Here is a 250492-nt window from a genome sequence, read left to right on the forward strand (position 1 = left end):
GAATTTACTGATATTAAAAGTCAACAGCACAGGCTAGAATGAATTAACCGGGTCAATTTTTACATTTTATACCTATTCGGTTGGTAACCCGAAAATGCATTTAGATACAGCTGACAACAAATGTTCATTTATGCTGATATATCAGTAGAATGAAAATATTCGGTAGTTCGGACTCGTCAAAACAGGCCAGAATTACCGAACGAAATTAAGTGTGTAGATTTATGAAACCAAAAGCATGCAAGTATATTGAAAGACATTATCTAAGCAACGCACTATTGGTTCAGAGCTCTGTGAAGATTCATCCGGCTTTACCTGAACTTTGCCGGTAAAAGTAGCATCACAAACACGTGGTTCGAAGCAAGAATACTGTGAGTGGTGGTTTATTTTTCTCTCCTTCTCTCGCGAGTGCCCAATGAAAGTTCCACCGCAAAGAGAATGAACCAGATGAAGAAAAGTGCACGAAGTGCCGAAAGCCGAAGAAATGGAATCGCGTGCCGGGTTGGTGTCTCACGGACGAGCGAATAGGTTCCTCTGCTTCGCCTTGCTTGGATGGTTCCTGCTGAACCGACCGAAGGCGTTGATGTGGTCTTGCCTTCACTCTGTGCCATCACGCTAAGAAGATGCTTGCATTTGCCGTTTGACCAGCGGCCTTGACGGACTTTTCTTCGTCCTTCTCCCGATAAGTTTTCGACTGTTCAATCGAAGAGCTTTTTTTCCTTCGAAAAGATGTTGTGTCGAAACTTGTTCTACTACCAGCATTGAAGTCTTTTCTTTGAGTGATGTCATTTTCCTCTATAGGAATCGTGAAAATTGATCCATTGATTTTTAAATGTGCGGTAATGCTGGTGAACTGGATGGTGCAAAGTTTCCAGACCCTTCAGTGTGAACAGGTGAAACCCACTATATTTTGGATGACTTGTTTGTTTAAGTAGACAGCAGTTCAAAAACGGCTATTGATCCGTATTTGTTTCAAATCAAACTGTTTTCGCACGTGCGAAACAGAAATTCGCGAATGAAAGCGACAAGAGAGCAGCCAAAAGAAAGTGAAAAGAAATGCATAAGTAAAATATAGAACAAGTCGTGTGAAAAACTGTCTCGCCGCCCAAAGGGTGGGAGTCGCCTACCGTACCTTCATTTCTTGCCGGTTTTCATCGTGACTGACGGCTTGAGTCACATTCATTGCGTGAGTTTGTCAATATCTTTTGTTCCGAGTGCGCCCCCGGGCGTTGTGATTCCATTTTCTCATTCGCGCAAAGTGAAACCATCAGCAGAAGCGAAAAGAAAGCAACTAAGGTGTGATTAGGTTAATAAAAGAAGTACGTTAAAATAAATGTAGCTGCCGTGGAAGGAATAATGAACTAGTGGCATTAGACACAGTGGAGAAGAAGAGGAAAAGTGTTTGATACACATTTATTTTCATTAGCTGTAAACAATCGGATGCGAAGTTGGTGTTGCTGTTTCTGTGTGTTTGTTTGTACTCATCAAATATATCGTTTTGGTTTGTAGGACCGCAAGCCAAATGCAATTATCGCCAATGACTACCCGTGAACCGACCGTTTCAATTCCACTGGAAATATTCAAGGAAAACTAATAAATTGTAGATGTTCAGTATGTTTAACTGCGATTTCAACGGTTTTTCGATGGGGGTGAACTGTCTGTATCCGTTCAAGCTGCGGTCTGTATTAAATCAAGTGTGATCAGATCTAATTGGTCGAAACAGAAGTAAGAGTAAGCTTAAACAATGATGCAAAAAAGCAGAAGTTAAGTGAACGATGTATGGTCAGACTGGCGGATCGGACTTGCTCAAGTGTTAAATTGTTTTCCTGGAGAAGTCGGTATTGCTGAGGTGAGTTTGCAAGAAACACTTTAGTGAAAATGCTTAAGCTGTTTGATGATGACCATGAGATTTGTTTTCTTGGCTATTATAAGAAGTCGCTTTTCTTTTGTGATTTCACAATTTTTCATTTAAATGGAAAAACCTATTATTTTGTATATTCAAAGCAGTTGAGCGCCCAGTGAAGCTTAACTTGATATCATCTGACTTTCGAGTAAACGTAAATTTTTTTCATAAGTGGAAACGAAACTCTACGGAAAAAAAATCATGGAACATTTTACAGTCTTCCACAATAATCCTTATTTTTGATATAATGTTATTCCTATCGTTAAACAATTAACGAAATTTCCAGTTGTGCTCAGATAGCAGAAATATGCACGATCATCTTCATTTTTAAAGCATGAATTTACTGTTGTTGAATTTAAATTCAAATTTGAATTTGACAGTGAATTTAGAATTAATTAAAAATTCATTTTTAAACTAAGAAATTCAAACGCCTTATCTGTGTCAGTTTGGAGAAAACCGAATTATAATATTCTGCAATATGTATTTAAGAATTGAATTTGAATTTCTTTTTATATGCATGTAATATATTAATAATAACGCTAACCAGTTTCGGAAAAGTGATTTAAACCGGTGACAATTGGTGGATAATACTGTTAAGTTTGATTTAACAAAAAGGCTTCCAGATGTTATTTAAAATTGAAGAAACTGTAGCAAATTTAGAGATTTATTCAACTCATTTCACGCCATATCTTAGACTGCGTCTCAAAAGCCATTTGGCATACTTTGTATCTTCAAGATTAATTAAGAATGTCTTTGGAAATGGACTAATCTAATTTAAAGGGTTTCAATTGAAATAGATATCTAAAATTAATAATGTAGGTTTTGCTATGATTTTGTTATATTGGACAAGAATTTCAATTAAAACATTGAAAAAATGAAGTATAAAGTAGATTTATGGAAAAATAATTTTGATTTGGACTAAATTTTGTTCCAAAATTTGTATTCCGTTGAGCTGAAAACCCTTTGTTTTTGAAAAGACACTAATCAAATTGATGTCAAATGTTGATTTTTATGACATGGGTTTAAATAAAAGTATCGCACAAGAATAAAAGATGCGGATTTTTAATTTTATGTTTTCAAATAACTTCACACTAACCTATTTTAAAAACATTCAACTTTTATCTTAAGTTTAAAATATTTCTAGAATGCCCAACTGATTTCTTACATCACAATTTTTGTGTTACAAGGATTTGATGGAAGTGTATGTAAAGTATGCATTCCCCCTTCACGTTTTTGATTGGAATCGATCTGTCTATTCTTGAAAAATCAAAGGTTTTTCGTACTGAATTTCATCATCCAAATTGGAAAGAGTCGATCACAATTTTACTAACTTTTCTTACATTAATTTCTTGGATTGCTCTGAAGCATGCTCTTAGTGTAATGTGTTATGTGGATCAGGGTCATTTCGCCGAAAGCCATTTCGCCGAAAGTCTTTTCGCCGAAAGGGTTATTTCGCCGACTGACATTTCGCCGAATGGGTCACTTCGCCGAATGCCATTTCGCCGAATGCCATTTCACCGCAAGCCATTTCGCCGAAAGGGTCATTTCGCCGAATCCTGAAATCGTCTTGAAATCGTAATTAGAATTGATTTAAATCAAAGACAAATGAAAGATGATAGCGTTAACGCCCGTGTTATAAACTTACCATTGTACTTCTTGAATAATGATTGATTCAGAAAGTAGTTCCTAAGAAAACTTGTTGACTATTAGCTAGTAAGCATCAAAGCAATTGCATAGGTGTATCTGTCAGGCAAATGTAGGTGGTATTTTCCGTTTATTAAGTGAAAATTAAAAAATACTAATGCGGCTACCACATCGTTTAGTTAATGTGCTGTCCGACCTCGCTACCGCTCGTTCGGACCTAACTAAAGCAAAGAAACCTAGCTTTGAGTAGACCGGGCAAACGAGGCGGTTACAGGTTTGTATGCAAGAGGCCGCCGCTTCCAATGGCGGGTCGGCGGCCGACTCAGCTGGCGTCGGCTCAGCGGCTTTGTGCCGCCAAGCCATCTTGGCTTCGGCTATGTGGCTGCGCCACATCAGTTATACAGGAGACATAACATGCAGGAGATATGACCCTTACGTCAACATTACCCTTTCGACCAAATGACCCTTTCGGCGAAATGACCCTTCCGGCGAAACGACTGTACGGCGTACAATGTAGGGATAATGGCACAGGAACAAATCTCTTCAGTGGGCAATCTAATTCCGCTATGGCTAACACCAACACACCAGAGAATTAAAATTGTCCGTACAGTTCGAACCGGTGTCCACAACAGATTACCTTGGGTAGGGTCTGATTGAGGGTCGGATCGATAGACAAATTTTTGTGGTTCTCTCGGCGGTGCTCCAGAACGGATGGACGAAGTTCGATAGCGACTTGGAACGCTGAAACGAACTATACTCGATGGCGACAGGCTCAACAGCAGCAGCAGTCGGAATCCTCACTCAAGCAAGTTTAGCACTCTAAGACTAAAAAAATTACCTTCAAATCTGTGTTTTTGATTTTCAAACAGCTTAATATTTAAGAATCAATTCAGTAATAGTATCATTCGCTGAATGATCGGTAGAGTTGTTCTGAATATCGATATGTCATAGATCTACTGATTTGTTCATCACACAATACTGACGTTCGGTGAAATTCACAATCATCGAATATATCATGGTTTCAATCTGTAAAGTATAACTATTTCTTCGGTAAATTTAACTAGATACCCGAGAAATGGAGTGAACTTTTTTTTCTTAAAATAATGGCATATTTTTTTCAATTTATTTACGGGTGCTAAATCATGACTTTTACTTGCTATTCACTAATAATTTGTACAAAAACAATGATCGTTTGCCTTTCTGTTGTTTGTCAACATTCCAATGCTCTAAGAGACATGGTTAATTGAATACAGTAATCAGTCAGTTTTCTCCATGAATGTCGATTTTTTCACTTTTTCACTTCCAAAAATGGTTCTTTTCGAAATATATAATTTTCTACGTGATAGTGAAATAGTGATGGTTACTGAAAATCTTCATCAATATCAATTGATTTACTGAAAATTGCTAACACTTTTATTTAGTTCGCTCTTGTTGCATTTTAAAGTTTCCAGATCATTTCAGTAAATGTTATCTAACATTTACAAAGTATTTACCGGTATTCAGTAGATCTTCGAAAGATGACTGTAAATTGGATAAATTTTACGTATCACTCCACATATTGTACCTGAAAAAATAATTACAGAACACCAAAATAGAAATTTTACGTGTAGAAGATACTTTCCAATTGAACGGAAATAAGGAGATAAACCAAATGTGGTATGTTTTTGAGCCTTAATATGGAAGGATTCTTTTTGTCAGTGGGATCGAAGCAAGGATCATCAAATTGTTCTGTTCACTGATGAAGTCTGTTGAATGAAGCAGAAGGTTAAGTTATGCTCTGGAGTGTAGTACTCTGACTTTGATTTTGGGTCACTTTGGTGAAAATATCGAACGTTATTTCGAAGAATGAGACGTTATACTATCTTATATTTTGCTGACGTATCGCATACAGCACAAGTATTACTGAATTAGGAATAATTCTTGCACCAATGTGCTACACTTTTCGTAGAATGTCTTAAAAGGGTCCACATACAGTCTGTTCCATTAGAAAGCAAGTGTGAGTATTTAAAAGGATTCGAAAGCATTTTATCAATTTTTCTTTACAGAGTACTACATTGAAAAAGCTTCGGTGAAATCATTTAGTGAATAGTATAGTTACTACCACTATCGAGAATGATATGGCATTTCCGAAGTGTTGTTGAAAAAGTCGCCAACTCCTCCGATTTTTCAACATAGCTGCTTCAAGTAGAGAACCGATATTCCTGCAAGTTTGTGTTTTTTCGCCCACCACACTCCTTCACACCAAAAAGCTTCAGTTTGGAGCCCCCTGGTAGTGGATGCAACTAGTCTCAGCGGAAAACAAGAAACAAATATACACTGTCAATAATAATACTAGAAATACAAATTTAATTTTGATACAAAATCCGCTGAGATTCTATTTATTCAAGCTTTGATGTGCAATTTATTATTAACATAGTGGAGTCCCAGTGGAAAAGATTTCCTTTTAAAAATGATGTTTTATGATGGCTAAGACATTTTTGATAGGGTTTGTGTTGGGAAATCGAGAGGAAACGATTTCCACCTTCCAGACACGATGAATGAAGGATCCAATTTCTGTAAATAGATTCAAGCATTTTTAAGCCATAGGTTGACCGAAAGTAATGTTTCCTAATCAAACACGCTTCAATCAAACCCATGCACAAAAAGTTATTTCATCCGATGAGACCGTTTTCAACCTATCGCGTTTATTAGTCGTAAACGAGAGTCGAATTGTCCCTAAACAATTTTACGTTCAGGGAATATGATAATTTGCATGAGCGCACAAAGAGCCAGAACTTTGCGTACGTAGAAATGGTCTCGATAAATAACTGCTCTTTTAAAACTTTCGAACTACACGGAGGTAAATAAGCAACTGTGTCATAGTCGACAGATAGTACGATCCCAAACTAAACTTAAGACGTAGGTCATAGTATAGTATGATATCAGAACCATAATTCATGCATTTATGGGTTAAAAACAAGTCATGCGCTTGTCACAGATTCATTGTCATTAGAAACACCAAACAAGGTGCGGAATAGTTTCGCATCGGAAACAGTCTCTTGTCCGGCTTTTACAAGCTTATATTCTTGTACCTAATGAAATTCGAAGTTATGAGATCGGATAGTAAACCTTTACCCGGTTTATACATCAACGCACTATGCTATAAAAAAAAACAATTTTGGCACGTGTTGATACTAAAAAAGTCTGTTATTTTCCTGATAATTACACTTCGTGAGTACAATTTTCATTTGTGGGTTCGTCGCTGTGCGCACAACGAAATCTATTGTTTAGTTAGCTTCCTAAATTGATAGCGTAGCAAGCATTGTTGGTATGAGAAGTATAAGTTGTCAAGAAAAGAATAATTTTTAAATTAAATTTTAGCACCATTTTTTCCGGTAAATCTTTTCATTCTTCTCACCTTGTACGAAATTAATTCATAAGCTCAGTATCTATCCATTTGTTAAATTTATTATGAAGTACTCAATTGCATTGCTATGCTTCAGTCTGACCACAACAAATCATGTTCAGTTTGCCGACCGTTGAGGATCGAATTCCCTATCACATTTCACAGACAGTTTCACTTGTAAGCGAGTGTGTAAAATCGGAATGCTCACACCTTTTGTGAATTTATCGGTTTTTTGTTCGAGTCATTCAGCCATCAACTCACCACCGGTAAAAGTGATATGTGCTTGCAATGTAAATATGAAGATGTATGCGAAAAAAAATTTGCCTTCAATTATCAGATGTTTAGACTGTCCATATAGTGAACGGCAAATAGTACCTGCCTGCGTTGAAATCTCACGTTCGAAAACTTCGGATGATCGCACCCATCTAGTCGACCAACGAATACATCAAACACTTGGCAGGGTAGGCAAATTTTTCGTTTGAATTGTGTAACATTTAGAGCGAAGAAAATTACTTCATTATATTTTAATAATTATTAGCTTATCGTAGTAAATTGTGCGTCTATCTCGGACTATATGAGAAGCACGTTTTGTGGTGCTATGAGCGTATTTGCTCAACCGTGCTACCTGTTGAATATGTACTTTCGGAGTGCTCTCATCGAGGGAAGAGAAAGAGGAATCAATTCGTTCAGCACCGGTCGCCTTTAGGAAATACCGAACTGTGCGGAAAATCTACTGCTCAACGATTAATAACACAAACTTTACTTTTCAATTTCACATCGAATTCAAATCGAAAAAAAAGAATTCTTTCCGGTATCGGCCGATAGACTGCTGTAATGATGTCGGATCTTCCCATGCTCCCATCAGACTGAAACTGATTAATCGCTCAGTTAACGGTTCCGAAAGAATCTATCCGGGCATATCTCGAAAACCTCCAGCACAAACTGCGGGTGGGTGACGCTAAAATCTACTCCCCTCTGACCAGTCCACAGGGGTCTAAACGTTTGTCACACATACCTTTACTTCCTCTGCTGCATAGCTCGATACTCTATCCATCCTTGTTTTTGACTGCGATTGGTCATTTGGAGTTTTTAGCAAATCATTGGATCTATAATGACACGGCAATACAACCGATTATATCAGAAAAATGTGTACGAAATTCCAAGCTAAGCAGCTAACTCAATTCACTAACGATTGTGAATCGACGATATGCGTTTTTCCAGTGCTAATTAATTTATTTTACTTCAATTAGCAGCAAATAGAGTCATTTGAAGAAGACCCACTGCCAACCAACTAGCATTGGCTTCTTCAGCAGAAGAGTTGGTCGCACTTAATAGCCTCTCGTCGTGCGTGTATCGAATCCGATTAGAGTGAAACCGGATTTCTATGGGTTAACCCTTCACAGATTTCAACATCCAGACAGAAACGGTGAAGCTACTGCATAGGGTTTATGAATCAGTGCAACACCGTACTCTAATTGCAAATCCACGTCCGTTTAATGTTTATGTTTCTGAAGTAAGAAAAAAGTGACACATAAGAAATACGTTTAATTATACACATTAAAACGTTTCATAATCAAGTCATCACATCATAAACTGAGCAATGCATGACTACCGGCAAACAAAATTAAATTGCTTCATTAGGAAGAATGGGGTTTGAAGTTGCGTTTTAAAATCTTGTCCCACTGCAATTAGACCGAAGAAAAGTCAATTGCGTTCTACAGGTAACAAATGTATCACTTATTTTGGTGCACAACTGGTTGCAATTAACACTAGCGTAATCGTAAAATAGTTTTAGTAATTTTGAAAAACTTAAAGCTGCTTTGCAATTTACTTAAAATCATCGTTCCAATTAGAGATGCGGCTATTTTTCAATTAAAATTTGTTCAGTTTTTGAAATTTTTGAACATTTTTTCGGTGTATTTAATTTTTAGCTGCTCATTTGATTTCCGAAACAATTTTCTGTACCACTTCTTATTTTCGAATTACAACGATTTCAAGAAAAACAGCCTATATCAGCAAAAGCATAAGTTATTTGATTTTCATGGCTAAATATCACGTGAAAGATCAATATGAGAAAATTTATATTATTTTATTTGCAGAATCATATCATAATTTATTTTTTAATCAAAACCATGATCTTGATGTTTTTATATTGTGTTAACAGTATAATTTTTATATGTGTATGTATTTATGTGCCACTTTTTGAAGATTTGAGCTTGAGCTTGAGCGACCACCCCTGGTTGCTACTCCGTTACTAATCGGGATTAGTTGAAATTGTACAGGGAGAATTTGCAATGCTACCGCGTAAAGCCCTATTTTTTATAAATGAAATTACGCGATACAAAATAAACGAGTGAATAGAATTAAGACAAAATAGTTGATTCATTGCATTGACATATTCTAAAGAGTTGTTATAAAATCATTTTAAATCACCAAATAATGGTCAACAGATTTCACACGCGTCTTGATTCTTTATTATTTTAATTATTTATTTAAATTAATAATTGGTTATATTGGTTGATCTGGGCAGCCGGCTACCGAGAAAAATAATAATTTATTGTTTGAAATATTAATATCAAGTATTTTTTTACAATGTATTCAATATACCGATATATGTTATCTCTGTTATTAACTTTGTAATATCAACGGATTTGTTCAATAGTTGATTTCTATCATTCAATTTATAATCCTGAAAAACAATCAATAACATGAAAGAAGAAAATATTCCAAATAAAACTTTTTTCCGAAGCTAGAAGGAAATTGATAGGTTGAATGAAGAGATAATTTAGTAAAATAGAGTCTGATCTGATAACTGAAAGGAAAAAGAAACTCCTGCAATTGTCGCCTTTTACGACATGGAAGCAGGAACCCAGTGAATCTATTCTTGGTTCATTTTTTCCGCCGGATTCCACACGGCATCTAGGCTGGTACCGTGCCACTTTTTGAAGATTCGAGATTGATTAACCGATTTTAACAAGCCTAGCCTAGTCGTTTGCAAACTGTATGTGTGAAGTGTATCGAAAATAAGCTATACACATACATTTGTGTTGTACGCATGTATTTGTGATGGTTTTTATTGCTCAGATCACAGCATGCTGTGCGTTTGGCTGTCACCTTTGTTTGTTTACTTATTTGTGCGGTTGAAATTCTGCGTTTTCAAAATGTCGCGTATTGAGAAGGCAGTGAAAATTAAGGTTTCGGACACATGGCGCAGTGAGAAGGGTATTATTAGGCGAAAATTGGCGAAGCGGTTTGGAATTCATCATGTCAGTGTTAAAACCATCATTAATAAGTTTGGGGAACACTATTCTTTGGATGAGCTACCAGGAAGAGGCAGAAAATCCGGTTCTTCCAACCCGAAACTGAATCAGAAAGTGGTATCTCTAATCATGAAGAACAAATTAATGTTAATACGTTATTTGGCCAAAAAAAAGCAGGAGCGAGCGTCGGAATGATCCAGCGTGTCAAGAGGCGAGATCACCTGAAGACCTACAAGAAGCAGAAAATCTCGAAAAAAAAAGTGTAGAACAGAAGAAGCAAACAGTAACAAGGGCCCGGGAATTGTATTCGCGTCTTTTGCAGTGTCCGGATGCATGCGTTTTGATGAACGATGAGACTTATGTAAAGGAGGACTCAAAAACCCTTCTAGGTCCACAATACTTTACTGTCGTCGTTGGGGAGGATGTGAGCGATGCGGACAGGTCGATTCAAGTGAAGAAATTTGGTCGAAAGGTACTGGTATGGCAAGCAACATGTTCCTGTGGTTTGAAGTCAACCATTTTTACACTACCGGAGCTATAAATGCAAAAATCTATCCATCTGAGTGTCTTCAGAAGAGATTGCTGCCTTTACATAAGAAGCATAGCACACCTCCACTGTTTTGGCCGGATTTAGTGTCGGCTCACTATGCCAAAACCACTCTCAATTGGCTTGCGGAAAAGGGTATAAATTTCATTGAGAAAAATATCAATCCACCAAATTGTCCTCAGCTTTGACCCATCGAACATTACTGAGCAATCGTGAAGACGGTCTTGAAGAAGACCGGTACGACAGCTGGGAACATGCAGGAGTTCAAAAAAATTTGGGCTCAAGCGTCCAAAAAATGCGATGCAACACTTGTCCGGAACTTGATGAAGAGCGTTCGATCAAAAGCTCGAAAATTCGTGAAGGAATAACATAAATTTCATCCGGTTTTTTATATGCTCAAGTTTAACCTCGTACAATAAAGGATTAATTTTTAGTTTGAATAGAATGTCGTTTTTTATCATAATTTGGAAGAAAAATTAGTGGATAGCTTATTTTCGATACACTCATTACTATGGGGTTGTGAATCAAGTTCGAAAATCAAGTGGCTATCACTTCCTGTTCCAGAGATATACTGGTATGAGTGACATAACCGACAAAACGCATTTATTTAGCTTGGTAACTTTCTACTCATTTCTGGAATTGCTCTAACGGGACCAACCTTTTCAACTTCTATTCAATAGCAATAATAATGAGACACAAAGTGGTTGAAATTTCAAAGATGGCTGGACCGATTTCGATCAAGCGCAACGTCTTGGTATTACATTCCTTTTGTAAAATATAACAATACTTCTTCAACGAGCGATAAAGCTGATTCTTAGCGTACCGAACCACTGCATGGCTTGTGCTTAGATCCTACTGACACTGAAGTTGCTGCCAGAGTGAGCGCGGAACGCGGACCGAGTCAGTGCGATGTACTTTTAACGCATCGTATTAAATCTGACAGGTCTGCTTTGATGAAATGTAATTTCGCACGCGCGTCTTGACGCTTCGCGTAACGCTTGCTCTGTGTTGAGAATCCTGCCAGATCGGAATTCTAACATGCGACAACTGGTTTGTCAGACCAGTACCCTATGCATTGAATCACCAACCCGATCAAACTGATCATGAATGGAAGTTCTCCCCGTTAGAGAGCCATTTAATCAATCTTGGTATGTTCTTTAAATTGTGATGATAAAATTTTCAATATCTGTCACAGTCGATCCTTCAAACAAATAAGCGTAGATGGTGCTACGAATTATACAAGCTATATATTGTATGGATTTGTTCATTATTAACGGTGATATTTTCGTTCCTTCAACTTTTCTCAATATCCCAATATAAAGATCAAAATTAAATATACGAAAGATGCAGCAAAATAGAATTGTAATTTCGCGGAACTCGTTCGATTTTAGCTGTTGAAATTATTTGATTTTAGTAACATGAAATTGATTAAAACATTTCATTAAAAACTCCATGTTCGCTTTCATTTTACTGCCTAGTGTAATAGAAAACTTTTTCATATTATTTGACTAACTGAAACAAGTGTCATTTCAAGAATATGGTGTAGAAATTAAATTGCTGTGTATGTGCACTGAAAAGCGTCGCGTTTTACATAAATTTAAAATTCAAGACATGTGAAAATGAATCAGACCATCAACTTCACAGCTAACTTTGTTGAAATTGACATCGAAACGGGAAAAAGTTTTTTTTTTACATGTTAATAGAAATAATATTCTGTCAAGTTACAGCATGCTCAAGTAAAGTTACAGCATCCTCAAGTCAAGTTACAGCATGCTTGAATTTACGTCTAGTGTAAGTTTCAGTTTTTATAAAACTCTACCTCGCTGGTCACAGTTGATTCCAGTAACTTTGATTACTGAAATTGTTTGATTACTATTGAGTACTGGAGACACCTTTTTACCCAGTGTCCCATTAAATTCCCCAAATGAAGTATGTATGATGTGTTTGTTAGATTGCAGATAAAAAAAAGTTGGGAATCTTTTGCTTCCAAGGTTTGGGCACAAAATAGTTTGAATATAATGCATTTCTTGAGGGAACGAAAACTCGAAAGCATACTCACGTGCTTGGGTCGAACACAAACTTCTTCAAAAATTATTTCTCTTGACACATTTAAACATCATTCGGAAGAAAATTCGTAATCATTTCACATTGTGAACTAATGAAACCTCCGAAAAGGAAGCTCATCGTTCTAGGGCAAAGGTCAACTGAGCATCACACTCAACAAGCATTTATTTACGTTATTCTACTTTCCTTTCATGAGTGAGATACCCGAAAATCCACCGACATGGAGAACAATCCTGTCTAGATCATGTCAACACCACACACTACATCAGTACCCGCTTCGACAGCATGATTATTGATTACAATCTCGTCCGCTCAACCGACAATCGCCAAACAAACGGGATAGCCTTGAATCGCTTACTTTGCGTACATTTTCTCACCTGTCTTCCCAATCGACCGTTCACGATCTTTCTCTTCTCTTCTTCGCTATTAAACTGCCAGGCACACAAACGCTTCACGAAGGCATAACCAGAGAGCAGTTTTATATACCTACATACTTTTATTTGAGTTCTTTCAATGGCTACTCGAAAAAGCTCCAATGACCTAGCAGAATGAATCTGAATGTAGTTTGGCTCAGTACAAAAAGCCGCGACGAACGCTACTGACTGACTGCCATGTTGCAGGACTTCGTCGGCACAAAACTGATAAAATACACGCTATCCCGACACACGAACGGAGGTGGGATAGCAAAAAATAAAGCTTTCGAATGGAAGAAAAAAACGTCTCTGTAATTATGGCAATCGAAGTATTTAAAACGGGTGGAGTTTCTTAGCCTACTGCAATTATCGGAAGGCATATATAAATTATCTAATTCCACACAGGTAAAGCAATGAGTATGGCAGACCAGATGTGTGCCAACAGACTAGATTGAAAATAGACAAGTGATTTTCAGAGATGTAGCAAGCAGAAAGGCCTTCTCGTTCCATCGTGAGACAGATGAGTCTGACCGTTCTAATTATTGACCATTGCTCCTAGGTACTGAGTAGGATCTATTGCTGGGTGAATATTGTAATTAAAATTGAATGGTGGGTACATTCCGGTGCAATTGGGACACACTATTTGCGATGCTGAAAGTTTGACATCTAAAAAAAAGGTTTACTTTTTACATTAGATAAGCACCGCTCTTTCTGACATATAATTTTATTTAGTTCCGCACCATCGTTCATGTGGTATTAGTTTTAAATGATTAGAATGAAACCAATTCATGAAAGCCATTCGGAACTTTTCGAATATATCTTGTCCTTAGTACAAGATTCGAATTCCAATCTGTTATAGAAATTTTCTCGGAAACCAGCACAGTAGGATGCAGTTATTTCTCTTCTGTCTGTCGTATGACAATTTTCCACCGCAATCTAAATTTCTCCTCGTCCCATCTCCAACTGAATTAATGTTTCTCTTTCAATCTGATATTCAATCGAAAGTGATCTTATTTTCCAGCTTCATTAACCATCAGCATTCATCTGTGAGAGGCTCATTAAGTAAGATATCTGCGATTGCTGGCCGACTGGTATTGCAAAATTTATGCAGTGCTTGAACCTCGCAGATTGTTGAGAAATTGAAACAATCGGTTCACATCGGTTTCGTATTTTTACCACGTCTATTGGTGATCATGATAAAAACTATGCACGGATCGAATTACACTTTCATTGCCAATCCTTATTAAGTACGAGGTGAGGTGCTCAAGGCTGATTTTTTGTGAACAACAAGGTCTGTGTGAAGCACGCTATTTCCTTACTATGATGCACTCAAAAATGATGTTTTTCAACGGCTTCATTGGGCACTACATAGTAACTACTTCCGTGGGAGTTCTGGTGTGCAATAAGTTAACTTGTGAAATTCTTCGATCGCTACGGTTCAGAAACAGTATTGCATTTCAGTGCGAGATTGAATAATCGTAAGGCTCAGAGATACGATATTTTTTGCCTTTCTCATATAGAAAGGCTATGCAATCGCTGTGAAAACCGACTTTACAACCGAGGGCCGGAGGGCCGTGTGTCAGATACCATTCGACTCAGTTCGTCGAGTGTGTGTGTGTGTGTGTGTGTGTGTGTATGTGACAAATAATGTCACTCAATTTTCTCAGAGATGGCCAAACCCATTTTCACAAACTTAGATTCAAATGAAAGGTCTTAAGGTCCTATACAAAGTTCCTGAGTTTAATTTGGATCCGACATCCGCATATGCACCTAAAAGAGGAAAAAAATAGTCACACACGATTCTCAGAGATGGCTGAGGTGCACATTTTTATATAACTTACTGCTAAATTCATCTAGTTGGTAAATCTTGTTAGTTAGTGAATTTATGAAACTACTTTGGTACTACTAGTCTTCGGTTTCTGCTTCCGAAAAGACCGAGAATAGTGAAGAAAATCTCCAAAAACGGAATTTACTGCTATTTCTCAGCAACGGTTAAGCCGATTTTCACGAATCATGATAAAAATTCCCCATTTTTAGTGATGGTATACAATTTTTAACCCACTTTACCCTATATTTCCGGATCCGGAAGTCGGATCCGCATGAAATTCAGAAATTACGTATGGAATCACAGGACCTTCCATTTGAACCTAAATTTATGAAAATCGGTCGCGCCATCTATGAGAAAAGTTAGAAGACATATTTTCATTTTTTTTGCACATTTTACCCCATAACTTCCGAACCGGAAGTCAGATCCAAATAATATTCAGGAATTTTTTATGGGACCTCAACACCTTTCATTTGAATCTAAAATGGTGAAAATCGGTTCAGACATCTCTGAGAAAAGTTAGTGCACTTATTTTCACAATTTTTTGCACATTTTACTCCATAATTCCGGAACCGGAAGTCGGATCCAAATAATATTCAGGAATTTTGTATGGGATCATATATATACAGACATTTTGCGAATGGTATGACGCTCGGCCCTCCGGTTCTCGGTTCAAAAGTCGGTTTTCACAGTGGTTGCATAACCTTTCTATATGAGAAAGGCAAAAAGGGTAAAATTCTTCTAGATTTGGCTTAAAACTGATTCAATTTGTAGGCTACATTAGTTACTTACTAAACGAACCGACTTCGACCATACTGGTACCAAGTTTCCGGTTCCAGAAGTACCGGAAAAAGTGATCAAAAGTCTCAAACGAGACGCACTCAATTTTCTCAGAGATGATTTGATCGAAACAGGCTCAACAGGTTTACAAATTGAAAAGGTAATGTAAGTTTATACCCAAAGAAAGTTTCCTATTTTATTCAAGATTGAAAAAAAACTTCTCAGAATCTTCTAGTGATGTTTTTGAAAATATAAGTAATATGAGGAAGGCATCATTACACCACTAGGTGAATTAAAAAAGGTTTGGTTCCCTAGATATTGAAATAGTGGAAAATGTATTAAAATGAATTTAACGAATTTAATAACTAGACTAGTTTGTTCCTTTACTCATATTCGACATTATGCTAGTCAAAAAGTCACTTGTTCATTGTAATAGTGAGGATTATTATAATACTCACAATATATATGGAAACGTCTTGCAACTTGGGAACTGAAATTGATTCGAAACTGACAATCTAAATTAATTTTAATGTTATTTTGCATTACAAAGAATTTTTCCAGAATTCCGCACGTCTATGAGCAGTCATTGGTCCGGAAACAGACTAGAACAGAAATGACCAAAACATAAACATTCCAAAATTGGAAGGATTTCTTATACACTGGAACCTCAATTTACGCGCAGAGCCCTGGGTGCGTAAATTAAATAAAACATCGCGTTATTTTAAAAACTTTCGCGCAAAAAATTATTTTTCAAATTTCATTTAGTTTTAGAGTAAATAACATGAACAATCATGCTACATCCGATGCTTTAGAGCCTGAGGACCTTCTTAGTATGTTCTGAGGTTATGGAAATGCCTAAAAGTTGTTCCAAGATACAAAAACTACTTCAAATGTTGTTCTTAGGGACTACACTGTGTCACAGCAAGAACTACAACGGCTAATACATTTTTTATTTGTAGTTCATACTTTTAGAGCTATACATTGCTTACTTGTCTATTTATAGCTGTTACAGGTAGGTTCCCAGTCGTCCAAGAACTTCAGTGAAAGCAGGTCTTAAGATCTATACGAGCATTCTGCATATATAAATATTATTACACTGGTAGATCTTAAGAACTGAACTCCAGGTAGTTTTTGGATGGCCTAGAGAAATCACAATTGTCCTATTGATTGCATGTGGAATCTCGAATATAGACCGAGAACGATAAGATCGTTAATACACTTTGGTACACTGGTAGATCTTAAGGCCTGAACTTCAGGTAGTTTTTGGATGGATCATCGGTTACGTTGTTAGACCTTAAGGCCTTTTCCGAGGAGGTTTTGGATGTGCAAGTTCTTCTACAGATCTTATCACAGTATGACAATTTTCTGTGAATAGTACTACGAGTACATACCGCACTCAATAGTCATGTTAAACTGTTTATATACAATATTTGCTTTCCTGATAATTTTTGGATGTCCACGATCTAATTTAGATTCTTTGAAACTAAACAGTTCATTAATGTACATTTCACAATATTCAATTTCCTGAAGCATGTTAAATTGTTTTGTAAATGTATTAAAATTTCCATCATTATGCAAAAACCTTTTTTTACGCGATCATCGTGTAAATTAAATAAATTTAAAATAAAACGCGAACAAAATTATTTCAAATAAAACGCGTAAAAAAAGTCGCGTAAATAAAATTCACGTAAATTAAGTTCGCGTAAATTGAGGTTTTAATGTACTATGCTTCTTTCTCTAATCTATCTTAGTACAGATGAAGTACAATTACACTGAAACCTCAATTTACCTGGTGAGTCGAGCGTGCTTGAATGAAATTCTGCGTAATTTAAAATATTTCGTAATTTAAATTCCATCTGTCAAGAACTTTATGATATGTCTGCCCATCATCTCCTATATTTCATGACCTTTAGAGATTTTTAATCATCAGCAAGAATATCAATAGAGTGCATTCTAAAATAGTGGTACATGATGTTTCGATCATGAATTGTCAAATACTTCAGGATGTCCGAAAGCATCCCTAATATGCCTATTGATGGTAGGTTACGATAGCGGATAGATGTTTTGGCCTATACTTCAAGTACAGGCCAAAACATCTATTAACATGTCATTTGGATGATTTAAAACATTTTTAATAAACCTATTAATCGAATGCTGTATCACGAGCATGGACCGAATTCCAAGTAGTTTTAGGATGAACTAGCACACCTTCTTAGCTCATAACAAATATCCCATTAATTGAATGTGATACCGCGAGCTTGAACCGTAAATAAGACATTCGCTAATAAGTAAGTGCGATAGTAAGTCTTATGGCCTATATTGTAAAGAGTTTTTGTGTGTTTGTGAACCTCCATAGATCTTATTATAATATTTCAAATGTTCTCTATTTAGTACCACGAGTACATACTACTATTGACATTAGAAATAATCATGTTGGTTATTGGTTAGTATAAACGAGAATTTGATTTGAAATCATTGTCAATGCAACATTTATTTGAGAAGCCTGAGTTTCTTTGCATGCAATCAATGTAGTAAATATTTAGTACAATATAAAAAATATGGAGCAATTTTCAAATATATTACATACTTAATATGTGGATAAGAGTACATTTTTACAAGTACAACATTTTTTTTCTATGCAGAAGACCGAATTTTGCTTCTATTACTCCTTGTAATACTAGTAAAATATTTTGTTTTGCTTTCCCTTATACTGGTCGTAAACCTATTGAAAAAAAATAACGAAACAGTGAACATAAAAATACTCTGTTATTGGACCTGAAATGTAAGAGAATGGCATTCAATACTACTAACTAACTTCGTATTCACTGTGGGGTAAAAAGTAACCTACTGGGGAATAAAAAAAACAACCTTGCACTTATTCCTGCGATTTCCATCTTTTTGATTCCATCCGAAAAGTAATATGCCGAAAGATCGTTTAAGTACTCTTTCGCGACGTCGACTATTTCCACGAGCTAGCTGTAGTTTAACTCTATAATATTAATCCTATTTTTCTTCAGATTCCTTCGCCGCTTTGCTTATGAGATGCATGCATGCATTTAGGTAAAGTGAAACAAAACAAAAATATATAATCTCGCTCTGACGAATGAACTCAACTGTATTAACGGGAAAAAGTACTAAGTTACATTTGGATACCTTAGTTTCATAACAATATAATTTTTCGATGACCATACCTAACGATGTTTTCAAAATTATATACACTATAATATAACATGCAAAAATGATTGATTGAAAAGATAAACTGTTACCTTAGTTTCATAACAATATAATTTTTCGATGACCATACCTAACGATGTTTTCAAAATTATATACACTATAATATAACATGCAAAAATGATTGATTGAAAAGATAAACTGTTGCTTCTGCTGTAATGAAGTAATTATTCGTATACTGTTTGAATAAGACTGATATATTACCATCATATATCGCTTGGTAACTCTTCGCAATATTCCACAACGGACATGTTCCATGAGTATAACACGAATAAAGTCATTGAAGATAGGTTTTATTTTTCACTGGTTACTTCAGGCTACTGGTAAATATATTACAGCTATTAAAGTCACGATACGTCAAGAATGATCTCTTCGATGATTAGTAGTCTTCGCACATTCCTTAACAGAACCACTTATTCATAACACTCAGCAATATTATCTGGCACTATGATTCATATTTGTGAAGCTTCAGGTGTTCCTGAAAATGAGATTGATTCAGTTGTTTTCTTTATTACCATTACCATTCTGCACAAATATTTTCAAGAACTAAAATATTTGCTATTTCAGTCTCCAACTCGATCTTTATAGAATTTGAACATTATAAACTTTCGACGAGGCGTATTTTTGTATTTTAAAAAAGTCCGTATCCGTAAACTTGTACGCAATTAGTAATTTTTTTGAAATTTCTGTTATTTATTTTAAATTCCTGTTAATACACTGTAGCTCACTACTGGTATCTTATAATTTTTAAGTTTCGCTCCTGAGCTTCCAAAAAGTTTTTTTTTGAACACCAGTTTTGTCATTACTGCTATCGACATTCTAGATAAGTCATTTTTTGGTAACCAAAAACTCCTAAACATTCTAGATAAGGTTGAAACCAGGGCTTTGACCTTCAAACAGTTCGACAGAGGTTCGTGAATCAATCATTATTCAAGAAGTACAATGGTAGGTCAACAAAACGGGCGTAAATGCTATCATCTTTCGTTTGTCAATTTAAATCAATTCTAATTACGAATTCAAGACGTTTTCAGGATTCGGCGAAATGGCATTCGGCGAAGTGACCCATTCGGCGAAATGTCATTCGGCGAAATAACCCTTTCGGTGAAATGGCTTTCGACGAAACGGCTTTCGGCCAAATGGCTTTCGGCGAAACGGCTTTCGGCGAAATGGCTTTCGGCGGAATGATCCTGATCCGTAAAACATGTCAAAATATCGAAATGAAGAATCGAAGGAATCGTAATAAAACATTTCGATGTTTGAAATGATCGCTTTTTGCCTCATATAGAAAACATACTTGCCCTTTGGTCATTCTCATATATGAAAAACGACTTTTGAACTGAAGTCCGAGTGTCATTTATCATTTGACTCAGTTCGTCGAGATCGCAAAATGTCTACATGCTCCCATAAAACATTTACGTTTGTCATCCAGATCCGACTTAATAAAAATTCTATACTGTGCTGTTGAAATGAGCAGTTTTGATTAGTTGAATTCTCTAGAAACTTAGTTCAGCAATATCCGATCTGATTCAATTCTAGAAATACCGGAAATAATGGTCATAAATTCTAAAATGAAAGTTGCATCAGTTCCTCATAATCACGATTATGAGAGAGGTATCATTACACCACTAGGACCGATCTTTCTAGTACCGACTTTTGATCAGAACCCGTAAACTTCTAGTGTTATATACCACTATATCCTTCTTCATGAAGTCGGAAAATGTTTGTGTGTACACTTTTCAAAATTAAATGAAAATAAGCTACAAACAGACTATTCGAATGACGGAAGAAAGGCGGTAAGGCGGTTTTTTTTCAAGACAAGTTGATATTTTGTTGTTGAAGTGGCACTTTTTTTTCGATATTCTATAAGTAAAACTTTTCAAAGTTATACGTTGTAAGGTATAAAAATAAACTACAGTATATTTACTTCAATTTTAATCAAACAAATGATAAGATATTCAAAAAAAATTATGTGGGCACTTTATTCTGTGTGCCCTAGTCAGCAAATTATTTCCCGTAATTGTTTAATGTTTTGTTGATGATAAATCTTACTTTTGTCTTTCTCATTAATGACATTTCCAAGCACAGTTGCCAAATAATTAATTTTCACATAAAGGCTTTTGCAGCCGACATACGATCGTCCGCTTTCGCCCTACCAAAAGCAGCCAGTCTACCTCGCGTTATGTACACACATATTTGCCAAACTTCACGCCTCGAAGGGCATACGACTCCCTAGTGCACTCCTTTCTCCACTCAGTGCGGCTCGCTGAACTGGACACACACTTGTTTTCATAATTAATTTAAGCATGATTCATATTTATCATCGGAGTTGATTTTGTATTGCGGTTGAAATATTTTTTTCTACTGTTTTGCTCTTCTACTCCCTACACATTAGTAACGCTAACACTTTTATATCTCGACTCTGGAGTTATTTGCAGTATTCGCGTTCCGTTCCTGATGAGTTTCGGTATTTGGTGGTCGTCTGCACCAGGTCATGGAGGTTTCTGGAACGGTGTGGCTCTTGGGGGTTATATGCGATTTGATAATGCATTATACATGATCTCTTGAGTAGCATGGAACCGATCAGAGCGGAACAGAACATGGGAGAAGAATTGAATTGTAGGCTTATAATGAGAACTACCGCAGCTGACGGGTTGGTTGCTTCGTTGAGCAACGACGGTAAATCAGTTGTGTGGATTTTTGATGTGTTATGAATGGTGACGAAGATTGTGGGATGTGGAGTAGAGTTGTAGCTACGCGTAAACCACGATCAAATCGGACAAACCACAACAGGCAAGAGAACGCATTTTTCTTGTGGTCAGGGCGCAAAAGATTCGCCGCTACCGCGATGGTCAGCGAGGAACCTCAGGTTCCTACTGTTATAATTATATCTTTCCTGGTGGTTATTTTTTACGATCAGCCAAGTGAGAAATGAATTATAGCACGTGCGGCCGGAGATGGACGGATGGTTGCGCTGAGTGGCCAACGAATGGATGGACTTGCATGTAGTCCACGTCTCCAAGCTCGGGCATCCTGACTAAAACTGGTGGCGAAGGCGGATAGGGAAGCATTGCAAACAAAGGAATTAAATTAAACCCTTCAATCTATGGATGGAAAGAATCTATTTCCTATGAGATTGAGTAGCTTATGGTTAATAGCATGATTAAAATTACTCCGTTCATGCTTGTGTACATTATCTAACGTAGATTTATTCAAACAACCTGAGGGCTAATAATGTATCAGGAAATATTTAACTAAAACAATTACGCGTGGGTAGAGCTGTTGCAAATCAATGAGTCTAAACTGACGTTTCGCTAACAAATTTTCCCATATTCATCGTTCTCCATTTCAGTAATCAGGGTCAATGACCAACGATAATTCTCTTAGTTAATCAGCTATCGTCATTATCCGATAGTTAGTACATTCCAATCAACACAACAAAAAGATTGTCCGCTATTCATCGAACGTGAATGTACCGTTAGAACTTCACTAAACGAGTCCCACCAGTCGTCATTACTGAAAACGCAACAATCTATATCTACGCTATAGATCCCACAGTGATATACACTAACGTACATCATGCACTTCCGGTTTTTACAGTTAATAGTTTAATTCATTTTACCGCTCTTTGCCACCCCTCGATAGAACCAGCATCTATCTCACTGGGAGTAGTTCAATCAAACAACTCCATCTGCGGATGAGAATGGAACCGGTCATGCAGTGATGATGTCCCATCGTTGCTAACCTATTTCGGATCCAGTATTTTCCCGCACCCTGCTGATTTGATGCTTCGCGTATTTTCCTCGTGCCCCGTTATCCACGGTACTTCTAAGGTGCAGGAAAACCGACATGTTCATAATTAATCCATTGCCGTTGCGCGAACATGCCTAGAATTCTTAAAATTTTCTGTAGAATGTATGATCTACGATTATCCCCTGCGGTACCAGATCACTTCAGCACCCCAACTTGCCCAACGACCATAAATAAATTTCAAATGATTATAATTTTTCTAACCCAATAATAACAAAGTCCACTCGAGCGCTGGTTGACGTAATTCTGATGCCGTGCCGGTTGAAGACAATGATGATGATGGCCTTCGGGTCTGTGGATGAATCAAATAATTCGATAACACGCACCAACTTGGTAGCTCTATATTTATCATTTTTTTTTTATAAACGTGACGGGGGAGCATGATTTGGTCGACAGAACATAACGCGCAACTTAATCTGAGAGCGAAACGAATAAATCAAACGTAATAAATACTGTACAGGTAAAGAGCGAATCAGAGATGATCAGTTTATTTTATGTCAATCTTTATCTTGATAATGACTGTATAAAATATTGGAAACGTTATGTTTTCATAACAGGTTATTATTTCGGCTTTTCTCTTGTGTAATAAGACAGAATGCCTTATTATCACATAAATGGAGCTTCGCAGTTCACGCAAATTTACGTAAAAGAACATTCAATGTCGTGTCTTAAATTCCGTGACATGTAATTCATTGGAATAAAAAAAATTAATACTGATAGCGACTGCCGCGATTTGAACCGAGAATCATTGGATCACAAAGTATGTCTGTTAATCGACTAGACCACAGAAGCATACATCCGCTTAGCTGGTAAAAGGTGCATTTAAATGTACAGTAGCACTTGCTACCAACCTGCTTTATGAATTACATCGTATGAGAAATTAAGTCATCTACAGCATCAACAATCACTTTTTTTGTGTGCAGCTAGGTGAACATTTACAGATCTCACTGCAATTATCTTTATGTAGATTTAGTGTCACAGTCCGATCACGCGATTTCTATGTTCTGATATAACAGTGGTTGCAGTTGTTGATTGTAAACAAAAGGTTCAACACACCTTATTCATTATAGTTGCCTTCGAAAGTTAAAGTTCATCTTTCCACTAACTCACCAGTACCACATCGGAAGAACTGTTCATCTTTTGAAGCGATCCAATCGTGGAGCCGTTTTACCACAAATTCATAATTAGTGAAGTGCTGCACAGTTAGTGCGTGAGATATCGCTGAAAACAAACAATAGTAAGAAGGGACCAAATCTGGGGAATATGACGGGTTCCCAATTGAGGTCAAAAATGATGTTTGATGGTGATGGTGTTGCCGTGTTGCAAATTGACTTTGCGTTGTTGTGTGGACCTTTCTAGTCGTTTTCCAGCAATGCTTGATTCAATTTCGTCATTTGCTGTTGTGTATTTGCAATATCCTCTAGTTTGAGAAACTTGTAACACAAGAAACCATTTTGATAACACCAAATTCTCCGCATAATTTTCTTTCTGAAGCGATTCGAATTTTCAGTTGATGTAGATGGTTGATCAGAATCGACCCATGATTTTTTTCGCTTGGAATTTTAAAAATATATTTCTTATTTTCCGTCACGGTGTGTGAACGATCTAAAATGGTTTGGCGACTAACTTTCAACCTCTAGGCCATTTGTTTTCGGATTGATTATTGTCTTAATTCAAGTCTTAGGTGGGTTTACCTGTTCGTTATTTGTCTTCCACTCTGAAATTCCCACTTTTAAATGATTCAGACCATCGTTTGAAAGTCGCGACCGACAGCGCATTTTTTCAGTAAGCTTCAACAAGATTCCGATGATATTCAGCAGCATGTTTTCTCAAAACAATGTTTTGAAACAACACTTCCCGCAAATGCTCTTTGATTGAAAAGAATTTTGATATGTTCACTGCAATTGTTTTTTGAAAAGTGATTTCGAAGCAAAAAAAATGACGTAATACTTCTAACGCAGAACTAGTCCCTGAGACATTTTTTCTGTGACCCCTGTACACCTGATAGGATAAAAACGAAAGTTATTTTTTGTGCAACACACTTGGAAACATAACGTTGTTTCTCATTTTTTCAACTGAATTGAATGCATTTTACTGTTAGAAACTCCTCTACAGTCCGACATGCATCACAGAAATGGGTAGTTTGTTAGTAAATTTTCTATTAATTCTGGCATGCGTACATTACTCTGGGTAGCGGGTTGCCACAAATGCTTTGAGTTTATTTCGTGTGATATGTTGATATGTACTTCCTATCCTATCGGAATATGATGCACGAAACGATTACTTTCCGAAATTCGTGAGACTCGACTATCGACAGTGCTGCCACTTATAATATATTTACTGTTTCCGTTTTCAGATCCTCAATCTAATAATTACGCTCATGTTCATCGTAGTTGTCCTAGATGAAATAAAGTCCTAGGAATGTTATCAGACAAACATCTGCGCGAAAAAATGCAATTCTCAAATGGTCCATTGACTCCTCGCGCGCTCGTAATATTTTGTTTAAATCTAACAAATAAACAGTAGAAAAACTGACTGTTGATCAGTGTCGCTTTCACGTATTAGTGGGTCTAGGGGCAAAATTCATTTGTGTGCCCCTTACAAATTGGATGACCTTTTTTTCTGCTCGGTAGGTCCCGTGAAGTGCCCCCCAAATCGTGAGCTTATTAAAAACTTATGATGGTTGAATGACGGTGTTAAGAATATTTTGCCTAAATATTCGCCAATGGTTCCAAAAATCTAGAAATTTATACTTTATGTTTCGTCTTCGACTCGTCAGTACATAACAGTTTATTTTATTTATTTATTTAATCAACAGACAAATTTAAGTCCTAATGATTGTTTCTAAGTATATTTAAAAAATTTTCGCTTATTCGGCTGCGGGAAAAATGAAAATCGAATCCCGTCGAAACACCGTTGAAGGTTCGTTGCAATCCAATGACGGCACCGTTGATTCCGTAGTTAGTACGACGTAGAGGCAATCTGAGGAGGTTGTTGTTGCGGAGAGCTCTGGAACGAACGTTGAGGTTGATTTGACTAAGAAGTGCTGGGCAATCGATATTGTTCGTCAAGACATCGGCAATCAGCATTGCACGGAACAGGTCACGACGCACTTGCAAAGTATCGAGCCCGATAAGCATTCCACGGCTTTCGTAGCTCGGCAGCTGATGAGGGTTGGTCCACGGCAATTTGCGAAGAGCGAAACGAACGAAACGTCGTTGGAGTGACTCAATTCTGAGAACACCATTAACATAGTGAGGGTTCCATATCACCGAGCAGTATTCGAGTGTTGAGCGAACAAGTGAGCAGTAGAGCGACTTTAAACAGTATATATCTGTGAAGCGCTTAGCAATTCTCATAACAAATCCCAAACAACGAGAAGCCTTCGTAACTATGTAACCAATATGCTGCTTGTAATTCATTTGTTCGTCTAGATAAACTCCAAGATCCTTGACACAAGTAACTCTTTCAATCGCAGCATCATGGAGGCAATAATCAAACCGCAAAGGGTCTTTCTTACGAGTGAACGTGATAATGGAGCATTTGCTAATGTTTAAAGCCATTCGGTTGATCTCGCACCACCTTGAAAAAATGGTCAGTTGACGCTGAAGGTATGAAGCATCCTCTGCACTCTTGATTATTTGGTATAACTTTAAGTCATCAGCAAAAGATAGTCGTGGGCCTTCTAGTGAGTAATTTACATCGTTGAAATAAAGGAGGAAAATCAGTGGACCGAGATGGCTTCCTTGAGGTATTCCGGAAAAAGCAAAGAACTCCTGCGATAGGCTGTCATTGATTTTTGTTTATGTTGAACTGTTATGTAACCTAGCAGCTCAACATAAACCGCTAGGCAGACATAAAGTTTCTGCTACTTACAGAACACTTTTTTTTATTTGCACTGAAGTGCAACGTCTTTACTGTCGTGCCGAACGTGAACGAGTTTCGACTTAAACTGCTAAGAATTTTATGTTAAATTGCATTTTTAAATAGAAGCAAGATTTATATTGCATGGTATCCATCCCAAGTAGCAATCCGCAACTAGTTCTGATACGACAAAGTCCAAACTATGTTGCAACAAGAGCACGAATATGTTTTTTATGTTATACTGGTTAAAACATGGTGACAGCAATGTTTCATCATAACATAACTAGTTACGAAATAGTTATTTAGGTTTCCAATAATAACATCTTTGTGTCATATTGAATTAAATATAATTTACAAGCTATCGTTACTTAATCCAAACATATCTTTAATCACAACAATGCTTCTAGCTACTAGTTGAAAATAAGTTTATTTGACTTCAATAGTAGCAACCCGTAACTAGTTTTGATACCACTTAACCCAACTGTGTTGCAACAAGAGCACGAACATGTTTTTTATGTTATACTGGTTAAAACAAGGTGACAGCAGTGTTTCTTTATAACGTAAACATTGAACTAACTATCATTTGTAAGTTATCGTTACTTGATTCTAACATATCTTTAATCACAGCTATGCTTTTAGCTACTAGTTGAAAAAAGGTTCATTTTCCGTTGCGAAATCATTATAAATACGTAAGCGTATATGTAAATCGTTACTGTGAATTGATGTAGTAATAACTTAGATATTTTAAGATTATAACATATAATTTCTTCATTGATTCAGATAGTTATCGGTAGGTTTTCCCAACGTTATGATAACGAAAATGCAAACAAAACAACTTTTGTTGGCTCGAATATGGTGAACACAATATGGAGTCTCAAGAAGTGTATGAAACATAAATAAAACCAGGATAATACTTGTTTCAAAACTACTTTTTGCCGAAAATAGTGAAAGGCAGAATAGTCATTTTTGTTCTATGCACTGTCATAAACACGAAGAAAATAATATAGGGATTTAACATCGATTGTGATAATATTATAATTCTTATGATATATGATTTAAAAATGATGAGAAATCACTCTACTTGGAATAATTTTGAGCATTCTGAACATAGTGTTATTTTCCTGTTTTTTTGTTATATCTTTATAAACAGATTGATTGAAGGCGCATAAAAAACAGTTAAGTAAAATTTAATTCCGCTCGACAGTTTGAAAATCGTTGTGAAATTTGTACCTTGTATCAAGTTTGTGATTTAAAGTACTCTTCTGTTTTTTTTATTGATGATAGAAAAGTGTTCTGTATTCATTCAATGTTTATAATGTCGATGGGGACTAAGTTTCAACTAGTTTAATTGAAAACAAGTTATTTTCAAGTTATGAAAAAATAAGTTCTTTCAGTATGACATTACAACGTAACGACAACTTATTTTTAGCCGACCTAACAACTAGTAGAAACTGCGCTTTTTGAGTCATGCAAGTGGTTAGATATTAGTAACAATCACTCAAATATCTGGTTGCAAACTAGTCACAAACAAGCTAGCGTAACAAAAATTGTTACTTGGGATATTGAGAGAATGTTTTACAAGAAACATTAATCCGTATTTTCAGTTCGCTTTCGCGTCTCGTTCGATACAGGGTACATCTTACGGTCGGAACAACAGAATCAAATCACAACTTACTCTAATGCAACAAAGCTGTGATTAGGTGGACGGGTATAGCGTGATGGGTAAGTCGATGCCTTTCACGCAGCCCACCTGGGTTCGAACCCCGTACATAGGGTCAGAGAATTTTTCTGGCCCGAAAAGGTGTATGACCTATAAGTTAAAATCCCTATAATCGAAAGCCGTGATTCGTGTATATCTGGAGGGCCGGAGCTATTTTTCGAGGGCCGCGAATATACATTCGGTATTTGTAATGGCTGGCTAGCTAGTGGTTCTTTTCTCAGGGTCGGCTTACCACTGTTGCTCTAGAGGACTCACAACCGTTACTTACCCCGCAACTAATACGGCTCACAATTCAGAACGACACACAGAACAGACTTGAGGGCTCAATACTAAGAAAATGACAAGCAAATATCTTCATTTAACTAATTTATTAAGGGATTCATACATCTATTGGGAATTGGGCTCAACCAGACCTCACTGGGATCAAGCCACCTAAACGTCCGTTTCCGCAAACCGTACACGTGTGACACGACGATATCGGAACGGGGCTCGCCGGCTACCAGCACCACTCGCAATTGAATCGTTAACCGAAAGATGGACTCCTCACTGTCCTTGCCCAACGGTCGGAAATCGGCACACCGCCGATAGGTCGAATTATCACCTCCGTTGGAAGCAGGATGCTTAGCTTTTAGACAGGATCCTTCTCCGGTCGAAATACGGACACGGTTATCTGTCGACTTCACCTGCTGAACCGACAATACGATCGTCGTCCTCCTCTGCGTTGGTTTGCTGGATCTCCTCCGAACTTAACACCGCACGTGGGAAATAAATAAATTAAATTTCCACGTTTTACCTTTTTTTGGTACCGAACCGCGTCCGAACGCCTCAGCAGTTTACGGCCGACTCCCGGTTTTCAATTCTTCGATACTTTTTCTCTTAATCTAACCCTCTTTTTCCTGTCCCTCTCGCTCTATCGGATACAGTGGTGTCGCGACGAAGAAACGGTGAAATGCGCACCCACGTTCGTTGCTGGGATGTGAGGAGTGGGATTCTAGGTTATCTTTTCTAACGGGCCTATCCTAATTCTATAATAATCTATAATTGACAAACAACTAACTGACTAACAAAATTTTAATTCAATTCAAATTAATTTATGCAAAAAAAACAAGAAAATTTTGTGTATGGGCCTTCCGAAATTGTGACCGGTTTATCAACGGTAACATGTTATATGTTTGTGTCGTCACTTATCGGCATCTTGATCTTTATGAGACTTAATATTAGCTAGTAAGTTTGTAAGTAAGACACTCTGCCTCATACAGATTTTGTTTTGTTGATGTTAAAAATCACTTGTCATGAAGTTGAGAAGGCAGCTGAAAATTCCTTGTCAGATCATTAGTTTTTGAGCGAACGGCGAGAACGAATAGCTTAGAGGTACGAAATAACCGGTAACCTCCTCGCTGATCATCATCTCGCTGTGATCATCTATATCAGGGGTTCCCAAAGTGGTCGATATGGACCCCTTGGGGTCGATATCCTTTTTGCGGGGGTCGACGTAAACGAAAACTGACTATGGGGGTCGACGAGGTCTAGAAATCGACCCCTATTGTTTGATATAAGTTACGCTAAATATTTGAAATATTTACGCTAAAAAGGTTGTGTTTATTTGACCATCCGCAGAATTTGGTAGGTATTTTACATCAATATCAAAAAAGCATGACATTGAATTTTCAAAGGAATTTGTTGATGGGGGTCTACGGCCTAAGTTAATTTAAGTAAAGGGGTCCATGACCCAAAATAGTTTGGGAACCCCTGATCTATATGGTAACTGGCTCCTGTTATATTTGGGTGATAATTAGATCCGATGTTGTGATGTTGTTAATCAGATCCGATTAAGTGTTTAAGTGATTAACATTTTCGTTTTTTTTTTAATAACATGGACTTGCATTGGGCCGGGTCGTGTGTATGGTTTTGTGTGTACCTAACTTTCCCAGTTGACTATTCGAAAAACAAAATTAAACGCGTTTTACTGAAAACCAATTTTTCAAAGTCCGTGAACACGATCCTGCAAAATCTACTGAACCGATTCTTTTCAAACTTAGAACATACTTTTTTGGTTTTGATTTTTTCCATTTTCATATTATTTTAGTTTTTCACCACAAAATTGGCGGAAAATTTAGCGTAAGGTCGCGTTTTCTGCTTAAATATGTCTTGAGAACGACGGAGCAGGGAGAAATAACTCGTACTTTAAGTAAATTTAAAAGCATTTTTGATTTCAGATAATTCTACGCCGAGTTATCGTGCGCACCGCGCAACGTGCTTTATAATTTAAAAAAAAGTTTGAATAAATAAGCTTAAGCTGTTTCTCCGTAAAAAAAAAAACAAAAAAAGTGGTTTTTGATTCCAATTATCCCTTACTCTCCCCTTAATATTTCAACCTCTAGTTGTCATCAATCGAATTTGATAATAGCAGATTATTAAAAGATTATTACTTGTTTCTACTTTGGACAATATTTTACTTGTTTCTACTTTGGACAATATAATCGCATTTTAACCCGAAGCCCGGAGGTCCGAGTATCATCCTAGGAGCTAATTCAACTTGTCGAAAAGTATATGTTTCACAATTTTTTCAGTATAGATATATTTGTAAGATATATGTAATTTAAAGCTTGTTAAAAACGAAAGTAAATATAGTTGTTCCGAAATATTTTCATAACTTGCATTTGTTGTGCTACTTGGGATACACCACTCGACACAGTTCGTTGAGTTCGAAAAATGTAAAAATTTGACAAAAATACATATTTCCTCGGTGTAGACTGAACCGATTTTTCGAATTCCACTTTCAAATGAAAGGTAGTCTAGCCTCATAGAACACTAACGATTTTTTATCTGTCTTCCGGTTCCGGAAAATTTGAGTAACAGGAAGTTGAGCTAAAACTTTGCTTCGTTCATTCATTAACTTCTTTGCTCGGTGTTTAAACACATAACTTAAATTTCTTAGTGTAGAACTTAAACAACTATAATAGAATTATATATACATTATTTACAAAAAAAAATTATTTTAAAATTTACAAAAAACATCGACTATTTTAACATCCCTAGGATCATAGCGGCACATACGGCATCGATGAATGAGTCTAGAGTGCGATCATTGACACCTGTGTCTCTGGTAGCTTTACAACTAATTCGTCGAAAGATTACATCGCAGTTGCTCATGGGGTTGACTGGGTGTTATACCTTCTGTCAGAGTCAGCTAGCGTAGAGAAAACTGCTATGCCACGGTCCGATGGTCACCATTCCATTGTGATCTAAATGATAGCGGAGAGGAGAGACGATGGTTCAGACTGGACATTATGTCTATACTGCCAATACCCTACCGTTTGGTCAGACTGAATTAACGAGAACTACTATTAAGTGAGACACTTCTTGTTGAAAATGTGGTTTAGATACTCGCGATTGCTGTCAAGATTGTCAAAACTACTTTTAAAATATATTTTGTAAAATACCAAAAAATAATTGATAAATATAATGTATTAAAAATACTGAAATTTTATGGCATTATTTCAATGACCGTCATTTTGGGTGACATTTGAGATTTCATCACTTTCAGAACTGCAAGTCGGATCGAAAACAGAAATTGTATAAAACCATAAAATTATTCTTATGAGTCTAATCGTATGAAAAACGAATAAGCAATTCATGAGATGTTGAAGTGAGATTCACTTTAGCGTTTTAGGTCATTATTTACGGTACTTCAACCCAAAACGGCTCGTATGGCCATGAATTAACATGACGAATAAATTGGTATGGTTTTAAGCCCAACTTACACATATTATGCTGTAGTTCCGAACCCAAAAGTCAGTTCCAAATGAAATTCAGGAACCTTGTATGGGAGAACAGGACTTTTCACATGAAGTATCACATAAATAGTGTAAAATTTGCGTCTGCTTAGCGGTTCAAATTGAACTGCTAGACAGAGATGGCGATTTAATTTGAACTACTTTAAGCACTAATGAGTCGAAGGCGAAACACGAAGAAATCGAAACTAAATATATACTTATTGTACAAACCAAATAATCCCTAGATGTTAATATAAATCTAAGTTTCTAGAAATCGCCATCTCCGAGAAAATTAATCGAAATTATTTTTCAGACACACACACACATTTGCTAATCTCGACGAACTGAGTCGAATGGTATATGGGTGTAAAAGATTAAGTGCTTCTCGCAATTATTACTGTAAGCGGTTTCACTCAATATAAATATGAAATTATTTTGTATTCGAAAATACTGCCATCTTTCTGATACATATGTCATATTCAAACCATTATGTTGCCAAAAAAGAACCATGCTAAAATCGAAACGAAGCAAAGTGTCATGAAAAAGGATGCTGTACACAGTCTATTTAGTGCTTGAAAATCGTGTTTCACTTTGCTCCCAAGCAATAAAGTCCTACTGCTGGAATACGGTGAAATGTCGCTTACATAGAAACATTGATATTTTCGTGAAAAATGGACGGATTTCAACGATCTATGGCTAGTTGGATCACTATTACTGTGTGAAATCTAAGTTTCAGCACATTATAGTATACTAACTCTTAAATATATATATATATATATATATATATATATATATATATATATATATATATATATATATATATATATATATATATATATATATATATATATATATATATATATATATATATATATATATATATATATATATATATATATATATATATATATATATATATATATCTATATAAAAATGCAGAGATCATTATTTGTAATCGCATCACGTAAGAACAGATAGACGGATTTACATGATTCTTTTTTGTTTGATCAGTATTTACCCCCACCGGGTTCGTACATACAAAAATTGAAAAACTTGCCGGAAAAGTGGGAAAAATCCATAAAGTTGTTTTGTATGGACAATGGAATTTGCTGTTGGAAAAGTCGCCTATGCTTGCTAGATCATCGGAAGTAGTTTGCGCATAACGAGTTGCATCAGTGTTTGGCCGTTAAAAAAAGGAATACTAGATCGTTGAAAGAATCTTTTGGCACGTAACGAGTTGTGTGAAGTTTTCACATGCATACTTGATTCATGTGATTCGTCATTCCGAGCCACGTGCTTAACTGAGTATCAACATTATTGCTTGCCAAATGATTTAATGATGGAACGCATATAAGTGTTCTAGCTATATCGTAAACAGGATCAAAAGTTCTGATATTGTTTTCCAGAAGATGCATTGTGATTAATGTTGGCCATCGTAGGCGTGAGTTGAACAAATCAGAGATGTCTATCTCCTCTGTGTGACGAAGAGCAAGCAAAATTTCTCCCCTCGCACTGACAACTTCAACGAGAGCTCTTTTCTTTCACATTTATGCACCACTGTTGTGTAAGTGTGCACGCATCAAGAGTGCGTTTGTTTTTTTTTTTTTTTAAATAACTATTTATTGGAATATGAGTTAAAATTAAATTATTAGGATTTAAATTGGGTGTTCAGCCACAAGTGGTGACTTTTCAGCCCTGTTATATATATATATGATTTGGTTATTACCATGAAGACATCATTTGCTTCTGCAATTCTGAGATTTTTGTGTAGGGAAAATTCTAAACCTACTTGTATTGTGTAATGGGGAAAAGGAACTTATATACTAACTTACTAACTAATACAGAGAGCGAATCGATTCAATTGAAGATTGCATCGATTTTTGTCGGAATTTGCTTATAATATTATGTGACATTACATCTAATGGTTCTATATTTGTGAGTCTGTGTAACTCATTTGTACTAAACCAGGGAGGACGCTTCAGAATCATTTTCAGAATTTTATTCTGAATCCTTTGAAGCGTTTTCTTCCTGGTGGAACAACAGCTTGACCAAATTGGTACCGCATAAAGCATGGCTGGTCTGAAAATTTGTTTATAAATTAACAATTTGATTTTTAGACAGAGCTTAGAATTTCTGTTTATAAGAGGATATAAACATTTAATATATTTATTACACTTTGCCTGGATTCCTTCAATGTGATCCTTGAAAGTGAGTTTTTTGTCATACGTTAAACCTAAGTATTTAGCTTGATCAGACCATGTCAATTCTAAGCCATTCAATTTGAGAATGTGATTATTGTTTGGTTTAAGAAAAGAAGCTCTTGGCTTGTGAGGAAAGATAATTAATTGCGTTTTTGCTGCATTTGGTTTAATTTTCCATTTTGACAGATAATCACTGAAAATATTTAAACTTCTTTGTAGGCGACTGCAGATCACTCTTAGATTTCTACCTGTGGCTAACAGACTTGTGTCGTCACAGAATAGCGATTTCTGACAACCAACGGGTAGATTTGGAAGATCAGAAGTGAAAATATTATACAAGATTGGAGCTACACTCGAACCCTGCGGAACACCGGCTCGTACGGGTAGCAATTCAGATTTACAATTCTGATAGCTAACCTGAAGAGTACGATCAGTTAAATAATTTTGAATCATTTTGATCAAATAAATAGGAAACTGGAAATCAGACATTTTTGCTATTAAACCTTTGTGCCAAACACTGTCGAATGCTTTTTCTATGTCTAGAAGAGCAACTCCAGTGGATAACCCAGAAGATTTATTTGTTTTTATCATGTTCGTAACTCTTACAAGTTGATGAGTAGTTGAATGTTCATGACGAAATCCAAACTGCTCTGGTAAAAAAATTGAATTCTCATTTATATGAGTCATCATTCTCAACAAGATAATTTTTTCAAAAAGTTTACTGATAGAAGAAAGTAAGCTAATTGGTCGATAGCTTGATGTTTCTGCTGGGTTTTTATCAGGTTTTAGGATAGGAATTACTTTAGCGTTTTTCCATCTTTTTGGGAAGTAAGCTAATGAAAAACACTTGTTGAAAATTTTAACCAGGAGTCTCAAGGCAACATCGGGAAGATTTTTAATAAGAATATTAAAAATTCCATCATTACCAGGAGCCTTCATGTTTTTGAGTTTCCTAATAATTGATTTAATTTCATCAAAATTCGTCTCAATAATGTCATCGTCTCAATAATGACACTTGGGTTGAAATATGATCATACTTCAGTGAGACTTCATTTTCAATAGGACTCACAACGTTTAAATTAAAATTGTGGACACTCTCGAACTGCTGAGCTAGCTTTTGAGCTTTTTCACCATTTGTAAGAAGTATTTGATTTCCTTCCTTGAGAGCAGGAATTGGTTTCTGAGGTTTCTTAAGAACCTTAGAAAGTTTCCAGAAAGGTTTAGAATATGGTTTAATTTGTTCAACTTCTTTAGCGAAATTTTCATTTCGCAAAAGAGTAAATCTATGTTTAATTTCTTTTTGTAAATCCTTAACTATGTTTTTCATAGCAGGATCACGAGAACGTTGATATTGTCGTCGACGAACATTCTTCAACCGAATGAGCAGTTGAAGATTGTCATCGATGATAGGAGAATTTAATTTAGTTTGAGCTTTGGGAACTGAAAGATTTCTAGCTTCGATAATATAATGATTCAAATTATCAATTGCTGTGTCGATGTCCGCAGAATTTTCTAAAATAGTTTCATCATCCACATGATTTTCAATGTGAGATCTGTAATCCAACCAATTAGCTCTATGATAGTTGAAAATATAACTAATTGGATTAATTATGGCTTCGTTGGAAAGTCTGAATGTTACAGGAAGATGATCTGAGTCAAAGTCAGCATGAGTAATCGGTTCACTACAAATGTGACTTTGATCTGTTAGAACCAGATCAATTGTAGACGGGTTTTTCACGGAAGAGAAACAAGTAGGATTACTGGGATGAAGAACTGTGAAGTAACCAGCTGAGAGTTGATTATGAAGTATTTTACCATTACTGTTATTTTGCCTACAATTCCACTGGACATGCTTAGCATTTAAGTCCCCTATTACGAAAAATTTCGATCGATATCTTGTAAGTTTTTGCAAATCGCCTTTAAAGAAATTTAATTGTTCGCCGGTGCATTGGAATGGCAAATATGCTCCAGCGATGAAATAAATTCCATGAATGGTTTCAACTTCGATTCCCAAGCTTTCAATAACTTTAGTATTGAAAGAAGGTAAAATTCGATGTTTAATTTGCCGTTGGACAAAAATGGCAACTCCACCACCCATTCCAGTAAACCTGTCAAATCGATGAACCACATAATGTGGATTACTTTTCAATTTTACATTTGGTTTAAGAAAAGTTTCTGTCACAATGGCAATATGAATTTTGTGAACTTTGAGAAAATTATAAAATTCATCTTCACTCGATTTCAAAGATCGAGCATTCCAATTTAAAATATTCAAATAATTATTTAACATCACTGTTAAATTTTAAATTCATTATAATATTATTTGCAAATTTCCATCCGATTTGAAATGCTTCAAAAAGTGATGAAGTCGAATTCATTTGGATGATCATTTGAAAAAGTTGATCTTGTAGGTAGATCATTTTATTTTCAGTTATATTGCCTAAATCGACTTCATTTAAAGAAGCGAATGGTATTGAAGGAATATTTGTAGGTAGACTGCCATTAGAAGAAGATGATTTGGCCGGTCTACCTATTAATAAATTGTTTTCGTTAGAAGAAGAACTGCAAGGCGGTCCTGTGTTTTGATTATTTACATTAGAAGAAATAGGTGATAGATTTCTACCTAATATACCAGCATAACTGACATTAGAAGAAGATGATGACGAGGTCGATCTACCTGTCAATAAATTGTTTTCGTTAGAAGACGAATTGGCAGGCGTACCTGTTTTTTGTTTAGAAGAAATCAGTGCCTTAAAAGAATTAGGCGTGGCACCTGTAACGGTTTTCTGATTTTCAGGTATGTTCTGTAAATTTAAGGTCGTTGATATGACTTGTTGTCGAAGCGAACGAGCGTTTAAAATTTTTTCCCTGACAGGACATTTCAAAAAATTGGATTTATGATTTCCATTGCAATTTGAACATGAAAATTCATCAGGGGTTTCATTCATTGGACAAACGTCTTTCGAATGCGATTTACCACAATTCAAACACCGTATATCCATATGACAATTTTTGGTTCCATGACCGAAGCCTTGGCAACGACGACATTGCGTTAAGTTTGCAATACGATTATGCCGTTTATAATGTTCCCAATGAATTTTAATGTGGGAAATGAAACGTACTTCTTCTAAAATTTTCAAATTGTTTACATCACTTCGATTGAAGTGTATTAGGTAAAGTTCATGGGAAATTCCAGAGCGTGGTTTAGAAGTACCATTCGCTCTTTTTTTCATAAGTATTACTTGGGAAGGGGCAAAACCAAGCAGTTCTTTTAGTTCATTTTTAATTTCATCAATACTTTGATCATTTGATAATCCTTTCAAGACAGCCTTGAAGGGTCTGTCTGATTTTATATCATATGAATAAAATATATGAAGTTTCTCGGACAAATATCGAATAAGACGTTCGTAATCTTCCAATCCATCCACCAAGACTCGACATTCTCCTCTTCGTAAGTGCGTTTGTTTATTTCCTTTTACCTCTTCCACTGAATCGCAACAAAGTGCTAGAGCATTAGCTAATAAATTCTCTGAGGTGGATGCAGATACTTTCACAGAGGTGCACACGCCGGTGAGCACTCTGCTGTATGGTTTTCGTAGATGAAGCGTGGACACGCAAAATCAGCAAAATAAAACAATTTATCGTAAAATTTTCGGTTTTCCTTGCAAATTTTTTATAGCAAGGCCAGATCTACTCTCTATTAATTGAAGTTCACAGAAGTGTTCGCTCACAATCACGCGCCAGTGGTCACTTGGGTGTATTTAGACGAGAGCGCGTGTGAGCGATTCATGCGAAGAGAATGTGTTTCACTCGCGCCAGCTGCTTTAACCACAAGCACACACTCAAATGCTGTCTATTCGACACTGAGAAGAAGTGCGCTTTCCTCTTTGTGCGGTGCTTCGTTTTTTTCATCCTCGGTGTGGCAGAAATCTGACTCTAGCGTTTATCACTGTGGTGAAATGCCATCTCTGGAACAAATCACATTAAAGAACGATTTTTGTACGAATTAAAGATAGGATCCTGCTGTTTAAATAATGAGATCAAACAAAGTGGTTTGCCTTGCTTTCAGCATGCTGAAGTTCGTTCAATCGCATAAGGAAAATTCATGGTTGATTGAAAACCATTAGTTGTGAGATTTGATGCATTGACTCGAACGATAAGCTGAATACTGGTACAATCACTCCTCATGTTCACTCCACTATAACAGAAGAATTGTACATTATTTTCATACAAAACATTCTGATATAGATTCTCAGTACCAAACTCTATCATTCGTTAATCGTAGGTGGGGTACTAAACAAAATGATATGGTGTCGACTAATGCGACGACTATTCATACAACTATTAAAGAAATTGCAGTGTTCATGTAAAAGTTAATGGACACAATATTTAAATGAATGTTAACTTGAACTTTCGAATGTCCAAGAATTACTCATTTTATCTTTCGGTTTTTTACCAATATCAAACTAACTAGAGATTGAGAGAGGAGAAAGAATATGAAAAATGTAGAACCATAGTACTCAAGGAAGAGTAAGGATTTGAAGATAAAGTGCAAAAAAATTCGACGCAACAAGGTTCATTTAAGTAAGGTTTCTCGCATCTATACTTTTGCCTTTTACTAGAGGAGTCGAGCTTAGCGATGCGAATCATCCGAGTCTCTGATATGTCAGAACTTTACTAAATAATTACTGACTGACTAGAAGTCATAAATCAAAAGTTAAAAAAAATGTTTTATCGCTGAATTGTTAATCGAAAATTGTTCCTGTAATTGTAACGCTACGAACATTCTTCGAACACGAATAAATAATATCACCAGACTAGACCAGCTTTTGTAAATCTGCGGAATCGATTTAAAGCTGTCTTCTTAGTTATTTTTGCTTCACTTTTTATCCCATATGTTAGTTTGAGAGATATCTACAATCGATCTGGGAATAAAATTTCGAGAATATAACATTTGAGAAAATAGTCCAATTTTGACTTTTAACTATTAATCGATTAACCCAACTAGATTTTGTGCTACAAATTGATTAGAGATTTTATTTCTAATAATTATTCGATTAATTTTAATTAACGAGTAAAAAATCAACAATACTAGAGTTGTTCAAAACCTATTGATTATTGATAAAGTTTTGAAGGCTCACGTCGAATATGTAGTAGACATTTCGATTTTTTCCTGGCAAACCATTACCGGAATTCGAACAGCCGAGTGCTCGGCATACTTTAAAACTACCGAAATTTGATTGGAATCATTTTTATCCATCGATTCGAAGAGTTAAGACTATTTAATTATAATTGCATGCGAATGAAATTTTAATTAATAGTGAACAATTCTGGCAAACTAGCTTTCCCTAACAGAAACGATGATTTTGAAGCAGTATTAATATAAGCGAAGTTATTGCTAACGCTCTAGTCTCCAATAAGTCTCGTCAGATGAAAATTGCTACCAGGTAGCAAACGTTACAAAAAGCTATACAAAACGATAAGATACTCTGATTGAATGTTTGTTTCAACAAAATCGCGTACTTGTAAAATCATAGCGGGACCACGAGTCGTATACATTCGCAACCGAAACTTAACGCTATAAATGCAAACAAGATTTGAATTCAAATTTGGCGTAAAATGATTTAAGAGCTGAGGCCAGTAGGTTGCGTATAACCACGTGTCTCGCTCTGCGTATTACATTTCTCTCCATGCTCTCTCACATATGTACAAAATGATTCAAGATGGTACGGGTGACCAGAAAAGTTTCGATATTTTCGGTTACAAGTTTGAATAAAATGTGTCTGTATCCTATCAAACTACCGCTTGTTTGGCAGCCTTGCTGAGCCGATTTTATTTCTCTCTCATTTTTCGTAACGTTACCAAGAAAATGGAGCAGAAAAAATGGCGCGTGCATAGAAATCGACTTACCTTCACAAAAATAACATTCACTTCATTTTTATCGCGACAACACCTATGTTTTTATGCACTAATCGCATCTAAATTAAATTATCTAGACATTGTCATGATAGATTCTTGATGCATGCCTTTGAAGGCGAGATATTCAATGAACAAGTAATCTAAACTAATTTTTTAAGAGATTGTCAGTTGGGTTTTTTGATATTCGTCATCGTTTCTGAAAAAATCAGATTTGAAGCGTGAAAAAAACTCTAAAACATACTGGCCTCAGACCTTAAGGTGAAATGTAGCGGAATGCGAAAATCGCGTTTTTGATCAATTATTCAAAAACTAGACCGATTTTCGAAAAACCAAAAACACTTAAGTTTTTGAAATCAAATTTATCATAACTAAGTATTCCTAGAATTTTGAAATTTTGCTTTGCCGAGCCGTAATTGGTTTTTGAAATGTATAAACGGTTACTGTTCCGTTCCACGGGGATGATTTTAGAACTGAAAAGTAGTGTTTGTAGCAGAATTTCACTAAGAATCAGAAAATGCAACTCAAAATTAAAGAATATTAGCTAAAACAACCGAAATTTGAAAAAGTTTACATGAACTTTTCCGCATTTTTTTATTGCTTGCGCGCTGCTGTTTCATATTGAGGTGGTGTGAGAAATGCACGGTGGGCACGGTGGCATTATATCGTGAGCAAAAATTACATATCAAATAATGACGCAATTATGCAATATTGGGTTTTGTGTTGAAATAAAAACGAGTTGAATACAATAAAATGGGTATTGTAACAATCGTTTATTTTCTAAGTAACTGTCATTTATAATGCCAATAATGTCCAACTCTGTTGAGTTCAATGCATTGATGTTGCTGAAGCAATAATGCTTGGCTGTGTAATATCGTATAACAGGTATTATTTTAGATTGTACCGTATTGGGAGAATACTGAATCCACACCAGGAAAATGTCTGAGAGTGGAAGTCTTGGAATTACATTCCTTTTGAGAAATTTGTCCTTTCTGTGTTAACAGACTTCGCAGCCGACTCATAGCATAGCTTCGATTACATGGCTAGTGCTACGATCCGATTGACACAACAGAAATAATACTTTCTACTTATTCGAAGATGATAATGAAAGTCAATTAGAATGGAATATATTGGCATTGAATGTATTCGATAAGTAAATTGGACAACGCTCTATCGTGCGAGTCAAGTAAATACTTTTACGTAAATTCTATCTCATCGGCGGGAAAGCCTGGTGAACGACTGGCAAAGATATCGAAAATACTTGAATGTTATCTCGTCTTCAATCGTTCTTTTGAAGGAGAATCCATGCTTGCTACTAAACTCAGGCATATACATGATTAGCAAGTTGGTCAATACATATACATTTAGCCTCATGTTAGTCATTCATAATTACTCATGATTTATAGCTCTAGTGTAAGAGTAATCACTAACAATAACGATTGAATTAGCATATATTCAAAGTGTGAAGGATTCAAAAATCCATTACGTCTAGTCTTTTTTACAAGCCAATATAACGAGAGGTAAACCCACTGCGCTCAATCATTGAAAAAAGTTCTTGTTTCTATGTGTCCGTTTTTTTGGTATGCTTTGTGCGACGGTTCGTTCAACTGAAGCGAATATAATTTTGCGCGCATTTTATGACGCTACATTTCACCTTAAGGGCTGAGGACAGTACCGTGAAGTGGTAGGTTTTTTGCTATTTTCCCGTTTCAAATTAAATTTTCTTGGGAACGGTGCAGAATATAGAAAAACCCACCTGACAACGTCTTCGAAATTTAGTTGAGAATATTCTGTGAAATTTTTAGAATGATTCATTGAGTTTAGCGGTCGCGTTGTATTTTTTTCTGACTGAACTGCTGAAAATTGGAACGTTCGGAAATGCATACCTCTACTTGTTCATCGAATATCTCGGCTTTGAAGGCTTGTATCATAAATCTACCGTGACAAAGTCTAGATAATTTAGTTTAGATGCGATTAGTACATAAAAATATATATGTTATCGCTATAAAAATTAAGTCTTGTATTTTTCTGTGAAACGAAGTCAGTTTCAATGCATCCACCATTTTTTTTTTCGCTTTGGTTTCTGATAGCATTCTGAAAAAGGAGAGAGAAATAAAATTGACTCGACAAGGCTGCCAAACACACAGACATTCAATCTTTGTGGAAGTTGAATATTTTTTCATTGTTCATTAGAATTCATGTAATGTCCAACCCAAACGATAGATTAATGTGATAAAACTTCTCATCAAAATAATAAAATGTATGCTGGCAACCCGGTACAGTTTGCTCATATACGAGAGAGTACAAGAGAAATACGATGCGCAAAGAGAATTGAGCGAGCCACGTGGTCGATTTAAAACTCAACACGTGGCCCTGTGTCCTCAGACCCCAACATTCTGAACACTATAATTACATACACTTCGGCTACTGACATATTTTCGTCCTATACAAATCAAATTAAGGGAGGGGAGGGGATGAATGATGAAAAAAATCATCATTTTTGCAAATTTTTTTTACAGAATTATCATTTAACAAAATAAATTCGAATGTTTTGCATGATTAAATGCATCATTCGAACAACATTTTGTAAATTTTCCGTGGAAAAATATTAAGAAATAAGTCAATGAAAAGAAGTTTTTATAGAGTTTTTTGAATTTTTGGTGGTTGTTCTAAGTGAAAACTACGATTTTTCACGAAAAAATCTATCATTTTGTAACTATAAAACCTCTCCAAGTAACAAACAAAGGAAAGGAAAACGTTGAGGTCTGGTTTTTTATATTTAGAAAGTGTGTGCAAAATTTGAAGAAAATTGGTGCAGTAGTTTTTGAATGCCGGTGGATACGGACATGCTTTCGAGAAAAACGTGTTTAGAGTTTTTTGTCTATAAAATCAATGAAAACAATTTATTTTTCAATATTTTTTCTTTCATAATTTGTTATAATAAAACATTTCAAGAATGTTTTGTCAAGTTAGCTCTTACTTCTTCGCATTATGAGATAAGCAAAGATAAAGGCCCATAACTTGCTTAGTTTTGTTCCGATAGGCTTGACAATTTCACAGAATATTCTTGAAATGTTTTACTATAAGAAAATACAAAAACAAAATGAATGAATTTTCAAATGTTTAATCTCTACCCGCCCCTTAATGCAAACAGAGTCCAGGTTCTTGGATCGCTTGTTCGTTTTTTTTTTATTTTCCACACGAAAAATAAAAGTTCTTGTGGATCAGGATCGATAAAATGTAGCACTCGAGCAACTGCATATTAATAATTAAGCATTATGACGACTGACTGAATAAACAGTTTAGATAACATTGATCATTCAAAATTTCGTTTGCCTTGGACCACATCAATATCTTGAACAACTCCATGGGTATGATCCTTGGAGTTTTTTGTCTAGATTTTAATATTATATTCATAAAAAAAATTAAAATTCATTAAACAAGTTTTGAAATTTTGATTGTTCTTCAAACTTGAATGAAACATTCTAGAAAAAGGGTATCCACCAAATATATAAAAGGGGCTAGGAGTACAAAACCGGACGGTATTTGGTTCAGCGAGTTGGTTTGGAACTGTGATGAACGAGTATTTGTATGCCGAAAGGTGAGGAAAATAGCAATTCTAACATATCGTTGTATTACTTCTTTCCTAGCGGTCCATTTTGTGAGGTCTGATGGTATCGCGATTTGCATGGTTCATCTGAAGACGTTTAGTTCGCTCAAATTTGTCTACAGTATCGGTGCTAAACAATGTTGTGATTCAAATGCCATAACCAGTAAAACCAGAGTTGCCGGTCGTCGTTTGAGTGAGACATGATACACTAAACTACTGGCTGTCACGGCGGCAGCGGTTTCGTTTGAATTGAACCATAAATATAACATCTCTAGCCTTCGGGTGCACATAAAATTATCGGGGTAAGCAGCATCAGCTCTGTTATGCTAAATCCTGGTTCGAACTATCCTGTTTTGATTGCAGCATCTAGTATGTGGGCCGAATCGACACATAACTTCGCTTAAAACTAGCTCCTCCGTAGGGAATTCATTTTAAAATCAGATACAGTTGATTCTTAAAGACGTGTTGCGCAGCCTACTTATTCTAGTTGGCATAGGCCATTCAATCCTTGGCTTTGTCCAGTGAGGTGAGGCGGTATTCGACTCATACGAATCGTCTGAATTCATTGGTTGTGCCGATAATTTTATGTTATTATTTAATATTGTACAAATAATGTATGCGATGCATTGTTCCGATTGTTGATATTTTAAACTTCTTCTGAAAGAAACCGCTTTTAAGCGTAGGAGGGTGGTTAATGACCAGGCCATCGGCAAACTAAAACTTTTGCTTCCGCACTCAACCGACAATGCAAATTTCCCGTTGCTGTAACCGTAAGATCGAATGATACGATTGAAGTACTACAGAAATCATTAAGAATTAAGATTCGCAATCAAAGAATGGAATGCACCCAAACCTACGCCGGAAAGATGCTGAGGCAACAGGGAAATCGAATTGAAGTTTACTCCTACCTATCAATAATAATAATAATAATGTACATTTAGGTATCATTAAGCTGGTGTAGACAAAGCACGTGATGAGATTTCACTCCCAAGCTACTTTGCACGATATGCTTTTAGCTCTCGAAAGAAGTAAACCATTTTGCTTGAACAAATTCTGGTTACGCCAATACCTGCTAGTCGGTATACTCTTCACTGCCCCATTGATTTAGTTCGTCGACCTTGAGGTACCTGCCTGTGCACCAGCCGGGACCAGATCAGTAGCACTCTCGTCAGCCTCCCAGCATCAGATCGCGATTCATGCGAACACAGTAGCCGAAGATACCATTAAACGGTTTCCGTATTGTTCCGATATTTATCTGCTCGATGTTGGCTATCCACACGAAACACAGACAGAGGCTTGTGTATGTATCTGTACGCCATTGTTCATGTATGTGTGCCAAGATTGGAAAGTTCAATAAACGGAAAATCGATTGAAAAGTGGGTTTTATTTAAATCAATTTATTCGCTTCCGATCAAAATGTACATGGAAGCATGCCGTTTGCTGCCGTGCATTTTTTCACTCACTAAATAATTGAACAGACGCAGTTCAGATTTATGCGGATGTAAAAATGACTTACTTTGTAGTATCGACGAAAGGCTTGGTTTTAATTTATCTGGTACAAAGTATATAAAGGTTCTTTTGCATTAACGGAATTTTCTCACAGAATACCGTTTCATTGGAAAAACTTTAAACCATTCATGATACAGCCGACACACATTGTTACCAGCAAGGTCCGCTTTCATGATGCAGAAATTCACAACTGGAGAATTTATCAGTAAAGAGATTGTTGATGGAGGTTACGGATATTTCCGAAACAGGCAAAAGGCGCGTCCAAAATGACGGGTGCTTACCGCCCTTTTGAAGTGCTGTCGTAGTCCAATCATCAACTGCGTGCGCCCGTTGAAAGCATGTTTCGCCTTCTAATCCAATCTGGACAGCATCTAGCGATAATCTTTCGCACGATGACGGTTCGGTCGGTTTGACTCAGTTCGCACACATGCCCCTCCCTCCTGGTGGAACGATGGGACGCACCATAGAGTATATCTCGTTACAAGAACGTCAGGACACTCTTGCAATGCTTCGAACGGGGCCGATCCGTTGTGGAATGCGAATTGCTAAATCAGAGGAAAACGTGTAAATAGTTCTTCACGCGGACTCTCTCTAGACAGGTATCATCCTCTTAGATCCAACGTACTGGGTACTGGGAGATATGTGGCGTAGGTAGAATTTATAAATTTTCACTCCCGCCCGCCACGAGCAATGAATACGCGCAAGCAGCGATTAGAGCGATCAAGTTGCGACCGCATCGTAGTAGGCACTGCCGCCTTGAAGACGATGCGTTTCGGCATTCGTTCATTTTTATTGCCACACAACGACTGGCAAAGTCGAAAGGAACAAGCAGACCTGTACTTTTTTGCTCTGCCTACTTTTATACCGGCTAATGACCAAAGACAGCGGGACAGCTGGCAGTATATATCGAGGCGTCGGAACACGTTCCGTTATAATAAATTACATTACAGAACGATATCAGGTTGAATTTTATGTGGTAAAACACTTTAAGCGCGACCGGACTGTGCGCCGCTGGTTTGCCGTTTACAGATCGCATTTATTGGTTTATTAGGTTATTTATTTATTTACTGCTAAGTCACTTGATGAGTTGCAACTTTTTGCATGCTTAGCAAGATAGAACGAAAAAGTAATACAATGTCTAAAAACACCTTTCACACCAAACGATTCGACTTCTGTTTATTATTCTTCATATCCAGCTTAGAGAATTGAATGAAAAATTGCCATTATTTTGAAATCATATCTGTATCATTCAATTCAAGGTTCTTATTACTTGTACAAGGTACAATTCAAAAGTTCCAGGACTTTTTGAACAGCGCGGCGAACCTGATGTCGTCATCTGTCTGAAATTTGTCTGAAATTTGTTTTCATGACATTTGGACGTATAGAAGCTGAGATATCGCTCTAAATGTGACAGTTTCCCGTCAATCTACAACAGCGATGTCTTTAGTAACCCGTAAAATAAATCCTAAAATCTTTAAGGCTTTAGATAATAAATTCAACTTAGAATACGAGAGGACACCCAGGTCCTTCACAGACGATTTGATATATTACAGTCGGACTTGACAATATATTGTTCGCAACTAAAAGAGAAAACGAAACATTAAATAACTTGTAACATAATACTTATTTCATCTAATTGAGCTCAAAAACATATATTTGAGAAAAAAATAACATGTAACACCTATGAAAAATCACAGATTAATATAAATCATTGAGTTTTCGTAATGTCGTATTTCTATTAGGCTAAGCATACACACATAAATTTTATTGCTGAATCTTGTCAAAATCGCTAATTGACAGCCTTTCACACAGGAACGTGAAATAAATGTTTTGCCGAGTAAAAATAAATATAAATTCATGAATTTTGCTTTAAATAAACCTTAAAAATGTGTTATTTTCGATGCCCAAATATGTCCATTTCAGAGGACGTAATTTAATACTGATGATTTAAATGAAGGTCAAAGGATGCCATTGCGAATTTTCGTTTCAAATCGATTTAGAGGAACGCAAATTCCATCTATCCAGACCATTCCGGAAGGAATCATAAAAAATCGATATCAAACCAATCTGTCAATAACTTTGTGAAGGATTATAACGGTAAAACATTATCTATTTAGAATTTATTTATATACTTCACTTTAATGACACAGAACCCGTATTTGGTACATGGGGCTGGGGTCCACTAGGAGATTTATAGTACCTATTATCTTTCTCCGGACAGTACCAGCCTAGATGCCGTGTGGAATCCGGCGGAAAAAAATGAGCTAAGAATAGATCCACTGGGTTTCTGCTTCCATGTCGTAAAAGGCGACAATTGCAGGGGTTCCTTTTTCTCTTCAGTTATTAGATATTGCCAATGTTTCACTTCGGATTACTTTATTTTACTAAATTATCTCTTCATTCAACCTATCAATTTCCGTCTAGCTTCGGAGAAAAGTTTTATTTGGAATGTTTTCTTCTTCCATGTTTTTGATTTCAGGATTATGAATTGAATGATAAAAATCAACTATTGCGCAAATCCGTTGATATTACAAAGCTGATAACAGAGATAACATATATCGGTATATTGAATACATAGAAAAAAATACTTGATATTAATATTTCAAACAATAAATTAATATTTTTCTCGGTAGCCGGCTGCCCAGATCAACCAATATAACCAATTAATAATTTTAATAAATAATTGAAATAATAAGACGGAAATACTAAAGAATCAAGACTCGCGTGAAATCTGTTGACCTTTATTTGGTGATTTAAAATGATTTTATAACAACTGTTTAGAATATGTCAATGCAATGCATCAACTATTTTGTCTAAATCCTATTCACTCGTTTATTTTGTATCACGTAATTTCATTTATAAAAAATAGGGAAGTTTTTACTCTTTACGCGATAGTATTGCAAATTTTTCTTCAGTTTCCTCGAATAAGAGCTGTGAATCAAGACTTCCCGGGACTTCAGTGAGTTTAGTGGTGCATCCGAGCATCTTGAAACCGGAACATACTGAGTCGCGTGCAAATATTACCAATACTGAAAATTTTACCAACAAATATCCTTTATCCTATGACACTTGTGGAGTGCGCAGTAGTATATACGGCCTCTAATAACAACAAGTGTTGGACTAACATCCCTTCCCATTCCTTAGGCGATCTACGTTCGGGCCTGGCCGGCGCCAGTACTGATCAATGAATTCTGGGGTTACCAGAAGATGTACATTGAAGGATGATTTACCAGTCTCAGGTTGGATCATCTAGAAATTCCCTGTAACCTGTAACGGAGTAGCAACCAGGGGTGGTCGTACAAGCTCAAGCACAACCCGTATTTGGTACATGAATTTTTTCAAGTTTCTGGATACTCGACCTTGGGCCCTCGTTCTCTAGTTCCGCTGAATTCTCGCTGCACGCAAACTCTTCTAGATTGCACGTATCCAGTGAGTTTGTTTTGTAATCATTAAAATAAAATCATTCTCGAAATTCCTAACCTTGTAATTTCCTCGTAGTGGAAGGTCAAATGTTGTATTCGGTTCACTTCACCTAGACCACAACCCTTTTTAGAGTCTCCCTTGCTATAGTAGCCAATTTCAATTTTTCGATGGAATTATAGATAGTTACTCACGCATAATTTCCACGTTTTTATTTGTTACATTGCTTTTCCAGCCCAGAAAGCTAATTCACAAGTTAAAAATTAAGTGACTTGAAAGTAAAATTGCACTTTGTTATCTCAGTTCTTTCCACAATTACCCAAAATTCACTGATTCGGACCTGGAGATAATCATTAAGCTATTCATTATCATTATTCAGTTATCCGAACCATGGATAAGCAATGTAACTCCCAATAAGTCGTCTTTCAGTTCAGTTTGCGTGGCAGTCGTTCGCCTTCACCGATCCATTACTCGAGCGACAGCCAACGTGAACCCTGGCTCAGGCAACGACATTTACACAACACCTGTCGGTTTTCACTTTCTACCGAAGAAATAAAAATCAGCCGTAATCAAAGGCAGTTTAACTTTTGATTTTAATTTCCTCACCCGGAGCCCAGCGCAGCGGCGTTGATGTTTTTATTTTACCCATCAGATCCAGGTCACACGATTACCGCAAATTCATACATAATTAATTAAGTACACGCGTGGGAGCAGCAGAAGCGTTCGCGCCGCACACGTACGGGTAAAAGTGCACATCGTTCGTGATCATTCTTCAATACAAAAACAAAAACATGCACTCAGCATGCGGTTTGCTTGGCTTTTGGAGGGCCCCTCGATGAATGAACGAGAAAAGAGAAATGCTTATGAAGATGTGACTTATTAGAAAGGTGAGCTGAGTGATGAAGGTTTTCAGTTACGCGATTTGTTCGTCGTAATCAAACGATGTTCTGCGTGATGATGACATTAACTCATACCAACCTACGGCATGACCTTCACTTGGATTTGTCACGAGCTTTGACTTCATGTAGTAATTCATGATCACCTGGCTCTGCTTCACCTATTCCAATGTCTGCTCTCTGTAACTACTATTACCATTAGATGTTCATAAACGCCGCTGAGGAAAAGAAGCGCGCTAATCGAACAAATTTGGGTTTCATTCGGACCAAGTGGCAGGCGGACAATTCTCAATAGTTTCTTTCCGTTGAATATTGTGGTTTGCATTACAAGGACAGGTGAGTTGTATGGTAACCTAAGTAAAAAAGTCATCGTTCACAAGTGTCGCAGATGGTTAACCATGACTGCATTGCAATAACAGCAAAGTTAGAGCTTTTTCGTTACGCACTTCATTTCATTGAAAAATCAATCGTCTGCGACGGCAAGGTCAATTATTTTTAATGGTAAAACTATTAAACTTGTGCAAGCTTTTATTACTCATTTGTAGTAGATAATGCCATAATATTGAAAAGCAAAGTCTTGGCATTACATTCCTTTTGTGGAATTTGGCCTTTCTGTTTCAACAGACTTCGCAGCCGATTCTTAGTGTACAGAATCATTGCATGGCTAGTACTATGAATCCTACTGACACTAAGAATCCTTCCAGGTCGGGGTCGAACTATTGAATAGTCATAATATTGAAACAAATGTTAATTTGTTTGTTCCAAAGTAAGATCCAATCACAAATACAGATGGAAATATATTTTCTTAGCAATTTTCAAATATATCCGCCAAAATCATAATTTTTTCTTGGTTTCAGCACCATGGGTTTCCTCTGGGCTTTTCAAAACATCTTTTTACGCAAACGGTATTGTCGAATGTATCAATACATCTTGCATGTTAAGACAGCTTTTCGACGACAGCGTTGTGTCTATTATAGGGCCCAAGGCTATCGATCTGCAAGTATAATTGTACAAGATATTATGGACAATCAGTCCACATGGGTTTTTTCCAATAGGTATCGTGTTCTGTACGGAGAAACTGAGCTGGTTGTATTTTCAAGGAAGGAAGAATCTACAAAACTACAGCTTCAACTAAGAACTGAAACCATAGCTCAGGTTCTGGTTCGACTCCAAAGACACCTGAGGATGTCACATTAAATGGACCTGGAATTATCCTGGTGATCGAAAACTTGTCGCTTGTCGAGTTCTATTCTCAAACCCGTATTATATCCTTCTTTTTTGACTACTTAGGCTTAGAATATCAATCCTTCTCCGTACGTTCCCAGTTGTGTTAATGTTTTGTATACTTCTGTTTCCACTGTTTTTTGACATATCCATGGAAGAGACGATTCGAGGAGTCCGGGATCGCCTACCTTGAATAGTTTTTATCATAAATATAGAGTAGTTGGTTGTGAAAAGATGTATTACACTTATGGTTCTTATCTCACAGGTCAAAGGTTTCGGTATCTTTAATCAGAGCATTACCGCTTCATAGATACTCAGTGATCCGCTACATATTGTGTTTCGGAATAAGAATGAATATGTCCATTTGTGCCGTTCATAAAAAAATACGTGCCTGAACAGCACTGCCCATACTTGCATAACAGTCCCATATGGAAAGTCGAGAAAAAGACGATCAAAATTCCATATCCAAATGTTTTGATTTATTGTGCTACCTAATGCAAAATCATGGTTTTACTACATGAAATATCGGTAATACACCTTTGCTATTCCAATATTGCAACAAATGAAGTTATTAAAATTTACACTGAATGGGACCGACATGCGGGTACATTGCATATGGGTCTGACATGAGTTGATATTTTTTTCACATTTTACTGAACAAACCCTAAACTTTTATTGCAATTTCCAATAGTATATTGAGGATAGATTTCATTCCTCTAGCTCAACTCAAAATTGGCGAAATTCCGAGGCTGGTTGACCGAAGAGGCACGTTGATCGAGGGCCTTTTATGAACAGGCTATTATACGCAGTGGCGACATCTATAGTGATTTTAGAGGGGCACTAGGTCGCCCATGTACCGTCGTAATTCCAGGTGTTTTTTGTTGTCATTTGGACAAGGGCATTTTTAACCTTTTTTTGGTGCTGGTGAGTAAATTTCTGGTTTTGTAAACTAATATGTGTAACGCGAATATATTTACTTCATATTCCTAAAAATGTGATACCACTGAAAAGGGTGTTCCAAATTCTACAAAATGCTATTTCTAGTATAACCTTACTTTTTTTTGTAAATCGTGATTGTTCTCGAAAACATTAACATTGTAACAGGTTTGCCGAATTTTGTGCGGGGTTGGTTGGCTGAGTTGTATTTTTAGCGAAGAGCAATGTGCACTTTGATATTCGTGAAGTTTAACATTCTTGAACGAATTGATGTTTTGCTAATATTGATGATATAAAAAATATACATGAGAAATAAGTAATACAAATAAATTAAAAATTATCAATAAATAAAAATAATAGATTAGAATAATTAAGTGCTAGAAATCGTTGATAAAATTGATGATTCCAATATATTATGTATAAAATGCCATCAAGACTCTTAGTAATTAGAGTTCCTGATAGGATTTGTCACAGATTAACCCCAAGCACAACTCGTCCATTAGCATAGAAACTGCTTCAGATTTTGGCCTCTCTGCAGACGTCTGACCTCTCCCCAAGGCAAGTGTTCGAACTGATTCGAAAGAGCGTCAACGTCGTAAACGCCGATTGATCTAAATTTCTACCGATTTTTCAATAACAGTATTGGAGGAGGAGAAAAATTAAACCTAACGTAAGCGCGTACGTTAGCGGAGAAAAAGCAGCGAGAGCTGTAAAATATGCGCTAATGCTGCCGAAAGAAAATAAAAAATAGTTAAAATGACTGTTACGATTTTTTAATGATTTATTTTTATTAAGGACCTTTCAACTGGAGTCTTATGGGTCTACTACGAGTTTGGCAGTACTGATAACAGCCATACTTTTTCATTCCTAGTGCAAACTGATCAATTATTTGAGTGCATAAATCTGCATCTCCTTCTTCCGACTGGTTTTTGCCTTTCTCGTATAGAAAGGCTATGTAATTGCTGTGAAAACCGACTGAGTTCGTCGAGATCACAAAATTTCTGTGTGTGTATGTATTTATGTGACAAATAATGTCACTCAAACGAAACGAGATGGACATTTTTATAAAACTTACTGAAAATTCATCTAGTTGGCAGATTTTGTTAGTTAGTGAATATATAAAACTACTTTGGGACTACTAGTTCCCGGTTTCCACTTCCGAAAGCACCGATAATAGTAAAGAAAAGCTTCAAAAACGAAACTCACTTCGATTTCTCAGCAACGGTTAAATCGATTTTCACGAATCATGATTCAAATTAAAGCTCACATTGTCCTTAAATATACTGTGCAGTTTCATCCAGATCCGAAATTATTCCGGTTTCGAAATTATAGGGCGATGAGTGTCAAACATTCAAATTATCATTCGAAATGACTACGCAAAACTGGTACGCATCGGTACGTGAGGCTTCGCTCCCTCGCAGCGTGCTTTATTCAATTTTCGAGTTTCCGCATTTAAATCTATATTTTTCAGGTGAAAATAATGTAAATTTGTAAACTTTTTATTTAATTTGTACCTACTTGATAGTGTTATTACAAAATCATGATAACAATGCTTTTCTATAAAAGTACACTTTTTGCCTTCCTCATATAGAAAGTTAATGCAATCACTTGAAAATTGACTAGTGAAAATGGGCCCAGAGGGCTAAGTATTCTATATCATTCGACACAGTTCATTGAACTGAGCAATGTATGTTTCTGTGTGTATGTATGTGAGTATGTGTTAAATAATGTCACTCATATAATAAAAATTCTCTTAGTTCCTTAGGTTGCTATTGAATTTCAACATGTTTTCATATGGTAAAGTGTGTTTAAAATTGCACACAGTCATTTAGTCATCGATTTCCACAAACTAAGGCTCGAATGAAAATTCCTATAGTCACATAGGTTGCTGTTCAATTTTATCCAGGTCCGACATCCGGGTGTTTAATCATTTGGTGCGACGATGAAAATAAAGAAAAATTCTTATCAACTTTACATAACTGTTTAAAATGTTTATGTTAGTTCATACCTAAAGAAAGTTTCTTATTTTATTCAAGATTGAAAAAAATTTCTTGACAAAATTTTTTAGTGCTGTTTTTGAAAATATGAGTAATATGAGAAAATAATCATTATATGACTAGGTGGATTAAAAAATGTTTTTCCCTTTCTCATGTAGAAAGGTTATGCAACCTCTATGAAAACCGACTTTTGAACCGAGGCCCAGAGGGCCGAGTGTCATATACCATTCGACTCAGTTCGTTGAGTACGCAAAATGTCTGTGTGTGTATGTGTGTATGCATGTGTGTGTGTGTGTGCGTATGTATATACGTAAAGTTTTTTTGCACCAACTTTTCTCGGAGATGGCTGAACCAATTTTCACAAACTTAGATTCAAATAAAAGGTCTTGTTGTCCCATACAAAATTCCTGAATAGTATTTGGATCCTACTTTCGGTTCCGGAGTTATGGGGTAAAATGTGCAAAAAAATGAAAATATGTTTTCTAACTTTTCTCGTAGGTTCAAATGAAAGGTCCAGGGTTCCCATACGTGATTCCTGAATTTCATTCGGATTCGACTTTCGGATCCGGAAATATAAGGTAAAGTGCGTTAAAAATTTTATACAATCACTGAAAAGGGCGAAAACCGTAAAAAAAATCTAAATCGACCTCAAATCTTCTCCAATTGATGGTTTTTATCAGTAGGCGGTCAAGCAAACCAATTTCGGTTATACTTCTTTTATTTTGAAGAATGCCACAGTATTATATATGATAGTATGATTGATATGAGAAAGGCATCATTACACCACTAGGTCGATTAATACAGGTTTTTTTTTGTTGATTTCGGAGACACGTTGATTGCAGCGACGCCTTTAATGAAGCGCTCAATCATCGATAACAGATATACAAGCTCGAACAAACTTTTTCAAAAACCCGTGTAAATTTTAAATTTTCTATACGTTGGAAACAAAGAGCTCACTACTGTCACCTACTCGACTATTCGCGTCGATCTTCCAAAACGTTTCTCTTCGTTCCGGAACGATAACAAAGTTCTGCTGCCCATTATGGAAATATTATAATTATAACAGTTTGAACACTTCTCACACGATTTCCATTAGTGAGAAAGACAACTTTATTTCCTTGTCGTTTAAATCACGCGCGAATTCAATCGGAACAAAACAAAAATTAATTTGATTTTAACCAAAAGTTTTTGTAGCACCTAACATAGTTTCGTGATGTGAATGCGACACCTAAAATAGAGTATTCGAGGTGCTGCTCATTCAAAATTTTACACACAGTTCATATGCTAGCCTGTATATCTGTTTTTTTTTGTGATTCAACGTAATATGAACTTGAATACTCTGATGCTTCATACGATGCAAAACTGATTGAAGTAGCTAAAAGTATTTTCTCTTAACCGTGTCACCATGTTGATTGTTCATCTTTTTCCGACGTATCACTTTCCACTCGTTTGACATCCAACTTTCAAGTCAACCTACGATTGCGATCGATTTTGATAAAGAAAATAATGACGGAATAAAAACTTACAATGGTGTTTTCAACAACAACATGAACGAAACCGTAATCAGTGAATCTATCTCCCTCAAGAAAAATTTCAACGACGAAATCCAAACAAAAAGATACTTATTTTTTTACATACAATGTAATAGAAAAACCGAATCTGTTCAGCTACTAGGATTCGAACCATGACAAGTAAAAGAATTTGCAAAAAGAAGTTGAAGGAATAGTTTTCTGACATAGTCACTCAAGCTTTAATGTTATAAATCATCAATCATGAACATTAAGTATTATTCGATGATGAGAAAGTATGAAATGCTATTAAAATTTATATTAAGAAATATTGTTTGGTTTTTGTTTCAATAATTCACCAGTTCTTCCCTTTTATGTGAAGCCGAACAACCTTGAAACCCAACATACTGCCACTATTAACTCATCAATTCACCAAGTTTACCTTTTTGTTCATGATCTCACAAATCGCAGATAAGCATACCTATTCTACAATCTCCCAGATATCTGCACAAGAACGGGCAAGCAAAAAGTATTTCTTCTCTACACCTGCAGCACATTCCGTTGCGGAAAAAAAATCTCTGTTTCTTCTTTGCCGCGAAGGTAAATGATGGAATCCACACTCAATTGTACTCCTTGCCTGTGATTTTCTCGTGATCAAGGTCAGACCCACCAAGTAAAGTGATCTTTATTTAAATTTGCCCAGGCAGCTCATTATATCTTCACATATTATTTTCATTGGATTTGCCAACTATTATTTATATATTTCTGGAGCCCGGAACGGACGCACATAGCCAATATCGAATCGTTGAAATATCACCGCATTACGCAAACTAAATAATTGAAACAAAAAATTCTGCATGAAGTGACACCGGCGGCTTTCGCGTTCCTCTAATCGCATTAGTAATTATTATTACTAATTTTAACCATTTATTAGACCCGCAAATATGCAGCCAAACGAGCGCGAAAAACGTTACAAAACAGGTTCCGCATCGGCTTGCGGTCTCACCTTAGTTTCCGTAGGATGAAGATAGTGCAAAGCTTCTCGCTAAGCCTGATAAACCTGCTTCATCCTGTGTAGGTATGTATTATAAAGGATGGTATGGCTTGTATCGCGTTTACAGGGAAGAAAAACGGAACCCATGGTGCCTCAGTATCCCGTCGCCTAGGCGCATCTATTCCTAATCGACGACTAGTTTTCCAACTTTTCAACATGTTCCAGTTAATGGCGATAAATTCTTATTCTTGGTCGTAAAATAAATCAAACCGTTTAGCGATCGGTCGGCACAAGAGACCCACATACGATCCTGGTTAGCAATGAGTTGTGCGTCTGGTGATCGAAGCATGCGCGCGTTTGAACTTTTAGGCTTCACCGCCTGTTATCTTTCAGTGGCCTACTTCGACGTGTCATCGTCACATGTCATCGGTACAGCTAAAGCAATAGTTTCTCGCGAATATTCCTTTAGCAATTCTATTCGTTTCCAGGGGCTATGTTCTCATCGTGTTTGACCCAAACCCCTATTTAGAGGGTTCAATCTGAAAGAACACACGATGTTACATGCTTTTCACCTTCTTTGTGGAATAACTATTATAACTATATATTATTATTATTACTAATGTTAATGTCAAAAACGAACGATCTATCTTTTGTCATGTGGTCTGTTGGATTAGAAATCTTTGATTTCGAAAATAAAAAAGTTCTTTTCTAGTTCTGGCTTTTATGCATTCAACAATTTAACTAATAATTTTAATAAATACGCTGTCTATATGAAAATAAATAAGATTAGGGGGGGTCGGCAGCCTTCGGTCATTTTCCACTTGACAGTTTTTTATAACTGTAAATTTAAGGTATTTCAAAATTTCACATTCTGGCACTTTAGTATATCTGCTTTGTTGTGATTTTTTTGTAAACTTGAAAATTTGTTGACATTTGGCTCAATGCATCATCAACTGTCGTAATTAGATTTATGATTTTTTAAATTTATAAAACTTTGAATAATACTGTTCCTTGTAAAGTAGAAAATGATTAAGGTTGTACTTACTCTCAAACTCAAATTTTTACTTATTTTCGGTTTTTTAACGATATCAAACTAACTAGAGATTAAAAGAGGAGAAAGAATATGAAATCATAGAGCCATAGTACTTAAGGAAGAGCAAGGATGTGAAGAATAAAGTGCGGAAAAGTAAGACGTGACAAGGGTCATTTAAGTAAGCAGAAGGCTTCTCGTATCTAAACTTTTACCTTCTACCAGAGGAGTCGAACTTAGGCATCTTAGCGATACGAGTCATCCGAGTCTCTGATATGTCAGAAAGTAAAGGCAAAGGTCGTTTGCCATTTACTGTCCGAACCTACTAAAAGTAATATTGTAAACTACGATGTATAAATAAAAACAAAGCAAATAAAAACAATACAAAATTATTTGAATTATTATTATTATTATTATTAATATTATTATTATTCACTTAGCGTTTTTTTCTGATTTTCTTACGTTTTTTGTCTGAAACGGTGCATTTTAAGGTCACTACTTATTTTTATTAATTTTTTTAAGTAATCAATTATTTATGTTGAAATTTGGACAAAAATTACTTACTTTACTCATAATAAAAAAATATTCAATTAAATTTCTTCAACTCTTTTCGATCAAACACGAGTGGTTCGAGGCTGTTGACTCTGCGCTACCCTATATAAAAACATACCAAGGCTTATATAATCATTGCATTAACATCTCTCATACAATCAATTAGAAACGTGTCTCATTTGTTTCTTTGCAGCATTGATCAGCTTGACACGTACCTGCACCTGAATAGAAGGTAAAAGAATTAATATTTAATCACCTATAGACACGCCTATATACAGCCACAGAAACGATATGCTCGCGTGTGTGAAAATTGAGAAATTAATAAGACATAACCCACCAAGTGAAACCCGAAGGAGTTAGAAGAAATAATCAACGGCTTCATACAAATTGTAACGCATATAAATAAAATGGTATAAATTTGATCCTTCGGGTTCCTCTATAGAAGAGTAAAATAGGATCCAACTACACTGTGTGTAGTGTAGAATCGCAATGATATACCAAACAATAAATCAATTATGTCTTTCAGTTCTCTTGCAGCACCTTGTACTTGTAGATAAAACTAGTAAATTTCCTTCAGTCTTTTCAAGTAAGAACGGTGTATTTCATGATCAGATTGCAGTCGATAGATATAGCAAAGATGTTGACCGTTGAACTTGAACATGTAGTCGTCCGATCGGCGGAAAACACTTTCGCGAGCGTTTACGCACATGATTCAATATAACCTGAAATGCACTGCATTTGCGCAGTATCTTCATCTCAAGGGCTATGCCTAATAAATTATAGCAAAAGAATTAGACGCACAAGGAACTCATTCGTTTCATGACAAAAGGGTCAAATTGCAAACGACCGTCTTGTTTACTCAGGCCCGTGCGCAGGGGGGGGGGGGTTTGGGGGTTTTAACCCCCCCCATGAAGAATTTTTTTAAAATCAAGTTTCATAAACAATGGAGTACTTATTATATTAAAGTGCAAATAACTTGACAATTCATATTTTTTGTCAATTTTTTATCAATTTATAAACTGACATAATTTAACCCCCCCCCCCCACCCCTTTAATGATTTCTGCACACGAGCCTGTCAGAATTCGTTTTACATTGTCAATATAGTGGATGAGGCGCCTTTTCGCCTTTTGGACACCCCCCTCTCCCCTTGAAACCCCCCCCCCCATGGATGATTCCTGCGCACGGGCCTGTGTTTACTTTTTCTTTCGCGAATTATCAGATTGATTTCATATTAGATGCATACCTTTCAAGCCAAATCTACAAGTTTTCGATTAAAATTGAAAAATTTTAGACATTTCCTAGAATAAACACAAAAAACTGAATTCTCAGATCACCTAACCACACATAACTTGCATTGCATAAATGCATAATTTGTCAAATGACGGAAATTCCAATTGTAATGACTTAATTCAATTTTTGAGTTCTTGAAAAAGTGTTTCTTGAGTTTTTCGTGAATTATTGAAATTAAAGAAGCATCTATATACAAATATATACAGTACTGGGGGTTGGGATATTTAAAAAGTACAATTTAAACGATAAAGTTATGGTAGATTAATAAAATGGGAGATCTAACCCTAAAATATTTTACACGCTTATCAATTTTCTTTTGCATCTACATATTAATTTTTTTTATTCATCGATACTTTTAATAAGGCACACTGATCACCGAAACTCTGGGGGATTCATTATCCAGTGGGCAGTGGCTGATGGATGGATGTTAGATTGGCATTGTGGTCGCATTCTTTTGTTCCTGTGGGTCCACGGAAAACACGAAAAAGTTAAAATCATGTAAGTTTAAGGGTATTTCAGAAGTAAACCAAGTTTTGCACAATGGCTAGAAATTTGAAGAGATCTATTTTTGGGATGGTACTTGTACAATTCTAATCTGTGATCAGTGATTGAATTTGTGACCTCGGTGAAGAATTGAGTTTTCCGAGACCATGAACTTTTTGCTTCGGTAAGTACATAAGATTTCCGATATCGAAAATTTATTTTTGATGCCGAACGTCTTAGAAGTGCAATTTGAGATTTTGTCCCAGTCCCAGAAAGTCGATTTAAAAAAAAAGTTTCATGCAATTCTGAGACTTTTGACATAAATTTTTTTTTTCTGATTTCGGAAATTTCACATATCATCATATATTTTCATGAGACTGCTTTGAAGAAAGAGAAAGGCATTATCACACTATTAGGTGGATTAAGACCCATTTGATATAGGAAACCGTGTAAGACCAGCCGAGAGCAAGAGTTCATCATAATAGTTCTTAATTCGAGACTTGCTGTCGACAGCTGTCATACAACACTTAGATTGTTATTCCTTATTCTAGCAGCGGCTACCGGGACGGCCGCTGTATCAAAACCACGGTAGTGCGAAAAGCCTCCGATGAGGAAAAAGCAACAATTGCCTGTATGCTCTCTGTCCAACAGAACTTTTTAGTCCTAACGTACAATCACTACAGTTAATACAGCACTAGGCACTGTAAACTTCCACTAACTTAATTGAAGCTATAGAAAGCGGATTTGTTACTTCTTTGTATTTTGGACGAAAAAATGAAACGCGAAAATTGTTCGAATCTACTACTGGAGGTAGATAAAAAAAAAATCCAGCAAATTTTGGTAACCAGGACATGGAAGCAGGATAGATTCCTGCTTCCATGTCCTGGTTACCAAAATTTGCTGGAATTAATTTATTAATTCCATTAATTTTTAGCTATATTTTTTGCCGTCGGATGAATCACGGCCTCTAGACTGAACCTGTCCGGAGAAGGATAATTTGAACTATCAATTTCTTATTGGGGACTAGTCCTTTCTCTCTTAGAAATCTTTGGCGACTTCAGTGATTGATTTGCATTGTCTCCTCTTGATGTAAATTTATTATTCCTAAGAAAGTTCTGCAAAGCAAGAAAAAGCTGTTAATCACTTGGAGCCTTCTGACCAGGCTTATATAGAATCCTTCAGTCCTGGGATATACAGATTTTTTACAACTTCCTTAAGACATCATTTCTGTAAAAATTCAAATTGTTAAACAGGCAAATATTTTATATTGATGAACATAGAATGAGTATTTTCATCCACTTGGTTATACTTTGCTTTTTCATTGAATTTACTTGGCTCCAACTACAGTGATGTCCTCGTCGTAGTTTAATTCACGCGTAACGTGCGATAGATGTTTCAATATTCTGAGCACAGGTATTTTGCGGTTCGCATGCAGCATTTCTTTCCGCTCACCGAAGGCGCAGTTGCACACTCACTTTTCGCACTTTGAATCCAGGTTATATGTTGTAATAAATTATGTTGAGTTGAGTGCAAAAGAAAAAGCTCAAATTTAAGTTGACATTTGTGGGAGTTGAGTGTATGAAAACCGTCTTTTAAGTCAATATTTCCGATAAGAGTTTGTGTGCTCATTAACTTACAAGACCAGGTAACTAGAGGAATTGATTGACTATTTTTCAGAAATTTGCCCGTCTTTACATTTTCATCTATTAAAGCAAACTACTGAATAAGGGTATAGCGTCATGGGTCAGTCGAAGCATTTCATGGAAGTTTATCTGGATTCCATTCCCAGCTCCGCAGCCATCTCGGAGAATAGTGAGTGCATATTTTGTCACACCATACACATTTTGCGATCTTAACGAATTGATTCGAATAGTATGTGACATTCGGCCCTCCGGTCCTGGTCTAAAAGTCTATTTTCACGGTGATTGCATAGCCTTCATTTATAAGAAAAGGCAGTGCAAAATTCGACCTTCGATACGAGAACTAGAAGGTTTGCTTCAGGAGCAAATGCATCTTGATATCAAACGTGTGCATTTACTTCAATGCAACAAGGTAAATAATGTTGTTTACATTCAGTTTTTTAAGGAGCAGAAAGCAATTCAATTTGCTAAAGACAATAACGTTTTTTGTTGACTTCAGGCAGTGCAAAATTCGACCTTCGATACGAGAACTTGAAGGTTTGCTTAAGGAGCAAATGCATATTGACATTAAACGTGTACATTTACTTCAATGCAATAAGACGAATAATGTTGTTCACATCCAGTTTTGTAAAGAGTAGGATGCAATTCAATTCGCAAAAGACAACAACAATGTGCACTATGTGGAGCACGAGAACATTAAGTACAACATTCCTGTATATAAGGAGGATATTAGTGTTATAGGAGTGCGTGTGAATGATCTTCCCTCAAGCGTCACCGATCCTTATATTCGCAAAACTATGTCCCAATACGGAGAGATTTTTTCCATCGAAAAAGAAGTGTGGAAGAACTTTTTCCCGCTTGAAGAAGGCCATACCTTCTTATGTGATTTTCGGCCAGGATATAAAAGTTCCGTTCAAATCACTTGTTACCTATGACAATCAGATGGTTACATGTCAATATTGCCGAAATCCTGTTCACTATGGTAAGCCATGTGATAAATTGGAAAAGAAGACAACTACATCAAAAGACAACGATGCTTCTTTCACACTAACCTCAATCAACCCCAGTACATCTGTGCCAGCCACCAACAAAACATTCTCCTCAACGTATCCCATAAAGTACAAGGCTGCAGCTAACGTCGCACCCAACAGCTGGGAAAAAAGTAACGATGATTCCGCCAAAAACATTGACACCGTACCAATGGACGGGAGCGTGAATAGCGAACCACTGCTCCCCATTCATTCGCTTGATAGCAATGATAACGCCTCTACACCCAGGAAAAGATGACAACGAGATCCAGTAATAAAAATAAATAATTTTTATTTGATTAAGGGCCACATTAAGCCAAAGCGTAAATGATCCAAATTAAGAATACACTAAGGTCTCTTTTTACACGGGGGTTACGTACCGTGTTAAAAAAATCCGTGTAAAAGAAAACCGTGTTAATTGCGGAAACCGTGCAAAAAAAACCGCGTGACGTAATAATTCCAAAAACCGTAGATTTGATTATTTGTTTGTTTTGTTTTGGATAAAATGTAACTTTTGATAATTTGAAGGGGGAAAAAGCTTATTTTTAACTCCCAAATTTATACAAGGAGCACATAACTGTGAAAATGTAACTGTTGTTTCACAATAAAAACGGAAATCTAAAAAACAGTCAGAGATTACGAGAAGGGTCCAGTTATACTTCATAAAACACATTGAATGATAAATTAAAATTAGAACACTTATATAACGCGTTGTACGACAAGCAAATTAATCTAAATGGCTCATGCCTTCTGTATAATGCACTCAGTTTTAAAAAAAAACGACAATACTTTCAAATTAGAACGTTCGACTAAAGAAGTGCTAGTAATACACTAAAGAAGTGCTAGTAAACACTTTTACTACAAATCAAGCTTGAGAATCAGTTCTTTTCAATTCCGAAGGTGCGATGTGTAGTAAATACTAACGATCTTAACAGTCATTTTCAACTAAACTGAGTGGGAAGACATGGGTATTGGATGAAGATCTATGCACGCAGAGACAGAATTAAAGAGGAAGAATTCATAGAGATGAATATAAATCAAATTAGAAAAGGTATTACTATGTGTAACGCTCGTAAATCTTTTTTACGAAAAAAAAACAGTACATTTGGCGTAAAAATCAAGGAAATACAGTACATCGATTTTGAAAATACAATACATTTTACAGTACGCTTTTTCTAAAAATAGTGAATAAAAAACAAAAGCAAATAAAATTGATCAGCATCTTATGAGGAAAACAGATGGAAAAAATGACATGCGAATACAACTATGTAACGAAAACCGCGAAAAAAGCCACCGCAGAGATGGGACTCGAACCCGTAGCAAGCCAAATACGGGTAAATCGTTTTGCCTAATAAACTATCCTGCATGTGAGACACACGTACAAACAGCCTAACTGAACATAAGAACCGAGCATGTTCAGCTGTGCTCGGGCCCTACGGCGTTCATTTGTAGTCATTTCTCAATAACAATCCCTCCGCAAGGTATTTCAGCCCTCAACTAGTCCGTTTTTTGTATGTTTCACATGCAGCTTAATTGGCAAAACGATTTAGGAGGATAGGAACTATTTTCGGGTTCTAGTACCGTCTCTGCGGTAGCTTTTTCGCGGTTTTCATCACACAGTTGTATTCGCATATCATGTAAAACTTACTCAATACGGATCTACGTCCTAACAAGACTAAACAAATCGTTCAAAGCAAGTTCATAAACTCAATTATTTTTTATTTCCTTTTTAGGGCATTTTAAAATTCGTCAAAAATTGAAAAATGTGCGAAAGTAATATCATTTTTTGAGAAGCGGATGTTTTTGATAATGATTTTGATTTAGAGTATATTTTCTTTTTGGTTGAGACATTTTTTTTTAATCATCAAAGTTTCGCTTGATTGTTGTGACGCGCTCTGAACAAGCTCTCTCTCTCTCTCTCTCTCTCTCTCTCTCTTTTTATTAATGAAAAAATTTGTGTGTGTTGTTGTTGTGTTCTCATTCACATTTGCTACGTGTTGTTACTGTTCTTGTACTGCCACAAATCGAAATTCGATGCGTTGAAGATTTAAAGTTCTGTGTTAAATTTTAGTGTGAAAAATACAGTACAAATTAATATACAGTAGATTTGAGGGTAAAAAACAGTACACAGTATTTGAGTCGAAAATACAGTACAATACTGTAAAATACAATACGGATACGAGCGTTAACTATGTGTCATGCTGAAGCAACTCATTTCATCTGCGTAAGTCATAATACTACTAGAGTTATATCATTCAAATGGGTATGAAATACTGTACTGCTCGATATGATGAAGAGTTGAAGTAAATTTGACTAGTTCTACAACGCTCCGAAATTCTCGATGATATCAATAACGATGCTGACATCATACACCACAACTGAGCGGAAGAGACGTTGTCGTGTAATTTACGACAGGGGTTCAAGATCTGAAGACTGATTAATCATTTTATGGAACGACAATCAATACTCCCGTGAATTGTTGAATGAATGATTTTAGTTAACTTTCAAACTTTAAATTAACTTTCATAATCGTTTTCTTACAGACAAGCTGTTTCCTTTTTTATTTTTTTCTAAAAAAATACAAATGACAGTTCTTTTCAAACTCTCATCAGAAACCGTGTTAACTGCGAAAACCGTGTAAATAAAAACCGTGTTGATTCCGGAATCCGTGTAAAAAAGCCGTGTATAAAAAAACCGTTCGAAAAAAAACGTGTAAAAAGAGACCTTAGTGTACTATGAAAAAAAGGTAAAAACCCTCAAGGATTGGAGAAATTTTCGTTCACTCTTAGAATCGGAGATTATCCCACAAACCCGAGTACTCTAGGAAGCAACCCTAAATGCAGGCGATCGTTGTTGAATTAGGTGCTTTTCCGAATTTCTCAATGCTTGTTCAGAATTTTCATTACTCAGAAGATTATTTATTATTTTGAAATGCCTAATAAAATACTGTAATCGTAGAATGATTTCCACTTATTTGTAATGTACACTATTTTTTCCATAAAAAAATTTATATATTGAATTAAATTCTACATAGCATGACAAAGGAACTGGTTTAAAAAGAATAGTCGTTTGAGAGCTCGATTCTGATTCATGACATTGATTTCAACAACAATCCGAAAATGCCGAAAAACAGTTCTAAAAATACATAAATACAAAACTCATGTTCAACCTCTTACATTTGTATTATGTCAAATGGATTTCCAAGCACGCGCAATGTAAAATGAGCTGCCACACAAGATTTCGCGATAAATTTTGTTCAGCTTGCACGCACTTGGACATCTTTGAAGTGCTACGTAAATCTAACTCGGCAAACAAACTATGCCTGGATGTACGTATAACTGCGAAATAGCAGGGGATAAAACCGAATGATAGCCATTTTTCATTCCGAGATTTGATGTTTAAGCTGAAACAGGAAGAAGTTCTCGTTCCCCGTTGGGAGATTTGAGCCGGTTTGATCGTCGGATTGCGTGTACATGTGGTATAGACTGTGAGCATCGTCGATCCCACTGCAAATAGTATCAATGCTTGAGGGCCCAAGCGCAGAGTTGGAAAATCGATCTTAGCTATAGTTTTTGTGGGCAGAGAGTTTTCTGTTCCAACCCGTTCGCGGGGTGTCTTTTGTGGCACCTTGGGTGATCAAATACGGCAGAAAAACGGCGGCGACAGGCGTCCAAGCTTCGGTCAGTAACGTCTATATTTCTTCCACCGAATGTCAACTTACAAAAGCCCGGTGGGAGTTTGAATGAATAATTACTATTACGATGATTATTTTATTGATAGTGCGAGTGCAACCTATTGACGAAGTGACTGAATTCACAATAAGGAAATAAAAAAAGTCGGTCAGTAAAGTAGAAATAACTCTTAAATGAGTCTTTAAAATCTTTCCTCAATACATTGTAAAAGCAATTGATCTGCTTATTTTTCCAATAGTAAAACTATTAATAACGGTCGTTACTTTTTCACTGAATCACATTAGCACCGACGTCGTGATGATGGATATCGAGGAAGAGCAGCATTCACACGAGTTTTCTCCATAAACGTTGCGATCAGCTTTTCCTACTAGACACTTGGAGTCATTTCCTAATAAAATGCAATAATCGATTGCACGCATTATAAAAACATTGAACTTGTATCCAGTCTAAGCTCTGCAGCAGATGCTAACATAAGAGGAAAAAAGTGCGCTTGGATTGTTGCAGGTTCAGGTTCAAGTTAGAGACTGGTCATAACTAGATGCCCTGCACATCGAATGTGACATTATGCGTTTGTACGGGACACGCTGATGATGGTGGAGAACATGTTATCTATCTTTGAAATGAGGCATCATCAGGATTTGTTTTTTTTCTTCCTATATCGATACCGAGTGCAACAGCGGAACTTGTTTCGCAAATGCGAAAGACTGCAAACGGAGCTCGGTCACATCGTGCATCGACACTGCAGTAAATGGGGGGAAAAGTTGTGACTTGATTAGCAAAATTACTAACGAAGAGAAATATTGTAGAAAAACCAATTATAACTGCTATTTTATTAAACGCTTGAAAGCGACTGATTCGAAAACATATTACGCACAATTGCTTCCTCAAGAGAGTCTGCTTGATGTCCAAGAAAAACGAGTTCGTGGATTTAACAATCGAACCGGAATGGACTTCATTTGTTTGTCTTTCTTGGTTTGTTGCGAACGGTTTCAAACATTTAGATTAAAATAACTGTTGCATGTTTTATTGTTGCGTCGAGGAGTTGATTTTTGGCGTAATTTTCTGTAAGTAGTAAAATAAGAATAATCTGACGACATAAAAGCTACACGGTAAAAAATCTTTGGAAGATTTTTTTGTTGTTTATTTATTATACACAATGAATCGCTAAAAATGGTTATTTTGTTAATTTTATTGTATAGAAACCGGGAAAAGGTAGGGAAATTCCTGTTAGAACATCTGTAAATGTATGTTTGTAGGTAAGACAAGACAGCTTTGAATTGCATCAATTCAAAACGGCGGACTTAATAAAAATCTTCTGAGAGTGGTTTGAAAGAAGTCACCTTTCCGTTTTCACGACATCGTCCGAAGTGGACGTGATTGAAACCACGTTTTTGAGTGAATTGATGAACCAATCGACACGAACCTTTTTTAATTTAGTAAGATCTTCAACAGATGAATGCATGATTCTCTAAAATGTGCCACATAATATTTTCAACAAAATTTAAAAAAAAGTATTGATTGCTGTTGCTAGTTGGTTCGATGTTTATTGTGCTTTTGTAAGAGGAGTGCTGGGTTCACTAGTTACCGTTGCTGAAGGATTGTCCTTGCCTTAGGTTGAATGTCTTTTTCGCAGTTCCAGGATTTACCATAGTGAGCAGATTGTATTCAAAACTACCATGTGGTTAGTTGATTCTCGTAAGGAATCAGCGATTTGCAACGAGGCATCCCGCCTAGACCAAAACTCACGTATGATGGAATTGCTTCATGTAATTGCATACGTAACACTCGCACACCATTCCGGATATCGGGAAAATTTTTTGACACACTTTCCTTCCTATGGAAAGAACTTCTCCGTACTGCTACATATTTTTTCGAATGTCATGTTCCGCAGGGGAAGGTCATATACACGCACGTCTGTGCTACCGTTTACCACATACACAAGAATTTTGTAATGAGCATTATCATACTCAACACTGTGCACCTTGTTGTTAACCGAAGCGAATGCAAGAGCATCTCGATCTCGTCTGAATATGATAAACACTGATTTGCATGGTTTGTTTCTGGCTTTTTCTGTTGTCTCGACTCTAAGCGATTCTCGACTGTGTCGGATGACATGTGATCGTACTTTGTTAAGGTGTTGTATTCCCTTTGGATGAAAAGGACCTCGCCATAATATACCACGATTTTTCTAACATTCCCATCATTGAAACACGGGCAAAGGTCATGCATACGCCCATCTATTGCATTCGGTTACATTTCACCGGTTCAGTTGCAAGCCACCGTTTTTATATATTGGAGATGTACAACAGAGCAGGTTCAACGAGACCAGAAAAATTTTCCACGTTCCATATAAGTAAAAATTTAAGAGAAAATTGGAAGGGTGTCATTTTTTAAAGTTATTTCAATTAATTCAATTTTTATCGATCTGGCATCTAATGAATATTGATGTTTGAAGCATGACTAGTTTTTAATAAAAAAACAATTATAACTTTTCACTGGTGGCTCATAAGAAAAAGCTTGGTTAAGCAAAATTATGCGCAATAATTAGTTTAATAACTCTTCTAATGACAACTTTTCGGTGGAACGTTTCACAAAAAAGTTAGAACAAAAAAAGTGATTTTTCAGGAGCCACCCTACTTTTACTCGCGAAAATTGAAGTAACTCGATCAAATGAAGAGCTAGAGAGGTGCTTTGTTCAGCAAAGTTGCTCGCAATAAAATTTCCTACAACAAAGTCATTTTTTAGTTCAATTAAGAATGTTAGATTTCAGATTTCAATCTAAATAAGAACCACCCTAGTAACGTTTTTCATCAAATGGAGCGCCATTTGATTACAAACAAATTTGTGAAGACACCAACTACAAAAAACTAATATTTAATAGTGAAAATATTTTTGTCACGCTAATTTCCCGTTTCGGACCATAGTGCATGGGTTTGATATTTGTGATATTTGTTTTACCTCAGCGCTTTATCATACATTTCGATCATTTGGCATAGCATTGTTGTTGTTCATTTTATTTATTCTTTTTGTATTATTCAATTACTTTAAATAATAGTGCTTAATCATTGTATTATTTAAATCATTTGTTTTTCAGAGGTTAACCACCCATCACCGATCTTTTAACTGTGTCATCGAATCGAATTTTGCATTCGTCACATGAAACAAGTTTTGGAGAACTTGAATGAGAAAACCGGTTTAGTTTTCGATGCATTTATCAGAGTTCTCCAGAATCATTCATTCTAAACTTTTGCTGACCTTTGAACTACAACTTTTGGATAAACAATCTATTATCAACAGTGCAGCAACGGCCATTGCAACATTGTTGACGATCAGTCAAATGAACATGCTTTGTTCATAAAATCCAATTCATTTTGATTTTGTTAATCATACGGCTATATGGAGTCTGTAATAAAATTCTACTACGCTTCAACTCACGATATGTACGAAAATTTGGTAAAAACCTAATGGAAAACTTTTATATCGAGTGCGTATTTTGATATCAAACTGGTTGTCGTAATAAATCAAATGCTTGGCATCAAGATCGTAGAATATATTTGATATCTCATTATCTTTGCCTCTCGAAACTATTTATTTAAATATTTTATTTTGTTGAATCTCATTTCCGGCAGCACATATTTTTTAATTATGGAACCTAAATTTACGAATTTATCATAAATCACGTGCAAATTACACCATTTGAGTAAAATAATATTTTCTGCAAACTTCACAGCTGGTGCAGTGCTAAATTGAACAATAAATCGAGTGATTTGCGATAATTGAGTAATGATTATTCTCCGATAGCTTATTACTCGCTTTCGCTCTAATGGCAAGACTACCTAGGACCAACTGCCGGTTGTGAACAGTTACGTGCCGACGATGGTATCTCTCTTCATCGCCCTCATACATCCAGGTAGGGCACAAGGGAAAAATAGTCATCCACGTGAGGAACATACAACCGGGTTGATGCTTGATTGTTAGTATAAAATTATCCACTTTGGAAGTGCTGCAATAGCCTACTGTGCAAAAAGACGGCCAACTGTAGGCCTACGTCATACTGTTTTAGTAAGGTTGTTATGATATCGAATATAGCCCTTTTTCACATCAATTATGCCTGTCAAGTTCGCTCTAATGCATTGAAGTTACGGGTTACCATAACGAAAAACCAAGCAAGCTAGTATTTGTCGTGTAATGTAGAAAGGTAGCACTTTGACCATCTTAACCCTTTCTTACCACACCGAAGGATCTGCGAAACGATCAGCGCGCAATAAAAACAATTACCCATTTAGAATTCAATAGACATCAGAAAACAGTACCGATAAGCCGCTGAAATATCGCCCATACTGTACCGAGCTTGAGTAGCACCTGTGCAGTGATACCGGATATTTCGCGAGCCGTGCAAATGATCGTAAAAAAGTAGAAGCAGTTAATTTGTGCTCATAAAAACGTTAATAGTGACATACAATTTTATGCACTATGAGCCGTATTGTAATTTACATCCGGCTTGAAGTGGCAATCGAAAAAGTCGTTTGATCTAAGAATGTTTAGTACCCCCGTAATCGTGGAATTTACGGTTCATCATACCGTTCGAGCTGGAAAAAGTCCGATCGAGAACAAGACATCTGCCTAGTCACCCTGTCAGCAGCTACATATGGGAGATAATCCTCGCTTCGGGAAATGGTAAGGTTTTACCATATATTGTATGTACTTGTTTAATAAAGCGTTCAAGTAGCAGTGGCGCATTCAGGGAGAGCATACTTATGCGGGAGAAAGACAAACGAAGAGGAGGCACCATAAACAATTTTGTTTTACTTCTGTAGACGGGCGAAAACTTGCGCTCTTACTGTTTGGGTTGATTAATACATCAGGTCTAACAGGTGGCCGGACCATTTTTTGGCTCGTTTCGGTGCCGAGCAGATTTTTGGTTTGTGTATGGAAGTTTCAATAACTTCACTTGAAAGAAGAAACAAAAAACGCACCAAAACAACATGAACATTTTAATGGTTTTGCTTCGGGTGAAAAGAGTCCATAGCGGTACGTATGGCTCTCGAAAAATTCAATGCTCTTGTTAGTTCGGTATGTTCGTTGTGAAAATGGTGCTTTAAACTGTGTTATTGATACCTTTAAACTGTGGTCGTCTAAACCATGTGTCTTGCAAAATGATGTTTCCGAAGAAAGCATAACGAATAAATTCTTCATGTTTTCAAGTGGCACTGGCATAACTTTACTTAGGAGATTTTTTCGTTCAAAAGATTAAAAATTATCATTAACACTTATTTACATAACGAATTTGTTAAATTCGACCCCCAATATTACCCGAAATTGAGTAACTAGCTCAAGAGTTAAGTTAAGATTGAGTCCAAAAAACCACTAATAGATATGCTACCGAATTGCTCAACTTCATGAAACTATAATTGATTCAAAATTTAGTCTTCATCAGGTTTCTTCTAAGTAATGAGTGAATGCTACTTTGGTCAAATAAAAGTGAAGACCAAAGCCTTTATTTTCTTTAGGTTGGTGGTGTGTGCGGAAGTTTGTACGTTTGAATTAGTTTGTAGGTACGCAAGATAAACAACAAAATCTCTGGATCGGCTGGACTGATAAAACTAGTTTCAATATCTCAACAATTTCGGAACCGTATTTTTGAGATATTGAAACGTGGAAAATTGAAAAGTGCTTCGTTTTTTTCGAAGTTTTATACCACAATTTTCGGTACTTCCGTCAGCGGAAAGCAAGGATCGGTATGACCAATCAGGAATCAGAACAAATGGGATCAAATGGCACGTTCCCCTTGATATTTGGAGATTTGTGCCTTGCCATCAAGGATTGAAAGGAAATGGTAAGGGTTGGACTAGGAGGATGGGAAAGACACAAAAACACATAAAAGCAGAAGTAAATTCTGCATCCCTAAGGGATGCTTACAAAAGCGACACCATTCTGCACTCCCGGAAGAATGCAGAACGACTCGCAGTATATGTACGAGCAGAAGTAAATTCGGTACCCCCTAAAGGATGCCAAACATTCTGCTAAACCATATTTAAGGTGAATACAGAAAGGACTCATTCACTCCAGGAAGAACGATGAACCCCTCTGACTACAGCTCCTTACCACATTGGGTTAGAAACGAAAGAATATCCTTCAATTTTAGCTCCGCATACACAGACTCAACCATGTATGGAGAACCAAAAACCCGGATACGTAGCTGCGTCAATGCGGACAAGTAACATATCAGATGATATGAAGTACCGTAATCGCATTCACACAAATCACACGAATAATATTCAGCAAGTTGAATAGTAGCCATGTGATAATTGAGTTTGCAATGTCCAGTCAGAGCTCTGACCAGAATACTGCAATGATGCTTGGAGAAATGCAGTAGACACTTTGACATTTTCAGATTTAAATCTGGTAGAAATGCTTTTGTCTAAACGCAAGTTTGCAAGCTGTGCCAGTAGCTGGCATGTTTGGATGCAGACCAAGAACCAATCTTGTGCTTTATCCAACTAGTTGAGAGTGGTAAAGCTGGTTCAGGACCAACGAATTCATTCGTTGCACCAGCTCTAGCCAACTCATCAGCCCATTCATTTCCAGTAATACCAGAATGGCCGGGTACCCATAAGAAGTAAACAGCATTTGAAATGCTGAGGTCTTCAATTTGAGCTCGACATGCGATCACTAGATTCAACCGTGAGTCATTCGAACTGAGTGCTTTTAAGGCTGCCTGACTGTCGGAAAAAAAATAAATACGTTTACCACAGATCCTCTGCTGAAGTGCCGATTGTACTCCACACAGAATCGCGTAGATTTCTGCTTGGAACACAGTACAGTATCTACCAATTAAATGAGACTGCTCCAGGCTCATTTCACGACAGTAGACACCAGCACCAGCACGACCATTCAACAGAGAACCGTCAGTATAACAAACTATGTGTTCATCAAGTTGTCGTTCCAGACAACCAGACAACCATTCCTCACGAAGAGGATAGCTCACATTGAATGTTTTGAAAGGAAAACTGCATGTGGGAGTTAGGTCACTAGGAGCGAGTAAATACTCATCCCACGTAACCATTTAAGACCACAAGCGAGTGTGGTTAGTAGCATAATCTAATGGGTTACTGTTTCAAAGCCCTGTAACCTTAAGACGGTATGCACAAGATAATGCTTCTTGTTTTAGGAACACATGTAGTGGTTTAATGCACATTAGCGTCTCTAGAGCAGCAGTAGGAGTTGTTGGTCTAACAAAAGTTGTGTAGATCCAATGAATGTATCTGGGTTTGAGTCCCCATGATTTTCCAAAAGCTCGTCTGCATTGGCCGAAAGCCATGCAAACTCTTTTAATCCTGAAGTCAATGTGAGTAGACCAATTCAGTTTTGAATCAAGAATAACTCCGACGTATTTAACTTTAATCGACCACAGTGACAATCCAAGGTTATTAAGTTTCCTTAACAAACCATCAGCGACTAGGTTCCATAAAAGTGGGGATAGTACACCACCTTGAGGACACCCACAGACACTCAGCTTTCTAATATCTGCTTGCCGAAGTGATGAACAAAGAAGTCGATTACTAAGCATTGTGTGTGTCCAATTTGTAATAGTTGAAGGTATGTCAAGACCACGGGCTGCTTCCAGAATTGAATTGAAAGACACGTTATCAAAGGCACCTTCAATATCTAGGAAATCTCCCAAGCAGGATTGCTTTTGTGAGAAAGCTTTTTCAATGTTGTACACAACATCATGTAACAGGGTTGTAGTGGACTTTCCACGCTGGTAACCATGTTGCATTCCATGTAGCGGATGCACGCCCAAACTAACATTCCTGATATAGTGTTCGACTATGCGTTCCACTGTTTTAAGAAGAAATGAGCTAAGACTGATAGGTCTGAAACTCTTCGCTTCCTCATAAGAGTCGCGACCGCCTTTGGGAATAAATTTGACAATTATTTCCTGCCAGGCTCTTGGAATATATCCTGTCGCAAGACTAAAAGTAAGTATTTTCTTCAAAACATGTTTGAAATGTTCATACATTTTCTGCAGTAACACCGGAAAACTCCATCCTTTCCAGGAGACTTGTACGGAGCAAAACTCTCAACTGCCCATTTGACCGATTCAATCGTCACAACGCTTCGAGCAAGGGCCCAAGAATCGTAACTATCCGAAAAAGTCTCAGGAACAACTGTCGGTGATGGAACCATACATCCTGGAAAGTGAGTGTTAAAAAGATAGTGAAGTACATCACCTTCATCAGACAAGTGTTCACCATCTGAAGTTCTTAAGAAACTGACATTAAAGTCCCTAGACTTCGAAAGTAAATTATTTAATCTGCTAGCCTCGTTGAGACTAGAGATATTTGTGCAGAGGCTTTTCAACCACTTCGCTCAGACGATCGAAGAGCATTTTTGTAAGCCCTTCGAGTCGACACGAATGCCTCCGACCCATCTCTGCGTCGGTGGTTTCAAGCTCTTCTGCATAGTTTCCTTAGTCTAGCAAGTTCAGCATTCCACCAAGGAGTTCCTCTAGTAGCTCGCACAATCCGAAGTGGACAAGCCTCTTCATATGCTGCAACTATGAGTGAGTTTGTCTCGTCGACAACATTTTCCAAATCAATTGGGGTTTCAATTGTTGGTTGGTATTCGTAAAATCTAGTTTTTGAAGTCATCACTTGGCGAAATAGGTTATGCGGCAAATATGCCGAACAATAGACATATTTTCTGTCTATGTCATCAATAGTCATACCAACTGTGACAGCACAAATATCCCGAGTTGTGAGCTCCGATATGAGAGAAACATCGAGAGCACTATTTGCAAGTATGCATGCTCGAGGCATTGCACGTGGATTAATCATACCGTTCTTGTTGAAGGCAACAAAGACTGGGTTTAACAATTTTCCAACGTAGAAATTTCCCTTTTGGAAATATGGTTCTTGAACCAAAGCTATAGAAACTTTACCTTCTTGCAGAAGTCTGGATAGATTTATAGTTGCTGTACGTTTATGCTGGAGATTGATTTGTGCTACTCTAACCATTATTAATTAGAGTAATGAACACTCCATCTTCAGCACTTATCGTACAACAACTAGAAGAAACCAAATATATTGGCTTATAATCGCCTATAGCGAACCATGTAAGGATTTTTTTAATGTTTTAATCATTTAAATCCCACGAGTTGCGAAGAAAGAAGTCGTCCACTGTACCAGAGCTTCGCTTAACAGAATAAGGGAAAACCCCAAGATATTCCGTCATCGGCACGGAAATATACCTTTTTGTGGTTTTTTACAACATGTAACAGGAAACCAGTGGATCAATTCTTGGTAAAAAATAATTCCGCCGGATGCCACACGGCTTACCTGTTTGGTGGATTACCACTGATACAGGTGGACCGTAGCATTATTCTTAGCCAGTTGGGAAACCGCTACCGACACTACACGACTATCAGGGCTGCTCAGAGAGGGAAGTTGACATTGATGGTCAACTTCCATGGATGGCCGAGCAGCCAACAATTGTCGGTACTTCCGTCAGCGGAAAGCAAGGATCGGTATGACCAAGTCCGATTCGTTTGGCTATCGACTCGCAAGACTCATGCTACCCATAATCACATATCAGTCCCATATCGATGATCACCAACTTTTAGTTAGCTATCATTACAATATTTTCAGAAATTTCAGATTTTTTCATTAAAACGTACATGAAAATATCAATTCGTGTCTGTCCCATATGCATCCCATCCCGAGTACCCGTATATCGGCCGTATATGAGCCGAAGGCGAAACGTAAAAAAGTTAAAAATAGTAATGTGAACTTCATCACAAACCGGTACCTATGAGATACCAAAACCAATATGAATTGCATCGAGTTTGATTGCTGAGCAATTCTCGAAAAGGGTTACGAGTCGTCAGACTTCATGCACTCCGATTTGGATTCAACTTGGCACACGTCTTCAGTGTATCAAATCATTTGTTTTGCACGATTGGAGAAACCAATTCGACTCAAGAGTGACGCACTTTCTTCAAATACATAAAATTATTTGCACATCACGTCACGTTTAAGGTACCACATAATCAACAATAGTAGGCCACAATACTATGGTTTGTGGCTGCCGCTCTCTATCCTCGATCGCGTCCTGTACTTTTTTCAAATGGGTGGCCCTCTTCGGGCCAGGGAAACATTCGGACCCTATGTACGGGGTTGAGAATCGAGCTCAGGAGGATAGCATGAAAGACATCGATCCATCCATAACCCGTCACCCGAAAAAGATATTATTTTCTGAGTGTATTTTCTTACAGTGTTCATTTGATTCCCTACAACTTAAATAATTTTCGAGTTACAACCTTATAATGGAAAACGGTGCGATTCAACAAAATCTTAAGATTTTTATATTGCACGTCTAAATATCTCGACTACATCTAGGATAATTTATTTAAATAATTCTTGAAGAAGCATTTAACATTTCATGAGAATATAATTGATTTCTTACAACTTCTTCTATGACAGTTTCCTAGTTACAACGATTTGAAAAAAGTACATTCAAAATATTCATTCACCCTTTTTAAAAATTAGGGAAATTTTCCGTTATAAAGGCGCAAGAAAAATATGCTTAACACCGACTGCGTTGATGCATGTGTTGCCCAAATCTTGCAGTCAACTGATTTTTAACTAATGTGCATGTACTTTACTAGAGTAAATATACCTGGGTAAGATAAATGCGTCTAGCTTTAAGTAGATCCGGCAAACGAGGCGGTTCCAGGTTTGTAAATGTTCCTTCACTTATTTATAAATTTCGGTGAATCCATATTGGCTCGGCGGCCTAAAGCGTACAAATCTTTAACCTCCTCATTCGATTGGTCTGCCCGATGCATGTACCTTAGCAAGGTACATTTAACAGATCGGCTGAAAAGTTCGTATCGTTTCTTTGAGAGGGCGCCACTAGAATTAAATCCATACCATTTTCAGTTAGTACCAACCTTCAAAAGATACGTGTATAAATTTGACAGCTGTCTGATTATTAGTTTGTGAGATATTGCATTTTGAGTGAAGCTACTTTTGTTATTGTGAAAAAAATGGAAAAAAAGGAATTTCGTGTGTTGATGAAACACTACTTCTTGATGAAAAAAAGTGCCGCCGATACCAAAAAATGGCTTGATGAGTGTTATCCAGGCTCTGCACCGGGCGAAGCAACAATTCGTAAGTGGTTTGCAAAATTTCGTACTGGTCATATGAGCACCGAAGACGATGACCGCAGTGGACGTCCAAAAGAGGCTGTTATCGATGAAATCGTGAAAAAATCCACAAAATGATTTTCAATTACCGTAAAGTGAAGTTGATCGAGAAAGCTGACACCCTAAAGATAGCAAAGGAACGTGTTGGACAAATTATTCACGAATATTTGGATATGAGTAAGCTTTGTTCAAAATAGGTGCCGCGTGAGCTCACAATCGATCAAAAACAACAACGAATTGATGATTCTGAGCAGTGTTTGGAGCTGTTATATCGAAATAAAACCGATTTTTTTCGTCGATATATAACAATGGACGAAACATGGCTCCATCACTTCACTCCGGAGTCCAATCGACAGTCAGCTGAGTGGACTGCACGCGATGAACCGAACCCAAAGCGTGGAAAGACTCAACAATCGGCCGGTAAGGTTATGGCGTCTGTATTTTGGGATTCGCATGGTATAATTTTCATCGACTACCTTGAAAAGGGAAAAACCATCAACAGTGACTATTTCAAAAAAACGACCTCATTTGAACAAGAAAAAAGTTTTGTTTCATCAAGACAATGCACCGTGTCACAAGTCGATGAAAACCATGCTGAAATTGAACGAATTGGGCTTCGAATTGCTCCCTCTTCCACCGTATTCTCCAGATTTGGCCCCCAGTGACTTTTTCCTGTTCTCAGACCTCAAAAGAATGCTCGCTGGTAAAAAATTTAGAAGCAATGAAGAGGTAATCGCTGAAACTGAGGCCTATTTTGAGGCAAAGGGCAAATCGTACTACAAAAATGGTATCAAAAAGTTGGAAGATCGCTATAATCGCTGTATCGCCTCTGATGGCAATTATGTTGAATAATAAAAACGAATTTTGGCAAAAAAAATGTGTGTTTCTATTAAACGATACGAACTTTTCATCCGAACTGTTACATTAATTACGTACATTCACCCTAGCAAGGTAAAATTACATGAGTTAGAAACCAGCGGAAGCAAGATTCGAACCACACACGTGTCAAAGTCTGCTATTTTAGATTTTTTTTTTCCTGCGCCCGGATAACGGAAAAGTACCCAAATTAGTCTTGAATCGAATCGGTCTCTGTTATCCGTGCAAAATGAGTGTTTTACTATACTGAAAACATGTACAAAGTTTCAGTGAAAGTCGATCCGATCTAATCTTTTCAGCTGTTAATTGCTCAGCTACCGATGAAACTATGAAAACACTTGTGAAAATCAGGCCCATCTTTAAGAAATCAAGTGATATTGTTGCTCAAATGCACGCTCAGACATTGTAAATTTCTGAAGAATAAGACAAATGATAACTTTTTACTATTGGGAACAATTACTAAAATATTTTTCATAAAGTTATTTATAACCTTCACTAATTGTTTGACGAACCAGTTTCCTTTCGGATGCGTGATATGAGGATATCAAAGAATATGTTTATGCTACGTGAACTGTACAGATGTGTAAATGTGTAGTTTGTTATTCAAAACCTTCCTTGAAATGTCAAAAAAGTAAACTAAGAATTCAAAACAAACTGAACTAAGATTTTATTTCGACCGATTGAAAAATAATTTCAATATCTTATTATTTTCCGCTTTCTTCTAAATCCTTATTTTGTATGATCACCTCTCCACCTGGTGATATAACCTAGAATTGAATTTGATATACTGGCATTCCGCGATTGCAATCAAATTGTCACCGCCTTCGAGTTGAAAATCGCCCAGCACGTGTCTTCATCTAGTTCGCCGAAGGCAATCGTCGTATGTAGTTTAATCTCCATTCAATGCATGCACAAAACCAAAACTGATGTTTCCACTTCCTTCGTGTCTTTTCTATCCGTTGACAGCTTCCAGGTAAACGAGAGCATTCACCGTCTGTCTAGCCTATAAAGACAGCAATCGCGATAAGCGCCAATCACGCTGTGAACAGCGGATCTAAGTTCTGGCGTAATCTGCCTTCATTGCCATCTTTTCTGCAGGCCGAACCGATGACAATTAACAAGTTATTCCATTCTGTAACCTGTTTTCCATCATTGGACGTCGTCTTGGGTTTATCTTCAATTGCATACCAGTTCGCTATTTCCGGATATCTTGATTGTAATCAGCATTGAGCACACGACCAGTTTTTAACTTCAAACGATAAAATGGAAAAAGACTTCTAGTTCTTATTCTATCAGATTGCATGTTGATATGAATTGCCTCCCGACCGTTAGAGAAAATTTTTGATCATAAAATGAATGCAATAATGGTTCAAATAGAGCATTTAGGAAAACTAGGTTTGTTTTGAGATACGTAAATTGAATCCTATAAAACATTATTTTAACCATCAGTTTTTTGTGAGTCACCGAGGCAAAAATGGCCACACTGTTAATTCGAACACTAAATGTGGGCCTGTGCATTAGCTACAATTGGCTTATGTTTATTTGGAATGCCGTTCACTCATTAGAGCCGCAGTAGTCGGTGAATGCGAAAGTGTAGACCTGTTCGTCAAAAGTAAAGGTTTTGGTTGTAGAATATATTCCCAGCTAATTAAGATGCGCCGAATCAATTAGTACTAGTGGTTTTCATGATAAAATAATTTTTGCTTGTATTATGACTTCGCAAAATCGAAACGAAGCGGTTGGGCAAAGGTGGTATCTTTTTTTAGGGCAAGAATTACCACTAGACTCGTTCTGAGTCGTGGATTTATTATTTGTTTACAAAAATTGGCTAATTTTATGAGGCTCAACACTATTTTATAGTTAGTACCAACAAAATAGTCCAAAAATCCCTAAAATGTGTAGGTTTCTAAACGTTTCCAAAGTACAATTCTATTTTATTTTACAATTTTTTTCATCATCATTTTTCAAATTTAAAAAAAAATTAGATATCGATAAAACCAAGAAAATCCCTTTACACACAATATTTGGTCATATCTGATTGTTTTCTGAGTCAAAATATATCCCCTATTTTGAAATTTTCGATTTCGAAGTTGGTGCACTCCGAGCCAAATTGCGCCCGTATGAGTGGGGATGTGTACCTCTAAAATTGACATTTTTACATGAGAATTATGAAAGAACAATCCAATGACAAGAGGGTTTCTCTCCTTATTGAACCGAAAAGGAAGGCTCATATCTCAAGAGTGCAGTTTTTTTTTCTTTCGAGGAAAGCCTCCAGCTTCAGGAAACGAGATAAGGCATAAACAATAAAATTGTAACAACCCATAAATTATAGCTTCTCTGGGTTGTGCACGGTTTTGACAAGGAGAAGGAGGATGCCCTGGGCTGTGATTGGTAACTAGTCAGAATGAATGCTTCTTTGAGCGTGGTACTAATACCCCAAGGAATAGGTACTTTCCGCTTTAGATATGTGAAGAAAGGAATAATATTATCCCTATATGCAACGAAAAGACAATTTAATTTGCATAATATGTTAGATTGATCACTTGGGAGCGAGATCTTCTTTAGAAATTCGCAGGACAGTTTGCGACAGGAGATAATCTTAACCACAGATTTTTTTATCTTACGTTATAGTCACATAATGAACCTGTTATCCGGATTACTTTGACAGATTCTGATCTGTGGCTGCTACTCAATACTGGGGTTAGTGCATAACGGTGCATGAAATGCGGTCACTATTCTCTAGTCCATTTGTAAGCGTAAGGATGTACGATTAGACGTTAAATTATATTGAACCACAAATACAATGAATGATCAAAAACACACTAACCCACTGTATTGATTTCATTACATTATTGATATGCCTTTATCGCTGAATATTCATCATCAGCGTTTCAGCTTTTTCTTTGCAAAGCATACATTCAACATCAGACAACCTGCTCGATAATGATAACACAATCAGGTCTCGATGTCACTTGAATATCGGAACGTCTTGTTACGTGCTCAGCTCTCTGCTCCACTCTATTTTTTTCAAACGTCGGAAAGACATGCACCGAGTGCTGCAATAAGCGTGCTTCGAGTAGACTTACAGCTGGTTGAATTTATAATCTCGTTACCGCATGTGACAGCTGACAGTGTGGTTACATGTTAGTTTTTTTTCCATTGGGTGGATAGAAAATATCAGCAGCTTGTTATCTTGGTCAAGGTTACCAGAATAGTTGAGGATCTGAATTTCTGGCAAAATTTAAAATCGATTCAAAAACTTTTGATAGAAACAATTGTAATCAATGCTTGAAATACTACAAATTATCTATTCATTCTTAAATAATGGAACCCGGAAAAGGCTTCTTCTCTAACTTTCCGCAGTTTCACAGCAAGAACTACAGCAGCTTATGTATATATTTTGCTTACTGACCATAGTTTTGGAGTCTCATACTCCTAACTTGTCTATTATAGTTTGTTTCACGGATGATCTCCGTCGTTTGAGAACTTCAATAAACAGGTCTTAGGATCTACACGAGTAATCAGCAGCTCATATGTAACTTTTCATTGCTGCTCACAGTCGTAGAGCTACATACTGCTAAGTTTTCAATTTTGATCTGTTCTACAGGTGTTCTCTCACGTCTAAGAGCTTAATCGAAAACAGCTTTGAAGATCTACTGGAGCAATCTGCAACTTATATGAACTTTTTTATTGCTTTTTAGCGTCGTGGAGCTAAATACTCTGCATACATACAGACCTTTTGTAAAAAGTGCACAGTACTTTTGTCAAAAGCTACGCGTCATCGATTTGCTAGTCCATTAGTTAAATCAAGTCTGAGTGTGACACTTTTTGATGAAAACGTCTCTTATCAGGTCTTAGAAAGACAAAAATCGATGAAACTGCTCACAATGCTTTAAAAAAACACTTTCAAATCTTCTATCGATATTTTCTTAATACCACACTGTACGTACATAACTCATACCTGAATGGTAAATTATCAATTTATCATACTTCGTACACGAAGTTTCAATTAATTTCTCGTAGTTCATTCCCTGCACTAGCAAGTAATTCAATTGAACCTTTTTCGCACCACATCCAATAAATTTGTTAACTGGAGTCGATTGCATCTGTCAGATAACGGAATTAGTTTCTACACACTCACTCTCTCTCTCTCTGTCTCTGTATGTTTCATCCACACTGCGGTTAGTCTAAATTCCACCAATTTTTCAATACCTGTTCTGCTACCTATAAGCTACAATGAAGCGAAGGTACGGCAGCAAACATCGGACTCGTTTCCTAGGCCAATTAGGAACAATTATTATTGATCGTAAGGCATTTTTCTCGTAATTTTTATCATTCACCTTAAATCAATAGCCTTCACCGACTTTCGTGGAACTAAAAAGAAGAAGATAGTTGTACTGGGTAGTTGATAATGCATGTAGGGAAACTTGGTTAAAAATCTTCTTTATTTTTCTCCTACACCCGACAGATGAACCGGCGGTCTGTTATTCTCGGTGATGGGAAGGTTTTTTCTTACCATCCCCCTTGCGAGCGGCCAATCGTCTATGGGCAGTCACGTACGAAGGTGAAAAAAGTGCTCCCTTTATTGAATTTTATTGAAAGATTATAATGCAATCTCGATAAGTGTAAAACAGAAGTGAGGAAGCGGTTCGTGTATGTTGTAGAAGCTGACAGTGGCCAATAATTATTTTTTGCGTTCCTGAAACATGTATCCGACCCAGAGTCCTGCTATGTCCAGACCCCAATAACTTTGACCGTATGCAAGAGAATATCGGATTCGACCATCATCAGCGGCGGCAGTGCGTTTCTTTATCTAGTTTTTCTGATCTTAAACAATTACCTCAGTGTGATATCATCTTGCAAAATAGTGATCCAATTCGGGAACCATGCGGCGGAAAAGGTGTAGGCTAATCTAGTGGAAATCGAACCGTTTGGATAATAGGATTAGGCGAGAAGTAAGGATAGAGAGGGTATGATGCTTTTTATCCATTAGGGTTCGAACCCGTCTTTCTATAAAACCGTTTTGCTAGTAGTGCCGAAGAATGGCATTGATTGTGCGAGTGCAACTTGTGCGGATGCGATTCTCGTCTACGGTTGAAACAACCATCCAGCCAGATCAAGCTTCAACTGCCTGCACCGGTTTTAAAATTTACCGGTTTCGCATCTTGGCTAGCAGAAGGTACCGTCCATTTCTTTACCAGCGAAAAAAAAAGTCGCACAGCAGGTTGCGAACGTCGGAGTGCATTGATTCATTGTTCGAATGGATTTAACTAATGGTAATTTTTAGCCATCTTCAGTCTCTGAGAAGTTGTACTCACTAGAGCAGTCCTTTTTGGGAGGGAAACTATTGTATTTTGGAATGAATGGCAAATGGCACTAGTTGATTCGAAGTATTATTTTTGCAGTCCAACTAACAGTACCCATTTATTGTGTATTGTTTTGTCTGTGATGACTAATTCGAATCGAGTGTTGCTGTTTTTCAATATGTAAATCATTTATTTTTCAAAATAGACATACCGATAAATTACAAACTCCATTAATTTCTTATTTAACGAAACTAATATTTGAAGTCACATTGCAATTATTATTATATTTAATTGAAAATTTGAATCATTTGCCAAGTGAAATCTGAAATATATCCCAACATAAATAAATGCTTATTAAACAAAATGATGATTCACTAGTAATTTTTCTTAAACTTTGATGACTACCTACACGATAATAGAAATCTCATATCTCACATATTCTCATATATGAATGTGATGTATTCTACAAAATAATTTTCTGTAATTATTGAAAAACAAAAAAGATTATCCATAAACTAGTATAATCTACAGAGTTAGGCCATATCTGAGAAAACGATGTGAGTCCCATTACTTCCGAACCCGGAATCCGGAAACAGGTATAATCGAAGTCTGTTCGAGAAAAGAGACTGGGATCCATTTTTTAGTATATGACTACAATATTCGGTCGTGAATCGAAAACCGAAAACCAGGAAAGCCAAAACTAATTTGTTTGGCCCTCTAATGACAATGATTACCGTTTGGAATAGTTTTGAGGCGAGCTTAGCCATTATTTTACGTGTTTTACTTCGCCGCTTTTAGTGACGGTATACATATTTTAACAATCTACGCCCTTTAATTCCGTAACCGGAAGTCGGATCCAGATCAAATTCAAGAACTCAATATGGGACTATAAAATCTTTCATTTTAACCTGAGTTTGTGCCATCGCCATCGCTGAGAAAAGTGAGTGAGATCCATTTTAGAATATATACATAACCACTATTTCCGGTGCTTCCGGAATCGGAAAACTGGATCCAGAATAACCGAAATCGATTTGTTTAATTGTCTACTGATAATGGCTACAAATTGCAGTAGTTTTACATAGTTTTATTTCGCCGCTTTCAGTGACGATATCAAATTTTTAACACATTTTACCTTAATATTCCAAAACTGGAAGTCAGACCCTGATGAAATTTGGGAGTTTTGCTTGGGACTATGAGACCTTTAATTTAAACCTAAGATTGTTACAGTCGGCCATGCCATCTCTTCACTAATCACCCTGTAGTTCCGTAATCGGAGGTCGGATCCAAATAAAATTCAAGAACTTTGTATGGAGAAATTATACCTTTCATTAGAGTTTAAATTTGTGAGAATCGGTACAGCCGTCTCTGAGAAAAGTTAGTGCACTTATCACCCTGTAATTCCGGAACCATAAGTCGGATTCGAATCAAATTTAGAAACTTTGTATGGGGTTACAGGACCTTTCATTTGAATCTAAGTTCATGAAAATCGATTCATCTTCGAGAAAAGTGAGTATAAAAAAATGTTACACACACATACAGACATTTTGCATACTCGACGAATTGAGTCGAATATTAAAGACTGTACCAGAAAGTATGGACGCACTTTGATTTCGCTGTAAATAATTCACAAGTGTATATATTCAAATTTTATTCGACATACTGTAAATATTAGATTACAACAACAGAATATTATTCTCAACATTTGCTACTTAGCCATTGTAGACTAGCTGGCGCACCTTCTTGCGAACCTTCCTCATTAAATTTCGTTCAGACTTCTTGGCGACAAGTTTTGACACTTTTTTCCAATCTTTTTCGAACTGTTGAATGGTTTCGGCTGCCGAGACATGTTTTCTAAGATGTGCCTTCGTTAATGCCCAAAATTCCTCAGTTGGTCGAAGTTGTGGGTAATTTAGTGGATTCATGTCTTTTGGGACGAAAGTGACATATTTGGTAGTATACCATTCTACCGTTGATTTCGAGTAGTGGTAAGAAGCAAGATCTGGCCAGAATACAACAGGATCCTTGTGGCTTCGAATCATGGGTAGAAGTCGTTTTTGTAAACATTCCTTGATGTACATTTCGCTGTTCATTGAACCAGGTGATGAAGGGTTTCGAAATTTTACCGCAGCTACAAATTGCTTGCCAGACCATAGCTTTCTTACAAAACATTTCGATTTCAATCGATGTCTCGGACTGGTTTAACACTTGCCCTTCTCGCACCGTATAATATTGTGGTCCCAGTAAGGATTTGTAATCGAGTTTTACGTCACGAAACGAGTTTTACGACGACGAAACGTCCATGATTATGCAGTTCAAATTTCCAGCAAGAATCGTATTGTACAGCTTTCGAACCCTCGGCCTGATCGATGCTTCTTGTTTCGGACTACGTTTTGGTTGTTTCTGGTTCTTATAGGTTCGAAGATTCAAACGTTCTTTAGCACGAAGAACATTTGACTTCGAAGTGTCCACTTTTTTGGCCACATCCCGAACTGAAACCTCCTTCTTTTGCTCGAACGCATTCAGTATACGTTTATCCAACTGAGGGTTAGCAGGACCTTTTTTGGACCCGTTTTCGGTTTATCCTCAAAAGTGTTATCCTCACCGAACTTCCTGATTGCATTTTGCACGGCTTTTTCACTTACTCCTTCCATTTTTGCTATACTTCTCAGTGACAGTCCGCGTTCTGTGCACCATTTGTACACAATGTTTCGACGTTGTTCTGTTGAAAGTTCACGCATTTCGAAACAAACTAATGAACACGAATAAACAACTGCACAAGTGGTTAGAGAAGAGTGTAAACAACAGGACGCAGCCATAAAAATTGACAGATTCTGAACCATTGCGAAATGACAGCGGTTTTTGGTTGCGTCCATACTTTCTGGGACAGTCTTTATATGGCACTTGACCCTCCGGACCTCAGTTCAAAAGTCGGTTTTCACAGTGATTCTACATGAGAAAGGCAAAAATGACATTTCATAACTCATGGCTCAAACTATGCCCAATAATCGACTTAAGGGGTTATTAACCTCCCAGCTCGAGTAACGTAAACCCATATCATATATTGTTTTTTTTCGGAAAAATAGTATTGCCAAGCATGCAATTTTTTTTGCTAAATTCTTCATTTCCGAACTAACTATACCAATAAGAAACAACACCTTAAACTTTGAAAATCTGAGCAATTAAAATTGTCACGAATCGAAAACTAAATAAAGACATATCCTAAGAAATTTTTCTTCTATCCAAAAACGATACTAAAAATTAACAAAATCTTGCAGCAGAACACACTCAACCGTTACTGCTATACAAACTACAAAAATATGACATTGACAACATTCTTCTGAAATAGACCCAATCATATTTTAACAAAACAAAGAAAAGTTTACCTTAAGTAGTCCTAATTTGAACTGCTCTGCATTGGTGGATCGAAAAGTAAAGAATAGTGAAAACGATTATTTGCAAAAAAGGTCCTTTGGTCAACCCCCTGAACGTCCAGAATCTGAGGTCAGCCAGCAAAGCCTTTTTGTTTCCTTCAAGACGTCAAAACGACAATGCAATAAGTGTTTCGCTCAAAGCGTCAACTTTTCGTCTGCTGTTTAATCTGGAATGCTCTACACTGACGAGTCGCAAGCGAAACGTAAAGAAAAGTGAGTCCAAGTAGCTCGATTTCAAAACAAACTCTCCGAACAAAATAACATTAGACGTTCCCCAGGGCTTTCACCTAGGGTGTCTTATTTTCATTTTGCATGAAAATGAATTTTTTCCATACTCAAATATCTAAAAGAGAAAAAATGTAACTCAATAATGGTAGGAAAAATTATACCTATTCTATAGACATACATTCAGGAAATCAAGTTGTAGAAAAATGTTACGATTATGCGTTAAAGTACACTAGAAGCTCACATTTTTGAAACATTGTAATTCTATAATCCAAAACCTGTTTTAATCCACCTAGTGGTGTAATGATGCCTTTCTCATATTACTTATATATTCAAAAATATCACCAGAAGATTTTGTGAAGAATTTTTTTTCAATCTTGAATAAAATAAGAAACTTTCTTTGGGTATAAACTAACATAACCTTTTCAAATTCTATACAGTTATGTCAAGTTGATAAGAATTTTTTTTTATTTTGCATCGTCGCACTAAATGATTAAACACTATTTACCCTATGGTTGTGGAACCAACCGGAAATCGGACCCGGATGAAATTAAACAGCAACCTATGAGACTGTAGGAACTTTTATTTGAGTCTGTTTGTGGAAATCGATGAAAATAGATTGAGCCATCTCTGAGAAAATAGAGTCACATTATTTGTCACACACATTTACACACACACACACACACACACAGACACACACACACACACACACACACACACACACACACACACACACACACACACACACACACACACACACACACACACACACACACACACACACACACACACACACACACACACACACACACACACACACAACACACTCGGTTCAAAAGTCGGTTTTCACAGTGATTACATAAACTTTCTATATGAGAAAGGCAAAAAGGAAATTATATGCTGGGTTTTTTAAACATATCAGTTATAACTTTCACAATCACTATCAATACACAATGAAATTATTATTTAGTGCATATGTCAGCAGGTGATTTTATTATATCGGGTATCGGGAAACTTTGACCACCATACGATTCCTCTTCTCATGGTCAGATTAGGCTCAAATTTTACATTGGTTTTTTTTTTAATGTGATTAAACCTTCGAACACTACCGGTTTGTGAAATTCGATAGTCACTTTTTCCCATACAATCAAGCGGCCCAAGCACCTTTAGTTTTCCGGGCAGTTCAAATGATTAACTGAAGAACTGATCAGTTAATCGGATGAAACTGAGCTCAAGAGCTTCAGTAAAAAAACCGGACGTTTGTCCGGATGAACGCTTCAGTCACTTCAGTTTATGAGAAACTGTCCGGAAAACAGAGCGTGTATCGGCCGCTTAATATACAAGCAGCCATTTTCCGATCTCGTCAAGCTGAGTCAAATACTATATAACACTAGTGGCGGCTCCGGTTTGAGCCAGCATTTCTATATCCTCTCTATAGTGGATGAAAAAAAACATTTCGATTAAAAAATCGATTTCGATTAAAATTCTTTGCATTTAAGCTTTTGATATTTTCAGTATTTGTGTTCAGTGTGCAGAAACTTTATAAAATGTGCTGTTATTCGGAAGAATGTTTTATGGAAGAAGGTCTTTTAAATATTCACACATCCAATTCCGGTTTGAGCACTGTTCTGCAACTCCAAGAACACGTTGTAAAGTTATTGTCTTTAGCCTATCTACATGAATCGCAGTCATGCTATTTGTCAAAGTCATCGCAAACGAAACATGACAATGATTAGTGACAAACGCATTATCATCATCCTCTCGCTTGGTCATCTTAGCTTGCAGCTATTCAACTGTCAATCGTAAAACTGTCTAGATTCCAGTGCATCCATGGAATTTCATTGTGCTCCTCAGGGTATGCATGATTTATGTCACCAGCCTGAGCCTTGTTTACCGAGCTACTTCCCTCGTAGCCACGCGTCAAGTGGTAGACGAAAAACAAGTCCCACCGGAAATTGGCTCTACGCAGTTGAAATTAACACCGTGTGTAACCATGGTGATTAGGACAAGCGAAAACCACATACTATCTGCTAATGGCAAACAACTCATGCATGTATTAACAGAAAAGATTGGTTACATCTGCGGTTCGATCGATCAAGTAGCCTGTGAGTGTACATAAATGGTTAATCAACAGGGCGGCCATATTATACGGGATAGCTGCGAGGTGCGTAGCAATTTGTGATAATTAAAAGTTGACGTAACATCCCATTCGGGCTGCTTAATGTATCAACCGAGTACGGAGGTGCCCACGAGTGCCTTGGTTGTTTACTTTACTCTGTTAAAAGACTTGCTGATGCTGTGCTTGATAAATCAAGCTCTAGCGACCGACGGGATAGTGGGGGAATAATTTTCCTCGAATGTACAACGCATGTTTCGTCGTCAATCAGTTTGCACTGGAAACATTACATGTAAAATTAATTTATGAAGGAATCCGATCTTTTCCTCTTACGAACAAAATCGCTCGGTCCACTGACAGAGTAGCGGTTTGTTGGGGGTGGTTGGTAGCTTTCCGCGAAAGGCTCTTATCGGCTTCGTCTACGATCAGAAACTATGTGCTTATATGGAAGTAATCCAGTTTTATGCTCTTTGCAAAACCATGGAGTAGTACTGCGCGGATTCTGTGTTCTCTTTCATCTAGCAAGTTGTGTTTATAAATAGAACAGCAAATTTATGGAATTGACGAGTGTTTCGTGATTAAATTTTTAATATGAGTATAGCAAGTAGGATACGTTTACACAAGTTTAATAAACACATGAACAAAATTTGTTTTAATGAACTTGAATTTCAAAGACACAATTTAAGTGACACACGGAAGACGACTGAGATTTTTTAATCCATCTTTTATTTAGTCAGGTTCCTAACAAAATTTTACAAACCTATAATCAAGTGAAAAGGCATATGGTTCCACAGCCCGCCATTGAATTCAATTGACGTGTTTTTATAAGTAGCGACATCATTACCGCTTCTACGTTTTAATGGGCTCGGGACAAAATACTATTTGTATGCCCCTAACAAACTGAATGGCCTTTTTCTTGCTCAGTGGGCCTAAGACCGTGAGCCCGCGCCCAACTGTAAAAGCAATCCTGGACGATATACTAATCATCTTTTAGTTTGCAGATGTCGAGAGAATGTGTCCAAACAAACTAATGGTACTAAATATAGTATCCGACTGCATTCCTTTCAATCGAAAATATCGTGACGCATACCAAATCGTTCCTAAATTCTAATTGACTGGAGACGCATTACATAGACGATCGGTTGTTAGACGGTTCCATGCCAGCAAACTCTGTTAGCTTAGAATGCAATCAGTCCTAAGCTTAACAAAGTCATTGCACCGTATCACATTTTACAAAGGATGTCTAGAGTGTCTATAACCATTATAGGCACTCAAATGTCTTTTTCGCTCCAGGGTAGTTTCATCAAACACGCACTTTTCACAAAAATGAATTGGATATAAGAATCAAGTCCGAAACTGACTCGAAAATTCCATAACGTTGAAACTAGGTTCGAAACATTCTTCAAACAAATGGTTTGAAAGCAGTTAGGGTGGAAATTGGGTTAGGTTTGGCATCAAGTGAAAACGACATAAGGACGTCAAATGTTTGGGTGCGCAGCACTGCTATTTCCGTGTGCCCGAATTTGACATTTTTACAATCTACTTGTATAAACGGGTTTCGATGCGGACTCGACGTGACGCAATTCTTGCAGAAAAGTATTCCGCATATGATTTGTTCGTAAAACGTGAGAGTTGAATATCTTGGTAATATAATGTCTTTGATGTTAGGTTCTCATACCAGAAATTGATAACCAATTCGAATTGACTTGATCAGTTTAGGGCGAACTCATACATTCGCCCTAATCTGATCAATTTCGTTTAAACAGGATACTCATAGTTGTCGGGAATAATTATCAGTCGGCATCCTATGACTCGTAATTGTACTCTAACACAGCCAGAATTTTGAAAGAAGATAAGCTTCCAATTGAAATATATTGTTTTTGAAGAATTACAAATCACGTGGGCTATTGCTTTCCAAATCCGCACACCTAGTAGTTTGTGCGCATGATAAATTGTAATTTTCTTGATAGATTGTATCATAGAATAATTGGATTGCTTGCTCAAGTATTCAGCTTATTCACATTTTTGGATAGTATTCTATCAAGTATTATATTTTAGGGTAGTATTCTCACTTTTTTGTTTTGCAATGAAAAAAATGTAATCAAACTTTTCAAATTGGTTGATTGAGTGCATGAAAAGTCTAATGACAATACCATAAATCTCTTTGGTTCTATATATAATTCCATTTAATGTTTTTATTGCAGATATTTCCATCATATTATCACATTAGCATATCATTATGCTTATACTATAGGCAAATCGTTGTGTTGTCAAAAAAGTAATCGAATTCAAAAGTGATTCTCAAATGATCATACTACTGCGCAAAACTCAAACATTGTTGAATTTAAACCAAGCAGCAATACACCGTTTTTCTTAAATAAACATAATAGTAATTAAGAGCTTCAATCAGTTCTATTGCGCACACCATCGTAATGCATATTGGGATTTTCCACAATTTCAGATAATAAACGAATATGACAAATACGTGAGCTTATCAAAACTCTCACCCGCGTGAAATCATGTACCTACTCAAGTAACGTGTGAATAATTGAGCTCGTAGAAATACAGAACTGAACGCAGAATTTAAACGATTCATTTCATTCACACAATTCAGCAGATGAATGCTAAAATCTGTTAAATGAAACTTTATTCGTAAAAGCCGTTCAAGTTTTTTCGAATGCAAAAACCGGCTAAAAAAATTTAATATTTTTTTATTTAGATCTCTGATTAGGTGAATATCGTAAAAAGAAAAAAGAAACAAAATTAATATATTAACAGGATCCGGATTTTTCAATACAAAAATAGCAAAAATCTTTTTTGCAAGAACCGGACAAAAAAATTTTGAATGCATGAACTGATTAAAAACTTAGTCGGTTCATCCGGTTTTTGGATTCAAAGTTTTTTACCGACTGTCGGTGGGGAACATTTGTTTCGGAAGAACCGGTAAAGTTTTATTCGGTTTTTGCAGATACTTTCAAGCGTTTTTTGCATTGCAAAATCCATGTCCGGTTTTCGCACTCAAAGTGTTCATCGAGATTTTGCATACAAGATCTCTTAAAGGGGGTTTCTAAACTGAATTACTCCACTTTCATCATACATACAAGCACATAAGAATTCACGATGTTACAATTATTGTCCTAAATTCAAATGCTCAAAAGGATTAACAATGCACAAAAGGATTAACAGAAGTAATCGACCGTGCAAAGAAATAATCTGCACTGACAGACGTTCAATCGTATACAGACGGAATCATTCACGGAATCATTCGGCATATGACCCCCAGATTAAAACCGAAGCTAGATAAGGAAACATACAATCCAATACAAGACACAGGAATAAATACTTGACTAAGTAGTCAAGTACATTTTCTACAAAAAAAACCTATCGTTTTATGGTGGCTTTGGTTTAACATAACCAGTGTTCATGTGGGCAACATAGCCTAGTTAGTCTACTATGGAATGTATGCAATTCTAACGCACTCACGTTTAGCCATAAGCGCCCATAAAGGGATTGAGAATATTATAAATGAAATCCCTCAGTACTTGTACTGACGGTATGTTTAAAACAACATTCATATGATCACCAAATACAGGGTGATTTTTTAAGAGCTTGAGAACTTTTTTAAACAATAAAACGCATAAAATTTGCAAATCTCATCGGTTCTTTATTTTAAACGTTAGATTGGTACATGACATTTACTTTTTGAAGATAATTTCATTTAAATGTTGACCGCGGCTGCGTCTTAGGTGGTCCATTCGGAAAATCCGCTTTTTTATCGACAAATTTTGTTCAGCGATGAGGCTCATTTCTGGTTGAATGGCTACGTAAATAAGCAAAATTGCCGCATTTGGAGTGAAGAGCAACCAGAAGCCGTTCAAGAACTGCCCATGCATCCCGAAAAATGCACTGTTTGGTGTGGTTTGTACGCTGGTGGAATCATTGGACCGTATTTTTTCAAAGATGCTGTTGGACGCAACGTTACAGTGAATGGCGATCGCTATCGTTCGATGCTAACAAACTTTTTGTTGCCAAAAATGGAAGAACTGAACTTGGTTGACATGTGGTTTCAACAAGATGGCGCTACATGCCACACAGCTCGCGATTCTATGGCCATTTTGAGGGAAAACTTCGGAGAACAATTCATCTCAAGAAATGGACCGGTAAGTTGGCCACCAAGATCATGCGATTTGACGCCTTTAGACTATTTTTTGTGGGGCTACGTCAAGTCTAAAGTCTACAGAAATAAGCCAGTAACTATTCCAGCTTTGGAAGACAACATTTCCGAAGAAATTCGGGCTATTCCGGCCGAAATGCTCGAAAAAGTTGCCCAAAATTGGACTTTCCGAATGGATCACCTAAGACGCAGCCGCGGTCAACATTTAAATGAAATTATTTTCAAAAAGTAAATGTCATGTACCAATCTAACGTTTAAAATAAAGAACCGATGAGATTTTGCAAATTTTATGCGTTTTATTGTTTAAAAAAGTTCTCAAGCTCTTAAAAAATCACCCTATATATATAAAATGTATAATTAGAAGTATAACGAAGTACTATAAACTGCCATTTTCAGTTTTCAAGTCGTAAACCCGTATAGTAAACAAAGTCAAAAAACTTATAACTGCAAAAGTTGTTCCGCTTTCTTATCAGCATTGGTTATCGAATACACTGAATTGTGCGTACCATAAAAGTGGACCAGTTGTTTATAGCTCTTTGTGTGGTCTCCGATTTCAAGGGCAACTTTGTTAATTTGTTTGTTACCGCTCGACACATTTATTAGTTGCGATCAATAAAACCAACTATCAAAACATAACTGTAAATTTAAACTAGTGGGAAAAGTCGAGCAGACTAAATCAATTTATTTACTCATGTTGGAATATTCCCACTGCCTTTTTTACGATCGAAGTATCATAAAAATTCACTGCGGTTTATTCGCAGTTGCTTCCTAATATGTCATTGTTTATTTGTTTCGAAAGGATTCTTTCACCATGAATTTTACAGATGCTGCCAAATTAAGTGAGATAGTGGCGCTCAATTTAGGATGGATCTACAATAACTAACTTTGTTTTAATGCATATTCATAGTTCTTTTATTTATCCTTGTACCAATAAATTATCTGCAGTTGCTCTAAGCAGATCCTTCGAAGATCTCAAGTCGTAAATATACTTTTAAAGAGTAATGTTATGAGATGGTGCTAAATATCCGTAGGCCACAGTAAGTGCAAGAAAAAAAACTTCATCTCTTGGTTAGAAAACAGTTGAGCATCAATCATGAAAATGAAATTTTGGACTTATTATAAATCGATCAGCATCGATGAAAACTGGGCAAATTGATATCGTTGGTTGGTTGGTGTTGGCTGACCGAACGGTATCAGCTCGATATTTGATGAATGAGAAATTCGCTCATTTGCGTAGCTTTCGTTTCCATATGAACCGATTTATTGCTTTAAAAGCGACCGATTTTACCATTGAAGCTTTTTCGCTTGCGTTTGTACTCCTCGCTGCCTGAAAAACGTCAGGACTCAATTGTTGATTTCAAAGCCAGTAATTGTTTTATTTCTTCTTGTGTTCGTTTACATAAGATAAATTTCACGAGTATAGAATTTTTATTGTTACATAGTTTGGATACTTTTGAAAAACGTATACAGTATTCCAGAAGTACAATATGACAACATGACATGATTCTGTGAAAGTCTGATTTTATATAGCAAATATTGCTGCTTGAAACTACAAAACATGATCATACATTTTTCTCAATGAATTTGTTTTTTTTTTTAATGAATATTTTGATAAAAAATAACAAATGTTATTTTACTTGTGCGTTCCTGTTAATTTCTAGACAAATAATTTCACAGTAAATTAGAATTGATAAATTAGTTTCAAATGAGCTAACATTAGATAAAGTTAATAATTGTGAAAACTGTACTTTTTATTTAAAATAAATTAACTAAAATTCAGTTATTTCAATTAATACGTTTGCTTGTTGAAATCATACATTTCTGCTTATTTTGAAGAATAAATCGATTTTTCGAAGCTATTTTGAAAGGTAATTTTTGACACTACTTTTATTTCAATTTATATCTCTTTTCAAATTCTTAAATACCAAGTCTTTGATTGATATGTGAAACTTTTAAGACATTCATCGCGTTTATCGCGAGACGATCGAGTAATCTGCTTCAAATATTTTTTTGCAAAGAAAATTGGTTATGTAATGTTATGAAATTTTCAAAAATATTATTAATTATCATGCGCTGTTTAAAAACCACTGGGAAAAAATGCATACGTTTGTTTAAAAAGCGCTGGGAAATGTAAGAAGCAGATAAAATGTTACTTATAAATCGCATACGAACTTTATGCGCGGGAGAAAAAATTGCCCTGCTCCATAAGAAATAAAACTAACACGATTCATTTAAACAGTAAATTTAGTTGTATCATTACACAAATAAGAACATAAATAAAATGAGCCAAATTGTTTCTTGATATAAGGGTACAGCAAGATAGAATCAACATAAACATTGCCGATAACATCAACTCAACGTTGGTTGACATGTAATAAATAGTTAGTTTATTTCAACAATAAAATTCTTTCGTTTGGCTTAGAGATGGTCGGGTATCGGGTATTTTACCCGAAACCCGACCCGTACCCGTACCCGACGGGTTTTTGGTCGGGTACGGGTAAAAATTTTTATTTTCGATCGGGTACGGGTCGGGTACGGGTAAAAAAAATTTACTGCTTACTCGGGTACGGGTCGGGTCGGGTAAAAAAATTTACTACTCACTCGGGTACGGGTCGGGTACGGGTAAATTTTTTTTTCTGATCGATTACCCGAGCATTTGTACTTCACATAAATATGTTTACACGTTGACGAGAATTTTTTATTGCAAAACAGTTGTTCCGAAAAATAAACAATTTGATTCAAGGGGTTTTGACATTCGCGCCTAGAACCAGACCTGAAAACTGGCATCTTTTTCCAGAAAAAAACATTTCTTTTTTTCATTTAAAAAAAACGATCAATCATAGTTACGTGAAAAGTTATGTGAATATTTTCCACCCTACTTTTTTATAACATATTTAATAAGATACACTGCCTTAGCTCTAAGATGTTGCGGTCAGACCCTACTTTCCACGTAGGTTTTAATGGACTCCCATTTTTTTTTGTTTCAATTATAGAGGCTTTAACATTAATGTCATTCATCTCTTCGGGCCAGAAAAACTTTCTGACCCTATGTGCGGGGTTGGGAATCGAACCCAGGCGGGCTCCCATTTTAAAGCTGTTTAATGCACAATCCAGTAAAAATTATTTGATTAATATATAAAATGTAGTGTAGTACTCATATCACATTCAGATACCAGAAAACTGTTATTTTAAATATTGGTTGGAGATTTTCAAAATTTACATATAAATCATTAGGATTCTAACCATAAAAACATGAACATTTATTTCAGAAAATCTGCATAGAAGTTCTTCTTATTCTTCACTTCTGGGTGGTGTCACCTCACTTGAAATGACACCGATTGATGGCACAGCAAGTTGAGCTATATTGCCAGTTCGATGTCAACATTTCATAAGGGCACATAAACCAATGAGAGTTTCTCTTTGTTTACTTTCTCTTTTGTGAATATCTCCTTAATTTTCACGTGTACCTACAAAGTACCTACAAATGTTCAAACTACTAACACTTGAAGGACTCACAGTTCACCATTTTCAAAATTGAATTTTTCACACCGGGAATACACGTGAATTATTCGATGTTTGGTCAATTCACGTAAACGAACCGATGATACTCTATCAATTTTAGGGGATGTTCGAGATTTTTCAAGTGATTCTAATGTGAATTTTTATTTGTGTGTCAAGATAATGAGCACGCTTACTTGTGGTTCTAAAGAATTGGATCAAAAGTCGCACTGTTTCGTAAAAACCATACCTACCAAAAATTGAATAGAATGGGTATTACGACATTTTGTATAAATATGCTTCTCGAAAAATTTGAGTAGATATTACTCCCTTTTGTTGACATTTGTAAATGAGTATAAAGTACCAAAGACATTGGAAATCTATTCATGCTTCACAGTGTATTTATATCACAAACGAATTTCCAGACATGACAGTCACGATCTTTTTTTGGCGCACATCTACGGTCCTCCGTGAAACTGGCACCAATGGTGATAAATTGGTTGCACTGCTGAGTTCCCATCATCGCATTCATAATGCCAATGTCAAACCGTGAGAACCCTTTCGATACGTTAGCTCATTTGTATATATTGAGATTTCATGGCACACTTTGGTCGAAATGATAACAATGCAATTAATCTCGCGCTCCACCAAGCGGTGAGTGCGGTCATTTCAGAAGACCGGGAACGGACCAGATTTTTATTTAATACTAGCTGAATTACCCGGCGTTGCTCGGAAATGTTTCGTGAAGGGAAGACCGAAAAAACTTCTCGAAGTTGTCCTGCTTAGTGAAATACTCTTGTAGTGAAACATAACTTAGACGGAAACCCGATCGAACAATACTCCGTTCATGTTCAAATTGCGAATGATCAGTGCCCCATCTCAGATCTCTCAATAATCATAAATTTCATTTCTCGACAAACCTCATTTAGTTGCTAGAAATTTGTCAGTGAACGTACTACAGATCTCCTTCATGATTACCCTGAGTAGTGTAGTAAGTATCTATGCTTTTCAAAAAATATCGATTCCCACCTTTGGTACATGTGCCAAACTTGATGGCGATTCGTTTAGTTGTTTTGTAGTTATGCTGAGACTTGAATACACTCACGTTCATAAACAGACAAAGACTATTTTCCCTTAGTTCTTTGAATTCCCCGCAAAATGGAACCAGAACTTTTAAAATTATTTAAAGAAAAATACGACCTTGAAATTCTTGCCACTCTCTTGTTTTATAAAAAATGGGAGAATAAAATTTATTTTCAAAAACCCTCCTTCTAGTCTAAATGTCGATTCTCTAAGTTGCGCAAAAAGTATCTATGGTCTTCAAAAAGTATCGATTCTCGTCAAATTAAATAAATTTTTTCATGACCCCTGTTAAGGATAGTTGCTACGCTCTCCCCCTTAAAAATACCCTTACAACTATCTCTGAAGAGCAAAAAGCACCTATGCCAAGTGTGATAGCAATCCGTTAAGTAGTGTCGGAGCTATGCCGTTACATCCCCCTTTTTAAATGCACTTGCTACATCCACTCCCCATATCTATCATATCTAAGGTATTGAAAATGTTTGCATGATCTTCAAAAATTATCGATTCTTGTCAAATTTTTGAATTTTTTTTCATGCCTCCTCCTGTTAATGATAATTGCTACGCTTCCTCCCCTATAATAATACCTTTATGACTATTTCTGAAGAGCAAGAAATAACTGTACCAAATTTTATAGCAATTCGTGCAATAGTTCCGGAATTATGCCGTTACAAACATTACACTCCTTTTTTAGAGGCACTTACTACAGCCTCTCTCCACAGAATATCCTTATAATCTTATCTAAGTTGTGCAAAAGTGTCTTCAAAAAGTACCGATTTTTTCAAATTAGATAATATTTTAATGACCACCTTTGTTAAGGACACTTCCCACGCTCCCTTCCCCCATGGAAATATTTTTATGACCATCTCTGAAGAGCAAGAAGTACATGTACCAGGTTTGATAGCAATCCGTTAAATAGTTTTGAAGTTATGCCATTACAAACATTACACCCTTCTTTTAAAGGCACTTGCTGCATCCATCCCTTATTAAATTATATCTACGGTATTCAAAATGTTTCTAAGATCTTCAAAAAATATCGGTTTTCATCAAGTTACATGAATTTTTTCATGACCCCTCCTTTGTTATGACACTTGCTACGCTCCATCTCCCCATAAAAATACGCTTATGACCATCTCTGAAGAGCAAGAAGTACATGTGCCAAGTTTGATAGCAATCCGTTCAGTAATTCCAGAGTTATGTCATTACAAACATTACACCCCCCTTTTTAAAGGCACTTACTACATCCACCCCCCATATAATTATATCTAATACATGCAAAATGTTTCTATGGTCTTAAAAAAGTATCTATTCTCGTCAAATTAGTCAATTTTTTTCATGACCTCCCCCTGTTAAGAACACTTAATACGCTCCCTCCCCCATTAAAATATCCTTATGACCATCTCAGAAGAGCAAGAAGTATCTGTGCCACGTTTGGTGGCAATCCGTTCAGTAGTTTCGGAATTATGCCGTTTTAAACACTACACCCCCCTATTTAAAGACACTTGCTACATCCACCCCCCATATAGTCATATCTAAGGTATGCAAAATGTTTCTACGGTCTTCAAAACGTATCGACTCTTGTCAAGTTATATGAATTTTTTCATGACCCCCCCTTGGTAATGACACGTGCTACGCTCCCTCCCATATAAATATACTCCCTAAACCATCTCTGAAATACAAGAAGTACCTGTGCCAAGTTTGGTGGCAATCCGTTCAGTAGTTCCGAAGTTATCGCGTTACAAACATACAAACTTACATCCATTTTTATATATATAGATTTGTAAGCACATACATGTCTTTATTATTTGTCTTTGTTTATATGTTTAAATGTAAACAAGCATTTTAATGTATTTTACTGACAAACTAGAGCCTGATACGCTCTATCTAGCTCGCTATCTAAAACACTTTATTTTTTCCATCCTGAATTTTGGTAAACTTTTTACTACTCATTCGGGTCGGGTACGGGTACAGGTAATTTTTAATCGGGTACGGGTCGGGTACGGGTAAAATTTTTTATTTTTTATCGGGTACGGGTCGGGTACGGGTAATTTTTTTTTATTATTGATCGGGTACGGGTCGGGTACGGGTAATTTTTTAAATTTTTAATCGGGTACGGGTCGGGTACGGGTAATTTTTTTATCTGATCACTCGGGTACGGGTCGGGTTCGGGTATAAGAATTTCTATACCCGACCATCTCTAGTTTGGCTAGACCAAAATTTTGATTCAAATCAAACAGAAATCTTTGTTGATGTTGAAGGGAGAAATTTGTTCAAAACAATCATATTCTACTAGTAGTACGGTTGTTGTACCGTTTAAATCTACTATGTCACGTCATTACACTCTCGCAAAGTCACTATTTTTGCAAAAATTTCTCAAAAGTTATAATACATATACGTATTTCGGAATGTTATTTACACCCTTCCTCAATGTATCGGTTTTGTAAATAACATTCCGAAATACATATCTGTATTATAACGATTTAAACACTTTTGTGAAAATAGTGACTGTGAAAATAGTGATTTTGTGAGAGTAAAATGACGTGACATAGTAGAATTAAACGGTACAACAGTACTATTAGTGACAATGTTCTACTAACAGCTCCAACCAAAAATTAATAAATCATATAATGGCTTGAAATCAACATCAACATCAAGTTTTAAAAAATAACAAACTGTTTTGTTTTTTTAAACATGCTCCATTTTTTTGAGTGTAGTACATATTCAGACAGCGCACGACCAGTGTGTCATCTAAGATATTCTTACAATATCGAATATTAAATTTCAATCCCTTATCTTCAAATTTCAGCTAATTTAAAAATAATTGGTTTTCAGGGGGACATTTCCTGAAACGAGTGGCAAGTGACATACTCCGATTTGGGTGAAACTTGGCACACGCCTTAAGCAAAGTGAACCATTTGTTTCGCATGGTCGAAGAGACCAATTCGAATCAAAACAGGCTTTTTAGAAGGGCGGAGTAACTTTTTCATCGTTGTAACTCAAAACCATTACTGGTATCAATTAGGTACACTAAAAATATTTTACGCTGAAAAAAAGTTGAATATTTTATTAAGAACAGATTTTTTTTAATAAAAAACGCAGTGAATTAGTTATGAAAACCAATATTTGACATATAATTTGATTATTAACTCGAGTTCATCAGGCAAAAAGGTTACTTTAAACAAATTTTGTTTTTAAACTGTACAATCATATGCTGGTGATTAATATGGCAGTTTACCTTTTCAAATAAAAAGATTACACAATCACAGTGAAAACTGTCTTTGAATCCGAAAAACTTGGATTTAAATAAAAGGTCCAGTGATCGCATACAAAACTCCTGAATATTATTTGAATGCGGCTTCCGGGATTGTTGGGTAGTATGTGCAAAATATATGTTCCAACTGCTGATGGCTTAACCGATTTCCACAAATTTCAATTTAAATGAAAGGTTTCGAGACTTCACTGAAAATCGTGGGTAATTAGTGTATAAAATTTAATTTCATGTGTGTTTTTTTCATAAGCTACTATGTAAAAAGCAACAATTTCTTGAATTTTTTAGCAATATCTCTAATTTGTATATCTTATTAACAGATGACCGATTAATCTAACTTCAATTTTACCGGTTTTCATGTTCCAATTCCGAAAGTACTGTGAATAGTGGTCGAAAGCTTTAAAATGAAATTCACTTCAATTTCTCAAAGTTAGTCTGCATGATTTTTACAAACTTTGATTCAAATGAAAGGTTTCACAGTATTTTAAGCATGTTATGATTTTTATTCGGATTCGACTTCCAGTTTCGGTATTTTTAGACGATTAATGTTGAAAATTGCAAACCGTCATTCAAAGTGACGATGGAAAGAACGTAAAAACTTTGCAGAACTGTACTGAAAACTGTTTCAATTCTTAGATCTTGCTGATTGAAGAGCATTTATTCGGCTCAAGCTGTACCAGTCATTAGCCGAGCTTACAAAATTGCCATATTCTATCCGGCTTTTTGTTCTGGAATTATAGAGTATTTAAAATTTGAAACCCTTATTTAGAACGACGATGCAACACGGATAAAAATCTATTGCCGGTACTATGACTTTTTAATCATGAAATCATGAACCATGTCTTCTTATGAAATTTCATGAGCAAAATGATAGAAATCATGAAAATTTTCATGGAAGATGTATTTTTGTTCATGACATCAATCATTTTGCTCATGAAATCATGACTTATTATTCATGATAGACGTTATTCATGATTTCATGATTTTTAATCATGGTACCGGTAATGGATTTTTATCCGTGAATAAACGTAAAAAAACTTCTAAGTTGAACTCAAAACAAATTAAATTTATAATTCATGTTAGTTTCTGGCCATTAAATCTATTTTCGACTATATCTGCACCCAGATTCTGGTTCCGGAAGTACAGGAAATACTCTAAATGGAACTCACTTTTCTCAGAGATGGCTAAGCCGAATTTTTACAAGCTAAGATTCAAACAAAAGGTGTTATGGTTAACATAATTTACTACTTTGTCGTTTTTCTCTCATGCAGATTCAATTATTATTTTTCATACTTTAACTCTTATGTCCAATAAAATATTCACAGAAAATAATTATGAATTTTACAGATGACGTAATTCTACAAACGGTACAATTCATAACTACACTCTTAGAAAAAAATGGAATTTACGCTTGACGTGAATTCAAGTATGCCATAATTTCTTCGGTGATGACACAATATGACATCTACTTTACATGCTTTGTATTTTATGAGCATCTATCAAGATGTAACTTTTTCTTAGTGTGTACTTACCTTTTCAAATGCCGTAATATTTTACTAGTATAGAATTTTACAGGCTCCGAATGTAATTTACACACTGCTACCAAGGGCTGCTGTATGGATTTATATGTATCATTTATTCATCTAGCAAATATGGGCTTCTGCGTTTCTGTCGATTAACTGACGAGCTTTGTGTTCTATTTTTTCTCGGTTCAAATCGTGCAGTTGCAGTTGGTATTTTGTTTTTTATTTCATTCGATTTCAAGTCATGTAATTCTCAAATCACATAGTTTTACATGTTCTTGAATATATATTGGTGTGAAATATGGCGCTCCATTTATGTGCACCTTATAAGATGTAAAATCGCAAGATTTTTTCGAACAGTGTTGTTAAGTTCTACAATTGAGTTATCTGGTTTCAATAATAAAGTTTACTATTAGGTATTTAGGATATTTCTACCCGGGATTTGGCCTTTTTTAAAAATTAGTCTTTCGTAGAATTGGTCTTTCTATCCGTGATCAGTGATCAGTTGCCATACTGAAAACGTAGTTTCATCCAAAACGAAGAAAGTCAATCCTAATTTTGTCACCTTCACTGCTGTTTATTACTGAAATTGCTTCGAATTCATAACACACCCAAACCTCCATTTACTTATCTTATATATGTATACATGTATTAATATACGTACGCATGTGTGCAAATATTTGTATTTCTAAATACATATAAATATTGGTAAAGTAAAAGCGATCATTTATATGAATAAATAAATATAAAAAATGCAGACGGGTGCGTGTGTAAGCACACATACATACATATATAAGGTTAGTAAATGGAGACTTTGGTGTATCCAACCGACTAAAAATACGGATAGTTCAACTTCAACCACTAACGTTTATTATGTTTGAGTAACACATTCAAACTATTGCTAAATCGTTACGAGTGTAACTTTTACGTAAGCACTGACGATTGCACAGAAAAAATAATGAAATTTACACGACATGTAATTCAATGACACTTTGAAATAGACATCAATTGCATCAAGAATTTGATTGAAAACCGTCATCGATGCAAAAGTTAACTAGAATGCCTTGAATTTTTAAATAAATATAATTTACGCTTAGTTTTGCGTTTAAAGTACATTGAAAAGTAAAGATTTGAAGAGTAACCTTATATTCAATTTCCTGCTCCAAATATGTGCATAAAAAAAGATGTAAATATATTTATCTGTGTGGGTAAATTTGAGTAAATAGGGTAACGGCTCCATATTTCATCTGAGCTCCTATTTCCATCTCATCCCGTCACCTCATTACTTTGAACATGAATAATATTTTACAACCTACCTGAACCAAACTGTGAAATGTTTTAAAATGATAATAAAAGCTATTGTCACACTTTCCCATTGAAAGAAATGGTTTTAAATTCTTCGGTGATCGTTTTTGCCTTTCTCTATAGAAAGGTATTAGAATTGCTGGAAAAACCGACTTTCGAACGGAGCCTCGGAGACCCATAGTGTTATATACCATTCGACTCAGTTCGACGAGATAGGAAAATGAATGTGTGTGTGTGTGTGTGTGTGTGTGTGTGTGTGTGTGTGTGTGTGTGTGTGTGTGCACTTTTCGAAGATATTTGAACGCGCTCAATTTTCTCAGAGATGGCTGAACCGATTTTAACAAACTTTGGCTCGTTTGAAAGCTACTGTCGGGCCATTGATCAAATTCGAAGATCAAATGGCTGTGACTTTCGGTTCCGGAGATATGATTGTATAAGTGACGTAACCGACAAAAAGCGTTGTATTTGAACGCGCTCAATTTTCTCAGAAATGGCTGAACCGATTTTAACAAACTTGGGCTCGTTTGAAAGCGACTGTCGGACCATTGATCAAGTTCGAGGATCAAATGGCTGTGACTTTTGGTTCCGGAGATATAATTGTATAAGTGACGTAACCGACAAAAAGCGTTGTATTTGAACGCGCTCAATTTTCTCAGAGATGGCTGAACCGATTTTAACAAACTTTGGCTCGTTTGAAAGCTACTGTCGGGCCATTGATCAAATTCGAAGATCAAATGGCTGTGACTTTCGGTTCCGGAGATATGATTGTATAAGTGACGTAACCGACAAAAAGCGTTGTATTTGAACGCGCTCAATTTTCTCAGAAATGGCTGAACCGATTTTAACAAACTTGGGCTCGTTTGAAAGCGACTGTCGGACCATTGATCAAGTTCGAGGATCAAATGGCTGTGACTTTTGGTTCCGGAGATATAATTGTATAAGTGACGTAACCGACAAAAAGCGTTGTATTTGAACGCGCTCAATTTTCTCAGAGATGGCTGAACCGATTTTAACAAACTTGGGCTCGTTTGAAAGCTACTGTCGGGCCATTGATCAAGTTCGAAGATCAAATGGTTGTGACTTTTGGTTCCAGATATATGATGGTATAAGTGACGTAACCGACAAAACACATTGATTTTGATTTCTACCGCTCTTATATATATAAGGGTGCCAAAATTTTGGGATCACCTCTATTTTCGTTAAGCTCTAGTGCTCAAAAGTTTAAGCACCTCGAAAAAAGCCTTCATGCAAAATTTGAGCTAAATCGGACATGCGTAAGGGGTGCTGCCCGGTGGTAAAGGTTTGACAATTTTCGATCTTGAAAAAGCACCATAGGGGGGAGTACGTGAAATTACCAAAATCGAAAAATTTTTTTGATGCCAAAACTCTTAAAACTGCATGAAACATCGAAATTTAGTATCATCCCAAAAAAAATTTTTTTTTTAAGATCAGCTTTCTGGGACTTAGAAAAGTCACAAAAAGTCGACTTTTTCAAAAAAAATTTTTTCGAGATGACACTAAATCTCGACGTTTCATGCAATTCTAAGCCTTTTGGCATCAAAATTTTTTTTTCGAATTCGAAAATTTCATGTACTCCCCCCTATGGTGATTTTTCAAGATATATGAAAATTCCACTGAGTGGACTAAGAAGGCTTTTTGCCTTTCTCTATAGAAAGGTATTAGAATTGCTGGAAAAACCGACTTTCGAACGGAGCCTCGGAGACCCATAGTGTTATATACCATTCGACTCAGTTCGACGAGATCGGAAAATGTCTGTGTGTGTGTGTGTGTGTGTGTGTATGTGTGTGTGTGTGTATGTGTGTGTGTATGTGTGTGCACTTTTCGAAGATATTTGAACGCGCTCAATTTTCTCAGAGATGGCTCAACCGATTTTAACAAACTTGGGCTCGTTTGAAAGCTACTATCGGGGCATTGATCAAGTTCGAAGATAAAATGGCTGTGACTTTTGGTTCCGGAGATATGATTGTATAAGTGACGTAACCGACAAAAAGCGTTGTATTTGAACGCGCTCAATTTTCTCAGAGATGGCTGAACCGATTTGAACAAACTTGGACTCGTTTGAAAGCTACTGGCGGGCCATTGATCAAGTTCGAAGATCAAATGGCTGTGACTTTTGGTCCCGGAGATATGATTGTATAAGTGACGTAACCGACAAAAAGCGTTGTATTTGAACGCGCTCAATTTTCTCAGAGATGGCTGATCCGATTTTAACAAACTTGGGCTCGTTTGAAAGCTACTGTCGGGCCGTTGATCAAGTTCGAAGATCAAATGGTTGTGACTTTTGGTTCCAGATATATAATTGTATAAGTGACGTAACCGACAAAACACGTTGATTTTTACCGCTCTTATATATATATATATATATATATATGGGTGCCAAAATTTTGGGATCACCTCTATTTTCGTTAAGTTCTAGTGCTCAAAAGTTCAAGCACCTCGAAAAAAGCCTTCATGCAAAATTTGACCTAAATCGGACATGCTTAAGGGGTGCTGCCCGGTGGTAAAGGTTTGACAATTTTCGATCTTGAAAAAGCACCATAGGGGGGAGTACATGAAATTTCCAAAATCGAAAATTTTTTTTGATGCCAAAACTCTTAAAACTGCATGAAACATCGAAATTTAGTGTCATCTCAAAAAAATTTTTTTTTGAAAAAATCAACTTTCTGGGACTTAGAAAAATTTTCATATTTTTTCTAAGTCCCAAAAAGTCGACTTTTTCAAAAAAATTTTTTTTCGAGATGACACTAAATCTCGACGTTTCATGCAATTCTAAGCCTTTTGGCATCAAAAATTTTTTTTCGATTTCGAAAATTTCATGTACTCCCTCCTATGGTGATTTTTCAAGATATATGAAAATTCCACTAAGTGGACTAAGAAGGGTTTTTGCCTTTCTCTATAGAAAGGTATTAGAATTGCTGGAAAAACCGACTTTCGAACGGAGCCTCGGAGACCCATAGTGTTATATACCATTCGACTCAGTTCGACGAGATCGGAAAATGTCTGTGTGTGTGTGTGTGTGTGTATGTGTGTGTGTGTGTATGTGTGTGTGTATGTGTGTGCACTTTTCGAAGATATTTGAACGCGCTCAATTTTCTCAGAGATGGCTCAACCGATTTTAACAAACTTGGGCTCGTTTGAAAGCTACTATCGGGGCATTGATCAAGTTCGAAGATAAAATGGCTGTGACTTTTGGTTCCGGAGATATGATTGTATAAGTGACGTAACCGACAAAAAGCGTTGTATTTGAACGCGCTCAATTTTCTCAGAGATGGCTGAACCGATTTGAACAAACTTGGACTCGTTTGAAAGCTACTGGCGGGCCATTGATCAAGTTCGAAGATCAAATGGCTGTGACTTTTGGTCCCGGAGATATGATTGTATAAGTGACGTAACCGACAAAAAGCGTTGTATTTGAACGCGCTCAATTTTCTCAGAGATGGCTGATCCGATTTTAACAAACTTGGGCTCGTTTGAAAGCTACTGTCGGGCCGTTGATCAAGTTCGAAGATCAAATGGTTGTGACTTTTGGTTCCAGATATATAATTGTATAAGTGACGTAACCGACAAAACACGTTGATTTTTACCGCTCTTATATATATATATATATATATATATATATATATATATATATATATATATATATATATATATATATATGGGTGCCAAAATTTTGGGATCACCTCTATTTTCGTTAAGTTCTAGTGCTCAAAAGTTCAAGCACCTCGAAAAAAGCCTTCATGCAAAATTTGACCTAAATCGGACATGCTTAAGGGGTGCTGCCCGGTGGTAAAGGTTTGACAATTTTCGATCTTGAAAAAGCACCATAGGGGGGAGTACATGAAATTTCCAAAATCGAAAATTTTTTTTGATGCCAAAACTCTTAAAACTGCATGAAACATCGAAATTTAGTGTCATCTCAAAAAAATTTTTTTTTGAAAAAATCAACTTTCTGGGACTTAGAAAAATTTTCATATTTTTTCTAAGTCCCAAAGTCGATTTTTTCAAAAAATTTTTTTTTTCGAGATGACACTAAATCTCGACGTTTCATGCAATTCTAAGTCTTTTGGCATCAAAAATTTTTTTTCGATTTCGAAAATTTCATGTACTCCCCCCTATGGTGATTTTTCAAGATATATGAAAATTTCACTAAGTGGACTAAGAAGGCTTTTTGCCTTTCTCTATAGAAAGGTATTAGAATTGCTGGAAAAACCGACTTTCGAACGGAGCCTCGGAGACCCATAGTGTTATATACCATTCGACTCAGTTCGTCGAGATCGGAAAATGTCTGTGTGTGTGTGTGTGTGTGTGTGTGTGTGTGTGTATGTGTGTGTGTGTATGTGTGTGTGTGTGTATGTGTGTGCACTTTTCGAAGATATTTGAACGCGCTCAATTTTCTCAGAGATGGCTGAACCGATTTGAACAAACTTGGGCTCGTTTGAAAGCTACTGTCGGGCCATTGATCAAGTTCGAAGATCAAATGGCTGTGATTTTTGGTTCAGGAGATATGATTCTATAAGTGACGTAACCGACAAAAAGCGTTGTATTTGAACGCGCTCAATTTTCTCAGAGATGGCTGAACCGATTTGAACAAACTTGGGCTCGTTTGAAAGCTACTGTCGGGCCATTGATCAAGTTCAAAGATCAAATGGCTGAGACTTTTGGTTCCGGAGATATGATGGTATAAGTGACGTAACCGACAAAAATCGTGCTATTTGAACGCGCTCAATTTTCTCAGAGATGGCTGAACCGATTTTAACAAACTTGGGCTCGTTTGAAAGCTACTGTTGGGCTATTGATCAAGTTCGAAGATCAAATGGTTGTGAGTTTTGGTTCCGGAGATATGATCGTATAAGTGACGTAACCGACAAAAAGCGTTGTATTTGAACGCGCTCAATTTTATCAGAGATGGCTGATCCGATTTTAACAAACTTGGGCTCGTTTGAAAGCTACTGTCGGGCCGTTGATCAAGTTCGAAGATCAAATGGTTGTGACTTTTGGTTCCAGATATATGATGGTATAAGTGACGTAACCGACAAAACACGTTGATTTTTACCGCTCTTATATATATAAGGGTGCCAAAATTTTGGGATCAACTCTATTTTCGTAAAGTTCTAGTGCTCAAAAGTTTAAGCACCTCGAAAAAAGTCTTCATGCAAAATTTGACCTAAATCGGACATGCTTAAGGGGTGCTGCCCGGTGGTAAAGGTTTGGCAATTTTCGATCTTGAAAAAGCACCATAGGGGGGAGTACATGAAATTTCCAAAATCGAAAATTTTTTTTGATGCCAAAACTCTTAAAACTGCATAAAACATCGAAATTTAGTGTCATCTCGAAAAAAAATTTTTTTGAAAAAATCAACTTTCTGGGACTTAGAAAAATTTTCATATTTTTTCTAAGTCCCAAAAAGTCGATTTTTTCAAAAAAATTTTTTTTCGAGATGACACTAAATCTCGACGTTTCATGCAATTCTAAGCCTTTTGGCATCAAAAATTTTTTTTCGATTTCGAAAATTTCATGTACTCCCCCCTATGGTGATTTTTCAAGATATATGAAAATTTCACTAAGTGGACTAAGAAGGCTTTTTGCCTTTCTCTATAGAAAGGTATTAGAATTGCTGGAAAAACCGACTTTCGAACGGAGCCTCGGAGACCCATAGTGTTATATACCATTCGACTCAGTTCGACGAGATCGGAAAATGTCTGTGTGTGTGTGTGTGTGTGTGTGTGTATGTGTGTGTGTGTGTGTATGTGTGTGTGTATGTGTGTGCACTTTTCGAAGATATTTGAACGCGCTCAATTTTCTCAGAGATGGCTCAACCGATTTTAACAAACTTGGGCTCGTTTGAAAGCTACTATCGGGGCATTGATCAAGTTCGAAGATAAAATGGCTGTGACTTTTGGTTCCGGAGATATGATTGTATAAGTGACGTAACCGACAAAAAGCGTTGTATTTGAACGCGCTCAATTTTCTCAGAGATGGCTGAACCGATTTGAACAAACTTGGACTCGTTTGAAAGCTACTGGCGGGCCATTGATCAAGTTCGAAGATCAAATGGCTGTGACTTTTGGTCCCGGAGATATGATTGTATAAGTGACGTAACCGACAAAAAGCGTTGTATTTGAACGCGCTCAATTTTCTCAGAGATGGCTAATCCGATTTTAACAAACTTGGGCTCGTTTGAAAGCTACTGTCGGGCCGTTGATCAAGTTCGAAGATCAAATGGTTGTGACTTTTGGTTCCAGATATATAATTGTATAAGTGACGTAACCGACAAAACACGTTGATTTTTACCGCTCTTATATATATATATATATATGGGTGCCAAAATTTTGGGATCACCTCTATTTTCGTTAAGTTCTAGTGCTCAAAAGTTCAAGCACCTCGAAAAAAGCCTTCATGCAAAATTTGACCTAAATCGGACATGCTTAAGGGGTGCTGCCCGGTGGTAAAGGTTTGACAATTTTCGATCTTGAAAAAGCACCATAGGGGGGAGTACATGAAATTTCCAAAATCGAAAATTTTTTTTGATGCCAAAACTCTTAAAACTGCATGAAACATCGAAATTTAGTGTCATCTCAAAAAAATTTTTTTTTGAAAAAATCAACTTTCTGGGACTTAGAAAAATTTTCATATTTTTTCTAAGTCCCAAAGTCGATTTTTTCAAAAAATTTTTTTTTTCGAGATGACACTAAATCTCGACGTTTCATGCAATTCTAAGTCTTTTGGCATCAAAAATTTTTTTTCGATTTCGAAAATTTCATGTACTCCCCCCTATGGTGATTTTTCAAGATATATGAAAATTTCACTAAGTGGACTAAGAAGGCTTTTTGCCTTTCTCTATAGAAAGGTATTAGAATTGCTGGAAAAACCGACTTTCGAACGGAGCCTCGGAGACCCATAGTGTTATATACCATTCGACTCAGTTCGACGAGATCGGAAAATGTCTGTGTGTGTGTGTGTGTGTGTGTGTGTGTGTATGTGTGTGTGTGTATGTGTGTGTGTATGTGTGTGCACTTTTCGAAGATATTTGAACGCGCTCAATTTTCTCAGAGATGGCTCAACCGATTTTAACAAACTTGGGCTCGTTTGAAAGCTACTATCGGGGCATTGATCAAGTTCGAAGATAAAATGGCTGTGACTTTTGGTTCCGGAGATATGATTGTATAAGTGACGTAACCGACAAAAAGCGTTGTATTTGAACGCGCTCAATTTTCTCAGAGATGGCTGAACCGATTTGAACAAACTTGGACTCGTTTGAAAGCTACTGGCGGGCCATTGATCAAGTTCGAAGATCAAATGGCTGTGACTTTTGGTCCCGGAGATATGATTGTATAAGTGACGTAACCGACAAAAAGCGTTGTATTTGAACGCGCTCAATTTTCTCAGAGATGGCTGATCCGATTTTAACAAACTTGGGCTCGTTTGAAAGCTACTGTCGTGCCATTGATCAAGTTCGAAGATCAAATGGTTGTGACTTTTGGTTCCAGAAATATGATTGTATAAGTGACGTAACCGACAAAACACGTTGATTTTTACCGCTCTTGTATATATAAGGGTGCCAAAATTTTGGGATCAACTCTATTTTCGTAAAGTTCTAGTGCTCAAAAGTTTAAGCACCTCGAAAAAAGCCTTCATGCAAAATTTGACCTAAATCGGACATGCTTAAGGGGTGCTGCCCGGTGGTAAAGGTTTGACAATTATCGATCTTGAAAAAGCACCATAGGGGGGAGTACATGAAATTTCCAAAATCGAAAATTTTTTTTGATGCCAAAACTCTTAAAACTGCATAAAACATCGAAATTTAGTGTTATCCCGAAAAAATTTTTTTTTGAAAAAATCAACTTTCTGGGACTTAGAAAAATTTTCATATTTTTTCTAAGTCCCAAAAAGTCGACTTTTTCAAAAAAATTTTTTTTCGAGATGACACTAAATCTCGACGTTTCATGCAATTCTAAGCCTTTTGGCATCAAAAATTTTTTTTCGATTTCGAAAATTTCATGTACTCCCTCCTATGGTGATTTTTCAAGATATATGAAAATTCCACTAAGTGGACTAAGAAGGGTTTTGCCTTTCTCTATAGAAAGGTATTAGAATTGCTGGAAAAACCGACTTTCGAACGGAGCCTCGGAGACCCATAGTGTTATATACCATTCGACTCAGTTCGACGAGATCGGAAAATGTCTGTGTGTGTGTGTGTGTGTGTGTGTATGTGTGTGTGTGTGTGTATGTGTGTGTGTATGTGTGTGCACTTTTCGAAGATATTTGAACGCGCTCAATTTTCTCAGAGATGGCTCAACCGATTTTAACAAACTTGGGCTCGTTTGAAAGCTACTATCGGGGCATTGATCAAGTTCGAAGATAAAATGGCTGTGACTTTTGGTTCCGGAGATATGATTGTATAAGTGACGTAACCGACAAAAAGCGTTGTATTTGAACGCGCTCAATTTTCTCAGAGATGGCTGAACCGATTTGAACAAACTTGGACTCGTTTGAAAGCTACTGGCGGGCCATTGATCAAGTTCGAAGATCAAATGGCTGTGACTTTTGGTTCCGGAGATATGATTGTATAAGTGACGTAACCGACAAAAAGCGTTGTATTTGAACGCGCTCAATTTTCTCAGAGATGGCTGATCCGATTTTAACAAACTTGGACTCGTTTGAAAGCTACTGTCGGGCCGTTGATCAAGTTCGAAGATCAAATGGTTGTGACTTTTGGTTCCAGATATATGATGGTATAAGTGACGTAACCGACAAAACACGTTGATTTTTACCGCTCTTGTATATATAAGGGTGCCAAAATTTTGGGATCAACTCTATTTTCGTAAAGTTCTAGTGCTCAAAAGTTTAAGCACCTCGAAAAAAGCCTTCATGCAAAATTTGACCTAAATCGGACATGCTTAAGGGGTGCTGCCCGGTGGTAAAGGTTTGACAATTATCGATCTTGAAAAAGCACCATAGGGGGGAGTACATGAAATTTCCAAAATCGAAAATTTTTTTTGATGCCAAAACTCTTAAAACTGCATAAAACATCGAAATTTAGTGTCATCTCAAAAAAAAATTTTTTTGAAAAAATCAACTTTCTGGGACTTAGAAAAATTTTCATATTTTTTCTAAGTCCCAAAAAGTCGATTTTTTCAAAAAAAATTTTTTTCGAGATGACACTAAATCTCGACGTTTCATGCAATTCTAAGCCTTTTGGCATCAAAAATTTTTTTTCGATTTCGAAAATTTCATGTACTCCCCCCTATGGTGATTTTTAAAGATATATGAAAATTCCACTAAGTGGACTAAGAAGGGTTTTGCCTTTCTCTATAGAAAGGTATTAGAATTGCTGGAAAAACCGACTTTCGAACGGAGCCTCGGAGACCCATAGTGTTATATACCATTCGACTCAGTTCGTCGAGATCGGAAAATGTCTGTGTGTGTGTGTGTGTGTGTATGTGTGTGTGTGTGTGTATGTGTGTGTGTGTGTATGTGTGTGCACTTTTCGAAGATATTTGAACGCGCTCAATTTTCTCAGAGATGGCTGAACCGATTTGAACAAACTTGGGCTCGTTTGAAAGCTACTGTCGGGCCATTGATCAAGTTCGAAGATCAAATGGCTGTGATTTTTGGTTCAGGAGATATGATTCTATAAGTGACGTAACCGACAAAAAGCGTTGTATTTGAACGCGCTCAATTTTCTCAGAGATGGCTGAACCGATTTGAACAAACTTGGGCTCGTTTGAAAGCTACTGTCGGGCCATTGATCAAGTTCGAAGATCAAATGGCTGTGATTTTTGGTTCCGGAGATATGATTCTATAAGTGACGTAACCGACAAAAAGCGTTGTATTTGAACGCGCTCAATTTTCTCAGAGATGGCTGATCCGATTTCAACAAACTTGGGCTCGTTTGAAAGCTACTGTCGTGCCATTGATCAAGTTCGAAGATCAAATGGTTGTGACTTTTGGTTCCAGAAATATGATTGTATAAGTGACGTAACCGACAAAACACGTTGATTTTTACCGCTCTTGTATATATAAGGGTGCCAAAATTTTGGGATCAACTCTATTTTCGTAAAGTTCTAGTGCTCAAAAGTTTAAGCACCTCGAAAAAAGCCTTCATGCAAAATTTGACCTAAATCGGACATGCTTAAGGGGTGCTGCCCGGTGGTAAAGGTTTGACAATTATCGATCTTGAAAAAGCACCATAGGGGGGAGTACATGAAATTTCCAAAATAAAAAATTTTTTTTGATGCCAAAACTCTTAAAACTGCATAAAACATCGAAATTTAGTGTTATCCCGAAAAAATTTTTTTTTGAAAAAATCAACTTTCTGGGACTTAGAAAAATTTTCATATTTTTTCTAAGTCCCAAAAAGTCGACTTTTTCAAAAAAATTTTTTTTCGAGATGACACTAAATCTCGACGTTTCATGCAATTCTAAGCCTTTTGGCATCAAAAATTTTTTTTCGATTTCGAAAATTTCATGTACTCCCTCCTATGGTGATTTTTCAAGATATATGAAAATTCCACTAAGTGGACTAAGAAGGGTTTTTGCCTTTCTCTATAGAAAGGTATTAGAATTGCTGGAAAAACCGACTTTCGAACGGAGCCTCGGAGACCCATAGTGTTATATACCATTCGACTCAGTTCGTCGAGATCGGAAAATGTCTGTGTGTGTGTGTGTGTGTGTATGTGTGTGTGTGTGTATGTGTGTGTGTGTGTATGTGTGTGCACTTTTCGAAGATATTTGAACGCGCTCAATTTTCTCAGAGATGGCTGAACCGATTTGAACAAACTTGGGCTCGTTTGAAAGCTACTGTCGGGCCATTGATCAAGTTCGAAGATCAAATGGCTGTGATTTTTGGTTCAGGAGATATGATTCTATAAGTGACGTAACCGACAAAAAGCGTTGTATTTGAACGCGCTCAATTTTCTCAGAGATGGCTGAACCGATTTTAACAAACTTGGGCTCGTTTGAAAGCTACTGTCGGGCCATTGATCAAGTTCGAAGATCAAATGGCTGTGATTTTTGGTTCCGGAGATATGATTCTATAAGTGACGTAACCGACAAAAAGCGTTGTATTTGAACGCGCTCAATTTTCTCAGAGATGGCTGATCCGATTTCAACAAACTTGGGCTCGTTTGAAAGCTACTGTCGTGCCATTGATCAAGTTCGAAGATCAAATGGTTGTGACTTTTGGTTCCAGAAATATGATTGTATAAGTGACGTAACCGACAAAACACGTTGATTTTTACCGCTCTTGTATATATAAGGGTGCCAAAATTTTGGGATCAACTCTATTTTCGTAAAGTTCTAGTGCTCAAAAGTTTAAGCACCTCGAAAAAAGCCTTCATGCAAAATTTGACCTAAATCGGACATGCTTAAGGGGTGCTGCCCGGTGGTAAAGGTTTGACAATTATCGATCTTGAAAAAGCACCATAGGGGGGAGTACATGAAATTTCCAAAATCGAAAATTTTTTTTGATGCCAAAACTCTTAAAACTGCATAAAACATCGAAATTTAGTGTTATCCCGAAAAAATTTTTTTTTGAAAAAATCAACTTTCTGGGACTTAGAAAAATTTTCATATTTTTTCTAAGTCCCAAAAAGTCGACTTTTTCAAAAAAATTTTTTTTCGAGATGACACTAAATCTCGACGTTTCATGCAATTCTAAGCCTTTTGGCATCAAAAATTTTTTTTCGATTTCGAAAATTTCATGTACTCCCCCCTATGGTGATTTTTAAAGATATATGAAAATTCCACTAAGTGGACTAAGAAGGGTTTTTTAGATTAGTATCACTGTTCTCATACAAATAAGCAACGCAAATGTCAAGCACTAGTTTGAAAAAATGATGCTGACTGTGTGACATAAACACTGAAGCATGCTTTTGTGAACTACTCGAATCAATCTGAATCAATTGGCGTCTAAAATTATTTAATAAATGTATGAAACATATTTTCATGAGACTGTTATGAAAGAAGAGAAAGGCATTATCACACCACTAGGTGGATTAAGAAGAGGTTTTTTAGATTAGCATCACTGTTCTCATACAAATAAGCAACGCAAATGTCAAGCACTAGTTTGAAAAAATGATGCTGACTGTGTGACATAAACACTGAAGCATGCTTTTGTGAACTACTCGAATCAATCTGAATCAATTGGCGTCTAAAATTATTTAATAAATGTATGAAACATATTTTCATGAGACTGTTATGAAAGAAGAGAAAGGCATTATCACACCACTAGGTGGATTAAGAAGAGGTTTTTTAGATTAGCATCACTGTTCTCATACAAATAGGCAACGCAAATGTCAAGCACTAGTTTGGAAAAATGATGCTGACTGTGTGACATAAACACTGAAGCATGCTTTTGTGAACTACTCGAATCAATCTGAATCAATTGGTTTTAAAATTAGTATCCAAAATTATTCAATAAAAGTATGAAACATATTTTCATGAGACTGTTATAAAAGAAGAGAAAGGCATTATCACACCACTAGGTGGATTAAGAAGAGTTTTTTCATTTAAAATAAACTCACTTTTCAATTTAGGACACATTTTCGTCTCAAGATTTACAGTTCGTCATGTTTCTGATTATCTACTAATCGATTCGTCTCAAAACATGATCACTATTTCGCACAATTACACTACCATTGAATGCTGGATGACTTCATAATTAGAAATGCTCACTTACCACTTGTTTAGTTAACGATTAAATACTTCAAAAATTACCCGACAAGCAATAAAAGTCTACAAAAATATGAGATGAAAGTTTTTCACTTAGTTCCCTTGATTGCGCATTGTTTTCATCTCATTTGGTTTCGCGAAGATGCCAAGTTGTCTCATAATGTTACAAAAGAAAAATTGTTTTTCTTCTTCAAATTATCATCAAAAAGTATGTTTTTTGGTATCCGTTACATTAGTTTAATTATATTATTGATATTAATATTTCAATAAAACTGTTTCGGCTTCGAATATTACCAGAAAGAGCGTGTTAAATACTATTGAAAAAACCACTGTGGCAAATCTAGTAGCACTGGTTTCATTCCACTATACGTCAACATAACGCTGTGAAGTGTGTGTGTCTCATCGGCTGTGCACACAGATGCCAGATATTTTCATAGAAAATATGTATTACTTTGCATAGAAAGTCTATATCTGCTCTATTTGTCTTCACTAATAAAATGATGTTAATCATAATCCATTATCTGAATAAAAGATTTCCACTTTAACATGTGATTTGTCCGTTGATTAATAAACTTTTAAATAATCACTGCAATCAAATACTAATAGATACTCAGAGAGAAAAGTCTAATTTTTTACTTCTCACTTTTTATGAACCTGTACGAATCTGTATTAAATTTTTTAAATCTGTATAAAATCTGTACATTGATTTAAATCAGTATGCGAACGCAAAAATCTATACAATTTAGATAAATCTGCATAAATGGCATCTCTGGTTCTGCAGTTTGTTTTAAGAAGGTCTAATGCCTAAATAGTAACAATTCCGTTTTTGGTTTTATTAAAATTTCATCAAATTAGCTTTGCAATAAAATTTTAAATTTAAAGCGAAAGGTAACGGAAACGACCAAAAATTTTTTAAACGTTGAAATGATTTCAAACTGGTTTTAAAAATATCGTTTGTTGTCTCATAGTTGGCATTAGGCCGTTTTTAAGAAGAATTCTGACATTTTGAATCTAATGGTGTAATAGTGGCATATTTTATTTTGATTGCTGTCGTCATTACTAATTTATAGGATGAATAAAGGACCAACGAGAGAATGGATAAAAATCCATTGAGATGAGATTAGGAGCAGAGTAGTGAACACATAATAAGTGTTTTTAGCTGTTTCATGAATATTAGTTAAATTTTCAAGTAATGTGAATCAATTCTCAACGTGGAGCAAGGCGAATGAAGCAGTAATATGAAAAAGTTATGGTGATTTTATGGTGACGTTTTTACAAATGAGATGAAATAGGGAGCCCTTACCCTAAAAATTCTGTTCCAAACATTATAATACCCATCGTAAATTATAAAACATGTCCAGTTAGTTGAATCACTGATAAATGGGCCTTTAAAATATGAAGTCATTAGTCTACGAAAACCATGTTTAAAAATAAAATTAAGTTAGAAATATTGAGACATTACGTGTATCTTGAAATGAATCAATTTGCGCATCAACAAAAACATGTTTCTGTAGAACTCATAAAATTTAAACTGGAGCACATCACTCGTGGTTATGCCTCGAAGCCTATAATTTAACATGTATGTTGTGGTGGATCATTTAATAATTTAATAAGAAATTATCTTGTATTTTGAGAACCATTTATGTTGACAGTGAATCGTAAATATTGATTGCAACTCGGATAGTTAGTACGCTTTTCACACAGAGCAGACAAAATTGATATCACCGAAAATTGCTGTTCTTACGGGATATACAACGACATCCCATTGATGGAGCACCAGTTGTACGAGATCTGGTTTGACACCGCTAGGTGCCATTTATAGCCAATAAAAATGATGAAAACAAGTTCGTTCAGATAATGAGCTAATCAATTAATCATTTACTGTTTAGATGTTATCTCATTCATATTCACATTGAGGTTAACCTAGGAGCTAACCAACAATTTTCATTGATTGCTTACAGATATGCAAAATAGCAAAAATGTTTGCTTCTAATTCTAATGTTGAAATAATGGCAGTGTTTTACAATTGATTTACTGTTTTCATGAACATCTACAATGTTAGATATATCACCTGTCAGAGTTACTATCTGTACTGATTAAATGAAACAAGTTTGATTTTTAATGCTCATAACACTTCCCCTTAAACGTTTACAGCTGTGAGTATTACATTTTCGGCAAAATATTTACTGCTGGGATCTCGATATAAAGAGAAGAATGGAAGAAATTGCCTTAGGCTTATCGCGCCTCATAAAGCATCCAAATTGAATCATTACAGTCAACATCATTCGACCGAAGATGCACTTAAATAACAAGCATATAAATGGGCGAGCATTCGCACCATCCAGTGTAATTATCGGTGTTAACAATTTGAGAAGAAATGTTAACTTCTGTTCACACGCGCACATGTTAATGATTGACGGCTTTTGCATTCCGAACTCGCATCATTTTCGAAAACGATGGTTGTTGAATGATTTGTAGTAAGACTACGAGATCGGCGTTGATCTAACAAATTAAGTACTAATTCTGACGGCGCCAGAGTTGGCAACTTTGACCGGCGTGTGAATATCTTTGTACCTCAAGACAAAGCAGCACATGTATTGTTAATCTCAGCCACCGCTCTATCATTAATCAATTTCCTCGCAACGTCTTTATCCAAAACCTGTGAATAGCAAATTTTTTGTTCCAACAAATCTATTCTTGTTGGCGCTAATCAGCTAATGGGGATTCAGTTCAAACAATCTAAATCGTTATTTATGTATAATTTATGTTCATTTCTTCCATACACGTTAATTTTGTATGCATTTAACATGTGTTTCTTCTACCCGTTTTCTATTCAAAATTTCAGACAGCAGTCAGGGATTCGCCGACTGAAGTGAGATGTAGCCAAACTCGGCCAATACAATTCGATCTCACCAATCACCAAATGAGAGACGTAAAACGTGAACGCAAAAAACGGTCAAACCGATTCGTACAACGACCAGACCTTCCAAGCCATGCCTGCCGAGCCCGCAACGCCTCTGGATTACAACCACCAGCAAAACCAGCATCAGGTCCGCATTGATAAAAATTCTACCGGGTGGAACAAGCCAAATCACGCACTCGTATGAAGAGCGGCAAGAAAAATGCTGAAATCTTTGTCCATGCCGCGTCACTTCAAGAAAAACAATTATAATATATTAGAGTCACAATTAGTGCCTGATTCAGATCGAGGCCCACAAAAGCCTGAAGCAGCTCGCACCCAAAAATTATCATCGCCATGTTTTCGAACGAAGTTGTCGTGGTTTTCACCTCCGTTGACTCGATGGCTTCGACGGAGGCGGTATTCCTTGGCTTGGATGTACCTTACGACCAATGCAGTAATAGCCATCGGGATGATCGTCTGCGGCACTGGTGTGACCCTTTGCGATGGAGCAGCCGCTCCAACGCCAGTAGCTAAAGGAACCGTTTCAAGCTACGGAGCACGAACAGGACTCACGCGAATCGGCGTTGCCGATACGTCTCGAATTGTCAACCTAACGCGGCAACACAGCGGTGATCTGTTTTATACGTTTGGTGAGTTATCATGCAATTATAATTTTTCTCTTTCATTTTCGGGTTGTCACAAGGGAATCAGATATAGTTTTTGTGTCAAACTTTGATTCCGTTAAACGTATTCAACTGTAACCTGTATCTAGCGAGTGGAGTTCTTAATCGGAACTTCCCAAACTTTGATTAATGCGTTATATGCGAAGTAACTTTAGTAATTGTAGTAACAACACAACAATATGAAAACTTGTGTTATAAATATAAAAATATGAAAATTTCTTAGCTTAATTTTCATTCACTTTCTGTGACGCCCCTATTGTATTAACAATATTCTAGCTATCTATTCATAGTCAATCATAAAATGTTATTTACATGGCATTTTCAATCGACGATAAATTCAAATAACCAAATCAAATAAACATAACCTAACAAATTTAATTTATTTTAATAGAGGTGTGTGCGTTGGACACGTAAAATTGCGAGTGCAGAAAGGACCATTCATAAACCACGGGAAAGATAAATGATTGTACAGAATGTATAAAAAGACTATGCAATCACTGGGAAAACCGACTTACCAACCGACTCATATACTATTTGACTCATCTCGTCGAGATCACTAAATATCTTTGTCTTTATGTTTATACAAATGTCACTTGATTTTCTCAGAGATGGCTGATCCAATTTTCACAAACTCAGATTCAAATAAAAGGTCTTATGGTCTCAAATTGTTCTATTGAATTTTATATTTATCCGACTCTCGATTCTGCATGCAAAATAAAAAGATCTTGAAATTCTTCAAAAAGTAGATTCAGATCCGACTTCCGGCTCCAGTATTATAGTGCGATAAGTGAAAACTTTTCAATTCCATGAGTATTTTCTTACAAATGATGGCAAAATGCAAATTTTTATAAAACTTACTGATACATTCAGTTTTAGTTGGCATATCTTGTCAGTTGGTAGATATATAAACCTACTTTGAACTATTAGTTCTTCCGGCTTCCGATTCCGAAAGCACCGATAATAGCGAAGAAAAACTCCGAAAACAGAACTCACTTTGATTTCTCAGCAACGGTTAGACCAATTTTCACAAACCTTGATTCAAATTAACGCTCTCGTTATCGTAAAATATACCGAATTCGTGTTCCGAAATTATAGGGCGATGAGTGTGGCAAAACCGGTACGCATCGGTAGGTGCTGGTACGGAAGAAGAAAACACCACCACCTTTGCGAACGAAGCTCACAGTGTGCTTTGTTCAATTTCGTATACTGGAAGAATGCGAGAACGAAAATTTGCGTTTTCAACCGAATTCATCGGCACCAGGCACACATGAGCACGTATATCCAAACGTGTTGTAGAAACCAGAACGCTAAATGTATGTTACCGGTGTTTGGTTTGGTTGATCACGGTTCTTTGTCATCGATGCTGCGGTTGAATAAAATTATCACTTCACGGTAGTGTGGCAGAAAGAGTGAAAGAATTTCAAAACAAAACATAATTATTTAGCTCTTAGATCATGTTACTGTTTGGTTTGCTCTATCCATAGTTACTTTGACAAATTGCGTCAGTTTATACGGAAAACCATATTCATGCATAATCTGGCATAGTTGCTCTCGATCGATACGTTGTTTTCACGACACTTCTGGAGTACTTGTCCCATTTCGAATATGTGATCCGTTAAATCTCGCTAGGTGCGGCCCCAGGAATTCCTTAGCTATTGGTGATAGACGATGGCAAAGGATTTGAGTACCATGTAGGCGGCGTTCAGCAAAGTGAGTGCGCGGTAATTGCAATAGTCTGATATATATATATATATATATATATATATATATATATATATATATATATATATATATATATATATATATATATATATATATATATATATATATATATATATATATATATAACACGAATTTCGGAAAGTAAGTAGTTCCAGTAAATTTCATGTTTTGAAGTGCGTATCAAACAAAACACGATAAAATTTCAAAGCATTATCGGTAGCCGGCTACCGAGAGCTATAACTACATGACAATATTCTTAGAATATTTCCCCTTCCTGTGATGCATGTGATGCATGCAGAAGATTTCACAGTTTCTTGTACCAACATGTAGCGAACTTACAATCCTTCCCTTCGCAAAGATATCTGCATTCGGACGTGGCAAGCGTGAAACTACATGTTAACAGTTCGGCTGAAAAGTTCGTATCGTTTAATAGAAACACACATTTTTTTGCCAAAATTCGTTTTTATTATTCAACATAATTGCCATCAGAGGCGATACAGCGATTATAGCGATCTTCCAACTTTTCGATACCATTTTTGTAGAACGATTTGTCCTTTGCCTCAAAATAGGCCTCAGTTTCAGCGATTACCTCTTCATTGCTTCTAAATTTTTTACCAGCGAGCATTCTCTTCAGGTCTAAGAACAGGAAAAAGTCACTGGGGGGCAAATCTGGAGAATACGGTGGATGAGGGAGCAATTCGAAGCCCAATTCGTTCAATTTCAGCATGGTTTTCATTGTGACACGGTGCATTGTCTTGATGAAACGAAACTTTTTTATTCTTCAAATGAGGCCGTTTTTTTTAAATTTCGTCCTTCAAACGCTCTAATAACGCTATATAATAGTCACTGTTGATGGTTTTTCCCTTTTAAAGGTAGTCGATGAAAATTATACCATGTGAATCCCAAAATACAGACGCCATAACCTTACCGGCCGATTGTTGAGTCTTTCCACGCTTTGGGTTCGGTTCATCGCGTGCAGTCCACTCAGCTGACTGTCGATTGGACTCCGGAGTGAAGTGATGGAACCATGTTTCGTCCATTGTTATATATCGACGAAAAAATCGGTTTTATTTCGATATAACAGCTCCAAACACTGCTCAGAATCATCAATTCGTTGTTGTTTTTGATCGATTGTGAGCTCACGCGGCACCCATTTTGCACAAAGCTTTCTCATATCCAAATATTCGTGAATAATATGTCCAACACGTTCCTTTGATATCTTTAGGGTGTCAGCTATCTCGATCAACTTCACTTTACGGTCATTGAAAATCATTTTGTGTTTTTTTTTTCACGTTTTCATCGGTAACAGCCTCTTTTGGACGTCCACTGCGTTCATCGTCTTCGGTGCTCATATGACCAGTACGAAATTTTGCAAACCACTTACGAATTGTTGCTTCGCCCGGTGCAGAGTCTGGATAACACTCATCAAGCCATTTTTTGGTATCGGCGGCACTTTTTCCATCAAAAAGTAGTGTTTCATCAACACACGAAATTCCGTTTTTTCCATTTTTTTTTCACAATAACAAAAGTAGCTTCACTCAAAATGCAATATCTCACAAACTAATAATCAGACAGCTGTCAAATTTATACACGTATCTTTTGAAGGTTGGTACTAACTGAAAATGGTATGGATTTAATTCTAGTGGCGCCCTCTCATAGAAACGATACGGACTTTTCAGCCGATCTGTTATTCATGAGCTATTACTTCAGAAAAAAAAACAGTTTTAATCCACCTAGTGGTGTTATGATGCCTTTCTCGTATATAATATTGCGGTATTCTATTCAAAATGTATTTCTGCGATTTTTGAAAGAAAATAAGGGATTGTTTGTGCATCAACTAGTATATCATAAAGAATGAAACAGTTCTCTGATCGGTTAGGCCATCCATTAGAAAACGAAACGGTTCACTATTACATGTACTTCCAGCACAGGAACCCGAGAACGGGTATAATCGAAGTCGGTTCGCACGATCACCAATTACCATGGCATACAAACTCCACTAGTTTTTATTCTAAATGGCGATTTTAATTTTTGTTATGTCCGAAAATATGCAGTATTTTTGGTAGGACCATTAGACCTTCCATTTGACTCTAAGATTGGGAATAACGGTTATGAGTCCAGTTTAAAAAATGTTTAACGGTTCTTGTTTCGCCGGTTTAAGCGACGGTGTACAATATTGAACACACTTTACCTTATAACTCCGGAACCGGAAGTCGGATCCTGATGAAATACAGGAATTCCGTATGGGACCGATGATCTTTCATTTGAATCTAAATTTGTGGAAATCGGTCAAACCATCGCTGAGAAAAGTGATCGAACTTAAATTTTGCACATTTCTTATGGATCCCAAAAAAACACGAAAAGTTTGGTGAAGCTGAAATCAAAATTGTGTGCCATACTATACTTTGGTATTGTGATCATTCATCGCAAGCAATATTCACTGCTATAAACATTCGTCAGTGTACCTTTTAATCAGAATGCTTACCAATATAGCATTCATTGTAAATTGCGAAACTATGCCACTTCACTCGAATAATCGATTTTTTAAACATATTAACAGATAACAACGATTATGTTCATAGTTTTTTCACCGGCATATTTTGAACCAATGGAGCTAATAATATACTCCTTTAACATTTTTTACTCATTTGTCACTGAATATCTAAGACAAGACCTGACAACTGGCTTCTTATTCTTCCTTCCGAATCATCCTTCTCGTCATTTGCGCTCTGTGGAATAAATACCAACGTATCGGGTACAGTGTAGCCATATTTGCAGATTTTTTAATAACTTTAGGCCAAGAAAAAAATATTTATTAAATTTAAATTTTTAGACTCGGTTTTTGATTCGAAATAAACATGAAAAATGTTTTGGTGAATGCATTTTAGTATAATATATTAATGCTTAAAAACAATTAATTGAGCTTTATGACAAAACCCGAAGTATCTCATGTTGAACTAAAAATCGATTCCATTGCTGGCGTATTATTAAAGTCAAGTTTGGAGAGAAATGCTTAGTGCGACCACAGTGTGGCACACAACAGTTCATTCTTCTCGTAAAACTAAACACACTTTCAAGTTTACACTAATTTAACAAATCTTTTTTGCTTACACTTTAATTCACTAGAAAGAAAAACGGCTTGATGCTGATTTAATTACAAGGTGCTGCCACTATAAACATTTATTACAAATGAGATTGAAAAATAGTGAAACATCCTCTGAAAATTTTCATTTTCATTGGTGAGCTAAAATTATACCTTTTTATAAGTTTGTTTTCTGATTTTCTTTATACTTGGCATCATTGCTCGCGTACCCTGCAAAAGTTTTTTCTTTTCACAATGTGCGGGTAGCAACGGTAGCAACATCAAAATCAGCCAATCAGAAACTGGTCCATTTTGGAACAAAAGCAGCCCCCCCAGTTGCCAGGTCTTGTCTTAGCTGAATATGAACAATCGTGAACACCGGTAACACGAACTATACTTATTCTGTGTGGTAACGAATTACCAAAAGGTCATCGTTTAACCTGTTTAACCTGTTTTGATCCACCTAGTAGCATATTTTCTCTTTACTTTTATAAAGACACTACGTGCACTTTCATTGTAATTTATTGAAATATGGTTTTTTGGTCAAATGTTCCTTTAAAAATATTTATTATGCGTTAAAGGTCGACGTTTAGAAGCAATATCCCTTAATATTCAGGGCATTTATAAAATATTCATGTCTAAATTTTTACACTATACAATTGCATACAAATTGTTTACTCAAAACGACAACAAATATTTTTCGTCAGGTATCGACCTTCGAAACGTCGGCCTTTAATGCAAAACAGATATTTTGTAACACAACATTTCACCAAAAAGTAATTTAGTCTTAGTAGGTGTAGAAATTGATGCGAGTTTCATTCCTGATTTTCAACTGATTTCCGGTATAGGAAAAGCCAAGTAAATTTGAATGACTAATCAGGCCTATATGTTGGACAAGGTTGAACGATTTTTTACGTATTTTGCATCGTCGTTTCAAACAAAGGCTTGAAATTTTGTAAACCTTATAAATCCGGAACCGAAAGTAGGATTTTTTTTTCTAATTTAGAGCAAACTAAGGGAACCTTCGAAAACCTTCCATTTAATAATTCGTCAATCCGGTCTAATTACTCTTGAGAAATCGAAATGAGTTCCGTTTCGTTCAAGTTAATGATCACTGTTTCCGGTACTTCCAAAATCGGAAATTGGGGACCGGGGTTGCACATGTCAATCAGTTTTAAAATAAACTAGCGCGATTAATATATTGAAACAGTTTTTAGCACTTTTTCTCATAGTTTTTTACTTGTTGTATCGTCTTGTCCCTTCCTTATTGACAGTTTGATATTTTTAACACTTTTCACTCTATAATACCGGAACCGAGAATTGGATTCCGATGAAGTTAGAATTCTATTCATGAACTTCGTAAGCTGCTCAAACCAAATCAGTCCCTTTTATTCGAACTTTTGGTTAGTTGGGTAAGATTCACTCACTCTAAATAAAAAAAAACTATCAGTAAAAAGCGCAAATGGATTGCGTGATTGATGAGTGACAGCATATTGCTTATCAGGAAATTGGCATAATTGGTAGCATCTTAGCGGTCTTTCTTTCATCACCTAGACGCCGGACGAGTTCAGTAAAATCCACACACCAAGTAGCAAACTGAGGCTCTGTACAAAGTCAGCATACATCACAAGAACCATTACTGACCGGTACTGGAGAAGCGGGCATCGCAAAAATTTGCATTTAGAGCAGAGTTTATCGTTGCAATAAATCACTCCGGCTGTTGATCGTCAAACCTTGCGCGCTTGTTTAATGTTCATTTTTATTTAATTTTTGACAAGTCCAACCTACAACCGAGCCGAACCCACTCCGACGACAGGCCACGAATTTTCAGTAGCGAAACATCATCAGGGCCACCGAAGGAATGTAATTAGCATTAAATTTTACACCGAAATTTGTCAACCATGGCCGGAAGGCATCTCGTCGCGGTCTGGGTCGTATTTTGTTTCTAGTGATGGACATTCCAGCATGTCATCTTCAAGCGGTTGTCGAACTCCGCGCTTCTGTACGACTTCAGACTACATGATGTGTCTCAAAATTTCGTGATTGTTTCACGGTGATAACTGGGAAGGGTTTTACCGAGTACAGGCTGCCATAGCACAAACTTTGAAACTGAGGAACTCCAATCACGAGATGACAAATTAAGTGACATTATAATTTACTGACCGTTAATGATGATGAAAACGATAATCGATTATAAATAGTTACAGAGTTAATTATCAATGTTTTACAGTTTTCATATTCTGCTTCTATGTTGTTATGTACCAGTTTATTACATCTAGATAAGAAAAAAATCAACACCGAGGATCAGAATTATACGATTGAAAATTATCTGTTAGTCTAGTAGAATCCCATTCTCGTTAAAATTTTCAAATGTGTACTCCTATTACATTGTAGTAAGATTACCATCCACAGCTATAATCTATGTTTTCTTCCTCTTTCAGAAAATGAAAAATGTGATACAGATACGTGCGTCGGTTTGTCAAGTGGAACGGCAAGTCTTTCCTTAGGAACTGGAAATGATGGACAAAACAACATCAAAGAGATCGGTAAATTAACAGAACCTTTTCCTACTAATTTTCTTCACTATAGAGCTTTGCTTCATGCGACACAATCCATTCCCGATGTTCCTTTTACCGTACGCACACATAAACATTATCACACCCGGACAAGACATTAAGAGATTTTAATTACTGCTATTTGTTGCAGACATGGCATCCAACCTGGAAACTCAGTGCAAGTGCCAGTGTCTCTCGCATTTGACCACATACCGCGAAGATCTGGGCATCTGCGTCGACGATGTGAGAGGTAAGTGAACCGACTGCCACCATAAACTATCATGGAACGGTTGCCACTCGATTACGATCAATAAAATTTATCGGTAATCCACCCTAGAAGATGCTAAGATTATAGCTTTATTGACAGGTTTAGTTTAACACAATGTAGTTTCTATGTGAACAAAATTAAAATTGGAGTAGTAGAATGACTCAAGCCGATTATAAATTTATGACAAGCCTCAGAGCTATTGGAATTTAGATATGCCATGATACTGGAGCTGTATAACCAAAATATATTAAGAAGAGCAAGATCCACTCATTGTTGACATGGCATAGTAGATTTCGATTATACATACGTAAATTCATTCTTGAAGGCTATTTTCAAGACATTTGACTTGTAATTATAATAGCGCATGTTTTAGTCATGTAATGTGAACGTAGCATAACTTTGAAGCGTTTTGACTTTCGCCATAGAAAGGTATTTGCTGGAAAAACTAACTTTTGATCGGAGCCCCTGAGACCCCTAGTATTATATACCATTCGACTCAGCTCAACGAGATCGGAATATGTATGTGATTTTTCTTACCGCTCAATTTTCTAGGAGATGGCTGAACCGATTTCAGCAAACTTAGGCTCGTCTGAAGCTATTGTTAAGCCATTGATCGAGTTTAAAGATCAAAACTTCTGGTTTCGCAAATATAATGGTATAAGTGACGTAAACGACAAAATTTACTTTACTTTTACCACTGAATTTTCTCAAATATGACTGAACCGATTTCAATGAGCTTAGGCTCGTTTGAATACTACTATTGAGTCATTGATTAAGTGCACAGATTGAATAGTTATCACTTCTGGTTCCGTAGATATAATGGTATAAGTGACGTAACTGATAATAAGCAATTTTTTTCGTAACGCTAAAATTTTCTGAAGATGGCTAAACCGATTTCAACAAGCTGTGGCACGTTTTTGAGCAACGTCATAAATCAAGTTCAAAGTTCAAATGAAAGACACTTCTTGCTCTGGATATATTATGGTACAAGCCTATTGTTGTATCCGAAAAACACACTTTTATCTTATCCCTTACTTTTCTTGGAGATGGCAGCATCGATTTCAACAAGCTTAGGCTCATTGGAAAGCTTCTGTTGAATTATTGATCAAGATCGAAAAACAATTTGCGATGACTTCTGGCTCCGGAGACGCCTTGGTATGAGTGACGTATACGACAAATCACTCGTTTTTGCTCCGATGTTTGAATCGGCAAGTTTAGGCTCGTTTGGAAGCTACTATTCGTTCATTAAACAGGTTCCAAATTCAAATGGCTGTCACTTACGCTTCCGGTGTCATAATGATATAAAAACTCCTGAACTCGTGAACCGATTTTAATAATCGAGACTAGTACTGGATTGTGGATCAAGTTCGAAGATCAAATTGTTTACTTTCTGGTTCCGGAGATATAATTGTACAATTATTTCAGGAGGTGAACAATAATAAAGTTCAAATGTATTATTACTGATACAAGAATGTTACCGAATATGTGATGTGAATCACGCATTAATAAGACTGAGTCAACGACAAAAGAAAGGCATGATTACACCACTAGGTGGATTAGGAAAAGGTTTTTTTATTGTTTAAATTTTCATGTTTTCCAATTAATTTGGTTAATGACGTCATTCAACGGGAACGGGAAAAAAATAATAGATTTTATAGATTGAATCTAAATATTTAAGGCCATCATCCAAGTACCATGCGCGCGGGTGGTTTTAGGAACTTTTCGATGGAAATTTGACCTTTGACAAACTTTTATCTATCTGCAGGGCAAAAGTGGCTGAAAAATTCGGAGGATTTTCCGAGTGTTATCAAAAACAGCTCTGAAAAATGAATGTTTTTGTGATCTTTCACAATTATTTGGAAAAATAATGCTATGACATGATTATTTTTTCTCGAATGAACCTTTTTCTGGCTGCAATGATTACATTCAGACACATTTTTGGACAGGCTTTCCACGCTTGTCATGGAAAATCAACGAATTTCATATAACCGATTTCGTTGCATTTTGTCGATTTGGAAGTACTAAATGAAATTATTTCGCAACGACGCTAATTTAATTTATAAACGGAATAATGTTAGTTTTGTAAAGTTTTCTAAATTTTACACAGAATAAGAAATTTTTCAAATTTTCCATCGAAAATTTCCCAAAACCACCAGCGCTCATGGTACTTGGACGATGACCTAAGAACGATTCTCTTGTTCAAACAGGTGTCGTATTCAAGAAATGGAACGAAAACTCTTTTATGGCAGATAATCAAGCCTGAATGTCTCGAAGACCCTAATATTTATGTTTATTGTAGAACAAAGTTTCACACCTTGATTATCAAAAGTGCTACGTATCGGAAAAAAATCCCAACGATCGATTTTTAATCGGACTTTATTGAGAACTAATCGCAAATTCACTCAAACATTAGAAGTACGCATAATTTACCCAACCGTATCATTTCCAATAGATGCCTCAACAGGCTGCATGAAACTACATTTACTTTTGCAATCAACCATTGAATAGTTCTTGTCGATATTGAGTGGAACATTTTTCATACAACTCGCTTGAGCGTCAGTAGCTTAAATATGAAAACGATCATTAATCAGAAGTGGATCATCATCATCATCATCATCATCTCTGTTGAGGGAAATCAAGCACCGCCTACTACTGAGTTGAGGCAAATATACAGTTTAAATCAATGTATCTTTACATTCCTGCAATCACCTAGAGCAACAACAGGAGGTCGGCATCATAGTAATCGTCGATAATTACCTTTTTAATGTCCTTATGCATTGATCAAATTGTGGTATATTTATGATGATAAATAAAGAGTGAGAGCAGGCCTTTTGTTGAAAGTGTTGGTGAATAAGCATCAGAAATTTATGATGTCTTACAGATTTGTTTCGAAGTAGAAAAATAAAGCAAACTGAACAGTGAACAAACACTAGGGTTGAAATTTCGCTTTGATATAAAGACATAGAGTATATTGCAGTATAGAAAGCCTACGCAATCACTGAGGCCCAGAAAATTAAATGTGTGTGATAAAACTGCATGTTTGACTTTCTCGAAGATGGCTAAACCGATTCATACTAAGTCAGATTCAGACAAAACAATAAGACCACTCACTCTCTGACCGAAACGTTCAGTTTATTATCTTTGTAAATAACACGAAACATTACAATTCAACAACCAGTTCAAGCACGACTCCCTTTGATTTGCATGAAACTTTGCATGTGTGTTCGTTATAGCAAATGAAGTATTTTTCACTGGTCTAGACATTTTTTTCACTCATGACTAATTTATAAAACGTGCGTATGTGTTTTTAGCCATATTATTTTCTAACAATTAGAACTAGAAATCAATAGCATCTACAAAAAATATATCCAAGAAGAAGTTAATTGGTAAGTAATTGATTGAATTTTCTAAAAAAATATACATTGAAAAAAAAAATTCCGATTTGTCTAGAAATCGACAGTAAAATTTCATTTTCAAAATTCACCATACGATTTTTTAAATTCCATACTGCAGAAAACGTCAAGTTACAAGGAAAATTATGAATGTTTCAGAAAGTTGGAGAGATGATAAATAAAAAAGATTCACGAGAAAAAACTCTTTAACAATTTTCGAAAAACTATGTTTTCATAGGTATAAATGTATCTGAGCAGTGAAATATTATTCTCCAAGCTACGGTAAATGAAAAAGCTCATAAGAAGCTACTTCCTAAATGCAGTCATTTTTGAGAAATATGAGGAACTAAATTGAGGAAACTGATATTTAAGGAAAATACGTCCTTTTTTAAATTAGTCGGGGTTCTCCATCGCCAAACGTAATTTGAATTATTCTTTGGCATCAAGACGATGCGATCAGCTGTTTTAGAGATATTATGGTTTATTATAATCACAGGGTCAACAAGAGAGTAACCGCCATTTGAAAAAAAAACACCTACTTTTAGGTATAAAAGTTTACCTATGATATAGAAGGTTACCTACCTCTTCTAAGCGTCGTTAAGTAACAGATAGTATGATTTACACTTTGCTTTCAAGCAGTGCCCAATTACTGTGAATACTACAATGCATATTTGCGACTCATGTCGATCATAGTCATATCGACCTGTGTCTGTAGAAAGTACACAGCAACTAGCTTCCAGCGACAATGAGATGCCAGATTATACGACAGCTTCGCCAGCAATATTGGGAAATAATTTAGAAGAAGATTCGCTAGCTAGATCGAGATATTATTTAGAAGAAATACCATCAGCAGCTTCACTCGTCTCAGCATCCTCCAACACAGTGATCTAGCGGATGATTTGAGGAATCAAAATGTTGAGGTATTTAATAAAAGTATTTCTGGAATTAATGTTTCTCCTATAGCAGTTAAAAACCTCAGATCCGACAATTGTCGTCAAGAAAAGTATTCCAAAATCGTTGAAGGCATCATAAAACTACTATTCGACAATCCACCACAAAATGAATCTGAAGAATTTCGACGAAATCATTGATAATTTAAAGGCGAAATTTACTGAACCATATTGCTCAAGAAATGATAAAATACGGATACTCTCAATTTTACCCAACACCTGGGCTGTTCCAATGTAAAAGAATGGGTTAAAGAGTAAAAAGTATTGGCTGTTCCTAACAAAAAATGGATCTCTATAAAAAAGTGAAATACTCCAGTTCTTCAACGATGATGATATAAATAGAATTTGCCGGGACAACGAGATTACGTTTCTATCAGAACTAATAGTGGGCATTAACCAGTTCAGAAACGCCTTTTGCTTTGAAGTCTTAGAGAAACTTTTCAACGATACGAAGAGGTCAGTAAACACCAAATTTCATTCAGTACATTTGCGGCGGTAAGGCCAAACCATTGCAAACTTCTCAATACTTCAGGTTGTCATAATGCGTGTGTTTGTACAATTCATGAAAATGTTGACTTAATGCTTCACCGCCTCAAATAATATACCTTTCAAATTGATTGTAAAGCCCTTTTGGGAAAATCTCTGTGTAATTCACCGGTAAGAACAAAGGATTGTTATCTCCGTGAATGCAATAAATGTCCCACCTGTTCAATTCTTGAGGAAAGCTTGTTAGAGGAACTTGAACCGAAGATTGTAAATGAGATCTCTTTTGAACAATGGATAACTACTGATACACCCAAACCTCCGTTTACGTAAACTTTTTTTACGTTACCTCTTTTTACGTAACTCTTTTTACGACAAAAATCCCAAATAACGTAATCTTTTTTTACGTTGAAAATACTTCGTAAAAAGAGGTTTTCGCATACAATGAAAATCATTTCCGGCTCATTTATATTCCATGGAAATAAGTACAATATAGGTATTTTCGGAACGGGTTTGATGAGTAGATGTCGGAAAATGATGTTTAAGGTGGTTCTGAATTCCAAGATGGCGACTTCCGGTTTATTGATATTCCTTGAAAACCCTTACAATACGGGTATTTTTGGAACCCTTATAATATGGGTATTTTCGGAACGGTTTTGAAGAGTAGATGTTGGAAAATGATGTTTAAGGTGGTTCTGAATTCCAAGATGGCGACTTCCGGTTTATTGATATTTCTTTGAAAATCTTTACAATATGGGTATTTTCGGAACGGGTTTAATGAGAAGATGTCGGAAAACGATGTTTGAGGTGGTTCTGGATACCAAGATGGCGACTTCCGGTTTATTAATATTCCTTGAAAACCCTTACAATATGGGTATTTCCGGAACGGGATTGATGAGTAGATGTCGAAAAACGATGTTTGAGGTAGTTCTGGATACCAAGATGGCGACTTCCGGTTTATTGATATTCCTTGAAAACCCTTTCAATATGGGTATTTTCGGAACGGGATTGATGAGTAGATGTCGGAAAACGATGTTTGAGGTGGTTCTGGATACCAAGATGACGACTTCCGGTTTATTGATATTCCTTGAAAACCCTTACAATATAGGTATTTTTGGAACCTTTACAATATGGGTATTTTCGGAACGGGTTTGATGAGTAGATGTCGGAAAATGATGTTTAAGGTGGTTCTGAATTACAAGATGGCGACTTCCGGTTTATTGCTATTCCTTGAAAACTTTTACAATATAAGTATTTTCGATACGGGTTTGATTAGTAGATGTCGGAAAACGATGTTTGAGGTGGTTCTGGATACCAAGATGACGACTTCCGGTTTATTGATATTCCTTGAAAACCCTTACAATATGGGTATTTTCGGAACGGGTTTGATAAGTAGATGTCGGAAAACGATGTTTGAGGTGGTTCTGAATTCCAAGATGGCGACTTCCGGTTTATTGATATTCCTTGAAACCGCTTACAATATGGGTATTTTCGGAACTGGTTTAGTGCATATTGCGTAGAAATTAATGTTTGAATATTTGTGGATTGCTGATCGTATCCTATATTGTATGAATATTTTCGAAATAGGAAGAGTCGCTTAAAACAAACTATGTTGTGCCTCTAAAAATCACAAGATATACTGTGAGTTCAAGTGTTTCACTCTGTACTCCAGTACTTTCACACTTGATGAATAAAAAATTTATTGTAATCCGTCCAATGTTTTATGTAATGTAAAATTATATTGGCTATATTTTGCCAATATTATTTAATTTAATTCTCAATTTATTGAGTAACTAAGGTTTTCATTGTTTAAGTCATAATCCTCCATTGATACCTTCCACTATCTTTACATGTAACACATGGTGACTGGTAATAGTAAACCTTTTATATAGCCAAAATTTGTACAGGAAGGTAGGTCCGAAATTCATCCTCAATGAGTTTTTGTTAAAATCAATTTGATTATTGTGTTTACTCTCTAATACGGTCGTTGACGTTTCAAACATATACTGAACGCTTTTGGATGGAAAACTGTGGTTATTTAAAAATAGAACTAAAATGTCTTAGTTCATCATTCATCGAGCTAAGTTGAATGATATATAACGATAAGTGTCTCCGAGCCTTAGACAAATTTTTATTTTCATTCAAATCTATATTCTTTCTATAGAGAAATGCAAACATAATGAAATTTACACGACTCAACACTATTAAATCCGTAAAAATACCCATATTGTAAGGGTTTTCAAGGAATATCAATAAACCGGAAGTCGCAATCTTGGAATTCAGAACCACCTCAAATATCATTTTGCAACATCTACTCATCAAACCCGTTTCGAAAATACTCATATTGTAAGGGTTTTCAAGGAATATTAATAAACCGGAAGTCGTCATCTTGGAAATTGATGCTGCTTAGAACATCCTTTTCCTGTAAATACTCATAATTTTCGTTCCATAACTATCCAATATATTGTACATATCTAATAATACATATACATAAGGAAAACTGTTTTTACGTCGTAAATTCCAAATAACGTAAACTTTTTTTACGTCATAATTCGATTTACGTAGTCCCGATTATTACGTAAATGGAGGTTCGGGTGTATATGTAATCTTGAAATCTTAACAAAACCAGTTGCTGATTTTGTAGCATATTTAATAGAAAAACTAGAAAAACTTGCAACATATATAAAATTAACTTTAACAGAAGTAAGCTATCATATTATATATAAATCTGCAAGAAATAAAGCTTAGTGATTAGTTAAAGTTAAGATATTCGAAACATGCAAAATGTAATGAGTATTTAAAGTGCGGTTGGGAAATAATAAAGGTGGTTTGCAAAACGACAATTGTCTTATTATTCTTGGCAAATTACATCTTCAATGTTGTACTTTGCAACTTGAATACAGTCCGCCTTGGTGTTGCTTATGAAAAACCGCATCCAATTCATAAAAAATGTTTATTTTTATAAACCAAAGATTTTTCTTCGATTTTATTTTCAAAATAGCTCGAAAAGAGCTACTTAACATACATCGTCTTAATGTCAAAACATAATTTATTCAAAATTTCATGAGGATTACAAAAGTAATAATCGTGAAGATGGAGAACCTAGATTAATTTATAAAAGGACGTATTCTCATTAAATATCAATTTTCTCGATTTATCATATATCTCGAAAATGACTGCATTTAGGAAGTAACTTTCTATGAGCTTTCTCATTGATTGTAGCATGGAAAATAATATTCCATTGCTCAGATACATTTATTCCTATAGAAACAACGTTTTTCGAAAATTGCTTAAAAGTTTTTCTTCGAGAAACTTTATTATTTATCATCTCTCCAAGTTTCTAAAACATTCAAAATAAATTTAGTTTTCGATTTCACGAAAATTCGGAAGATTTGTTTTACAGTGTATAGTTCAATCAATTACCTACTTCTTCTTACTCTTAGACATATTTTTTGTAGAAGCTAGAGATCTCTAGTTATAATTGTTTGAAAATAATGTGGCTAAAAACACATACGCTATTTTCATAAATTATTATTTCACGCCCTATATATTATATTATTTTCAACCGTTGTGCGGTTGCATTCAGCTTAAATTTTTAAGAACCTTTTCCATCATTTACTACAATTCATCTAATTTTGGAAGACTATCTGATCATACGCACTTGAAAACCACACAGTAAGTGGGATCCATTTTGGTATAATATGACCATTATTTCCGGTGCTTCCGGAATTGTAAACTGGGAACCAAGATAGTCGAAATCTGGTTACCGATTATTGTAGTTCCTTAGAAAAAATTTTTGTGTTTTGTAAGGCCGCTTCAAGTGACGGTATAAAATTTTCAATTCACTGCGTCTAGAATTGATAACCATATAACAAAATTCCCCGCAAAACGATCCCGCGTAAATTATGTAAAAAGGCTTTCATTCGCTGGATTAGCTAGCACATCCTAAAAGTGTTTTTTTTATCTATGTTAAACTCAAAATTTAAGACTGGAGTTTTACAATGGTCTAACACTGAACCTAGCTCGGAAATAAGATTATTTGCAGCATTTATCTGTTTTTCAATTAAAGCACTGTTGATAAATCTCAGTACTAGTCTATTTCTTATGCATTTAAAACATTTCGTGAGGATATATGTAATTATAAAACAAATTACACTTTTAACTGACCTGCTAACCTACTAACCACATCATTAATCAAATAAACGACTAGCTTTTCAAACCAAATTGCAACAGTTCGATAAATACTACCTCTAAGGGTAAATCGGAAGAAACAGTTCCTAATTCAACACTGTTTCGCGCACATCATAGCGGTAGTGATGATAATGATAATTATGATGAAACATCCCATTGTGCAACGTACATCCAAGTTCCGTTAATCCACCACAAAACAGAAGCACCACGATCGCGAGGATTAAATTTTTTTCGACCCGAGCCACAAGCCTGGTGTAATAAAGTTAAGCTTGGTGAATCGTTAAATTTTGCAGCTGTTTCGTTGTTTTTTTTTACCAAACCAAGAAGCCTAACTACTGATGTGCAGAACTACGCGTGCGCTTGGTCGTAAATGTCTAAACTTATGACGTTTTGACTTCTAGCTTGATTCTAACCCCAACGAATAATTCAAGAAACATTTAATTATTCATTTGACTAGACCACGTGCTGAGCTATTGCAGATGCTAATAATGCTGTTGGCAACTTATTTATGAAAAGAGGTTCGCTGGATTGAAACAAGAAAACCAGGCACAAAACGTAAGCGCTGAAAAGAAAGACTATAGATTTGGCGGGTTTGAACTGATTTTGGCTCGAGTACTAACTTGCCTCGTAAACGATGAAGTAAAGTGGATAGAAGTTATCACCGACACGAGCAAGTTATCGTCAAATATCTTCAAAACTTACGAGTAAAACCCACAATCAGTTCTATAACCGCTTGAGATTACCATTACAGATTTTATAAGTGCAAACTTTGGTTAAAAACTGACAAATTACAAATCTGTCCTTCGGGTTATTCAATCTTCAGTTCGATTCCTTCTTCGTATTCATGGCAAAATTTCCTTTACTAAATCAACCCCAGCATAATCTGATTTGAGAAGGCTACTCAAGTGTGATGGGAAAAATTAACAACCATTTGACTTAATTCAATTATATACACCGGTCAAGCAGCTTTCAAAGTGGAAACACCAACCAAAGTCAATTTTATTAGGTTGTCTCGTTTCTTTTGCTTTTGTTGGTGATAATTTAGTATTGAATTCAAACCTAAGAAGTGTTATAGGTGTATCGGAGGTGATGGCTATACTGAATCATCCTCAAAAGATCTTTTTTAGTCGCACAATGCAATCACCTAATCAGATCGACCAATTATAACGCTCTATTGTTTTTGGAACAATTAAGCTTTGAAGGCACGCTTGTTATAGCAGTGAATTCATATTCCGGTGATCCTCCCGTTCCGTTCAGCAAAGCGTATTTTTATGTTTTCTTTTCACCACGGATTACTTAGAAAATAACTCGTTTCTGGACGCGTTCGATTGAAAATTGCAGCTGTCCTGTTAGTGTTGGCTTTGAGCATAAAAAGAAGCTTATGTCGATAAAAACAGCTTTTTATGCAAGTTTTAAGTGTCGCAAGTATCGGCATTTTCAAGAAAAGGTAGTCCCCGGCATTACAATAACAACACTTTCAAAAAGATCATTGTACCAAACAGACTGCATTCGTATTCAATTAAATGCATCTACGAACGTCGTTCCAATTTTTTAAATAACTTTATGTCATCTTTCAGAAGAAACACTGCACAAAAGACAGCTTACCTGTTCGGAAAACTGTACTATAAACTATAAAAACTAAATTTAATAATGCCTGCTCGAGTGAAGTAAAAATCGAAATAAGAACAAATCGAAATCTGATTATGATAGTAACATCAGATTGAAACACATTATTTTCTATATGGTTACTTCAATTCAACTGATAATATTTTTAAATGACGGTATAATGGTATAAAGAAACCAGATATGCAATAGTAGTGACACTGAATAATAACAACATTTGTAAATTGTAATAGCTTTGAGATTAGTTTTTGAAGATTTCGCACTTTTCGGAAGTCTTCATTTATGTAACGCTTTGAGAGTTTTAACACTCATAGCGCTATTACTTCGGAACTGAAATTCAGATGCGGCTAAAATGCAATAATAATTAATGAGATTATAGGATCTTCTATTAAAATCCAAGTTTGTGACACTCGGTTCCGAAATTGAAATGTTCAGTTCCAGAGATTTTTGACTACTATTCTCGGTACTTCCAGAAATCGGGAACCTGCATGGCCAAAGTCAATTTGTTTGTGCTTCAACTAACATGCTATTCAAATTAGAGCAATCTCTAATTATCTAAATCCGGATCCGGGAGACGATTCAGAAGCAGCAATTCATTGGTACGATCTTTCAATCGAATCTCATTTTGACAAAAACTAAGTTCAACTGGTTCTGAGAAAACTGAGTGATATTGAGAACACATATGAAATTTAGTTATTGCAGTTATTGAATAGCCTTTTTACATAAAGAAGGCAAAAATTGAAAAATCACTGTGGAAACTGATTTTAAAACCGTCGCTCAGAAGGTCGAGTGTCATGTACCATTTGATTCAGGTTGACGAACTGAGCGGAAGTCTGTGTGTGTATGTGACAAAAATATGCACTCACTTTTCTCCGAGACAGCTGATCCGTTTCAGATGAACTTAGACTCAAATGAAAGCCACTCTTGCTCCAAAAAACTTTTTGAATGTCATGAATCTTAGTCCGGTTCCGTAATTACAGGGTAGCGAGTGAAGAAAACTGCAAATACAATAGTTTGCGGTTATAATTAGAATAATTAGTTTGCGCTTAGATTATAGAAAAGTCTGTAAAGATGAATTAATGTCTCAAACAATAATCAATGAATTCTTCTATTTAAAAGATCTAGCTAGTTGACAACCATACAAGCTTTTATCGGATATACCGGTCCCCGGAGTCCGATTCCGGAAATAGTGATCAAAAACCTTCAAAACGGAACTCATTCACTTTTCTCCGAGATGGCTTAACCAATTTTCTTAAACTTAGATTCAAATTGAAGGTTTTTACAAAATTTCTGAATCCAGCCTGGATCTGACTCCCGGTTACGGAATTACAGGGTAATGAGTGTTTGAAATGTCAAGCCGTCGTATCGAGCGACAATGTAAACGAAAGAAAAATTCTTCTAAATTAGACTCAAAACTACTCTAATGGTGGTTATACGAACTGACTGAGGCTGGATCGGTGCTGGGAATCTGGTTCCGGAAGTACCGAATATTGAAATCAAAGTCTCCAAAATGAAACTTTGCTCCGAGATGGCTTAACCGTTTTTCTCAAATTAAAGGCCCAAAGAAAAGGTAATGAAAAACTACAGGGAAAAATGTGTTAAAAATTTCAAACCGTCATTTAGACCGATGCTGCAAAAAACTTTAAAAAAATCTTTTACTTTTGGCTCGAAACTATTTCGATTTTTAGGCTATACTTGGTTATGCCCGATCAAACTTCCATTCAATGAGTAGTTTTTTCGAGAATACCACAGTAATATTACTAAGAATACAAGTCACATGAGAAAGGCATCATCACACCAGTAGGTGGATTAAACAGTTTTTTGTTTAGATAATTTCTGATACGATTTTTGATACAATTTCATTCAGATTGATTCGGTTAGTTCACAAAAACATGATACAGCACTTACGTAACGTATTCAGCAACATTCCTTAAAACATATATATCAGCAATAATATATTTGAACTTCATCATTGGTCACTTTCTGAAAATATTGATTTCTTGGAATACAATAATAACCATTTGATTTTCAAAACCTAAGATTGATCCTAAGTCTTACAAGCCAGTTACCGTATGTTCGAGTTCCGACCTGGAAAGATTCTTAGTGTAAGTAGGATCGTAGCACCATCCTTGCAATGGTTCTGAACGCTATTCGAGAAAATTAAGCATAATCCATTATATGTATAACCGACCCGATAAGTGACAGCCATTTGATATTCGAAGAGGATCCACGACTCAATAGCATCTCCGTTTCGCCATCTCGGAGAAAAGTGAGCGATAAGAAATAATTGCGTTTTTTTGTATGTCACTAATACCATTATATCTCTAGAAAAATTGAGCATTAAAAAAACAATTGCATTTCTTCGATTACATCACTTATACCATTATATCTCCGGAACCAGAACTGATAGCCATTTAATTTTTAAACTTAATCAACGACCCAATAGTAGCTCTCAAACGAGCCTAGATTTGTTAAAATCAGTTAAGCTACACGAAATTGAGTGGTAAAAAAAATCTTTGATAGGTGCACACATATACATAGCACATACATTTTACGATCTCGTCGAGCTGAGTCGAATGGTATATAAAACTAGGGGTCTCCGGGGCTCCGATCAAAATCAAATTTTATTGCAATTCTATTACTTTTCTATGGAGAAAGGCAAAACCTTGCCAAAGACACCAGTTTCTTAAGCAATGCTGATTCTTAGTTATGGATGCTTAGAACTTCACGAGCGTCGCCTGGGAGATATTATGAGCAATATTTGTTCACTCGTCTAATAGGTTTTAGCCCTTTGAAACACTTTTCCAAAGAAACCAATTTACCATCATCATGATTTTACATGATTTTAGAAAGTTGATGAAAACGAAATAAGCCTTTCGGCGAAATGACCTTTTCGGCTTTCAGGGAAATTGCTTTCGGCGAAACGACCCGCTCCAGTTGTCAATAATGTATTTTTAAAGCAAATCTATAATTGATTATGCATTTCAATGCGATATTTGATAACGTATGCATGTGAAGCCACCATCAGATAAAATATTTGCCAACGAATGTAGGTACACCTACCGTAGCCCGGAATCATCCATCTAGTAACCTTCACATTACAGTTAAGAGGCGGGTAGAGTCTAACACTTTTGAAAAATAATCTATTATTTTCTTATACACAGAAAGAAAAGATGAAACTTACACGACATGTAAACTGTATATTTAGAAACCGCTTCGTTTTGTAATGTAAATTTCCGTTCAATTGCCTGCTCCAAATATGTGCATGAAAATAAATGTAAAATCACAAAATATTTTTATCTGTGTAGTAAAGCATTTGAAGAATTTTCTGTGAAATTTTCAAGCCTATTGGAATGAAACTCTGGATGTTATGAACCTTTATCTATGGCTATCTCATTCTACGAGCTCGGCGCACAGGCCCAAGATTTCTACTTCGATTGACTTCAAAACCTTACTAAACATTCTTGAAATGTTTCGTTATAATAAATTATAAAAGAAAAAATATGATTTTTTGAAAATGTTAAACCCTACGGGCTCCCTGGAGTAATTAATTGTTTCTATTTATTTTATAGACTATTCATTCAAACGCGTTTTCCTCGAAAGCAGGTTTTGAAAGTCCGTATCCATCGTCATTCAAAAACTACTGCACCATTTTTTTCAAATTTTGCACACACTTTCTACATATAAAAAACCAGACCCCATCGTTTTCCTTTTTGTTGTTTGTTAATTTGAGGAGGTTTAACAGCTACAAAATGGCGAATTCGTGAAAAATCGTAATTTTCACTTTGAACAACCACCAAAAATTAGAAAAATTAAAAAAAAATCAAACAGAAACGTTGGGGTCTAGAAAAACTTCTACTCTAACTATGCTGCGTTCATTTCTGATTAGTTTACGCTGAGATACAGTGGACACCGCAAATCATGATTTTTAAGAAGCGTCTTCAAAAATACCTCTTCAGCGACTTATTTCTCAATATTTTTCTACGAAAAAATTAGAAAATGTTGTTCGAATGATGCTTTTTATTGTGCAAAACATTTGAATTTATTTTGTTGAACGATAATGGATACAAATATATATGTACACAAATATTCACATGTTGTACATGTGTCGATTGGCAAAGAGACTTTTTCCTGTATATGTATAAACATAATTATGTATATACATATATAAGGTTCGAAAATGGAGGTGTATTGTTGTTACTGTAATAATGTATATAAAAAGGGTTGGGTGGACCCGTAGGCAAAAGCACTTACGCCTATACCCCGAGAATTCAAAAATCCCTTGCAACAATAATAGTCATGTTATTTTCCGTTCGAGTATAGAAGGAGTTTGTTCAAATGAATAATGTGTTTTCAGAGCAATATTTGTGTATGCATCTCAGTGATAAATGTTGTTAAGAAGGGTTTTCCGCGTGCATACTGATTTTGACAATCATCGCGCTAATTTCAAAACTTCATTCGAAATATAAATCGCACACTAAACATTAGAAGTAACTCCATTCTGTCACAAGAACAACAAACATTTTATTTCAGTTCAGATTAGTTGAAGTGATTGTATGTAGAGTGACGACATGTAATGTCTGTAACAATATAAAATATTGAATACAAAATGTTCACAGTTTCATGAGTTTTACACACTTAGAAACAGTTACCCAAAAAGGCGACGGGTATAGCGCAATGGGTTAGTCGATGCCTTTCATCAAAGACATCATATTAACAAGATATCCAGCTCTCACATTTCCCGAACAAATAATTGGCAACATCCTTTTTTGCGAGCATGTCGCCCTCAGGTGAGTCCGCATCGAATCTCATACATAGAAGTAGAGGAGAGAAATGTCAAATTCCTACGCGCCAAAATAGCAGGGCTGCGCACCCATACAATTGACATGACATGTTAAATGAGACGCCGTGCGATGGCGTTGCTGAACTGAAGATTGAGATCGCTCCAAGCTGACAGGGTCTGCTTTCATGCAGCCCACCTAGGATAGATCCCCAACCCCGCACATGGGGTCAGAAAGCTTTTAAACCTTTATAATTGAAAAAAAGTTTCTCAAAAATGATTAAGATCCCATATTTAGTAAAGTTAAACTACCCTGAAAAAAATAGCTCCTCAGTTACTTAAATTTCGTATTTCAATACTACAAAAATACTCGAATTGAGATAAGAAGTTACTCATAATCTTTGATGCTATCTAACCAACCAGAGAATTTCGAGAAATCATGCAAAAAATCTGTTTAATTTCGGAAAAAATGCACGGTTCCTTAAAATAACATGGATTTTTTAGAAAGTCTTTATTTTTCATTCTTATAGGAATTGATGTATATTTTTGCGCATCAAAAATTCGTGTAGAAAAAAATAAGTATAAAAACAGAATTGGGATTAATTAGATAATTAGAATAACCTGAAATACTGTTTTTTCCCAATCACTGCTCAATTTCAACAAGTTCTCAAAAACAGTTTTTTCTCTGCGTTTGCAAAACGATATGTAAAACATTACATCGTAATGAGCACTGGTTCAATTTGCAGTCTTGATCAGAATAAATCCTAGTCGACCAAAAAACACCAGGATCCGCAGACTAAGTTTTTGTACTTATTATCCTCGAATTTCTTGAGTAATTGAAAAGCCGGAATTAACTCCTGTTACGTTATTACGGAGCTCATTTATATTCGTCCGTTCTGAAATATGTCACCATTTGTGACAGAGTAATGTCTCCTAGTTGATACAAAGTTCTAGCTTATTTTACTCCTAAGTAACACAGTTGCTCAATCTAAAATAAAGCCTATTATTACGCTAAATTATATAAAAACTGAAGATGTTTGAATTCCAAAAGAAGGATAATTCATCTTGCGGTTATCATTAATCATTCCGACACTGGCATGGAATTAATCGTCCAGCCAACAAAATAAAAACATTTTGCTTCTGGACAGCTGCAGTTCTCACTAGCAATGAACACGCGACCTTTGGCAGCAGTAGTCTTACTAGGTCTCGAGCATAACTGTTTCCACATTTCATAGCAACGTCCGCTAGTGAAAAATTAAACAATGCACCGACAGCACCAGTTGCTTGTTACATGCAAAATATTCCATTCGAGGCTTGCCCAAAAGATTGATATTAATTCTGTTACTTGAATCTGAACATTTTTCGAGAAGAAATACAAATACAATTGCAATGTTATAAACAACCCGTCTGGGTGTATTCAAAGTGGTACTACTCAAGTACCACTTGCCAACTGACCCAACTAATAGAGTCGTTTTCCCATTACTGGTCAAAGATGTCAGATCTTTGAGATGCATATAGGAACTTTCCGTTCATCTGTAACAACATCGGGCTTTGCTTTCTGAGAAACCCTACAAGCCAAGACCAACAATATAAATCGACTGTGCGTCGAAGGCCGCTGTCGAGACGGAACCCACTTGGTTGTGGGCAACAATTTACGACTTCTTGACGATACGGGCACGCGGGAATGCCGGCCACCATAACATACCACCCGGATGACGGTTTTGCGTTACATGCTTACACACTTAATCCGGCAATGATAACCGATTAGACAGCATTGGAGAAGGCTCATTATTCATAACTCTATTTGAGGACGATGCCAAGTGCCCTCTCGATCAGGTTTCCTTTAATCCCCCGGGCCTAGCGTACCAGTCGCGGAGGAGACAGCCTACGGAGGTCAATTTAATTCTTGAACTGCGCCACTCAGGTTCAGTGGGAACTTCTCATGCGGTACGTTTGCTTACACATCGAGTGTAAATATATTATCTCAATTAATAAATTCTCTGACCGTATGACAAGTGGATATTTATCGAAGACCATTCATTTAGAGTTTATCCGTACTGGATGGTTTCTGTAGGTACGGACTGTTGCTTTTACGGTTTAACTTTGCCGCGTTGAGGTTAAGAGATGTATATTATCACTGAATAGTAAACAAAACGATAATGAATAAAAATTGGCATTTCTCTCAGAAGTTAACAATGCGTTTCTATGACTTCTGTATCATTTACGAGCAAGTACCCTTTTACAAGTATAAGGAAATTTTTGAAGTTGTGTACTTGATAAAACAAGCAATATTCGTTTGAATTATAATTCGTTATACAGTTTTCGCGCTCTTGTTTTGGCTTGAACTTGCTGTACCAGGGACTTTTTCGGCACCTTCTGTTTCTTGTACGTTTTCAGGGAGTTCCGAACTTTGATCCGTTGAATCATCCCGATGCTGGTGTTGAACTGCTTGGCCAAATCCCGCGTCGACGCCGATGGGTTTTTCCTGATGTACTCAACCACTTTTAAGTCCCGGCCGGGCTGGCTGGGACCCGTTTTCCTACCGGATCGGGCAAATCCTTCATGGAAAGGGTCTTACCGAACTTCTCGATAATATTTTTGACACTGGTGTGGTGCACTTTCACCCGTTTTGCAATTTCGTTGTACGTGGCACCACTTTCTGAGCACCAAGTGTGCAGAATTTTCTTTCGCGTTTCCGGATCAATTCGACTCATCATTGAAACGATAAACCGTACCGAAACCAATCGATTGGGCAGCTGTTATTGACATGTAAACAAACATGTCACCGCTAAACACGCTGCAAAAAATTAAGCCATTTCAGAGTAATAACTGTTTAAATGTTGCTAACTACTTATCAATACACTCCTTAAATGGTGCAGTAACGCTGTCTCTTATTTTCACAGTCATATTTCGATCTATCAGATATGATTTTTTGAGGAAGCAACCGCTGCACCCAAGCCTTTCGAGTTTGGCAACTGCAATCTGGTGATTAATTTTGTCAAAAGCAGCAGAGAGATCAGTGTAAATGGCATCGACTTTGAGTGCGCTCGCATAGATCGAATGATGTATGATGTGTACGGCACAAGATTTGTTTACATAGGTCGTTTAGACATGAAACCATATTGTGTATCCGATATATAGCTGGAGCAGTGATGAGTGATGAAGTACAGTGGTGCAGTAATTATTATTTCAAATAGTTTCGATACAGCACATAAGGCAGCAATTCCTCGATAGTTTGAAATAATAGTTTTGTCACCTTTCTTATATACAGGGAAAATGTAAGAGTTCTTCTACGTTTAATAGAGAGATTGAACATTATAGTCAATGGCATTAGGAGGCTTCTTGAGCATTTCTTCAGAACGAAAGACGGTATACCATCAGGGCCAGCGTTAGTAGATATCTTAAGTTTAAGACAAGCGTTTTCGACGATGATCATAGAGCGGCGAGGAACATTGTTGGCTGCTATGTGGATTTGTTGATTCGTCAAAGTTTCTTCGGATAAAACACTGCTCAAGTGTTTGGAAATTAAGTGACAAATATCGACGGGGGTTGACGCTTCATGTTTCTCAAATGACATGTGAGTAGGTAATTGGTGATAAGAAATATTGATTGAAGGTAGTCATAAATGAAACTATCACGTTTTATTTTCTTGAAGTAAGAGAGAGCAACATTTCCTTGAGGGATTTTATCACTTCTTCTTCTAACTACTCAGAACTTAGAAGCCATACTGAAAGAAACCATTCGAACTAGTACGTCGTGATCACAAAATGTCTGCGTGTATGTTCAAAAACAGGTTCTTGATGTTATTTAAAAGATATTTTTTTATTCAGGCCTATTTGCGTACAAGCTTTACGTGGCCGATTGAGCCGATTTTTTAAATAATTTTTTTTTTTTAGTTGGATCTCGTTGTCACCCTTTTTCTAGGGGGAGAGGAGCTTCCATTTCCCTCCTGCGAGGATTGAGGGGCACTTCGTTCGTGGTTCGTCTCGTCATCCATTGCCGCATCGGTGGTATTGTTGTTGATTTCGTTGCTAGTTGCTAGAGATGCGCTTTGTTGTACATTGTTTTTAGTTGCTGGTTGGTTGGGTGGTAAGTTGTTAACTGCAGCTGGTGTACTTTGTTCTATAGGGGATACGTTAGATGGTTTCGTTGAAGGGGATGCTTTACTGTTGTTGGTGACTGTCACAGGTGTAGTGGGGTTGCTTGGGGTTGGTGTGAAGGAAGCACCGTTGTCCTTTGGTATAGTTGTCTCCTTGTCCAGTTTATCACATGGCTTACCGTAGTGAACAGCTTTTTGGTAATAGTGACATGTGACCATCTGATTGTCATAGATAACAAGTGATTTGCACGGATTTCTTGTATCTTGACAGAAAATCACACAAGAAGGTATAGGCCTCTTCAAGTGTATGCGTAAAAAACGTACGCCATTTAGAATACCGGGGAAAAATTCTTCCACTTTTCTTTTTCGATAGAGAGAATCTCTCCGTATTGGGACATAGTTTTGCGAATATATGAATCGGTGACGCTTGAGGGAAGATCATGCACACGCACTTCTGTAGCACTATCTTCCATATATACTGGAATGTTGTACTTAATGTTCTCGTGCTCCACATAGTGCACATTGTTATCGTTCTTTGTAAATTGAATTGCATCCAACTCTTTATAAAACTGGATGTAAATGCACACGTTTAATGTCAAGATGCATTTGCTCCTTAAGCAAACCTTCAAGTTCTCGTATCGAAGGTCGAATTTTGCACTGCCTGAAGTCAACAACAATTCTATTCTTTCGTGTAGTTTTTGTTCGTTTGGTTCACTCATTTCTAAATCGTTCTATTGTTCACTACACAATACTGTACTTGGTTTCTTCTGTCCCGAACGTAAGCGGTTTTGTTTTATCGACTGACTTGGATAAGATGTGGAAGCGAACTGCGGTTCTTGATTTTGTTAGAATTGCTGAACCGATTAACACTAACTTAGATTTATATGATAGGTCCTATGGTCCCATAGAATGCTAATGAATTTTATCCGGATCCGTTTTCTGGTTCTGAAATTAAGGTTGCCCCGCACTAGATCACACAGATGCATGTTATGCTCAGCCATAGCCGAGGTAGAAAAAAGTTGGTACCAGAGAGCTCGGATCGGTCTGATCGGCCTAGTGCGGATAGACCTTTAGAGGGTGATTAGTGGTAAATTGTAAATATTTTTCTAAATTTGTCTCAAAATCTGTATCAATACTTATATCGGCCACCAATACCGGGAATAATGGCCGAAAACTGTAAAAAACGGCTGAATAGTTTTTCACAAACTCAAATGTAAAGCCTTATAGAAGGATTGGTTGGTATTTAATTTTATCCGGATGAAGTCGAATCACAGCAAATAACAGGGTGAAGTGCGTTCAAAATTACAAACCGGCATTTAGATCGTGAATTTTAAATTTGGTTCAAAACCGTTGCAACTCGTAGTTTATGCTAGTTTATTCCTAAATGGACTTATCTTTCAAGTGTCAAAGAAAAGTGCTCCAATGGCAATATATATGTTAATATAAGTGATACGAGTTAGGCATCTACAACACTAAGTTTATAAAAACAAGTTTTAAGATATGCGTAATGCGTAATGAATCGCTTTTCAATTATTGACAATAAATGTTGTTTCCTGTCATGCACTACTGTGAACGAATGCTAACAAGTAATGATCCGAAATATCTTCCCAGTACTAATTTCAACCTCTACAGTTTCTTTAGAAGGCTGACATGATGATTACTATTACCAACAGAAGTATGTTTGTACGTTCCAAGTTAAATTTTTAGGTTCCTTCCGGGATCGAAAACAGAATACGGGAAAAACTTAAATAAGTTTGTTTGGTTATCGACTATCAAAATCTGTAAATCGATTAATTTATGTTAAATTGACATTTTTCCACTATTCACGCTGTATCTCCTGAACCGGAAGTCGAACCTTATTCAAAAACAAAATTTTTGATGGAATCTTAAAATTTTTCATTTGAATATTAGATGGAGAAAAATCGGTTCAGCCATCTACAATAAAAATGAGTGTCATTATTTGAATTCCGTTACACATATCATCCTGTAGATCCGGAACAAGAAGTCGGATACAAATGAAATTCAGAAACCTTGTATGAGAGTTTCATATTCTTTGACTTTGTAGATGGGACTTTCATTTGAATGTAATTGATTAAGAGAATTGAGAAGTTTAATGCAGGTGACTCAAAACTCCTTTCACTGGGATTGAGAGGAAAAGTCACTTTCACAAAAAAGTCAATATCTTCGTTAAAAATAGACGGATTTCGCAAACTATGGCCTGCTTGAAAGGTATTACAACGAGGTATCTGAATTGTGGAATCTACTTTGTTTTTGAAATCGATTGAGACAGACATTGTGAAAGAACAGCAAATTTTAACATAAAACTTTTTATAACTAAAGATGTAAGCAACGAATCAAAGAACGAAAACAATACATTCAAACAACCATATACAAACTAGTAAAACACGTATATGTTTTACGAATCGTACTGAGACACCTGTAACATTGTGCTTTCTTTCTCAACTTGTGTACTAAGCCGTCGGTAACAACCGCAAACGGCACACAATAGATTCTGCTTTTCTAACGTCAACGAATTCCAATCATTTGAAACCATCATTTTGCTGAAGGCTACGTTTTGGCGATTAAGAGTTATTTGGCTTTTTCGATTTTTTGTAAGACAGTTATTGAAATGTTTATCAAAATGAGTTGAAAAAATAACACAAAATTTCCTTATTTTCTGACCTTTCAGAAACCACAAACCTTCAATTTCTATCGATATGGCATCTGCTGAATATTCGTTTTAGAAGGTTGACTGGTTTTTGATGAAAAAAACAATATTAACTTTTTAATAGTAGTTCATGTTAACAAACTTAGTTGAGTAAAATTGTGCGCAATAATTAGTCTGACAACTCTTTGCACTCGTAAAACTGCTCACGGAATAGATAGAGCACAAACGTGATTTTTAAGAGCCACCCTACTTTTACTTCGAAAAACTGATGTAACTCAATCTAATGAAGAGCTAGGAAAGTGGCTTCTTCAGCAAAGTTACTCAACAAAAAAATTCATGCATCTGTGCTGCGGTGCAATAATTTTCAAATCAATGAAGAAAGATTCTAATATTGCAATATATTTCAATCAAAACATGGGCTACTCTAATGACATTTTAAATCAAAAGATGTGTCAGTTGATTACGAACAACTTTTGTGAAGACACCAATCACCAAAAAATAATGTTTCATAGAGATAATTTTTTTGTCTCGCTAATTTTCCGTTTCAGACCACTGTTTAATGGTTTATCGTCTCGTTACTTTTCACACCTCTGTGCATCGATTATTCATCTCATACCATTCAGTTTGGTTCGATTCTATCGCTTATGCCATCTGTTTACCATTCGATACAAAGTGTGAGAAACGAAACGAGACAAGTGCAGCTTGTTTCACACTCGTAATTATTTCGGGTGGGATACCAAACAGAACAAACGAGTACAAATTGCCTCATCCAAGATCCCGATCTATATTAGTGTGAAAGGGTTTCAATTTTCAACTTGTCGGCGGTTCTTCATTATAGTAAGAGGTCTCGATAGCTTATTTCGGGTTTATGCAAATAGCCATCTCCGTTGTGTTTCTTGTTCATCGATTGAAGATTAGTGCTGATGTGTCGAGGTACGTTTAACCGATTTGTACCGCTATATACAAGGTTTCAACGTATCTTTTAGTAATGAATAAGAGAATACCGATTTTCCGATATGAAATCTGAGTAGCCCCAAGGTTGACCCGGGATAGGCCGATCCGACCGATCCGAGCTTTCCGAAACCGATTTTTTTTTCAACTACAGGTGTGCGCAGTGATATTTTAATTTAGTGAATCGGGGACGGGTATAGCGTGATGGGTAAGTCTTTCACGCAGCCAACCTGGGTTTGATTCCAACAGACGAACAGAAAGTTTTGTGACCCAAAAAAATCTAAATAATCTATCTATATCCTATCTAGTTCTGAGTAGTAGAGAGACTCCAAACTGCAAGTATAAATCCCAGGCAACGATAAGCCTTCGCGACAATGTACGAAATATGTCTGTAAGGGAAAGTATTATAAAGCGCCCCTACTGATCAAAACGCCACCCTTTCTTATTTTAAGTATTCGAAACTTTTCTAAACATAAGTTTTGTCACTAACACTATCTTTTCGTAGGATCTTTCTTCTATGCAAGTTTGGCAGTTGTCGTTTGCTGGAAAATATGAAAAAAACTAAAAATATCATTAGGCAGCTTTTTGATGTAATGTTTGGCTTCGATTAAACAAGCATTTTAACCGTATAAAACGTCTAATGGTCGTTTGTTACTTAGTAATTGACTTTAAGCAGTGTTAATGTCTCTATTTACAGTATAAAAATCCAAAGAAACAGAGCCATTTCTTTGATATACTAATTTTTTCATAACAGTCACTCTACGGACATTATGCCCCACCTTCGATTCAACAGTATTCTTCGTGTTAAAATATTGTTAAAACATATTGTATAACGATTATTAAAATAAAATGTAGCGTTGAGAGGAGGTTTCCAATTGTAATTAATTGATTATGCAATTGATTTCTGATGCAAAGAATATCTTCTTTACCTGTTTTTCTTCTATATCGACATTTCAAGGAGCATATTGCATCATTGTTGTGGGGCGTAATGTCTCTTGTAGTGGGGCATACCACTGATTTGTTGTGAGGCATATTATACGACTACTGGGGCATTATGTCTACGGCAAGCGAAAAAACTGATAATGTGGTCGTTTTGGAAAATGTGTTTGTAACAATCATTTCTCATCACTTCTACCGGAATCATTAACATTGAAAATTATGTTCCACAGGTGTATTGCAAAGAAATACCTCGAAGAAAAAATATCAGTACATTTAGGAATATCTCACGGGTTTTCTTAAGGGGGACTTATTATGACACTTTACCCTAAATGTACAAGGTGAGATGAAAAAACTGCAACCAACTTCAGACTGCTGTCATTTCTAAACCGCTCGTCCCACAGCTGTCAGATTTATTCTAGTGACAGCTCATTATATTATTTACAAGCGCACAAAAGCATTTTGGTGGGAATTTTTCAGAAAAAAAGTTATTTGTGATGGAATTCAAGTGTGATAGTGTGATTGCTTTGCATTTGGCTGGAAAACCACAAGTGGCTATCGTTAGAGCCCTCCAGCATTTAAAAGTGAATAAATCTTTTGTGTCTCGTACCATCGCTCGTTACCGTGATACTGGTAGCGTAGCCCGACGTCAAGGAAGTGGACGAAAAAAAACAGCAACATCGGCAGAAATGGTTCGAAAAGTGAAGAAGCGAATTGAACGAAATCCGCGTCGCAGTGGCCGAAAAATGGCTCGTGAGCTGAACATATCGCAATATGCCATTCGGCAAATATTGAAAAATGAGCTTGGACTAAAGCCATTGAAGTTCCAAAAAGTGCAAGATCTTACTGATGCGCAAAAAAAGTTAGACTCGAAAAAGCTAAAGAGTTGCTTCGCTTGGCCGAAAGTGGTGAACTGCCGAATTTGGTTTTCTCCGATGAGAAACCATTCGTTATCCAGCAGTTTGTAAACAAACAAAATGATCGTGTTTACTTGCCAGAGAGGTCAGCTGAAAATTTGCAGCTTCGGTTGGCCACCAGAACTCAAAAGCCGGCCATGGTGATGGTGTGGGCCGCCATAACAGCCGATGGTCGCTCGCCGCTCGTATTCATCGACCGTGGGGTCAAAATAAATGCGCAAATCTATCGCGAAAATATTTTGGAGGGAGTTCTGAAGCCCTGGGCACGCAAACATTTCGGCCGCAGACCTTGGACATTCCAACAGGACTCAGCACCATCGCACTCAGCACGCGCCACCCAAGAATGGTTAAGAAATGAGGTTCCTCGCTTCATTTCCACCGCACAATGGCCACCAAAATCTCCGGATGCCAATCCGTTGGACTATTGTGCCTGGGGTATTTTGGAAAGCAAGGTTGGCACTAAAAAATACCAAAGTGTCGATCATCTCAAGCAAGCGCTTCGCCGAGAATGGGACAAAATACCGCAGAGCCACTTTCGGGCAGCGTGTGATGGTTTCATTGGCCGTTTGAAGGCCATAGTTCGTGCCAAAGGTGGCCAATTCGAACAAATCTAAACCGATTCTCAAATTTGATGTTATTTCCGACATTTTTTGCTTTCATTCAATAAAATTTAAAAAAAAATGAAAAAATTATGGCGTTTTACTTTGTTGCAGTTTTTTCATCTCACCTTGTATAATGAAATCATTTTCACTGCGCATCTTCACTCACTCCTTTTCATTAAATATCAATAACGATGCGGCCATGACCAAAGGCTGCGCTACTGAGGTAAAGGAAGGAATGTTATTCCGATACTCTCTGTTTCTAGAGACCGCGGGTTCCACTGTAGTAGGAAGGAAAAAAGATCTGGATTGTTTTGATAAACAATTTGATCTCAATAAAAGCAAATTTTTACTCAGGATAAATATAATAAGGCATTGTAAATAAGCAGAATATTAAATATCTCCAAAGAACTATCTCACCAGTATTCTGTTTCTCCTATTCGAATTACTGTTAATGAAAGATGAAACACTACTACTGAAAAACAAATAAAATAAAATATACACTCGCGGTTGGGTTTTCCGCAGACCAATATTAGTTTTTCAGCTTGTAAATTTGACTTGTAAATTTCCAAGACCCGGACACATTACATAGAAATCTGATAACATCGACAATGATATGCAGATGGCGCTTCGATTGGTTTACATTGTTTAATTTTTGATGGCTGTTTTTGCGTGGAATGCACCATATGTAGATAAAGTCCGTTTGATTACCTTTGGGCATAGCATATGCTATAAGATGAATTTTGCGCCAACTTGAGCAAACGTTGGCAGCACCCTTTCAGATGTTAATTAAACTTACTGGACATTACCACAAAAAGCCATATTGAATACTTTTTTTCCCCTAATTTTATCTAGACTGCCTTTTAAAAAGGGCCAAATTTTATGTACATTTTCTTAATATAAAAAAAATCGAATAAGTATTTACAAAATTACAAATCGAGTCCTACACTGGAAAAAATCGATCTTGAAAATTTTACAATTGTTTACAATTTACATTCTTGTAACTTGATAATTTTTTGACTATAACCATTTGAAAAAAAAAACGTGTTTTCATCCACCTAGTGGTGTAAAGATACCTTTCTCACATATAATACTCTGGTATTCTATTCGAAATGTTTGTGGGATTGTTTGGGCAATAACTAGTATAATATTAAGAATAAGTGCTTTGCTCGCGTAGGTCATTCTTAAGAAAACGAAGTGGATTCACTATTATATGCACTTCCAACACCGGAACCCGAGAACCGGTATAATCGAAGTCGATTCGTACGGCCACCAACTAACATGACGTCCAAACTCTAATAGTTTTTGTTCTAGTTTTGAAGTTGTTATACGATTTTACCATTTAATTTAAAGTTTTTGTTAAATCAGAAAATATGTAGCAATTTTTGGTAGGATCATAAGACCTTTCATTTAACCCTAAGGTTGGGATTATCGGTTCTGCAATCTCTGAGATAAATGAGTAAGATCCATTTTTGAGCATATGTTATGTCTATTATCTCCCGTCGATTAATCGTTAATCGAAAACCGGAAGCCAGGATAGCCACAATTGGTTTGTTTATCTGCATACTGATAATAGCTACACAAGCTTTGAGTCCAGTTTAGACAATTTTTTACAGTTTTTGTTTCGCCGATTTAAGTGACGGTGCACAATATTTAACACACTTTACCCTATAACTCCGGAACCGGAAGCCGGGTCCGGATGAAATTCAGGAGACCTTTCATTTGAATTTAAATTTGTGGAAATCTGTCAAACCATCGTTGAGAAAAGTGAGTGAGATCCATTTTAGAATTGATTTGTTTAGTTGCCTACTGATAATGACTGTCGATTTGTGAAGTTTTGTAAAATTTTTGCGTTCTTTGTTTACCCGGTTTAAGTGATGGTGTACAATATTTAACACACTTTACCCAATAACTACGCAACCGGAAGTCGGATCCGGATGAAATTCAGGAATTCCGTATGGGACCACAAGACCTTTCATTTGAAGTTTATAAAAATCAGTTCAACCATCTCCGAGAAAACCTAGTGAGATTATTTGACACATACAAACACAGACATTGCTCAGCTCGATGAACTGAGTCGGATGGTATGTGGCACTTGGCCCTCCGGGCCAATTTTTACTAGTCGATTTTTCAAGCCATTGCATAACCTTTCTATATCAGAAATACTAAAATGGTTAAAATTTCCAAAGACAGTCTAGATAAACTTTGAAAAATTAGTCATAAGTGTGGAGAAATTTAATATATTATTAGCATTAGAACGTTATCTGTGGTAGTCTAAAAGTTCTGATTCTCACCGAATTCGATTAACAATAAAGGTAATGTGCAGTTTGGTGGCAATCTGTTAAGTTGTTGCGGAGGTATGCTGGAACATACTAACACACGGGACCATTAATGTATCCATAGATTTCATGTGCAATTTCAATATGTTCATTTAAAGCTGATTACGCCAAATTGGATTAGTGAAAGTAAAAACAAATTCTCATTTCACCCATCTAACTGGGGCACATGGTGTGCAATGATCTCCAACTGTTGACTACTGCAACGTCACATTTGGGTTTACTTTTCGACATAACAATGGTCAAATTGAACGAGAAACTCAGTAGTGAAAGCGCGAGAAACCGAAGCGATAGTTCCAATGTTAATAGCATCGGTATCGGTTATGTGGATGGTACCTGTGATGGCCAACGAAAAACGGTAACTCACTTGCTGTACATTTGGACTACTTTTTTGTTTTCTCTGTTCACACCGGATCTACGTAACGTACCGGCAGCATATGCCGAATTTCGGCTTACCTTGTCGGTACTCCTAACACACATTTTCGATAGAGAGGAGAGAAAAATAACACGTTCGTTCTGGAAAAACTATTCACTAGGTTTATGTGCCTCAAAGCATCGACATATTAATGCACCACATGGTCCTGCCCATCATTATACTAGGTGCTAGGTAGTGATAGCTGTTTGGTTCGGACAAAGCTATAAATGTTCCATTATTTTTCTTTCTTCTGTACTTTAAAGAAACAGCAAGCATAAGGTACTAGAAAAGCTAGCGGTATTTCAAAGCTGCATTCATTAAAGCGAAAGAAATCGTTTATTCCAGGCTAAGCTTAGTTTCAGCGCAGCTCAACTGTACAACATTTTTGGATTATTCTTTCGCTAAAGTAGCGAAAATTTCAACCACAAATCTCTCATCTCGTAATAATAAAGCGCAAGTGACGAACGAATGAAATCAGACGCCCTGCTTTCCATGTTGCCAGTACTGGTGTGACGTTACTTACGGTTACATTTCACCGGTTCAGCTGCGAGACGCCTTTTTATACATTAAAGATGTAAAACACAGCAGGTTCAACGAGGCCAGAACATTATGGGTCTCAATGCTGAGTACTGTGCTATTGAGCTTCGTTAGAGGTAACTGTGCGGAGATTGGTTTCGCTAAATTTCCCAATCAAATATACTGTTTGCCTAGTAGGCAGATTTAGACAAACGTCATGCTTGCTTTGTTTGCAAAGTTTTATTTTGTGTTCCAGTCTTCGGTCCGATTTGCTACGTTGTGTTTATTTACACTTGATCGTTTCATCTATTTTGGCTGTGCTACTTGGTTGAACTTGAGTTGATCGACTGCTACATTTGTTTCTGGTACTGCTAATAGGCTTCTGAAAAGAGGGAACAGTGTGTATGAACAAGTTTAGTGCTTGAACGGTACAACGGTTTGGGTTTTCAGCAAACTTTAGAATCAAAGTTATCAAAAAATCTTGTCGTTCAAAATCTCACATCGGATAAACGAGAACAAATACCAAGTAGTAGAAATGTGCTATTATTCTAATCATTGAAAAGGTAGCTAGGTATGATTAAAGTTATAACCGGAATTCTGTGATGTAAGGCTCGCCACACTTAATATCTTTAAGTAATAAATCAACAATATTTCGTGATTGTTGTGATGAAATGAAACAGTTGAGAAGTCGAAATTAGGGATTTTCACTCCAATTTAATGAAAAAAAACTGTTTTAATTCACCTTGTGGTGTAATGATGCCTTTCTCATTAACATTTTATTAGAAATCGATGTAAGTTCCAATGGAGTTTTTGACAATTTATTTCAAGAGACCGTCACAGTCGTAAAAAGTATTTGCGGCCATCAAATAGCCAGGCCTATAAGTTCAAATAGTTATACAATCTGCTTTGAAAATTCCGTACTTATCTGTGTTTTAAATTTTATGACGATTAGACATTTTGACTATCATATAATAAGTTTATAAAAAAAATTAATTCATTCAAATGTTAATTGTAAAGACAAATACTGTTTCAATTAAAGCTAGTTGATTCACATCTCAGACATTGTTTCGTTTGAGACAATTAAACAAAAATGAAAGCAAACGAAAACTTGTGCTTCTGTTATTAATGTGTAAGAAATTCAAGTTAAAACTGTAGTAATACTTTTCAAGCAGCATAATGAAACATGCTTTGTGATTGGCATTTCAATTTCTGTTATTATAATCAATTGTAATCACAGCCGATGAGTTCAGTTGTGTTTTGAAAACGTGTGAAGTTTTCATTCTCCCGCACAAGCTATACGTAATTGAACAAAGCACGTGTTCTTCGTTTACAAAGGCGGAGTGTTTTCTTCTTCCGTATCAGCACGTTCCGATACGTAACGGTTTTGCGTCGTCATTTTGTATGATGGTATGTAGTTTTGACACTCATCGTCCTATAATTTCGGAAGCGGAATTCGGATCTGGATGAAATAGCTCAGTATCTTTTAAGACAATAAAAGCTTTGATTTGAATCAAGATTTGTGAAAATCGGTCTAACCGTTGCTGAGAAGTCGAAGTGAGTTCCGTTTGGAGTTTTGGAGGTTTTCTTCACTATTATCAGTGCTTTCAGAACCGGAAACCAGGGACTAGTAGTCAACATCTGCCCACTACATGAGTTTACTAATCAGTTTATACAAATTCGCACCTCATATCGCCATCAATTGTGAAAAGAATCTCATTAGAATCTGAGTTTGTTAAAATCGGTACAGCCAAGAAAATTGAGTGACAATGTTTGTCACATACCCACAAACATACATCCACGCACGCAGTTCGGTTTCACATCTCATTCAAGTCAGTCGATAAACCAAAACCGCTTACGTTCGGGACAGAAGAAACCAAGTACAGTATTGTGCAGTGAACAATAGAACGATCTCGAAATGAGTGAACCAAACGAACAAAAGCTACCGCCGGTACGAAAGAATACAATTATTGTTGACTTCAGACAGTGCAAAATTCGACCTTCTATACGAGAACTTGAAGGTTTGCTTAAGGAGCAAATGCATCTTGGCATTAAACGTGTGCATTTACTTCAATGCAATAAGACCAATAATGTTGTTTATATCCAGTTCTATAAAAAGTTGGATGCAATTCAATTCGCTAAAGACAATAATAATGTGCACTATGTGGAGCACGAAAATATCAAGTACAACATTCCAGTATATATGGAAGATAGTACTATAGAAGTGCGTGTGCATGATCTTCCCTCAAGCTTCACCGATTCATATATTCGCAAAACTATGTCCCAATACGGAGAGATTTTCTCTATCAAAAAAGAAAAGTGGAAAAATTTTTTCCCCGGTATTCTAAATGGCGTACGTTTGTTACGCATGTGCTTGAGGAGACCATACCTTCTTATGTGACATTCGGTCAGGATACAAGAATACCGTGCAAATCACTTGTTACCTATGACAATCAGATGGCCACATGTCAATATTGCCAAAAAGCTGTTCACTACGGTAAGCCATGTGATAAACCGGACAAGGAGACAACTATACCAAAGGACAACGGTGCTTCCTTCACACCAACCCCAAGCAACCCCAGTACACCTGTGACAGTCACCAACAACAGTGAAGCATCCCCTTCAACGAAACCATCCAACGTAACCCCTATAGAACAAAGTACACCAACTGCAATTAACAGCTTACCATCTAACCAACCAGCAACTGCAAACAATGTACAATAAGGCGCATCTACTGCAACTAGCAACGAAATCAACAACAATACCTCGGCAATGGAAAATAGAAGCTCCTCTCCCCCTAGAAAAAGGGTGACAACGAGATCCAATGCAAAAAAATATCTAAAAACTCAGCTAAATCGGCCACGTAAAGCTTGTACGCAAATAGGCCTGAATAAAAAATATTTTAAATAAAAAAAAATACATACACGCACATACATTTTGTAATCTCAACGAACTGATTCAAATGGTACATGACACTCGGCCCCATGTCTTTCTATATGAGAAAGACAATAGTCGACTGTGTGATTTCGATTCTATTTAGATGCAACGGCAAACACTCTGTTCATCAAGGCAGCTATTCCATTCCAACATCTGAATCATCCATAGTCTCACTTCCACTTATAATTTGCAAATCGATCAACCGAAATTTGAGGCATCTTCATGGATTATAATCTTTTACGATGGAAACAACCCCGTTGTAACAGTACCACTGCAATTTCTCCCAACTTCAGTGACAGCTAGCAAAATCTAGCTAAAACATATTGAGAAGATTCATTAGCATAAGAAAATAATCGATCTTGTTGTTAGCATACCACCTCAGAACCGCCGTGGAGTAACGGCAGCTGGTGGCCAAATCTGTCCAAAAGATGAATTTACCAATCATTCATGCTGCACGCTTTTTCAGGAATTCTTTTTTTTTCGAATTCTTCGATGTAAACTTTGATGTCATCGTCGAGGATGTGACGAAAGGTTCCGTTTTCAGGCCTCAACAATAAATCGTATGTCACCGCCATAATTCACTTGTGACTCTTACTTTGTACGAAGAATATTCCGCATCGTTTGAAAATGTTCGTTGCACTTTCTGGTCACGTCTCAGATCGAAAAACCAGATTTTCGTAGGTCCTCTGATTCAATTTCCCATTCAGGCTTTCCTTGTAGGTTTTGAGCACTCATCAAGCTGTTGTTGTCGGCATCTTCCGCACTTTAGACAGTTGTGAACCGGGTCAGAGAATTTTAAATACACTTCAGAAATAGGACCCCAAGTCGAAATACTAGACCTATTTGAATGTTTTTTAATTTATTTCGCATTTCAAATGAGTCCCTTATTTACTTACAAACCAATTCGCATCTTCTCATTCTGCTACTAACAGAGAAGGCGATAGCACCCAGTCGCCGTTCTATTGAAAAAGGTTCCACGCTCTGGTCGTCCGAATGAATCTGTATAATATAGAAATATGAAGTTGCAACAGATTACTGACATATCAAAAGCAAGTGTGTTCACAATTTTAAATGAGCACCTGAAAATGAAAAAAAAATGTTGCAAAGTGAGTGTCACGTTTTCTCACAGCTGATCAAAAACAACAATTTTTACAATTCTGAATGCGTAGCAGCTGGTGGAAGTCAATCAAATTGACCATCGGCAAACATGGTTAGGGCTTATGTATTTTGGTTAGGGCTTAGGTTTTTGGAATGTGACGTCCAATATTTTCACTGAGCGCATTTTTAAAATACCTAATTATATTACTGCTTTGCCCTATTTCCTGAAAAAATCTCCACAATAAACGTTTACATTCTATAGGAAAACGTGTATTTGTTGATGTAAAAGCTTCTTCTTGTAAATTCGGAAATGAAGGTTTGAGGTTTTGGACTTTATTTTCTCAGCCCTGTATGCCACACTAAGGAAATATTATTCTTTACCTAAAACAATAATATATCTGTGTACCCCTAGGAGGAATAAAACAGATAATTTAAATGTTTCATCAATTCCAACCAAATACTTTTGTTAATTTATATAACTGATATTAATAAAATAATTCCGATGATTTTGTAGTTTTAGGGATATTTTTTAATCTAATGACAGCATGTAATAAATCGATTTTTCCCTCATATTTGTATGGTTTGTCATACATATTGAGAATGTATTGAGATAAATTAGATTTATTTTGAATTCGCGACATGTGAAATAGTGGGGTGGGGGGTCTTTGCTCCTGTGACAAAGGGGGGATGGTGAGTCAAAAATCGTCAAAAAAGCGTGACATCTTTCATGGACAGCCCCTTATTGGAAAAAGATCTCAGCGAATGAAGAAGTCATAACTGAAAATAAAGTGTATCTTTGATGTTAAGGAGAAATCGTGGTATAAATGAAGTATAGAAATGTTGGAGTGCCGTTGGAACAATTGTATTGCTCTTCAAAGAGAATACATGTATGTCACAGCTGAGATAAAATGTTGTAAATTAATCATATATAAACATATAAATGTTAAGATGGTTCGAAAAATCGATTTTTCCATCATTTTCAAAAATGAGTTTTTTTCAATTTATTGCCTTTGAACCACAGAACCGATGAATCAAACTATATCATTTTTAATAGTAATACTGATACTAATTATATTGATATTGTTGCAACGTCTTTCTATACTCAACTATATTCTCTTCAGCTCACTTTTTTACTTTGTTATACACTCGCATATATTTCACCTTAATGAATATAATAAGTTTCAAGTTCGACAGTTCAGACGGTTCACAATGATCTAAGAATGTCCTCTCGCTCACTCAAGTAGCGTGCATCGCATCTGTAGCACGCAGCATAGTTATCAAAACCATTAGCATCACCTTTCTGTCAATACTATTCTGCAAAACAAAGATACGCATAATCAGTTTAATCAGCCGCGGTCTTGTATGGTATGTCCCGTCAAGGTTGATACTGTAGTCGTTATTTACGTTTCAAATCGAACCAAGCCTACTTAGATGCAGTGAGATAGAAAATCAATTTAGCCGCGCTCCAGAACACGTATCCGGAATGGTCATAGGTTTTGCTCGATATGCACGGATCGCTGCGATTCCCTATTTTCCGCACGATCATGCACATTCTAATGCAAACAGCTTGTGAGCCCCGTCTGCTAGTGATGTGCTTCTATTCCGACGTAAAAAAATAAGCTTTTAAATAATGATATCTCAGCGGGCGGCAAACGAACGGTTACTCGTTCGCGACAAGACCTCGAAAGCTATAGAGCGCCTTTCCTCCATACCGGGAATCTAGGTCTATATCCTGTGCATCTTTCTCTTCCTGTCTGTCTGGTCTGCTTCAGGGTTCACCACCTGTGTCGATTGCATTATTACCCATTATGCACATTCGTGGCGTGGCTGAGTATAATGCGCAGTCGTTTGAAATGTTTGGATTTCCAACGCGTTGTCAAAGTTATCCGCGGTGCACTAGGGTTGTCTGCGTCGTTCTTAAACACGTTGGTGTACAATTGCGCCCAATACTTACACAGCGATGAATGTTGCATACGTAGAAATCGTTAAAAAAGTTGTGAAATGAAGATTTCAGAAAATATGAAAAGATCATGAAATCACGCTTACATTCGCTAGAATATCCAATACTCTGTGATTGCATAGCTTTCCTTGCGTACGAGAACGTAATGAATGAATTTTGCGTCTGCACGTATCCATCGATCGGATATGACCACAAAGTACTACCCTAGAGTCCGATAAGCGACAAAGCAGAAAACGATTATTAGCGTCAGCGACACAAGTAGAGTACCTGCATTTCAATGGCCGTACCAGAAGTTGGTGCAAAAAGTGGCAGCCAAATAAAATAGTCATTTTACACGCATCATTTTCCAATAAACAGTTTTACAGCGTATAAACAGCCTGATTCTTGGCGAAACAACCGTGACCGAGCGGCTCACTAGAAGCAGTACAGCTTACCAATGGTTGACGACTTCAGGGGCGGCTCAGGTGTCATGGGGCTCCACAATTTACAACCCAATTGTTTTCTCTACCTTGATCAACAGTTCTACTTTATGCGCGTAAGGAGCCTGTCCTGTTGGCACGGTCCCGCCTAACTAAATGTGCTTGCACGGAAGCTCTTCGAAAGGTGGTCTTTTTTATTGTGCGAAATGTATGCCGATCATCCGCAAATTACAAGCGGAGCAGCTAAGAACTGTTTAAACCTACACGTAAACGAGCAGTTATGGAATACATTTCATTATTATCTCGTGATCCGATAGTATAAATATTTTGTAATAGTTGAAGTTATGGTTGTCGAACATGGAGATCACGACATAAAAGTTGTGTGTTTCTTACAGGGTGACCTGATTACAGAGAACCTTGTATCCTGCAGTTCTTGTGCACAATTGAAGAGTAAACACGCTAAATATGCTAAAGTTTCAAATTACGTATGCTAACACTTCAAAAAAAAATAGGTTAACCGCAAGCTTCTAGAACAAACAAATCTCAAATGAATGTTGTGCGGAACTCTGCTGTTCCGTAATGAACACTCTAATAAACGTGAGAAAATTGCCATCGAAGCACCAACACCATTTGCAGGTGTGGAAATGTCGGATGGCTGGGGTCTGCTGAAAGAAGCCGAATCGAGATTGTTTTCAGAAACACTTTTGCTTGTTAGACTTCTCTGATTGCTTGGACCTGTAAATTTGACCACACTGAGGAAGTATGGTTCATGAGTGGGATTAATTTTGTTTCGGAACGTTTGTGCCTGCACCCCATTGTGAGAGTCGGGAAGAAAAACTAGAAGATATAAAATTAAGTAGTTCAGATTTGAGCGCTGCTGGAACCGATCGGTGGAGCGTGGCTCCCGGCCAGAAATTGCTCATTAAGACGAGCGGATCGAGATGAGTTGGCAACGTATAGGTGGTTTTCCGTTCGAAGAAAACGGTAGTCGTTGGTAAAATTATTTTTGATGAGTTTTTATTTGTATCTATTATCTAGCCACATTTTAACATTTCTTGCGCGCCTTTCGAACACGTAACATTAAATTTTGTGTACCTTTATGCTCTTTCCAGAATGCACTCTTGCACCCTTCATCAGCGGATCCACTTCGGAGAAGATTCCGTTCGTGTTTCTACCACACCGTGGCCAGATCGTCTATCCAAGCAAAGAAATCGGTTTCCCGGGTAAGTGTGTTGACTAAACAAACCGCCAACTTTGACCATCAACCATCAGCTCTCTTCTTAGCTGATGAGCAGCCACTTAAGTGTGATTTACCGCCAAACAGTTTGCTCATCAGTTTGCTTGCACTGCACTGCACTGCAATGGTTCTGGTCGAAGGTAGTATGGATGTGTGTATGTGTGTGGTCAAATGCGGTGGCAGATGGTAGCAAAACACTACACTTAATCGAAAGTACTTAAACAGCCTTCGCTTGACCAATTCCTGCATTCTCGAGGACCTTTGCCCCGTGCAAGTTTGCAAGCGCAACTGAACAAAGAGAAAGCTGTAGCAATTTTATCTAGTCGACTTTTATCGTTGAATTTAGTGCAATGAAGTCAGAGAAATGCTCAAAGGACGTTGGCGGCTCTTTTTTATTCATTCTTTAAAAAAAACTATAACGGGTGGCAACTAAAATTTTAGAATTTCTTTCTCAAGCTGTCAAAAAAAGACAAACATTCTTGGAGAAGATCTGATTTATTGAAATTAAAGATACATTGTTCATTGTTGAAAAAATTAGTAAACATTTGAAAACGGTCCGTAATCGGATGTTCGGCGAAGCTTCCGTGTGATGCCGGAACAGGAGCGTTGTACGGCCTTCATGTCAACTTTGCGAATGCACACGGAACCACCCGCGATCCCATTTCAACCAGAATATTAGTTGATTTTCTGAATTCGAATGGTTAAAATTTGGTACAACTAATCGATTGTTGTTTTAACTAAACTGTCATTTTTGTTTTTCGATTAGCAGAAACGATGGTTGAAACAACTAATTTAACTGTTTGAAAAAAAAATGCTGTCAATTAGTGAGGACACATACCTTTCAATTTCAACAACTATTTTAGTTGAAATAACTGGTGTTGTTATTGAAACAAAATTCTGTTAGTTGAAAAATAAATCGGTTTTATTCGTTTGTTTGTTTTGAGATCAGTAAAGATCTAAATTCTAAAAAAAATACTTCTGATTCGATCGGAAATGATCGATGTAGAAAAACGTTTTTAATCAGCAAAAGTGCCCGGAGGGGCGAGTAAATTAGCGAAGTTATTAAATTTACCTAAAATGATGCCTTCAAACGGTTGAACTAAAGTTATGCACTGATAATTTTAGTCAATTTATATGAGCTTGTGTGTATCAACCGCTGGGAATTGGAATTTTGCGACGGCAATTCAAACGCGCCATTCAATCGCAGCGCGTTCTGTGCGTTTGAAACCCTTCGCTCCTGTTACTTTTATAAATTAAATTCATGTCAAAAAGCGTTTTATTGCTAATGCATGAACATCATCATCGGTAACAAACAGCTGGAAGTAAAACAGTCTGCTGGAAGTAAATAATGATCGAATTTGAAGCATAAAATTTTCGCGCATACCTGAAAGATTACGAGATGATCATTCATTAACATTTTCTAATTTGTCACCAAATCTTTTTCATCTCAAACGAGGTTAACTTTATCACAACACCGCTGTTAGATAAACATTTGTTATCATAAAATTCTGAAATCGAATAAACACAATTTCACCAAACGCTTTAACCATCGATGTTGTTTTCATTGACATTTTAAAGCGACGCGAAAAGATTTCAACTAAAAAGTTGTTGATTTTGCATTGCAATTATTGTTTTGCTTTCAACTGTCTCCGGCATTTGACAGCATTCAAAACAACATATTTTTCAACTACTTGAATATATGCAAATCAAAAACCATTTTGGTTGAATCAAAAAGAAATTAGTTAAATCAACTATCGCAAAAATCAAAAACTGCGATATCGCAATTTTATGATCGAAGGGTTCTCCGTGCATCTCTTGATTCTACCAATCAACTGTTAGCAATTCGTGGCTCTCCAGTTATTTTTGTACACCAAGGAGCTCAAAACCCCGAAGAAATCTTCGATTAGCGACACTGAGGGAGATTTATCGGGTTGTGGTTTTTGGGTACAAATGGGATCGAATGGGTATTCAGGAACGATTGTGTTTTTTGGCGCAATGCGATGACGCTTTATCTGACCAAAACACGTATTGTTCATTAGCATGATGTTTTTGAAAAACCGGGATCAAAACTTTCTACAAACATTCGTTCTGGTACACATCTTGATTGATTGTCAACCCAGATGGCTTAAAAATGCCTTTCTTCACTTTCTGTTCAAGCTTATGTTTAAACTAATATTTTATGGTCGGCGAATGACCTAAAATAGGCTAAAACCGAAATAAATAAATAATAATAATAATAATATTTTATGTTCGGATGTACAGTTGAATAGTATCGATCGTTTGCGGAAATCTGCGTTTTCGAAAGAGGGAAGTAACTTTCGTCGTCCAAAACAAAACTTTTTCCGGAAAAATTTTTAATCAACCACCGGCATTGAGAATTCAGCGTTGAAATCTGTGCGTCAGTATATCCCGGGGCTCGTGTCTTCTTTCGGTACTTTATTCCGAGTCTTTTTAATGTTTTTCAGATGTACTGGTGAGAACAGCTGACCTTTTTTGCGGCATCCCTTTGACTCAGTGAATCCTTGTTGTTGAAGGCACGAGAAAGAGAACGAAGTATTTTTGCGTCCATAATTTTGGCTGGTCTTCCACTACCTTCCTTACGAGCAGTTGTTAGGCATCTTAGGATATTGTAAACTGTCGAAGCCGCAACATTTTTGCTTTTAAAATGTTGTACCGTATACTATACGCCGAGATTTCTGTGCAGTTCGTAGAACTGTACAATGCACTCGTGAAATACTTCTTGTTTCGACGGCATTTTGAGAAAAACTGAGCAAGCATGAACAGAACAGAGAATACTAACAGAAAGAGGATAAAGAGAGCTAACACATACACACTCTTAGTTCTTTCTGAGCTCGTTTGTTGTTGAGCATACAGGTCTCGAAACAATTCCAAAATTTTAGTTGCCACCCGTTAGTACACAAACTAAACAGAAGAACCGACCATGGATTGCGCAGTCCAAAAAATGTTATAAAATCGCTTTTTGCCTGAATCGTATAAAAAAACTTTTAATGCCAAAACTTTAATTTTGGGAAAAATTTTGAAAATCCGCAACATAGCAGAGTAAGTGTCAAAATGGATGTAAATTTGTGTGTTATAACGGTACATTTTCAAAACAACTCATTGGATTGCCACCCAACTTGGCACAGGAACTTTTTGCTTTTATGCAGTTATCGTAAAAGTATTTTTCGGAGGAAGGGAGTGTTGCAAGTGTCTCTGAAAAGGGGTGCTAGTCGTGTTAAAATCTATCTAACTTTACGAAAATCGATACTTTTTATAGATATTTCATAAACAAATCAGAGTAGACCTTACGGTATTCCTGGGAGGCGAACTTAGCAGAAGTTTCTAAAAAGAAGGATTTAAGGCAGAATTTGTACTTCAGAGATTCCTTGACGGATTTAAAATGTTGATCTGCCAGGTCGTGTGCCATCGAACGGGATAGGTGGAAGTCAGAAGGGACGACATCTGGGGAATACGGCGGGTAGGGCAAGACTTCCCATTTCAGCGTTTCCAGGTACTTTTTGACCACTTTTGCGACGTGAGGCCGAGCATTGTCGTGTTGGAGGATGACTTTGCCATGTCGCTCTTGATACTGTGGCCGCTTTTCTTTTAGCGCGCGACTAAGGTGCATCAGTTGCGTTCGGTAGCGATCTCCTGTGATGGTTTCACTCGATTTTAAGAGCTCGTAGTAAATTGTTATTCATCTTTGAAGGTTTTTTCTCTCTGTTTGTCTTCGACATCGAAATCACATTTTTAAAACTTTTAAACCACTTCCGACACGTTCTTCTACTCAGAGCAGCATCACCGTAAGTTTCTAAAAGCATTCGATGCGCTTCAGCTACATTTTTTTCGAATTGTAACAGAAAAGTAAAACTGGCGAGAATTGGGCACATAAACAGACATTTTCGAGTGTGAATAATACGAAAACAAGAACAACTGTCACTGAAACGGCGATGGCAATTCGTTAGGCACTGTCACTTTAAAGGCATTATCATCTATGTATTTTGACCAGCCTCAGCCGGTACAGCCACCTATCGGAAAACGGCGGAAGCAAAGTTGTACACGTGATACATTGTGGCATTTCAGAGGTTACGATGAATGTAAAGGGTGTTTTTAAACGGTTTGCTGATTTGAAATTTAAATAAAACACATGCCAAGTTATGAAATGGCCATTTTTTTTTATTTGGTAGATAATTTCATGGCATTTAAAATTTAAATATGATTTCGGGCACTACTATTTTTCACAAAGATTCAGCACGTTCAGTTTTCGATCACTTTTTCAAGCATTTGAGGGCGCATTTCAGCAATGACACGATGAATATGGGTTTCCACTGCATCAACCGTTGCTAGGTTATCCACATAAACCAATTATTTTACGTATCCCCGAAAAAATAATCGAGTGGCATCAACTCACACGAACGTGCAGGCCAATTCATTAGTCCATTTCTCGAAATAATGTTGGCGTTGAAATATTCACACAATAAGTCGATTGATTCGGCCGTAGTATAACAAGTGGCACCATCCTGTTGAAACCACATATTTCGTCCACATCTATATCCACATCAGCCCATAGTCCGCACCAAACAGTGCATTTATCGGGATGCATCGGTAATTCTTGAACATCGTGTGAATTATCTTTCCTCCAAATACGTTTGGTAATTACGTTCTTTATGGTGGTCTCAGACGAACGATTATGTTCCCTACTCATGGTGATTTGCCAAACAATACTGAGTAGAGACGTCACTTTTCAATGTCATAACCACTTTCAGACAACAGAGTAATTCCTATTGAAAAAAACAAACCTCCTAAAACAACACCCGTTATTTATAAAGTTAAGTTATAATAGAGGTATTAGAAACATAATAAAAGAACCCAAAATAAAAACAATCTCGTTTGACGAGAATACCGTAAAAATTATGACGAACATATACCATAAATTTTATTGGCTTATCGGCAGGCACATGAAAAGATTATCAAAATTTTTCTTAAAAAAAAGTGCTTCACTTGCATAACTAATTCACTTTGCTTTATTCTCAAATTGTTCGTTATTTCACGGAAAAAGTCTAAAATCTTCAATAAATACATCACAACGATTGAAAACTCAACAAACTGGGAACAATAGCTCTTGAGTTTAGGTAATGATAACAGGACTATCAAAAGGAATGATGTGTGCAAACAAAAACATACACCTCGCAATAATCGCTACTATTAACTATATGTTACCTCATCTGTTGTAAAATGAGTTCTCATAATCATAATGGTTTCACTGTAAAAAGGAATGTGTCGATGAACACTTGCAATCTAGACATATTATTCCCATCGTATATAATGATACACAGTTCAATTAAACCATAAGGAAAATTGTTCAGTTTAATGTTCCGTAGTAAGTTCATGAAACCTGTAGTCTCAGATCACCGTACTTAACTGTCTAGCAGAAATGATTAATCTTCTCCATGCGTTTGGATCAATGTCAATCAAGCTATTTATTTCTGCACACAGACTTTGCTAATGGACGAGGAGACCTTTACTCGAGTGTCTTGCAGATTGCTCTCAAGCTCGTCATTTTTTTTTTCGTTTATTTCATAGTTAACTTGAAACAACTGCTAGAAACCGTTACATATTAGGTGCATGATAGGTAATATTTATTTTTAAATACTCTACTTGTTATTCTAGTAAAAACTAAATTCCACTTTTTGCTCTCAATAACCTGTTGAGTTCACAAAATTTCACGGGCGCTGAATTTTATAACATCGTTTAAGCGAAGATTTGTTAAAAGTGAAAATCTTGAGAAAGCATATTTTGTTCTGCTTTACACATATTATAAAACGTACTCAAAATAAAATTTGAAGTTGAGTAACAGTAGATTGCGAAACTAAAAAAATCAAGTTCACGCGAAATTATACATTTACTAAATTCAGTATAATAGCAGCATAGATTGCTCTCTCATATGGATATCGAGATTAACCAGAACTTCGTTTATCAATGTATTGAGAAAGAACGGAAAAACTTTGTTTTGCAATTTAAGGAACAAATTTTATCTATCAGAAAATCATATGATAAGATCGACAGTATAAATATTAATTGTAAGTCGATATTTATAAACCCAAATCATGATGTCAGTATTGAAAAACCCAAATCATGAAGTTTACATAATTTCGGATTATCGGATGTCAATCTTTCTTTCATAATTGTTGAATGTAAAAAATGTCACCAAATTGCAACTTGACACAAACGTAATAGAAAACATATTGGGCAACTCTTGGTAAATTTTTCAACTCAGCCTTCCACGCTTTTTCGGATACATACTTACCGTACCGTACCCAGTCACTCAAGTTCCGGATACTTCGTAAATCCCCCTCGACTTGCTCGCTGTGCTTTTCTTTTTCTTGTGTCTACCGGATCAGATTCAAGAATCATTTTCACTGGGTTGATATTCGGCATCCTCATGACAAGCCCAGCCCATCGTATCCATCAAATTTTAGCTGTCCGTACAATAGAACCAGGCTAATGAGCGTTTTATAGATGATTAATTGCACTTTACTCGATCGAAGGGTTTTTTCTGAATCCAACGTACTCGATTTCCTGCTACCATACGCCTCTGAATTTATCTGCTGATATCAATAGTCACCAGTGAACCCAAATACAAGAACTCGTCAACCACCTCGATATCGTCACCGTCTATCAATATTCGTGGTGAGATGCGTAGTGTTTCTTCTTTAGAGCCTTTTGCTCTCATGAATTTGTTTGTTTTCGACGCATTTATAGCCAGTCCGATACGCCTAGCTTCAGCTTTCAGTCCGATGTATACTTTCATCTTCTCAAGGTTCGTGAGAAAGTATGTATCGTTCCTCGTTCGCTCTCATGCAGTGTTGCAGTATACTCGCCCTTGCTGCATTCTACTTCTCGATCAATTTCTGACATTCACCATCAAACTAGTCATTTCCTCAATTCGATAGCCTCGTACCTAGTACAGTTGCGGCAATGCTAATTATGGCGGACCTTATATTCCTTCAGCTATCTTCATGAGACGCCACGCCAAGCTGCTCTTCCGTTGGTAGCAGCTTTTGCACGTATTCCTCGGCAGAACGATCGCTACATAGCTGCTCGAAATTGAGTCTCGGCGTTCGTGTGCGACAAGTGTTGCGCACCGTTGATAATTTTGAGTGCATACAACCGCTGGTTTTCCGTATGTTGGTCAGGTGATCTCCAGGTGGCTTTGTGGATATCTTTGCGTGGGAAGAAGATGCTTCGGACTACCATTTCTCGGTAGGCAGCAAAGTTCGCGCATCGATGGCCGTTGTCGTTGGAAACCATATGCAAGCTCTCCAATCCGATTACATGCCTGTACATTGCCTCTTGGCCTACCTGAGCGTTCATGTCGCCGATAACGAGTTTCACATCTCGCCGCTATCGTAGGTTCATTCCAGCTGCCCGTAAAATGCTTCCTTCTCTTCATCGGGTTCATTCATGTGGGCAGTGTACGTTGATGATGCTGTAATTGAAGAAACGGCCTTCAATCTTCAACACACACACATTCTGTCACTGATTGGTTCCCATCTAACCACGCGCTGACTTTGCCTGTATCAAATTTGCGAGTTTGCAACTCATTGTGCAGTATTCGATCGCACCCCGCGAAGCTAAGCGATTTACAGTTTCATGTGCCAAACTTTTAATCGTTGTCCTTTTTTCGTCGTCTTGGTCGATACCGACTGTTCCGATTCATACTTATTACTAGATTATTATAGATTATTATTCGTAACGTTTCCAATTGTTCGATGAATGGTTTTTATACAAGTTTTTGTTATCAGAATGTAATAACGTTCTTCGTTGATGACATAATATTACATCCTCTAACATGTAAAAATAAATTTTGCGTCTGCATCGACGTAAGGTTCAGCTAAATTAACTGTGAAATTAATGATATGACTTATTGTTATATGCTTTCAATTGTGAAAATGTGAATTCAATTTTCCCGGTTCCCAAATGAAAATTATTTTTGCATTTTTTCAAAAAACCCAAAGTCTTCCACACATCCTTAAATGGTTTCTGTTGTCGCTTTCATGTGGTCAGAGATGTCCATCTCCTCTGTGTGACGAAGAGCAAGCAAAATTTCTCCCTTCACACTGAAAACATCAACGAGAGCTCATCTCTTTCACACATATACACCACTGTTAGATAAAGTGTGCACGCATCATGATAACGCGTGCTTATTTTCTTTTACCTCTAGCACTGGATCACATCAAATTGCTAGAGAAGAGCTCTAAAATTCGCTGAGGTGGATGCAGATATTTTCACCGAAGTGTGCATGCCGGTGAGCACTGTAGGGTACGGTTCGCATAAATGAAGCGACCGAAGCGATTGAATCTCAAATGTTAATTTTCTAGAATTACGAGTACTTTCACTTTTTTGTAGAATTGTATTATTTATTCACGAAAATGTATTATTTTACAATCACATACCTCAAAAACGTGCAATCAAACAGAATACACAAAGGAGACTAACCTTATGAATATATTGGATCCAGAAAAATCCATGTGCAAAACAAGTAACCATGCTATTTGATATCGTAAAATGTATTTTATATCAGATCTCACCAGAATTGGTCGTATTATTTATTTCTCAGCCATTCTGTATCTGAAATGACTTTGCGACCGTTTCCTACATCAAATGATATTCAGGAAGAACATATGAAACCTGCAAACACGGCTCTAGTGTTACTTTCTATTAACATGGTTAAGCTCATACATCTTAGTTCATTATTATTATTAAAGTTCACCGTGGTGCCATAATTGTGCTGGTAAAAAACTTCCACAAATACTTGTGAGCTCGAATCTAGTAGAAATCCTGCAATAGACCGAAAATGTTTCCTGAGTCCATCCAACGTAACTGTAACTGGCATCGAAGAGATGTTGTAAGTTGGTGTTTTCGCACTTTTTTAACGCAAACCTGCAATGCATACACCTTACATACCAACTTGTTTAAAGTATTTAAGCAAATCGAGCAGATTCTTGGTCGAGTGCTTGTTGACCACATATACTTGCTTCCCTTGCATGGTTAATCGAATGTTTGGATGAGCAGAATTTTTACAGATGGTCGTTTGTTCCCGGGCTCACTGGTCCCCCGACGTCGGACGGCTTATCCACGTTGCAGACAGGTAGATAAAACCTATGACATGGTTTTGCTTTACTTGCAGTTTTAAATTAACATGTGTATGTTTTTCTTGTATGAAACATGAAACTCGTTGGTGATGGAAGCGTGATAGCACAGCCACAATCTGCATCCGATGGTTTCAACAACGTGTCGGGTTTCAACAACGTGTAAGGTTTCTGCTACGTGTCGAAGGTGATAGCAATTAACTTCGAATTGGATTTATACCAATTTGCTGGGGATGGATAGATAAGCTAAACGCGTAAACGATTCAGACAATAGCTTTGACGTGTTATTACTTCTGCACGAATTGTATGAACGATTTTTGGAATCACAAAGCATAACAATGAAAATTATTCGCCGTAATCACCAGATAAACTAACAGTTATTGAATGTAAGATTTCTGAAGATTGAATTATGTAAGCAGAGACCAAAACATGTGAGGTTGCACAAATATTCGTACAAATTGGTGCGTCGTACAAATTGGTGCATCAAGGTACCAAAGACTTCATTTAGCATAGTAATAAATATTTGCTATAATGAAATAAAACGCGAAAAAATTTTTAACGTAGTATGTAAAATATGAGATCAACACTTTAAAAGGCATTTCATGTTTCTAAATCAACATACAAAAGAATATTTCCACACTTTCCTCAAGGCGCGTAAAACTGTCACTGTAGCGCTAATTTGAATTAATTAAAATACACCTTAGTCCGGGAACAGTTTGACGGTTCGCCTTGCCAAAACATGTTTCTGTCTCATTTATGTGCAAATATCTGTCTGGATTCCCCGACAAATCTGACACAGCGATAAAGTTCCGAGACAATTGATGCGAAAAGTTCGAAATTTCGAATGATGTGCTATCCGAAGAAATTACAAAAAACCTTCTATTAGGGGCAATAATCTGACTATTCTATAGCTACCCATCAATCGATTGGCCTATTTCTGATTGAGCTAAATTACTACTCATAACAGGTTTGTTTTTACAATGTCTTTATCACAGGAACGTAAATTTATATTTATGTGACTAATAAAACGATTTTAAACTGGATCAATTTTGTTGCCTTTCCGACTGTTTTGATTAGCCTGAATCAGCACCACGATGACGACATTGGGTTCCATAGAAATATCGAAACTCAAGAGATTATAAATAGAATCATGAAATCGATAAACTTTCTTGTTGTGAAGAGATTGGTGAATTCAAACCATGAGATTGTCTATATAACTAGAGTGCCTGTAAGTAAAGTGACGTCTCACCAGTAATGTTGGCAGCAACTCAAACCATTTAACATTTAATGTTAGCAGTCTTGTACGCTTTGTGTTGTTTTTAGCAGATCGTTTGCTCGTTTGAAACAACACCAAGATAATTGTTCGTCCATACAGCTATAACTATTTCGATTAAATAGACTACGATTAGAGTGCACGACATGTCAACATATATAATTTCAGAGCTGGTTGATTTAATCAACAGTATCATGTATCCTTTTTTTAATTTGCTGGGTCCATTAAAATTTATTTTGCAAAACATTCAGAACCCCACTAAACAACCGCATAATGAATTCCAGATCATAAAATTGCCCACCAAAACCAGAACGATAAAAAGGTATTTTTATTGTGAAAAGAGACCAACCAAGCCAGATTTGGCCCCTATCGGGAAAATATGCGACGCAAGTCACAGCTCGTCAACAACGAACCAATATTTGAACGTAATAAAATCTGGTTTCCTGCCGTAGGTAATTTTAATAAGTGCTTTCTTTACCTTCACGGAATATAACTTACGTTCCGTTCATCAGGAATACGAAAATTGAAATAACAAGCACAAGTTTTCAGCCCCGCCGTCAGCACCCACATTTAAACCACATGCGACGGTTTATCTGAAATCTCCATCCATTTAATCCACTGCTTAATCTGCTCCATCTAATTGACACTTTCACTTTTATTGTTTCTTACCCCCGATCGGCCAATGATAGGTGTAAAGATGCCAATGTGCGCTGTATCTGGTTCTCAATTCCTCACGAACACCGGTTGGGCTGAGCTGCGCAATCCAATCGACACTGACGTCCCGTTCCGACTGTTCCGCGATGAGGGTCGCATTTATCTACAATGGCTCGGTGAAACTGAATTGCGTCAGCGAATGCAGGGTCGCCTAATTCTGGTTCATCTCATGTGTCGGGATATGACGCCGCAACTGATGCTGAAAGACGGCCGGACACGGGCATTCGGTAAGTGATTTTTATCTGTAATATTAGTAGCATGTCAGTACTAACCTACACAAACACGCTAATATAATTGATCGAATTAGCGTATTTCACGCCAACTCGACCAAATGATGTTATCACATCGCCTCAGATTTCAACTTCCTGTGCATGCAGACTATGTATAAAAAATCCAATTTGCATACTTTGTTTTACCAAAATTACTCAGCAGAAATTCATCTAAATACTATAATTTAAAAAAGTTTAGAAAAGAGTTTTGAAGATTTCTGTTGCATAGTATGCGAGAAAGTAAAGAGAGCTTCATTTTATTACATTTGATTACTATTGTCGGTACTTCTGAAACCGAAAACTGGGTATCGACAGAGTGACATTCGGTTCATTCAACCAAAAACTAACATGACCTACAATTTTTTTTTACGATTCTCTATGACGATTTTAATTTTGGAAAAAAATGTACCAGTAGTCGGACTTGGATAAAATTCAGCCAATTATTTATAAGACTATCAGAGGTTTATTTGACTACAGATTACACCCAAACCTCCATTTACGAAATAATCGGGACTTCGTAAATCAAATTATGACGTAAAAAAAGTTTACGTATTTGGAATTTTTAACGCAAAAAAAAGTTTACGTTATTATTAATTTTCAACGTAAAAAAAAGTTTTCCCTATGTATGTATATTATTGGATATGTATAATATAATGGATAACTATGGAACAAAAATTATTAATATTTGCAGGAAAAGGATGTTCTAAGTAACATCAATTTCCAAGATGGCGTCTTAAGTTTATTGATATTCCATGAAAACCCTTACAATATGGGTATTTTCGGAACAAGTTTGATGAGTACATGTTGGGAAACGATGTTGGAGGCGGTTCTGAATTCCAAGATGGCAACTTCCGGTTTATTGATATTCCTTGAAAACCCTTACAATATGTGTCGATATTACTCGAACTGCTCGAATACCTTAACAATATGCATATTTTCGGAACGGTTTCCATGAGTAGGCATTCACATTTTTGAAGTAGTAGTATAATATCCGCGGCAGATCTAAATTGTAGCCAGATTTAGTAAAAAAATACTAAAATACCAGTCAAATCAGATTATCAGGACTGTTGATACTGCTGAACAAGTGCCCTAAATAAAGCGAAATTCTACATATAAGAAACTAAAGCAGAATTCAGAACCTCCTCAAACATCGTTTCCGACATCTACTCATCAAACCCGTTATTATAGGGATATCGAGGAATATTTTAACGGGTTTTGAAGAATACCAATATACCGGAAGTCGCCATTTTGGAATTCAGAAACATTTCAAACATCGTTTTGCGACATTTACTCATCAAATCTGTTACGAAAATACCCATATTGTAAGGGTTTTCAAGGAATACCAATAAACCGGAAGTCAACATCTTGAAATTTAGAACCACCTCAAACATCGTTTTCCGACATCTACACATCAACTCATATTGTAAGGATTCCAAGAAATATCAATAAACCGGAAGTCGCTATCTTGGAATTCAGAACCACCTCAAACATCGTTGTGCGACATTTACACATCAAACCCGTTCCGAAAATACCCATATTGTAGTAATTTCCAGGGAATGTAAATGAGCCGGAAATGATTTCCCTTGTATGCAAAAACCTCTTTTTACGAAGTAGGTTCGTAAAGAAAGTTTACGTTATTTGGGATTTGGTTCGTAAAAAAAAATACGTAAAAAGAGGTAACGTAAAAAACGTTTTCGTAAACGGAGGTTTGGGTGTATCATAATCTGCAAACTAGAGAAATTCACTAGCCTATATAAAGAGGTGGCTTATAAAATAATATTCTTGAAATTGACATTTTTACACTAAGTATCCTACCTTCGGAACCAGAGGTTTGATTCGAGTGAAAATTAGAATACTCTTATGTCATCTTAAGACCTTTCAGTTGAATCTAAGATGGTGAAGTGAAAATCGGTTCAACCACCTCCGAGAAAAGTTCATTTCTGATTTGTATTTTTAAGTGAAAAAACGAAGCAGTCAAACGTTGGCTTTATTCGCACTCGCTCGATGCGAGTTTCACACTGCGAAAGGTGCACAAAGCTAATCAAACTAAGAAAGAAAACGCTTCAAAGGATTCAGAATAAAATTCTGAAAATGATTCTGAAGCGTCCTCCCTGGTTTAGTACAAATGAGTTACACAGACTCACAAATATAGAACCATTAGATGTAATGTCACATAATATTATAAGCAAATTCCGACAAAAATCGATGCAATCTTCAATTGAATCGATTCGCTCTCTGTATTAGTTAGTAAGTTAGTATATAAGTTCCTTTTCCCCATTACACAATACAAGTAGGTTTAGAATTTTCCCTACACAAAAATCTCAGAATTGCAGAAGCAAATGATGTCTTCATGGTAATAACCAAATCACACATATATATATATATATATATATATATATATATATATATATATATATATATATATATATATATATATATATATATATATATATATATATATATATATATATATATATATATATATATATATATATATATATATATATATATATATATATATATATATATATATATATATATATATATATATATATATATAACAGGGCTGAAAAGTCACCACTTGTGGCTGAACACCCAATTTAAATGTTAATAATTTAATTTTAACTCATATTCCAATAAATAGTTATTTAAAAAAAAAAATAAAAAAAAAGCTAATCAAATTATTCTAGATTTACGATAAACTGATGATTTTTATCTACGATTTGCAAAAAAGTAATCTATATAATTTTTTAGATAATTTTTTCAGCCATTAGAAGGGCTGATTTTGCATAATGTTCCCCATCGTTGTCCACTTTTCGTTGTATGTGTAATCTACCAGCAGCAAGATGACCCAATCGATCTTCTTTGAAGGGAAACTGGCTCTGCGAACGTCCCGAAATTGCTTAAATACTGAACTGAATTCTTGATACTACTACTGGAACTGAACTCTGGACGTGACCAACCGAAATGATGCACTTACTTTACTTTCTGCTTAGTCAACTGCTAGGTTAGAATGACGAAATATTCGAATTAAAGCTCTCATAGCCTTTAAAACTACGGTGCAATTTCATCCAGGTTCCGAGATTATAGGGCGATGTATGTCAAAACTTTCAAACCGTCACACAAAATGACTATCGGCGGTGGCTAATGGGGTGGATTTTACATGAGGATTGTTCAGTTAGTTCCGATGAAGACGGTGGATAGACGGGGGATCGGGAGATCGGGCGGATGTTAGTGTTAAACCTGTAGGTGAAGATTATTCTTAGCCACAGTTGAAGCATCGTCGAGGAATAGAAGGCATTTTCTGGGTAAAGTTTAACATATTACTCGGGTCCTGAGGGATTCCAGAAGCTCCGACCTGCCGTCGCGATATTTTACGCACGATGCTCGATGTCCTGATAACCGTCACCACAGGTGCAGAGTCCGCTTTCCGCGGAGCCCATCGCGCCGGATGAATGAAATCGCGACTCATGTTCTTCCCCCTGAACCAAGATTTCGTCGCCATCGTCCCAGTTCGCCTTTGCTTAATGAAGTTTGTCAACTTTCGAGTTTTCTGATGAGAGATAAAGAAAATTTCATCGATGCAGATTGATGTTTCATTAATATCACCATCATCTCAAGGGTGTACTGAATAGCAGCTAATTCTGCGACGTGGACTGAAGCCGGATCATTGAGTTTGTACGAAGCCGTGATGTTCTGATTGAAGATGCCGGATCCTGTAGACCCGTTCGATCCGTCAGTGTAGAATATCTTTTCATAGCTGACTGTTCTAAATATGTTATAAAAATAATTAGGGGTCACTTGAAAGCGTAAATGATCCTGAATTCCACGAATATCTTTTCTCAAGGATGTGTCAAAAAACACTGTAAAATTAGAAGTATCCAGGGAATAAGCACGGTTGGGAACAAACGAAGAAGGATTAATATTCTGAGCCATGTAGTCAAACTAAAAGGACATAAAACGAGTCCGAGAATTGAGTTCGACAAGCCTTTCGAAGTTTTCAATACCCATCGTATGAGTTAGGCGCATGCACCCCAAGGCTATACGCAAGCAACGATACTGAATTCTTTACAGTTTAATGACATGGGTGTTCGCCACGGATCGGATGCAGAATCACCCATATTCCATAAAAATTGTGCTGGTTCTCCCTTCTTTGGAAATACAACCAGCTCAGTTTTCTCCGTATAGAACTCGATACCCATTTGAAGAGCTCATGTGGATAAGTAGTCGAAGGTTTCTTGTAATGGTCCTTGGAGACCAGCTACGGCAGCTTTGGGTCCTATAATAGACACATCGCTGTCGGCGGCAACATGCCTTAGAAGGCAAGATATGTTGATACATTCTTCGTTAAAATTGTATAAAAAGGGGCTTAAACAAGAGCCCTGAGGAAGACCCATGTCACTGAATCGTATTGTGATTTATCAACACAGAACACATGTGTTTCTTAGACAATAGATTATACCAAAAAAAATGTTCAAAACTGGTGAAACACGATGCTGATGCAGCTTCTCAGATAGGATATTTATAGACACTGAATCAAAAGTCCACTTGATGTCAGGGAAAACTGATGTCATTTGTTCTTTGCGAGTAAATGGCATTTGAATTTCTGTTGGGGGCAACGTAAAGCTTGCTTCAAATAGAATTGGAACAAAGACAATTGCCTGTATTTCAGTTATTTATTATTGTATTCAAGATCTTTTTTTATACAAATGTAGCGTTTTCTTCATACTTTTAGGAAAAAATACGGATAAAATTATTCGTCACGATTTTGAAGGAATTCTCGAATTTTTCCTGTAACACGGCTCAGTAGGCGGCGCACACCTTCTTCGTCCATCGTTTTAGCTATCTTATTCCACCAGGTCGTCATCTGATTGATGTCTTTGACAACGATTCCCTTTGCCTTGAGTCTCCTCTTCATGATTGCCCAGTATTTCTCAATAGGGCGGAACTGGGGGCAGTTGAGTGGGTTAAGGTTTTTCGGAACAAACTGGACCACTTTCTCTGCATACCATTCTTAAACGGCTTTGCTGTAATGACAGCTTGCCAAATCTGGCCAAAACATTACAGGATGGTCGTGGGATCGAATGAACGGCAAAATTCGTTTTTGGAGACACTCTTTTTGGTATAGTTCCGATGTCATTGTCTTATTTGTAATGAAAAATTTCTTTTTTTTTCACAGCTGCAAATGCCCGGCCAAATCATAAATTTTCTTGCAAATTTGTAGGCAAAAACAAATTTAAATTTGGCTGGAACATCCCCCCGAGCCGTTGTCAAGTAAAATTTTTGACCTGGGATTTGACCGAAGTCAGCCTTGACACAGGTTTCATCGTCCATCAGAAGACACCCGTTGAACTTGGTCAGCACCTGGTCATATAGTTTCCGAGCACGAATTTTGACCACACTATTCTGTTTCATGGTCCGATTTGGCTGTTTGCTAGCTCGATACGACTTGATTCCTTCCCGGAGTCGAGTTCTCCTCACGGTACTATGGGCAGCACCGAATTTTCTGGCCAAATCACGGTCCGACAGATTAGGATTCCTCTTAATCGTCTTCAAAATCTTACCACGCAATTTCCGGTCGTCAGTTCGACTCCGACGATCGGCTTGAGGCTTCCGAATCGTCGTCAATGTTTTCTTATACCGTTTGATAACGCGCCATACGGTATTTCTGGGCAATTTCAGCTGTTTAGCTAGCCTAGATGCAGACCACAATGGATTTTCCAAATAACTGTACACAATTTTTTTTCCTTCTTTCGGCTTCCATGTTGATTGTTTACAAAGTACAGTCGATTTTCGGAATGTCAAAAATCATACGTGAAGCTGACAAAATTCCCGACACGTGGGCGCCAAGAGCTTCCAAATCCGTCCACCAGGAGCGTCACAATATGAGCAAAAGTTTGTTCCAATTCTAAATGAAGCAAGCTTTACGCGATACTCCCGTGTAAAAAGCTCGCATTAATCGATCTCATTTGCCAGTTTTGTACTGGTTAACAAGACCCAGAACTTGTCGGGGCGTACTTTTTGAATTATTTGTATTTTAGATTATCGCATGGTCAGGTCTTTCGACAGGCTGAGGATATTTAGTTTTTTTTTAAATTAGCTTGGTCAAGATGTAGACCGCATATGGTCCGGCCGGGAGTGCAGTCCCATCGGGATGATTTTGATGTGGAACAAATCTTTATTTTCTATATAAGGGTGCAAATCAGATAGTCAAGAAAAAATACACGTAGAAATGTGTTTAGGTTTTAAACACTTACAGCTCAGTCTATTTTGTATAAATTATTAATATTATTTAATCATTTGATTGGAAATATTTCTAAGTTTCGATTTGAATGTATCAAGCCACGTATTTTCAATTATATATGATTGAAATTTTGATTAGTAGCGAGCAGTGTCATATTTTGTCTGCTGCCATAGACGAAGGTTTTGAAGGAGTAAGCGATATATCAACGGGACAGCATCGCTCTGATTGGTCAATCGATGCAAAAGCGAAGCTGTTGGAAGCACGCGAATCTATAAATAGAAGCGAAATTATAGCTAACGTTTCAGTCCTGCGCGTAGCATGCTAGAGGTAGGTTGTCGCTAGACAGCAAGACAAAATGTGCCATAAATCGATTAAAAGCTTTAATTGGTATGCTCTGATCTTGTGTCATGCAAGCTCGGATGAAATTCCATGTTATGTCGTTTCGCCGGAGTAATTGACAACTACCCCAGGATAAATTTTGAGTGCTTAAGATCAATTTCTAATTTATATAAATGAACTCGATTGATAATGAGAAAAATTTTATTACTTCAACCGAAATCGAAGAATGGTAGAGAAACTTAACGCTATAAAAATAAATGCTTGCATAGAAAACTTGAACACAAGCTTGACGAAGAGAAGCTAAAATATCGAAATCGCAAGTACGTACAAAGATATAATTGCATACATTTGGAATATTGGTATAATTTCGTCGGTAATAAAACAAATACAAATAAAGACAAACGATGTTCGGTGTTGGTTCCCAATCAAGATCAATCTAAGCAGACTCTCGTACAATTTCGAATTCAAAAGTGTGACGATTGATTGAAGCTTTTGATTGTAGATCATTATTTATTGATTTATTTATTTATAATTATGAAATTTATCTGACAATAAAATGGTTTTAATGAATATGTATCAGTCAAGTCATAAAATTTTTCTGAATAATTTTCATTGCTGGATTTTCTGAATAATTTTTTCTGAATAATTTTCATTGCATTTTCTGAAACATTTTCTGAATAATTTTCATTGCTGGATTGGAAAGAGGGAATATATTATAAAGTGGAAACATTTCTACCAACATTAATGTTAATAATGCATTGCATAGGCGTGATCTAATATATCCGGCGGCAATAGTTTAAGTGACATCATAAGAGAAGAAGACTCTATCTGAGATAGTTTGACCAGCGTACTCTATTTTAAACGCTTCCAACACTCAAACTAGGGTAATATCTTCCATTTCGGAGTTTGATTTTCCCTTTCAATGGAATTCGCCACCGATTCACCAGTGTCCAGGCAAATTACTTGATGTTCTGACAAAACAAAACAAATGAGTAGTTGCCGACAGTTAGTAGACATGTTTTACTATGAACCATTTTTACTTTTCATCATTTGAAACTCTCATATAATATTTGCTAAATTGTTCTATCCTTTCGAAGTAAATATATTTGAATTACAATGTATAACCTCACTTATTCCATTTGGTGACACTGAACCTTTTCAGATTTTATTCGAATAGAACAAATTCAAACAATTCAAACGATTTGGAATTAAACTTGTTCTTATTCATACGTTTACGATCAAATTGCTTTCTCAAGTAATCGACCACTTCGCTGCGGTCACCAAGAGAGATCAAAGCAAGTAAAGCCAACGACTGTCCAGGCGATAATCTGTTCCATAAAGGCATAAAAGCCATTCATTGAATAGCGAATTCATTCACACTTACTCGGCGCTACGCTCGGCAGTTTTCAATGAACATTCTGAAGATCTCGCATATCATCGCTGTTGAGATCCGTTTTATTCCATTCAAGTGACTCTATTATCCACGTACCAATGAATGGGTCTTTGCTCGGCTACTGTGTTATATAATAGAACACCTTACTGCATCATGATGACAGCGTTAACCGCAGAAACATCAGTGTTGTAATGACGAATGATGATGTAGAAATAGGTCTAATCATAATTGGACAGCGATCCGCCTCATCCATTAATTTGCGCCGGTTACCTAGCTGAAGGGTAATCTCCGTACCTACCTACCCGTCTTCTAGAAATTCACAGTTTCACTCTATTTGTGCTCATGCTTAAATCACTATTTTATGGACGTAGTTAGCTCATCTGATCATGTTCTTGACAAGCAAGGAGCTAATAAATTCAATCGTTAAATTGATACACAATTTTACTCCAATGGGTCGTGGATCTGGGCGTATCTAACAACCACCATGCGCGGTGCAATTTTAAAGAGCTGTTTTATCGCATGAACAATAAGACGCTAATTAGGTATTGATCAGTTGAAGTCTTAAAACATAGCGTGAAAAATCTCGCATTAATCGGGGCTCGTAAATTTTACACTGATTACCTTTTATAAAATAGACACAATCAGTACCAGTTATGGAATGATTAATGCATAGGTAATGAGATAAGACAAGCATGAATAGAAGGAAGATTATTTTCTGAAAATCAACAATGTTTGTTCTCGTACAGAATGGTTACCGGTTCAAACACATTTTTGGAGTTGTGTCTTTTTACTCTATAGAATGGATAGACTTATTGGAAAAATCGATAGGAGCCCGAAGACCTTTAGTCTTATATACCATTCGACTCAGTTCAACGAGAACGGGAAAGTTGATGTAGCTAACAATCAAATGGCTTTCACTTCCGGATATATAATGATGCTAGCTGACCCGTCGAACTTCGTCTCGCCAGAAGAATTGTCAAAAGACTAAGTGGTCAACGTTTCTCTCCATTATTTTTCTGATTACTTAACCTACAATTAAATTCGAATTCGACACACACTCGCTTTAGCTCAAAAAGAAGAAATAACACCAAAGATTAATGTGAAAATATGTAATACCTCTGTTTAGCGAAAACTGAACAAATACACAGATTTCTATTCTGAACAGTCCGTTTTAAGGAATTACTCATACGTAAATGTTCACCCGACAGAACAAACTTCGAAGCAGTTTCTTATACATAAAAAAAATCTATTTTTGTGTTCGGTAACAATTTTTCCAGGGTGTGAAAATACTGGAGTGCAAACAACTGTACTCAGTAGTTCATGAAGAGGAAAAAAAATTTTATCGCCCATCAGACTCGTTTCGAGTGACATTTGCCGGGTCTGCGTTGCCGTCCCATGTCTATGTCGATAAAATTCGCCTCCCTGTTCGGCTTTTTGTTCCAAATGTAATGAATTGTACGAACTGCAAAAAATTCGGCCACACAGCTACTTACTGTAGTAATAAACCAAAATGTATTAAGTGTGAAGGGCCTCATAAAGATAATGATTGCAACAAGGAAATTGAAAAATGTATTTATTGTGGGAATAGTCCTCATGATGATATTTCAGTATGTACTGCATTTAAAGTGCACAAAGACAAAATTAAGCTTTCTTTAAAAGCACGGTCTAAGCGCACATATGCAGAAATGCTTAAAACGGTCATTGATGTCCCCCCTTTGGAAACCGAAAACGGGTTTTCAAATCTAGAGGAACCAGAGGACTCTGACACTGACGAAAATAGTGAAGGTAATTCGTTTATCACTACCCAAGGGTCAGTTAAGAGAAAGAAGTCTTCCTCCAAATTACCAAAAAAGACACCTAAAATTTCATCATCAAAAAAAGATCCTCGTGTTAAACAAAAAAAGTCAAAACCAAAGACTGTGCCTCCTGGTTTGTCAAATTCACAAACCAATCCAGGATCTAGTACAAAAAAGATAATAATCCAGTGGGCTCCATTTCACAGCCACCAACAGGATTACTGAAGTTTTCGGAAATTGTTGAATGGATTTTCTCAGCATTCAATATATCTGAACCCTTAAAGACCCTCATAATGGCATTCCTTCCAATAGCTAGAACCTTTTTGAAGCAGTTATCAGCTCAATGGCCAATTGTCTCAGGTTTTGTATCTTTTGATGGATAATTTATCACCCGTCGCAAATGATACAATCACTGTCCTGCAGTGGAATTGTCGAAGCATCATGCCAAAACTTGATTCATTTAAAATATTATTGCATAGTCAAAAATGTGATGTATTTGCTTTATGCGGAACATGGCTTACTTCAAACATAGCTTTAAATTTTAATGATTTTAACATTATACGTCTCGATAGAGACTCTCCGTATGGTGGAGTGCTTTTGGGAATTAAGAAATGCTATTCCTTTTATAGATTAAACATCCCTTCAACTTCTAGTATAGAAGTTGTTGCTTGCCAAATAAACATTGAAGGCAAAGATATTTGCATAGCTTCGGTTTATATTCCTCCAAAAGCACAAGTTGGACAGCAACAGCTTAATGAAATGGTTGAAGCCCTTCCTGCACCACGATTGATTCTGGGGGATTTAAATTCGCACGGTATTATGTGGGGTTCCGTTTACAATGATAGCAGATCATCTTTAATACAAAACATTTGTGACAATTTTAGCATGACGGTATTAAATATGGGTAGCATTACACGGATCCCAAGACCTCCTGCACGCCCAAGTGCATTAGATCTATCTCTTTGCTCAACATCAATTCGACTAGATTGCACCTGGAAAATACTGCCTGATTTACACGGTAGCGATCATTTACCAATCATCATCTCAATTAGCAGTAGCAGTTGCATTGCTACTTTCGCTAGTATTCCATATGATTTGACAAAAAATATCGACTGGATTAAATACCAAAGTAGTATCTCTAGTATTTTGAATTCAATGGAAGAGCTCCCTCCACTTGAAGAATATGACTTCCTCATTTGTTCGATTCTGGAGGCAGCAGAACAATCCCAAACTAAACGCTTTCCTGGGCCAACGACTAACAGAAGGCCTCCCAACCCCTGGTGGGACAAAGAGTGCTCAGAGGCTAAACTCGCAAAACAAAATGCTTGCAAGACGTTTCTAAAACGGGGAGGAGGAACTCCTCAGAATTTTGAAAAACTTATGGTTTTAGAAACCAAGTACAAGAGCATACTTCGAGCCAAAAAATGTAGCTATTGGAGACATTTTGTCGAAGGTTTGTCAAGAGATACCTCAATGAGCACTCTTTGGAACACGGCCAGACGAATGAGGAATCGTACCGTGGGCAATGAGAGTGATGAATACTCGAACCGATGGATATTTGACTTTGCTAGGAAAGTTTGCCCAGATTCTGTTCCTACGCAGAGCATTATACGGGAATCTCCTCCAAATAATGGTTTTATTAATAACCCATTTTCAATGATGGAATTTTCTATAGCACTCTTGTCTTGTAACAATAACGCTCCAGGGTTGGACAGAATTAAATTCAACTTGGTGAAGAATCTGCCCAACCTCGCAAAAAGACGTTTGTTGGAATTGTTCAACAAGTTTCTTGAGCAAAATATTGTTCCACCTGACTGGAGACAAGTGAAAGTTATCGCCATTCAAAAACCGGGGAAACCAGCTTCCAATCACAACTCATATAGACCCATTGCGATGTTGTCCTGCATCAGAAAATTGTTCGAAAAAATTATTCTACGACGTCTCGACACTTGGGTCGAGACGAACGGTTTGTTGTCAGATACTCAGTTTGGCTTCCGTAGAAATAAAGGGACGAATGATTGCCTTGCATTACTTTCGTCTGACATCCAAATTGCCTTCGCTCAAAAGCAACAAATGGCATCTGTATTTTTAGACATTAAAGGAGCATTTGATTCAGTTTCCATTGATGTTCTTTCAGACAAGCTTCACCAAAATGGACTCCCAGCGGCTATAAATAATTATTTGCACAACCTTTTGTCAGAGAAACACATGCATTTTTCACATGGCGATTTGGCAACACTCAGAAATAGTTACATGGGTCTCCCGCAAGGCTCATGCCTCAGTCCGCTCCTCTATAATTTTTACGTAAATGACATTGACAGCTGTCTAGTAACCCCATGTACACTAAGACAATTGGCAGATGATGGCGTGGTTTCAGTTACTGGACCCAAAGCTATTGATCTGCATAAACCATTGCAAGATACCTTAGATAACTTGTCCGATTGGGCTGTTCATCTTGGTATCGAATTCTCTGCGGAGAAAACAGAGTTAGTCGTCTTTTCAAGAAAGCATGATCCCGCGCAGCTTCAGCTCCATATGATGGGAAGAATGATCCAACAGGTTTTAACTTTTAAATACCTCGGGGTGTGGTTCGATTCCAAATGCACGTGGGGAGGACACATTAGGTTTCTGATAACAAAATGCCAACAAAGAGTAAATTTTCTTCGAACAATAACAGGATCTTGGTGGGGTGCTCATCCGGAAGATCTAATAAAATTGTATCAGACAACGATACTTTCAGTGATGGAATATGGATGCGTTTGCTTTCGTTCCGCTGCAAACTCTCATATTATCAAACTGGAGCGAATTCAGTATCGTTATTTGCGAATTGCTTTAGGGTGCATGCATTCGACACATACAATGAGTCTTGAAGTTCTGGCGGGAGTTCTTCCATTAAAAGATCGATTTTGGGAGCTTTCATCACGCCTGCTAATAAGATGTGAGGTGCTGAATCCCATGGTAATTAATAATTTCGAACGACTAGTCGAGCTTCGATCTCAAACAAAATTCATGACAGTATATTTTAACCATATGTCACAGGAAATCAACCCTTCAAGATATATTCCTATCCGTGTCAGCCTCCTAAATGTCCCTGACTCAACTTTATTTTTCGATACATCCATGCAGCGCGAAGTGCGTGGAATCCCGGATCATCTACGTTCGACGGAAATCCCAAAAATATTTTCAAGTAAGTTCAGGCATATTGACTCTGAGAAAATGTTTTACACGGACGGATCGCGAATTGAAGAAGCGACAGGGTTTGGTATGTTCAACAATAATGTTTCGGCCTCATTTAGGCTTCAAGAACCTGCATCTGTTTATATAGCAGAGCTAGCAGCAGTTCAATATAGTTTGAGTGTAATCGTCACATTAATTCCAAACCATTATTTCCTCTTCACAGATAGTCTGAGTGCAATTGAAGCCATTCGCTCAAACATGACTGGCAAGACTGAACCGTTTTTCCTGGGCAAAATAAAACAGTGCCTGAACGACATATTGAACAATAATTATCTAATCACTATAGTCTGGGTCCCGGCTCATTGCTCCATTCCTGGCAATGAAAGAGCCGATATTTTAGCCAAACGTGGTGCTATTGAGGGTGAAATTTATGAGAGACCAATTGCTTTCAACGAATTCTATAGCTCGTCTCGCCAAAGAACACTTGCCAGCTGGCAAGCTTCTTGGGATAAAGATGATCTGGGTCGGTGGATGCACTCAATTATTCCGAAAATATCGACAAAGGCATGGTTCAGGGGACTGGATGTGAGTAGAGATTTCATTCGTGTGATGTCTAGACTCATGTCCAATCACTACACGTTAGATGCACATCTCCTTCGAATTGGGCTCTCCGAGACTAATCATTGTGCTTGTGGCGAAGGTTATCGAGATATTGATCATGTCGTTTGGACATGCGTGGAGTATCGTGATGTCAGATCTCAACTAATAAATTCTTTGCGTACCCAAGGTAGACTATCCAATATCCCAGTTCGAGACATTCTTGCTTGTCGTGACCTTTCATACATGAAACTTATTTATCATTTCATAAAGAAAACTGGAGTTTCAATTTAATAAAGGCCCCTTTCAAGACTTAGTTCTGATCCCAGCTGCGTCCATGAGTTCAACCAATAGCTAAATTAGAATAAAAATAATGTAATGATACAAACAAACTCGAAACAGTTTATGAAATTATTAACAAAATGTCTGAAAATAACAGCTTATTTTATAATTTATAGAAGTTAATCGTTTGGTTCAAATAATATTTCCGAGTAGATTTCATAATTAATGACGAGTTACCTAAGATGATATTTAAGTAATAAGAGAATATGTTTTAATAAATGCAAAACGTTGTGACTATGTTAGAATTAAATTAGGATAAGAATATTATGTAAAAGTGATGCTACGGCGAAGAAAAACTTATGTAAACTGCCTTAAGAAATAAACGTATTTATGAAAAAAAAAACAATTTTTCCGGCAACGATCTATACAATATTATTTTTACTGAAAGCTACTGAATATCGGAAAATCCTATGTAAAAGTTACGATTATTTATTGTTTACTGACACGTTCTGTGAACTCTGAAATGTCATTTCTCTTGACGAACTCAGTGAAAGTTTTACCAATATTCGGAAAATTAATAAAAAATAATGAAGAATTTCGGTAATCAAGACTTAGTACATTCAGCAGAAATAAAGATCTGTCAAATAACATAATTTTCGGACGTAAAGATGTGAAAATTTCTAGATTTGCAGAGAGAAAAAAGTGGTGCGAATTGATTGCTTGCGAAAAATAGATAATACTGATTCCTAGCGGTAATTTTTCATTTAGTGAATCTATTCAAAAAGCCTTCTACAACTTTTTATTTCAGCACTCTAAAAATATGGAGGGTGATCCTATATTCTACTAAATTTCATCCGAAAGATAATTGATCATTTTATTTGAATAAATTATTTCTGGAGAGCAAATGTAATTTAATTCATTAATCACACGCAAGAAAATAACTAATCGGATGAAAATATGTTCTGTAAACCAAATGACTTCTTCCTTTCCCAGATCTCTAATACAATTTACCAAAAAATTGTAACACTTTACGGGTCAAGACGTTTACATATTTTTAGAATTGTTTTGTAAATTTCGCCGAACGTCGCTATAGAATGATGAAGAAGTCATTAGAATTATGACAGATCGAAGTTCAGTGGAACTGTTCCGATCATTCAGCAAATAAAACTTTTACTGAACAGATTACCGAATGTCCAGCTGTTTGAAAGTCAGTAAAACTGTACCGACATCCGTAAAAATAATTCGATGTGAACAGCTTTTAAGCAGCGAGAAATTTTTCTAAGAATCTGTTCTGTACGTTCAAGTTATCAAAAAGTACCATGCGTATTTTAGAGCTCTAATAAAGTGGATCTTACCAGTTTGAACATTCTTCACAGAATATGCAAAATGAAATAACAGTCTCAATTCATTATGGTAATCATCTTGAACATTGATATCTAATAACCACTTACCTTGTGCGCTTAGTCTAATCTAAATCATTAGAAAGAAAAATGCAAGGAAAATCTCTTAGTTTGACCTTAGCGCTTCTACAGCGTAATCTTTACATTGATTCATTAAAAAAATTTCTGATTTGTTAATCTTGTCCCCGCAATCTACTATCTACTATTCATCTGACTCCATTGAACACAATTCATCAACTGAAAAATGATATCAAAACTTCTTCTCCTGCCTACAACGGTTTTCTAGAACAGTCATTGAGTTATTCATGTCGTTTTCGCTTGATGCCAAACCTAACCCAGCTTCCACTCTAACTGCTGTCAAACCGTTTGTTTGAAGTCCGTTTCGAACCTAGTTTCAACGTTGTTGAACTGAAAATCGAGTCAGTTTCGAACCTGGTTTTTAAATCAGTTTTACTCAAACCCCCGTTGCTAAGTGCGAAATCAACACAGTTTCGTGAAAAGTGTTTGTTTGATGAAACTACCTTGGGTCAGTTTCATATTTTTCAAGCGAAAACGACATTAGTAAGCAATAATTTTGATACCCATTTGAGCACGTGGTTCGAAATGACGAATCACATCCATCAAGTATGCATGTGAAATCTCGACACTAAATATCTCGTTGCGCACCAAACAATTTTTTCAACGATCTAGTATTCTTTCCTTCAACGGTCAAGCACTTATGCAAATCGTTGCGCGCCATCAATCGTAAATCTAGCAATCATTGGCGACTTTTTCAGTGGAAAATTCCATTGTCCATACAAAATAACTTTATTGGTTTTTCCCACTTTTCCGGTAAGTTTTCCTAATTTTTTTGATGTACGAACCCGGTGGGGGTAAAAACTGATCAAACAAAAAAAAATCATCTCAATCCGCCCATCCGTTCTTACGTGATGCGATTACAAAGAATGATCTCTGCATTTTTATATAAAGGGTGATTTTTTAAGAGCTTGAGAACTTTTTTAAACAATAAAACGCATAAAATTTGCAAAATCTCATCGGTTCTTTATTTTAAACGTTAGATTGGTACATGACATTTACTTTTTGAAGATAATTTCATTTAAATGTTGACCGCGGCTGCGTCTTAGGTGGTCCATTCGGAAAATCCGCTTTTTTATCGACAAATTTTGTTCAGCGATGAGGCTCATTTCTGGTTGAATGGCTACGTAAATAAGCAAAATTGCCGCATTTGGAGTGAAGAGCAACCAGAAGCCGTTCAAGAACTGCCCATGCATCCCGAAAAATGCACTGTTTGGTGTGGTTTGTACGCTGGTGGAATCATTGGACCGTATTTTTTCAAAGATGCTGTTGGACGCAACGTTACAGTGAATGGCGATCGCTATCGTTCGATGCTAACAAACTTTTTGTTGCCAAAAATGGAAGAACTGAACTTGGTAGACATGTGGTTTCAACAAGATGGCGCTACATGCCACACAGCTCGCGATTCTATGGCCATTTTGAGGGAAAACTTCGGAGAACAATTCATCTCAAGAAATGGACCGGTAAGTTGGCCACCAAGATCATGCGATTTGACGCCTTTAGACTATTTTTTGTGGGGCTACGTCAAGTCTAAAGTCTACAGAAATAAGCCAGTAACTATTCCAGCTTTGGAAGACAACATTTCCGAAGAAATTCGGGCTATTCCGGCCGAAATGCTCGAAAAAGTTGCCCAAAATTGGACTTTCCGAATGGACCACCTAAGACGCAGCCGCGGTCAACATTTAAATGAAATTATCTTCAAAAAGTAAATGTCATGTACCAATCTAACGTTTAAAATAAAGAACCGATGAGATTTTGCAAATTTTATGCGTTTTATTGTTTAAAAAAGTTCTCAAGCTCTTAAAAAATCACCCTTTATATAGATAAGGGATGTAACCGACCAACCTCAATTTTTTTTTCTATACGCAGGGCCAGAAGTAGGCGATCGCCAAGATCAACGAGGCGCAGATGACCAGTTTTCTTGAACTTTTTGAATGTGGAAAGTGAAATGGGCGATTTTGACAAAAGGATTTTGTAACGCGTGAAAAGTAGACGTTAAGAATTCACACCAGAAAAAAATCATTCTTAACATTTATAACCCTTTGCGGCACGATCAATTAGGTATAGATTGCGAATGATTCACAACAACACTTGCCTACACCAAAAATAAGCCTTGAGCGGACCCTGTCCACTAACTCAATTTTCTCCAAGATGGCTCAATGAATATCGATAAAGTAAGGGTTCTTTAAAACTACTATGAAGTCATTAATCAAGTTCGGAAGGGTTATGATGAACAATTCCTTTTCGGGTAGTGTAATCTTATAGATGATGTAACCGGTAAATCGCACCTATTTCGAAAATCTTAGACGCGTTTCTAAGTTACTCCTTATTTGTAGATAATCGTGACGTGCATCTATAGAGACGTAAATTTGCACCATTTTATTACAAATGTGCATGTTTATTGATTAAAGCAATAAAAATCGATTATTTTCAATAAAGTTATCCCCTTAAATTGTATATTTGTCTACTATTTAATGGGCTACTTGTTATTTGATACGTTCACAAAGCTCACGGCGAATACTTTTTGCTCTGAAGATATAATCGCATAAATTACGTAACCGACAAGTCGAACTATTCCTATTTGTCAGAGGGGGTAGAATGAATACATTCAACCCGAATGAATCTCTTTTAATTTGTGTCCAGATACATAATTTTTGCCGCTTGAGAAATTTATTTATGGAAATTATAATAAAAAAACGGGCAACCCCAGCAGCGTTTTAGTTGTGTTTCAATTATAGAAAAAAAGAACGGTAGCGTATACCAGCTTTAAATTTAACAGTAGAACTTTTCGAATAAATAGAACTAAATCGTCTTGCTGAAGCTATGTTTGCTTCAGTTTCAGATATACATATTACAGATCTCCCGTATAAGAGCCAATTCCGCAGCTAGAACTTTTATATGGAAGATCTATAATAAAACTGGAACATACGTATCCCCAGCAATCCATTCTAGTTTTATTTATACGAACAGTTCTTCTGTCAAATTTAAACTCGCATACGATGCCGTTCTATTTTTTCTATACACTGAAGTTTTTTTTATGCGAATTTACGTACTGCATAAAAAAACGCATAACTCTGAAAATTCGCATAAAAAAACCGCATAACTCTGAAACTTCGCATAAAAAAACCGCAGAAGGGAAACAGCATAACCCTGAAAATTCGCATAAAAAAACGCATAACTCTGAAACTTCGCATAAGAAAGTCGCATAAAAACCACATAAATAAAGACTTCAGTGTATTTGAAACACGAGTAAAACACTGCTGGGGCTGCCAGTTTTTCTTGTTATAAAATCCAGATTTAAATTTTAAAACTGACATAATTTATGCATCTATAACAAGAACACTGCTGAATATGCCCTAATATTTCCAGTTATTAAATTTACTCTTAGAGTGCAACTCGATGTATATTCTACCGCAGTGTTATCATATTAACATATGAAACCGTGTTGCTAAAACAAATGACTACTGATTCCAATCTCGTCCCTTGATTGAGAAGTTCGCTTCAGGAGAGCACCGTAATCTAGTTACCCAAGAATAAAACCGTCTTCAATTTTTCACACTTTATTTTAGAAATGGTGTTAGAAAGGGTTGGCCCAACAAACGGCAATCGTCGAACGGTACTACTGTGCCCATCTCCCAATTGCCCTGAAACGAAGTGCGCAAGAACAGTGCACATGCAAATCAACCGCTACTCTGTGGGCGTATTTCTCTAAAATGCAATCAATTTCCTTCCAGTATCAGGAATCGCTGAGCGCACTAGCTTAGAGCTGATCCAGATTTAAACGTTTAAATGAATGCACTTCGCTCTGTTTATGAGAATGTGTCCATTTCGCTCCATTCATTACCAACAGTACCGAGTCTTCCCTGGGTCGAACGAAGGGAATGCTGCTCATATAAGCTATCAAACTGGTCGTGATCCATTTATTTGGAGCCAATCTAAAATTTATCTACAGGAAACGCCTACCTCGAAGCCACTGTCTTCAGTGCCCCACAGACAAAATAGGACGGTTTTTGAATTTAGGTTCACTTTTCACTCTAGCACTCCTTCTAGCCTTGTGGCAGGTCAGCAACGAAGCCTGGCTACCCGCGTCATTAATATAAATTACAGTTTTTTTCAATTTAAAGAAGCCCATAATTGATACCTCATAAATTCAATTGGTTTATTATTAAGTAGGATTATTTATGTACTTTTCCTGATTCGACAGCAACTTCTATCCTGTTTGCAAGCATGAACATTGTTATCTGTTAGAGAAGGCAAAAATCAAAGATAGACATTGACAGATTTATTGGGCACTATAACCTTCGACTTAGAGAAAATAGTAACTTCTAAGATACGTTTTATTGGTGGTTACCTTTTTCCATATTATTAAATTATGAAAAGTGTCCAATTAACGAGTTTTACTACCACGCTTAATTTCTAAAATTACAGTAAACTAACAACAGCTAACGACCGTCTCTGCGTTATGATTCCACAAATAATATGTTATTATCCTAATTTACTTTCAGATGACATGCTTCCAAATCAAAACATCTTCACACCATGTGTGGCATTCCGTGTTGTTGGGACCCCGATCAAATACGCCAACAGTAAGTACTGCAAGACACTCGGATAGTAAATTTATAAATTTATATTGTAAACAGTTAATTGGTTTCAGAAACCGTTATTCTAGCAGTCTTATAATAGTATTTCAGCCGATTTTTTTTTATATACAAAGTACAATTAAAAAGTTCCAGGACTTTTTAAACAGCGCGGCTTCTAGTGTCGCCATCTGTATGGAATTTCGGGCTCATATTCAAAGCACCATGTTTCGTCACCAGTAACAATCAAATACAAAAAGTTTTGGTATTTTTTGGCCTTCGAATAACATATAACATTTGTCTTGGAAGGACCGGATAAGTTTTTGTCCGGTTTTTGCATTCAAACTTTTTTGCCCGGCTCTTTCAGAAAAGATATTTATAAACGATTTATGCATTGCAAAATCCGAGTCCGGGTTTTGCTCTCATTGTTTTTATCCGGTTTTTGCATTCCAAAATTGACGCTTACACCACGGTGGCGATGGAAAAGTTTGGGCAGAAGGTGTTTGTCTGGCAAGCAATTTGTACCAGTGGTTTGCGGTCGTCGATTTTTTCACGAAGGGCACAATTAACGCCAAGATGTACGAGGAAGAATGTTTAAAGAAGAGAATGCTGCCACTGTACAGAAAGCATAAGGCTCCTCCTCTCTTCTGGCAGGATTTGGCTTCAGCCCACTACGCCAACTCCGTTCTACAGTGGTTGCCAAAAATAATCTACACCTCGTGGAAAAGGACATTAACCCACCGAACTGCCGGGATCTTCGGCCAATTGAAAGGTATTGGGCAATTGTCAAGCGGCACTTTCGGAAGGAAGGTACAGTGTCCCAAAACATGCAGGAGTTAAAAAAAAACTAGACAGCTGCCACCACGAATGTCACAAAAGTAACTGTGCAGAATTTAATGAAGAATGTCAAGTTCAAAGTGCGAGCGTTTCATAGAAACTAGGATAATTCTTCAATATAATCAGTGAAATGCATAAAAATGTAATTTTTCTACAATATTTCGAAAACTGATGTCAAAATAAGTTTTTTTTCGGTTTTTTATTCAATAATCAATGTTGCTAACTACTTTTCGATACACTCCTTAGTACTAGCCATGCTCACGCACTGAGTAAAGACTGTCCCAGAAAGTATGGACGCAACCAAAAACCGCTGCCATTTCGCAATGGTTCAGAATCTGTCAATTTTTATGGCTGCGTCCTGTTACTTACACTCTTCTCTAACCAATTGTGCAGTTGTTTATTCGTTTTCATTAGTTTGTTTTGAAATGCGTGGACTTTCCGTAGAACAACGTCGAAAAATTGTGTACAAATGGTGCACAGAACGCGGACTGTCACTGAGAAAGATAACAAAAATGGAAGGAGTAAGTGAAAAAGCCGTGCGAAATGCAATCAGGAAGCTCGGTGTATATAACACCTTTGAGGATAATTCGATCAAAAGAAGGAGGTTTCAGTTCGGGATGTGGCCAAAAAAGTGGGCACTTCGAAGTCAAATATTCTTCGTGCTAATAAAAGTTTGAATCTTCGAAACTACATATAAGGAGCAGAAACAACCAAAACGTAGTCCGATACAAGAATACGGTGCGAGAAGGGCAAGTGTTAAGCCAGTCCGAGACATCGATTGAAATCGAAAAATTTTGTAAGAAAGCTATAGTCTGGCAAGCAATTTGTAGCTGCGGTAAGATTTCGAAACCCTTCATCACCCTTACTTCAATGAACAGCGAAATATACATCAAAGAATCTTTACAAAAACGACTTCTACCCATGATTCGAAGCCACAAGGATCCTGTTGTCTTCTGGCTAGATCTTGCTACTTGCCACTATACGAAATCAACGGTAGAATGGTATACTACCAAAAATGTCACTTTCGTCCCAAAAGACATGAATCCACCAAATTGTTAAACAAATTGAACTTAGTTATGGCGGCTTTACGTTAAACAAATTAAAATTTTCACGCTCTTGATTAAAAAAATAGCTACTCAAACATAATTACAATTTTACGAATCAATAGTAAAAAAATTATTTGTACTATTATCTTCTAGAAGTATCCGTTTTTGAGGTATTTAGACATGAAATTCGAAGAACATTTTTTTTTAATTGTGCCGTCATAGCGTTGTAACTCTGATTATGTAAATTAAAAAAACAAAACTTGTGCCAGGGTTGATGAGCAAGGCGCTGATGGCGCAAACCGTTTGTCGTTGGCAAAAGGATTTCAATGTGAACCTTACGAATATGGTTATTTTTCTCTGTTTTTTCAGTAACAAAGCAAAGAAAAATTCGTTGCATACCAATTCTATATGAAATTTTCCAAGAAACTAAGTCCACGCTCTGAAAAGCACCACAAAACATACACTTTTTTCGCATGTTTAAGGGTATAGTGAACGAAATATGTACTATTTCTCAACCAGGCACGCTTCTCTAGAGCCCTCACACGAAACATTGTTTTGTTCCGAAAAAATCGTTTTTGATCGTCGCGATTGCAATGCTTCTTCGTCCAGTGCAGACGATTTTCCCTGTAGATTTCTAGAGATTTTGAGTTTGTAGATCGTCTAAACGTGTTCAGGTAGCCAAGAATTTCGTTAACCTTGATTTCGCGCAGGTAGATTGCAGGATATTTCTGAACACCTTCTTTATAACTCCGTTGTCTCTTAGTTTCAGACTGAACCGATATTTGACAAAATCTAGACAGTGGCATATGACTGCTTCAAATGGGGGCGGCTCTAATCAATTTTGTCCCCAGAGCAAATTTTCCTAGATACGCCATTGAACTTAGACTCGTTTAAAGGTAGTATGTTCTTTGACCAAGTTCGAAGATTAAATGGCATTTATTTTAAGGCTGTGAAGGATTAGGACACCATTTCCGGTTCCGTAGATGAAGTCTTATACCGACAAATCTCAGTTTTTGTTTTCAATCTGTTCAATTTTCTCGAAGATGCTTGAAGCGATTTCGATAATCTTTCATGCTATTTATAGCTACTATTAGGTTCTTTGATAAGTTCAGAATGCTTAAGGTGAACACTTTTGCTCCGAAGATTAATTACGTTTTTTTTTTAATTCAATCACTTTCTACAATTTTAATCAATCAGCAGAAAACAAGTAACAGAATATATTAGTTTCAAAAACTGTCGTAATCAAATACAAGATAGCTATGATATCACGCAAGCAGATTCGGTGCTAAGATTCACGTTCCAATTGTTTTTTCTTTGCATTCACACCCGGTTAGTCGTGAAATAAAAGCGAACCCATCTATTTGTATTCAATATTTATTACTTTGTTTTACATACTTATTAAACAAGTTGAAGAGATTTCACTTTTGATGTTTGTTTCCACTCGCTTTAAGTAGTTTCCGTACCGGGGTGATGTTTGAATGAATGGCCAATGATAGATATAGTAAAAAAAATCGAGATGAGAAGACTACCAGTTTTCCCTTGAGCTCAAATAGACAGCATCTTACTTCTCAGCTACCTCTTTAGGGTTGAATGAGGTATGATCAATTGAGCATATGGTGTAATGCCTACCCACGGCATCAGTAATACCTCTTTTCAATAAAAATATTGTTTCAAATCTAGTTTGAAGTGCACCAGCTTCTGCAACACATTTCCTTTTAGCGATGCTGAAAGCACAATCCAGCCGACGGTTTTCAGGGGAAGATCATGAACTGCGGGTAAATTACAACTCCCTGTGAAGGAAGATTTGACATTTATTTCTCTTCACGATTTTTATATTAATAATCAATGTTGGTCCGCAAGTACCGTAAAAGTTTAACCACTCATCGTTCGGTTGTTGCGATTGGTTTGTGTGTTTTTATGATTGCCCCTAAGACTCACTGTGCGAAAAATTCAAACTGCTCACTTCCCTAGACGGGCGTTTGCCGTAACTGTAAATAATTTAGCTTTCGCTGCAGGTTGCGAACGGCTCATCAGCTCGGCACATCGGCTCATCGACTCAGCTAATGAGCTCAATCGAACAGCAAATGAGAACACAAACAAATTGAAATGCAGATCAGTACCGTGTTTGTGGATGACGCCAAGAGTTAGCGATTTGCATACATACATCCATACAAACAAATAGCTACATAAAATTTATCGGTATCTCTCGCAGGTTGCCTCGGCTAATTGCGAGCCTTCTTATTCAAACGCACATCATCATTGTGCTAGCAGATGGTGAGCTTTATGATTGGTTCCTACCCATTTCTATTTCATCCATCCAATCAATGGTTCCATCAGTCTGACCCACATCGACAGGTACAATATGGAACTCAACGTCAACGAATTTACTCTAATGAAGTTAATAATGGATTAAGGCCCTTGTTTTGTATCTAATAACGATAATAAATATACTGGTTTAAATTGTTTCAAACTTTTTCATTTTCAAAAACCTTGGACTTCGGATAATGAGCATTATAGCGCGTAGCCCCTTACACTTTTTACCATGTAGAAAAATTGAACACAATCAGACCGTTTCTGATACTTTGTGGTTTTTAAAAAACATTATGACTAGGATGCAGTAACCGACTAAAAATTGGCTTCAATTCCCTCGGTGTCCAGTTGGAAATCGTGATTTATAATTAGTCGTTGTACGCCGTCAAGCAAGTTGCCTCAAGGCTGGAATTGGTCACCAATTTGAATTGACTTCATAACGCGATCGAAATCGACCCAAAAACCTTAATTTTTCTTCATCTTTGTTGAATCTATGTTGTTCGCATCCTGACATATGATAAGTTCCAAATTGAAATGTGTTTTTCTAGGAAAATTACAAATCACGTGTACCAGTTCATCCAAAACCTGCATTTGTAGTAATATAGATGCATGACCAATTTATTTATTTATTCGATACGTTAATTAGACTATTTTAATGGCAAGAGAAAGACATCATCGCACCACTAGGTGGATTTTTTTTATTCAACTTGAAGGTACATGTGTTTTTTTTCTAATTGTGACCTCCGACATTGAACTTCCTCTGTTGGGTAGTTTTGATCTTTGTTTCCTGACAACAATCGAAAAAGCGAATGAAAGGCGACATAAAAAAAACTCAGAAGTAGATTAAAGAAAATCTCAACCTTGAAACACTTGAACACAAGATTACATAAATGCAGTGACACCGTCCTGTTCGATCTACATGCCGACCGAGTATTACTATTCCCTCCGATTAGTGGTTAGTGGAATGAACTAAATCGCTTTAAAATAAAATAAACTCCACTTAATTCCACTATAAAATAAAGTGAAATTAAACGAAATTCATACTATTTCAAAGCGATTACTATGTATGTTTTATTCAAACTCATCTCGAAACTCTAAAACCTAAGAAACGAAAATGAGTTAGTACTTCAGCAAGATAATGCGTAATAAATATCATTTTCATTTCATGTGGTAAAAATACAATAATAAGTGTTTCAACGAAAACTGTATTTTTTCACAGTAAACGTTTTTTTCATTCCAGATTTTTTTTTCTATAGATGATGCAAATATATAACTAACGACTATTAGGTTTGACGTAAACATTAAAAAAAAAGTCACTGACAGATTCTTTTTGTTTACTTACTCTTTCGACTATATCTGCGTTATTACACAAATGTTCGTTACATATCTGGTATTGTTAAAAAATGGAAATATTACCTTTCATTCTACATAAACATACATAACTAAACAAGAAAATTAAGGAGTTATTAACAGAAGAGAAGTAAACAAACAGAAATTCTCATTGGTTTATGTGATCTTATGAAATGTTCATGTCGGGTTGTGTGAAATTTCTTCGCACTGATGAGTCAACAGTAGTATTATTTGGCTGAAATCAACCAACTGAATGGTTTCAAATATAATAATATAAATAAAATACGAAGCAAAATATAAAATTCTCTGCATATCCACGTTTGCAAATGAGTATTGAGAAGGTTTTGTTCGCATTAAAACAGAAGAGCTAAATACGGGTAATCATTCATGAAGTGTCAAAATCAATTATACACTTATATGATGAAAGGCATATCTTCCGCAAATCAAGTTTTTCTTCTCGTATTATTCAGCGTTACAATGCAATTTATGCCGTTACAAATCTACTTATGCTCCTATGTCTTATTTTATATCCGTTAAATATGTAGGACACTACCGTTTTCGTCTCGTCTTTTGAATGGTGTTGGATTTCTGTTGAAACGAGTCACAATTGCTGTTTGAAAAATGTCGCCTTTGACTACTTTTCTGCTACAGTTTCTCTTTTGAGCGGTAAGAAGTCTTTAAATATGGATAGATCACATAGCGGAGAATTTTATTTTTTGCATACTCTGACCATGGTGAATCTGAAATTTAGATGACATCGTCCTGAAGCAAAGTACACACTGTCAGATCTAGAAGACGAGTAACCGAGACCTCAATATTCATCTCAGATATTTGGGAAATGCTTTTTTCTTTGATTTCTTTTAATCTCAACGCTTTTTATTTTAGTTATATTTGGCGGATCCCAAAAAAAAAGAATCTTCTACACGGTGATTCTACTATCCAGTGGTATTAACTAATTGCACATCAACAAGAAATGAATACAATCTTAATGTTTTTCAATTAAAATATTTTTTTTTAGTTATTAGCGGCAATTATCACCAGCCAGTATGTCATAGACATTTACTTTTTTTCTCGTGAGCTCTTAACGTTTTCTTAGTGAAAAAATAAAAACATGTTTTACATTCAGTGTGATTTTGGCAGGTCAAAAAGAATTGATGCATTTACGCTATTTACGGCAATGCCGTTGCAATAAAGTGGGGTAATCGGTATTCGGAAATCAGTAATATTTAAAATCGTGAACACTTTCTTAGATCAATCTGCAAATATTTTTGCATGAATATTCAGCAGTGTTATTCGTTTACAATTTATTTTAAAGGCATTCAGTTTAATTCATAATAATAATACCTGTTTTTTTTTCTTCACATTTTTGCAAAATTTTTAGTATTTTAAAATTTTATTTTTGTTTGTTGTTAGAAAGAACGTTTCCGGAACCGGAAGCTGAAGGTGGGTATAATGGAACTCGGTTTGATTATCCATCAACTAATATAATTAAATATTGAAACCGATTTTTTAAGTGATGGTTTGAAATAAGTTATGCCATATCCGAGAAAATTCAGTGACATTATTAGTCACACACATATACACATTTGTTGATCTCGAAGAACTGATTCGAATGGTATATGAGTGTAAGAGGTTATGCTTTTCCAGCAATTATTGTTAGTTTAAGTAGTTTAAATTATTATGAAATTATTTTGTATTCCGAACTACTGCCATCTTTCTAATATGTCATATTCGAACGATTATGTAGACAAAAACGAACCGTTCTAAAATCGTAATGAGAAAAAAATGTCACAAAAATGGGTGCTATACACAGTCTTTCAGGTGCTTGGAAACAATTGTATATCGTTAAAAATGGACAGATTCTAACAATCTATGGCTCGTTGGATAGATATTACCATGTGGAATCTAAGTCTCAAGACTTATTTTGTTTACAAGGTCGATTGTGACAGATATTGAAAATTTTGACATTAAACTCGGCGTGAAGGGGTTGAAAAGTTAAACATGAAAGGTGTGAAACTATTTCACGAATCCTTTTGTACACATTTGCGTAATAATAATAATAAATATAGAAGAATTATTATATTATTATTATTATTATTATTATTATTATTATTATTATTATTATTAATATTATTATTATTATTATTATTATTATTATTATTATTATTATTATTATTATTATTATTATTATTATTATTATTATTATTATTATTATTATTATTATTATTATTATTATTATCATATTGATTTTTTCCTCGACTTTAACCTAATTATGGTCGTTCAGCGGGGATCCAAGCACATTGATGAAACCATTGATGAGTGAAAAACGTGTCACAAAGCGTCTTGCGTGGCTGAAGAGAACTTGGATCGTGATGGATCAATAGGCCATCACATTCTCCTGATGCGAATTCCATCGAACATGTTTGAGAGATGTCAAGCGATTCTCGATACTACAGAACATGTTACTAATTGCATTGCGAAAATTGCAGAATTACTACTTACATAAAAAACAAAAGGTATATGTATATGACTTACTGACTACGAATAATCGCCGCTACATTGTTACTTGACAAACTGTACTTTCCAATTGTTTTTGGCCGAGTCTGTGCCAGTTAATATGATTTTCTACTGATCAAACGTGTTTTTCCTAGTGCTTGGAAAATTTCTGCTATAGTTCACATACATAAGATTGGTAATAAACATAATGTTAAAAATTACAGAGGAATCTTGTGTGTGAACTGTCTAGCGAGGTACTCTAATGCATTCTAAATTATTGCTGATTGCCAATTTGTTAATATACTAAATTTCCCCCACCGAGAAGCAGCGTTTCGGACTTCCCGTTTAGTTGAACACAATAACCGCAAATATACCTTTCTTAAGACTATATACCACACGTTCGGATTGCCAACCTCAAGGAACTCAACGATCATTGAACCCGCTTTGAATCGGGAAGTTATTTTATGTTAATGATGTGATGCAATTTTATGCTCTATTACGTGTAAAGTCCCGACTCTGCAATACTTCTAGAAGAAATAGCTAGTATTGAATAATAGTTTTTATTGAATGGTATGTTTATATACATAAGAAAACATAAAATAATAAATTTAGGCGATCGCTGCTCTGTTTCGAATACACTCTTTGTGGTAATATCATTAAAAAATGGCTTCTATTCGCGACTTAGATACGATACGAAGGCTGCTCGATAAGTTTTGAGATAAATACTTAAAAAGTTTTGAGATAAAAATATTTGAGATAAATACTTAAAAACAAAGAATAGTTATTAAAAGCAGCTTCATTGTTGTACAAAGTGTTCTCCATGCAGATCAATAATGGTCTTGTGTGCGATAAAACCAATTTATGAAGCACTTTGCCTAGCTCGATGAAGTTATCAAAAACTCGCTTTAATATTTCACAGCAATTGTTGAACCATTTTTTGGTGTTACATAATTACTTTGGCGAAATTCTTGGTTACAGATTTACTTTTATTCAGATACAGCAGGTTGTGAAGTAACCATTCCGTCTGATATTTTCTCATCTTCCAGCACTCCCCCGACTTCCATTATTGTTGTTTCGTTTTGTTGTCCGATTGTCTACTGGTTCATCCCTTTTCGTATCGGAACTGTCACTGGAGCTCTGTGAAGCTAAAAGTGCAAAGGAAATAGGAGACATGTTTGGAATTGCTTTAGTTTGAGTTTTAATTATGCTAATTGTCTGAGACCCACCAGCAACACTCCAGCACGAACGAAATGTAGAAATGGCAGAGAATAATACTACCGCAGAATCCGCCCCATCCTGCCCTTTGGAGCCTCTCTGGCAGACTTTTCCCATGATAACTCATTCCAAAAACAACTTTTACTATCGTCCGCATGCTGACCGGCATGAATGAAGATGGTGTTGTATTAAACGACTGCTGACATCACAGTAGAAAATATTGCGTTATGCTGCATTAGATGAGGTTTGTTTTTCTTTTGAATTCATTATCAGGTTCCCTAATCATTCATCTCTCAAGGGTGGCACGGGATCGTAAACTCGAAACCACTTGCTCCATGCTCCATACACTGACCAGCAGACATTACTCCTACTGGTACTGTGATGAGTTGTAAGCTGAAAACTTATTCCCACCAATTCTTTTTCATGAATTTTTATTAGAGAGCTATTATCACACAATTATGACCGCAATATCGTTACCTAACCGTTTATGTTTGGTGGAGCTAAGACTTTCTCCTACATTGCAGCTCAAAGCTAAATTTTAATTCCAGTTCAAATAGTTCAACTATTGGAACTCTGTTGAGATTGTTGTTTCTTTTTTAACTTTTGATTTATAATGATTATCTTTAATCATAGGTTGCATATGCGTTTTGGTAATTAACTTTTAGAGTTGACGGAGTTCTCTACAAGGATGTTCAAAGTATACACAATGTATTGTTTAATCCATCTAAGAATCTCAGTTATGAACTGTGCAAATCATCGATCAAGCTTCCACTTGCTGCAATTCGGCCTCCACATGCTTCCGGAATGCACAAAGCAAAGCCTTGATATTACATTCCTGTAGTGGAATTTGACCTTCTGTTTCAACAGACTTCGCAGCCGATTCAGAGTGTACAGAACCATTGCATGGCTGGTGCTACGATTCCACTGACACTACGAATCCTTCCAGGTCGGGGTTCGAACATACGACAATCCGGAATGCACACTAGGTCCGAATAATATTGTCTGGATCTATTACACGGGTAAAAATCTTTTGCCGGTACCATGATTTTTTAATCATGGAATTATGAACCATGGCTTCTCATGAAATTTCATGAGCAAAATGAGTGATATCATGAAAATTTTCATGAAAGATGTGTTATTGTTCATGATATCAATCGTTTTGATCATGAAATCATGATTTATTATTCATGATAGTCATGATTCATGATTTCATGATTTTTAATCATGGTTCCGGGAATAGATTTTTATCCGTGTACTCTCTAGGTCCGGGCCAATGTTTTTTTGAGACTTTCTGTACTCCGGTGGCATTTAGAACAGATCTTGGCCTTCATGTCGCGCCATATTTAGCAATCCAGTAAATTATTTCCAGTTACGCCAGAAACGACAGATGTTCCCGCCATTTTTGAGTACGATTCGGTGCCCCATACAGTGAATTACAACAGTTGGTTTCGGACCGTACTGTTATTTGATCCACGGAAAAACATTCATACTGAAAATCCCGATGCCCTTATCGCCTTCTGGAATAAACACCGGTTCGACTCGTATCTGCCGGATACGGTTGGTAGCCCTGCGAGTTTCTTTCCATACCCTCGAAATCGTCCTTTACTGTCCTGTGCTGTAAAGTCCCTGATCCCACTATTTTTCTCGTTGAAAGCCTTGGAATCTCCCGAATTTTCTTTTTAATGGCAGCTTGGGACCTTGGGACACGAGCTGACCTCGGACAACTTGTGGTCACGGACCGGCCCACGGTGGGACAAAACATGAATACGCTGCCACTTCGTTCACGTACATGGCATTATATGCACAGGTGAAGCGGGAACATTGTTTGTAAGATGGTGAACAAATTATCACGCATACGGTACGTAACAAGATGATTTTCGGTGATTGGAATTGTCGTTAGAGAACCATTTTTCATCCACAGCCACAAACCGATGTAAAGAATCCCTTATATCGTACCTTTGAGAGAGCAAATCACAAATAATAAAACCTCCGCCAATTTACCTTTTCTTCAATTCGAACGGCTTTCAATAAATAATTCAAGTTATTCCCATGACTCTGAATCGCCAAGGAGCTGTGTCATTCCAAATAATTGCACGATCTCCACTTGTGTTTGACAACTGCCTTTGATAAATTCTCTAATTCTTCATCTTGGAATTTTCCTTCCCTCACGTTCTTAATTTCCATTTCAAAACTGCGGCTTCCTTCAATACTTTTCAACATTGCTTTACATTTCATATTTTTCGAAAATTTCTCGATCACCTCTCTAGGCTATGCCCGAAGAGGTGTTTGCATAAGTATAAATGTATGTGATTTATCTTACACGTTTTTCAGTTTCACCAATTTAACAAATTTGACCTATAATCTATTTTATTTATAAAATAGTAAATATGTAAAATATGTGAAAGAAAAATATCATTTTATTCTCGGGTCAAATTATGGGTACAAATTTATGCAGTTTTGCCTTTTCCTATAAAAAGGTAATAGAATTGCTAGAAAAAACGTGATTAATCCACCTAGCAGAGAGATGATACCTTTTTTTTATCAATCCGCATGTGTTTTTTTGCATGGATATTCTTAGGTGTTTTATTTCTCATGACATTATTTTAATTATTGTCGTTTTAAACGGCAAATTGAGATTTTAATCACTCATAACCCTGTAATGTCGAAACTGCAAATCGTATCGAATTTTAATCTTAACGTGTGACAATCGATTGAACATTCCATGAGATGTCGAAGTAAGTTCCACTTTAGAGTTTTTCGTCATTTTTTGTGGTACTCCCAGAGCCGGTATTCAGGAACTAGCATAAACCAAAATGATTCGAATGGCCATAAATTATCACGCCAAAACAATTTACATCTTCTATATCGGTATGAATTTTAAAAACTCATCATCTGTAATTCCAGAATCGGATAAAATTCACCAATTTTGTATGGGACCTTAAGTCCTTTAATTTGAATTTTTGTTTTTGAAGTTCGATTTGGCCTTTTTGAAAAAATGATTGAGCTTTGAGAAACGATTCGATACTGGAACCGGAGTTCTAAAATCGGTGTAGCCGAAGTCAGTTAAATTCACCTGAGGAGTGTGTAGACATCTTTGAGAAATTGTAGTGCGAATTAAAATTTGGGGGTACATTCCGAATCGAAAACTGAATACCGCTTAAACTGAAATAAATTTATTTCATAATCGACTATTTAAATCAGCAAACCCGATAAACCTGATTAATTTATGTGAAATGGACATTTTTATACTAATCATCCTGTATCTCCTAAACCAGAAATCGAATCTGACTAAATTTTATAGGATTTTAAGACCTCTCATTTGAATCATAGATGATTCTTAGATTTCATTTGAGTCTTAGATCGGTTCAGCCATCTACGAGAAAAATGAATTGCATTATTTAATTTCGTTTCATATATCATCCTGTAGTTCCGCAGTCAGAAGTCGGATTCAAACGTAATTCAGGAACCTTGTTTGGGAGTATACTACTTTTCATATGAATCTGAGTCTATTGAAAACGGTTTAGCCATCTCTGAGAAAATTGAGTGAAATTATTTGTCACACACGCATTTGCTGATCTCGACGAACTGAGTCGTATGGTATATCGAAGTTTCGTTCTTCCAGCTTTTATTGCTGTATGTAGTTTAAATCAATATAATTATGGAATAACTTTCAACTCGATAATGCTGATATCATCTGGTTTACATATGCCATATTCGAACGATTATGTTGCCAAAAACGAACCGTGCTAAAATCGGTCCAAGGCAAATTGTCAAGAAAAAGGATGCTGTACACAGTCTATTTGGTACTTAGAAACAATTAAATGTCACAGTATAAAAATCGTGTTTTCCGTTGCTCCCAAGCATTTCTTTGTCATACAGCGCTCAAAACTTCTACTGCTGGAATAAGGGAAAAAGTCGTTTACACACAAATTTCGATATCTCCGTTAAAAATGGACAGATTTTAACAATCTATGGCTTGTTAGATAGCTATTACCGTGTGAAATCTAAGTCTAAAAACATATTCTGTTTTCAAAGTCAATTGTGACAGATACTGAATACTGAAAATTTTGACATAAAACTTCGTATAACTCAAAAAGTAAACATCCGATCTCAAAACCATTCAATAGCGTTTTGGGTGACGGGGAGACCTTTCATTTGCGACTAGTTTGATCAAAATCGGTCCAGCCATCTCTGAGATCTCGACCTCTTAGTTGACAACACACATACAGACACACACACACACGGACATTTGCTCAGTTCGTCGAACTGAATCGATTGGTATACGTCATTCGGCCCTCCGGGCCTCGGAAAAATTTTCTAAAGTTTGAGCGAATTCTATACCTATTTTTTATATATATAAAAAATAGGTAAAAAAAACGAAATTGTGAGCATGCATCTTTCAAAGATTTTTTTACCGCTCAATTTTCTTGAAAAAGGCTGAGCCGACGTCAACAAATCTAAGCCCATTTGAAAGGTAACATTGAACCTTAGTTAGAACATCAAATGGCAGTCACTGCTGGTTCCGGAGATGAAATGGTATAAGTGACGTGTTCGACGACGAGATTCATTATGCATCAAGTTTGAAGATCAAATAGCTATCGCTTCCGATTCCGGAGAAACAATGGTATAATTGACGTAGCCTACTGTGCGTTTTTTCTCTCCTTTCATTTTTTGCAATGATGGTGGAACTGATTATAACAAAGTTAGGCTGGTTTAAAAGCATTCGTTCGAGGACAAGTTGGCTGTTATTTCCGGTTCCGGAGATATAATAATATAAGTGAGGTAAACGAAAAATCGCTCGTTCAATTTTCTCAGAGATGGCTGAATCGATTTCAACAATCCTAAGCTCGTTTGAAAGCTCGAAGATCAAATCTCAGATGCTTCCTGTACCGGAGATATAATCGAATAAATGACGTAACTGACAAATTACTTTATCCGCACTTTTTTTTAGAATGTGACCAATGATCAAATTCAAACATATTGTTGCTGGTTTCGGAGATGTTGTGTGATATGTGACGTAATCGCAAAAGCCCGCTATTGTGAACAAACCGAACCAATCTGAATGAATTTTTGTCAGAAATGACCCGCCCAAATTCGCATCAGAAATTATATTTATGTCAAAAATATCTAACAATAAGACTATTTGAGTGACAAGAGAAAGATATTATCACAAATATTTGTATTGAATTCTCTATAAAGGTACCTAACTCTTTCTTTCTCTCTCGGATTTTAATATTTTATTTAATCTTTCCTTTTAGCCTTCTTTTGAAAGCCTACGTTCAATGAAAATATGTCTGTTATGATTTGTACCAGAAATTATACATCAAAATATCAATATCAAAAGTTTTTACACATTTTGAAAATGCACCTTAGTTTTCATGTTTTGAAGTATTTGTTCGAAATTTTAATCACTCAGTGAAAACATGCTTCAAAGTTCTCAGTAGCAAATGATCAAATAGCTACTTATACGGTCTATATATCTGATTATCAATTGTAATACATTTAACTTGTAGGAATAATTGCTTTAAAGCTCTATATATGTAATCATAAGTACTATTCCTTGTCCACAGACGTAACCGAGGTGAGCTTTTCTTCGGAAACTCACATCGACCACCAATCGGGGCTAAGCACGAAGGAGTACATCGTGATCGCGATCTGCAGTCTCTGTCTGGGACTTATTTACATCGCCTCGGTTTTTCTCTATATCCATATGAAGAAACGGAAACGAGGGACGGGCGATGACGACGATGCCAACACAATTAAGAATGACTACTCATCCTACCAGCAGAACGATCAAGTTACGTTCGGGGTTGGATTGAGCTCACAAGTTAACCCGTTTGGGGGTCAACAGCGAAACAGTTTTGTCGGTAGAGGCGGAAGTCAGAGACAGACCGGAGCTGCAGGCCATCGTGGCATCTCTACGCCTATGAATGTCGGACTTCATGCTGAGGAGATGGGAATAGTGAAAAACAATCCACTGTTGAAGCACTTTCCCAATCTAAGCGATAATTCGGGATTCATAAGCGACAACTCCAACTCTGTTTCGGAGTTTGAGGACGATCGAATGATTGAAACAGACAAGAGGGTAAGTAGTTCCGATAATTGTTTAAATTCAATATAAAAATTTCATAATTATGAAATATTAATTATTCAGATGCAGACTACCGCCAACATCCATCAACCAAAAAACTACTTAGGGCATACCGACATGGATGGAGGACTTCACCATCCGCAACTGCAGCTTCACAGCCACCAGCAGCAATCCCAACAGAGTCCAGACGGGATGAACAACTCGAATGGTCCCGATACCGAGTGTTTGCCCGAGGAAAATGTGTCCATTGTCGAAGATATCAGCAACGACGAAAAGCTAGAAAGTATGAAGTCTATCGTCAACGGAACTATGCGACGCAAACTGTATTTTAATCCAGCTTACTTCGAACCGCATCTCCTAGTGGTAAACATTTTTTGTGCTTTATGTCTAGTTATTAATGACTAACAATAAATTATTTTTCTTTCAGACACCTCCTCCAGCGGCTGTAGAGTTTCTCAATAAAATCCGGGAAGTAATCACAATAGCCAAGTACAAAATGTCTGCGAAACGCTTCCAGCCATCGCTTAACATCATTCCGGAAGAATTGCAACAAATGCATGGATCTGAGACATACGCGGCAGCACTCACTGCTCCTCCTAGTCGCCGCAGTAGTTTAATCAGCTCTCGTAGAGATAGTTCAAAGAAAAGCATTTGCTCGGGATGTCCGGGTTGTGAAAAGAAGGGTAATAATAATAATTCGGATGTAGTTGTTCCTTCCAGTAATTGCAAAAACTGCGGCGATAAACAAAACAGTATTCGTAAATGGTTGGAGGACGTATCCTCCAACCACGGCGATACAACCAACGAATCCGATGTTTACGATGGAGGAAAGTCATGCTCCAACAGCAACTCTGCAGAAAATATGGATTCATTGAAATCGTTCGATGATCGATCAACGTGCGAATCACTTCCTATTCACCCAGAAATTAAAAAGCAACCCAGATCAATGCGATCTCGCCAAGGAAGCATGCAAAGTGATAGCTCATCTGCCTCGGACAATGAAACAATCGTTGCTAACAGCGTGAAGGAAAAATCATCAATAGTGCGCGCTCCATCTCGGACCAGATCGATTCGTTCGGATACGAATTCAGCACCGAAGATTGTATCACACAGTCTTAAATCGGATATTCTAAAGAATCATAAGTTTGGAACCGAAGACGGATCCCTAATGAAAAACAACAGTTTTGTGTATGATCCTGTCCCTAATGAAAAGCACACCAAGAATCAAGACACTTACATGAGAAATATCAATAATTCTTTAGTCAACTTAGACTCTAATAAGATTTATGACAAACACGATCTGTATAACATTACCGGGAATGAGCTTTTCAACAATCCTCAATTTGAAACATCCCCAAAATTGCAGCATAGATCCATGAATGTAAACCACCGTCATCATCATCATCAGCAATCTAACAAAAAACGATCAAACTCGCACAGTCGTCCTGGAACGTCTGGTAAACGACAGATTGAAGTTCTTGATCAGTTTTCCAGTTCAGGCCCGAAAATAAGAAATTTGAATCACATGCCGGATATGGTGTACGAAGCATTAGCAATGGACCAACGGAAAAAGTCTTGGAAAAGTCGCACGAACCCTGAAGTCCCACGGGTCCCAATCAACGAATACTTGCATGAAACATGTGAAAGCCGTTTCAGCAGTATCGATCGAACAGAGCGATATCGAAACGAGAAGTTCTTTCACGACTTTATAAACTCAGATGACAGCAACACTCTCGGGAATCGTTCCGGTAAGAATTCTTTTAACAAATACCAACCTGATTCACCAATCTACTCACGAAAATCGCCCCATTATTTGATTGTCGACTACGAGACGGATAGCCTTGAAAGAGTAACCTGTCGTACACAGGTCAGTTTCAATACATCAACAACCACTAGTAGTGATCTAAGTTCACAACCATCACCCTCTCATAGTACAGCACTTCCGCTAGAAGAGGAAGTTGAGATCCGTAACGCAATTTATGATCGGGTAGAGGGGTTTAGAAAGGATACCGATACAATAACAAAAGAACGAGAAATCGTCAATCATCCGAGCATCGATGACTATGAAGACGTTCCGATGAATTCACTGGCGGAAACGGTTATTCAAGTGCCTCCAAAAAAGGGACCAAAAATAAAATGCGACACGCCTTTTCAAGGGAGTATCACTATCGAAGTAGAACATAGTCCGGAAGATTGCGAGCTTTCGACAGATAGTGATCAATTTGAACCTGATACTCTAGATCGTAAACCAAAAAAGCACAGTAACATTATCGGCCGACATAAAAGCAATATTTGGGCAAAAGATCGACCGGGTACGAAAGAAACAAACCTAACCTCACTTCCAGCTGACCTGAACAATCATTTTGTATTAAAAAACTCGCAATCTTTCAAGGAAACTTCGTTTGGTAGTCTTCGTGAAATTTATGAGTCAAAAAACTTAAAAAACGTTAATCATAATCAGATGAGAAGCCTGGAGAATTTCGACACGGAATCTGGAAGGCTACTAACTTTAGAGCTGCGACACTCTAAGCGACAACGAACAAATGATAACACCGCTATTGCTCCAAAGTTAATGCCACCGGATTTAATTCCATCGGATATGCCGATACCACGGAATAACTATGATCAACCACGTCCACAACTAAAGCAGGTTGAAGATTTTGGTATTTCTCCGAAGAATCTTGCATGTTGGAACAATGACAAATTTTCGAAGCAACCAAATGGTCCCGCACCGAAGCCTGCCCTTAGTAATCTAGAAAGTTATGAATCTACTAACAGCATGACGGCAGATAGTGACTCTACTCAATTCACGGGGGTTTCCGATAACGAACATAATTCTCCTAGGAAGCACAAGAAAGTAGCAAATTATAGCCAGGTGAACAAATCTTTCCGTGAACGTCCACAATCGAAGGAAAAAGATAAATTTAGACTGATGGAAATTGAGAAAGATGGTCCAAACGTTTTAAAAAATTTTATGTCACTAGGAGAATTGAATGACAAAAGCTTTTTGGATCAAATTGACAGTAAAACGTTCGATTTGAAAGATTCACAAATCACGAACCGAGCTAAATTTATCGAGGACATTGATAAAATTGAAGTTTTGTCGACCAAGACATTATCTAATTATGATTCACTGGTGGGAAGAAGTATCACCAGCTCGAATATAAATGATGCAACAGAAGATAAAACTAATCTTGATATCAATCCAAGCACAACCACAAAAATTTACAGAGTAGAAATCAATCCTGCATCCAATGGGATGCAGATAGCTATGGGTCTTCGTGATCGCGTGAAAAAATCAAAGGACATCAAAAATGCCTGGAAGAAATTCATAGGAATTGCCACATCTAAGTTCAACAGTAAAATGAACGATGGAAAAAGTGATTCCGATGGAGATAAGCACTCAGAATCTTCGGATATACTTGATAAGGACGAGGGAATATCATCATTAATAGACGATGCAAGCACGGCTTATGAAGTCACTCATCATCACCATTATCGACATCACTATCACTACAAGGCAATGGATTCAAGTAAACCGCCAACAAACAGCCGTCAAATTAAGATACTTCGAAGGGATTCGAGGTCGAGTATAAAGGATGACAGTGGTTATATTAGCGCAGACTCTGCCGAATCTCGTTTAAACAATAAAAAGCTTTACGAACGATTCAATTTCACTGGAAAATCATCTGAGTCTACAGATTCGATACTGGAGGAAAATAAATACGAAATTTGCGCTATTCCCGAAAATTCTGTAAGCACTGTTAAAAGCAATACGTCGTCCTCTTCTTGTAGTACTACCCGTTCTGATAAACAACTGACCCGACCACGTGCCCCACCTCCCCCACTACCTCCACCAAATCCACCACCACCACCTCCTACCACAACCATCCCAACAAAGAAACATTCTTCATCATCTCGAACAATCGAAAAACCTCTAACTAGACCCCCGCCACCTCCAACAAATCCTTCTCCAAAAAAATCCCGCTCCGAAGAAAATTTCCTTTTCAACACAGCGGATGCAATAAGCGTTCGAGTATATTCATCCGACGATGAAAACCTAGCCAGCAGCGACAATGCCTCCTGCATTTCGGAAAACAACAACGAAGACGATGATGACGGCACCAGTTGTGCAACTGACGACATCTGCGAGTCGGGTGCCGAAAGTGTCGAAACACATTCAGTGTTTTTTAAGAACATTCGCGCGAGGCCGAATGAAACGCGTAGTGCCACTGCGATGGCTCACTAGGATAAGTTGTGCAATATGACATTCAATCAACGATAGTGCAATAATAGCAGAAATATGTGTTAAGTGATGTACATTTTGGAATCTGAGACAATGAGTTATTGTACCTCCTAATAATATAGACCACGACGGTAGAGATTGTAGTTTGTAGAAGCTATTAGCTAGAACAGTTGTTCCATACTTTTGGAGACTACTACTTCAAGTGTGCAATCCGTATGGTTCTCATTGTTCACATTATTGTGCAATTGTTTTTTTTTATTGTTAAGGTTTGACTAAAATAGGTGTGACTGAATATATCAATAAGAGACATGGATGGTTGAGAGAAATTATTCGTCTGAATGTAAGCATGGGAGCGAAATAGGCTTTGGACTCATTTACAACGACTTAGACCTTAGACCGATAGGCAAGCCAAGACTCACATAAGATCCAAAACGACTACGACATAATAAATATTTAAAAGTGTGTTCAGTACTTCACAATTCCATAGTCCGTTCCGGTGAGTTGAATGTGATAGATTTTGGTACTTTCTAAAAAATCTTGTTGAATATTTTAAATATTCCCACCTCATCAAAACTGCTGTTTTGGCTTAAGCAGCCTTCGAAGTTCATGAACCACATTCTAAGTAGCCCGAAATTCTAATTAGCTTCTAGAATACATTTTTTTAATTTGATTTATTCTAGCTAAGACATAGATCTGCTTCTATGCGACAGGAAAGTTTCCGCGGAACTTGATTTGTACTTCCAAGTTGCCGAAAGTTCCACACGTACTCTTAGGCAGCGAGAATTTGGTCTGTACTTCCCTGCAGTCAAAAATAACCTCGTGTTTTCTTACGTAACGAAAAAGTTTACGCGGGACTTGTGTGGTACTTTTCCTTCGGCAGCAAGTGCATGTTTTCTGTATAGTTGTGGAACTTTCGATTGCTTGAGTTGACAATTTCCATCTGCATTTTGTTGCCATCCGATACGAATATGAGTTATAGCACGCACACTCATTCTACTATTTGTTCCAAATGGGACAGTCATCTATATTCCTTGTACCGAGCACATAAGAAAATATTTTAATACTCAACATGACAATGCGTCAACTAAACTATAACTTTATACTATTCCAAAACAACTATGGCGTAGTGACAAGATGTTAAATCATCCCAGAGTAGCAAAGGAACGCCATGATTGCGTAGGAATAGTAACAATCATTTCTTCAGGTATTCTTCTCGGTATATTTCCTTATTTATGAGGCTTTGGCTTCCTCGACCACAGCGACCATATTGCCTGCCAGATCAAATCTTTTTTGAGAAACTTGGCCTTTTTCTACGACCTGAAATACTCCTGTACACTCTAAAAAATTTTGAATTTTGCAGGTGACTTAATTCCTCATACGATGTGATTCATAAAGGTCTAATTTGTCAAATGACGGAAAATTTTATTTGTAATGACTTAATGTTAGAATAGCTTGGTTTTACTTACTTGTACTGTTCTCACCTCAATAACCACTTTATTCCACCTCAATAGCTACTGAACAACTTGCGCAACCTTGAAATAAATTTTGTAACAAAATCGGTCAGAGTTCAAATTTGGAATGAATGTGACGATACTGTGTAGGAAGATGTGATAGCATGATGCAATAAAAAGTAACTTCACAAAAATATTTAGTAATAGAGATTTTTTGTAATCATAATACGAATGCGGCGTATGCAAACTGAATAGTAAAAATACTTAGCGTTTAATAAGGCCGGATGTGCAATAAACCCAACAATCCGATTAGTTTTTTAAGGTGCAATAGTAGAAATTATAATGAAACTCTATAGTGTGTATAGAGTATATTTAGTTTGTAGGGTAGTTATAGCTAGACACAGCTATAGTACCAAAAATCGAAAAAAACATTTTTGGGTGCATTTTAGTTCACGGTATCGCAATTCATTTATTTATTCATTTTTGTTTTACTTAGAATCATAGCAAAACGCCTAGCTTCGTAAGTACCTGCCAAATATTTAGTTTAAATGAAACAGGTGACAATTATTATCATCTGGGAGGAAAATTATATTTTTCTTTAGAAAATTTTATATCTAAGTATAAGTGAGCGATAAACAATAGAGCAATTCCTCCTTGGAAATAAGACATTTTGAAAGACTTCACAGAGGACTAAGAAAAAGAAAGCTTCGACATCTCACTGAAGGAATTTAACTTGTCTTATTTCTCATGTTTTCTACTTAGGAATTCGTGGTAATTGTCCTTCATCCTTATGAATCCACTTGATTCTGTGTTATGCAATTTGTTCTGTCTAGATATTTATATAAGTATAAAATTATTGTTGATTTTATTGTATATGAGTGAAACCTTTATGTTGATAATTTTATAACCAGATTTTTAATCATAAACAACGATTAGTCGGAATGAATAGCAAAACTATTTTAGCACACCTTAATGAAAGCGTGTTTAATTAAGTTAACTTTAGGCTAGTTTTTGCTGAGGAAAATTAGAAGCAATCGCTTTTAAAATGCCTGGAATTGCTCACAATATTTTTTTAGCTAATCGGTTTTTTCTTACCTAACAGAACATAAGGTTTTGTTGAACGTTCCGGAAAATGGACGTGTTTTGCAGTCAAATTCTGTAATTGCTAATAAGTTAATTGAAGTATTTTATTGCATTTTATATCGTTTCATTGTATAGAATAAAAAGAAAATCGCCTCAGTTTGTCGAATTGTGTCATGTCTGCATATTTATGTGTGTGTATATAGATGAAACGTCACTCATTTTTCTCAGAAATGACGAGAAAATTATTAGCTCAAAACTTTAACCAACTAGTAGTATATGTTAGTTGCAGGACAAATTGTTTTCATTCGAGATTCATTGAAGAGTGTTTTGATAAATTCTACAGTAATGTTTATGAAAATATGACTAAGGCATCGTTACACCACTATTATGTATTATGTATGTTCGGAAGTCCCGGGTTGAGGGTTCAACGCATAGGACGCTGGTCTTACAAGCCAGTTGTCGTATGTTCAAGCCCCGACCTGGAATGATTCTTAGTGTCAGTAGGATCCATAGTACTAGCCATGCAATGATTCTGTACACTAAGAATCGGCTGCGAAGTCTGTTGAAACAGAAAGGCCAAATTCCACCAAAGGAATGTAATGCCAAGACTTTGCTTTTTGCTTTTATGTTCGAAAAGTTATTGTGCTATTTTCTTGGTCACGTCATTTTTTTCGTATTTAGTTTTTTTAGTCGATTTTGTCGTGAATACGACTTACTTTACTATGTGTTGCCTTTCCAAAATTAGCCATATGGAAGAATGGGCAGAACTTAATCGTGAATATCTCGACTTATATTAATGGCAGCAATTCTTTCACTATTTCATCAAAAATATGATCAGAAATTTAGGATAATATTTTGAACAGTGTGAGATAACCACAAACAGCTCAAAAATTAAATTTTCTCAAAATTTGAAAACAACGCGGAAAACTCTTTGCTTTTGCTTATCAGGCACATATCTTCAACTGACTGCGTATAAAAGTGGAACCGTGGTCGAAAATCGATCATTTCTTCTTGTGCGTTGGATGGAAGCAGACGTCTTGGGAATGATTTAATCAACCAGTAGCTTCGGAGCTTCGTCCAGTGGAGCAGTTGGCAATGAATGCAGACCTTTTGCGTGGTATAAAGCCTCAAACGCTTAGGTCATGCTATCATTTGGGCTTCGGTCGTCAGATGGAGCAGTCGTCAATAATGAGAGCATACCTTTTGCGTGGTATAAAGCCGCAAACGCTTAGGTCGTGCTTCAATCGTCGGGAGCAGCAGTCGTCAATGCTTTCATTTGGACTTCGGTCGTCAGGTCGCAGAACCAGTTTGCCTTCGAAGAAGATCGATTACATCATCCTGTTGGTGGTCGTTTGCATTGTAGCAAAATACAACGGAAAATGTACAACAATGTGGAACATTCTGCAAAATCAGCCCTTCTAATGGCTCTAAATGTTACCTAAAGAACTATAAAGATTGCTTCTTTGTAAATCGAAAATTAAAATTATCAGTGTAGTGCAAATCTAAGATAATTTGATCTGCTTTTTGCAATTTTCACAGTTCTAAATTCGCAACAGTGTTTAAAATCGTTTATATCTAATCAGTGTTTAATATCTTAGAAAATTATACAATTTGGCTCTTCTGGGATGCCAGAAATTAATCCCGTATAGCATTTTGATAGTATCTTATACTAAAATATTGGAATCCGAAATGAAATAATCAACATCAAAATTCTCTAAGGTGCCATTTAGAACCATAATTTTATACCCAAAGAAATATACGAAATTTTACTTCACTCTTCTGTACATGGCCCAGTTTTCAACCAGTTGTAGCTATATAAAATGGATATAAAATGCATAGCACTCAGAAGCCATTCATTTCGACTTTGGCTGTCGTTGTCATCGTGTTGATTATGGTGCGATCGAGCAATCTCCAAGCGAAATACAAAGCTTGTAACCGCAAGCGGAAGAAGCAGGAGACTCTAACAGAACACATATCAGTTTCGCATTCACGGACAACGGGTCATCCTGGAAATAGAAGACGGAAGTCAGCGGTGTCGATCGGAAGTCATTGGTATCCATCGGAATTTGAACTAGACTCGTCACTCTCCATCACGAACGCTTTCATAAAAGGTTCTTTTCAGAACCACCATTATTTTGTCATAAGGAACTTCACTGTTTATTTCGTAATATTTGTGTGTCAGAATGTTTAATGTAACTAATCTGTACTGTAGTTTAGGTGTATCGTTTCAAATTCTAGTAGTGTAAAAGGGCAAAACTTGCACAATTCTCATTATCGATCAACTAATTTATATTCTAAAGTATAAAGAGTGTCAGTTTTATTCGTACTCATGACATCCAGTTATGTTTCTGACATTACACACCTGTACTTTTTTTTCGTAATAGTTTTTATTTTTAATTAAGAATTGTCAAAAAAAATACATTCTTAGTACGCTTTTTGGACTATTTTCCAGTACACGAACATCTACTATTAGGTTTCGGACGGTGATGACGTCGATTTTCTTTAACTTTCGCTTGATTCGAGAAATCATTCGTTCGTTTTGTGCCTCTTAGCCTTTGTAGTACCATATATGTTTAGGAACAGGCCAGATAATTTCGTTTGGACGAGCTTGGGGTATACGAATCGTGGTTGTTTTTGCATAATAACAGCTTGCAAGATCCAGCCAACACATGATTCCATCTTCAGCGTGATCTTTTTCAATTAATTGCTTCAATTGCGGCAACAATTCCTTGTTATAAGCATCAGCATTGGGCGTTTTGGTCGAATCGGCAGGGTTTGCAATTTGAAGCAACGATGATCAAAAGAGTTTAACCTACTGTGCTCTTCGCACACATTCATATGTCGTGTAAAATTTACAGCGCAACTAGATCCAAAAGAGCCGCTTCGCTCGTTCATTTGTTTATGAACATATGCGCCAGCTGATAACTATGCTTCATGAGGTTAGTATTTGATGAATCGTTCTCATATTGAAGATGCTCATGAGAAAACTAGATTCATAACTTTTAATTCTGATGAATATTAAATTAGACAACATTGCTTTTAGTGTAAACTACCGAGAAACAAATTGATCTTTTTGCAAATTGGCTCGAATGCAAAATTAATTCTATTCACTGTTTAAAATGATAATTCAATTCAATGTTTAAAACATTTTTGAAATGTGATTAAATTTGGTCTTGGAGTGCAAATGTTGTGTTCAAAAATGATTTCTGTAAATCTATATATCGTCTGCTCAGTAACATATCCTCTTGCGCATCCAATTTATCTCTGATATAGGTCTCTCATTCAGCAATGTCAAACAAAGTGTTCACAGCGGATATTTTGTTGCTTCGTCCGTTTGAGGATTCATTAGAGAATCTAAAACACACTTCTCGGCAATGGCGGCCTTCGATTCGAATTTCGTATTTTTGGTATGTTCAACATCGTCTGACGTTTCATCGATGCTGTTTTCTTATTATACATATTGGTGAGGTAAGGGTTCTAATCAGCTTTACAGCCCTGTCCAAAATTCAATCCCTCTCCGTTATTACTTTTTTTTATAAAATTTTTATTCTGGCCTTCTCGCGTAAAAGCTTTACGTGGCCGATTGGCTTACATTTTTGTTACTTAACATTTTTTTTTTTTGCATTTTTGTACATTGGTTGCAGTTGCTGGTTGGTTGAAGGGTAAGTTGTTAACTGCAGCTGGTGTACTTTGTTCTATAGGGGATACTGATGGTTTCGTTGAAGGGGATGCTTCACTGTTGTTGGTGGCTGTCACAGGTGTACTGGGGTTGCTTGGGGTTGGTGTGAAGGAAGCACCGTTGTCCTTTGGTGTGGTTGTCTCCTTGTCCAGTTTATCATATGGCTTACCGTAGTGAACAGCTTTTTGGCAATATTGACATGTGGCCATCTGATTATCATAGGTAACAAGTGATTTGCACGGTATTCTTGTATCCTGACCGAAAGTCACATAAGAATGTATAGGCCTCTTCAAGCGCATGCGTAACAAACATACGCCATTTAGAATACCGGGGAAAAAGTTGTCTGGACATTATTTGTCTTTTTGAATTAAGTAAATGTACACGTTTAATGTCAAAATGCATTTGCTCCTTAAGCAAACTTTCAAGTTCTCGTATTGAAGGTCGAATTTTGCACTGCCTGAAGTCAACAACAATTTTATTCTTTCGTGTCGGCAGTAGCTTTTGTTCGTTTGACTCACTCATTTCGAGATTGTTCTATTGTTCACTACACAATACTGTACTTGGTTTCTTCCGTCCCGAACGTAAGCGGTTTTGTTATATCGACTGACTTGCATACAGTCACGTACCCAGAGGGGGAAGAGGGGGGGGGGGCGAGATATATATATATCAAAAATTATATATCAAAAACAGATATATAAGTGTTACAGAAATAACAAGACAGTAAACGCGTAATGAAATGTAATACAATATCAGTTCCAGTGGAAAAATTTAGTGTCCGTTGAAAATGTTGAAAATTACCAAATGAATATCGAAAACGCTTTTGGTAACAGGTTTGAAGATAAAAGGTAATTTTATTCAAATTCAATTCGTCAAGTCTCTAAATACTAACAAAGTACATTATCGATATATAATTCATTTCATGCATTATATTAACACTGCCCTACTTATGATACAATGTACACAGTCCTACTTGACATTAATATATACCCTATATTATTGTGTTTACATGCAGCGTGTAAGTCTACCCAAAGGCGAATGTCACATTGAAGCTTTCACTATAAAGCTTTCATAACATAGTTTCGTCACAGGTGGTAATTGTATAGAGCTTTCATTGAATGTCAAATTGTATGTTTACAATCGAATGCTGTGCAATCATTTATATTGCTTCGCATTGTATATTTTAACACTTCCCCGCAATTTGAACATTCAATACACTGAATAACTTCCTATGGTTTTAGGTAACCTCTAAATGAAAGCACCTGATGGCTGCTCGACTTTCGCGATGAACTTCAGTTTCCTTTTCTTGATGAGTTCACAAATGAAGAAGCATTTGATGTCCAAGTTCTTTTATCCTTTGATGTGATCTTGACTCCTGCCCGATGTTTATATATGGAATACTGTCCTCCATTATAACGAATGGCTCTATGACTACATCCAATTCGTAGAGAAGTTGAGTTAACCATGCAACTTCTTTCGTATCTGAACAAAGCGCTATCAGTTCGGGTTGTAGATAAGCTGACTGTTTGTTGCCGTTTCGTTAACCACGAAACTAAATTACCGTATAATCGAAACACGTATCCTGAAACAGATTTCTTCTCATTAGGATCATTTCATAGTCTGCATTCACAAATCCTATGAAGTCATGATAACCATTTTTATTTAAATAAATGATTTTTGTATTAATCGTTCCTCGTAAATATCGCAATATTCGCATTAAACCTGACCAATTCCAGTCAGTAACTTTATTGGAATATTTACTCAATCTGTTTACCGCAACGCACATATCTGGCCAGGATGTCAACGAAAGGTATTGTAGACATCCTAGCAGTTCCCTAAATGGTTCTTCTGTAATTTTTGCCTCAGATTTCGACCATTTAGTACCGGTAACCAATGGTATCCCCACTGGTTTACAATCACTCACTCCAAACCGCTTATAGTTTTCTATGTATGTGATTCAGAAAAATTTCATTCATCTGATTCCTAAAATCACGATTTATTTCCATTTCTAGAAAACGTTTTACTTCTAACATATCTTTTATTTGGAATTCTTGTTTAAGAAAAACCATTTTTAATATATTGCTTTCAGTCCCTCGAATACACAGTTAACCACTGTCCAAGAGATATTTTATTGCAATGCGTTAAATTCATTTTGAATCGCATGCTTCAAATTTTCAGTTTTCAATAAACTTTAAATGTCGCGAGGAATTTCTTCTTCACAAAGTATAGCTACTTCTGCTGAGTAATTCCAGTACTAAGTAGGAAACTTCTTCTTTCTCTTGATTCCACGTAATGAATTCCCTCCATTTTCGTCATCTCGGCTTTCAGTTTGAATTTTACATCTGCTTTCAAAATCACTTTTTCCAAGTGTTTCTCATTGATCTTCTTTGATGAGTGTTCCATCATCTTCTCAATCATCGCTGACTAAATATTCAACATTAGTCCTAGTGACACAACTTCATATCTTCACTATGCGATTTTTGTATTTTTTTTTTACAATAACTACTTAAATAATGTTAAATGTTCACCAGATAGTTTTCTCTCATTAAACGTGTATGCTGGTTCCATTCCACGAAACTATTAATTGGATAACCTACAAATATAATATTTGTTGGTAGGCATCCAAAGACTCTTTAATGATTCAGTTTCGGTTGTTTTTCGTACGTATATCTTTCGAAGTTAGATTGATTCCCTCAACCATTCTTGTTTCTCTAAACTTTGCTCAAATGCCCGAGCCTTCTATGCCAAGTGTCAAAACTTACTAGTTTCCCAAAAACGCAGAAGTAGTAGCATTTTTCTTAGACTTTTCTTCCCGAGATAAACCAAGTGGAACAACTCATCCACGAGACTTCTCGAAGCGATAACTTCGCCTGTGTACATGAAAATAACCTTTTCATCGATAAATGTGATTTTTGTACAGTGTTTTTCTATCCTTCTAACCGAGAGTAGATTCAAATCAAATGTAAAGAAAATGTTGTACGAAATCGGAACTTTAATCGTACTGCTATCCACAACACTTTAGTTACGTTTTACCAATCTTCGTAGCCCGAAGATTCTCAGCCGATTATGTAGTAGTCATGTCATGTCATCCAGAATTCTGTAATAGTTGACGTCTGTCGTGATTTTCACGCGATGTCGCTCCAAGAGACTCCATGGCACTGATTTGATCGCAACGTCTGAATATCGAAATGGAATAACAGCCTGAGCGTTTGAGACTTTATAGTCACGCAGAAGGCTTGCTGCTGTTGCTGTTGCTGGGAGAGAACTGCTCACCACCACGTCCGAATATCGAATGAACTAATAGCCTGAGCGTTTGAGACTTTATAGTCACGCAGAAGGCTTGCTGCTGTTGCAGTTGCTGGGAGAGAACTGCTCACCACCACGTCCGAATATCGAATCGAAGTATAGCCATTTTTTTTTGCATAAATATCTGTTTATTACTCTTATTTTTGTGTATTACATCAACATTTTACAGTACAAGTGTTTTGACCCTTTGGCCTTTCATCTTTGTTGTTCATACGATTCGTTATTAATATTAGGTGTTTTAGTTACTCTTGTTTTACATACTAATGTTTAATCATAATATTTATTTTAATTATTTATAAAATGTCTACCTACTTATAACTATCCTTAACCTAATACGTACAAATTTTGAATTATTTGTATTTCAGAGATTGAGCACCTCTCTTCAAATTTCGTGCAGTATTGTTCGAATTTTTGTTCTAGTATATCCAGTGAGGCCATCTCATGTACTTCACTAGTTCTTGTCCAAGGGGGTAGATTTAGAATCATCTTTAAGATCTTACTTTGAATGCGCTGAAGCCTAAGTTTGTGTGTTCGTGCACAGCCCCGCCAAACAGGGACTGCGTATTCAATTGCGGGGTAGATGATTTGTTTATAGACAGCCATCTGATTCTTCAGGCATAGTTTAGATGTTCTACAAATCAGCGGATACAGAGACCTAATGAGTATGCTGCATTTTTGAACGATTTTGTCAACATGTGACCTGAATATCAGATGTCTGTCAAAGGTGAGTCCTAGATAGATAACTTCATCGGACCATTGAATGACCTCATCACCGAATCGTATTCTGCATTCGTCTGATGGAACAAGTATTGGAGATCTTGAATGTGGAAACAAGATGACCTGAGTTTTTGCTGCATTGATCACAATTTTCCAGCTTGTAAAATATTCCGTTAAAGCGTCCAGACCTGTCTGTAGTTTATTCTTCAGAGCATTAATGACACGACCTTTGTAAAGAATGGCAGTATCATCAGCAAATTGTGACAAAACACCACCACCTGGAAGAGGTGGGATGTCTGATGTGAAAATGTTGTATAGAATGGGACCTAGGATACTTCCCTGGGGTACACCAGCAGGAATAGTAAATCTTTCTGAAAGTGCATTATTCAGAGAAACCTGGAATGCTCTATCTGCAAGATAATTTTTGATAATTTTAATAAGATACATGGGAAAATTATACCGATGCAGTTTGAACACCAGTCCATCGTGCCACACATTATCGAATGCCTTTTCAATATCCAATATTGCCATGGCAGTCGTTTTGGACACTGATTTGTTTTGCTGGATGACGTTGTTAACCCTTGTGAGTTGGTGGATGGTGGATCTTCCTTTCCGGAACCCAAACTGTTCTTCCAGAAATATATCCTGTTCATCTGCGAAAGCAAGAATTCGTCTTTGTATTGACTTTTCAAACAGCTTGGATAGGGCAGAGAGTAAGCTGATGGGCCGATAGCTCTTGGAAAAGGAAGGATCTTTCCCCGGTTTCAAAACTGGGATAACTTTAGCTAACTTCCACATTGAAGGGAAGTAACCAAGCTCCCAGCACCTGTTAAAAATTTTAGCTAAGAAGACAAATGAGCGAATACTCAAATGTTTCAGCTCAATGTTGAATGTGTTGTCGAAACCGGGGGCCTTCATATTTTTGGATTTTTTCACAAAAGCCATCAGCTCATTCGCAGTGACTCTACTTTCCTCAGGAACCAAGCTGTCTGATTGGTCAACCTCAGCTACGCTATCAGCAACGGCTCTTTCATATGGACTAACAATGTTAAGTCCTAAATTGTGAGAACACACAAACTGCTGGCCTAGCGCATTTGCCTTCTCTACTGGTGTGATTAAAGGTATTCCTTCAGCTGCGTCCTGGGGTGACATCAGAGGAGGAATAGGCTTCGGTTTTTTCTTAAGCACCTTCGTTAAGGACCAGAAGGGCTTTGAATGTGGGAGAATTTCTCGAAGCTTTTGCTGGAAGTTCCTGTTGCGAAGCTCAGATATCCTTTCCTGGATTATCCTAGTTAAGTTGTTATAAGTAATCTTCCTATCTAGAATGCCAGTTCGTTGATACTGCCTCCGGTAGATATTCCGAAGTCGGATGAGTTTCTTGGTGACACTGTCGATTTGAAGAGAGGAACTCGGCATATGTTGTACTGGAACCGTCCTATCACGAGCGACTGTGATTGAATGCTGGAAGGAAGATAGGGCTGCATCGATTTCCATCGGGGAATCAAGTGGCAAATCGATATGAATAAGTTGGTCGGCGATATGTTGAAATTGGACCCAATCGGTGCGATAATAGTTCCTCCGAGGTTGAATAGGCACTGTTTCTGGTGAAGATCCCAACGTCAATATTACTGGAAAGTGGTCAGAAGAGAGCTCGTTGAAAACAACCGGAGAGCTGTCTATGGCGATGTTGCTGATGAATATATCCAAAATGGAATGAACTCCCGATCTGGAAAGTCGCGTTGGTTGATCCGGAGCGAAGATGTTGTATTTTCCAGCTTCGTAATCTTCGGCAAGTACGAATCCGTTTCGATTCTGTCTTCTGTTTCCCCACAGCTCATGCCGTGCGTTCAGGTCCCCAGCAATGATGAATTTGTTCTGTCGTCGAGTGAGCATAGCCAGATCTCGCTTCAATGATGCACACGTACCATCTCGAAGATTGGTTTGTTTGGGACAGTACGCTGCAATGATGATGATGGGTCCCATCGTCGTTGTAATCTCAATTCCGATGGCTTCTATGAGTTGCAATTTAAAGGCTGACAGAAGCCTGTGCTGAATGGATCGTTTAACGGCAATGGCAACTCCCCCTCCTCTGCTAGTTGTCCTGTCGAGCCTGTGAATCCTGTAATTGGAAATAAAAATAGAAATTTCAGGTTTAAGATGAGTTTCAGTTAAAATAGCAATATCGGCATTCTTCTCTTGAAGAAAGTCGGACAATTCAGCAGTTTTGCTCCTGAGTGAGCAAGCATTCCAATTTACTATAACCAACTCATTATATTGCATATTCGATGATGAATTTGCCTAAGGCGTTGATTTGATCTAACCGCGTTCTGCAGTTTCGTAGTTTTGTTGTCATTGTTTCAAAAATGACGATCAGTTGTTCAGCAGAGAATAAATCATAAGAGTCATCCTTTGCTTGTGGTTGATTATTGCCCCATCCAGGAGGGATTCTTGAGGAAGATTCTTTTTGAGATCCAGCGGCTGAAGTCTTTGGATTGCTGCGAGGAAGTGGCGGCAAATTCGGAATATCCCTCTTCGGTGGGAGCCGTGGGAAATTAACTTCATCCTTCTGTGGAACATTCTTGCGCGTTGATTGTTTACGGGACGCCTGTTGTCGAATTTTTGTGAACTCAGCACGTTTGGGACACGATTTGCTAGTAGATGGATGGTCGCCATCACAGTTTACACATTTTACAGCGATGTCATCTAGTAGGCAATCGTTGGTATTGTGTGGTTCGGCACATTTCCCGCACCGACTTTTCATGTGGCAATTCCTCGCTCCATGGCCGTAGTTCAAACAGTTCGTGCACTGTGTGACATCCCGATGTACCGGTTTATACTTTTGCCATTCGATGATTATGTGAAATAACGATTTAATCGTTTTCAGTTGACTCATGGTGATGGAGCCCTTCTCCAGATGAATCAGGTACAGTTGATCTCTGAACTTTTTGTCCGTATTATGTCGCTTCATTTTAAATACCATCAAAGGCTTTAGTCCAGCCTCCGACAGTGCCTGCTTTAGTTCGGCTTCCATCATGTCGGGTAGTCCTCGAAGTACAACCTTCATAGGTTTGTTGGCGGCAATATCGTGTGTGAAGTATTCCGCTTTTGTCTGCTTCAGATAGCATTCCACTCCTTTGTAGTGGTTCAAAGCCGGAACAGTTATTTTGTAGCCTTCAGTACATAAACGGATTGTTGCCTGTAGTCCTTTGCTGATCAGTGTGTTGAAATCCGAGCGTAGAGTTGGTGGGAAGCCCTTCAGGTAGAAAGGCGGCATTTTTTCCTTCTTCTGCAGTTCCTCTTCGACATCTACTGGCAGATCAGCATATTGGTTTTTACTCAGCAAACGGTCGTTTACCTGTACATCACTTGGCTTCAGACGCTTAGCATCCTTTGGATCCTTCTCGGATTTATGGCGGTTTTTACCCATAGCTTGGGTAGGTAGACAACTGCGAATAAAAAATAAAACAAAATCGAAATTAGTCGTAGTAGGTTATTCGTCTATCCACATCGAGTGTTAGATGACGAATTCGAAGTATAGCCTGAGCGTTTGAGACTTTATAGTCACGCAGAAGGCTTGCTGCTGTTGCTGTTGCTGGGAGAGAACTGCTCACCACCACGTCCGAATATCGAATGAACTAATAGTCTGAGCGTTTAAGATTTTTATAGCGACGTTGGGTAATACTACTTTGTTTACTATATAGGGGGAGCAGTGCTGCTGGAGAAGAAAAAGAAAGTTTTCTTTTCTATTTGAGTAAGGAACGCGTGTGCCTATATTTTTGTTCAATGGTATTTTATTTTATATTATTTTTTTGCTTTTGTTACATAACTTGATATTATTATTTGACTCTGAACTCTACAATACTGATTACCTCTACTCTTCATTCATAAATTGAAAATAATACCATATCTTTGAGTCGATCGGGTTTCCTGATTGATCGTTTTGGCCGAGGTGCGAAGTTTTCTCGATCTTGGTCTTCCATCTGCGTATCCAATGAAGCGTTGGCAACTTCATTATCGTCTTCGTCGTTGGAAAACTCTTCTTTTTCTAGCTGGGTTGGTATTTTCTTGACGTCCTGAATATTGCGTGAGTACTGCATACCGCGACTACTTTGGATAACCACCTTAGCACCGTCTCTGGCAATAACAGTGAATCTATCTGCTGCAAACGTCGGATCCGATTTACATCGCTTAGGCTGAGCCATCAAAACTTTATCGCCCACCGTTATGTCCGAGTGCTTCGCTCCTCGCCGTGCATCTGCGTACAATTTGCTCTCGAGCTTTGAAAGCGTATCTTTCTCTCTTATATCTATTCTATCCATTGGTTCCGGTGATTTATTGCTCCAGAGGCACGGGAACGTGCCTCTAAATCTCCAACCCACAAGCAACTCAAATGGTGTAACGCCTAATCTCGAAAGCGGACGAACTTTATTATGCATGTGTAGATAATTATCGAGCGCCTTTCTCCAATTTGTATTGTCCAGTCTTGCTGCTGCTAAAGCATCCTTTATACCTTTATTTTGCCTTTCTACAGACCCATTAGATTGGGCACTTAAGGGGATAGATTTATAAATTTTCACTCCTCTTTCTTCCCATGATCTGATGAACTTGTCACTTTGGAATGGTGGTCCATTGTCGCTCTGTATAGCCAATGGGAAACCCCAAACTTGAAAAATTTTCAGAAGCGCTTGATTAGTAGCTTCGGCATCTGTATTCTGCATCTCGATCACATGTAGAAAGCGAGAGTAAGTATCTACAACCACTAAAAATTCACCATAGCCAAAATCTCTATCTGTGAAAAAATCGATTTGTAAAATTTCCCACGGGCCATCTGGGAGTTTTCTGCTTGTCAACGGTAATGGTGCATTTTTCTTTGATAATCTTAAGCATGTTTCACACCGAATGACAAAGTTTTCTGTATCCTTGCTTAATTTGGGCCACCAAAAATAAATTCGCAAAATTCTTTTCATGGATGCTGCTCCCATGTGGCCTTGGTGTGCAGATTGTAGGGCTTTTTCTCTTAGTTGGAGCGGTAATACTACTTGATTCTGTTTAAATATTAAATCACCTAGAGTGTGCATATGCTTAGCTTCCGATTCATAGCAACGGAGATTCTTATCCCAAATTCCTGTTACCAACGATTCTCTCACTTCTGTTAGCTCTTCATCAACCTCGGCAAATTTTTCGATTTCCTGCCACGATAAATCCATCGCTCCAGCGTCTAATAGGTATAGGAGATGGTGATCAGCTGAATCGTCGAATGGTTCTGTTGGCTGTATGCTCCTCACCAGTCTTGATAAGGGATCGGCGATATTTTCAGTTCCTGGTATACGTTTTACTATAAAACTATACGGCTGCAATCTAAGAGCCCAAGCTTCTGCACGCGAAACCGCTCTCTTGCCAATACGATGCATACCACCAAAAATGAATTCATTTGATTCCGCGTCTGACCAAATAGTGAAATGAATGCTCATCAAATAAGTTTTGAATCTTTCTACACCCCAAACTATTGCTAATGCTTCTTTTTGTGTATGAGGGTATTTCATTTCAGTGGTTGACAGGGTTTTAGAAGCGCATGCAATAATTCTTGGCTTTAAATTAGAGTCGGTCTGCACGAGTATAGCTCCAAGTCCGTATGGTGACGCATCTACAAACAGTTCCGTTACGTCTTCTCTATTGTAGTATCCTAATGTTTGAATCGTTTTCCAAGCACTCTGTGTGAGGTTTTTGAATTCTAGGTCCTGTTCAGAATTCCAATAGAAGTGGTCAGCTTTAGCGACCTCTCTGAGATGTCGTGTTTTATCTGCCCTTGAAGGTATGAACTTCTCTATAAAATTTATGAGCCCCAAAAAACTTTTTACTTCGTTTTGATTTTCCGGTTTTCGAAACTGTTTTATGGCCTGTATCTTTTCATTTTCTACACTCCATCCTTCATCTGATAATTTAAAACCCAGAAATTTAACTTCTTGTTGATTAATCGAGCATTTGTCCTTATTTATTTCAACGTTATGATCCTGCAGTCGCGCCAATACATTTTTTAAATTGTTGTCATGTTCTTCTTGCGTTTTTCCAGTAACCAAAATATCATCTAGATAGTTCACAACACCTGTACACCCCACAAGGATGACTGATTGCATTATTTCCTGAAATATATCAGGGGCGTTGCAAAGCCCGAACGGGAGTCGACAACATCTAAACATAGTTTCGCCCGAAAAAAAATTTGTGAGGTGACGACGACTCTCGTCTAGAACTATATGAAAAAACGCGCTTTTGAGGTCGATGGTTGAAAATCGCTTAGCTCCATGAAGCTTCATTAATATTTCTTCGAATGTTGGCATTTTGAATGGCGTTCTGTGTATGCTTTTATTCGGGCCACGCAGGTCGATAACTAACCTTATATCGTCGCGTCCTTTTGGTACGACCAAAAGTGAGGAGCAAAAAGAGCGGTCCATATCATCGGTCACAATTTCTATGATTCCGGATGCAAGCAAATCCTCTAACTTTCGCTTTGTAAGGTCTTTATATGCGGCTGGTATGTGCGTATATACATTCCTCGCCGGAGGCATACTTTTATCGTAGTACAGTTTTACTGGAGGTACATTAAACTTTGGAAATTGTTGTCGTGATATATCAGAAACTGTATTAACGGACGCAAGTTCGCATGACCAATAGCTGTTGTCTTGGAAATGACCGACTGGTATTTGCATACCTACTGCGAGCACACTGTAACGTATCGCTGTATTGAACCCTAACAGGGCTCGTTTTCTCTTCCACTACGTAAAATTTCTCGACATAGATCGGTCGGTCTTTGGATATATATAGCTCTGCTGAAAATGTTGCAATAATTTTAATGTCGGTTGAGGCTGCATAAGCTCTTAATGGTTTGTCGGAGATGTAGCTCAATTCAATCAATTTGTAACTGTACATTTTGTTTTTGAGTATTTTGTCAAAACTTGCTTTAGTTATTGTGTTGACTTGCGCCCCTGAATCAACAAAAAATATTATTCGTATACCAGCCACACGACCAACAACGAAAGCGTCTTCTTCCGTTTGGAAATTTTGAAAAGGAGATTCGACTTTATCAATGTTTACAGGAACAGTGGAGGATACCTGGAATGGTGATATATTTTTTTTTTAGTAGGTGCACTTAATTATGATTTCTTTTTGTTTTTAAATGACTACATTTATTTATTTCTTATCTCTTAATACAGTAGAAATTTAATAAGAATTATTTGTACTCTGTCTTTTCTTTTTTTTTTTTTTTTTTCTTTCTTGTTTTTTTTTTTTTTAATCAATTTCACTTACTTCAACTGCTGAGCTATCTTCTTTTTCTTCTTCCGCTTTAATAGCTGCAATTTTTCGATGAGTGGCTCCGTCTTCATTATCGGCTCTTCGTTTTATTGGTGCTCCAATCTGCTTACGATCAAGGCAGCATCGAGCGAGATGTCCACGTTTATTGCAGTTGTGACAAACTTTTGTTATGCAGGGACATTGAACTGGATCATGATAAGCACTGGCACAACGCCAGCAGGCTCTTCGCGGTTGCTCTCTCTTGTACGTTGGGTGACGGAACGAACCTCTGCCCCGATTTCCATAGTGGAATTTATTTAAATCACTTCTGTGGTATCCCCGTTCCGCACCATCTTCGCTTATCGCTGCTATCGTGGCTGTTTTACGCGTTTTCTGGAATTCCTCTTCATTAGCCAATTCCGTCTCATAGTCCCGGATAACATCAATTAGGTCATTCAAGGAACCGTGTTTGACCCAATTTCGATGCGCAAGAGTTCGTACACGCTTGTCGGTTGAATTTTTTATCATCGTTCTAGCTATCGCCTCCATTTCGTCGTCCTCCTTGTCGTACCCGCAGAGTTTCGCTGAAGCAGCCACGCGACGGACAAATTGAACATTTGATTCTCCGACTTGTTGCATCATGTTTAACAGTTTGCTTCGTTGGGAGAGTATGTAAGCTCTTGATCCAAAATACCCATCCAATCGAGCGAGTGCATTGGAAAATGGATATGTCTTCTCATCAGGCATCTCTTCTGCCGATTTGATTCCTTCCAGAAGTTCTAAAAGCTTTGGGCCTGCTTTAATTTTGAAAACGTCCATCCTGGTACTTTCATCTGTAGTCTGAATCAAGTTTAATGAGGCAACAAGTATGTTTTTCCAGTATTCGTAACCTTTTTTGTCAATGTCAGTTTCTCCGTCGGTTTGCATTCCGATATGTTCATAGTACTAAGCGACATATTATTCATGCTCGTAAGAAGCGTACCTTCCGCTGGACCGGCTGATTCTTCATTCATAGTACTAAACCGAATAGGATCAAACGAATTAGTACCGTTCGAGTTGGATAATGTGCGCAATAAGTTCTCTTTTTCTTTCCTAGCTCGAGCGAGCTCTAGTCTAACGGATGTCAGTTCCTCCAATAACATCTTTTTTGTGCCTCCTTTCTTGGACTTCCTGTACAACGAAATGTAATTAACTGTTAATTTGTGGCATACACAGTTTTGACCATACTCATAATTATTCTGATGGGGCTGGGATCAATGCTCACATCTCCAGCTACCCCTTGGAGATGTTTTCAATAGTCATTCAATTTTTTTGACTTTATACTCCGTCTACCCACCGGAGATATGTGACTTCTACCTTCTCATCAGAAGCCTTATTAGTGTACACTTGTATGCATTCTGCCTTCCCATCAGAAGCATTATGAGTATATATTAATAGCTGTTCAAATAATGAGAAATGTACCTTTTCGGTTCTTTGTTTACAGTACCGACTGCGCCATTGTCGTGATTTTCACGCGATGTCGCTCCAAGAGACTCCATGGCACTGATTTGATCGCAACGTCTGAATATCGAAATGGAATAACAGCCTGAGCGTTTGAGACTTTATAGTCACGCAGAAGGCTTGCTGCTGTTGCTGTTGCTGGGAGAGAACTGCTCACCACCACGTCCGAATATCGAATCGAAGTATAGCCTGAGCGTTTGAGACTTTATAGTCACGCAGAAGGCTTGCTGCTGTTGCTGTTGCTGGGAGAGAACTGCTCACCACCACGTCCGAATATCGAATGAACTAATAGCCTGAGCGTTTGAGACTTTATAGTCACGCAGAAGGCTTGCTGCTGTTGCAGTTGCTGGGAGAGAACTGCTCACCACCACGTCCGAATATCGAATCGAAGTATAGCCTGAGCGTTTGAGACTTTATAGTCACGCAGAAGGCTTGCTGCTGTTGCTGTTGCTGGGAGAGAACTGCTCACCACCACGTCCGAATATCGAATCGAAGTATAGCCTGAGCGTTTGAGACTTTATAGTCACGCAGAAGGCTTGCTGCTGTTGCTGTTGCTGGGAGAGAACTGCTCACCACCACGTCCGAATATCGAATGAATGTAATAGCCTGAGCGTTTGAGACTTTATAGTCACGCAGAAGGCTTGCTGCTGTTGCAGTTGCTGGGAGAGAACTGCTCACCACCACGTCCGAATATCGAATCGAAGTATAGCCTGAGCGTTTGAGACTTTATAGTCACGCAGAAGGCTTGCTGCTGTTGCTGTTGCTGGGAGAGAACTGCTCACCACCACGTCCGAATATCGAATGAACTAATAGCCTGAGCGTTTGAGACTTTATAGTCACGCAGAAGGCTTGCTGCTGTTGCAGTTGCTGGGAGAGAACTGCTCACCACCACGTCCGAATATCGAATGAACTAATAGTCTGAGCGTTTAAGATTTTTATAGCGACGTTGGGTAATACTACTTTGTTTACTATATAGGGGGAGCAGTGCTGCTGGAGAAGAAAAAGAAAGGTTTCTTTTCTATTTGAGTAAGGAACGCGTGTGCCTATATTTTTGTTCAATGGTATTTTATTTTATATTATTTTTTTGCTTTTGTTACATAACTTGATATTATTATTTGACTCTGAACTCTACAACGTCATTGCTTACTTCTGAATCTACAACAAATCTAATCCTTTTGTTGGGATTCACGCTGGTAGTCATTGCACAATTATTCCGCTTCAAGAATTCCTCCTTTGCCAGAAACGTTTCCATTAGAAAATATTTGTTCCTGAAGTCTCTGATCTCGTTGCAACTGAAGCACCGTGCAACTCGCTGTTTTGTTGCGTATTTAGAAGCTAGATAGATATTCTTCTGCTCAGTCTGCTTCTCTTCCCCGGCTTCTACATTCAGGAACATTCTTTTGATTTCAGATTTCTGTTTTACATACAACTCTTCGTTGGAAAGTATCAGAAAGGCTCCTTTAACGTTATTGTATCTTTCTGGTATAGCGATGATTAGAGCGTGCATTCTCGCTGCCTACGATGTATCCCATCTATTTTAGATCTCGAATGATTTTTTTTTATATTCATCGAAAATCTCAATTGATCCGAAAATCCCATGTTTTATCGCGAAGATTCGCTTTCTCATTGTCGTTGTTGTTGTTCCCATCTTCTGGTACACTTTTACCAGAGTATCCATCGGTTGCTTAGCATACTCTAAGCCAATCAACTTGTTTAAGACGCTGTTCTTTACAAGCATAAAATTTTCGTCTAAGGCTTCGATATCCAGCCCTTCTACTGATTCGTAGAAGTCCTCTTGGTGTGCGAATCAGCTGCATTTTTGTTCAATGGTACTCCTCCGTCATTTCATGCAGCAAATGTACTCTTTGAAACATCGAAGAATCGTTCGCAGCTACCGTTACCATTTTGAATTATCGGATCGGTGCGCTCGAGAGTTCCTCTCTCATAGCCACCACTGCTTTTCGCTGGGTCAGATTCACTGACCTGCTGTTGATTCGCCATCTCACCAACACTCGAAGTTTCAGTCCAAAGCTTGTTAATTCGGTTTCAGTTCAAAACTTGTCAATCCCGCAGCTCGTCAATGCTCATTGCACCTGCTTCTTGTCCGAAACGTTTCTGCTGCTTTCTGCCGGTTCACACTTCTAACTTTGTTGTTTCCTACTAGATCATACTTCTAACCGAAGAAATATTATTATCGCCGATTGCTTATCCAACAATCTATTTATTGCCAGTAAAACTCTGGGCTTATCCTAAATGGAATCCAAACTTGTTGCGACAACACCGGTCGAGCTCATTTTCCACTTGCATCTTAAATTCTGTTTCTATCTGAAACTTTTGCTTCTCGCCGGTACCCGTTTCTGTCCGAAACGTCACTGCTGGCCAATTCCCGTTTCTTTCCGAAACGTTACTGTTGACGAACCCCGTTTCTGTCCGAAACGTCACTGCTGGCCAATTCCCGTTTCTGTCCGAAACGTTACTGTTGACAAACCCCGTTTCTGTCCGAAACGTTACTGCTGGCCAATTCCCGTTTCTGTCCGAAACGTTACTGTTGACGAACCTCGTTTCTGTCCGAAACGTCACTGCTGATCAATTCGCGTTTCTGTCCCAAACGTTTTTCCTTGGATTCTGTTTCTATCCAAAACTACCGGACCCCCCTTCTAATCGAAGTACTAGTGCTTCCTTCCACTTCTAACCGAAGATAATAATACGACCGATTGTTTTTCTAACAATTAATGTGGTCATGCCAGGAAAACCCTTTACCCATCCTAACCGGATACTGCGACTACCTGTTTCTGTCCGAAACTTCTTTGCTCGTCGATCTTCGTTTCTGTCCAAAACGTTTTTCCTTAGATTCTGTTTCTATCCGAAACTACCGGATCCCCCTTCTAACCGAAGTACTGGTGCTTCCTTCCACTTCTAACCGAAGTTAATAATACGACCGATTGTTTTTCCAACAATCAATGTGGTCAATACCAGGAAAAACCTACATTTATCCTAACCGGACACTGCGACTACCAGTTTCTGTCCGAAACTTCTTTGTTTGTCGTTCTTAGTTTTTGTCCGAAACTACTGGATCCCCCTTCTAACCGAAGTTCAGCTGCTAACTATTTCTTCTAAAACAATCTGTATATAGTTTCTCCAGTAAAACACTGGGTTCATCCTAACCGGATGTTACAACTATTCGTTTCTTTCCGAAACGTTGCTTTTAACCGAAGCGCCACTACTAAATCAAGAATAATTGTTTTATTCGTTTCTTCCCGAAACGTCGCTGCTCGCTACTTCTAACCGAAGCGTTGATCCAAAAAGATTGTTTATCCAACAATCTAAACTATGCTGCTCCAGTTAAGCTCTGGGCCCATAACCTGTTGAAAATTACCAAATGAATATCGAAAACGCTTTTGGTAACAGGTTTGAAGATAAAAGGTAATTTTATTCAAATTCAATTCGTCAAGTCTCTAAATACTAACAAAGTACATTATCGATATATAATTCATTTCATGCATTATATTAACACTGCCCTACTTATGATACAATGTACACAGTCCTACTTGACATTAATATATACCCTATATTAATGTGTTTACATGCAGCGTGTAAGTCTACCCAAAGGCGAATGTCACATTGAAGCTTTCACTATAAAGCTTTCATAACATAGTTTCGTCACAGGTGGTAATTGTATAGAGCTTTCATTGAATGTCAAATTGTATGTTTACAATCGAATGCTGTGCAATCATTTATATTGCTTCGCATTGTATATTTTAACAGAAAACACCCGTAAAAGGCAGAGAATTAGGTACATAAGCAATCTTCAGTAACATTATTTTTTTTTATCTTTGGGCCCCTCCCGAAATGAAATCCTGTGTACGGGCCTGCTTGGATGAGATGTGAAAGCGAACCCAGTGAAATTTGTAGACCCGTATCGGTCCGATCATCGGCCCGATTATCGGACCGATTGAGCACGATATGGGGCCGATCGTAGCGCTTCGATCGGCCCGTCATCGGACAATTCTGCACCATTTGCATCAACCGCGTCGACTTAAGAAAGCTTTATTTTTACATTATGTATCGCTAGAGAAACAGAGCGAATGAAAATCAAACTAGGCATTTTCGGGCCGCCGTCTCCCCGATTGTATGTGAAGGAGTGTTAAACGCTGTTTTGTTTTGATCATAGAGGCTTTACCGTTAAGGTCATTCGCCTCTTAGGGCCAGAAAAACTCTTGCCCTATGTTCGGGGTTGGAAATCCAAACCCCAATATATCGCATCTCTCCTGAGTATCAGACATCCGCTCTCTGCTTTAGTACATTTTCACTCTTTTGTTCTACCGATACACTACGTAAGCTCAAAACGCAATCAAAAGCTTTCGTGCACGATGCGTCCGATGCTCGGATTTACTGGGAACTGACAACTGACCCGTTATTACTTTGAATCAGGCCGAATTAACACATGCACGCCATATGAACGCCTCTTTCAATATTAGGAAATTATATTATTACCAAAAACTTTTGATTATTTATTTATGTTGGGTTTCTTACCGTTGGTCATAATTTATATCTTGTTTTATCTTGTGGTTGTATTCAACTGTGTTTCGTAGGTATCTTTTGTTTTTTTTATTCAATAGTAACATATTCAAAGGCATACTGCTTAAGCCCTAAGATGCCAAGGGAATTTTCTAATTTTAATTAACGACTAACTTAAAACTTGGGTATTATCATTAGGGTAGTGGCGAATTCCAGTCGCAATGGTCGATTTGCTGGCAGATTCAGTCTGCAGCTGGCGATCGGCAATGGTCGGTGGATTAAATATGACACTAGTGTCTTCCAGATGACGATTATACGTTTCAATGGGTCCGCGGGAAACACCCCCAGGTCACAGAGACCCGGCGGGTGGCCCGCATGTTGGTCATCAAATCTTTTATTGTCATTCTACTTTATTTTCTTGAAAATAATAGTTGTATTCATATCTATATAATTGTATTCTTATTTATATTCGCTTTCGTGTGCTATATAATTCTTAGTGTTTATAATCCTTCCTAATCCGCATTCCACCCGACTAGTAGTGTTTATTTGTGAAGGTAATCCAAATGCATTCAGAAAAAACAAGAAATAATTCCAATAAAACTGCCACCGCTGAAAAACGCAAAAGCAGCCCTCTAGCTGTCGTTTAGCGAAAATTCAAAAAGAGAATGGCAGTTCTTCTAGTATTTTTTCCTCAACAAACTGATGGTTTTTTCGCGACGAATAATCTCCTAGCTCTAGAAAAGAAAGCTGCTTCTGCGCCCCTCAACAACGTTCTTCCAAGGTTGTAAGTTGAATTTTTAAGATGAGATTAAGAAACACCTCATGTTGTGGAATCAGATTATAGCCTTGTCCCGTCTTGTTTGAGGAATTTGAAGGTGATGATTCTTCTTTGCTGTACGAATTTTAATGCTTTAGTATTTATTCTAAACCTATGTGCGGTGTTGGGAATCGAACCCAGGTGGGCTGCGTGAAAAACTTGACTATACCCGTCCCCAATGGAACATTTTTATTCTTCGGCTTCGACGAAGTGCTAGGTTCGTGCATGGATTGGTTTGACGTGGACTAGCCGTCGTTGAACTTCGTTCGCTACAATCTCGCTTTGTCCCACAAGTGCACTGAGAGTGCAATGAGAGAAAACCATCACCAAAACACGCGCATAGAGCCCATACTCTCAGAGGATTCAATCATATAATTTTTCACACTCACTCTCTCTCTCTCTCAGTGCGCCTGTGAGACGACGCAAGATTATCGAGAACAAATTTCAACGACAGCTAGCCCACGTCATATCAATACATGCGCGAAAAAACTGAACTGTCATCTCGCGTCTAGCAGTTCAATTTAAACCGCTATCTAAGCACTGATGATTCGAAGGCGAAACGCGAAGAAACAGAAACAAAATATGGACTTTTGCTCAAACCAACAAAATCCCTAAATATTCAATAGGAGTGCTTTGGCTAAAAAATATTGGCTTTTAGTGTAGTATCCGTGTATCGACATAACGGTTATGACATGAAAATATTTGGGAAAATAAATGAAATGTGAAATAATCATGGCTTCAACACAAAGTGGCTTGCGGAAATTCTTTGACGTGAACCAAAAGTCGCGAAAGGCGAAGTGCAATCTATGTGGCAAGCAATATGTGCTATACTGGTATACTGGTGGCACAATAAATTTATGGAAAAACCTTTCTCACCTTTCTATCATAAAATAACACCACAGTCGACAATTTTATTTTATTTCGAAATGATTACTGCGCAAGTATCAATTGATACTTAGAGGTATCGATACTTTATTCCCTTTTGATACCTTGTATCGATACCCAAAAAGTCGGTGTCCCGATACCCTAGGTATCGATACTTTGCCTTCCGAGTACCATCCCTATTTAACGGATAAAAACGGGGAACATGGATCTATATTTCTATTGGCGTTTCTTCGATGTTGCTGGTGTAATAACCTATTATTAACTTCATTCGTCGGAAAACTCTTAGTCGAGTAGACTAGATCAATCATCGAGGATTAGACCGAGTGGTTTCGTGACATAGCACCAGTCTACATTTAAATTTCACCAACTCTAATGTTTTAAAAAACAATAACGGTTTACTTCAAACTAGGAACAGTAACAGTAAATTGATTCTACTAATAGATGCAATTCAGCTACTTGAATGGAACTTGCTTGGCACCAGGTTATCCGCTATGGTATATTGTGATTTACAAACCAAGAAGTCGAAGTTTACGTTTTTGTGCTATTTATTTTGAAAATCCTACAAGCTAAGATCAAAATTACTACACTTTAGGTTTCTTTGGCAGAGAACCGAATGCCGATATTACAGTCCCTTTCGTACCAGTGGCCGTCGTCGTCAAAGTTTGCGTAATGATGGCAGCAGCTTTTAACACGCCAGCCGTGGTCACTGTACCGGGAGCGACTCCAAAAACCCCAGGCTGATCCCATTTCGATTTTCGTTTTTTAGAATCGTCCGTATCCATTTTTTTCACTCCAGTTTGAATTTCGGTTTTAGCGTTTTCCTTTCTAGCTTTTTCGACCTTTTCCATTTCGATTTTCTGTGCTTTTGCAAGCTCCTCGTAATACGAATCTTTACCCCACTGAGAAGGATCAAAAATATCTGGTGAATAATTGGTGCCTAGTTCATTTATATCGCAGAACTGTATCAGCTTCTCGTAAATACTTGGATTACGGAATTCCTTTCGTTCTTGAATGATTTTATTAGTATCCATATTTGAGTTTCGCATTTTCTCGTACAGAGTAGCAATCTTTTCCTGCAGTTCTACCGAACATTTACCCTTTGATTCTGGCGGTAGTGAAAATCCATATAACTTTGAGCGATCTATTTTTTTAGGTGATTTTGAATCAGTTGCTGGAGTATCCTCATCCGATATATCCATAGTCTGATCGCGTTCCCGATTTGGTGATGCATTTTCATCGTCTGAAACCACCGTGTCATCGAAGTAACTAACTAATCGAAGGGCTTTCTGGCGAGACATTGTCGATTCATTAGATCTGGATAGTTCTGCCGATGGCGGGGCATTTGATTTAGTCGCATTTGTAGCTCCTTCAGACGGTGTGTCTGATCTTTCCGACTGTTCACGTAACGGCGTTTGTTGACGTGAACGAACGCGACCCTGTCAGTGAAAGAATAATTTTAGTTTTATTATAGAATATATTATAACAATACATGAGCTTACATGAGATGAAGAACTTCCATCCGAATGCAGTGATTCGTTTCCGGATTCTTGATCGTCTTCATTCTCGGAATCGGTGTATGTGGCCGTTAGCGAGGCGAGAGCGGAATTTTTTCCACTCATAATTTGCTGATCAAACAAAAGATAGTGGCAAAACTAGAATCTAATAACATTTACATTGAACAAAATGACTAAAAACACTAATTCGATCATACGAAAAAGTGTATTGTTAGATATTTGTTTGCCCAAATTTATTCAGCTGCAGGGATGCCAAGTTGAATTTTAATACAAAATGTGTAATGATCGAAAGAGAAAGCAGACAAAGAGAAACGTCATTTGCACTTAACACCTTTTCTAATGTTTGTCTTCAAATCTGCATCATCGGATAAAAAGCAGTAATACATTTTATCAAGCAAAAACATTCGAACGATAAAAAATGAAAAGTAGACAAATAGTTGCAGCTTCAAGAATAAATAATATTTTTTAAAAGAATATCTACAGACAAATCTGTAAACCTTGTATCACTGTTTGACATCGCGATCCAACAATGACAGACGTTGAATTGGTAACAACCGAGGGTAACCCTTCGTTAAAACCATTCGTTAAAAAGTACACGGAGCTGGAAAAGTACTTCATTTTGAGTACTATCCTCATAACCTTGTGAATCCGTTCAATAATCTAATAGTATGTTCACATTAGCGCTGATGTCAAGTGATATGATATATGGGTGTTCTGTCGCATGAAAAATTTTTCAATTTAATTTGAAAACGACACATGAAATAGAAAAAAAAACACAATGGAGTCCAGCTGTTCTTACTTCACGTCATACATGGAAATATCATATAGCGATATCTTTTTGTTTTTCAGTAGACAGATTGAAAAACTGCGCTTTTAGCAAACAGCTGAATTAGTGACGACATTGTTCTATTGATAGCTAGAATAGTGCAATGTCTAATGCAAAAGTGTGATATGACCGACCGTCTGCTGGGCGAACGGGATTGATATGGTCCTTTTTATGTTTTTTGATTGCCGAACTATTAAATTGAAAGGCATATAATATTTCATCGGTACGATAACGGGTGACAGCGCAATGAGGCAGCTTCTGAGGCTGGTTTGACGGATTTGACGGCTCTACTACAGTGGCTGTGGCTTTATGGGACTTTTGTAGCTTCGGAGGGCATCGCGTAAAACGACGAGGAATGATGCACAGACTAACAGACAGGACACTCAAATTAGATTCTTCAATCATTTTAACGGTCATTTCGAATATTCCTTTATTTGGGACAGTACTCACATGTGTCATGTAGGCGCCACGTTACCCTATCAAAAACATCCTGTCTGTCATCTAGACTGTGTTTATTTTTTTCATTTACCAACAGAGTTGCCATTCATACAGAATTACCTGTAATTTATTGATTTGTATACGCCCATGCGAATTTCATACAAGATACAGATTTAATACATATTGCCAAAACTATATACATAATTGTGCCTACTTCTCATCCTCCAACGCAATACAAAATCGAACCCGTTTTGTTACAATATTTACTTGCTTCTGGTCTGCCGTCATTTAATTTCGGGTGAAAATTACCAACACAATAAAAAATAATCTAGATGAGCAACGTTGAGTCAAATAAATGGTTACCTTCCAACATCGCGAAAAAGTTAAATATATTATCAACGTAATGCAATAATTTGTTGTGACGATTCATTTTCAAATATTTTGATGAAATCAGGCATCCCTGCAAGCAGCTGATCGGTGTTGACAAACGAGGGGAAACCAACTAGTAAAAAAAATTTTACTTAACACAAGGGGTGTACAGATAGTAAATAGTTCGCGCAGTACAATATAGGTGGAACTAGTGCATCACGAAAAATTATTTTTATAAGAATTTATTCATACTGTCATGTCTGTTAGTCTGTGAATGATGGTCATAAAAAATGTCTTGCGGTTCTCCGAGGCAGACTGTTCCGTAATATTTCCTCGCAAACACATATGTGAGCTACTTTAACAGATTTAAAAAAATTCATATGCTACAATAACTTTGTATCGTTTCATTCGCAGTTCCATCACAATTTACTTGTTTATGATTATGATTTTGATTTTTAATCAAGACAATTGCTACTGAAGAACTACATTAGCTCATAGGAATGCTAAGTTTAACATTTTGGATTACATTTAACGATGATAAAATTAGGTTATGTTTCATGTAGACTACAGTTAGATGGAATAAAACAATTATAGATAAATAAATTATCTACTTGTTCTATGTCTTCCTATTTAAATTAAAATATAAAATTATAGATATAGGAAATTATATAAACGCCTGTTCTTTAGCAATCGTGCACACTAGTTCGACTAGTTACCCCACTTTGAGCAACCATATCTGAGGAACAATTCGATATTTTGACATAAATTTGCACTGTAGCAGCCTAACTACTTAAAAATTGATGATTAGGCCACAGACTAACAGACATGACAGTATGAGTAAATTTTTTTTTTAAAATAATTTTTCGTGATGCACTAGTTCCACCTATATTGTAATGCGCGAACTATTTACTATCGGTACACCCCTTGTGTTATGTGAAAGTTTTTTTTACTAGTTGGTTTCCCCTCATTTGTCAACACCGATCAGCTGCTTGCAGGGATGCCTGATTTCATCAACATATTTGAGAATGAATCGACACAATAAATTATTGGATTACGTTGATAATACATTTAACTTTTTCGCGAAGATAACCATTTATTTGACTCAACGTTGTTCATCAAGACTATTTTTTATTGTGTTGGTAGTTTTCACCCGAAATTAAGTGGCGGTAGACCAGAAGCAAGTAAATATTGTAACAAAACGGGTTCGATTTTGTATTCCGTTGGAGGATTAGAAGTAGGCACAATTATGTATATAGTTTTGGCAATATTTATTAAATCTGTATCCTGCATGAAATTCGCATGGACGTAAACAAATCAATACATTACACGTAATTCTGTATGAATGGCAACTCTGTTGGTAAATGAAAAAATAAATACAGTCTAGATGACAGACAGGATGTTTTTGATAGGGTAACGTGGCGCCATCATGACACATGTGAGTACTGTCCCAAATAAAGGAATATTCGAAATGACCGTTAAAATGATCGAAGTATCTAATTTGAGTGTCCTGTCTGTTAGTCTGTGATTAGGCTATCCATAGTCATTTTTCATACACGCTCGAAATGAAGGAACGTAAACCCCCATTTACAGGATATGCTTCCCTTAATTTTTCTCTTTTGAGTTTATCGAATTCGTATCCAAAAATTGAATCGTTCCACGAAGCTCATGTTTTTAGTTTTTAACTTAATCAATGCTTATACCCCTGCTCTGACTAAATTCATTCACAGGAACCAAAAAAATGTGCAATTTGGGTTCCATTCTAATGCAATTGAGGTGCTATGTAATCTATCGCATTTCGTGCATCGATTGTAAGCCGCATAATTGGAAATAGCAACTGGTACAGTTCAAATTATATTTAAGAAATTTGTGTTGTGGTAACCTCATTTTTTTATGGCGCAGGTATATAAAATAAATATAAATAACTTCTATTATACCATCTGACATGAATTCACTATATCTATTATCTTTGTAGGAAAGTTTTGTATGACTTTATTTAATAAAGCTCCAATTACATAATGCAATAAATGAGCGAATTCGCGTCAGCTCAATTGGATTATTCTTATGCACAGTTAGAGTAGATCCATCTTCTATGGAACAAAACATCTATTTTGTCGTGAATACGACTTACTTTACTTTTCATATGGAAGAATGGGCAGAACTCAATCGTGAATATCTCGACTTGTAATGGCAGCAACATAATTCTTTCACTATTTCATAAAAAAATATGATCAGGAATTTAGGTTGATATTTTGAACAGTGTGAGATAACCACAAACAACTCAAAATTAAGTTTTCTCAAAATTTGAAAACAACTCGGAAAACTCTTTACTTTCGCTTGGGTTTTTCGCGCAAGGCGACGATTTTGAGGTGGTCAGGCACATATCTTCAACTGAACGTTATGAAAGGGGAATAGTGGTCGAAAATCGATCATTTCTTTTTGTGCGTTGGGTGGAAGCAGACGTCGGAGTGAGAAGACGCATTCAAACAGCGGCATCGGAGAGCGCATCTTCTGCGTGGTTAAACTTGGCATTGCGAGCGGATGTGTTGCGGTTTGTACGCAAAGCTAGTTTCAACTCAAACAAGAGCGATTGCATGAGCTTCTGGTCGTTTGCATCGGAGAGAAAGAAAACGAAAAAAGGACAACATTATATAAAATCAGTCGTTCTAATGGCTCTAAATGTTATCTAAAGAACTATTAAGAATATTTCTTTGCAAAATCATCAGTTTAGTGAAAATCCAAAATAATTTGATTTGCCTTGTGCACTTTTCGCTGTGTGAAAATCGTTCGAAAAAAATGTTCCGAGCTGAGCTAAATAACGTATCGAATTTCACAATTTGGTCCTTCTAAAATGCAGAAATGAATCCTGTACAGCATCTTGATAGTTTTTTTCAATGAAATATGAAAATCCGAAATGAGATAATCAACGTTAAAAATCGTTTAAAATTCTAGTAATGAAAAGGGGGAAAGTTTCACAATTCACACAATCGATCAACTATCAATTCGAATTCGAAAGTATAAAGAAATCGTGTCAGTTTTATTCGTATTCACGACCTTCAGTTATGTCTCTGACATTACACATCCGTACTTTTATCGTACCAAATATAGCAGCAATACATTGTGATCCATCGTACGTTTTGTTAAATGTAAAATATATGTACACAACTCATTTCTTCTTTTGTATATTGGATTTATGAATAGTCCAGCTCCATTCAGTTTTTCGAATAGATAAACTATATTATTTTATCCTAACTCTACATCATCCACGAGGATAATTTATTTCTTATTACAAATCGGTACAATAAACTACTAAGGTTTGAAAATACTAAAAAAGTACACAAATGTGAAACATATGCATGAATTTACTCAAATTTATTACTTAATACAGCTATAGTTCAATTGGATAAATCGACAGGACTTTTCTAGAATATTATCAAATCCATTGGATTTACATTCATGTTTTTTCTGTCTCATCCTTTGGATGAGCACACGGAGAATGCGGTGGTTTCTTAAAAGCATTAGTATTAGTCAAGGCTAGAGTGCATATAACCAGAGTTGGCAACAATTCAAAGCAATTAATCCGAAATGTTGGCAGTGACGTTAGCGTTGCATTGTAATTGACAGGTCGTTTGTTCATTTGGAACTGGAAACTGTCATACCAAACGAACAGCTGTCGTCATTCTGGTTATAGGCACTCTAGTCAAGCAGGGCTGGCAATAATCAACTCCGTATTTCATCATCATTGCTGAGCGAGTTGAGTAACTGGGTAACAGAGATGCCAGGTAAAAATTTCAAATATCTACAGACTGGGTGGAAAAAGTCTATAGATCCGAAAAATAATCTTCAGTCAGCAAGTATGTCTTGCTGGCAGCAGTTTCTGTATCAAGTGATACGCAAAACTGACTTAGCGAGCAAAAAAAAGGTCGCGGAAATTTGAAAAGTCTGTAACTGAAAGACTATTTGTGAGTCGTGATATGATGTGTTTCAACAAATTGAATCAGATTCTTATGAAACTGTCTCTCCTGTATTCCCCATCCAACAGAGTTGCCATGGGCGGCCAACCTTCGAATCGATGTCATTTCAATCCAATTCTCAAGACATGTTCTCGTATGCTGAAAAACGCATTCGATTCAGTAGCCAGTTGTGTTTAGCTTGAGACATGAAATTCAATCGTTTATGGTATACATCACGCTACGGTTCGACTTTTGTTTTTGTACATTAGTGCTCGTGCTCGTTTTGAGTACCAACAAATACAATATCGAAAATCTGGGTTGTGTTGGAAGCTATGTGGTTTAAGCATACACTCACCGATGTAGCTCGCTACGGTGATGCCAAACTCAGTACTCACTTTTCAAAACTAGAAATGAGAGTTAAATGCTATGAAATCAAAACTAAGAACCATCAATACCATCATAATTTGATGTACGCTAATGTATGCCCAAACTTTTTTAATCTGATCCAAAATTCAAAGAAACTTTTTTGAATAATCTTTTAGTAATGAAAAATGAAAACATGAGTTATATGAGAAAAAATATCATTGTTTTCAGACTGCATAGAATGAAATTTGTATCTCGTAATAATTACTGTTGTTTTATACACGCTTTGAAAATTTCGCAGAATTTGGTAATTTTGTAACGAATTTTAAACAGCTGAACGTTCGTTAATCAGTTCGATAGTTCAATTGATTGCTGACCGTCCGATAATAAACATTTTGTTGAAACGAAATTCAGGAAATATATTGGCCACGCATTTTTCACTAGGGTCGCCGTTCATTTTTCACCGGGCATAGAAACCTCAATACACAAATCAGACTATATGGTGGTTTTCAGCTGTACATAGAATGAGACGGAATTGTCGCAGAATAGCGAAATAATGAGCGTCAGAACCACAGATGCCAGGTTTGCAGATTGGTATGAAAATTTGCAGTTTCGTTTGTTAGCAGACTTTGCAATTAAGCAGACTTTTTTTCCAGATTGTCGCAGTTTTTATAAACAATCGATCAATTTAATGACTTTTGCTAATACTGTAGGGTTTTTGTTTAGTTTTTCTCGTCATACTTTTAAATATTGATTCCACATAGGAGCGTACGCAGACGCCCAAAATTTAACCTGGCATCTCTGCCAGAATACTGGATAGTGGTTTTAACCCCTTCACTGTCTGTTGTATTGAAATTAACTAGCATTAGAGCCAAAAGAAAAAACTAATCGGCTGGTGAATTGCGGGTAAATGCAGTTTTAACTGGTAAAATTCCTTAGTGACAAGTGTTATTTCATTGTTCATTGAAAAGATCAACAAATGTATATCTGTCAAAGACGACCAACTTTTTAGAGTTGACGATTTACGATTTTTTGTAATAGTTTATTTGTATAGTTAAAATCGACAATGTTTTGAATAAAGCGCGAGTTTTTGAAGACCGGGTAAATTTTTTTTTCTGATCGATTATCCGACCATCTGTACTTCACATAAATATGTTTACACGTTGAGGAGAATTGTTTATTGCAAAACAGTTCTTCCGAAAAATAAACAAATTGATTGACGGGGTTTTGACATTCACGCCTAGGACCAGACCTGACAACTGGCATCTTTTTTCAGAAAAAAACATTTCTTTTCTTCATTAAAAAAAACGATCACATCAAAGTTACGTGAAAAGTTATGTGAATATTTTCCACCCTACTTTTTTATAACATATTTGATAAGGCACACTACCTTAGCTCTAAGATGTTGCGGTTAGACCCTAATTTTCACGTAGGTTTTAATGGATGTTTTTAAAGCTGTTTAATGCACAATCCAGTAAAAATTATTTGATTCATATATAAAATGTAGTGTAGGGTAACAGAGGTATTTTGGCCACTTCATATATTTTGGCCCACCTAACAAACTTTGTCGATTTTATCGGATTTAATTGATGTGAAGTAACTCATGTTACATAAATTTGAAGGTAAACATATTAAATTACCTATTGCGGAAGGGTTTTTCAAAGATATTACAACATTTGGTGGATATTTATTCAAAGTGGGCCAAAATAAAATCAATCCTAAAGTGGGCCAAAATACCTCTGTTACCCTAGCACTCATATCACATTCAGATACCAGAAAACTGTTATTTTAAATATTGATTGGAGATTTTCTCAAATTTTCGTATAAATCATTAGGATTCTAACCATAAAAACATGAACATTCATTTCAGAAAATCTGCATAGAAGTTGTTCTTATTTTTCATCTCTGGGTGGTGTCACCTCACTTGAAATGACACCGATTGATGGCACAGCATGTTGGCCTATATTGCCAGATGATTTTCGTTTCTTTTCACTGGACTACAAGTGAAAATCTCGATACGTGACAATGTGGAGTCGCAAAAGTACGGGTGAAAATCTTTTCTCGCGAAACACTCAAATTTTCACCGTGTTCACTCGTTGAGGGTTCCACCGGAGGTGGCACAGAAGTTCAATGGCTGTGAAAACCACCAGCTACCGTTAACATCGTGGGTGTGGGTTTGTGAAGCTTACAAAACGGGTATAGTTGACAGATTAATTTATATAAATATCATAATTCATTTTGCTTTGTAGTAAAAAATTGTAACCACTTGAAGGATTCACTGTTCACCATTTTCAAAATTGAATTTTTCACACCGGGAATACACGTACATTGTTTGATATTTGGTCAATTG

General features: G+C 36.8%; 2 protein-coding genes across 2 annotated transcripts; one reads left to right on the top strand and one right to left on the bottom strand.

The window, feature by feature from the left end:
• Positions 1–641: 641 nt before the first annotated feature.
• LOC131435405 (uncharacterized) lies at positions 642–217987 on the top strand. The gene is made up of 11 exons (XM_058603248.1): positions 642–1846; positions 58203–58241; positions 119693–120399; positions 127678–127782; positions 127943–128041; positions 164439–164549; positions 175678–175929; positions 195780–195860; positions 210676–211190; positions 211260–211559; positions 211624–217987. The coding sequence occupies exons 3-11, from the start codon at positions 119970–119972 to the stop codon at positions 215443–215445; spliced, it is 5715 nt and encodes a 1904-aa protein (XP_058459231.1). The 5' UTR covers positions 642–1846; positions 58203–58241; positions 119693–119969; the 3' UTR covers positions 215446–217987.
• A 23222-nt stretch (positions 217988–241209) lies between these two features.
• LOC131437943 (SAP30-binding protein) lies at positions 241210–242695 on the bottom strand. The gene is made up of 2 exons (XM_058607634.1): positions 242182–242695; positions 241210–242118 (listed from the first exon to the last, which is right to left on the bottom strand). The coding sequence occupies exons 1-2, from the start codon at positions 242299–242301 to the stop codon at positions 241264–241266; spliced, it is 975 nt and encodes a 324-aa protein (XP_058463617.1). The 5' UTR covers positions 242302–242695; the 3' UTR covers positions 241210–241263.
• Between the last annotated feature and the right edge of the window lie 7797 nt (positions 242696–250492).

This window comes from Malaya genurostris, chromosome 3 (assembly GCF_030247185.1).
Source record: "Malaya genurostris strain Urasoe2022 chromosome 3, Malgen_1.1, whole genome shotgun sequence".
Classification (NCBI taxonomy): domain Eukaryota; kingdom Metazoa; phylum Arthropoda; class Insecta; order Diptera; family Culicidae; genus Malaya; species Malaya genurostris.

Coding starts and splice junctions, on each gene's coding strand:
- LOC131435405 (XM_058603248.1), top strand. CDS start 119,970: ATGCTGAAATCTTTGTCCATGCCGCGTCACTTCAAGAAAAACAATTAT. Junction 127,783..127,942: donor AAACAACATCAAAGAGATCG/GTAAATTAACAG, acceptor TATTTGTTGCAG/ACATGGCATCCAACCTGGAA. Junction 164,550..175,677: donor CAAAGAAATCGGTTTCCCGG/GTAAGTGTGTTG, acceptor GGCCAATGATAG/GTGTAAAGATGCCAATGTGC.
- LOC131437943 (XM_058607634.1), bottom strand. CDS start 242,301: ATGAGTGGAAAAAATTCCGCTCTCGCCTCGCTAACGGCCACATACACC. Junction 242,119..242,181: donor ATGGAAGTTCTTCATCTCAT/GTAAGCTCATGT, acceptor TTTCACTGACAG/GGTCGCGTTCGTTCACGTCA.